Here is a 288,358-nt window from a genome sequence, read left to right on the forward strand (position 1 = left end):
AAAGATCAGGGCTTGATCCATCACCGTTATTTATCTCACTGCACCATCCCAGCTCAGAACCTGGCTATATGCAAATCAGTCTGTCCTTGGCCCAGTGCATCATGGGAACAGGGCAGACTAAACTACCAAGCCAATTCTTCACCAGAAAGGAGACAAGCTACCGGGGACCGGTTTCTGGCATTTCAGCCGTCTTCGGCCCGGCTTGCTTGAATCCTGATGGTGCAGTGAGAAAGGGACTCATGTCTGAGTATACCCTGCCATACCTATAGTGGCCAAAAACGATTCAGAAAAGGGGGGTGGTGATGAACAGAGTGTCTGAATTAAGCAGACCACTCTTACCCAGTCCAAAGATCAGGGCTTGATCCATCACCGTTATTTATCTCACTGCACCATCCCAGCTCAGAACCTGGCTATATGCAAATCAGTCTGTCCCTGGCCCAGTGCATCATGGGAACAGGGCAGACTAAACTACCAAGCCAATTCTTCACCCTTCAGAGACCCTGATCTCTTGACTGGGTGAGAGCTTTCTGCTTAATTCAGAGACTCTGTCCCTCACCACCCCTTGTTGTAAATATTTTTGTCCACCCTTAGCCAGGTTCTGAAACTGGGATGGTGCAGTGAGCTAAAAAACGGTGTTGGATCTAGCCCTGATCTCTTGACTGGGTGAGAGCTTTCTGCTTAATTCAGAGACTCTGTCCCTCACCACCCCTTGTTGTAAACATCATGGGAACAGGGCAGACTAAACTACCAAGCCAATTCTTCACCAGAAAGGAGACAAGCTACCGGGGACCGGTTTCTGGCATTTCAGCCGTCTTCGGCCCGGCTTGCTTGAATCCTGATGGTGCAGTGAGAAAGGGACTCATGTCTGAGTATACCCTGCCACACCTATAGTGGCCAAAAACGATTCAGAAAAGGGGGTGGTGATGAACAGAGTGTCTGAATTAAGCAGACCACTCTTACCCAGTCCAAAGATCAGGGCTTGATCCATCACCGTTATTTATCTCACTGCACCATCCCAGCTCAGAACCTGGCTATATGCAAATCAGTCTGTCCCTGGCCCAGTGCATCATGGGAACAGGGCAGACTAAACTACCAAGCCAATTCTTCACCAGAAAGGAGACAAGCTACCGGGGACCGGTTTCTGGCATTTCAGCCGTCTTCGGCCCGGCTTGCTTGAATCCTGATGGTGCAGTGAGAAAGGGACTCATGTCTGAGTATACCCTGCCACACCTATAGTGGCCAAAAACGATTCAGAAAAGGGGGTGGTGATGAACAGAGTGTCTGAATTAAGCAGACCACTCTTACCCAGTCCAAAGATCAGGGCTTGATCCATCACCGTTATTTATCTCACTGCACCATCCGAGCTCAGAACCTGGCTATATGCAAATCAGTCTGTTCCTGGCCCAGTGCATCATGGGAACAGGGCAGACTAAACTACCAAGCCAATTCTTCACCAGAAAGGAGACAAGCTACCGGGGACCGGTTTCTGGCATTTCAGCCGTTTTCAGCCCGGCTTGCTTGAATCCTGATGGTGCAGTGAGAAAGGGACTCATGTCTGAGTATACCCTGCCACACCTATAGTGGCCAAAAACGATTCAAAAAAGGGGGTGGTGATGAACAGAGTGTCTGCATTAAGCAGACCAATCTTACCCAGTCCAAAGATCAGGGCTTGATCCATCACCGTTATTTATCTCACTGCACCATCCCAGCTCAGAACCTGGCTATATGCAAATCAGTCTGTCCCTGGCCCAGTGCATCATGGAAACAGGGCAGACTAAACTACCAAGCCAATTCTTCACCAGAAAGGAGACAAGCTACCAGGGACCGGTTTCTGGCATTTCAGCCGTCTTCGGCCCGGCTTGCTTGAATCCTGATGGTGCAGTGAGAAAGGGACTCATGTCTGAGTATACCCTGCCACACCTATAGTGGCCAAAAACGATTCAGAAAAGGGGGGTGGTGATGAACAGAGTGTCTGAATTAAGCAGACCACTCTTACCCAGTCCAAAGATCAGGGCTTGATCCATCACCGTTATTTATCTCACTGCACCATCCCAGCTCAGAACTTGTCTATATGCAAATCAGTCTGTCCCTGGCCCATTGCATCATGGGAACAGGGCAGACTAAACTACCAAGCCAATTCTTCACCAGAAAGGAGACAAGCTACCGGGGACCGGTTTCTGGCATTTCAGCCGTCTTTGGCCCGGCTTGCTTGAATCCTGATGGTGCAGTGAGAAAGGGACTCATGTCTGAGTATACCCTGCCACACCTATAGTGGCCAAAAACGATTCAGAAAAGGGGGTGGTGATGAACAGAGTGTCTGAATTAAGCAGACCACTCTTACCCAGTCCAAAGATCAGGGCTTGATCCATCACCGTTATTTATCTCACTGCACCATCCCAGCTCAGAACCTGGCTATATGCAAATCAGTCTGTCCCTGGCCCAGTGCATCATGGGAACAGGGCAGACTAAACTACCAAGCCAATTCTTCACCAGAAAGGAGACAAGCTACCGGGGACCGGTTTCTGGCATTTCAGCCGTCTTCGGCCCGGCTTGCTTGAATCCTGATGGTGCAGTGAGAAAGGGACTCATGTCTGAGTATACCCTGCCACACCTATAGTGGCCAAAAACGATTCAGAAAAGGGGGTGGTGATGAACAGAGTGTCTGAATTAAGCAGACCACTCTTACCCAGTCCAAAGATCAGGGCTTGATCCATCACCGTTATTTATCTCACTGCACCATCCCAGCTCAGAACCTGGCTATATGCAAATCAGTCTGTTCCTGGCCCAGTGCATCATGGGAACAGGGCAGACTAAACTACCAAGCCAATTCTTCTCCAGAAAGGAGACAAGCTACCGGGGACCGGTTTCTGGCATTTCAGCAGTCTTCGGCCCAGCTTGCTTGAATCCTGATGGTGCAGTGAGAAAGGGACTCATGTCTGAGTATACCCTGCCACACCTATAGTGGCCAAAAACGATTCAGAAAAGGGGGTGGTGATGAACAGAGTGTCTGAATTAAGCAGACCACTCTTACCCAGTCCAAAGATCAGGGCTTGATCCATCACCGTTATTTATCTCACTGCACCATCCCAGCTCAGAACCTGGCTATATGCAAATCAGTCTGTCCCTAGCCCAGTGCATCATGGGAACAGGGCAGACTAAACTACCAAGCCAATTCTTCACCAGAAAGGAGACAAGCTACCGGGGACCGGTTTCTGGCATTTCAGCCGTCTTCGGCCCGGCTTGTAGAATCCTGATGGTGCAGTGAGAAAGGGACTCATGTCTGAGTATACCCTGCCACACCTATAGTGGCCAAAAACGATTCAGAAAAGGGGGTGGTGATGAACAGAGTGTCTGAATTAAGCAGACCACTCTTACCCAGTCCAAAGATCAGGGCTTGATCCATCACCGTTATTTATCTCACTGCACCATCCAAGCTCAGAACCTGGCTATATGCAAATCAGTCTGTCCCTGGCCCAGTGCATCATGGGAACAGGGCAGACTAAACTACCAAGCCAATTCTTCACCAGAAAGGAGACAAGCTACCGGGGACCGGTTTCTGGCATTTCAGCCGTCTTCGGCCCGGCTTGCTTGAATCCTGATGGTGATGTGAGAAAGGGACTCATGTCTGAGTATACCCTGCCACACCTATAGTGGCCAAAAACGATTCAGAAAAGGGGGTGGTGATGAACAGAGTGTCTGAATTAAGCAGACCACTCTAACCCAGTCCAAAGATCAGGGCTTGATCCATCACCGTTATTTATCTCACTGCACCATCCCAGCTCAGAACCTGGCTATATGCAAATCAGTCTGTCCCTGGCCCAGTGCATCATGGAAACAGGGCAGACTAAACTACCAAGCCAATTCTTCACCAGAAAGGAGACAAGCTACCGGGGACCGGTTTCTGGCATTTCAGCCGTCTTCGGCCCGGCTTGCTTGAATCCTGATGGTGCAGTGAGAAAGGGACTCATGTCTGAGTATACCCTGCCACACCTATAGTGGCCAAAAACGATTCAGAAAAGGGGGTGGTGATGAACAGAGTGTCTGAATTAAGCAGACCACTCTTACCCAGTCCAAAGATCAGGGCTTGATCCATCACCGTTATTTATCTTACTGCACCATCCCAGCTCAGAACCTGGCTATATGCAAATCAGTCTGTCCCTGGCCCAGTGCATCATGGGAACAGGGCAGACTAAACTACCAAGCCAATTCTTCACCAGAAAGGAGACAAGCTTCCGGGGACCGGTTTCTGGCATTTCAGCCGTCTTCGGCCCGGCTTGCTTGAATCCTGATGGTGCAGTGAGAAAGGGACTCATGTCTGAGTATACCCTGCCACACCTATAGTGGCCAAAAACGATTCAGAAAAGGGGGTGGTGATGAACAGAGTGTCTGAATTAAGCAGACCACTCTTACCCAGTCCAAAGATCAGGGCTTGATCCATCACCGTTATTTATCTCACTGCACCATCCCAGCTCAGAACCTGGCTATATGCAAATCAGTCTGTCCCTGGCCCAGTGCATCATGGGAACAGGGCAGACTAATCTACCAAGCCAATTCTTCACCAGAAAGGAGACAAGCTACCGGGGACCGGTTTCTGGCATTTCAGCCGTCTTCAGCCCGGCTTGCTTGAATCCTGATGGTGCAGTGAGAAAGGGACTCATGTCTGAGTATACCCTGCCACGCCTATAGTGGCCAAAAACGATTCAGAAAAGGGGGTGGTGATGAACAGAGTGTCTGAATTAAGCAGACCACTCTTACCCAGTCCAAAGATCAGGGCTTGATCCATCACCGTTATTTATCTCACTGCACCATCCGAGCTCAGAACCTGGCTATATGCAAATCAGTCTGTTCCTGGCCCAGTGCATCATGGGAACAGGGCAGACTAAACTACCAAGCCAATTCTTCACCAGAAAGGAGACAAGCTACCGGGGACCGGTTTCTGGCTTTTCAGCCGTTTTCAGCCCGGCTTGCTTGAATCCTGATGGTGCAGTGAGAAAGGGACTCATGTCTGAGTATACCCTGCCACACCTATAGTTTCCAAAAACGATTCAAAAAAGGGGGTGGTGATGAACAGAGTGTCTGCATTAAGCAGACCAATCTTACCCAGTCCAAAGATCAGGGCTTGATCCATCACCGTTATTTATCTCACTGCACCATCCCAGCTCAGAACCTGGCTATATGCAAATCAGTCTGTCCCTGGCCCAGTGCATCATGGGAACAGGGCAGACTAAACTACCAAGCCAATTCTTCACCAGAAAGGAGACAAGCTACCGGGGACCGGTTTCTGGCATTTCAGCCGTCTTCGGCCCGGCTTGCTTGAATCCTGATGGTGCAGTGAGAAAGGGACTCATGTCTGAGTATACCCTGCCACACCTATAGTGGCCAAAAACGATTCAGAAAAGGGGGGTGGTGATGAACAGAGTGTCTGAATTAAGCAGACCACTCTTACCCAGTCCAAAGATCAGGGCTTGATCCATCACCGTTATTTATCTCACTGCACCATCCCAGCTCAGAACCTGTCTATATGCAAATCAGTCTGTCCCTGGCCCATTGCATCATGGGAACAGGGCAGACTAAACTACCAAGCCAATTCTTCACCAGAAAGGAGACAAGCTACCGGGGACCGGTTTCTGGCATTTCAGCCGTCTTTGGCCCGGCTTGCTTGAATCCTGATGGTGCAGTGAGAAAGGGACTCATGTCTGAGTATACCCTGCCACACCTATAGTGGCCAAAAACGATTCAGAAAAGGGGGTGGTGATGAACAGAGTGTCTGAATTAAGCAGACCACTCTTACCCAGTCCAAAGATCAGGGCTTGATCCATCACCGTTATTTATCTCACTGCACCATCCCAGCTCAGAACCTGGCTATATGCAAATCAGTCTGTCCCTGGTCCAGTGCATCATGGGAACAGGGCAGACTAAACTACCAAGCCAATTCTTCACCAGAAAGGAGACAAGCTACCAGGGACCGGTTTCTGGCATTTCAGCCGTCTTCGGCCCGGCTTGCTTGAATCCTGATGGTGCAGTGAGAAAGGGACTCATGTCTGAGTATACCCTGCCACACCTATAGTGGCCAAAAACGATTCAGAAAAGGGGGTGGTGATGAACAGAGTGTCTGAATTAAGCAGACCACTCTTACCCAGTCCAAAGATCAGGGCTTGATCCATCACCGTTATTTATCTCACTGCACCATCCCAGCTCAGAACCTGGCTATATGCAAATCAGTCTGTTCCTGGCCCAGTGCATCATGGGAACAGGGCAGACTAAACTACCAAGCCAATTCTTCACCAGAAAGGAGACAAGCTACCGGGGACCGGTTTCTGGCATTTCAGCAGTCTTCGGCCCAGCTTGCTTGAATCCTGATGGTGCAGTGAAAGAAAGGGACTCATGTCTGAGTATACCCTGCCACACCTATAGTGGCCAAAAACGATTCAGAAAAGGGGGTGGTGATGAACAGAGTGTCTGAATTAAGCAGACCACTCTTACCCAGTCCAAAGATCAGGGCTTGATCCATCACCGTTATTTATCTCACTGCACCATCCCAGCTCAGAACCTGGCTATATGCAAATCAGTCTGTCCCTGGCCCAGTGCATCATGGGAACAGGGCAGACTAAACTACCAAGCCAATTCTTCACCAGAAAGGAGACAAGCTACCGGGGACCGGTTTCTGGCATTTCAGCCGTCTTCGGCCCGGCTTGTAGAATCCTGATGGTGCAGTGAGAAAGGGCCTCATGTCTGAGTATACCCAGCCACACCTATAGTGGCCAAAAACGATTCAGAAAAGGGGGTGGTGATGAACAGAGTGTCTGTATTAAGCAGACCACTCTTACCCAGTCCAAAGATCAGGGCTTGATCCATCACCATTATTTATCTCACTGCACCATCCCAGCTCAGAACCTGGCTATATGCAAATCAGTCTGTCCCTGGCCTAGTGCATCATGGGAACAGGGCAGACTAAACTACCAAGCCAATTCTTCACCAGAAAGGAGACAAGCTACCGGGGACCGGTTTCTGGCATTTCAGCCGTCTTCGGTCCGGCTTGCTTGAATCCTGATGGTGCAGTGAGAAAGGGACTCATGTCTGAGTATACCCTGCCACACCTATAGTGGCCAAAAACGATTCAGAAAAGGGGGTGGTGATGAACAGAGTGTCTGAATTAAGCAGACCACTCTTACCCAGTCCAAAGATCAGGGCTTGATCCATCACCGTTATTTATCTCACTGCACCATCCAAGCTCAGAACCTGGCTATATGCAAATCAGTCTGTCCCTGGCCCAGTGCATCATGGGAACAGGGCAGACTAAACTACCAAGCCAATTCTTCACCAGAAAGGAGACAAGCTACCGGGGACCGGTTTCTGGCATTTCAGCCGTCTTCGGCCCGGCTTGCTTGAATCCTGATGGTGATGTGAGAAAGGGACTCATGTCTGAGTATACCCTGCCACACCTATAGTGGCCAAAAACGATTCAGAAAAGGGGGTGGTGATGAACAGAATGTCTGAATTAAGCAGACTACTCTAACCCAGTCCAAAGATCAGGGCTTGATCCATCACCGTTATTTATCTCACTGCACCATCCCAGCTCAGAACCTGGCTATATGCAAATCAGTCTGTCCCTGGCCCAGTGCATCATGGAAACAGGGCAGACTAAACTACCAAGCCAATTCTTCACCAGAAAGGAGACAAGCTACCGGGGACCGGTTTCTGGCATTTCAGCCGTCTTCGGCCCGGCTTGCTTGAATCCTGATGGTGCAGTGAGAAAGGGACTCATGTCTGAGTATACCCTGCCACACCTATAGTGGCCAAAAACGATTCAGAAAAGGGGGTGGTGATGAACAGAGTGTCTGAATTAAGCAGACCACTCTTACCCAGTCCAAAGATCAGGGCTTGATCCATCACCGTTATTTATCTTACTGCACCATCCCAGCTCAGAACCTGGCTATATGCAAATCAGTCTGTCCTTGGCCCAGTGCATCATGGGAACAGGGCAGACTAAACTACCAAGCCAATTCTTCACCAGAAAGGAGACAAGCTACCGGGAACCGGTTTCTGGCATTTCAGCCGTCTTCGGCCCGGTTTGCTTGAATCCTGATGGTGCAGTGAGAAAGGGACTCATGTCTGAGTATACCCTGCCACACCTATAGTGGCCAAAAACGATTCAGAAAAGGGGGTGGTGATGAACCGAGTGTCTGAATTAAGCAGACCACTCTTACCCAGTCCAAAGATCAGGGCTTGATCCATTACTGTTATTTATCTCACTGCACCATCCCAGCTCAGAACCTGGCTATATGCAAATCAGTCTGTCCCTGGCCCAGTGCATCATGGGAACAGGGCAGACTAAACTACCAAGCCAATTCTTCACCAAAAAGGAGACAAGCTACCGGGGACCGGTTCCTGGCATTTCAGCCGTCTTCGGCCCGGCTTGCTTGAATACTGATGGTGCAGTGAGAAAGGGGCTCATGTCTGAGTATACCCTGCCACACCTATAGTGGCCAAAAACGATTCAGAAAAGGGGGTGGTGATGAACAGAGTGTCTGAATTAAGCAGACCACTCTTACCCAGTCCAAAGATCAGGGCTTGATCCATCACCGTTATTTATCTCACTGCACCATCCCAGCTCAGAACCTGGCTATATGCAAATCAGTCTGTCCCTGGCCCAGTGCATCATGGGAACAGGGCAGACTAAACTACCAAGCCAATTCTTCACCAGAAAGGAGACAAGCTACCGGGGACCGGTTTCTGGCATTTCAGCCGTCTTCGGCCCGGCTTGCTTGAATCCTGATGGTGCAGTGAGAAAGGGACTCATGTCTGAGTATACCCTGCCACACCTATAGTGGCCAAAAACGATTCAGAAAAGGGGGTGGTGATGAACAGAGTGTCTGAATTAAGCAGACCACTCTTACCCAGTCCAAAGATCAGGGCTTGATCCATCACCGTTATTTATCTCACTGCACCATCCCAGCTCAGAACCTGGCTATATGCAAATCAGTCTGTCCCTGGCCCAGTGCATCATGGGAACAGGGCAGACTAAACTACCAAGCCAATTCTTCACCAGAAAGGAGACGAGCTACCGGGGACCGGTTTCTGGCATTTCAGCCGTCTTCGGCCCGGCTTGCTTGAATCCTGATGTTGCAGTGAGAAAGGGACTCATGTCTGAGTATACCCTGCCACACCTATAGTGGCCAAAAACGATTCAGAAAAGGGGGTGGTGATGAACAAAGTGTCTGAATTAAGCAGACCACTCTTACCCAGTCCAAAGATCAGGGCTTGATCCATCACCGTTATTTATCTCACTGCACCATCCCAGCTCAGAACCTGGCTATATGCAAATCAGTCTGTCCCTGGCCCAGTGCATCATGGGAACAGGGCAGACTAAACTACCAAGCCAATTCTTCACCAGAAAGGAGACAAGCTACCGGGGACCGGTTCCTGGCATTTCAGCCCTCTTCGGCCCGGCTTGCTTGAATCCTGATGGTGCAGTGAGAAAGGGACTCATGTCTGAGTATACCCTGCCACACCTATAGTGGCCAAAAACGATTCAGAAAAGGGGGTGGTGATGAACAGAGTGTCTGAATTAAGCAGACCACTCTTACCCAGTCCAAAGATCAGGGCTTGATCCATCACCGTTATTTATCTCACTGCACCATCCCAGCTCAGAACCTGGCTATATGCAAATCAGTCTGTCCCTGGCCCAGTGCATCATGGGAACAAAGCAGACTAAACTACCAAGCCAATTCTTCACCAGAAAGGAGACAAGCTATCGGGGACCGGTTTCTGGCTTTTCAGCCGTCTTTTCTCGTCCACCATAAGTGTGGAAGGGTATACTCAGATGTGAGTCCCTAGCTCATTGCACCATCAGGATTCAAGCAAGCCGGGCCGAAGACGGCTGAAATGCCAGAAACCGGTGCCCGGTAGCTTGTTTCCTTCCCAGTATAAGAATTGGCTTGGTAGTTTGGTCTGCTCTGTTCCCATGATGCACTGGGCCAGGGTCAGACTAATTTGCATATAGCCAAGTTCTGAGCTGGGATGGTGCAGTGAGCTAAAAAATGGTGATGTATCTAGCCCTGATCTTTGGACTGGGTAAGAGTGGTCTGCTTAATTCAGACACTCTGTTCATCACCACCCCCTTTTCTGAATCATTTTTGTCCACCATAAGTGTGGAAGGGTATACTCAGATGTGAGTCCCTAGCTCATTGCACCATCAGGATTCAAGCAAGCCGGGCCGAAGACGGCTGAAATGCCAGAAACCGGTCCCCGGTAGCTTGTTTCCTTCCCAGTATAAGAATTGGCTTGGTAGTTTGGTCTGCTCTGTTCCCATGATGCACTGGGCCAGGGTCAGACTAATTTGCATATAGCCAAGTTCTGAGCTGGGATGGTGCAGTGAGCTAAAAAACGGTGATGGATCTAGCCCTGATCTTTGGACTGGGTAAGAGTGGTCTGCTTAATTCAGACACTCTGTTCATCACCACCCCCTTTTCTGAATCATTTTTGTCCACCATGAGTGTGGAAGGGTATACTCAGATGTGAGTCCCTAGCTCATTGCACCATCAGGATTCAAGCAAGCCGGGCCGAAGACGGCTGAAATGCCAGAAACCGGTCCCCGGTAGCTTGTTTCCTTCCCAGTATAAGAATTGGCTTGGTAGTTTGGTCTGCTCTGTTCTCATGATGCACTGGGCCAGGGTCAGACTAATTTGCATATAGCCAAGTTCTGAGCTGGGATGGTGCAGTGAGCTAAAAAACGGTAATGGATCTAGCCCTGATCTTTGGACTGGGTAAGAGTGGTCTGCTTAATTCAGACACTCTGTTCATCACCACCCCCTTTTCTGAATCATTTTTGTCCACCATAAGTGTGGAAGGGTATACTCAGATGTGAGTCCCTAGCTCATTGCACCATCAGGATTCAAGCAAGCCGGGCCGAAGACGGCTGAAATGCCAGAAACCGGTCCCCGGTAGCTTGTTTCCTTCCCAGTATAAGAATTGGCTTGGTAGTTTGGTCTGTCCTGTTCCCATGATGCACTGGGCCAGGGACAGACTGATTTGCATATAGCCAGGTTCTGAGCTGGGATGGTGCAGTGAGCTAAAAAACGGTGATGGATCTAGCCCTGATCTCTTGACTGGGTGAGAGTATTCTGTTTAATTCAGAGACTCTGTCCCTCACCACCCCTTGTTGTAAATATTTTTGTCCACCCTAAGCGTGGAAGGGTATACTCAGATGTGAGTCCCTTGCTCATTGCACCATCAGGATTCAAGCAAGCCGGACCGAAGACGGCTGAAATGCCAGAAACCGGTCCCCGGTAGCTTGTTTCCTTCCCAGTGTAAGAATTGGCTTTTGTAGTTTGGTTTGCCCTGTTCCCATCATGCACTGGGACAGGGACAGACTAATTTGCATACAGCCAGGTTCTGAAACTGGGATGGTGCAGTGAGCTAAAAAACGGTGTTGGATCTAGCCCTGATCTCTTGACTGGGTGAGAGTATTCTGTTTAATTCAGAGACTCTGTCCCTCACCACCCCTTGTTGTAAATATTTTTGTCCACCCTAAGCGTGGAAGGGTATACTCAGATGTGAGTCCCTTGCTCATTGCACCATCAGGATTCAAGCAAGCCGGGCCGAAGACGGCTGAAATGCCAGAAACCGGTCCCCGGTAGCTTGTTTCCTTCCCAGTGTAAGAATTGGCTTTTGTAGTTTGGTTTGCCCTGTTCCCATCATGCACTGGGACAGGGACAGACTAATTTGCATACAGCCAGGTTCTGAAACTGGGATGGTGCAGTGAGCTAAAAAACGGTGTTGGATCTAGCCCTGATCTCTTGACTGGGTCAGAGTATTCTGTTTAATTCAGAGACTCTGTCCCTCACCACCCCTTGTTGTAAATATATTTGATATAATAGAGCAGGACTTGCTAATGTTACAACATGGTCAGTCTCAATTGCGTTCTATTGTACAGCTTGGCTGGACGTTACAAAACCTACGTTCAGGCTACGTGCCATGGCGTCTAATCAACATAACGTCATTATTTTCTATCTTTAACCTTACTGATAAACAAATCCGTTTGGCACAAAAAGGAGCAGATTATACGATTCTGAGCATTGAAAAACTTGAGAGATTACCATTGACAATGTCAGAGAGACCTGTCATTGAATGGATAATACACGGAACAATTACAATTCTGATAACAACTTTCCAGTTTAAATATTGCTAAGAATATATACCAGCAGGCCAGTATGAAAGGTTGGGTAAAGGTTACATCAAATCAACCTGGGATTTACCTTACACACACAAATGTTATAGTGAAAGGAAAAAGGAGGTATTCCTTAGTGGCAATAATTGTAAAAATTCACTAAGCGGTACACTTCTGTGTCAAGGTATTAACTTGCATGGAGCTTGCGAAGGGTCTTCAAATAACCTTTCATGTCACCTGCAAGGCACTCCTGCAACACAGATAGAACCATTCTTCAGACAACTCTCCAACGGTAGCTACGTTATAATAACTGACCACAGCTGTTGTGGATTGGTGCCAGGAGAATGTTATCTCGTAACTGTTACTTCCAGGGTCATTTGCTGTATGCAAGTATTGTATCCAAACAGCAAACCAGACATGGAGGCGGCAATATGGCCTTAAGTGAATATCTCTTCTATTCGAATTGATACTTTAAGCAGAATGAAGTCTATTCTTTTACAGACAACTGTGCCTTTGACATCATCCAAAGAAACGTATGACCTGCAAGTTGCAAGGACAGCTGCAGAGATACATACCCTTTTATCGACAAATTGCCCCGTGCATTTCGCAGAAATGTTAAGCAAAATTTTAAACATGTCTGATACTAGTGGCATCGCACATGTATGTAAGACAATTTTTTCGGGACTGTTAACACCATTTGAAACAGTTCTGGGCATCTTCCCGAATTTTGTCCATTCTATCTTTGGCGGCCTACCTTTAATTTTGGGACTCGTAGCAGGAATTTTATTTTTGCTCCTTCTGCTCCGATATGGCAAGCCAATCCACAGACAAGACTCCAGCAACGATGGAAGAAACGATCCTAGCAATACGATACCGAGACCGTATCACTAAGGTTCTCGGATTGGCCCGGCTAAGAGATCTGAGTACAACTTGGTTTCTTTCATTCTGACCGATCTAGCAGGATTGCATCTTACCTGTGCTTCGATGTCTGCTATGCGGAGAAGAATGCGTGTTGGATGTCTGTCTTACACTACCATCAGCAGTACCAATGGATATCGACACTTTGCTTGGTCCGGTAACGACTCATGCAATGTGTTGTCCCCAGTGGCTACCTATTCTGATGACGGCATTCGTTGAGACTTCACCACTACGAGTAGGTGGCAGTGAAGTACGAGAGGAAAGCAGCACCAAACAGGTACAACCTTCTGTGAGCATTGCTGATCCAAACACCGATGATAACAATCATGCAGAGAACTGCACAGTTGCAGTATTTTCAAACATGGTCGAACTTTCACCTGATGTTGTAGACCAATTTTTTGCGAGTCTGTCTGATATGATGTTCTCCCCTGAACAACGGGAATAACTTTTTAAGCAACAAACACACAGCGTTCCCTGAACTCTGAATTTGGCCTTCAGTTCTGTTAAACAAAGCAACTGATCATATTGTCCCCTCGGACCGTCAGATTAAGCAGAAAAGATTTGGTGAGATTTACCCTAAAGTGAGCCACTGGTTTATGCCAAAAGGGGGCACCCCTGCTGTGTAACCCTTTCTAGTGAGAACGATTCAATGACTGTTCCATTAACCATAACCCTCAAGCGGGAATTAGCATAGTTAGCTTGAATCATCGACACAAAGTTATCCCCAGTCTGAAGCGACAAAGAGTAGTGAAAAGAAACGTCCAATCCACTCTGTCAAATGCCTTTTTGGCATCTAACGCCAGTAGCACTGCAGGGTATTTCTTCTTCTCCACTTTCTCCATTAAGTATACCTGTCATCATATATGATCATAGGTTTGTCTCCTCTTAATGAATGGCCTTCCCGCCTGGTAGTTACAATTTTAGTATAAGGCTTGGCATCTAGATTGAATAGGGCAATCTGCCTATATGAGGCACATACACTAGGGCCCTTCCTGGTATTACGGAGAACTGTGATAAGTGCTTCTTCCATAGATGGCATGACTGCATGTGTCTCTCCAAAGGAATTAAAGAGAGAAGCCAAGTGGGGGGTCAGATCTGTACTAAAGGTTGTGTAAAATTGGGGCTTGAGCCCATCTGGGCCTTGGGATTTGTGCTGTTTCAGTGAGTCAATCACCAGCTGCACCTCCTCCATCTCTATGGGCTCTTCTGGCATTGCCCTTTGAGCCTCTGAAATTCGTGGAAGCGGAGGCTCTTTCAAGTAGTCTAATGATAGGGTGGTGAGGAATGTATCTTTAGAGTAGAGGGATGTATAAAATCTCTCTAAAGTCTCTAGCTTGCCCCCCCCCTTGTAAGTCGGAGTCCCTTCAGGCTCCTGCATTACACCTATATATTCCCTCTCCTGTTTTGCATGTTGCTGCCTTGCTAGGTATGAGCCAACCTTATTCCCCTTTTCATAAACAGTTTGTTTAAGACTTATTAATGTTAATTCCGCTCTGTTGGAATATATAGCTGTGAGTTTGCCCTTGAGTGCAGTCATTTCACATTGCAGCTGGCGAGAGGGTGAATCTTTATGATCTCTTTCCGCCTGTAGTAACTCGGCTTCAAGAGCCAACCGTTCTGCATTCCCTTGCTTCGTAAGGAAGGTGATCAGGGCCATTCACTTCCCTTGTATTAATGTATCCCAATACGTAGCAAATGTAGTGTCTTGGGGGTGATGGTGGGAAAGTATTCCGTGATCGATAAACTAAGTTCATCCCTAAGAATACGGTCTTTGGTCAAGGGGTTTGGAAAAAAAAATCTGTGCTGGGTGGGCTCGGTCCTGGCCAATCTAGTGTGAGTTCCAACTTGGCATGGTCCGAGATAGAGATCAAATGGATTTTCGTGGCCACTACAGTTGGTTGTAGCAATTCTCTCACAAAATAATAATCTATTTGGGAGAAAGTTCTATTGGTATGGGAAAAAAGGTATAATCTAGTGGGATTGAATGAGCTCCATGCATACACCCGGTCCAGCTGACAAATATCAAGTTTCACCTACTCAGAAAAAAATCCTGCCATTGCCCTCTGAGAGAGGGTACTATCCAGTATTGGGTCCCATATGAGATTAAAGTTACCCAGGAGGACAATCTCACCTTCTGCAAAGCACCCTAGCGATTGAAGGAAGGAAAGAAGAAATGTTCTCTGATTCGAATTCGGGGCTTAGACAGTAGCTGTAGTACTTTTGCGTCCATAGAGAAATCCCGAATCATAAGAGTCTCCCCTCTTTGTTTGAATTAACTGCACTGGTTTCAAACTTAAGGGAAGAGTGAAACATTAGAGCCACTCCATTGTGTTTAGAGGGTGCTGAAGATTTATTAAAAAAAAGGGATACGTTTTATGTCTAAGCCTGTGCTCCTCTGAGCTTTTTAGGGTGGGTCTCTTGGAGGGCTATTATACACATCCAATGATCCCTAATGTATTTCCAGTATGAGTTGAGGCCCTTGAGATTCCACATACTGATAGTTGCCGCCATGAGGACAGCTGGGTGTTAAATCTCCCTCAGTCCTTCCGTAGCCCCCTCCTTGCTTATTTTAGCCCTGGGTATGCAGTCCAGAAAAGAACATAAGAAACATAGAACACAAAGGTAGGAGCCACGGGTCCTCAAAGTTCAAACCACTTATCTGCTGGTACATTAAACTGGGCAACGTGGTCCAAATCTGCTTCCACACTGCGAAACATCTGCAATATTTCAAGTGTTCTCGGGTTTGACACTGGTGGGAATAGAGACCAAGAGGATCTCCCTGGGCCCCCCCAATAAAAGCGCAAAACATTTCTTGCTTGAGCAGGTTGGTTAAGTAAATGAATAATAAGTGTCAGGAAACTGTTCCTTTCCAAGAGTATCTCCAAGCCAGTACCCTTTTAGGCAGTCTGTAACCAAGCAGTTCACTGGTACAACAAGAATAGCAAGTCCTCCTTCATCACCCTATTTCCCAGAGCGTCGGCCCTTGCGGTGCTGTTCCCACTGTCCTCCCAGGCCAGCGCAGACCAAATCTCCCACCAACTTTCCCCGTGTTGTAGCCTCGTCCAATAGCCAACTCAATTTTATTTAATTGACAAATAAGTTGAGATGATTTTACAAATATGAATAATACATCCTCACAGCAATAATCAACCCACCAGTTGAACCGAGTATCCTCATCACATATCCAAACAATTCAACGCAGAAGTCCATCATTACAGTTCATATCCGCACTCATTCACAAACTCAGTTTTCCGTATTAATACTTATACTTGTAGTTTATTCAGGACTGCATATTAACACAGCTTGTCACCCCGCAGGAGGAACCGGCACCAGGAAAGTTGGCAAATCACCAACTTCTTTCTCCTTTAATTGGGGCAAAATTGATTAAAAATTACAAAATCTATACAGGAGACTCCTTGAAGAGGAGGAGTTGTAACTCAAACCATTCTCTGAAACCAAATCTTTGTGGGAGCCGAACCCCAGTAATCATCTGAACTCCAATATTTTTAACACCCCAATTCTTACCCAATTAATTTGGCCCCAGAATCTCAAATAGATCTAGCGATTGGAGACTACACTCCTACCTTTCAGCAGAGTAATACAGAATAAATGAGACAGCACAAATAACTGAGTTCAAATAGATTAATTACAGACTTTTTAGTAACTGCGGTACAGAGAAAAGTGCATGAAAATGCCATGAAGGCTCAATTACAGAAATATAAAATCATAAAAAGTTAAGAGGAATTTTCTATCTACCATCTCAGCAACTGCACTCCAGAGATGATCAGTACAAAATGAAACATTTCTCAAACAATGGTTCATAGAATGAACACCCCTTCAGCAGAACATGAAGCGGAAGTCCTTGAATATGATACTTTGGGTACATGATGGAAGCTTTATTCACAGTACACATTTATTAACAGAATAGTTAATTTTTAAAAACTTGACGTCATTCACTTGGTGCTCTGCGGAAAGATGCCTCGGCAATAGTGCGCTTCATAAATAATTCAGTCAGTCAGTCAAAGAAGAGGAGAGATGGTTTGCAGCAGTACACTGATTGGGAGGGGGAACGAGCAGGAGCAAAATGAGCAGTACACCAAGAAACTGCATCCCTATTAAAACAAATGGTTTCTCATATGAAAATGGGACATAATTACTTTTCAATACACTAGTGACGATTACACTCCACCAACGTACAACAAACATGGGCGCCAAGGGGGGATCCAATTATGGCACCTCCAGCTCCGATGGGGCCTCCAGTGACTCTGATTCTTCCAATCAAGATAACTTCTACACGAAGCCAAGAGGCAGAGGGAACAACAGAAAGAACTGGAGAGGATATGGCCAACAATATACTCAACCACAAGGCGCACCGTGGTGGCAACCAACCCCGTGGGGCCCCCCACCCTATCCGCGCATGATGGGACCTTTTGGCCCGCAGCAATCTTTTCAGAATTTTCATCAGCAGCCTTTTTTAGGGTTTGGCCGGAGATCACGAGGCCGGCAAAGAACAGCACAGCAGGGTCAGGTTCGTTGGAACTTACCCCCCCAGACCATGGATCTGAGAAGCGGAAAACAGATCAACCTGGACCAAGAAGGGACATCGACAGGGCCAGCCTTGTAATAAACCTGAGCTCTCACTCTCTTACCAGCATAGAAGAAAATGTTCTTAACAAAGGCCTGGGCTTCGTGTCTACCCACAAAGGAGACCCTTTTGTCGCCCAGACTGAAATGGGAAAGTTTTTTCGCAAGATTCGATTACACTACCTATTTGCCAATAAAGAGCCGACCCTACAAGAAAGTCAAAATGGTGATTTGAACACTGGGCTCAAGAGACCTTCCACATTCAACCCCACGATGGTGGGTCTTCCAGCGAAAATGCTGACTTTCGAAGAAGCTGTTGGCCACGATTTAGAACAACTTTTTCATTTAGACACGAGACCGTATATCAACTCTTCCAAGAAAGAACAGGAAGCAGTAAGAGACCTGGCTAATAACCAATCCTTAGTCGTAAAACCTGCGGACAAGGGTGGAGCAATAGTGCTACTTGACTCTGACACCTACCGCAATGAATGTTTACGTCAACTGAACAATAGTCAAGTCTATCGCAAATTGACCACCGACCCTACAGAGAGATTGACTAGAGAGATTGGCCAGATAGTGGAGGAGGCACTCAGTGAAGGGTGGATTACAGCCAAAGAGGGTCAATACTTATGTGCGGTCAATCCCAGAATACCGTATTTTTACCAGCTACCGAAAGTACATAAGCCCACACGTCCACCTCCTGGCCGCCCGATTATCTCGGGAATAGGCTCCCTTTTGGAACCTTTATCGACGTTTGTCGATTTCTTTCTCAAACCCATGGTGAGGGAAATGCCTACCTACCTAAAGGACACCAAAGATGTTCTAAGACTTCTACCTGAGATAGATTATGACAATATTCAAGACATCTTGGTATCATTTGATGTTGAGAGTCTATACACCTCAATACCTCAACTAGAGACCTTAGAGGTAGTGGAGGATCTACTGACTGAGAAGGATCTCAACACCATCACTCCAGTCAAAGTGATCATGACTCTGGTGCATCTGGCTATGACTGAAATTTTTTTTCAGTTTGAAGAATCTCTCTACTTACAAATCAGTGGGACTAGCATGGGCAGTATTTTTGCCCCTAGTCTCGCGAACCTTTACGTACACCGATTTGAGCAAGATCACATCTTTGCAGAAACAAATCCTTTCACAGGCAGTTTACGCCTGTGGAAGCGTTACATCGATGATGTTTTGGTGATTTGGTGGGGTACGGAGGAAGAACTACAGAACTTCCACGTCTGGCTCAATGGGAGAAACCAGTACTTGAAATTTACCATAGAACACAGCAGATCACATCTGGCCTTTCTTGACCTCTTAATCACTTCGACATCCACTGGTTTAGAATCGGAGCTGTACCGCAAAACGCTGGCCAAGAACTCTCTTCTTAGTTACAACAGCTGTCATCCGAAAGCACTCCAGGACAATCTGCCCTATGGGCAATTCCTTCGGAGTCAACAAAACTGCTCTACCAAACAGGCTTTCGAACAGCATGCGAAGAGCCTTGAAGTAGACCTCTCACTTAAGAACTATCCCAGGCATCTGGTTCGGAAATCCAAGAAAAGAGCCTCAAATAATAACAGATATAGCCTACTAGAAGTTTTGCCGCCCAAACCGAAACAAGATCGCATTACATGTGTACAAACAATTTGCACGTAATCAAACCAGATTCAAAAAATAGTGAGGAAGCATTGGAAAATCCTCAATACGGGAGCTGATACCCTACCTTACCCTCTGTTTGCTTTCAAAAGAGGCCCAAACCTCAAGGACAGACTGGTACATACTCGCCCCAAAGGGGAACTTCCAAGAGCAATAGGCACCCTATGGGACATGCCGGCAGCCAAAGGCCACCATCCCTGTGGCAACTGTGCAGCATGTCCGCAGACAGTGAGGTCCCTAACTCTAGACATTGGCACAGACAGACCTTGGGAAGAGCGCAGATTTACAAATTGCAATAGCAGCAATTTGATATATCTGATCAGCTGCCTGTGCCGAAAACAATATGTGGGGATGACCACGCGAAAGGTGAAAGTACGCATCTCGGAGCACAAGAGCTCAATTAGATGCTCTAAACAAACCACGAGATTGACGAGTCACTTCCTAGAGGCGAAACACAGTCCTTTAGAACTTAGTTGGACTGTCTTAGAACAGCCATTAATACCTACACACGTCACAGATGTCAGTGGTTTCCTCTTTAGACGTGAGCAGAGATGGGTCTATAAGTTGAAGACTGACAAACAAGGGTTGAATGAGGAAATTCCTTGGATGTCGCTGTAGTGCACATAGACTCTATGCACTATATATCCAAACATTTCCAGGCTCAGATGTTCTCCTTAGAGAATACAGGGAACCCTCCAGGCAGACTATTCATGAGAACTTCTGTGAGCAAAGGACGAGAGACAACATATAAATGAAGGAAAAGAGCTAGGACTACACACTTATTTTTATCATCTGTCGCTAACCAGGGCGAGTCGGATGGCTCAGATTGTCAACAACTCTGGGTTCACTGTTTTCAACTTCGAAACATATTTTTCCTTCCGTCCCTCTAATACCTCTGAGTCCTCAATATGTAGCGCATTACAGCATGGGACTTGTAGTTTTTTAACTCACATAAGACTGCGAACATCCTAGACACGTGTTTTACTAACCACGTTTCCCAACTATCCCAGGAGTTTCGGTAATACGGCTTTGGGTTTGATAGCACTGGGCAAGATTGTCTTCACTGTATTCATTTCAAGAGTGCATTTTCCTTCAGCCCCTCCAATACTTCTGAGTCCCTAACACGAAGCGCATTACTGCGCAGGACTTGTAATTTCATAAAATACATAAGACTGTGAACACCACAGACACAGGGTCTATAAACTACATTTCCCTAACATCCCAGGGGTTTCTGTAGTGCTGCTGGTGGCTTGATAGCACTGTGAGAAACAGGAGGTGCTGTAATAAATAGAAAGCAATATTAGACATAAAACTGCTGTATTCTAAGGCTATACTGAATTATAAGAAATTCCACTGAGTGATTTGTGCTCCTACGCATAAGATACATGTGCGAGATGTAACTGCTGATATCACGCATATACACTACATTTCCCTGCAAACCTTGAGGGTCGCGCGGATATGATATCACAGCGCCAACCAATCGCGTTGTCTGCCTAATAGACCTCCTCCTGTCCGCCAGGTACCTCCCACAGACAGCCCAGAAGGACTTCTGGAGTACCGACGGACAGGTAGGTAGGCAGGCACGGCGGGATAATAATTGCACACATAGAGAGATTAGAGGATCATGAAAAGCGGAAATTGGGTCTCCAAAAGTACGCGAGTGCAGCTTAGCATCTGACAACGGTGTGGGGAACTGGGTCCTGTGCGCATACGGCATTGAATATCCCGCAGTAAACATTGCCCGGGACAGTCTCTGCCTCGCTCTAATTGAAGCGAGAAATGTTTATCTTTGAGGGAAAGCAACTCCTTGATTTAGCACTTGATCGAGTACGTCGTGATGAAAATTCTCGTACATCGATCTTTGTCTCGCTATATATCAGGCGCGAGGCGGAGAACTTTGTTTACACAGCGATCTCGCCGCTCACAGTCAACAGACACTGTTTCACAATAATTGTTCCTACTGTTGCGGGGATGGCAGCAACTGTCTGCTAATACCCTGGACACCAATCCACTAAGGAAGCAAAGGCTATGTAGAGTAAGAGAGAACTATATCTATCATACACTTGCCGGAGGACAATGTTCTAGAAATACTATTTTATACATATTTTTGAATGTAGTGACCATGTACATACACTCGGTGGTCCCTTTCAAGAAAAATGTCGAAGTTGACACAATGGGGCAATGACCATCATGTTGACTAACAGGAAAGGCAGGATTTATCCAGACATGTTTTTCTAGCGAAGACAAGTAGTTATGTGGCGCAGCTTCAAGGTGCTTCCTCTGATACCTTCTATTTGTGTTTGGCTTGGACAGAGCGGTGCTCCGTGTTACCTGAGCTGTGGCCAGGTGAGGGGGGGCAACATTCTCCTACAACTTAGGTGAGTGTTCAATTATATGTTATTTGCAAATATGATGATGAGACACACTGAAAGTCTAGCTCTCATAGTACACCATATCAAGGTGACATGATATCTTGCAGTAAGCTTTCCTGACTGGACATGATTATCCAGCAGTTGATTTCTCCGATAAGATGACATTGTCACTAATGAGATGTACATTTTTCTCTTCTGTGTATGTTTGTTTGTCTGTTCGACGCACTCCTACTACTTGAATACAGGAGAACGTTCAGGTGATATCTACTTTGTTTGTCACTTTATATTATAATTTGATTCACATTATTTCACACAGCAGTAGCATGTATAGGTCCTGAGGAAGCAGCGAAGTGACCCATGGGCACAGTAAAAGCCTGCAGAAACATGTCGACCAATTTAACATCTGTGTAGTTATTTGCTAAAACTACAGTTTGCACTGTTTTTAACATTGAGAAACGGGAGGTATCCATTAAACACATTTTCTTCCTCTTACTCAATTTTAGTCACAGCACCTTACACAGTTTTTGGTTTATCTTATTGAGCACTGCTTTTTCAACTACCACCTGATACCGACTATTGATTACTCTATTAACTACTGGGGATTGATACGAGGTACTTGGTAAAGTTTGGCCAAGTCTTGTACTGGGTACTCGAACTCCCAGGTGTGCTTTGAAGGTTCCCAAATGATATAGGGCGGTACAGGATGGCAGGCTGATGGGATCTCTTTGAACATTTGGAGAGACCTGGTGACAGATTTTGCTAGTTGATTTGATTACAACACTTATCATCACAATCTCAGACACACATACACTACCTTTTATTGACCCCTTACTACTCGTAGGTTGGTATATTAGTTTTGTCCAATGGCCTAAGCTTTGTACCCACCTACAAAAATGACCTTTTTCAAACAAAACTTGAACTGTACCGCTTTTTTCGCACAGTCCAATTAAAAAACTTCTTTGCAAATAATGTCTCTGATCCTAAAACAGGTTTTACTGGACTCAGAAATCCATCCACTAATGCGATGGTGAATAAAGATCACTTTTGAAAATGCAACACTTTTAGAGATAGAAAATCTCTTTAAGAATCCGTGTAAATTTAAGCCCAATTTACCAAAGGAACAACAAATAGCTTTACAAAATCTTCAGAAGCTACCCGATGTTGTGCTTAAACCAGCGGATAAGGGTGGAGGGATAGTGTTATGGCAAAAATCGAAATATAATGACGAAATGATGAGACAATTATTTGTCCCTACTCATAAAAAAAAATTGACCTGTAATCCAACTAACAGACTTATTGCAGAAATCACAACTCTGAGCAAAGCAGGACTTGAGGGCGGCTGGCTGAATGAGAAAGAGGCTTCTTTCTTAATTAATAAAACATCTACAGTACCTGTAATTTATATGCTCCCAAAGGTGCATAAAGATTTAAACAACCCACCAGGCCGGCCTATTGTTTCGGGCTGCAACTCAATTTTAAAACCTTTGGCTCAGTATGCAGACTTCTTTATTAGACCATTTGCTACTGAACATTCCACCTATATCAGAGATACCACAGCGGTAATAAACGAGGTTGAAAAATGTCAATTTGATCCAACAACCAATATACTTGCTTCTATGGATATAGAAAGCTTGTATACTAACATCCCTCAAATTGAAGTTCTTAATATACTCAGTACACTCTTGGATTCCAGACCAAGACCACATTCTGTCCCTACAGCTTTCATCTTAGAATTTGTAAGAATTCCTTTATGCGAAAACTTTTTCTTGTATCAAAACTCCTTCTACCAACAACAGAAAGGAGTAGCTATGGGTGCTGTTTTTGCCCCAGATATAGCAAATATTTATGTTGCATAATTTGAAGACAAACATATTTGGCATTCCTCAAATCCATTTGCCACAAATATTTTGAAGTGGCTACGTTATATAGATGACGTTTTTTTAGTCTGGGATGGTACTGTAAACCAGCTAAAAGATTTCCATCTATGGTTAAATTCCAGAAACGTCAACCTACAGTTCACTCTTGAATATAATACAACCGAAAGAATGCCATTCCTCGACATTAATATCAAAGTTGACATGAACAATCAACTTTATACCACCCTCTCAATTGATTGCTGATAAGGAATATTAACTTATCCTTTTTAAATCACTTTGAATTATCAAATAATTTCAAAATAAATTCCCTTGAAGGCATCTTTACCTTTCTATTTAACTATCCAAGCCCTCAAGGGTATTTTGGGTCGCTTACTTTTTGTTAATCGTAAATGGCGTAGAGCTCAGCTTTCCAAACTGTGTGGTGCAGCACGTTACTGTGTCGCGACCCAAACGTAGGTGTATCGTGCAATGCGACGCAATGACGTCTGCCAGCCGGCCGCTATTAGGGGAATGCGACTCCAGCGACGTGCAAGGCGGAAGGCGGAGCAGCTGCAGATCATTATGGTCAGGAGCTCGATCCTGTTATCCAGAGACTCAGTGGGTGTGGTGTTGCAGCGAGATCCGGATCCTACAGTGGGGGCATTGTCAGAGTATGAAACGAAAAACATTGTTGACCATAACAATGTGCCCAACCGCACTCCTTTGTGAGACAAAAAGACTTCAGTGAGTGTAACTCAAAGTAAACAGTGTGTTTTCCCAAATAAATCAATCTGTACACATCCAAACAATCTATTTGTATTTAATTCTCAATAAAGTTCGATCATTTCAACTGTTACATCACAGTAAGATTTCCAGTAGCATAATTTATATTGTTCTGGTTAATACGTTGTGATATCCGAATAATTGCTCTATTCAAATTCAATCTCCATGGTTACAATAAACATTATTTAAACATCAACATGTCCATGTGCTTGTCCCCAGTCCATCCTGCACACCCTCCATTGCTTATGCTTGCCCCAGCCTCTTCCGATTACCGTCTGTTGTCCATGTGCTTGCCTTCAGCTCTTCCCACTGACCCTCAGTTGATGGTCTGCTTGCCTACATCCATTGTCCATGTGCTTTTCCATCCCCTTTTACCTATCCTCTTACCCCACCCCCACTCGCGTCAACGTATGCTGTCCTCCTTCCCTCCGTGTTGCCACAGAGTATCAACAAAAACAAAACAGCTACAATGTGGAACACGGTACAGCATCATAGTGTTTAAAAAAAATAATTGAGCTGCATTGCTGTACAACATGGCTACAAAGTTTTGAGAAAGTCAAAAGCTTTTATAGGTGAGACCTGTTTTGCCAATGCTTATTTATGTTTCAAACTCTGCCTGGTACTGTTGTCAAGGAAAACGGCCATTTCCTACCCTTTTCTCTTTCAATCCAGGATAGGCCAATGCAGGATTGCCTTTGACCCATCACCAGTGCAATGATTTGGGGGATGGCTGCTGTGCTGCATTTGTTCTTGGTGGGTGTTCATTGTGTGTCACTAACAATGTGACTACCCAACAGACTCCGTGCCGCCTATTGTCCATCCCCACCCAGAGAACGTCAAAAGAAATATCTAGTACAAACTCCCACGATTAACCTGTTTCTTTTCCACTGGAATATGAAAGCCTTCTCCCATACCCCTCCGAACTCAAGAAGCTTGTATGCACAGTCCCCCAAAGATCCTCCCTAGGCCCAACCCCTTTTAACATGTACATGGCACCCCTGGCCCGCATCATAAGAGCCCGTGAAATCAACATTGTCTACTACACCAACAACACACAGCTCATCCTCTCTCCCTTACAGATGAGAACACTGCCACCAGGACTAACTACACCCCCTGAATGACCACTGTAGCCAAGTGGATGTGGGTGAACTGCCTAAAACTTAACACTGACAAAACGGAGATCATGATCTTTCGAAACGAGTTCCCCATGGGACTCCTGGGGGACAGCCGAACTGGGACCCAGGTCCACCCCCATTGACCACGTCAGAAACCTCTGTATCACGACAAACTCAAAATGACTAAACAGTTGAACGCAGTGACCTCATCCTGCTTCCTTATACTACAGAATTCTCCGCAAGATTTTCAAATGGGTCCCCATGTACATGAGACGCACTGACACCCAGGCCCCCATAACCAGCAGACTAGACTATGGTGAAGCTCTCTATGCCAGCATCTCGAACCAGCTCACTCAAAGACTCCAGACCATCCAAAACACTGCTGCCAATTCTCATCCTAGACATCCTCTGAAGGGCTCAAATCACTCCCTACCTCACAGAACGACACTGGCTGCCCATTCAGAAATTATCCAAATTCAAGCTGCTCGCCTACACTTACAGAGCCTTCCACAACACCGGATATGCGTAGATTAATGGCTGACTTCAACTCTACCATCCAAACAGACAGCTACGCTCGGCTTCACTCGTCCACACAGGTGTCCCCCATATCCACATAATCAAGTAAGGAGGATGCTCCTTCTCCTAAATAGCCCACAAGACCTGGAATGGACTTCTTCAACACATCAGGACAGCCTCTTCACTACTCGATTTCTGCAAGAAACTGATGACATGGCTGCTTATTTGGTAGCGAGCTCAATATACGCTCCCAATGAAAGGCAGGAGGGGTTCCTACACAATGCACTAAAGGGGGCGCTGATGACAGGGGAAGACCTGGTGCTGTTGGGAGATTACCTAACCCTGGTGTTTGATAATACATTGGATAGATCAGCTCAGAGACACGGACAGACAGGAGCCTTGTCAAGCGATGGCCATGCATGGCTCAAGGATCTAGGTTTGGTGGATTTATGAAGGAATAATCATCCGCAGGCTAAGGAATGCTCATTTTATTCCAATGCACATAAAACGTACGCCAGGCTGGATTACTTTCTGGGCACAAAAGGGATTCAGCCCCTCACAAAAGAAATAGCAATACACACAGCTGCCTTATCAAATCACGGGGAAGTTACGAACTTAATGTCTCTCCCTCACACAGCCCCTCCCTCCGGACACTGGCGCTTGCATGACACCCTGCTTCCCCGTCAGGAGGTGATAAAGAAGATTCAACAATCACTTACTGACTGTTTTACACACAATGATACTCTGGAAATCTCGCCCGCGATTCTATGGGAAACGGTTAAAGCCGTCATAAGTGTGGAATTCATAGCGATTGCATCTACGGACAATAAAGTCAGCAGAGAAAAGATAGAAGATCTCACTAAACAAATGAGAGTCAAAGCGCATTCACCACCGGACTGGCGCCCCAAGAGTGTGACTTAAACTTACCAATATCCACTCCCAACTGGCAGCAATAGACATGGAAAGAGCAGAATATTCCGCCCTCTGCCTGCGCCACTCTCATTATGTAAATGCCAGCATTTGTAAATGCCAGCATTTGTAAAGCGCACAGCTATCTCCAACGGAAGTGTCCCGGCGCTGCCCATATACCGCTTAGGAACCCTTCCTGGCTTTTTCCCTGTGAAATGTCCACTCCTGGGCACCCCCAAGGTGAAGCCAGGCATCCCAGCGCTGTTGGGGCCGTTGTGGAGATTAAGCAAGCAATGCCCAGAGTTGCAGAGTGGGACCCATGATTAGAATAGGCACTGAGGCGAGAATTATCAGGTGCGAGGAAATTGAGCCCATGACCCGCCGAGGCAGGTATTGAACGCTGGTCCCGGGCCAGACCTCTACATCAGAGTCTGCCGCTGTAACCATTGAGCCACTCTTCTCCATGTCGGGGAGACAAGTGTGGCCATCACCTAGCAAACAAACTACGAGCCAAGAGACAAGAACAGGGAGTTCCCTCGATCCACACGGATGGGAGTGATTTGGTCTTTGATGACAAGGACATAGCGAACACATTTAAACATTTCTACTCACACCTTTGCTCAAATCAATCCCTAGACACCAAGGTCGGTACCAGATAACTCACGTCTGCGCGCACCACACCTCTCACTTCTGATCAATTGGCGTCCTTAGACGGGGACATTTGTATAGAGGAGGTCATAGCTGCCATCTCCCGACTAAAACTTGCCGAATCACCAGGCTCGGACGGATAACCCGCAATTTTCTACGAGACTTTCTGCCCTGTCGACAATTTTGGCCCGACTATTCAACTCCCTTTCCGAACCCGGGGCAATCCCTACCTCAATGCTTGCAGCCTCCATTATAGTGTTACTCAAACCAGGCAAACATAAAACACAACATAGCTCATACAGACCCATTTCCCTGTTGAATACAGATTTGAAACTATTTACAAGCATCATCGCACATAGGTTCAATGCACACATTTCTTCATTAGTGGCCGGCTTTATCCCTCGGAGACGAACTAGCGATAACACCAAGCGCATTCTCCATATCATAGAAAAAGCCACCCAAGCTCAAGGGAATTATATGTTACTAGCAATCAACGCTGAAAAAGCCATTGACCGAGTCCACTGGCCCTATTTGGAACAAGTCCTTACACGGTTTGGGGAAAAATGCAGGACACCTATACTCAACTGGTTTCATATACCCACAGCCATATATCAAGTTTATGGCCACATATCCACGCCTTTCCCGATTCACAGGGGTATATGTCAGGGCTGTCCCTCTGCTCTTCGCTCTATATATGGAGCCATTGGCCCAGAGAATTTGCGACCACCCAGAAATCAATTGGGTGCCGTTCGCAGGCAACCAGCATTCCATTAGCTTGTACGCTGATGATTTGCTGGCGACCCTGGAGAGACCAGCCGATTCTCTGCCTGATTTCTTAGGGGAGCTAGAATCTTATGGGACAGCCTCAGGTTTTCAAATCAACGTAAGGAAATCACACGCACTGCTGCACCTTTCTATTTCCTCCCAGCTAGTGGAAGAACTGGTAAAACAGTATCCCATTCAATGGGCCACCGGGACGATACCTTACCTGGGGATCCACCTCACTTTCACCACCCAGGCAACAGCAGACAACAATTATATGGCGCTGTTTCGGCAAATTCAATCCGATTTTAGGAGATGGAAACGCCTTCAGATCTCCTCGTTGGGTAGGATAGCGGCCACTAAGATGTTGATCCTCCCAAAGATCCTCTTCCAGACCCTCCCTCTTTCACCACCACCCGGCATGCTTGCTTAATTCCAGTCCGCAATAACTCAATTTATCTGGCAAGTCAAGAAACCGCGTATGAAGAAGACCTTAAGCCACTTTCCTCCAGATGCTAGGGCCTGGGTACACTTGACCTCCACCTCTACTACCAAGAGGCGCAATTGCACTACTTGGTAGAATGGGGGCATCCTGAGTCTGAAAAGCATTGGTTCTTCCAGGACAGGGCAGTCACTGGCACATCGCTGTGGAAGGTTCCCTTCTACCAAAAGCTCATAGACCTCCCAATCTATATCTCTCGGCAGTTACATGGTCGACTTTGACAGTGTGGGACCAGACAAGTATCAGGCACGGACTAACCACATTTTCATCCCCGGTGACACCCTTATTGGATAATCCAGACTTCTCCCCAGGAATGGGTGGGGTGGGTTTTGCGGAATAGAGTCAAACAGCGTGTCGTTCCATGGGCCACTTCTTTGACACTGAGAGCATACTTTCTTTCTCCCAGATGTGCGAAGAATACGGACTCCCTGAATCCGAAAGACTCCATTACCTCCAACTCAGACATTGGATCACACACCCCCAAAGTAGACCTAATGCACAGCGTCACCTTAAGCAATACTAGAGATGGCTTCTTGCCAAAACATCAGATAAAATCCTCATATCTGAACTACATACCCTCTTACTTCAAACTAACAGGCACACATATAATGCAGGACTGGTGAGGTGGGAGGGAGAATTTGGACGGACCTTGAGTGATAAGGAATGGGAGGATATCCCATATAGGGCTTGCTACACAGCCAGCAGCAATGCCCTTGCCGAAACTCTCAGTAAATTTGCTACACATTGCTACTATACTCTGGTAAGGCTGCATAGGATCAAGCTCAAGTTTAGCGCACACTGTTGGCGGGGCTGCGGGGGTGGGTCTCTAACACACATATTGTGTGAATGCCCACTGCTTTTGAAAATAATGGACACGGAGGAGCCAAGACGGCGGCCAAAATGGCTGCATAGACGCCCGGCTCCGCCGCTCGCCCTCGCCTCCCGCACCATCCTGGCGCATATCCTGTATCCCGATCGTGGACCCGTATTGGTGAAGGCGTGTGGAGCTCCGCGGTGTGACTCCGGCGCGAAACCCACCTCTGATGGCCGTGATCCGTCGATCTGAACTTTCTGGCCCTTGGAGGGAGCGAACCGGGGCCTCCAGTGACGCAGCGGCCGGCACAGGAGTGATCAACATCGGCTCCGGTCGTCCATGTTTGTCCGGTGACCCAAACCGGGACTTGTGACTGTACGTGGCCATAGACGGTCGATCGGGGCTTGGCGCTGGAGCCCCCGAGCAGCCCACTTAAGGTGATACGTTGGTGCCTGTAATATGTACAACCTCAGCCGCAACTATCGATGCTCAGCCTGGATTTGCCCTGACTTGGGGACTGCTGGCGACCGAACGATCTCCCTGCAATGCTCTTTATTATGGCAGTCTCCGCCTGCGGCTGGTAAGCGATTGACAGTGCGGAGTGTGCCTGCTATTACCCGTGCGCGTGTTACGGGCAACGCTTGATCTCTCGGCTGCCTGTGGGGCTTGCTGCCTCTCCTGCTCTGAGGTTTCCTGGCGGAGGGGTGCGCCTCGCGAATCGTTGCAATGGCGATGGAGCCCACAGTGCAGGACATCCTGCTGGCCCTTACGGATCTGCACTCAGTTTTGAGACTTCGATGGACGATCGTAGACGACCTGCAGGCGGCGGCTAGTTCTACAATGATGGGAGGTCAGACTGTCGATCGTGAGCACGAACTGCCCCAGTTTGCCGAGGCTGATGATTCCCTGGAGTGCGTAACACTGGGAAATCGGAGTTGGCGGATCATGTCGCCGAGCTCCTGATGTTGCTGACTTTCCTACTTTCCAGCCCATTATTTCCTCTCCTGCTCTGCAGTGTTCAGTTCTCCTGGTGGCCAGTGGGACATGGCGATGGCTCATCGCATCAACGCTTTTGTTCTTACCCGTAGTCGGCTCGGCTCCAACAGGGATTGTTGACTCATTGTACTTGCCTCTCCATGATATACGTTGCTCTACTATTGCAGTTCGCACCGGCCAGGGCTGAATCTGGCTGTTTAGGTATTTGTTGGCTGTTCTTTTTTTTTTTTTTTTTTTTTTTTTTGAAAAACCTTTATTTGTAGAAAAAGTACACCGCTATTTAGCCGTACATCCCGGAGGCCAGGCAGCATTAAGATAGCACAGAAAGTCGTGTACACAACAACACGCAGAAGCAATCAGGTTTAATTTTTATAATAAGGAACAGCATAGGAACCTAAAGAGAGAGAAGGGCCTCAAGAGGCCACGAAAAGGAAGTGCCGGAGCACAGAAGAGTTAGAAAGAAGAAAAAGTAAGAAGAGAAGTGGCCGAGGACAGAGCAAGCATAGTGAAGGGGCACCGTGGGAGGGGGCCGGGGGCCGCACATCCAACTCAACTCAAGTATATATGTGCAGCACGAAATTACGATGGGGGGTTCTCACTTCAGGATGACCTGCCTGGAATCACGGGAAGGGTAGCATTCTATGGGGAGGGTTGGACGTCCACCTCCGGGTCAGGCGGGGGTTCACATAAATCGCCCCGATAAGAGTTCCAGGCTCCCCACACAGATCTCCACGCTCTGGGCTTGCCCCTGGCCACATACACCGTTTTCTCCCGCACCATGCACCAGTCCATATTATTCATCCAGAGGGTAAGGGACGGGGGTGCGGGCGCGCCCCATTTCTGGGCAATGTCCCTCTTGGCCACCATATTACCTAAGGTTACCCACCGAGTCTGGGCTACACTGTAGTCATTCGGACACCACACATTGAGGAGGCAACGGCGAGCCTCGGCTGGCAGGGCCACACCCGTCACCTCCTCCATCACATCATGCACACGCTTCCAGTATCGGGCCACACCAGGACACTCCCAGAGAACGTGGAGGAAGGTGGCCAGCAGACCGCAACCCCGCCGACACAGGCCATCCGTGGAAAGCCCCATATGAATGAGCCTGGGGCCGGTAACATACACCCTATGAAGGATTTTCAGCTGGACCAGACGTAGTCTCGCCGATATGGCCACCTCCCTGGGAGAAGACGCCGCCGACTGCCATTCCTCATCATCCAGTTCTATACCGTCATTCACCCAGTGCATTCGCAACCGTTCAAGCAAGTCCACCCTCACGTTGATCAGCTTCTTGTAGGTCAAGGAAATGGCACTGTCCGGCATATGGCCGTCCAGTACCCGATCCTCCAGGGGGGAAGATTCAGGGATGGCGTCACCGTCAGTGACGTGAGGGGAGAGGGCGTGACTAAGCTGGGCGTGTCGGAAAAATTCCGTCGGCGCCAGCTGGTATTCGTGTTGCATCGAGGCAAACGATTTAATGCCGCCCCGCACAATCATGTCACCCACTTTAGAAATGCCTATGGTATCCCACCGGTCAAAACCTTTGGTCTTCCACAATTTCCCCAGCACGTCGGAATCATACAGGGGAGTAGCCAAAGTGATCTTATCCTTCCAGCCAAGGGTGTCCGTCACCGTGCGCCATACACGTACCATCGTTCTGGTTGGGCCCGTCAATCGACGGTCCAACGACCTGGAGTAGAGAGCTCTGTAGTAGTTGCCATCCCCAACCAGCCAACGATCCATAGCATAGCCCGGACTAACCGCTGGGCCATAAAAGCCATGGTTGACCGCCGCAAGCTGGGATGCCCAGTAATATCTCCGCATGTCCGGTAGCGCTATCCCACCGTCATAGCAGGGAATAGTCAGCTTAGGCAACGATATTCTCGGCCGTCCATCCCACAGCAGTGTCCTCTGTAGGGACTCGATCTCGCCAAAATACTTGGCAGGAACCGGATCCTGTGAGTTCTGCAGGGCATAGAGAAAGCGGGGTAGCGCCATCATCTTAAACAGTGCCGCCCTACCCATCAAGGAGATAGGCAGCTTTTTCCAGATCTCGACATCCCTCTTCAGGCGCTCCAACGGTGGCAAAAGATTGTGCGTGTAGCGGGCACGCGGGTCTAGCGACACGTAGATGCCCAAGTACCGGAAGCCCTGTTGGGCTACCTGAATCGAGCACCCACGGGGGAGGCGCGGGGTATCCCCACGCACCGTGTATAGGGAGGATTTGGACCAATTGATCACCAACCCCGAGTACGACCCAAAGACTCCCAGTAGGTCAAAGACCACGATGAGCGAGCGACAGGGAGAGGTAAGGTAAAGAAGGATGTCGTCCGCGTAAAGCGACACTCGATCCTCGAAGCCAGGCGACCACTTAATGCCCGAAACATCGGGGTGTGTTCTAATCCTTGCTGCCAAGGGCTCCAGCGCTAGCGCAAACAGGAGCGGCGAAAGCGGGCAGCCCTGTCTGGTACCTCTGTGCAGCGTGAAAGAAGCCGAGAGTCTACCGTTAACGGCGACATTAGCCAGCGGAGCAGAATATAGCAGCCGGACCCATCCAATATAGGAAGGTCCGAAGCCCAGCTTAGCTAGAACAGCCCACAAGTAACTCCACTCGAGGGAGTCGAAAGCCATGGTAGCGTCAAGGGAAGCCAGAACCGCCGGGTCACGGAGCAAGTGAGCGCGTGCCAGAACAGCGTGGAGTCTCCTCAGGTTAAGCGCCGTGTTCCGGTGTGGGATGAACCCGGACTGGTCCGGATGAACCAGGTCCGAGATCACTCCCACCAGCCGGTTGGCTAGCAGTTTCGCTAGGATTTTGGGTTCCGCATTTAACAATGAGATAGGTCGGTAAGACCGGGGCAGGTTCCGCGGCTTCCCTTCTTTGTGGATCACCACTACGGTGGCTAGTCTCTGGTCTGGGGGGAGTTCACCCCGCTCACGGGCCTCGAGGAACATTTTGCGCAGCGGTGTGGCCAGCGCATCAGCCCTTAATTTATACAGCTCCACCGGGATACCATTCGGTCCCGGCGCCTTACCGGACCGTAACGAGCGAATCGCCAGGGCAACCTCATCGTCAGACAGGTCTCGGTCCAAGTCCTCCCGGTCAAGATCCGATAGACAGGGGAGGTCAATATCCTCCAGATAGGAGGCCGAAGCGGACTCCGGGAGAGAGGTAGCAGAGGTATAGACTCCCGCGAAGTATCCAGCGAAGGACTCGGCTATGGCCGCCGGGTCCGTCAAAGTCAGGCCGTCCTCACCCATCAACTCCGGGACCACCCGGGACGCCAATTCCCTCTTGTCCAACCAGGCCAGGAGCTTCCCAGCCTTATCACCGGAATCGTAGATCCTTCCCTGCTGTTCCCTACTCAAGGCCTTAGCTGCATCAGTAGCCGTGGCTCGGAGTTCGGATTGCTTAAGCGAGAGGGCATGGACCAAATCGGGCGACGGGCCCAGCTCCAGCTGAGCGTTTAAGTCTGCAAGTTCAGACTCCAGTCGTACCACATCTTCATCGCGGCGGCGGCGTGCCTCCGCAATCAGGGAGAAGGCTTGTTGGCTGTTCTTGGTGTCGGACTGTATCATGGCTTGTGACAGTGATTTGGGGTGATCGGGATGACTATATAATGTTGTTTGCCCTCCATCATGGCGGGCTTCCAGGGTTTTCGGGATGGGTGGGGGGGGGGGGGCGTATCTGGGGCCGGAGCTAGGGCCCTCCTTCCAATTTCCCTCTTGTGGGTTTTCTGGGGCGACAGGCATGCCTATGGGGGGGGGGGGGGCCGTGGCCTTCCGTTGCATGCAGGGTGGGGGGTGGGGGTGGGACGTATTTCTGTTTTTCTTTGTCTCTATGGCCCTACTTTCTTTCTTCCTTTCTTGTTCTTTCTTGATGTATTTTCCTTTCTTGCACATTTTCTTATAGTTGGAGGCGGGGGTTTGGGTTTCTTGGGAAGATTATCGCTTGTGTCCCTTTCGGCTATGGATTTTGGTTGTCATTGCTCGCTTTCGTGAATGGGACCCTGTGGTTCAGTTTGATCGTATTTGGCTTCATACCTTCCTATTGTTCTCCCAATGTTATATTCGACTAAAGGCTACTATCCTGTCCTGTGTATTGATTGCTATGTGACGTCGTAATAATGCTTGCTGTTCGATCCTTCAACTCTATTATAAATTGGATTCCTCCCATATCCTGTAATAATGTGAACAATTTTGCACGTCGATCCTGATTTAATATGGCTGGTCGGGCCAGGGTGCACCGTAATGTTTTCCCATTGTTGTATGACATTATGATATCTGGCACTATGTTGTTTGGTGGCCCCCTGGCCTATACTTGCTTTGCTGTAATGTTTGAGGTTTCCAAATAAAAAAGTTTACAAAAAAAAAAAAATAATGGACACAAGTCATAGATTACATAGATAGTCATCTGGATACCCAACTACTGTGCTTCCCCGACTATATACTGCTAGGTCTCCCAAACCCACTCACATACCCCTTGAGAACGAAGCGCGTCGCCAGATAGGTATGGCACGTGGGGCAGCAATCCAAAATATTCTTAGCTTTTGGGGTACTTCCAAAATTCCCATGCATACAACATGGCTACACCAGCTCTGGCACATTCTATGTATGGAAAAGATAACTATGTCCCAGGCTGGGAGGGGAACTGAATTTTGGGACTGGTGGAGCCCATAAGTGTCATTACTCTCACAGGAATATTGGGAATTAACATGCCCAAGGTATCTTCGCTTGGCTTATCAGAGGCGACTTCGCCACCAGCAACTTTAGATCAAGGAACACATCCAGGTTCGTGCAATCCAAATGTTCCTATTTACGGGTGAGGAAAGGGGTGGTGAGGACATTGTTGGGGAGGTGGGAGTGGGGTTCTGCCAGCTCGTAATTAGAACTTGTTGCATGGCTATACCTGGGAAAGTTCACTCTTGGGGTAAGTGAATCTGCTGCTGGCACTGTGTTTTTTCTTTCAAATTGTTAATAAAAAGATGTGAACCATAAAAGTCACTTGTTGCTTTGCCACCACCCCTCATTCCGCTGTCTCAACTTTATTTACCAACCCTCCAGTATTGAATTTTTCATCGATTCACATGCTTGTATCTTCCCTATCATCTTGGTGGGAGTCTTGCGGTAGTTAGAAAAGAAGTACCATAGAAGTACATAGAAACCACCAAAAGGAAAGAAAAGCTTTAACATTTGTCAGCATCTTTATGTAGGGCAAAATTTCGACCAATCAGGGACCAGCGCTAGACCTCAACTCCCCAGCAGAGCCATCAGACCTCAGATTTCTAACCGCACGTCGTGTGTAAGGGAGTCTCCCTGAGCTCTGCTCAGTTTGTCAGTGAGTGAACATTTGACCCTGCTAGAATTCCCCTCAAGGTATTGTTTTTCTACCTTCTTTGCTTCTAAGATGTCTAAGGCTGCTAAGAAGAGGCTTTTTAGGCCTTGTAGATCCTGTGGGAAGGCAAGGCCTTTTTCTGAAGATCCACACAAGGACTGTCTTTATTGCCTTTACCCTAAACATACAGCGAAGGACTTTAAATACTGTAGAACCTTTTCAGCAAAAACCGTAAAAGATAGAGAGGCCAGTTTGATGTTGTGGCTCCAGAAGAAGAAATCAAAATCAGACTCTGGATCAGATGTGGAAGAGAGCCCTGGGCCATCCTCAGCTAAGTGGAAGCGTAAAAGTGAGGGTTCTACCTCACTAAAGGCCGATTCAAAGAAATTAAAGGCAGAAAAATATTGCACTGCCATTAAAACAGCCCTTAAGCTTAAGGAATCAGGCTTGAAGAAATCCTCTACTGCTTCTCTGCCTGTCACACCTCTCAAACAGGCTTCGTCGACGTAGAAAGCACCATCGACGGACCAGACATCAAGGACTTCCACTTAGTCCCCGACTTCTATGGCGACGACTACATCGTCGATGGCTGTGGTGACGACATAGTCGACGATCACGGTGACGACGATTTCGTCGACGACGAACACTGTGTCAACGATTGCGTCTACAACTTCATCGACGAGGGCGTCGACGGCAGTGTTTAAATCACCCTCTCGACCAGTGTCGATGACGATCATTATCAGGCATCTTCCGTCATCTACGGTGTCGTTGATGGATAGAAAGCAGGCCATTAAAGGTCTCCATTTGGTTCCAAATTTACCAGGTTTGTCACCTTTACCCAAGATATCACCATTGCTTCCTTCTCACCTTCTTGATACGGAGGAATCAGGGGATGAAAGTCTGTTTGGCTCCGCTTACAACCCCTCACAACTTTGATTTAAATGCCAGGACACGTATGAGGAGGAGGAGGTACAAGGACAGGACACTTCAGAATGCATGGAAGGGGATTACTCATTCACGGGTCGTTCTCAGGCCCAATGATACAACTTTCCAGGAGCACTATCCTTGTGAGGCTTATGAAGAACGGCAGGAAGTTAGGGGATATTCCATGCTGGTGCAAATCTCCCTGGTCACAGACCTTAGGCATATGTTAAATGATTATTATAAAAGATTTCCGGGCTCTCACGCCCCGGTTCCATTGACGCCTGGCGGTCCGAATATTCAGGTTGCTCTGCCTCCACCAGTGGTTACTACGCCGCCTGTTGCACAGGTTGAGAAACAGGCTCCTCGATGCATTACAATCCAGGATGATTACATCAAGAGTGAGGCAGATGATCAACTCGAGGAGGGTGAGCTCACTCAGGATCCGGACCTACTTGGTCAATAATGGGATGATTATGTGGCACCATCTTCGCCATCGCCTTCCCTACCTCCAGCTACTTCCCCCCGGGGAGATATTGGCGGCTTTCATGAAGTTCTCGAGAGAGCCTCTAAAAGATTCAATTTGCCTTTTCCCTTTATGATTTTAAGGATGCAACAAAGAAATCAGTTCGATCCATTCCAATTGTGGATTACATTTGGAGTGAAGGTTTAAAAATTATGAAGCACCTGATTCTGCTCCGGCATGTTTGATTGGACATCATCATCCAGATTCAGTTATAATGCAGGCTGCGCAGAGGCGTTCTAGGAATCCGCAATCTCAGTGCTCGGTGCCTCCAGACAGGGAAGGTAAACGACTGGACAGCATTGGCAAATACTATGCTACTACGGCCGCTACTGCTGTCAAGGCCTCTTGAACGCCTTAGCGATTTTGTGGAGGTACGACTGTCAGTTATGGTCAGATCTGACTCCTCTTCTCGAACACCTGCCCGAGGATAAAAGAAAGAAGCGAAGGACCTCCTCCTGGAGGGTGCTAGAGTGTCTTCTGAGGTGATTGATTGGCAATGGACTTGACTTCGATTTCTTTGCTTTCAGGCTAATGGCAGGTGCAGTAGTTCTTCACAGACAGGGCTGGCCTAGGGCGACGTCCTTCCGCCCTGAAGTTCTATCGAAAGTTCTGGATATGTCCTTTGAAGAGGAAAATCTGTTCATAAAGCACGTAGGTGAAGAGCTACAGGGGATCAAAAAGGATACTGAGACAGCACATTTCTTAGGCACGTTGCAGCAAAGGCATTTTCAGCCCTTTCGTGGAGGTAGAGGAAGACGTCAGTTCCAGTCTTACAGATATCAACCATATTCTCAGCAGAGTTACCAACCACAATATGGTGAACAGCATCAGCAGCAATTTCGTGCTTCCAGTCTATCATACAACCAGCAATCAGCTGGACGCAAGCCTGCAGGACGAGGAAAATCACAGGATTCCTCAAGACGTCAGTGACGTTTGTCTTCGGCCAGCCCCCTCATCTCATTTTCAGCCTCTACAGTCCCATCAGCTCTCTCTATTTCTAAATCAATGGCAAGCCATCACGAAGGACATCATTCAACACGGCCACACCCTAGAATTTGTCCGCAAGCCTCCTCAAACTCCACCTCGAAGAAAAATTAATCATCATTATCTGTTCTTGTTAAATCAAGAAATTTCGACTCTACTAAAAAAAGGGGCGATAGAAAAAGTGCCTTTCAGACAACGAGGGAAGGGCTTTTATTCCAGTTTCTTCCTAATAAAGAAAAAATGTGGGAAACGGAGACAGGTCATGGACCAAAGACGGCTGAACAAATACATCAAGAAACGGTTGTTCAGGATGCTGTCTCTTCAAGAGATTCTCTTATTAATAAACAACGGAGATTTTGTAGCGTCTCTCGATCTCTTGGACGCATACTTTCACATCCTCATTCATGCAAGGTATCTTCAATTCCGAAGGTTTGTGTCAGGTATACTCCACGGGATCCAGTCGCTGCAAATATGTTTCCACCTCCAAATGTCACCAACACCCTGAAGTGTAAACACAGGCTGTTCGAGCCATTAGGCGAGGGAGAAAAATAACAAACTAAAATAAAAAAAATGTGGGATGGGTAAAGGTAGGGTCAGCAGGGAAAGGACGCCTGTAACAAAAGACAAGACAGGCATCAGTTAAGTGCTTTTTTAACATGCAATACTACTCTCATATAATCTCACTAGATAACCAAGGAAATAGGCCAGTACCTGAGCATAAAGAAAACACGACCTTGGATAGGAAATACTATAGCCCTTCTGCCACAATCTGTGAGGAAGGCCTAAGGAACACAAACATATTATTAACGAAAACAATCCTGTCGTACCAGACACACACACGCTGTACTGAGACACCAAATCCACTACTCACAACATACCACAAACATGTCAGAGGACTCAATGTACAAGGGGTGTCCCAAATCTTCAAAGCCAAGATGTTAGTTCCAACAAAAAGGAAGAGGGAAACGGTAGTGTGTAGGAAGCAAAAACTACAACACTCCGCTCTCCAAACAATGACCCAATAGAGAATACATGATAAATGTCAAACAGAAAAACGTAGTTGCGACCACCACTGGATTCTGCCAACAATACACCCCACGGAGGACCATGCAATGAGAACTGGGGTATCCTGTAGTTTCCTCACTACATGCCCAGTTCTTAAGTTCCTTGTAAATACACAGTTAACAACGGAGACGCGTAGTTGTCCTCACTACAGCGCCCCGCTATCTTAGTACAATAACAATCCCAGGGTGTACGGTAACACGTGGTTTCGACCGCCACTGTGTTCCGCCACACACAAATTAGCCAAGAAGATACCAGCAATGAGATGGTCTGTGAGCAACAGACACAGAACTTCCCTGAGCACTCTGATCAGGAAGCAAGCAGTTGACTGCATGGGCGGCCGAAGAAATAGGAACAGCAATACCTGTTGATGCTTGAAGTCTGTCAACCGCCGAGGGCCGAACACTGAAGCGCTCCCCACTGAGCCTCAGGGGGGGGGAAGGGATAGCCAACAGGAGACACGTAAGGCAGGCATGCAGAGCGTCCGCTCTCACGCCGGGTGCAGAACCAAAATCCAGAATAACGCGCAACCGGAAGCGCGTCTGGTCCCGAGATAAACTTCCTGCGGGACTCCGCCTACTCATGGGAAATGTAGTTTCCTAGTGCGGTAGGCGCGATGGAGCGGCGAACCCTGACAGTACATCCCCCCTCCCTAGCGCCTCCTAGGACCAGGGCGCAGGGGGCATCTACGATGGAAAGCACGGACAGCCGCCGGGGCGTGAATGTTCCCAACAGGCTCCCAGGAATCATCCTCCACCGGGTAGCCCTTCCAGGATACCAGATACCATAGGACGCCTCTACACAGTTTGGAGTCCTTGATACGCCGCACCTCGTATTCAGCCCCAGCATCCCGAAGCACCGGAGGGGTGGCCTTTCTTCTTGCCGAACGAGCAGGTTTCAGCAAGTGGCAATGGAACACCGGATGTATACGCAAAGAACCAGGCAGTTTCAATTTGAAAGCAACAGGGTTGATATGTTTCACAATGGTATAAGGCCCAATGTAACGTGGATGGAACACACTACGCAATTTGAACCGAATGTTGCGAGTCGACAACCAGACCCTATCACCGACCTGGAACGAGGGGACCTCCTTGCGATGTTTATCCTCCCATTTCTTGTACACTGCTTTAGCCTTCTCCAGATGCGCCCTGACCTTCTTGTGCAGAACACGGAGCTTCCGCACCTGTTCCAAAACCGTAGACTGTCGAGACACCTCCTCAGGGATGCGCACAGGAAGGATGCGTGCATCAAACCCATAGTTAGCATGGAAAGGTGAGATCCCCACAGAACAGTGCCAGGCGTTGTTATAAGCCATTTCGGCCATCCATAACAGGGAAACCCAAGACTCCTGGGCATCCTCAGCAAAACACCGCAGATATTTTTTCAATGTTTGATTTACCCGTTCAGTTTGCCCGTCCGTCTGTGGGTGGAAACTGGTCGAGAGGGAAGACTGTATGTGCAACGCCTGACACCACGCCTTCCAGAACCTCGCAATGAACTGGGGGCCTCTGTCAGACACTATAACCTCTGGGACTCCATGTAGTCGTATGACGTTGGTTAGCAACAATTGAGCTGTCTGCCCAGCGGTTGGTAAGTTGACACATGGTATAAAGTGGCCTAATTTAGTGAGGCTGTCAACGACCACCAACACAGCCGATTTGCCCTGATCAAGAGTCCGGTGACGAAATCCAGACTTATGGTCTGCCACGGCTTCCTTGGGGAAGGCAACGGCATCAACAACCCTTTTTTCTGTCCGGGTGTGGATTTAGCCCTGGCGCATGTCTCACACTGCCCAATCCATACAGGGACATCGATGTTAACGGACTCCCACCAGAAATGCCGTTTCATGAGACGCATGGTTTTTTGCACCCCCTGATGTCCTGCCAAAGGGGAATCATGACACCACATGAAGGCCTTTTTTCGCAATGCTGGAGAGGGGAGAAACAATCTGTTATCTTGAAAAGGCAACCCATTCACCAAAGAGCGATTTCCCCCATATGTGGCCCAACTGACCCAGGCGTCATGATCCTTTGCTTGTCGGACAAGATCCAAAAAAGTGTTGGCCTGTATTGCGCAAATCACCTTCTCGGGACTGACTATTGACGCCTTAGCTTCTCCATTGTCCTTCTCCTCCGACTGGTCTCGTCGGGATAGGGAATCGGCTTTCAGATTGTCGGTCCCTGGTCTAAAGGTAATGGTGAAGTCGTACTCCGCAAAAAAGAGCATCCACCTCATCTGTCTTTGTGTGAGGTGCTTTGCGGTCTTCATATACTGAAGGTTGCGATGGTCGGTATAGACGGTGACAGGGGATCTAGCCCCCCAAAGGTATTGTCTCCATTCCTGAAATGCTCGTTTGATAGCTAGCAGTTCCTTCTCGGAGATGGTATAGTTCTGTTCGGGAGGGCTTAGTTTTTTGGACAGATACGCCACGGGGTGGAGCTGTCCGGTGTCCTTATCTCTTTGGGACAGTTCTGCTCCTATAGCTTCGTCGGAAGCATCCGCTTCAACAACGTAAGGATATTCCGGTCTTGGATGTGCCAGAATTGGAGCCGTCGTGAAAGCCTCTTTTAAATACTGGAATGCCGCTGTGGCTTCGGGGGACCACACAAACCGCACACCTTTACGTAACAGTCTCGTCAAAGGAACCGCCACTTGGGAGAACCGCGCAATGAATCGGCGGTAATAGTTGGCGAAGCCTAAAAACCTTTGCACGTCCTTCACACAGGTAGGGGTAGACCACTCCTGTACCGCCTGTACCTTTCTGTCTGACATTTGCAGTCCCTCGTGGCTTAGCATGACTCCTAAGAACTCAACCTTGTCCACACTGAATTCACACTTGCTCAACTTGCAGAACAATCGGTTTTCCCTCAACCTTTGGAGCACCTCAGTTACATGTTGTGTGTGTTCCTTGACGTTTTCTGAGTAAATCAGGTTATCATCGATGTATACCACAGCACTGATATCCACCACATCCTTCAAAACGTCATTCAAAAAGTATTGAAATGCCGCTGGGGCGTTGCACAGCCCGAACGGCATCACAGTGTATTCGTACAAGCCGTATCTCGTTTTGAAGGCGGTTTTCCATTCGTCCCCCTCGCGGACTCGGACCAAGTGATATGCCCCCCTTAGGTCCAATCTGGTAAAAACTTTGGCATATCGTACTTGGTCCAGCAAAACAGAGAAAAGCGGCAGTGGATATCGATTTCTGATGGTGTTTTTATTCAGCATTCGATAATCTACACAGGCCCTTAAATCTCCGTTGGCTTTTTTGATGAAAAAGAGGGGCGAGGCTGCAGGGGACCTGGATGGGCGAATAAAGCCGATTTCCACATAATGGTCCAAGTACTCCTTCAAATGAGTAGTCTCAGGGTCGGACAATGCATAAACCCTACAGGATGGTATGGTGGCTCCCTCCACTAGATCGATCCTGCAATCATATGGCCTATGTGGAGGGAGAGTCTCAGCCTGACTTTCGCTGAAGACATCCCTGTAAGCCCTATACTCCAGTGGTAGACACACATCTTTCTCTGCTGCTGTTGCTACCACCAAAGGAAGAACAGACGGGGAGAACCCAACGCCCTCTTCCATATGTTTTTTGTATTCCTCAGACAAGAAACGAATCAACTTCTCCTTCCAGTCGATTGAGGGGTTATGATGACTGAGCCAGGGCATTCCGAGAATTATCTCGTATTGAGGGGCTTCAATGATGTTAAGCACCAATTCTTCCCTATGCCTGCCGTCGAGTACAGCAACGGAAAGTGTTACCCTCTCGGTTTGTTCCGTTATGAGTCCAGATATTAGGGGTTTTCCATCAACCGCCAAGACTTCCTCAGGGGTGTCTCTGAGTACCCTGTCTATAGACAAAGAGGTCACGAGCCTGTGGCCCCCGAGTCTATCATAACCGTGACATTGTATACCTGTAACTGACACTCCAGCCTCATGGGCAACAGTATGTGGGATTCAGATTCACGTAGCGTTAACACCGTCAACGAGGGCACCTTCCAGGGCTGTGGTTCCTTCTGGTCTCTCTCTCCCTGAGCACCAGCTCCCTCTAGAGCGTTGCCCGCGGCTATGGGTACTCTTTTATTTCGAGACCATGACCCGGTGTTTCTGGATTTGGAAGGGAAGTCCCTTACATAATGACCCTTTTTGCCGCAGTACAGGCAAAGGCCTGCAACACAACGGCTCTCTTTTTCTTCCCTGGTTAGGGGGGACCGAACTGCACCGATTTCCATCGGTTCAGGTTGTGCATCTGCAGAAGGCAAAGCCCTACGTGGACTCCATTCCGAACGGGGGGGCCCCGGTCCCATCTTCTCCTATCCCCTCCTCTGTCTGACATTCTACCATCCAGTCTCAGAGTCAAATTTACCATATCTACGCAAGTGGTTGGTTGAGGATCAATCTGAGCAATGACGTCTTTAAGACCATCCCTCAAACCCTGGTAGAATAAGGACATTCTTTTTTCCTCCGGCCACGAGGTTTCAGACACCAGTCGGTTGAACTTGGTAAGGTACGTTATCAAGTCCGACCGCCCCTGCCTTAGTTCCAGGAGTTCTCTATCTGCACTGAAGGTGGTTGCCCTTCGATCAAACACCTTTTCGAATTCAGTTCGGAAAGTTGCCCAATCTGAGAGCATTGGATCGTCGTTCCGTACCAAAGGTACAGCCCAATTGGCTGCATCCCCTGTTAGGAAAGAAATCGCAAAAGCTACCCTGGAATGGTTGTTAGGGAACGAGGCAGGTTTACATGAAAAGTGCAACATGACTTGCGTTATGAACGCCTGAGTTTTGGATGGATCCCCGGAATACCTCTCCGGACTAGCCAGAGGGATAGGGGGAGGAACCGTTACTTGTACCTGAGGTACCGAGGTAGAAAAGGGATTCCTTGATAGCTTATCTACTTTTTCTTTGAGAGATGCAGCCTCTGCTTTAGAGGAGGCAAGCTCCTGCTGCACTAAAAGCAGAGCCTGCAGAACATCATCCATGGTGGCCATATTGCAACAACTGGACCGGGCAGAGCAACGTTCGTGGGTGCGTTATTCTGTCAGGTATACTCCACGGGATCCAGTCGCTGCAAATATGTTTCCACCTCCAAATGTCACCAACACCCTGAAGTGTAAACACAGGATGTTCGAGCCATTAGGCGAGGGAGAAAAATAACAAACTAAAATAAAAAAATGTGGGATGGGTAAAGGTAGGGTCAGCAGGGAAAGGACGCCTGTAACAAAAGACAAGACAGGCATCAGTTAAGTGCTTTTTTAACATTCAATACTACTCTCATATAATCTCACTAGATAGCCAAGGAAATAGGCCAGTACCTGAGCATAAAGAAAACACGACCTTGGATAGGAAATACTATAGCCCTTCTGCCACAATCTGTGAGGAAGGCCTAAGGAACACAAACATATAATTAACGAAAACAATCCTGTCGTACCAGACACACACACGCTGTACTGAGACACCAAATCCACTACTCACAACATACCACAAACATGTCAGAGGACTCAATGTACAAGGGGTGTCCCAAATCTTCAAAGCCAAGATGTTAGTTCCAACAAAAAGGAAGAGGGAAACGGTAGTGTGTAGGAAGCAAAAACTACAACACTCCGCTCTCCAAACAATGACCCAATAGAGAATACATGATAAATGTCAAACAGAAAAACGTAGTTGCGACCACCACTGGATTCTGCCAACAATACACCCCACGGAGGACCATGCAATGAGAACTGGGGTATCCTGTAGTTTCCTCACTACATGCCCACTTCTTAAGTTCCTTGTAAATACAGTTAACAACGGAGACGCGTAGTTGTCCTCACTACAGCGCCCCGCTATCTTAGTACAATAACAATCCCAGGGTGTACGGTAACACGTGGTTTCGACCGCCACTGTGTTCCGCCACACACAAATTAGCCAAGAAGATACCAGCAATGAGATGATCTGTGAGCAACAGACACAGAACTTCCCTGAGCACTCTGATCAGGAAGCAAGCAGTTGACTGCATGGGCGGCGAAGAAATAGGAACGGCAATACCTGTTGATGCTTGAAGTCTGTCGACCGCCGAGGGCCGAACACTGAAGCGCTCCCCACTGAGCCTCAGGGGGGGGAAGGGATAGCCAACAGGAGACACGTAAGGCAGGCATGCAGAGCGTCCGCTCTCACGCCGGGTGCAGAACCAAAATCCAGAATACCGCGCAACCGGAAGCGCGTCTGGTCCCGAGATAAACTTCCTGCGGGACTCCGCCTACTCATGGGAAATGTAGTTTCCTAGTGCGATAGGCGCGATGGAGCGGCGAACCCTGACAGTTTGAGGTGGCTGGGGATCACTTCCAGTTCATGGCTTTGCCATTCGGCCTCCGCTCAGCTCCCAGAGTCTACAAAAAAATGGATGGCTCTGGTAGCAGCTTTTCTTAGGAGGCAGGGGCACCAGGTTTACCCCTACCTGGAGGACTGGCTAATGAAAGGAGCTACATTTCACTCTACCAGAAAATCTTCGCGAGCTTGTCAGCGTCTCTTCAAGTCTCTGGGGTTACAACTCAACATAGAGAAGTCGCAATTGATTCCAAGCCAGAAACTTGTTTTTCTAGGGGCGTTACTAAACACCAAGTCGATGAAGGCGTTTCCCACTTTAGAATTGAAGCTCAAGATAAGGCGCTTAGCAACCTTCTACGAGCAAGAGAGTCCACTTCTGTGAGATTTGCAAATAGAGCATGTTCCTGGTGTGGACAACAATTGGGAGGATTATCTAAGCAGAACCAGTTCCCAATGTCAGGAATGGGAGTTAGACGTGGAACAGCTGCAACGAGTCTTCAAACTGTGGGGCACTCCGAAACTGGATCTTTTCGCGACAAAGCAAAAGGAAGTGCGAAAGGTTCGCCAGCAGGTTCCCTCATAAGAACTCTTGGGGGAACCCTCTGCAGATGTGTTTCCGCTGTTTCACCTTATCCCAAGAGTATTGAGCAAGATGAAGAAGGAACCATGTCATCTCATTCTCTAGCTCCGGCATGGCGGAGGCAGTATTGGTTCACAGAGCTTCTCCTGTGCTCGATATCTCCGCACAATCTCTTTCCCCCCCTGCTAAACCTACTCTCAATGAACAACAGTCAGAATATTCATCCTCAAATTGAAACTCTACGTTTGTCAGCTTGGAACCTCACGAATATGAATTCACAGATTTAGACATCGCTCCGGATTGCAGGTCCATACTCAAACGGGCCAGATCTGCTTCAACTAATAGGTCAAATGCTGCAAAATGAAAGAGATTCTGCCCTTGGTGTGCAGAAAAATAGTTACATCCTTTGCTCTCAACCCCAGAACAGGTTTTGCCCTACCGGCTTCACTTAGCCAAGTCTAAATTGGTTCACTCATCAATCAAAGTACACTTGACGGCAATTTCCAGGTTTCGCAGGAAACTAGGAGAACTCTCCTTGTGGTCAACAAGAATTTTTAAAGAATTTATGAAAGGACTCTGCAGGGTTTTTCTACCCTTAAAGCACCCTGCAGTCCCATGGGAATTAAACACAGTACTAGCCCAATTGATGAAATCGCCTTTCGAGCCCACACACAAGGCTGATCTAAAATATGTTTACTGGAAGACGGCTCTTCTTGTAGCTCTTACATCGGCTAGAAGAATGAGTGAAATTCTGGCTTTCACGTTAACAGCACCTTTCCTTCAATTCAGACAGGACAAGTTATTATAGAGAACAAATCCTCAATTCATTCCTAAAGTTCCAACTTCTTTTCACTTGAATGAACCAGTTGTACTCACCAAGAGTTCAATTTTGGCACTGTTTGTGTTCTCAGTGCCCCAGCAAACCAGTTGACAAGATGCCGGCCTGTGCCCAGTTTGTACAAATATTGTACAACTAGGTGCGTGAGAGGCTCCTGTGCCCTGTTGCCCCATGTAAGTTGCAGCATACGTACCACTGCTGCATGCAGTAAAGATTTTCCATGCGGCAAACCTGAGTCCTCCACTAGCACCTCGAAAAGTAATAGTTGACCTTCAATGAATAAGTCCCCAACTGTCAGAACTCCAGCCTCCTCCCACTTCACCATCTCTACTGCCGTAGTAGCGCAATGCCTCCTGGGCGTGCCCACTATGGGAAGGGGCGGTGCATATGAAATCATGCTGCGCGGGAGTTGCAGGCTGCGGCTATAGCAATAATGGGCCACATCAAGCTTCAGCTCGGCTGGCGGTCTGCCCCTCCAGCTGGGTTAAAGTAGCTCAACCACCTGCGAATGAGTGAGAGCCGGTGCCTGAGTCACCAGGTCCTCCAGCCGACGTGCGCTCAACCATCGCGCCACCCATTGGAGATGAGCAGCAAGATAGTATTGCTCCATATGTGGCAAAGAAAGGCCTCCACAAGTTGTTGAGGGATCCATTTTAGTCATGGCCACTCTATTTCGTAATGCAACCCAGATAAAGTTCATCAGGACCGCTTCTAGATTTTTGAACAGCGCTAGCCTAAGACAGGTCGATTCAGAAAAGGGGGTGGTGATGGACAGAGTATCTGAATTAAACAGAACACTCATACCCAGTCAACAGATCAGGGCTTGATCCATCACCGTTTTTTAGCTCACTGCACCATCCCAGCTCAGAACCTGGCTACATGCAAATTAGTCTGTCCCTGGCCCAGTGCATCATGGGAACAGGGCAGACCAAACTACCAAGCCAATTCTTATACTGGGAAGGAAACAAGCTTCCGGGGGTCAGCAAGTTCACAAAATAAATCAAAAGGCGTGGAAGGACAACCATTTTTGTCAGTGCGATTCGGCCCATAACCGGTAATGGCAACGTGCTCCAAAAGGCCATCTGCGCACGTACCGCAGTGATAGCGCGCAATAGATTGCCGTCATGGAGGTCTGACTGGTCTCTGTAGATGTGTACACCCAAATACCGAAATGTCGACAGTTGCCAATGTGCTGGTATACCATTGATGATCAGGCATGGGTTTGGGATGATGGCCACAAAGGGGTACAGGCATGACATATCCCAGTTCACCCGAAGACCTGAAACGGCCGCAAACTCTAATAGTGTTCGCTCCACAACCACGCATGGCAGTCTAACGTTTTTTATATATATTAGTAGGTCGTCTGCATACAGCGACACCCCGTGCAGCCCATCAACTAATGCGATTCACCACTCCTCTTGCGTCTTGTGCGGCGAAGCGGCTAGGGGCTCGATGGCCAGCACAAATAGAAGCGATGACAGCGGGCAGCACTGCCTGGTGCACCACTCGATAGGAATCCGGCCGGACAGGTATGGCCCCTTCTTTACCCAGGCCACCAGTTGGGTGTAAAGTAATCGAACCAGACTCAGGAACTTGTCATCCAAATCATATTTGCGTATCACAGCGAATAATAAGCCCCACTCTAGGGTGTCAAACGTCTCCTCCAGATCTAGCACTAGGAATCCTGAGGACCCCCAAGCCTTTCCGTAATAGTGTGCCACCCTAATGAATCGGCGTACATTTAATGACGTGCTGCTCGTGAGTACAAAACCGTTTTGGTCTGGATGGACCAGCGACGGGACCAGTGGGGCCAGCCTGCAAGCTAGAATTTTTGCCAACACTTTGTAATCAGTGTTTAGAAGCGCCAGCGGTCGGTAGGAGCTAATTAACTCTGCATTTCTATTTGGGTTCGGTAGCGATACCAGGAGAGATTCCCATAGGGTGTCAGGCAGGGCGCCCGCCTCCCGCACCTCATAAAACACATTGAGAAGCTGCGGTGCCAAATCTTGTTGGTAAGCTTTGTAGAATTCAGTCGGGAAACCATCAGGTCCCGGTAATTTGCCTGGGGCCAAAGAGCGTATCGCTTCCTGGACTTCTAGCAGAGTTAACGGCTCATTCAGCTCATCATGCTGTTCGTCAGTAATTTGTGGCAAGGTCAGTGGAGCAAGAAAGGTGTCCATATCTGAGGGCCCAGCAATGTGAGTCAAACTGCAGTGTAGTGTGTCGTAAATTCCACATGTATATCATGTTTTTTAATGAGGATGCGCCCATTTGCTGATTGTAAACGCAGTAAGGGTGCTTGTGTCTGTTCCTGTTTGATCATACACGCTATGCAGCCCACCCTCTCTGTCTATGGCTGCGTGCATAAGCGCTGTATGCAACGCATAATTTAAACAACGCAGTCTCTCTAATACCTCTACATGTTTTTGCTTCTGTGTCTCTATTTCATGCTGCGTGTCTACGCCGCGCGCTAATTCAGCTTCCAATCTCTACAATTTATTTTCTTTGTGCATTTTTTCATTGTCTAGCTGTTTTCGGGCGCACCAACTCAGACACAGACATTGACCTCAGATCGTGGCTTTGCTCGCATCCCACAGCAGTCCAGAGTCAGCCACCGAGCTTGTATTCTCTGCAAAATATGTGTTGATCGCCGTGCCAACTGCTTCTCTGAATGGGGGGTCCTCCAGTGGCAGAGGCTGCAGCCTCCATACATGCGTAGTGAGCCCCACTTCCTCCCCCTGCAGGTACATTATATGAGGGTTATGATCTGAGTGAGTTTAACCCAGGTAATCCGCACCTACGCACTGGGTAAGTATCAGTCGATCTGCAACTAATCGGTCAATACCAACATGCAGGTCATGCGGGTGGGAGTACATGCGCGTCAGCGGGTGTAGCGATCTCCAGACATCCAGCAATCCCCAACTATGCATTTACTCTCACAGCCCCCGAGCATTAGATATTGCTGCCATTTGCAAAATTGGTGGGAACAATATATCTAGCGTGGTGTCAAGTACTGCATTAAAGTCTCCGCCCAACAACCAGGGAACATCACACCAGCGCGAGAGCTGACTTGTCAGTGTCTTCCAAAACTTTTTCTGATTAGTGTTTGGGGTATTGATGGAACCCAGCACCACCGGTTTCCCATTTAGGCGCCCTTTGGAGTGGACATATGTACCATGTGGGTCAATTTCGGTCGCCTCCGGTGTAAACGGCGTTCCCGGTCTGACTCAGATCAGAGCCCCCCTAGCAAAAGAAGAGTAGCCCGTTGCTAATATCTGCCCCTTCCAGCAATCTCCCTATCTCTGGCATGGCAATATGGGTCTCCTGTAGGAATAAGGCAATTACTCGGGAAACAAAATGGCTCCCATTCCGTGAGTACTGTTGCGTTGCACTTTTAGAGGGAATATGCCGATAGAAGTATTTAAATAATAAATAATGAACATGTCACAAGTTTAGGATGTAAAATGTTTTATAGATTTAAACAACAAGTCTAAAGTAATTGCTTATATTTGTAGTGAACCCCTGACGAAGGGCAAGGAAGATGCCCGAAAGGCATTGGGAATGACATACTACTGAGGATGAAATATGTATATGTCCTGCTTTATGGAAAAGGCATGGATGGGCATACCTTCAGCATCAGATGTTTATGCATAATATGGATTTCATGTGATAGAACGAATTGGAAAATTGAAAGATTTAAAAGATTGGAACAACAAGAATAAAATGTTTGAACGGAAATTAACTGTAGCATATATTTCTTGCAACAGTGCTCACGGAATGGGAGCAATTTCTTTTCCGACTAATTGCCTTGATCTTTTATGTGGCTGTAGGGCTGACCGCGTCTCCGTGATGCACGCAACTCAAAATGATTTAATCGAAAAACAGCATGGAACAGGTGTGCACATCAATCCGATATTTTTTTTCTCCTGTAGGAATGCCACATGGGCTTTATGCCGCTTGAGAGAAGTGTAGACTTTGTACCTACGGGACGGTGTGTGCAGCCCTCTGACATTCCAAGTGATTATATTAGTGTGTGACATACATAGCAGAGACAGAGTGTCTCTGCATGCGTTTATTGTGCGGTGCTGGACCACGGACGGTCACCTGTCATGTCCACTACAAGCGCATGATGTATCTTTAGTGCTCGGGTGTTTGTGTGCATTTTGTGTAGAGGAATTGTGAAAATGGGAAGCCATGTGTGGCTAAACTTAGATAGAGCAGAGGGACAACAGGTATCTGCCCAAACTAAGAACCATGCCATGTGGCAACGTACGCCGAGTTAAACATAGTAGGGGCGGGCTGATGGGCAGCAGAGTATGGCACACAGTGGGTGCTACAATATTATGTACTCATTATATAAAGGAGCGATCACACGCTACGGCTCGGTGCCCATAAGGGAATGGTCAACTGGCAAACAGCACTGGACATAGATGAGCGGGCACATGTCAGCACAGTGTACAGCTACATAGACCAGCGTGTCTCATGAATCGTGTGTATGTCACCCCCCTGCGCTTGCGGCCCCAATTACATACGCAGAGGATGTATAGAGTCCAGTCAGTCCATCACATCATGTTATCAGCAGTCTGCGGAGTCACCATGGGCAGCGGCTGTGAATCCTCGCCCACGGGCCACATCGCCAAAGAGCCGCCCTCGCTGGATGAATGTTCCGAAGAAGCATCAGTGTCTTTGCTGGGGTGCCGCTCACTCATGCGTGTCACTACTCTCAAAACGCCCTGCTGTTCCTGCAGTACCTGCTCTGGGCTGGGAGCAGTCGCCAGTTGGCTTGATGGTTCTCCTGAGTGTGTTCCTTGACGTCGTCTGCATCCTCTACGGACTCTTGGTCGCAGTTCCGCATTATTTGCCCTCTGACTCGGCGAAGTGTGGTGTCCCACAGACTCAAGCAAGTCCCACTCTTCACTGGCATTGTTGAAAAAATGAGTGGACCCATCTGCAACCATTTCAATCCGGGCACCGCAGAAGGACGACAGGTCCAAGGAGGAACCAGACCGGCATTTCCGGTCTTTTTCTCTGCCGAGTGACCCAAGGAGGCTTTTACAGATACTAGCCTGTTAAAAGCAAGAGGGAATCCCCCTCTACATATAGACGCACTTTAGGGAGTGCGACACATTTAAAAACAAACACAACCACTATAATTTAGTATTATTTAATTGCACTATATCACTCATTGGTCCTGAGGAAAGCCAGTTTTTAAAGGCCTGGCTGAAACATGTAGACCATACTGGACGTAGGGGGTCATAAACTCACCAACATGTCCGACTGCCTTTTTTATCCGCTAACAGGGGCCCAGTTAATAAAATTTAACTATCTTACCCTCGGGTACTGGGACCCACTGTATAGCTTTTAATCTTCACTTTCTCACTCACTACAATGCACACTCAGCAATCATACCAGCTCCGCAGTAACTCTGGCGTTGAGGCACACCCGGGACACGCTAGGTGTCACTGTGGTGGGCCCGATGATGAAGCATGCCACCAACTAGGTTGGTGGGTGAGGGCTTTTAAAAAAACCCAATGGTTTTCCAGTTAAAAGCGTACATAACAGAGTCTCGTACTTCTAGCTAGTCCTTATTGATATACCAAATATATTACGTTGCCTTTGCATCCCCGAGGCATAATCCGGAAAGAAAAAGATCTGAGAATTGTCCACCTTAACTGTTTTCATTTTCCTGGTTTTACTGAGAACTGCATCTGTATCCCTGTAGTTAAGGAGTCAGAGAAGGAAAGGACGTGGTCTAGCTCGGCCTGATGGTACTCTATGTGCTCACTCTACTGCAAAGTATGAAGAGAGAGAGTCCTCTGGCATCAAGGATTTCAGCCAGGCCTCTGTGTATGTGGGGGCATCCCTGCCCTCCACACCTTCCGGTAGTCTTACCACGCTGACATTGTTTCTGCTGGAGCGACCTTCGGCATCGCCCACCTTGCACTCCAGGGATTGTACTTGTGCCTTCAGTTAACCCATCTCCATGGAGAGCTCCCTGGCGATCGGAGCGATTATTGCTGTTTCCCCTGCCAACTCGGTCACTTTTCTGGACAATTTCTTATGATCTGCATGCAGGAGCGTGAAGTCAGACGTGACTTTGTCTATGCGGTTTTCTGATGTTGTTCTAGTCTGCACAAGTGTTTCACTTATGTTGGTTACGGCTTCAAGTATTGAATCAATGTTTGACTCTAGTGTAGAGGGTCCAACTGCCCCCAGGTGGCCGGGTTGGCACCATAGTATCCGGTGCAGATTGCGTGTGCGTGACAGTTGAAATCCCACTCGAGGCTTACCCATCACAGATAGGACACTATGCGCAGTCCACAAGTTGACCAGTCTAACAGTGGGACCCCCAGTTGTGTTTATTAGGCCTGGGCAATGGTTAGTCTCTGTAGTGCTCCAGTCACACCCCTGTATGCGGCCCCAGGACAGTGCGGCTATCGGGCAGCAAGGTTCAGGGCCTCAATGTTAGAGCTGTCCGTGTTCTGTGTCACTGCCCAATGTCTAGTAGCTTAGTAGTGTGCTGACTATAGTAAGATTCCGCAGGTGTTCAGATGCTCGACTTTGTGCCTGGCTTCAAACTTTCACCACTGACTAGCATATCACACATGTGGGGCGGGGAAGAAGCGACCCTTGCATCCCCACCAGGATCACTGGATGTAGTGCGCAATAGCTCCCGACTCCTGCACCATAGTATATGCACAATCCCCTGTGGGCGCTGCACTTGTGTCCCAGAGGTCCCCTCGCTCCATGTCGCCTGGTGGTGGCGAAGACGCAGGGCCCCCCAGAGGCACCCAGGCTACGCTCTGTAGTCAGTCTGCCTCCACACAGACCACAGACATAAGCTATATACAGTCCGGTGTGTTCCCAAAAAGTGGCAGCAGGCTCCAGCCACCTCACAGTTCATTAAAGGAGACACACCAAGCATCCTTATCACGGCCACATTCTCAGCCAGCGGCTGCTTCTGCCAAGACTTACTCCGCTGCCGCACTCCCTCAGGCACCTCAGCAGTCTGCCTCGCCCACCGCACGTATCAGCTCACTGCCCGGGGAGGCCGCAGATCACCGCCAGTCTCCTGTCAGGTCCCAGCGGAGTCGCTCAGTTCATCTGCCCCAGTGCTGCAGGACCGCTTCCCGCAGCAGTCTTCAGAGCCCTCTGGATGTGTTGGTGATGCCCACAGGGCCCGTGCACTATGTTCAGTGAAGAGCGCTTACTCGTCGGCCCCACCACAGCTCACCAGGGTCTGGGCAGAGTCCCTCCAGCTCACACCAGTATGCACAGCGGTGCCCAGTTAACGTCTGCGTCGCTCTTCGCCAGTAGTGGAGCGTCGATGCCGGTCACCATTGGTTTACCGGCACGCTCCACGACTAATGTGTCTCCGCCGCAGCTCCCAGTGTCGGGCCGAGACTCGGCCGCAGGCCACACCCTCCGTGCTGCAGTGCTGCCCCGGGACTGTCCACCGACCATTGAGCGCGCAGAAAGGTCAGGAAAACCTCGACCTGATCACGGTGTCTCAGGGCACCAGCCAGGGCATAGGAGATAGCACGATTGCTGCTAGCAGTGCAGGATAATTGGCAGATTCTTGAGTCTGTGGACGGAGCCTCTCAAAGTGCGCCTGCCATCGTGGACAGCTAGCCACGCCCCCACCATCTATGAAAGATAACAATACTGGAGAACCACAGTGTACAGGTTATGTTATTTCAGCTCTTTTATAGCACACGGCTACTCCATGGAGTGTCCCGGCGCTTTGGCAAAGACCCGAAGAAGAGAAAATCCAGGGCAGATGCAGGGCAGCAGAAAAATTATTGGGTAAAAAGCCATGTCTTCAGTTCCTTCCTGAAAACCAGTAGATTGCTGATTTTCCTAAGGGAGACAGGCAAGGAGTTCCAGCATCGTGGTGCCAAGTATCGAAAAGAGCGGCCTCCAATTCTAGCCCGTCTGATGGGAGGAACAGAAGCCATGGCCAGGGACGCTGATCTCAAAGTTCTAGAGGGCAGATAAAAGGCAAGGCGCCTCCTGATGTATCTAGCCCCTGCAAGATGAAGCGCCCTAAAGGCGAGAGTCAGCGCCTTAAAAGTAATCCGTCTTGCGACAGGGAGCCAGTGAAGCGTTTTAAGCAGCTCCGATGCACTCGCTCTTCGATGAAGGCCAAAAATGGCCCTTGCAGCGGAGTTCTGCACTAGCTGAAGGCGCGCAAGAAGAAATTTTGGCAATCCCAGATAGAGCACATTTGCGTAATCTAGGTGGGAGCCTATCAAAGCCTGTACTGTGGTCTTTCTATGCTCCAGGGACAAGATCGGAAGGAATTTCCTTAGCATTTTCAAAATGCCAAAGCATTTCCCTGTGAGCTCGCGAATCTGAGGCCCAAAGGAAAGGCCATCATCAATCTGGAAGCCAAGATTCTTTGCCTTGGAAGAGGCGTCTGCCGGAGAGTACATGTCAGGCGGCCACCAGGCCTTCCATCTCGGGTCAGGAGAGCAGCCAAAGAAAAGCAATTCCGATTTATCGGAATTACATTTCAGACTGTGCTGTTTAAACCAGTCAAAGACCGCCCCCAGACAGTCTCTGATCTGCATACCATCAAAGTCAGAGCCCTTAGTGCAGGTGAAAAGGAGCTGGGTGTCATCAGCGTAGGATACGATCTGGGCACCAAACGACTCCGCCACTGCCGCCAGAGGGGCCATGTTGATATTTAAAAGGGTGGGACTCAGGATGGAGCCCTGAGGCACCCCCACCTCCAATGGCGGCATGTCGGCGGAGAAAGGTGGCGCCCAGACCGTTTGCCGGCGGCCGGCCAAGAATGACTCGAACCACTTCAACACCACTCCACGCAATCCGATCTCCCAGAGTCTTAAAAGGAGACCGTCATGGGGAACGGTGTCGAAGGCCGCCGACAGATCCAATATGGCCTTTCCACCTAAATCCAGAACTTCCCGGATGGCATCAGTAACTTCAAGGAGGGCAGTCTCCGTAATCATGTTGGTGCGAAAACCCGACTGAGTATCGTGAAGAATGTCGTTACTCTCAATGTAGTCAGAGAGGGAGCTGTGAACATGCTTCTCCACCACCTTTACCAGAGCCGGGAGAAGGGAGATCGGCCTATAGTTAGCATGGATTAAATGGTCCAAATTCGGCTTCTTGACAAGCGGCAGGATCAGGGCATGCTTCCAGGCCTGGGGAACAACCCCTGTGCTTAAAGACATGTTAAGCACCGGGTTAAACAAGGAGTTTAAAGCCGGTGCTAATTTTCCAAGGCATTTAGCGGGACAGGGATCCTGCGGGGAGCCAGAATTGAGCTGGGTGAGAAGGTCAAGAAAGACAGGAAGGGACAGAGGAGGAAACTCAGAAAGAGAGTCCACTACCAAGGATGGGGACCGAGAGAGCCTGTACTCAGATACAGATACTGAACTCAAAGGGGAAAAAGTATCTTGGATAGCTTTAATTTTTGAGGTGAAAAAGATTGCAAGTTGATGGACCCATGCTTCCGTGTAGGAGTGGGATGGCAATATCGAGGTAGGGGAACAAAATCTTTTACAATGCGGAATATTGCTTTACTCTTATTCGCCGCGTCCTCTATTCTTTTGTCAAAATAAGCTTTTTTTCCCAGCCATAATATAGCAGTGATAGAGCTTCGTGAGTTCCCTGTATTTATTTTTATCACTGGGATCATACATGCGGCGCCAGGCCCTTTCAGCTTTTTTACACTCTCGGCGCACCTCGCCAAGAAAAGGAGTGAACCACGGTGCCGAGGCGCGGCTGCAAGATTTTCTAGAGATAGACATGGGAGCTAGCTCCTCAAATCTATCCACTAGCCACCTGTGTAGCAGATCTAAATCCTCTTCTAAACTACCAGACAGTTGACAAGGGTGTATAGAGAGTGCAGATACCAGCAATTCAGGGGACACCCGGTGAAAAGCCCTAGCAGTCCCTCTACGGCCTTCCAACGATCTGGAGGAGGTAGTGATGACAGGAGAGATAGTAAAATTTATTAAAAAGTGGTCAGACCATAGGACAGGGATCGGGGGGATGCGCAGATCGCCGCTGTAGAAAAAAATCTGATCTAAAGTGTGGCCTTTGTTGTGTGTGGGAACAGAGACATACGGTGACAGCCCTAAAGGAGCTGTAATGTCCCACAACTTAGCAACATCCAAATCACTACCTACATCCATGTGTAAATTAAAATCACCCAACAATATACAATGTTCGGATTTTAAACAGAGTACAGAAAGGACAGTCTGCAGTTCCTCAAAAAAAAAGGCCTATAGGACCCGGAGGTCTGTAAATTAAAAGCCCAACACAAGCTTTGCGAGGGGACAAAGAGAGGGTAAAACCAAGAGACTCACAACCCGAGATATTATCAGTGGGGAGAGTGGCGCAGGGGAAACGCTTGTCAACTACCAAAGCGATCCCACCGCCTCTTCCTAAGGCCCTGTCCTTCCTGATAATGACATAGTTAGTAGGAATGGCATTCGCTAGGTCAGGGCCAGAACTTTCTCCCAGCCAGGTCTGTTAAAAAAAAAAAAAGGCGGCTTGGACTCCGTCAACAGATTGTGGATGTCCAATGAATGCCTGCCGAGAGATCTGGTATTAAGAAGAGAGCAAGGATTGTAAGTCGGCCGGGTCGCAGGGGATACAACGGGAGGGCCGACCAAACGTCATCCACAACCAGGGCAGCCCTTTTTTAAAGCCCGTCTACCAGGAAAAATGCAGCAGCAAGTAGCCAGCTCGCCCGAAGGGAGAGGAGCTCAACAGGAGTATAAGAGAGCATAGTGGTAGAGAGAGAGGAGCGACCGCCAATAGGAAGACCCACGTCCGCATCCGGGACGCTGACGGGCGCAGATGGGCTTACCTTGGGCGCTCCTTTGGCGCGGGATGGGCGCGTCCGCAGAGCGTGTCCGCTGCACGGAGCGAAAGCCCCTGAACTTATAGTCACTCAGGGGGAGTGAAAGGAGAGCCGGACCGCTGGTCCGCCGACCGGCGTGTGAAATCTCCTCCCAAGATGGCCGCTGCTCGAATCCTACAGTACAAAGCGGCACCTCGTATGCCGGACTGGAGTGGGGAAGAAAGAAAAAGACAGGTCCATCCCCACCCCCCCCACCCCTCCCTCCCCCCCACCACAGTGCTGTTTCCACCCAACACAGGCGGGGAAAGACCGGAAACAAAGTGCGCAGGGACAGCGTGGAGAAAGCACCCGGCTTTCCGCCTCAGGTGCCGAAAAAGAAAAGGTACAAGTGGGAGTAAAGGGTCAGAAGGGCGGAAGACACAGCCTGTCCAAATGTAAAAGCACTCAGCAATAAGCAGTGCTGGCGCTTGCAATCAGCGCGATGGTTCCAGGAGCAGTCAGCGCAAGAAAATAATTCAAATAAACACAGCACGTTAGCAGTCAGCGCGCAATGCATATAATTAAAAGATCAAAGTTAGTTATTTTAAAAGTGCCACAGCACATCAAGCCCCAGAGACTCCGCCTCGAGTTCTTCGAAGGAGCGAGTCAGGCAACAGGTAAGTAACTTGTTTTTTCTGGTCACAGGTCTGCTCCCAGGGAAGTCTCGCTTAGGCTTGGAATTTGGAATGGTTCATGAGGACTCCAGTCTTGATGATTTGCTGGACTCCATTGCACAGGCACTGGTGAGTCGCGCCGGTACTAAGCCCAGGCGACCAAACTCCTGCCTTCTCCCTCCACCTGACAGCCCCGTCTTCATAATAAAGCCCCAAACCCCGCGCCTGTCCTTGTAATGGCGGACACCAAGAACCCTCCGGCCTGAGAACACCAGCTACGACCCACAGGACCTATGGGACTCCGTGGCAAAGGCACAGGTGAGTCGCGCCGGCGCTAAGCCCAAGCGACCTGACTCTTGCCTTCTCCTGCCACCCAGCATCCCCTTCCTATGAAGTAAACCATCATTCCCCCGCGCCTGACCTTAAAATGGCGACCGCAAGTACTGCCCGGCCCGAGGATTCCAGCTATAATGATCCACAGGACTCCGTGGTACAGACACAGGTGAGCCGCGCCAGCGTTTAGCCCTGATGACCTGACTCCTGCTCTCTCCCCCCACCTAGCAGCCCCCTCGGCGAAGTAAAGCCTCAAACCACCGCGCCTGTCCTCAAAATGGCAGACCACAAGGACTCTCCGGACTCTCCGGCCTGAGGACTCCTGATACAATGACCTACAGGACTCCGTGGCATAGGCTTAGATGAGCCGAGCCGGCATGAAGCCCAGACGTCCTGACTCCTGCCCTCTCTCGCCTCCTAAGCTAAACCCCAAATCCCTTGCTTGACCTGCAAGCGGTGACCGAGCAGGATCGACCCGAACATAGGTAGTCCCGAGCTTCATCTCTCCACTGGGGACATCCTGAAACAGCCAAGGTGAGCCGCCCATCTCTCTAAACCCAGGTGACTGCCCATTCCTCGCCACGCGCCCCGAGCCTCCCGCACCCGGACACAGAATCCTCCCCTGACTCCAAAATAGCGGACCCCCGAAGACAACTCGCCCAGTAGTGTCCGGTCACACTCTCTCCAATTGGGAATCTATGTACAAATTGATCAGCTTTTGCCAGCACCTCGTAAGCAAACCCGGCACTCATAGCTACACATAGCAACACATCCGATCAGCCTCTTACGGGCAATATTTACACACTCACCATCCCCTCATCCACCTCCTCCGACTCACCAGGTCGACCACCCCTTTACATGCACCCTTCCGCTCACATTACCATCACAATGGCTCGTGACTCGCCTTCCCCTCCCATTGTAGTCCTAACTACCCACCTAAAACCCCACAGCCGGAACTCTTTCACCATCATCTTCCCCCCTCACCTCTTTACAAAAATGAGACGCATTTTCAAACAGAAACTTATCCGCCAACACAAAGAAACCCTAATTACAGACATTTACCACTCGGCCTCCAATGGTCCGACTAAGATGGACCTTATATTCCACACTGAGAGACGGGAAGACTGGATCTCCATGATCAGAATGCAACTGTATATCGCCAAAACCACATCCACTTCCCACTGTTGCAAGCTAACCTCTATACTCCCTATTGGCTCGGTCGGAAGAGGGTACACATCCGTGACCATCTACACGAATGGCACGGTCCTCATCCAGGTTAATAATGAGAGCCTTGAAGATTTCGACTCCCTATTTCCCGCATTAAGATCAGTCCTCCCAACCCTACCGCACCCCGCCGCAATCCGCACCTCGCCCTCATCCACAACCAACAGAGAAGCCTATGATCCTCCCTTCCGCGATACCGCTACGGCCTGCTACGCTCCTCTTCTTCCCGCCACATCCCAACACATGCTTACAGCCAACCGGCCACAACAGAAAACCCTAACCACACCCTCAATTCCCCCTTCCAACCACCCCACTTCTCCCACCTCCCGTATCCCTCAGCTCCCTACAGATAACGCTACCCCGCCCCCATATGGGATCCCTCCCCAGCAAATTCATAGATGCGACACGCCGACAGAGACCCCCCTCCCCACGAGCCTCATCCCAGCTCCCAGACACTCAAAGCCTTTCCCTGTCCCTTCCCCTCCCCTTCCTCTGACCTCTCCCTCGATCCCGAAAAAGGATAACCCGACTTGCTCCACCATCAAGAGACCTCAATTCCTCAACCTGAACCACAACACCCTAGATGCCCACAACTCCTCCCTCGATTCCGTGTCACAGCGTCTCACGGCTCTTGAAAGCCTGATAGATGTAATCTCCCAGAGCTTAACAGAAATCCTTTCTAACCTAGGTATAGTCCGCAGACCCTTGAAACCCCCTTCCGGGACTCCCCACACCGTCAACACAAACTGCCCCCCCTGGGCCCACAGAAACTACTAGTACCCAGCTGCACGGTCCCCCCTACAGGGTCTTGGGATTGTGTGCACATAAGGCCTCAAAAACCGGACTCCCCTTCCCTAGGACCAAGATCCACACACTATCAGATACAAAACACCCGACATCAAGGCCCTCTAGAACAGAAGCACCTTTGTCAGACAGTGAAGCAGCTTTACTAGCCGCCGCATGCGACACTCCCGCCTTAGATTCTCCTAAATCCAAAATTAAAGTGATCACAGGACACCGGAAAGACCTTCCCTGCACCAAACCACTGAGACATCCTGTCCACACCGCCATACCTAGTGCGACTAAAGATAGAACTGCCAGCAATCAGGAGCTCTTCGCCAACTACTTACTAATCAACTGCAGATCGGCCTCACTACACGCAACGGAACTAGCTGAGGCTATCCTCACTCATGATATTGACATTGCGTTCCTCACGGAGACCTGGCTGACTAAGATATCTCCTCCCTGTCTAGACATGCTGGTACCACCTGGCTTCTCCCTCATCACCAAAGACAGGATAGATCAGCGAGGAGGAGGAGTTGCAATCATCCACAAGGATAGTTTGGGCATCTCAGAAACCACCTCTTTTGAGTACGATTCATTTGAATGTCTATCCGCCATCATCAAGACCAAAGACAATGATTCTTTACTATGTCACCTGCTCTATCACCTCCCAAGCTGAAACAACGCTTTTGGAGAACAACTATCCGACCTGATAGCACAAGGCGCACTTAGCGATTCCAATAACTTAATTCTCAGTGATCTGAATCTACGATGGAATGAGACACACAATCCTCTAATCCAATCGCTATCCAGCCTCCTCGATGATAACAACCTTAAACAACACTGCACTGAGGAAACTCATTACAAAGGAGCCACATTGGATGCCATCATTTCGCAAAAGAACTCTATCACGGTCAACCACATACTTTGCGTCGACTGGTCAGACCACAACATGATCCTATTCCATATCAATCACCCCATTATCTCCCACCAACCTCCACATGACCCCCCCAAATGGATTAGAAACATCTCCCAAGTACCCCTGGATGTCCTGGAAGCTCAGTTAAGGTCACTTCTCCCGGACAACAAGGCCCACCTCTCCACCAATGATCTCACTGATCTGTACAATTCCGACCTAGTGTCCATACTCGACAAACTAGCTCTACTAAAGCTCAAAAGAAGCAGAACCACTCCATCCAGAACATGGTTCAATGTTGACCTCAACGCAGAAAGGAGAAACTTAAGAGCCAAAGAAAGAAAATGGAGAAATAACCCGACTGCCACCCTTCGTGACCAACTAAAATCAGCCCGTAGGAAGTACAACAACCACATCAAAAATAAGAAATCCAACTTCTTCCGCAAGGCACTGGACAAGGCCAAAAACAGACCGAAGGAGCTCTACAGCATCATCAGACAACAAACCTCCAAGCCACTGTCCTCATCTGTACAGGCGTACAGGCGAACTTTGAGACAGCTCTGCACACTTCTTCAACGATAAGATCGCAAAAATCGAACTATAGTTAGGCATCAACGAATCACACCCCAAGAAGAGCAGCACGGCTGTACCCCATGCCCTCTCTCCTGGCTCTTCTCTCACCCCCTGGCTTAGCTTTCGCCCCGTTCTGGAAACAGAGATAATCTCGCTGATCTCGACCTCCAAACCATCAGCTCATATCTCAGACCCCATTCCTCCCCTACTAATCAAGAAAATGAAGCACGCTTTTGCACCTATATATATAAATAGCTCCTTAAAAAATGGAGTGGTCCCTGATTGCCTTAAAATAGGGAAAGTCGGGGCGTGTCTAAGATGGCGGCGTGATCGGACGCAGGTCTCCGGAGCTCCCTGCCCGATCCCGCCACTCCGCCTAAATAGCTGCAATTCTCCGCTCATCGGCACCCGGGGGTCAGCGGAATCAACCGCCGGTGCAGGACCGACCGAGAGACAGACGCCCATTGCGCCTGCGGTGAGGGAGCCGCCGAGGTCCCGGACTTGGCGCCATCTTGCAACGGCTGCGCCGCCGGACCGGGGGGGTCCCCTTGGCAGCCACCAGCGGCCCGCTGTCCCCCTGTGTAGTGGGGGCACTCCTGGACACCCGGCGAGGCTTCGCCGAGCCCCGCAGCCGCCCGCTCGGGCCCTGGAAGCTTATCGCTGCACCAGCACTTCTGCTCGGACCGCCCTGATCCGGCGGCGAATCACGCGAGGCCCCGGCTTCTGGCCTACTCGCGCACCGCGAGAGCATTGTGCATCGGGCCGGCGGCGTGTCCGGCAGGGTGCCGGCCCGCCCCTTCTGCAGCGGACCTCCTGGACTGCATTCCGGGCCACCACGCATGTCACCGGAGGCGGAGGCTGCCGCCCAAGCAACCCGGCGAGCGGCCCGGCGGCTGCGCAAATCGAGGCCCCGGCTTCGGGCCTAGCTCACTCCCCCACCCACCTCGGACTCCTGCCGAGAGCTGACCTGAGCCCCGACAGGCCCTGCACCCGGAGGGGCCCTGGACGCTGCCCTCTGGCCCTCCGGTTGGCCCCCAGCAACCCGTGGCGACACAGCTGACCTGGCCTGGCGAACGGAGTCCCTGAGCACACCGACCTACCACAGGTGAGGAGAGTGGAGGAGGGAGTGGGAGAACTCGGGGGACGCAATCGAGTCCCCGGCGTACGGACATCCCTGTGGGCCCCCACCGCAGAACCCTAACTGATGCCTTTGGATCACCTCTCCAGGGGGTAAGCCGCACTCCGCTCATTGCGGTCTCTCGCCGGTCGGGCCGGGGCCACCTCCTTGCCCCCCCCCCCCACTCCCCCCCCCCCTGGGGCTTGCGGTCGTCTGGAGACATCGGTCCCTGCCCGGGCACAGACATATACAGCCGCCTGGACACTGCCATACCCCCCACTCCCCGTCCGCCTCCTCACTGGTCCCTCTTAGGACACGCGCTCCGCCATCCTACTGCCTGTCTGGGCCCTATCCCCTCACACGCCATGACGGGACAAAGAGGCAAGAAGGGATCGCAAACTCTCCCTGAGCTGTTGGCTAAATCGCAGCCCAAGCTTGGCAAAGAACCGCCGTCCCCTGGGACTGGGAAGGCATCGCCGGCGACCGCGGATGACCAAGTGCCCATCACCAAAGCCTTTCTGGAGACGCTCTTCAACTCACTACGGGAAGATTTCAAATCCCTGCAACAAGAGGTGGCGGGGGAAGTGAAGGAACTCCGGCGGGATGTGGAGGACCTCGGCGAACGGGTGGTCGCAGTCGAGGAGGCTGATCAAGCCAGGAGCTCCGAGATCGAACTGCTCCAGCAGGAAGTCCTGCGACTCACGGACCAGCACCTTGACCTCCAGGCCCATGCGGAGGACCTGGAAAACCGTTCCAGACGGAACAACATACGGGTCCGGGGGGTCCCTCAGAAAGACGAGGGGACTGATGTCACCGCGTACCTGCAGACCCTCTTCAGGAGCATTCTGGGAGAGGCAGACAACTTCCACATCCGCATTGACAGGGCACATCGCGTAGGACTGCCTCGCAGGGCCCCAGCCCCACCGCCGGACATACTAGCCTTCCTTCCGGACTTCCCGCTCAAAGAACGGATCCTCCGGGAAGCCCGGAGAGCTCAGCCCATCCAGTTTCAAGGCCATCCCATTGCCCTATACCAAGATCTATCCGCCACGACTCTCCAGAAAAGGAAGGAATTCAAGCCAGTCACGGACTTCCTGCGGGGAAAAGACATCTCATATTCCTGGGGGCATCCTTTTCGAATCATATTCAAATGGAACGGACGGCTACAGCAGCTACGGTCTCTTAAAGACACTTGTGAACTCCTGGGTCTAGACCAAGTGGATACTGAACCGGTTTTCAGGAGCTCGCAGGGCTCCTCCAGAGGGGGTTGGCAGACTGTACAACGCAAACGATCCCCTCCTCAGCGCTTCAAGCCTGATGCCTCTGTCATTTCCCGGGAGCGTGAGACTGCAGTGGCAGAGGTGATCAAGGAGACCTCTTCCCCAGAGTGATACTAACTCTTGCTAGGGAGATTGTGTATCGCACCTGCTCAGCACTGATGGCTGGCGGGTCGGGCGGGGGGCCCGGAGGAGCCGCCATCGGAAATGACCCCTTTACTGTTCTTTACCACAATCATGTGTGCCTTGACAGGATTGGGACTACAGGTTTCCGTTTTGTTGGGTTTGGGTTGGGGGGAACTGGGTTTGGGGTTTTATTGTTACGCTGCGGCCTACTGCTGTCCTTATTTGCATGTATTACGTTGCATACTTTGGTGGCTGCGGGCTGTTTTCGGGGGGGATGTTGGGTTAGGGAGGGATCCAGGGTGGGGACCAGTGTGCCACGCTACTTCAGCTCTCGCGCGGAGAGACCTCTCACCAAGATGCATGTGCCAACTTGGAGGGTTCACCCACACAAATGGCTCATACCCAGACACGAATAGAGACCATGCCATACACTATTCGCCATGCATCGCCGCGTGCTCCCTTGGCGTGCCTAGGGCCCACTCTGCGCTGCATCACACACCCCTTGCGCGATGACAGGCGACGCCCTTAAGATTATAACACTTAATGTGAAGGGGCTCAACAACCCGATCAAGAGGAGAGCTGTTCTCTCTTACCTGGAAAACTCTGAGGCCGCTATTTGCCTGCTACAGGAGACGCATCTCCTCCAGAAGGACTGGCACAGAATGCGCTCGCGAGCCTTCCCACAACAATTTTTTCCCTCCCTTCCAACAAAGAATGCCGGGGTTGCGATCCTAATCTCTAGCTCCTTTAGGGGGAAGGTGGGTGGCAAGGTGGGGGAAATCAAAGGCCGCCTCCTGGCATACACTCTCACCGTGGGTGACACTACACTCACAATCGGCTCCCCGTACGCTCCAAACACGGGTCAGGAAGCCTTCTTAAAAGGCGCCATCTCTGAAGCCCTCCAGACCCCACACACACCCCTACTCCTGGGCGGGGACATTAACATTGTTATGGATACACATGCCGATCGGTCTGGCCACCGCTACGGAGATGCTGGGGCCTTGTCATCTGCCGGACATGATTGGCTATCCGAAAGGGGCTTGGTAGACCTCTGGAGGGCCCGTTATCCGACAGCCTCACAATACACGTTCTATTCTCATGTGCACCGCACCTACGCCAGGCTTGACCACTTCCTGGGTTCTTCAGACCTCCTTACAACCCTTGAGGACATTACCATCACACCCGCAGCCCTCTCCGACCATGACGCGGTGGAACTCTCCCTCGCTCTCCGCGCACCCAGCCGTCCCCGAGGCCCGTGGCGCCTCCGTGAACCCCTGCTACAGCGCCCTGATGTCACCAAACGTATTGGGGACTGCATAGACACTTACCTGTCTACCAACGATACACCGGGCATCTCAACGACGGCTCTTTGGGGGGCTCTGAAATCGGTCGTGCGGGGCGAACTCATAGCTATTTCGGCTGCGGAAGCTAAAGACCGCAAAAGCAAGAGAGAGGATCTTACGGCGCAGGTGGCGGAGCTGGAACGGGTGCACAGTCGCACGTGTGCCCCCCGAGTGTGGAAACAGCTAAAGGCTGCTCGGGCCCAACTCGCCAGTCTGGACACAGACAGGGCGGAATTTGCAGCCCTCCGCCTACGGCATACCTACTATGTCGGAGGGAACAAAACAGGGCGTCTACTGGCCAGTGCTCTAAGGGCCAAGACCCAACGGGCCCAAATCACCACCTTAGTTGGCACCGACGGTGAAGTGCTCACAGACGATGCACAAGTGGCCGAGGCTTTTCGCTCATACTACGCTTCCCTATACGGGGGGGAGGAGGTCCCATCCAGGGATATTGAGGCATACCTCAACACTGTGGCTATCACCGCGATCCCTGAATCTACCGCAGAAGCTCTTGATGCCCCCATAAGCCAGGAAGAAGTATTAGCTGCCATCTCTCGACTGCGCCCACTTAAATCCCCGGGACCAGACGGCTTCTCAGCGGGCTTCTATAAGCTCTTCAATCGGCGTTTGGCCCCGGTGCTTGCTCGCCTCTTCAACTCCTTCGAGGGGGCGGCAGCCATACCTCCGGACATGCTAGCCGCTGAAGTGGTGGTGCTTCCTAAACCCGGGAAAAAACCCACGCACTGCTCTGCGTTCGGCCCAATCTCGTTACTGAACCTAGACCTGAAGCTTTTTACAGGTATCCTTGCTGCCCGCCTTTCCCCGTGCCTTCCCGGTCTTTTGGAACCAGACCAATCTGGCTTTGTTCCAGGCCGCCAATGTGCAGACAATACTAAACGGGTGCTCCACCTTATTGACAAGACACATTCTCGTGCTTCGGACTCTGCGCTTCTTGCCATCGACGCGGAGAAAGCGTTCGATCGCGTGAACTGGGATTATTTACAACACGTACTCCGCCGGTTCGGTCTCAGTGACCGTTTTTGCTCGCGCATAGCGGGCTGCTATCATCACCCGCAGGCCACGGTTCGCCTGGGGAGCCTGCGCTCGCCCCCGTTTGAGATCCAACGAGGTACCAGGCAGGGGTGCCCCCTCTCCCCCCTCCTATTTGCGATGTATATCGAGCCGCTAGCACAGAGAGTCCGCGACAATCCGAGGATAGAGGGCATCGACTTCTGACGCGAACCCCATCCTATCAGTTTATACGCGGACGATGTCATAGCCACTCTACACAGCCCTGATACTTCTATACCTGCCTTCATGGAGGAACTTGACTCGTTTGGGGCTGTTTCGGGCTTCCGCATTAATATCGCAAAATCCCTCATCTTACCCCTAGGCAAAAATGCGCGCCCGCAGGCCCCGGCAATGGGTCATCACAGCGGCCTACAGGAGGCCGACCGGATACCATACCTAGGTATCACCCTGACTCCCTCAACCGACCTCACGGTCTCCACTAATTACACAGCTCTCATCACCCGGATACGCTCAGACCTGGCGAGATGGTCCAAACAACCTCTTTCTCGGTTGGGGAGGGTGGCGGCTATAAAAATGTCAGTCCTGCCGCGGATTCTGTATTTGTTCCAAACAATTCCCATTATGCCCCCAGCGGGCACATTGAAAACCTTACAAGACTTACTGTCTGGCTTTATTTGGAAGGGGAAGAGAGCCCGCCTTCACAAACTGCTTGCATACAGGAGCATGGACGAGGGCGGTCTCGGAATCCCGGATTTGGTGCGGTACTTCCAGGCATCCCAACTCCGGTACCTGGTGGAGTGGTACAGACCCGAATCGGAGAAGAGATGGCTCTTCCAAGATAGAGCTATGGCTCAGACGTCGCTGTGGCGGGTTCCATTCCTGGCCAAACACCACAGGCCCAAATATATGTCACGGTCCCCAATCACTCGCACGACCCTACAGGTGTGGAATCGAGTGGCGCTTAAACGCGGACTGACTACTTTCCCTTCTTCCCCCTTCACTCCCCTTCTGGACAACCCTGACTTCCCCCCAGGTGATGGCCCAGGTGCATTTTCTCAATGGCGGGGCTCGGCGTGCCGAGCTGTGGGTCATCTTTTTGACCTGAACGGATTTCTTTCCTTCTACGACATTAAACAAGGGTACGGGATAGAACACCCCCACTTCTTCCAATATCTCCAGCTCCGACACTGGCTCACTGACCCGAACGTCATTACCCTAGTGGGCCGCCCCATGACGGACTTCGAGAAGTGGCTGCTTACTAAGACCACAGACAAGCGCCTCATCTCCGAACTCTATAAAATGCTTGCCCCTCCACCCTCCCAGGCTAAATCACCCGGTCAACGGCGCTGGGAGGCTGAACTTGGGAGGACCTTGTCATCCAAAGAATGGGGATACATCTATCATAGAGCCTCACACACTACACGAAACACCAGAGCGAAAGAAGCTGCAGTCAAACTCGCCATATATTGGCACCTTACTCCAACCCGATTACACCAAGGAAACCCGAAGCGCAGCGACCTTTGCTGGAGAGGGTGTGGGGAACGTGGTACTTTGACTCACATCCTCTGGGAGTGCCCCGAGCTGGGGGACTTTTGGAAACAGGTCCTGGATGACATAGACTCCACTTTCGACACTGAAGTCCCGAGATTCCCTGCGTACACCGTGTTGGGCCTGCCCAATGCCTTAATGTTTCCCCTCAAATCACTACGAGGCCGACAGATGGGCATAGCTATGCAGGCAGCCACACAACACATCTTGTCACTATGGGGCACTACGACTAAACCCACACACACGGGATGGCTCCACAAACTGTGGTTCACCCTTGGGATGGAGCGTATCCATGCCACTCTCACCAGCAACACAGAAGCCTTTCGCAAGACATGGCTTCCTTTGCTAACCCTCTTATCCAAGGAGTTCAATGAAGTCACCTGCCCCAAATATCTTAGGGTTTTGCGTCTCACTAGCACCACCTGTGACTCCCGGTGACTCTACTACTCTTGGCCTCGTCACACTCCCGCGACACAATGCAGGTGTCACTAACCTTCCTGGGCACACTGGTCGGGGTGGAGGGAGGGGGGATTTTGTGGGGGTGGGGTGGGGGTTTTTGGTTCGTGTTGTTCTACCTATGTCAATCTTTTGCCCTTCCAAGCATAACGTCGCATCGCTCATTGGGCATACCTTCATTGCTTATTCTGCTGCACAAGGGAAGACATGCTTGTCTGTCCCGCCCGCACTGTATGCTCTGAGTTTCCTTTTCTCACAGAGATGTCTTGCTATATGCCTGTTAAGAATTTTAATAAAAACACTTTTGAAACTAAAATGGGGAAAGTCACCCACCTGCTGAAAAAACCCGGTCTAGACTCGACAGATCTGAACAATTTCAGACCTACATCTAACCTCAGAGTTAATCAAGTGAAAAAATGGACACTTGTAACAAGTCCAGACCATTGGTTGGAAAGACTATGGTACCCTCAAAAGACCCAATGTAAATAGGTTTAGCGGTATATATCGTTCCTCCGCCCCTACATTGTGGTTCGTTGGCAGTTATCATTGGGTACCATAGAGAGTGTGGGTGCCTGCCTCATCCAGAGGCTCCTCTGGTCTGGATTGCAGTATCCAGAGAAAAAAATTGTGCAAGGAAAATCAAAAAGGCTGTTAAAAATAAGAACAACACCTAGGGAGATTTTAATAAGATGGTGGAGATCTTATAATAAAACCAATGGGTACTTGTCCTAGATCGGATTATGGGATCCAGAAGTGCAAATTTATAAGGGTGTCGACATGTTTCAGCCCCCTTTGGCTCAAGGGAGTCTACGGGGCTTTCGTCAGGACAGAGAAAGGACAGACAAACATAAATATTCTACTCACACTTATTATGTGGAGTTCAGTGGTAGTGGTGAGGGTCAATTTCTGAGCCACTCAGGTATTAAAAGCCTGCAAAAGACAATACATACAGACATGTTGTGCAAAATTGTTAAACATTCTTATAATATTGCTTGAATGAAGGGGGGCACAGTAGTTAGCAATGGTCTCAACTACTACAACAAGGCTAATTTAGCCAAACAAAATGCATTTTATTTCTGAACTATAGGAGCATCCCCTGGTAGAGTAGAGGAAAGAGGGATGGGTAGATAGCGACTGAGAAAGCTGTAAGAATGTGTTATACAGCGTCAATGTATGCGTAAGGTATGCAGAAGGAACCCAGAAAGGGGGCCATCATACGTGCTAAGTGTGGGGGAATACACTCTGTCACAACCGTAAACACGAGAAAGGTTACTTTAAAGGAAGTGTTTTCACTGTTGGAAAGGAGCGCGGGGTCCCTGACCCTAAAGCGGTAAACAGGAAGGGCGCGACCACAAGGACGCTTTTGTTTAGCACTTACCCCCTAATGCGGAGATTGTAGCTTCCATCGGGGAGGCTCAGAGCTGTAGGGAACAGGTGTAAAAAGGTCAGAATCCTCTTACCTTCTCGGAGAAGGAATTACCGAGAGAGACACACATTCCGCCATTACCCGCGTGTCTGGGATCCTGCGCCGCTTGTGCTGACTCTGCCCCCGGACGTCAAACTAGCGTCCGGGGGAGTGTTTAAGACGGCGTTTTTTTGAAAAAACTTTATTAGGATACCACACGGAAACCTGAATGTTATGGTCTTTGGGTGTGTAAACAAAAGGGGATAGATTTAATAAGAGTTAAAAGCAACGCAATTGGTAATAGTTGCAAGGTCAATGAATTTAGACTACACAATCAAACAAGGGGTAAGGACAAATATAGCGACCCCATTGTGAAAGGTCATAAATTCCGCACTGGAAAAATTATTAAGTGGGTGTGATTTAAAGATTTTAAAGGGGTATGCGGACCATCAAATTGGATTGAGTTAGAGTAACCTCAAATCACAGGATATATTCAGTGAACCGCAAACTGGTGCCAGGGGACGCTGTCATTCATACCAGTGATATTAGTCTTCAAACGGTCCACCCACCGTTGTTCTTTTTCGTGCAGAATTCTTTCTGCATTCTGGGTTTTTTCGGTCAACATCTCTATGACAGTCCATCTAATGTCATCACAGGAGTGTCCTTTCTCCAAAAAATGGGCACACAGTTTTGTAGTGGTTTTCTTCAGGCGAATATTGCTACGATGTTCCCCTATTCTGATCTTGATTTTGCGACACGTCATACCTATGTACAATTTCTTACACGGACAGTTGACCATGTAGATCACACAGGAAGAATTACAGTTCGTGTGTTGCTTCTGGGTCCAATTTAGAGTCTCTGATAATTGTAGCTGTTTTGAATGGGTGGTGAATTGGCAGACTGTACAATTTCCGCAGGGATAGTGACCACTGACCGGAGACATGGAGATGTTTCTGATAGTTTCTTGACTGTATGTCTTTCGTGGCCGGGTGTGGACCAATGTGTCTCGTAAGTTTTTGGTTCTTCTATTTGCAAAACGTGGTTTTGGCCAGTTGAATTTCCCAGTATTGAGGATTTTCCAATTCTTGTTTACCAATTTTTGGACCTCATAGGTGGACGGGCAGAAGGTAGTTACACATGTCGTGAGATCCGGAATGGGGTCCTTTGGGTAAGTTTGTAAAAGACATTCCCTAGGTTGATGGTTAGCACGTTTCATGCATTTCTGTATGGTCCTCTGTGTATAGTCTCTCTGTTTCAATTTGATACACAGATCCTTTGCTTGGGCTTTATAGTCATCAGTCTTCGTACAGTTTCTTTTCAAACGTAAAAATTGACTATAAGGTAAATTGTCCCTCAATGGTTTAGGATGATGACTCTTATAGGATAATAGACTGTTTTTAGCAGTAGGTTTGGTGAATGTTTTGGTTTTAAGTTGGTGGTCTTCTGCAAAAATTGTGAGATCAAGGAAGTCAATGGACACGTTGTTGGCCATGTGTGTAAATTTGAGCCAAGGGTATTTTTCATTTAACCACCTCAGAAAAGGATCCAGTTCAAGTTTGATGTCCCAAATGAGGAAGATGTCGTCAATGTATCTCTTCCAGTATAGGATACTGGAAGAGTACGGGTTTGTCTCATTGAGCACAAATTGTTGTTCAAAGTGGCTGACGTACAGTCCCGCCACCGAGGGGGCAAAGGCACTGCCCATCGAGGTTCCGTGTTTTTGTAGATACAGCGTTCCGTTGTATTCGAAGAAATTCTCTTTGAGTGCAAGTTGACAACACTGTAGGATGAAATGTCTCGGAGTGTGATATTCCCAGTCCTCACTGTAGAGGACATCTTCCAGCATTTGTAGGGTGTCGTCTTGGGGCAGGCTGGTGTACAGTGACTCAACGTCAAGCCCTACCAGGAGCATCGTGTTCTGATCAAAAGGTATATCCTTGATTTGTACTAATAGGTCACGTGTATCTTTAAGATAGGTAGGTGTCTTCTGCACTATTGGTTTCAAGAACTCATCTGCGAATTTCGACAGGGGTTCGAGCAGTGATCCTATGCCAGCCACAATGGGGCGTCAGCCACTTTGAACAACAATTTGTGCTCAATGAGACAAACCCGTACTCTTCCAGTATCCTATACTGGAAGAGATACATTGACGACATCTTCCTCATTTGGGACATCAAACTTGAACTGGATCCTTTTCTGAGGTGGTTAAATGAAAAAGACCCTTGGCTCAAATTTACACACATGGCCAACAACGTGTCCATTGACTTCCTTGATCTCACAATTTTTGCAGAAGACCACCAACTTAAAACTAAAACATTCACCAAACCTACTGCTAAAAACAGTCTATTATCCTATAAGAGTCATCATCCTAAACCATTGAGGGACAATTTACCTTATAGTCAATTTTTACGTTTGAAAAGAAACTGTACGAAGACTGATGACTATAAAGCCCAAGCAAAGGATCTGTGTATCAAATTGAAACAGAGAGACTATACACAGAGGACCATCCAGAAATGCATGAAACGTGCTAACCATCAACCTAGGGAATGTCTTTTACAAACTTACCCAAAGGACCCCATTCCGGATCTCACGACATGTGTAACTACCTTCTGCCCGTCCACCTATGAGGTCCAAAAATTGGTAAACAAGAATTGGAAAATCCTCAATACTGGGAAATTCAACTGGCCAAAACCACGTTTTGCAAATAGAAGAACCAAAAACTTACGAGACACATTGGTCCACACCCGGCCACGAAAGACATACAGTCAAGAAACTATCAGAAACATCTCCATGTCTCCGGTCAGTGGTCACTATCCCTGCGGAAATTGTACAGTCTGCCAATTCACCACCCATTCAAAACAGCTACAATTATCAGAGACTCTAAATTGGACCCAGAAGCAACACACGAACTGTAATTCTTCCTGTGTGATCTACATGGTCAACTGTCCGTGTAAGAAATTGTACATAGGTATGACGTGTCGCAAAATCAAGATCAGAATAGGGGAACATCGTAGCAATATTCGCCTGAAGAAAACCACTACAAAACTGTGTGCCCATTTTTTGGAGAAAGGACACTCCTGTGATGACATTAGATGGACTGTCATAGAGATGTTGACCGAAAAAACCCAGAATGCAGAAAGAATTCTGCACGAAAAAGAACAACGGTGGGTGGACCGTTTGAAGACTAATATCACTGGTATGAATGACAGCGTCCCCTGGCACCAGTTTGCGGTTCACTGAATATATCCTGTGATTTGAGGTTACTCTAACTCAATCCAATTTGATGGTCCGCATACCCCTTTAAAATCTTTAAATCACACCCACTTAATAATTTTTCCAGTGCGGAATTTATGACCTTTCACAATGGGGTCGCTATATTTGTCCTTACCCCTTGTTTGATTGTGTAGTCTAAATTCATTGACCTTGCAACTATTACCAATTGCGTTGCTTTTAACTCTTATTAAATCTATCCCCTTTTGTTTACACACCCAAAGACCATAACATTCAGGTTTCCGTGTGGTATCCTAATAAAGTTTTTTCAAAAAAACGCCGTCTTAAACACTCCCCCGGACGCTAGTTTGACGTCCGGGGGCAGAGTCAGCACAAGCGGCGCAGGATCCCAGACACGCGGGTAATGGCGGAATGTGTGTCTCTCTCGGTAATTCCTTCTCCGAGAAGGTAAGAGGATTCTGACCTTTTTACACCTGTTCCCTACAGCTCTGAGCCTCCCCGATGGAAGCTACAATCTCCGCATTAGGGGGTAAGTGCTAAACAAAAGCGTCCTTGTGGTCGCGCCCTTCCTGTTTACCGCTTTAGGGTCAGGGACCCCGCGCTCCTTTCCAACAGTGAAAACACTTCCGTTAAAGTAACCTTTCTCGTGTTTACGGTTGTGACAGAGTGTATTCCCCCACACTTAGCACGTATGATGGCCCCCTTTCTGGGTTCCTTCTGCATACCTTACGCATACATTGACGCTGTATAACACATTCTTACAGCTTTCTCAGTCGCTATCTACCCATCCCTCTTTCCTCTACTCTACCAGGGGATGCTCCTATAGTTCAGAAATAAAATGCATTTTGTTTGGCTAAATTAGCCTTGTTGTAGTAGTTGAGACCATTGCTAACTACTGTGCCCTCCTTCATTCAAGCAATATTATAAGAATGTTTAACAATTTTGCACAACATGTCTGTATGTATTGTCTTTTGCAGGCTTTTAATACCTGAGTGGCTCAGAAATTGACCCTCACCACTACCACTGAACTCCACATAATAAGTGTGAGTAGAATATTTATGTTTGTCTGTCCTTTCTCTGTCCTGACGAAAGCCCCGTAGACTCCCTTGAGCCAAAGGGGGCTGAAACATGTCGACACCCTTATAAATTTGCACTTCTGGATCCCATAATCCGATCTAGGACAAGTACCCATTGGTTTTATTATAAGATCTCCACCATCTTATTAAAATCTCCCTAGGTGTTGATCTTATTTTTAACAGCCTTTTTGATTTTCCTTGCACAATTTTTTTCTCTGGATACTGCAATCCAGACCAGAGGAGCCTCTGGATGAGGCAGGCACCCACACTCTCTATGGTACCCAATGATAACTGCCAACGAACCACAATGTAGGGGCGGAGGAACGATATATACCGCTAAACCTATTTACATTGGGTCTTTTGAGGGTACCATAGTCTTTCCAACCAATGGTCTGGACTTGTTACAAGTGTCCATTTTTTCACTTGATTAACTCTGATATTACTTGGGGAAATAAATGGACACGTTTTCCTCGTCCCTCCTTTGATTATCTCTACATCTAACCTCCCCTTACTCTCAAAAACACTTGAGCGCTGCGTACTTCATCAACTGACACAGCACCTGGACAACATCAACCTCCTAGACCCCCACCGGTCTGGCTTTAGAAAAGGCTGCAGCACAGAAACCGCAATGCTGAACATCATAGATGACATCCATGGATCACTAGACTCAGACTAATGCTGCCTCCTCATTCACCTTGACCTCTCTGCAGCATTTGACAGGGTGGACCACAAACTCCTCATCAAGGCTCTCCAAGAAATAGCTGGCCTCGGAGTGCTAGTTCTTGAGTGGTTCTCCTCCTTTATACACAACCACACGCAATATATAAAAATCAAGAACTTCACCTCTGAAACCCAGCAAGTTATCCAGGGCGTCCCCCAAGGATCGGTGCTCTCTCCACAGCTTTTTAACATCTATATGGAACCGCTCTCTAAGCTACTCAGAAAAGACAACATCCGCTTCCACCTCTACGCGGATGATACACAGATTTATCTGGAAACTTCCTCTCTCACTGACATACAAAGACTAAATGATGTCCTGAAAGATGTTCAAGAATGGCTAACAAACAACCACCTGAAACTAAATCCAGACAAGACCGAGACACTCCTCATCTCGAACAAGGAGCACAACCCTCAAATCACCGAATGGCTAAAGGCAATCGATGCGCTCAAAGGGAATCTTACTCTAGCAGACTCTGTTAAATCTCTTGGCATCACCCTGGACTCTAAACTAAACATGATGAAACACATTAAGAACTCGGCCAAAAGTACATTCTTTAACCTCAGACTTCTGAACAAAATCAAACCCTACATTCCTAACAAGGATCTCAAACTGGCCACTCAATCCCTGGTACTGTCAAGACTGGACTATGGGAACGCAGTCCTAACAGGTATCCCTAAATCGCACTTGGCACAGATCAAAACAACATTACATGCGGCTGCCAGAATGATCACCGGCATCAAAAAATCTGATCACATCTCCCCGGAACTCAAAGATCTCAAATGGCTCCCAGTAGAAATGTGAAGTAACTTCAGAATTGCCTGCCTAACCCACAAAGCCCTCCATACCGGCAAACCCGAATACTTGGCAAAAAAACTCAAAAAAGCAGGCCAAGCCAGGAATCTGAGAAGCTCTTACTCCCTCCTGCTCATCCTACCTAAAACTAGAAAGAAAAGAACAGCGGACTGCTCTTTCACGGGAAAGGCCCATAAAATTTGATACTCCATCCCCCGCACATCCGAACCATACTGTCCTTTGTGGAATTCAAAAGCCAACTCAAATCCTTGTTCTTCATCCGTTCCCTTGGTTATGGATAACACGTAACAGACAGCAACCCCAGAGCTTTGTGCCCGCATTGAACCTTGAAACCAAAGAAGTTCTGCAGTACAATTATGCAGCTCTTACTCTGACACTCGTTGATTGCTAAAATCTTTCATATGTCATGCTTCTGTTGATTATATGCTATTCTCTTACTATAAAGCGCTCTGTTACCTCTGGGTCATGACAGCGCTATAGAAAATGTCTAAAATAAATAAATAAATATAAATGTGTTCTCCGGAGGATAACACAGTGACTGCAAAACTGCATGGCATATTTAACACCTGAAGTAAGTCTAGCTTTTAAGCCAAAAGTGCATAACTTCCTGGGATATGTGCAACAAGTCTAAAAAGAAAAATATTGACCAAGCCAATAGATCTTGCCTATGTGAAACCTATTGGTTTTGCCAAAGTGTGTTCATTATAGTTTAGGGTTAGGAGAAAAGCATTTAGTCTGTAAAAAGCTGCGGTTTTATTTCAGCTAAATGGCTTTCCAGTAAACACACAAACACAGATATAGTGAGTATTCATGGATTCATTAAGCCACACACAGCCAGATAAAAAAAAAAAAAGTAATGCAGCACATAGCACTGCCTTGCATTGGGGAGGCATTCCATGGGCGTTCCCGGGCATACACCTATGGATTTTGACAAAAATCCAGATTTAACAAAGTTAATAAACCTGGATTTGCACCAAAATAATATGCCTACCCAGAGCTGGTGTAACAATTAGATATATCTTCATTTCTCCTAGTTATTTCCTCTTTGCCTGTGTGCTGCATTTTGCAGCACACATACAAAGAGAAATAAGGTATCCCTTCCTGCACAAATGAATCAATCACTGCATTTGTAAAGCGCACTACATACCCGTGAGGGTCTCAAGGCGCTGGGGGGGAGGGGGGCGCCGCTACTGGTCGAAGAGCCACGTCTTGAGGAGTCTTCTGAAGGCCAGCAGGTCCTGTGTCTGTCGTAGGCTGGTGGGGAGAGCGTTCCAGGTCTTGGCGGCGAGGTAGGAGAAGGATCTGCCGCCGGCGGTGGTCTTCCGGATGCGAGGAACTATGGCGAGGGCGTGGTTGGCTGAGCGGAGGTTTCGGGTGGGGATGTGGAAGCTGAGACGGTTGTTGAGGTATGTGGGTCCGGCGTTGTGTAGGGCTTTGTGTGCGTGGATGAGGAGTTTGAAGGTGATCCTCTTGTTGACTGGGAGCCAGTGCAGGCCTCTCAGGTGGGGTGTGATGTGGCTGCGTTGGAGGATGTCGAGGATCAGTTGTGCCGATGCGTTCTGAATTTGTTGGAGTTGTCTCAGGAGCTTGGTTGTTGTTCCCGAGTAGAGACCGATCCCGTAGTCGAGTCTGCTGGTGATGAGGGCCTGGGTGGCGGTTTTACTTGTGTCGGAAGGGATCCATTTGAAGATCCTGCGGAGCATGCGGAGGGTGTTGAAGCAGGATGCGGAGACGGCGTTGACTCGCCTGGTCATGGAGAGGGTGGAGTCGAGGATGACCCCTAGGTTTCGTGCGTGGTTTGTGGGTTCCGGGGCTGTGTCTAGTGATGTGCGCCACCAGGAGTCGTCCCAGGCTGATGGGGAGGGTCTGAGAATGAGGACCTCCGTCTTGTCGGAGTTCAGCTTCAGTCTGCTGTCCTTCATCCAGTTGGCTACTGCCTTCATTCCTCTGTGGAGGTTGGCTTTGGCGGTGTGGGGGTCTTCGGTGAGGGATATGATCAGCTGGGTGTCGTCGGCGTAGGAGATTATGTTGAGGTTATGTTGTTGTGCGAAGTGGGCGAGCGGTGCCATGTAGATATTGAACAGCGTCGGGCTGAGGGAGGATCCCTGTGGGACGCCGCAGATGATCTTGGTGGGTTTCGAGCGGAAGGGTGGGAGGCGGACGCTCTGGGTTCAGCCGAGAGGAAGGATGTCGTCCAGGCCAGGGCCTTCTCTTGAATTCCGGCGTCATGGAGGCGTGCTGATAGGGTGCGGTGGCAGACTGTGTCAAAGGCTGCTGATAGGTCCAGGAGGATGAGAGCGGCTGTTTCTCCTTTGTCCATCAGGATCCTGATGTCATCAGTGGGGGCAATGAGGGCGGTCTCCGTGCTGTGGTTGCTGCGAAAACCGGATTGGGAGGGGTCCAGGATGTTGTTGTCTTCGAGATAGCGGGTTAACTGTTTGTTGACAATCTTCTCTGTCACTTTTGCCGGGAACGGGAGCAGGGAGTTGGGCCGGAAGTTCTTGAGGTCCTTGGGGTCCGCCTTGGGCTTCTTCAGGGGGGTGTTGATCTCGGTGTGCTTCCAGCTTTCCGAGAAGGTTACTGTCTCGAAGGAACTGTTGATTATTTTTCGGAGGTGGGGCGCGATGATTGTGCTGGCTTTGTTGAAGACGTGATGAGGGCAGGGGTCAGATGGGGATCCGGAGTGGATGGAGTTCATGATTTTGATGGTGTCTTCGTCGCTGACGTTGGACCAGGTGGTCAGGCGGCTGGTGCTCGCAGGGGTGATGGACTCGGTGGTGGGTGCAGGAGTGTGGGAGTTGAAGCGGTCGTGGATGTCGGTGATCTTGCGGTGAAAGGCGGCCAGGGAGTCGCACAGGCCTTGTGATGGTGGGATGTCGTTGGTGTTGGCGCGGGGATTGGAGAGCTCTTTCACAATGCTGAAGAGCTCTTTGGTGTTGTGAGCGTTGTTGTCTAAGCGGTCCTTGAAGGCGGTCCTGATGAGTTGGTGGTGTCTGCAGGTGGCGTTCTTGTGGGCTGTGTGGCTGTCTGGTGTTTGGTCGTGGAGCCATTTCTTCTCCAGCTTCCGACAGGTGCGCTTGGAGATCTGGAGGTCTTCGGTGAACCAGGCGGCTTTCTTGTTGGTGTTGTTGGTTGTGGAAGTCTTGAGAGGGGCGAGGGTGTCTGCGCAGTCGTTGATCCGCTGTTTGAGGTTCGTTGCGGCGGTGTCTGGGTCGGTGGGGTCGGCGGGTGGTTTCAGGGCAAGGGTGGTGGTCAGTTGGTCCTTGGTGATCTTGCCCCAGCAGCGGCGTGGCACCTGTCGGGTGCGGTGGTGAGTGGTGGGTTTCCTGAAGGTGAAGTGGACGCATCTGTGGTCGGTCCAGTAAGGTTCGGTGGTGTGGTTGAAGGAGACGTGGGGGCTGGTGGAGAAGATGGGGTCTAGCATGAGTCAGGCGGCGTGGGTGGGTTCCGTCACAAGCTGCTTGAGTCTGAGGTTGGCAAGGTTGTCGATCAGGGCAGTGGAGTTGGCGTCGTTGTTGTTCTCGAGGTTTAAGTTTAGTTTAAGTTTATTTTATTGCATGATTAATAGAAATCTTTGCAATGATTGTTTATAAAAAGAGCTGGAAGAGATACACAATCAAGAGTTTTACAAGGACAGTTAAAAAGCAGTAAAAGAAAGTTAAGAATATGTATAAAAGATCCAAGTAAACTGATGCAATACATTGAATTTGTATGAAAAGAGAGTAAAAAAGACATTCAACATTTACTGAGTCTATGTTAGTTTAAAAAATAGTTTTCTTAAAGTGCAAAGGTGGATCTTTTTGAGACAAGTTCAATCACTGGTCTCTGAGTTTTGGATCGTAGATCTTTGTTAGTTAAAAAAAGAGTTTTCTTAAAGTGCAGAAGAGGATCTTTTTGAGTCAAGTTATATCACAGGCCTCTGAGTTTTGGATCGTGTTAACTGATTTCATAAAACGCACTAGTCTACAGGCTAATTGGATATCTTCTCCCTTAACACCTTGCCTGCTCATGACGAGCTGAGCTCGTCATGAGGCACGGTGCTCCGGTGCTCAGGACGAGCTCAGCTCGTCATGGGCCGTGGAACGCTCAGGTGCGGGGAGAATTCCCCTGCTGCGCTGAGCGTTCCACGGCAGCCAATGTACCTGTGACGAGCTGAGCTCGTCATGAGCACAGGAGCACTGTAGCTCATGACGAGCTCAGCTCGTCATGAGCATGGGGGCGCTGTGTGCGCCCCCTCCCCCCCAGCACAGTGGGGGAATTACCCCTGCAGCGAAGGGGTTAAAGCTGATCAACAGGGCTTGTCTGCGGGTTCGCACACCGTTTTGATTCCAGAGCTGTGTTAGTTGGCACCTTCGGGCACTATCTAGAGCTTTACAGCTACATAACAAGTTTAAAACGCCCTCCTTTGGATTGTCGCAAAGCCTGCAGTTAGAATTAGATTCCAGGCGTTTCCATGGGGGAAGATGTACGTTTGACGGGATTACCTCCATCCTCAGCCGCAGGAATTCTTCCTTCACCTTCCTTGAAAAGCTGGTACTGAGGTATGGCTGAGGTAAGGCGCTAGTGTAGCCTTGGATTACGAACCACCCATGTGATCTCCTGGTTAATGCTGCTTTGTCTTCTTCCATGGAAAGAATTTTCACTGACTTGTTAACCAGGCGTTTGAAGCACTTAAGTGTACACCTCGAGTCCCAGAGGTCTTTTAATGCAAGGGATTTTATAGCTGCTTGAAGGTAGACCGTTGCAGGGGATCCCTTGTTTGTCTCCAGCTCTTTCCAAAGGTGGGCGTTCAGGGAGTCTGTTACATCGTTTTTTACTTTGTGCCAGCATTTTCCATACGCGCCCTTGCGCGCAAATTTTTGCTGCTTCTGTAAACCCAACTCCAACCTTAGCTGTGCTGTGGAGGTATACGGAGGGAGTGAGAAGAGTATTCGGCGTGTTTTGCTGACCACATTATCTAAAATATCTTTGTCTCTCCCTCTCATGCATTCGCTCCCATATGTTATTTATGGTAACAGTTTTGCGCGAAATATGTCCAGCAAGGGGATTAAGTTTGGGCCTGCTATTTTGTTCTTAATATTTTTAAAAGCGATTGCCAGTGAAATCCCTCTGTTTTTTATTGTTGTTGTATGTTGCTGGAAAGAGCCGTTCGAGTCAAAGATTATCCCTAGGTATTTGTATTCTTTAACTGTTTCAATTTTGTAATCATGCAGAGACCATTGAAATGTTTGCTTTTTTAGTTTTTGATTAAAAACCATCACCTTTTTTTTTATCTGTATTTATGGTCAGGCCGTTTATTTCGGAAAATGTGCTAGTTGTATTAATAATATGTTGCAGGCCTACTGGGGTGGCTGATTAGTATCAGGTCATCTGCATATAATAAATTCGACAATGTAAGACCCCCTAGCTTTGGGGCATTGTGGTTGCAATTGTCCAGATCTTTAGAGAGGTCAGACATAAAGAGGTTGAACAGGGTCGGTGCGAGGACGCACCCCTGTTTCAACCCTCTTGTGGTCGGAATTTCTTTGGATAAACAGTTGCCGGCCCCCAGTTTTATTTGGACCCAGGTGTCTGAATGCAGTAAAATCAATAAGTTGTTCTCGAGGTGGAAGTTCAAGTCCCCGAGGTGGATGTAGTCCGTGGAGGCGAGGGCGTGGGTGCTGACGAGGTCGGCGATGGTGTCGCTGAACTGTGGTTGAGGTCCGGGAGGTCTGTAGACGAGTGTTCCTCTGAGGGTGGTGTTGGGGTCGGTGTGGATCTGGAAGTGCATGTGCTCGGCGGAGGTGAGGGTGTCGTCGGTGTTGATCGAGATTTTGATGTTGTCTTTGTGGATGATGGCGATTCCCCCTCCTACCCCGTTCGTCTCTGCGGGAGATCTTGTAGCCCTGTGGGATGGCTATGGCGATGTCTGGTGCTGAGGTGGAGGTCAACCAGGTCTCCGTCAGGAAGGCGACGTCGGGGGCGGTGGAGTCTAGGAGGTCCCAGAGTTCGATGGTGTGTTTGTGAGCGGAGCGAGTGTTGAGGAGGATGCAGCGGAGATGGTTGGGCTCTCTGGTTGGTGGTTTGGTGGGTGGATGCTGGTGAATCTGCAGTTCCGGCAGGCGAAGGGCCCTTGGGTGCGCTTCGGGGTGGCCTGGTAGCAGGGGTGGTCTCGTTCGGTGTTGAGTGTGTGGAGGGTGCTGGAGTCGTAGTACAGTCTGGTGTTGCAGGGGGCGCGGGGTCAAGGGGTCCTGGCGCTGGGCGCGGACGGGCGCAGACGGGCTTGCCTTCCGCTGCGCGGCCTCCATAAGAGGCGAAGTGGGAGGGAGGGGCAGCTGGGAGGCGGGAGCAGGGCGGGCAATGGGCGAGGGCGGGGATACAGAAGGAAAAAGGGGGCGAGCCGTGAGGGAGCAGCGGCGGGAAGCGGGGGGCACAGAGGGCAGGGGTGCGAAGGGAGCCCCTGAAAAATACAGTAAAGCAGTAAACAAAAAGCTAAATACAATCACCAATAGCAGAGTACAGGAAAGAAACGCAGGCATAAGAAAGGTGGCCGTACCGGGGGCACACCAGCGGCGAACCCTCGGCAGCACTCGGGCCCTAGGGAGATGCGCGGCGTGGGGAGCGACCAATTCTGACCACAACACAGGCACTTCTGTGTTGTTGCGCAAGAGTGCTTATGTTGGCACTAGGCTGCCACAAGTGCACCAGCACAAGGTGACCGCAGAAGTGTACTATATTTTTGTAAATATGGTGCATTCCTGCTGTCTCCCTTTTACACAACAAAGCAAGTTCCATTTTTAGCTGATGCTGTAATCCCCCTGAATGCCCTTAAAAGTGTTGTTTAGGCCTAAGTACCAGGATCTTTGTTTTGCCTCATTAAGCAAAAGGTCCTCAACACACATGAACGCCTTTACAGCAGTTACAGACTAGACTGATAAGTTTCCCGCTCATACACAGGTTCCTGTCTTAAACACTGTATTTGGTGCTAAAAGACTGCTATGATATAGGTACTAAACTGGCTAGATGATAGTGGCTAGTCCCACAAACATAAAATAAAAAATGTAGCCTTAGAGGCAGAAACCCTTAATGTTCCTCTGTCTTTTCTTTCAAACAGGAAGAACATTAACTACTGAATAATTCGCTGCGAAGCCACAGACTGCATATGCTGAAGCATTATCACTTTTGAGTCAAAGACGGATGCAAGGTTGGGAGAAAGTGAATGGCGCCATTTTATACTGTGTTGAGTGTAGATTCCTTTCCATGTGCCTATTGCAACCCTATTAGGATAATCTCCGAAAGGCAATGCTCATCTGAATGAATTTGCAGCTGAAACAGGCTGAACTGGCAAAAAGCCTGTAGCTGTGGCCCAGTGAAGAAAAGAAAACTGTGAAATACTGTATGGAACTCAAAACTGATCAGAGAGATACAAACAATCCATTGGCGACTACTTGAGCAAAGTGGTTGCCATTCATTTGTTTTAAGATATCTGGGCCCTGCCCTCCCAAGTGAGAAATGTTTTAATTCTAATATCTACCAAGGCTTATTAGTGATGCACAGTATGAGCAATTTGCGCAAGCATACTTTCACCAGGAACTCGTAAAAGTTTAACTTTTGCAGAAACAGGCTAGTGTGTTCTGTGTGCACCAATCAACAGGCAAGATAACGGCAGTCTACTGGTGAGGTGTTCTTACCAACAGTCCAGTTTGGATTTTGAAGATATTATGTTGGTCGTCAAAGTTTCCACCAAATCTCTCAAGCTCTGAAAACGAGAGTTGAAAGTACACTGCTTGTTGCTGTGTCTTGTATGGTCCGTGTGCTTTTTCATGTAAGGCATGTATGCGTACTGAAACAAGTTCATCATGCCATCGCCCTGCACTAAGGACCGCACAAGCTGGCCAACACTAGAGTGCTTTCTTTAATCACTATATAACAGGTAACTCTAATATGTTCAGACTCACTGTGCTCATACATTTTGCTTAAAATAACCCCTGCTGTAGTTGTATTTTAGTGTCAAGTCTACAATAAGTGGTAGCCAATGACTTCTCCTACAGATAAATTGCTTTATTCCCATGATTTATAGTGTGTCTTTCTACCACCCTTTGGCAATACTGTAAACCTGCCCGATTATGATTATTTGATCATGTAAAAACAGTTGATGTAAATATTTGCTACATGTGTTCTTTCTAAATTGGAGTAAAAGTCTTACAACATGTATTCTGAAAAAAAATCACTTTAATGAACAAATACATAAATGTGTATTAGCCTTTCAAATATAATCAAAATACATTCATGAGACTAGTAAAACTGAATAATTCCAACAGAAGATACATTCCAAATAATCTGCACCGTACAAATATTGTGGCAATAGCACTAGTACAGTTTACTGATGCCTTAAACAAGAATACTGAAGGTGCAACCCCATAAAGCATACATACAGCGACTGTACCACAGAACATCAAAAGTATTTCACTGGACAGCCCTACGAGAGTCCCCGTACAAGACTGCAATCTTCCTTGGCGGTTTCTGTGTCCCCAAGGAAATCAAAGTATGGCAACATTGTTTTGATTGTCAAATTGTAACTGTAGCAGCTATGTGTAAATCTGAAACTTCTCCGTCACTGAATTAGAGACACCAAAACCAATTTATAACACAGCCCTCCCAATGAGAAAAACGACTTCATTGCAATGATACAGAGCATCCTATGTTCACAACCACCTCTACTAGTTTCAACATAAACAAAATAAAATATTTTTGCTTCCAATTTTACTGGGAAGGTTCAAACAATTAAAATATTAAAAGAAGGCAGACTGCTCCATTACGATGATATAAAGATACTGATTCTCGTGCTTGTTCATATGGATTCTGCTGAAGCACATCCACAAGCAACTATGTTCCTTGCAAGCAGGGTAAGTTACAAGACATATATATTTTCAATGTTCATAGCTCGCTGCACATTGCCGGACAAGAGGAAGAAGCTTTCCTTGCTGGTGAAGCTTGCGAGTGTCTGTCCCGCCACCAATACACGTTCCGTTCACAAACACCCTTGGAACCTAACATGGATAAATATATAAAAAAATAATATTGTGAGACTTGTTTACTTATAGATATTTGTTATTTAAAGCAATATACAACTTTACAAAATTATACTTTGATCATGTCTGCCTAATATTACAAAGATACTAACATAAAACATTAATGAAAAGCTTGTCTGTATTTAGTCCTTGCGACTCCAGCCTTGTTGCTTAGTAATCCAATTTATAATCAGTTGTCACAATTTACTAAATTAAAAGATCTGCAAGATCCTCACAGGTCTTTGATGCAGGTACCTTAATTTGCATCAAGTTCTCAAGTTAACACCTCTCATCCTCCTTCCTCGTCAGTCCTTACTAAATATGTGAACCCTACCCATAGAGACAGACAAGTTTATTTGCTTGCAGTTTTATAAAGCACGAACAAGACCCGGAGTTATCACAGTGCTTTACAGTAAACATTGGGAAATAGAATAACAGCAAGGAATGTACGAGTGAGTAATTAAACCACAAACCATCAAATAGAAGAAGAAAACTAATAAAAATGAACCTTAACAAAAGATAGAGAGAGAGATGTGCTTCTCAATTAGCAGGTGTTTTAAATGTTTCCTGCAGGTTTCGAACGCAGGATCACTGTATTTCAGGAGGGATTAAGTTCCAGATTTTGGGAGTAGTTCACGAGATGGCCTAGGAGATAGTTCTTTTCTCCCTGAACATTGGTGGTTTTAAGAGAAGCGATTCGCCGCTTTGGAGATAACAGAAACCGCATAAAAGGACGAGTTTCTGTGCTAGGTGTTTCAGGGTTCCATAATGCAGAGCTCTGAAGTTGAGACAAGCCCCATTGAAATTGCTTCTTGGTTCTGTCGGGAGCTGAGAGAAATCAACAAGGGCATAATATAGCTGAAACATCTTACTTCATTCTGAGAGCATTTTTCTGCTGAGTTAAGGGTGGTATTCATTGTAGTGAGGGGTGTTCGGGTATTCATGTGAATAGAGGAAGAGGATTGAGAGTGGGGCCAGTGAATAAGGAGCAATTCCATAAAGAGTGGGAACGACTTTAAGTGGCTGAAGGACAACTAGACAAGACTTTTAGTTGTAGCTGTATATCATCAGCGTAAAGATAGTTGGCGAGGTTTGATGGTTTTAGAAATTGTTGTCAGAGGTTCAGTGTACAAGTTGAAAAAAGACTAGGGATAATATAGGCCCTCGAAGGACCCCTAGCATTACGACTGCTAGATTAGATAGTGAACTGTTCAGTTTAATTTGTTGGGAGGAGTTGTCCAAATAAGAGCATAACTATCGTAGAACTGCTCCACTTATTACCATTCTTTTTTGAGTGTGTGGAGCAGGAAATAGTGATTGACTTTGTTGAACGCTGCAGATAGGTTGGGGATTAGGATTAGGTCCATTGTCAAGGAGGGCGAGAATGTTGTTCACGATCTGTTGCATGGCTGTTTTCTGCACTACAGCCAGGTCTGAAGTCAGATTGAAAATCGTCAAAAAGGTTAAGGGCTCTGATAAATTGTTTCAATTGGGTTGAAACACAGCTTTCAAGAACGGGAGATTGGTAGCTGAGTTTAATTTATTCAAGGCTTCAGGGTCAGTGAAAGGTTTTGTCAAATATGGGGTAAATTTACCTCTTTTCAGCCAGTTTGTAACTTTGCCATGGGTTAGCAAAGAGTTGATCAACAGAGTCCAGCAAGGGGCGATGTGAGCAATAACCTATATAGAATGGGCAGCTTTCGATCTGTGACATTTGGTGCTGACCTGTGTTAGCTATTGTAGTGTTGCTCTGCCGAACACGGATAGGCTATTCACAGATGTTTCTACATCAACAGTACATTCACAGTGCTTGGGGAGGTCCAGTCGTGTTGCGTACCAGTGACTCTAGGGCCAGTCGAAAAATCAATATTTATTTAATTGAATAAAAAGGCCAACAGACTACAGCTTGAAGGTGAGACATGTATTTAAATGGTCAAGGGGGATTTATAATGTATGCAAATTCATTTTTAAATACCTTCCGGAAAGTTCTGAAACCTTCCTTTACCCTTCCTTCTAGAATGTTCATGACCTTTATTAAGCTTCCAGAAAGTTCTAGGACCTTCTCTTAGTTTCCAATTTAACATGGAAGAACTTCCTGTTTCAGTTCTATATAAAGAACTTCAGAACAGCTTCCCCTTGCATCACAGTGCAGTAAAAGCCATTCACTTGACAATTTCCTTGCCTTGTATCAGAGCTCCGATGCTCTGCTAGGAATTGTTGTCCTTCAGTTTGCTGTTTTCATTCTTGCACCCTGAACTACTATCCTGTCCACCTCCACACCATTAACCACATTCCTTTTGTCCGGGTTCCAGCTCCCTAGTCCAGGGGGTTTCTTGCTTCTTTCTTTAGAGGAGCTAACGGCAATCTTTATGGATGCGTCACTAGTGTTTTTCAAATCTAGAGACACATGCTAGCGTCTAACTACTGATTCTAATTTGGTCTAAATGTTATTATTAGCTAACTGAAAGTGAGGATAGTTAAGAATTGAAGCAATAGGATCTATAGGGGACAATGAGGAAGGAGGTTGTTAATAAAGAAGATTTTTTTCCACGTTTCAAGACGAGAGACCCACATCTTTGGTTGCTTAATTATCTGATGTGCTTATTCAGAGTTGAATGAGTATGTACCTTAGGCAAGCAGTCCTTTACGTATTTATTGTTATCTCATTACAAAGGGTGCGTAGCTATCATGAAGATGGTCTTCTGTGTGGGAGACATTATTACATTGGCAGAACTATTGATCAGGGAGCAATAGGGTTTGCATCCGACATTAGGAAATGTGAAGCTTTAAGGCTGAGGGAGGCGTGTGGAAGGTGTTAAAACGGGATAGTTGCAACAACAAATGCTATTGTAGTTGCCAAGTGGGGTGGTGAGGGCATTGTGACAGGGAAGGAATTCCTCAGGAAGATTTTAAAGAACTGAAGGATGCATTTGTCAGTATGTAATAGGGTTCACAACCTGGTGTTTTCTGGCAGATCAATGGTGGCAGCAATTCAGGGATTAACTGCTCGATTAAAGACACAATTTCCCTGACTACAGGACATGTTATTAAAATAATTGTTTTTTTAGATTCCCTACGCTTGCAAATTGCTTCCTATAAATTGCCCAGCCTCCATTGCGAATCTCATTGGTTATACAGTTTACTGCATGAGCCGGCTGTTGTTGCCCCCTAAGCTAAACAGGCAACCAAGTTTTATAGTGTTGTTTAACTTATTATAAATGTATTTTTATTTTGGTTTCAAGCGGCTGGCATGGCACCATAGACCACAAGTCTATTCTACAGCAGGTAGGAGTCATGAAAGCTTCACTGTCCTGAACACAACAAAGCTGACCCTGCTTCAGTGTGACGAATTCAGCAGCTCCTCGGTGCTACCCAGATTGTGCAGAGGGGACCAAAAGTGATACAATAAGTGCATTAACACCACCTCATTCAACGCATGACATGCCTGATCTAAACATTTTTGCATGTCAAAGCTTCATGTCAGTAGCGTTGCTGTAGCAGGAGCATACAAAGCATGGTGCATCTCAATGTGGATCACACGCAAATCATGGAACCAACTCATACAGAAAACAATGTCCTTATTTCCATAGTCTCTGCGTTTAACAGAGCACTGGTGTCTGGCTATTGTTCTTCACAACAGGATTTCGCTTTGACTTTCATAAAAATATTATTTCAAAAAGCTAATCAAGGTTCCAAAACGCATTTATTTATTTGAATGGTTTTATTTCATCCACTAGATAGAAAACATTCCAATAAGGCATCATTTACTGCTCTTTTTCCACTTAGTACATTTGGATGAACACACATTTTAGGGCACAAGAAAAAACAGGAATTGGTGCCCCAAAGAAGAAACACTACATAATGCAAACTGACACAGCTACTTTAAGTACCATGGAAGGATTCATTATGCCAAGTGCCATGCAACAGTGTCAGATGGTTAATTTCTAAAGCATGGGGGAGGGGGGGGGGGACAAAGTTATATAGTATCCAGTTCTACATCTGTGGACCAAAAAGAAGGGTGGTGGGTGGTACTATTATGAATTCAGAGAGAAAATCTATGGTAAACAACTAGGATTACAAGTTAGTGATTTTCCTTCTTCGCCATGGGATTAACTCTATGAACATAAAGTCCACAGAGTTAACTTGTTGAGTAAAAAAGTACAAAGAGACACATTACCCATCCCCTCCCAAAAAAGTTGAATCCGCATTATAAATGTCTGGAAAGGCTAGATTTCCCACAAGAACAGCAGTAGCTGCTTTCCTCCTTGTAGAATGAGCCCAAGGTTTACAAGGCATGAACATATTCACTTTTTCATCACAAGTGACAACACAATAAACTATCCATCTTGCTATGTTCTTCTGAGAGGAAGGTACGCCAGCATAATAATTTACAAGAGCTGCTCGTGGGTTTGAGTGTAAGACATGCTTCTGTGATGAAGACTGCATCAAGTTTATGCTGTATAATGTCATCTATGCCAAGAGTATGGATGACAGCCAAATGAGCATTGATGACCATGATTTGAGAGTGTGTGCTATTGCCAGTACGTGTGTAGCAGTGAATGGTATGAGAATGAGGTTATTTGTGTGTTTTAAGCATTTTTATTTATATTTTAAACATATTCAAGGGTACATAGGAACATGAAAGTATTTTGATAATCAAGTGTGCCTACAATATGAAAATGTTCTTGTGTCTGCTGTCTGTATGTGGGCTGTGTGTGAGTGCGGGTATGTGAAATGCTGCAGAGGTGGCTGTCCTGTGTTAGTGGTGGGACATGGCAGGAGTTATGCCCCCGCAAAAGCCCCCCCACAATTGATGCCCTTGCAGGTGTTGCCTGCACAGCGCTTATGAAATCTACAGTATTTAATATATATCTTAAAAGGGGCTTACTTCTCTCCCTTGCTTTTCATTGGTTCGTGTACTAGCCACTTACTTTTACTCTGTTTCAATTGGGTGTAGCATACTATTTCCAGTTGTTCCTCTGTGTTTTTCTGTTATCAGTCTCCCATGGCCCAAGTACTGTTTTCATCCGCTTTTCTGGAACTTCTTTTAAGCATGTCAGCACCTCTGCATGCTTCGTAGAAAGCCAACGCTCCGATCGCAACAGGCACTCACTGGTTCTCTCGAGGACAAAGCAGGGACCCACTCTAGTGCTCCCTTTCATACCGAGCAGTGCACTCACCAGTCCCCATGGGGACAAAGCAGAGCCCCGCTCTAGTGCTCCCTTCGAGCAACTCGTGAAGCCCTTTGCAGCTAGCGGGAGTGCCGCATCAAAGGCGGCGCTTGTTTTAAACATCACAGTTTGAACAGCAGGACAGTAAAAAAATAGCCCGGCTCGATGTAACAAATTTAAAAAAAAAAGTTTTTTATTGTTATAACAAATAAAGCACACATCCCCTAGCCTACAACCCTGGGGCCGGCTGAAGCGAATTTCCACGTAGCATGCAATTCTCTTTGGGGTTAACACAGCCGTTTAGCCGATATCCCGGAGGACCGGCGGCGATTTGGTTTATGCACTCCGAGCATGTGATTTATACTTTATGCTATGTGATATCAACTCCTCTCTTGCACATAATTATATGACCCCAATTTCAGCGACCACCTGTCTACGCTGCCTCCCTGGGCGCCCAGCTTCACCCGGACCCTAACTCTTGTGCCGCAGTATACCCCCCGGGACAACCCTAGGGCACTATGTGTCCCTCTTAGCCCGGGTCCTCAGCCTCCACAAGTATCCAGTCCTATCCAGTCCTATGAATGTGTGTCCACAATGGTTCCCGTCCTCACGATATGCCAACCTCTGCTCGTCTTGGCCAGACTGTGTCGTGTTTCTGCTCTCCCAGAGTGAACTACGCTAATATGATAGCCTACCCGGTATCTGTGCTATAAATCCTCCTAACACGCCCCCCCCCCCACCACCCGCAACAGGTTCCCCGCCGGAGCTGGAGCAAGATCACCGCAGAGCAGCTCACCGCCTCCCTCAGCCAGAACACACCCACCAACACAGCGGACCCAAACGAAGCAGCCAGCAACCTCGCCAAGTGGCTGACCGCCTGCGCCGACGACCTCGCACCACTAAAGAACCCTCCCAGCAGAACCGGCAGCAAGAAAACTCCCTGGTTCACCGACAAACTCAAGGAAACCAAGAAGAACTGCCGCACCCTCGAGAAAGCCTGGCGGCTAGACCAGACCACAGACAACAGGACCGCCCTCAAGCACGCCACCCGCAAACACCACCAGCTGATCCGCGCCACCAAGAAGTCGGCACTCAAAGAACGACTGGACAACAACGCCCACGACAGCAAGGAACTCTTCAGCATAGTCAAAGAGTTCTCCAACCCCAGCGCCGGAAACAACGACATCACTCCCTCGCAAGACCTCTGCGACTCACTCGCCTCGTTCTTCCACAGCAAGATCGCAGACATACACAACAGCTTCAACGCACAGACCACGCACCCTACCGCTGAACCAACTCCCGCCACCACTACCCTCTGCAACTGGACCCCGATCAACACCGAAGAGACCACCCGCACGATGAACTCCATCCACTCCGGATCACCAACCGACCCCTGCCCACACCACGTCTTCAACAAAGCCGACGCCATCATCGCTCCCCATCTCCGGGACATCATCAACTCCTCCTTTCACACCGCCACCTTCCAGAAGAGCTGGAAGCATGCCGAGCTTACCGCCCTCCTGAAGAAACCAACGGCGGACCCCACCGACCTCAAGAACTACCGTCCCATCTCGCTCCTTCCCTTTCCAGCCAAAGTCATCGAGAAGACCGTCAACAGACAGCTGGCCGCCTTCCTCGAGATGAATGGATCTATCGACTACTCGCAGTCCGGGTTTCGGGCCAACCACAGCACCGAGACCCCCCTAATCGCAGCCACCAACGACATCAGAACCCTGTTCGACAACGGGGAAACAGCGGCCCTCATCCTCCTAGACCTCTCTGCGGCGTTCGACACAGTCTGCCACCGCACCCTAGTGAAGCGCCTCAGCAACATTGGAATCCGAGAGAAAGCACTGGAGCGGATCATCTCGTTCCTCGCCGGAAGAACCCAGAGAGTCCGCCTCCCCCCGTTCAGATCCGAGGCCACCGAAGTCATCTGCGGCGTTCCTCAAGGCTCCTCGCTCAGTCCAACCCTCTTCAACGTCTACATGAGCCCCCTCGCAGCCATCGCACGCCAACATGACCTCAACATCATCTCATACGTCGACGACACCCAGCTGATCCTCTCCCTCACCAACGACCCCACCACCGCCAGAGCCAACCTACACGAAGGGATGAAAGACGTCGCCGACTGGATGAGGAGCAGCCGCCTTAAACTGAACTCAGACAAGACAGAAGTCCTCATCCTGGGATCATCACCCTCCGCCTGGGACGACTCCTGGTGGCCCCCGGCCCTGGGCACCGCTCCCAAGCCAACGGACCACGCACGCAACCTGGGCTTCATCCTGGACTCCTCCCTGTCGATGACCAGACAAGTCAACGCCGTCTCATCTTCATGCTTCAACACTCTGCGCATGCTCCGCAAGATCTTCAGATGGATCCCCACCGAAACCAGGAAGACCGTCACCCAGGCACTCGTCACCAGCCGACTGGACTACGGGAAAACCCTCTACGCTGGAACCACAGCCAAACTTCAAAAAAGACTCCAGCGCATCCAGTGCCTCCGCACGACTCATCCTGGACATCCCCCGACACAGCTACATCATCGGACACCTGAGAGGCCTGCACTGGCTCCCCGTCAGTAAGAGAATCACGTTCAGACTCTTGACCCACGCACACAAGGCTCTCCACGACCTGGGCCCCAAGTACCTCAACGACCGCATGACCTTCTACACGCCCACCCGCCAGCTACGATCAACCAGCCACGCCCTCGCCACCGTACCACGCATCCGCAGAGCCACCGCCGGAGGAAGATCCTTTCCCTATCTGGCAGCCAAGACCTGGAACATCCTCCCCACCCACCTTCGGCGAACCCAGGACCATCTCTCCTTCAGGAAACAGCTCAAGACCTGGCTGTTCGAGCAGTAACATACCCCCCCACCCCCCCCCCCCCCCCAGCGCCTTGAGACCCTCCCGGGTGAGTAGCGCGCTTTATAAATGCCGTGATTGATTGATTGATTGAGTGTAAAAATTTAGGACAAAGGGCCAAAATTCAGGACAAAAATTCAGGACAAAACTTCGGGACAAGAGGTAAGTTTTACAGACACGTCAGAGGTGGTCGCGCAATAGTATATAAGTAAGTAAATAGACAACCATCTAAGTGCAAGTCAAAATAGGTTTATATTAGGTTGAGACAATCATGCACTTCATGGTTTTTCAGTATGGCCGCAGCTTGCTGCCTTAAAAAATTCAAAATTCGCATCTCGCTCCAGCAGGTACATTAGTCACCAGACAATGGTGAACCACACCTGAATATAAGTAAGGCTGCTTTTTATTGTTGATTGAAAACTACTGGACATACAAGGAACTTTGCTGTGCAAGCCCCCAGTAACCCCCCCCCCCCCCCGCCCCCCCCACCTTTCCAGCCTCCTAGGGAAACACCCGATGCCCTGTCCGGCCAGTCCTGCCTTGCTTCACCTTTCAATGGTGCCCCTCATCTTCACTTAGACCGTCTCTCATGTGTATTTAATTTCTCTAATAGTGTTACTCCTCCCAATTATGTAGGGCAGGTTGTCAAAGTGTATTACATCACACACATTATATAGAGCCAATGACTCATATTAATGTGAAAGTTAATGTATAGGAAATGCTACTTAACATAAAGGATGCAACAAGGTGTAATCATTCTTTTATCTATTATTCAGTCTTTCACCATTCATTCTGTCCTTCCATCTATGTGCCCATTTATATCCAAACATATTCAACCATTTGCAAACCTATCCACCATATATCCTTCCATCCATCATTTCACTCATCCATCCCTCCATCCACCCTTTCACTCATCCATCCATTATTCATCTACCCACCCTTTCACCCCATCCATCCATACAGTCATCCATCCACTCTTTTACCCATCCATCTATTCACTCAGCCATTTACCATTTCACCCATCCAGCCATTCATTCATTCACTCATCTATCCACCCAGTCACTTATCCTTCCACCCATTCTCCCTTTCAATCATTCATTCTCCCTTTCTCTCTCCATCCCTCTTTCAATCATCCATCCATCCATCCATCCACCCATCTACTCATCCATTCATTAATTCCATCCGTGGATCCTATTACTCATCCATCCTTTCACTCATCCATCCATCCTCCCATCCATCCACCCTTTCACTTCTTCACTCATCTATCCATCTTTTTGTCCATCTACCCCTTTCACTCAACCATCCATCCATTCACCCTTTCACTTATCAATTCAATCCATCCATCCATCCTTTCACTCATCTATCCACCCATTCACTCGCCCATCATCTAAGCTTTCACTCATCCATCCATCCTTTTATCTATCCATTCACCCTTTCATTCATCCTTTCAGTAATCCATCCAGCCATTCACACATTCCTTCACTTATTTACTCACCCACCTTTTCACATTATGAGCTGAGCCTTTGTCTGCAGAGTTACAGACAGAAGAGGCCCATCAAGAACTTCACCCTAGCTGTAGTTCCTAAAGCAAGGGGTGAGGTGAGGTGGGGGGAGGGTTCACTATGCCCCTGCACATAGGCAGTCTGAAAACGTAGAAGTCATGAGTCATGCATGATGCACAGTGCCAGGATGTGAGGGGACTGTGACATGGTGTTGTTTCCTGGGATTTAAGTGGTGTAAAAAACTGGGGGGTCTCTTCAAAGGGGATGTTCGATGTAATTAAGGGCGTAGTTTAAAATACCAAGGCTAAAAATCAGCGCTAGCAAAGTGGTCCACCCGACTGGTATTATGTTGTTTATGTCATTGCATCCAGATATATATATATAATACAGCAAGTATCATTACCCCAACAAAAACCAGGACTATTGGCTTTGTCAATGGTTATTAGTTGCTTAAAATAAAAAAGCAGCAGCCACGGCTTTGTTGAATATAATATTGAAAATACTTCAGTTAAAAAATGATGACAGTGAAAGACCGATAACCCGTTCTTTTTAACTTATTTTATAGGCTACTTTATATAAACTGTTTTCTAACGTTGCTAAAGTTGCAGCATTAGCGTTTTACCATTTATTTTACAGAATGCCCTGCTGTACACTGAGGCAGGAGGAGGCCGCCACATGCTTTACCAGCCCAGACTGCCCCATTGTCACTCTGTATGTGCCAATCAGCCCCATACAGAAAGACAATGGGCGGGGAGGGGCTGCTCCTTGTGCTCCAGGAGGAGCGCGAGGCGGCCCCATCAGGAAGGTGAGTCCTCTCATAGGGGAGCAATGCTGCTCCCTGTGATGGCCAAAATTACAGACAAAAGGCGTCCGTAAAAGGGATCCTCACGGACAATGGACGTGAGGTCCAAATTACGGACTGTCTGTGAAATTTACGGACGGTTGGTCACCCTAGGTATTGGAAGCGTGTCAGCATTGTGATGTCGTCGGCATGCGCTTCGACCTGTACCCAAGTTTTGGCTGTGCCGTTCAAGAATAGGTCTCCCGCCAGTTTAATGCCCATTTTGTGCATGGTTTGTATTACTCCAAGTTCTCGCAATGGCTTTAGCCAAATTGCCCATTCCAGTGGCATAATGGGTGAGTACAGTAGCGCGCCTCCGTGAGCCTGCAGCAAAGAGTGCCAGGCATGGTTCACAGAAGTAATAGAGTTCAATATACCCGTTCTGCGATCCACCGGCTGACAAATTGTGGCCGGGAGAGGTAGGGGGCCAGCAAAGAGTCGTTCCATATGGACATGGGGAATAAGTGGGTCAAAATGTATCCAAGTGTGGAGATGTGCAGCCAGCGCAGCTCTATAATAGAGTTCCAAGTCTGGTGCACCCAGCCCTCCCATACCATAGGGAAGCGTCAGGAGGGTCCATCGCACTCTCAGTTGTTTTCCTGCCCATGCAAGCCTGACCATTAATTGTGTCATGGTTTGGAAAAAGGCCTTTGACAATACCATCGGGATGGCACTGAACAGGAACAGGTATCTAGGCAGCACTACCATTTTTATGATGGCGATTCGCCCCATAAGGGTGAGCGGGAGTTTGCACCAGGGCTCCACGTCATCCTCCAGTCTACTGTAGGCCGCTCCATAGTTCTCTTTAAGTAGCATCTCAGAGTCCGTGTGGATCCTGACACCCAAGTACCTCACCGGGTCTAGTGACCACTGCAGAGGGTATTCCATGTCGAATCCTCCAGTAATCGGGGTGAGAGGGAACGCTACCGACTTCGACCAGTTAACGCGCAAACCAGAGACAGCCAAATCTAACCACTTCTCTAAGTATTGTTGGCTAGTTACGTTCTGGCTCTCGAATGTATAATAGTGTGTAGTCTGCGTATGTCGAGACAACAATTTTATATGTCGGGAAACAGACACCCTAATTTCCGTGATATTCGCGTAGTGCACAAGCAAGTGGCTTGGCCACCAGTGCGTATAACAGGGGGGACAGAGGGCAGCCTTGACGCGTTCCCCTACAAATCTGGAAGGGGTCCGTCACTTGATCACAGACGTGGAGCCTCGCCATAGGTTTATGGTATGATGCACCTATCATTTGAAGGAAAGGCTCGCCCAGGCCGAGTCTCCGCAGCACCTGCAACATGAATGGCCATTCTACGGAGTCAAATGCCTTCTCCATGTCCAGAAAGACTGCTACCGCTTTTGTGTCTTGTCTTATATGTTGTATAGTGCCCAAGACCGCTCGGATGTTATACGTAAAATTTCTACTAGGGATGAAGCCCGCCTGTTCAGGCGCTACTAGCACAGGGGACAGGAGGGCGAGGTGGGTCGCCAATATTTTCGCGTAGATTTAAGCATCCACATTTAAAAGGGACAACGGCCTGTATGAACTGCATTCGCTCTGTGATTTTCCGGCTTTAAGTATTTTAACTATGAGGGCCTCTCTCATGGATGCTGGCATTTTGCCCTCTACACCTATGTCGGCGAACATCTTGGCCAAGTGTGGAACCAGTTTTTCCTGGAAAGCTTTATAAGAGCCCACCGTTAAACCGTCAATGCCCGGGGCACTTCCAGAGCGCATGCTTGCAAGTGCTTCTATTATTTCATCTTTTTCTATGGGTGTTGCTAGGAATTCGTGATGCGTATTAGTGAGCATGGGCAGTTCAGTATGCTCCAAGTAGTCTCTAGTCTCATTGGTGAGGTCATCGCCTGTGGAGGAGTAGAGATCCGAATAATAGCTCCGGAATCCGTCTGCGATGCCCCTCTCGCCCGTAATTGTCTGGCCATCTGTGTCCCTCAATTCGGTTACTAGAGGCTTCCCCCTGCTGCCCTTGATAATTCTAGCTAAGAGCGAGCTCGGCCGCTCCCCCTCTCCTTACGTGCATGCTGAAGCGTATTTCCCCATATGCTGAACCTCCCTGTCTGCTCTTTCGTTGTATTCCGCAATTAGGGTCTTAATCTCCTGATCTACAGCCTCATTAGGAGTATTCTGCTGTCTCCTCTCGAGGGACGCAAGCTGTTTCTCCAACTCCGACAGCCTCTGTCTAATGGATTTAAGGACACTCGAGTGCTTCGACATCGCAATGCCTCGTATATATAGTTTGAAAGGCTCCCATACCGTGCTAAAATCTTCAACCGAGCCTATATTAATTTCAAAAAAGGTTTCAATTTCCTCCATCAGCTCACCCCTAAACACGGGATCCAATAGTGAGTAGAGTGGGAAACGCCATGTAAATGGGGGAATTGATCGCCTAGGTGACTCCAATATAAGCAGGATCGGGGAGTGATCAGATAATGTGCGTGCGAGGACTGTGCAAGCCTTAATGTGTGTCAACACAGGAGAGGACACCATCCAGTAATCAATCCTAGTATGAATGTCATGGTATGCCGAGTAATGTGTATAGCCTCCCCTCTCCGGGTGTCTGTATCTCCATACATCCTAGTCTAGACCCATTGCGGTGAGCTCGGCTTGGAGTGTCTGGGCCGCAGCAGAGGGCATGCGAGGAGGGCCCGCTGATCTATCTAGAGCAGGGTCCAATACCAAGTTCAGATCCCCCCCCACAACACCAGAGCAGCAGGAATTGTATGGATTATCTGCGCCAAATTTAGATAGAAGTTTGGGGAGTCCTAATTTGGACCGTACACATTATTAATCAACAAGTCTAGCCCCAGACAAACGCGTTGGGAGATCACATATCTGCCATTAGAGTCGTCCTTCGGGAGTGTAAGTGTCAGTTTCGATCTAGGGTTGACCCATGTCAGTACTCCCCTGGAGTGAGCCGTGAAACCTGCAGCCGTGATGTGTCCATCTAGTCCCTTACCAAGTAACATCCTGCTCGTGAGTGGGAGATGGGTCTCCTGTAAGAGGGCCAGGTCTACGTTCTGTCTTTGAAGGTAGTTTAACACCTTACGAAGTTTACGGTGGTCATTAAGACCACGCACGTTCCAGGTGAGGGCTCGAAGCATTGCAGGCGTATCTCCTCGCGCCAACTCAGGCTCATGTATAGGCAATATGTGTGCTGTGGTGTCTCTGCAGCTCAGGTCTGGCAGTGTGCATAAACTGAAAAACAACAACCCCCCCCATCCCCCTTTGTGAGCATAATAGTTACTGAACTGTCCCTCCCCCTCCCACAGCAGACCTCCCCCAACCTGGCCTTACCGACCCACTCCCTCGCCACCTCCCGTTATGCCCTATCCCCAACTTTTTAAACTAAACTACGAGAAGTCAAACGGGAGCAGTGTGCGCAGAGGCCGAGGTTGCCATGTCACCAATGATCAGTGCTAATAAGCACCAAAGTGTAACTGCCCCGTGCGTCTCCCGCTGTGGTTCGTTACTTTGCACTATCTATCCTAGAATATTACTTAGTAGTGCCACCGTGCCATTTTACTAATACTGACTTTGCCATGCGCTCAGACACTACACAAAATAAGTGACACTTCTTTACAACCTGATATGCTATCAGTACAGAGTTCGGATTCCAAAGTCTAGTGCGGCAGCTCCTAGTATCTCTATAAGTATGCTAACCTTGAAGGAGGTGTGACCATTCTGTCCCCAACTATATAGACCCGTCCCACTCCGAGTGGTATTCAGCCCAGTTATTGTTCCTATCGTTGTCTTTACGCAGCTTTGCTGCCCCCTCAGAGTCACGGCCTTTGCATATTACCATCTTACCACTGCAAACTGCAAACCATGAGGGGGTGGTCACTCCTGCTCGTCTAGGCGGCTGTTCCCATCCGCTGCTTCCGAAGGGTCAGCTGTGTCTCTGCGTTGTTTCTTAGACCAGCGTTTAAGGGCTTGCTGTAAAGTCCGAGGGTCTGCAAATAAGTGAGAGTGACCCAGCCGATTAACCCTCAGCTTTGCCGGATAGAGCATTGCGTAATCCAGTCCCAAGTCTCTGAGTTGTTTTTTGTAAGGAGCAAAGTGTTTGCGAGCCTCCTGGACCCTGGCGGTGAAGTCCGGGTATAATATTTCGGAGCCCTCATATTGAAGCGCTGTCCGTTCTCTAGCCAACCTTAGTGCTGCATCCCTGTCTCTATAGTTTAGCAGTTTAGCTATAATAGGGCGAGGTGGGGCGCCGGGGCGCAGGCGAGGCCCCAGTGAGCGATGAGCCCGCTCCACAACAAAGACCTGAGAAAAGGATTCCTCACCTAACAGTGTGGTCAGCAATTTTTCAATAAATTTCTCCATATTGCCAGTCTGCGTCGTCTCAGGAAGTCCAGTAATTCTCAGGTTGCAGCGACGAGACCTCGCTTCCAAGTCCTCAGTCTTATCCAGTAGGGCTTGCATTCGTTTTTCACTCCTCTTGCGATCTGTGTCTAGTTCCGTTTGCGCCTCTTCAACCTCCGTCAGTCTCCGCTCAGACATGTCCAATCGTTCTGCATGTTTGTCGATCCGCTCTGCCATCCTGTAGGACAGGGCGTCGATCTTCATGCCTATAGCGGTCATACTGGTTTGGAGGCCCTTTTCCATCGCCAACAGCATAGCTTTGATGTCTGTGTCGCCAGGGGGCTCGTCACTCGCCCGCGTGCCGTCTTTATCTTTATTGGCGGCATCGTGCAATTGTGCGCGCCGCTGTCCGAAGGAAATCTTCGTCTGCGTTTTGTTGCCCCGGCCCATCCTATTAGGGGGGGGGGGGGGGGGGGGGCAACTACACACCTCTCCTTGCTTCTTGGCACCCTGCGCTTCCACACCGGCTTTTCCTCAGGGTGTGCCTCTTCAGTGTTTGAGTGCTCGCTGTAAGCCCTCCAACATGGACTCCTGGGGTAGTCGCTCTCTCTCCCTCTTCCGGATAAATTGCAGCCGCTCCTAGGGCTGAGAGGCCGCACACGGAGTACTCCTAGTAGAAGCCCAGGGAGAGCGGGCTGCCGGCCGCTGTGTATTAGCACCCAGCGCGTGCCTCTGTCGCCTCCCTCTCGATCGGCGTGCGTCTCAGCCGCTCTATCAGGCTACAGGGGCTGTCTTCCCTCGTGCCAGTTCGCCCCTTATCAGGGCCTCACCCGTTATCGTTGGCAATGCTTTCTTGTGGGCTTTGTGCTCCTGGGTTCGAGCCCTGCGTGTGTCATTTTATTAAACGCTGCGTACCTTCTTTGGCGGCAACGGCTTTCTTCCGTTCTAAGCACCCCGCAGGGTTGAGGCTGAGGCAATGGTGGCCCTCTCGGCGAGTGCTGGGCCATCCGCCGCTCTGTGCCGGTTGGGACTTTCGCTGTCCCTCCGAGGCTCGGGCTACCCCCACACTCGTCGTTACTCGGAGGCGGGTGCAGCGGAGCCCCCGGGGTGCCCACCGATCTGCGCTTGGAGGACGCTTGGGCCGATCAGGGCAGACTCCAGGCGATGGCCGCTGGCGTGCCGCAGGTACTGCTACGCAGCTGGGGGAGGGCGCTAACTCTATCTCGCTGCTTACGGCCGGCCGCGCCGACTCCTCAGCGCCGTCTCGATGGACTAGTTCCCGACGTCGGAACTTAGTCGGGAGGGTTGTAATAAGATGAATAAATGATGAGTAGACAAGGTGTAGCATTAGAAGGATGCTTTATTCATCAGATGGTAAGCATTTAGGGGGGACCCCACCAGGAGCAGCTCACTTGCTGCTCAGCCCGACTAACTGAATCCTCACGCTCACACACAAGCATTCCAACACTCCACTCACACGCGCACTAACATTCCACTAACATTCATACTACTTATGGCTGAGCAGCAAGAACTAGACCACTACATCACCTTCCCCCTTTTGAACAGAAACAAAAGTACACTAATAATATGAATCAACATTGATGTAAACAAAAGTACAATAATAATATGAATCAACATTGGTGAAAAATTGCAAACACAGAATGAAGGAAAAGAAATATGCAATAATTCGTAAAAGAAAATACATTGCATTAATTAAGAAGACAAGGTAAGGTGTGGAATAATGAACCACAACCAAAAAAATAAAATCACACACTGTCACAAAATTACAGAAGCCGTAGAATCTATACAGAGTGGATAATTAAACCCAATAAAATAAAACAAAATAAGTAGAGACACAGCAGGTGATATATGCACGAAAAAGTGAATATCACAAAGTGACCTATCCACACAAAGTGGAAATCCCTGTACAAAGGAAAAAAGTGGCAACCCCTTAACTAAATGGAAAATCCACAAGCCAGGAAACCACGTAGCCGTTAAATTAAATAACGTACATTAATAAGTTATGTGGCATTTCCAGTATGACTAAAATGACACGGGCAGTGAATGCGTATTATGAAAATTCTATTACTGGCTGAATTAAGAAGCTGTAGGCAACAATCTATACTTGCATAAGGCACAAAACTGTATAGGGAGAAGTCAGTGTAAAAAGGTGCGCGCATCACCCACACTGAAGCATAAAAACAAGTGTATGGAGACCAGCTCCCATACATAACTACCCTAAAAACAGTCAGAGCTTAGAGCATTGATAATAAATAGATTGGCCAAACCCATAACATATAAATGCATTCCCTGAAAGCAAAACACTCGACTAATGTATGAGTTATGAATAGTATATCCTACAGCCTATAAATAAAACTGTAGCACCTATGTAAATACTTGCATAAACTATCACAAGCAAATCAAATGGTTAACATAAACAGAGGCATATAAAGCTTTAAAGCTTGGTGTTGCTGTAAGTGCGACACAGGCCAAACGATTTTTTCTTTACCTAAACAAGTTACCAAGCTTGGTGTTGCTGTAAGCACAATACAGGCAAATTAATACAACTTTTAAAATAAAGAAGCTAAAAGCTTGGTGTTGCTGAAAGCGAAACTGCGCAACACAGGAAAATTCACAACATTTCATTTTTTAAATAAATAAACCAAAAGCATGGTGCTGCTGAAAGTGTAACTGCGCAACACAGGTAAATTCATTACAATTCTTTTTTAAACAAATAAGCTAAAAGCTTGCTGCTGCTGAAAGCGTAACTGTGCAACACAGGCAAATTCATTACATTTTTTTTTTAACCGCATCGTTGCGGCGGTTATTTTTCCGCTGTGCGGCAATTTACAAAAAGCCGCGTTAGATGACGAGCTGAGCTCGTCATCCGCACACGCCCCCCGTGGCTGATGACGAGCTGAGCTCGTCATCAGCATCGAAGGGGTTAAATAAAGTAGCTAAAGGCTTGGTGTTGCTGAAAGCAAAACTGCGCAACACAGGCAAATTCATTACATTTTTTTTTAAATAAAGTAGCTAAAGGCTTGGTGTTGCTGAAAGCAAAACTGCGCAACACAGGCAAATTCATTACATTTTTCTTTAAATAAATAAGCCAAAAGCTTGGAGTTGCTGAAAGTAAAACTGCGCAACACAGGCAAATTCAACTTTTTGTTTCTTTAAAAAAAAAACGAAAATTACCACTGTTATATTTATTAAGCCAGTGCTTTGGTCTAATGAAGAGCACATGAAGAGCACACGCGCTATGTTCTCTGCACGCGCTACCTGCCGGTGTATTGTGACGTCAGGGTGTTCTACCTGACCACCGGCAGGTTGACAGTTATGATGGACAGTTGCTTGTGAGTGGCGATTGCAAGCAGACATACTTTGGTGTCAGGATACTTGAATAAAGACTTTACTACTTACCTGCGTCCTGGTCATCTTTACAAGTTGGCGACGAGACGGAGAGCCTGACACCACGAAGAACCCACCAGAAGCCACCTAATCTGCTGTTGGGTACGTCTTGGACTGCAATGTTTTGCCATCTCATCTGAGTTCCGCGAACAGAAGTTGATGACAAGCGGAATCTCAAGGAGAACAGCTGTCCCTCCACGCTGGTATTGGGTGAGTTAATCAAGTCACTGATCGACTAAGCGGCCTTACGGTGTTCGTGGGCATCTAAAGAACATCCCTGGAGGCAGCATCCTGGATGTCGAACTGAACACCGCTATTTAAAGGGTGAGTCGTATGTGCCCTGCTGCTTGTGTAAGCCCTGCGCGCTGACAGGGTTTTACAGTGTTTCACCACTCCTGCGCTGGTGAGGAAATTGAGGAGGAAGTTTAAATAAGCAGAGGGTGCTTTAGGTGATTACCAATGGGAGGCTTAAAAACTCTTTAACCACCGTCTGCGTATTTGGTTCCTGTTTGCCCCCCTCATCCTCTGGCCGGTTTGCTGTTTCTGCGGATGCGATTTAGCACACAAGTTGTGAGGAGATTTGCCTTCGCCTTCCGCGTGTTGACGGCAGCGTGTGTCAGTGCTGGTCGGTGTGGAGCAGATGCATGAGGTTGCTGTTTTTGTGGAGGAACAACTTCGCGTTTGGGAGTTGAAGCGTGTGCCGCCTTCCTGCGAATCCACACGACGGTTCCTGAGGAGAAATTCCTGTCAGGCTTAGTGGTGACGTCAGTGGAATGCAGCCATCTTTGAAAAGTCGGAAGAAATAATTTGTGCTTGTCATTTTTACGGTGATACGCACACCACATTACAATAACAAATCGTCTATTCCTAGCACCACTGAGTGATTTAAAGACGATAATACACAACATTTACTAGGAATTTGAAATTTGCGTGTTGTTCAGAGCGGTGACACGCACACCTTTAAAGGATATTATTAGAAAATAAAACTTATTAGTTCTAAAACACTTACCGTTTCTCATAAGATTTGGAAAATAGAACATTGGCTGTATAGCTAAAATTACTAGCATTCCTCAAAGGAAGAATCTTTAACAGTATTGAACATATAGGTCAGTGATATTATTTACAAGAAAAGAAATACCATTTTCTTTAGTATTGGTCCTAAATTGTTACATAAAAGTATTGGAAATGGCTTCAGGCAATGTTTGGAATTTATCACCACCCTTACCTTTCATACCCTCTACAGGGGATGATGCCCTTAAATGGGAAGAGTGGAGGGAGTACTTTGAGAACTATTTATCCACTTTTGAGGGGGAGGAAGAATTGACCCCAGAGAAGAAAAAGAAAATTCTTCTTCATTGTTTAGGCACAAAGGCTATGAAAATATATAATCGCATCAACAAAAAAGCTAGGCCAGGTGATGTATATACTATTGCATTAGAAGATTTGACTATGTATTTCAAACCTACCATTTATATTTCTGTCAACCGATTCAATTTTTTTCAACGCAAGCAAGCACCAGAAGAGTCTATAGAAGATTACGTTGCTGCGTTGAAAAACTTGGCACTGACTTGTAGAATTGGGGCATTACATGACGAGCTGGTTCGCGACCAGGTCGTTATGAGATCCTCAAATAAACATGTCCAGGAGAAATTGTGGGCTAAGGGTGAATTACCGTTGGAAGAAGTAGTAGAAATAGTTAAATGTACTGAATTAACTGGAAGGTGTGCCAAGGCTGTTTTACAAGAAGAAAAATCCTCTACTGAGGAAAAATCTATAGTGGCAAAAGTCATAGGTTCTAGGAAAAGTAAAAGTAAACCAAATTCCGGTTTTGTACAGAAAGGAGATTCGAGCCATAAAACTAAGCTTTCAGATGACAGGAAATGTTACAGATTTGGCAGTAGATACCATTTGGCCAACAACAGATCGTGTCCAGCAGTGAGACAAAAATGTTCTAATTGCAGTATGGTAGGACATTTCAGTGCCATGTGTCCTAAGAAACAAAAAGGGGGTAGAAATGTAAAAGCTGTAATTTCAGAAGAAGAAGAAAGATTTACATCTTCAGATGAAGATGATATGAACTTATTTGTGTTGAATGTGGAAGATTGTGTAAACAAAAAGAAGAAACCGATATGTGACATAAACATTGGCGGGGTGGACATGTCAATTGTGGCTGATTCAGGCTCGCCATATACAATAGTAAATGAAGAAGTATGGTTAGAGAAATGTGTACCAGTCATTGGCAAAAAATTAAAGAACCCAGATATTTTCCCAAAGTCATTTAATTATGAACCTATCGAAATGTTAGGTTACAGGAAACTTCAGTTCCAATTTAAATCCCGCCAAACAGTTGGCAAACTGTATGTCTCCAAGGTGGGTCCATCTGTGTTGGGGTGGATTGACCAGGGAGAATTAGGTATAATTCTGGATCCAAACAGTCCGGATCCCGTCCTCATCTTACAAACAGAGGAAGAAAGTAACAACTTTTTCAAAAAAAGGTATTTTCAGAGAACATTGGGAAACTTGAAGGTTTCGTCCATGAAATTAAACTTAAAAGGGATGCTGTGCCTTGCATACACAAGTCCAGAAACATACCGTTTTCCATCATTGGTGAGGTGGAAAATGAACTTAAAAAATTACAGAAGGAGGGCATCATTGAGCCGGTGGAATCAGCAGAGTGGGTTTCGCCTTTGGTTATCGCGAAGAAGCCTAATGGCAAGCTCCATCTATGCATTGATCTACGCGATCTTAATAAAAACATTCTGGTGGATCAATTCCCTTTGCCTAAAATTAGTGAGATGCTGTCCCTTACCAATGGTGCGAAATGGTTTTCAACCATTGATCTAAGCTCTGCCTACCACCAAGTGGCTTTACATCCCAAAAGCAGAAGCCTTACCACATTTGTAACTCCGCTGGGGTGTTTGAGGTTTAAGAGAGTACCTTTTGGACTGGCCTCTGCTCCATGTTTCAGAGGTTGATGAGTGAACTCTTCAAAGGCGAAAAAAATCTCTTAATTTTCCAAGATGACATCATGGTAACAGGCAAAAGTAGAGGTGAGCATGATGCAAAACTCAACAGAGTCCTAGGGTTGCTAGAACATCATGGGCTTACAGCTGATCTGCGCAAATGCAAATTTGCTGCAAATAAAGTCACCTATTTGGGGCATGAAATTGATGGGAATGGTATAAAACCAAAAAAAGAGCTGCTGTCGGCAATTAGGGAAGCCCCCTCACCAAAAACAAGGAAGAGGTCAGAGCATTCCTAGGCCTCTCAGAATTTTATGCAAAATTCGTAAAGAACTTCTCTTCTAAAACCTTACACTTAAGAGAACTCATAAAACAGAAGAATAAATTTGAGTGGAATGCTACTTGTGAAGAAGCATTTAACAGGATAAAAGAGGACATTTGTGATGCCCCACCCCTTCAAGGGTTTAACCCCTCTTTAAAAAGCATAGTGACCACTGATGCAAGCAACAAGGGGTTGGGAGCGGTACTCTCACAGATTAATGGGGAAGGAAAAGAGGTTACCATTGCTTTTGCCTCACGTTCAATCACGCCCACTGAAGTAAGGTATTCTGTGATTGAGAGGGAGGCACTAGCATGTGCATGGGCGTTGAACCATTTCAGACAATACATTTGGGGATACAAAATCACCCTTAGAAGCGATCAAAAACCTTTAGTAAAAGTGCTTTCCACAAAGGGTCTCCAAGTTGCTTTCCCCCGATTGTCACGGATTTCAATGAAATTGTTAGAATATAACTATGAAGTTGAATACCTTCCTGGTGTGAAAAACAAGGTGGCGGACTGTCAAAGCCGTTTACCTCTACCAAACAATGAAGATCAGGTTTCAGAAATAGACACGTTCTGCATAGCTAATGTCATAGAAGAAGTGCCATGTATTTCTGGTGCAGAGTGGTCCGGAAATATGGAAAAAGATGATGTTCTACATGTGGTAAAGAAATACATAAGAGCAGGCTGGCCTGATAAGAAAAAATTACCTGCTCTATTACGTCCTTTTTGGGAACTAAGAGACGAGTTTTCTATCGAAGGTGATTTAATTTTTGGAAATGGAAAGGTTGTTCCACCCAAAGGTTTACGCTCTAAACTCCTTGATATGTGCCATGAGGGGCACCTTGGAATTGGTAAAACCAAGAGTAGAGTAAGAAATTCATACTGGTGGCCTGGGTATGACCTAGATATTGAAAGGATTATATGATTAAACCACTACTTCCTTTACAACGAATTCCTAAACCACAAATTCTGAACCACAAACAATTCTAAACCACTACCTTCCTGAACAACGACCTCCTAAACAACGATAATTTTACAATTAGCTCATTTTCCGATACCACTCACTGCATTAAAAAATGCATTTTTGAAACATCATGAAAATCGAAGAATTCATTCGTTTTTCTTTTTTGCAAATCTTTTGAAGTACAAAACGACAGTACTAAACAGTTAGAAACAATAAAATACCTGTAAAGTTGGGATAAAATAATGCGGAATTGTTGCACCCTGTTAGAGACAGTGTGCATGATGACTACCGCGGGCCCGCAGCAAACCTGTAGGAATTGGCTAAGAGGTCACTTGTGACCCAACTACGGGTCACTCGTGAGAGAAATCGCAGCATTATGGTGGTGGAAACTAACACCAAAAGGCCTCCTACCAACATTATAAAAAACACTCTTTTGTTAGTTATGCAAATGCACGTTCGGTGCACAACTTGTTTTATATTTTTTTAATCTACTCTCTCATTAAAAACTCACGAGTGAAAAGGCTAATCCCTAGTATAGAAAATGGTTTGCCTATGGACACGATTTGTAAATGAAACAAAAGCGGGGGCTCGTTGTCTGTCACTTTACCTCCAAGTATGCACGCGCCGTGGGTAGATGGGCCTTTTTCCGGGTCCCCCTAGAACAGCTTGACTGCCAGGCCTGCACCGCACATGTCCGGGACAGAAAGCTTCAATATCCCAGGCTGATCTTCTTCTCTCGCCCCAGCGAACGAGCAAAATAAAATTAAATCAAAACCAGCCACAAGTTTCCCAAACTAGACGCGCCTGCAATCCATATTAAAATTAGCTAAAAAAAGGTCTGGGATCCTGGTGCACATTCCCTTCAAGAAACACGATACAAGACATCAGAACTTTGCAGCTGTTCGCTCATGCTATGAACCACTTTCACCTTGCTCCAAACCAGGAAATAGGGGTGGGAGAGGAGACTACATTAACCACTACCAAGATCGTACTTGGTAAGTTTTTTAAGTTTATTTTTATTTCGTTGTACATGTAGTCGTTGTTTTGTAAGCAGTAGTTTAATCGAGTCGTTGTTCAGGTAAGGTCGCTGCTAAAATTCGTTGCTTAGTACCGTCGTTGTTAAAGATTCGTAATTAAGGCTGTTTCCTATTGAAAGAAGTGTCGGGAATTGTACAGCCTGTGAAAACTCGGACAAGACACATTAAGACCACCTCTTCAACCCCTGTCTTGTCCTAACATGCCTTGGGTCAGATTGGGAATTGACATTTTTGGGCCCATTCGTGAACAAGGAGAACTGTTATATCTTATTGTACTGGTAGACCATTTCTCAAAATGGCCAGAGGTTGAAGTGGTACAAGATGCTGATACTAAAAGTGTTGTAGGTTTTTTGCGCAAACTTTTCCTAAGAGAGGGCCTTCCAAAATGCATTGTGTCGGACAATGGCCCACAGTTCACGTCAAAGATGTTCAAAGAATTTCTGATGAAACATGGGATAGAACACAAAACTACGTCTGTTTACCATCCTGCAGGAAATGGTGCAGTTGAAAGGTTTAATCGGGTGATTAAAGGAATAATCCAACTGGCAAATCAGAATGACATGTCAAGGAGAAAGCAAATAATCAAAAATCTATGGTCATTTCGGGTTACGCCCTGTGTATCTACAGGTACCAGTCCCTTTGTACTTTTGAGAGGGAGGACTCCCATTACAAAGGATAATGTAAGTTGGGCTACCCCTGAAAGAGTGATGTGGTCTCCAGAGGAGAAACAAGAAAATGTACGAAGGTCACAAACCATAGGTAAGAAATACTATGACAATAGGCATGCATGTAAAAGGGTTAACATCAAGGCAGGTGACAATGTGAGAGTGAAAAATGCCAGAAGCACCAGTAAGGGAAAAAATCACTACTCTCAACCAATGGAGGTAAAGAAAGTGTTTTGTAATTCTGCCCTTTTGAGTGATGGAAAAACTTGGCATTTTTCTGCTTTATCATTATGCAAGGAGGGGAAAGGAATGTGTGGTTCTCAATCCACTCCGGGAAATAATGAGGTTTCCTGTTCTCAGGACTACGATTGGATTCTGGACCGTGATGGAATTGTGGAGTCTCGGCCAGATGGTACTAACGTTGTATCTTTAGGTACAAACGAAGTATCTTCTGAGAGTGAGAACACTTCAGATGCTTCACGGTTGGAAGACAGTAGTAGTAGGCAGAGCAAGGGGACATCGGAAGAGTACAGGTATCAGACCAACAGCGATATGGATTCTGATTCTGATGATTCTGTTTATGAAGATGTTACGTCACAGGACGTCAGTTGTGAGGATGAACCTACTGTGAGCAGATATGGAAGAGTAGTCAAACCTCCAGCTAAGTTACAAGATTACATTTGTGATTAGCTGTGGTTTTCCTCTCCTCATCGTTAAACTTCAGCCGGGCACCCTCGGTTCCTCTTGTTGTTTTAGGAAGGGAGATGTGTTATGTTTATTAAGCCAGTGCTTTGGTCTAATGTAGAGCACGCGCGCTATGTTCTCTGCACGCGCTACCTGCCGGTGCATTGTGACGTCAGGGTGTTCTACCTGACCACCGGCAGGTTGACAGTTATGATGGACAGTTGCTTGTGAGTGGCGATTGCAAGCAGATGTACTTTGTTGTCAGGATTTAACTTGAATAAAGACTTTACTACTTACCTGCTTCCTGGTCATCTTTACAACCACCAACTCTCTTTCTAATTATTTTAAACTAAAAACACAGTAAAGCAAATAGGATAGCCGCCGGTGAGCGAACCCTCTCACCCGAGAACTTTGTCAAAGAAGAAAGTTCAGTGAACAAATCTTCTACCCTGGCATTTCTATCAGGTCATGCGATGTGTAGATAGTTGAGAATGGTCCGTTGTGTCAGTGAGGAAATACATTTTAAATAAGATGTGAGTTCCTTCTGAACCCTGATCAATTCTCACCAATAAAGTGGACTCGACAATAAGGGTTTCCTTTCACAATGTAATGAGGAGACACTCGATATTTCCAAAACGGGCAGAGCGTCATGTAAACACCAAAAGAAGTGGTAGGCAAACCCATGAAAATGGTTATGACACTGTAGCTGGCATCACGTCTTGTGACGCTTAGACTGGGTGGCTCTCGGCAGGTGCGTGTTCTTATGGACTCCAACCACGTCGATATGGACTGTGTAGAGACTCTTGTGACGACGCCTCATGAGACGGAGGCTCGAGGTAAGAGTGAGTCTCGTGGTTAATTCGAATGACACATGATACATGCCTGCAACTGCCAAATTCCCACGACGCTGCGGACGAGCCCATCAATAATATTAAAGCCATCCAAGTATGAATTAAAATACAGTCTGACCTGTATTAGACGGCACTGACTTCCGAACACCGATCTTGTTGTCACTGAACAGATAAAAGTGACGAATAAACCTCTATATTAAGCAGGGCGAAGTACTCGGAAAAATTCACTAGATGGCGCCTGATCCTCACACTGTCAGCCCCTGTCCAAACATGAAGATCGTTTTCAGCCACTATGACCGTTGAGCACTTCTTCTCCTCAAATAGCTCTGATGGATCTGAAGGCAGTCGTCGGCAAACTGTAAAAGGCAAGTTCGCATAAAAGCTTCGAGTGCTGACACACTACAGCGGGCGACAGATGGAGGTCACTGGTGGGGTCCCAGGTGTCAGGCTCTTAAATACGGCTTCAAGGCAGGTGCTTTACCTTAGTCCATCTTAGATTTCAGTTTCTTTAAGGCAGCACAGGCGGGTTCTTCTGGATCGTCGCCAAATGTAATAAGATGAATAAATGATGAGTAGACAAGGTGTAGCATTAGAAGGATGCTTTATTCATCGGATGGTAAGTATCTAGGGGGGACCCCACCAGGAGCAGCTCACTTGCTGCTCAGCCCGACTCTAACTGAATCCTCACACACAAGCATTCCAACACTCCACTCACACGTGCACTAACATTCCACTAACATTCATACTACTTATGGCTGAGCAGCAAGAACTAGACCACTACAAGGGTATTGTTGCATACCTGAGCGTTTCACACACTCGGGAGTTCGAGTCTCAAGCAGCGTTGTCCAAGCTAGTGCAGGATTATTTAGAATAGTAAGCAACCACTAGCGGAGCTCCAGGTTTATCCGACCATCTTGCTTGCCTGCAAGCTCCGCACCCCTCGATGTAACACATTTACCAGGAAGCTTTACTTCTGTAGTGCTCAGGAAAGGTATGGCGCCTCAAGCATGGTTTAGGCCGATAGAGGGCACGCCCTTAGGAATAAATCATAGTAAATAACTTTTACTTTCTAACAGCATCCTGAGGCATAATATTGGTATCACTGGGGCACTAACCCCGGACTGTACCCCAGGGGCACCACAAGGAGTTAAAATCCGCTTGCTGTAGCTTCTTGGGTTGTTGTCATATGACACATAATGATCTTATGACTTCTGCTGCCTGAGCAGCGTTTCCCTGTAACCCCTATTCTGCTCGAGCTCTGCTGGTGCTTCCAGTCCATTTCCACCGCTAACATGCTGATCCTAATCAATAAACTGTTGGACTGGTTCAAGTACCTATTCTAGAAGAAGGAGATGGAGCTTGCACTGATAGGGCTTCAGCACAGCAGCAAGACCACCATCGTCAACATGACTGCAGTAATTTAAGGCAGGATCGCTGCATCCATGATACAGCACAGTTATATACACCCTCCGAGTTCCCGTTTAGACACCCTTGCTTGTTTTTCATGTGTCTCGGTAATGCGTGGTGGCAAGAAAAGGAGCTTGGCCACCCTTCCTGTACTATATCTGATTTTATTTCACACAGCCCTATGCTCCACAGTCTGACCGGTTCCTGCCCATTCTACTTTGTCTGTTCCACATATCACCCAATTTGGGACAGCTTGCCTTTATTGTTTCACCCACTGCACCTTCCCCTTTCAACAGGTTCCCATTCTACCTTTCTTTAGGTCTGTGCCTGGGTAGCTCAGATAGTTGATGTCTCCATTACATTCTGGTATCTGGAGCACATTAATTTCCACGCTTCATTACAGGGAGAGGTGACAAATGAGATTAGACATTAGACACAGGGACGCCTCTATAAAATGCTTAAATGTTAACCAAAATTGATGTTACTGCACAATATATTGCCTTACTCAATAAACAAGTCATAAAACGTTTACAGAGTTTTTGTAACTTATATTGTACAACTGCTTACCAAAGCTAAAACTTACAACAATAAAAAACCTTATTATTAATCACATAGGCGAAACCTATTGCATTTACCAATACTTGTTACTCTTGCAGAGGTGGTGGGGCACCCTGAAGCGCTGTCAAAAATGGGAGAAGACATGAGTTTGTCACGACACCTGGAGCTGCAGTGGCTGCTGGATTGTCTTTAGGCGTTAAAAAGTGGCATTTTGGACCAGGGAATTAACTTATGTTGCAGAAAAAAACTCAGCATGCTGGGATTTGTAGTTATGTCACAATACCGGTGCCAACGTGAATTTGAGGTCCGAAGAGACATCCTTAGTGACAGTGACGGTGCATGGTAGGAAAGAAATGGCGTAGAAGGATAGGCGAGCTAGGGTTTTGCACATCCGGTTAAGTAACTTGCTGGGTTGATTCCTGGTCCTCTCAAGCTCATATCCTCTTGAGTTCCTTGTATTATAGGTATTTATGGCTTCATGAGTCTCAGAATGCAAGTTGTTTGCTTACTCCTTCGTAGTAGTGCCTTTTTGTATCTGCTACTCGGTGGAGGTGGTGGAATTTAGCTAGACAATTTGTGCAATCACCAGGGCACATTTTTTAAAGTAGGAAGTTCCGCCCATGAGTCGGAACTTAGAACAAGACCTTTTGCAAGCACTTAAGAAGACACTTCTGATATATGTAATCCATAACCACATTAACCAAAGAGATGCCAACAGTATAGTCTGTGTAGCAAAATTGGCAGTTTTGGGGCACACTAATTTAAGGCTCCATTGTTTACTGCATTAATAATTTAAGAGTCAATTACATGCTTGTTCTCCTAATGGTCAAGGGATTCCACCCAGTTTATTCAGTGTGTGGATTCGAGTGTTGAAATTCCTGTGTGGAGATGTAAATTTTCTACTGTATCAGGTAAAACCTTGAGCATTGGAGAGAAGGTTGTGTGCTATCTGAAGCATCAGGAAGTTTAGCTTATCATATTCAGCAAAGGATTTCAGACGGGGGATGGGGCAGAAAAAAAGTAGTCTTTATCAGGAGAAAGAAATGCAAAACGTGCATGTCCCTACATTTTTTTCAATCTAAAGCTCCACAATGAAAAGTGAAGTGAAGTGAAGGGGTTTTATAAAGCGCGACTGCTGCCCGAAGGCGTCCAAGCGCTAGTAGAGGAAAAAGGGGTTTAGAGGGGGGGGGGGGGGGGGGGGGGAGGAAGAGGGAGGATAAGAAGAAGATTTCATTTTTAAATAAGAATGTTTTCAGTTCTTTGCGGAAAAGCGGGAGGGTAGGGTTAGATCTTAATGAAAGTGGCAGAGAGTTCCAGAGCTTGGCAGCGCTGAGTGAGAAAGACCAGCCTCCTGCTCTAGCCCTTTTGATTCGTGGAACTGCAGCGAGAAATGCATTAGTGGAACGAAGGGTTTTGCTGGGACAGTAAGGGGAGAGAAGTGAGTGATTGATTTCGGGGCTCGCTCTGTGGAATGCTTGGTGCGCTAGGCAGAGTGTTTTGAATTTTATTCTCTGTCTGACAGGGAGCCAATGCAGAGATCTGATCCCTGCCTTGACTGACTGTCTGCGCGGGATCTGGAGAAGAATGCGGGCATCGCAGTTCTGTGTTCGTTGTAGTTTCTCCAGCACATACTCAGGGGCTCCTAGATATAGCGCGTTATTAAAGTCTAGCCTGGATTGTACGAGGCCCTGTATGACAACCTGCTTGGCTTCAAAGGGTAGTATCGGTAAGATTTTTTTCATCATTCGGATGATCCCAAAGCAGGTTGCTGCTGTTTTTGTTGCCTGAGTGTCAAAGGTGAGCTTCTTATCTAGCCATACTCCTAGGCTTTTGATGTCTTCCTTCGGAGTTGGCGGTGGCCCTAAACTTGCGGGCCATGGCAGGTCATAGGTGAAGGAGGGGGGGGGGGGGGGGGGCCGAGGGTCATTATCTCGGTCTTATCGCCATTGAGTTTTAAGGATGACATTGTCATCCAACTTCTGACATCCTCCATGCAGGCTGCCAGGTTGGATTGGGAGAGCTTGCTGTTTTTTTGTGCCAGGGAGACCACCAGCTGAGTGTCGTCCGCATACAATATGATTTTGATACCGTATTTTCGGACGACCTCAGCCAGCGGCCTCATGTACACATTAAACAGCGTGGGGCTCAGTGATGAGCCCTGGGGCACGCCGCAGTTCAGGGGCTGGCTTTCAGAATACGAGTCGCCGTCAAAGACCTGGAAGGTTCTTTTGCTGCGAAAAGAACTCAGCCAGTCGAGGGCGTTTCCTGAGATGCCAAGAAGATCGAGCAGTCGGGACAGCAGAGTTTTATGGCATACTGTGTCCAATGCTGCGCTTAGATCGAGGAGGACCACTGCCACTGATCCCCCTCGATCCAAGATCCTCCTGGCTTCTTCCGTAACGACTAACAGCGCCGTTTCTGTGCCGTGTTTGGGGCGAAACCCAGTTTGGGTTGCGTCCAATAGAAGGTTCTCCTCAAGATATTTGGTAAGATGGAGGTTAATATACTTCTCCAAAATTTTACTTGCCCATGGTAGCAGGGAGATTGGGCGATAGTTATTAGGGTCTGAGGGGTTGAGGCTGGGTTTTTTTTAACAATGCTCTCACCATTGCTTGTTTCCATACGGGGGGGGACCACTCCTGTTGATATAGAGCAGTTGAGAATGTCCAAAAGGGTGGGAAAGATGGTCTGGTCGGCCATGTTCATTATTTTGGGGGGTACTGGGTCAAGGGAGGGGGCTAGATTTTACCTGAGATGCGAGAGATTTGAGTACTTCCAGGTCTAATAATGGAAATTCATTCAAATGAACTTGCGCGTGGTATTCTATAGCTTTTGTGGGTTGTGGTGTAACCTCCTCTGGGTTGGGGGCTGCAAATGATGAGTATATTTTGTTTATTTTTTGGTAAAAGAAATTAGCCAATTCATTGCAGCGGGAAATGGGGTTGTGGGTTGTGGTTATTGGTGGGGGGATATTGGAAAGGGTTTTGACTACCTGGTATATTTCTTTAGGTTTGGAGCGAGCTGCCATGATTTTCTCCGAGTAGTAGTTAGCTTGGGCAGAGTTTATTTCTGTTTTATAGGCTCTGATGTTTTCTCTATATCTTTCTTTTTCGGTGGTGGCGTATCCCAGGCGCCATTTTCTTTCCGTTTTTCTGCACTGTCTTTTCAGTTCCCTGAGTTTCTCCGAGTACCAGGGGGCTGTTTCTCGGGCTCTTTTTAGCTTTGTTTTCCTTATGGGGAGGATGGTGTCGATGGAGTTCTCTAGGGGAATGTGCTTTTAGATTATTAGGCTGCCATATTTGAAACACATGTGAATATAGACTGCAGAATAGCCCAGTTGATGCACTTTCTGGGCTCTAAAAAGATAAGATTTGTTTTGAGAATTAATCAAAAGTAAATGAGAATTAGTTTGAACCATGTCTTACTGGGATGAATGAACACTGTTATCCTGAAATAAGCATAATTAAAAAAATATGCCATTTAGGCAGCGTGATTTTGTTAGAGGGAAAGCATTAAAGAAATGAGCCAAAATGTGGGCCAGAAGAATAGTTATGTTATCCATTCATGTTTCATTGTAGATACTCCAAGGTGAAAGCAAAGTTGAAGTTAAAAGGTAGCTTTAACCTCAGGGAACTGTGGAAGGTTGCTAAATGACTAGAGCTGGGGCAAATGACTGGATCTGGGGTAGGACAGTAAGCAGCACTTCAAGTGCAAACCTTGTCCCCTGCGGTGCGAGCCACATCTTGGTGAAGCCTGGGCCAAGGGGGGGCCTGCCCACATGTGTCGGAGACTGGGCTGGGCCACCCCCTATCATCTAATCCCTCAAGATGTATGGCTACGCTGGGGGACTTTACATAAGACTTCTTCCTAAACCGACTACTATTATTGACCCTTCTCGGGCTATTTGCGATAATTTACTGGTAGCTACTGGCAAAACTTGATTTGGTCTCCAGTCTAACTGCGTTTGTATCTTAGCTTGAGTTATGGGCAAACGAAAATACTCCCCTGCGCCATGTGCCCAGTGCAAAGGGTCCAATATACTAACTTATTTGACATCTGCGGTCGGGGCAATAACTAATTAAATCATTTCAGTCGAAGAGGAATAGGGAGCTTGGCTCAATACCGTAAGTTGGAGGCCTTCTGTACGGACTGTACCTGAGAAAAGTGTAGATTCAATAGCATTTTTGAGGGGTAACCCCCACTTAGCCTAAGCTATTATTCCTCAACCTCCAGTAGAAGGTTCTGTCTCAAATTCATACGCCCAGCTCCCTCTGAAAAAAAGAAAGCTGCCAGCACTGGGGCATTGGGGCATCAAAGTGTACTTTATTGTCTCTTGAACTTGTGGGTGACTCGTTCGCTAATTATTTCAACAAATTGGAGAGCCTGATTACGACATCTTTTTCAGCATGTAATGACAGGGTGGTTGAAATGGAAGCCGTACTTGCCAAGCAGGTTGAAGAACTACAGCCTACACAACCTGTCACTTTGAGGGTTTTGTTGCCTTATACCAATCTATCAGCACCCTTCCACGATCCAACATCAGTGATTACATCTGAACGACACACTTTTCCAACTCATTCTGTTGTTCCACACCACGCAGAGTCTGGACAACAGGATATGATCAATTCTATTGTTGCGCCCTACCCCATCGGAGGGGGTGCACATATTTAAAATATCCCTGTCTCCTACAGTGAACCCTCAAAATAGTTGTCCCAGAGAGGAGGTTGCCAGTAGGGGTGATTTGAATTCCACTAACCAGAATCTTGAGTTACCTCCAGCCACTGCACCTCACTTAATGGTTCTCGCCAGTGAGCCTCCCTACTCACACTTGAGACAGTTGAACACTTCTCCCAGATTACAAACAAAATAGTTCACTGGTTAGACTAGGGCCCATTAAGAAAAAAATGTAATTTGAATAATTCTGTCATCATGGCACAAAGACTTAACTGGCTACGCAAGCCATCTATGGTTAGGGAATGCAATGTTGTAAACTTTAATGACCCCAGTACTGTTGGCCGCCTGCTGATGGACCTCTCAAACCCATGCTTGCCACGTGTTACTGTTCAGCCACCTCCCTTGGGTTACTTTTACAGGCTTGTGATCAAACCATGTATTCCTCTTATGTCCCCTCAATTGCCCTTCACCGACCGGATTGGAGTAGCTGACAGAAACATATACAGAATTCCCACTTACAATAAATTTGGACCACTGAATACGCTTAATGACAATGAATGACTGCCCCATGGTACCCACTCTGTTGAAGGCTTTGTCCTTGACAGGGGACTTCAGAAATCATTGTCCAAAATTAACATAATTATCTTAAGTTGGAATGTGGTTGGGGTGGCCAAACATGCAGACGATGCTGAGTGTATCATTTTACTGAGAAAACATAATGTAATTTGTTTGCAAGAAATATGGGAGACATCTAATAGCCTGCTATTGTACGACTATAAGGTTTATTTTGTCCAAGCAACAGGTTTCAGCTCGGGCAAAGCCAAAGAGGAAAGTTCAGACTTTATTCCTTTGAGCTTAAATTGTAGTTCTAGACAAGGGGAAACTGGTTCCTTTAACCTACTCACTGTTTATCTATCTTTTCAAAAACTTTACTTTTATAAAGCTATACCATAATGTCTGTGCTTTTCAGTTGAGAGATTTGTTGTATAAACACACTCTTGTTCTGTCAAGGGCAGTCCATCCATAGTGTTAGCGGGTGATTTTAATACTCATCTGTGTGATTCTTGCCCTTCATACAATACCTACATCTGTTCTCCCTTACCCCCAGTCACTCAACATTTTCGGCATTCTACCCAGGTTGAGCCCTTAAATGCGATTTAAAGTGATTTTAATCTGGTCCTGGTAGAGGTTGCTAATTCAAATAAGAATTCTATCGTGAGCGTGCCTCCCTTTTTAGGTCTCGCCTAAGCCATTGCGTTAGCAATGCTTGTTGAGATATTAAGTAGGGGCTTTAAAAAATGGACCCAAAGTCTTTTCTAGGCGGATTGCCTGCAGTGCATGTGTGCGGGCGGGTGCACATTGCACACCATTTGTCAGCCTGTGAGCCTCTCTCTGCACTCATGCCGGTTTACACTTCAAAGGAATCTGCTCCCCCGCCCCCCTCCGTGCAATGCCAGAGCTTGCTGTTTACAAGCAACACCCCAGCTGCTTTTGATCCGGAATCCGCTCCCACACTGCGCAATGCCAGAGCTTGAGCAAAAAATTCAGACCATCTATGCCTCCTTTACCCCCAATATTGCCAAGCTAGAAATAGCTAGAACTGTCAGTTCCGATTCCTTGGCCAGCTGCAGGCTGGAACAATTTACTCCCATAGATCCTGCCTCCTTGGAGAAAATAATTTCCAAGGTCACCTCGGGCTCCCCGAGAGACCCAGCGCCTCCGCAATCCTTAATCAAGGTCATCGATACAATCCGTACAGGAATCCTTGATGTCCTTAATGCCTCAATTGGCTCAGGCATAGTTCCTGTATCATGGAAAGGTGCAATGGTTAGAGCCCTATTAAAAAACCTAATCTGGACCAAAGTAACTTGTCCAATTATCGACCCATCTCTCTCTTGCCCTGGATGAGCAAAGTGGTGGAGAAGCATATCAACAACCTATTGGTCCAGTACTTGGAATCTAACCAACTGCTTTCTACATCCTAAACAGGGTTTCGTCCCCAGCACAGGACTGAAACAGCCTTATTAGCAGTAATAGAGGAGACAAGGAGTCTGCTGGACCAGGGAGGTAAGGCGGCCATTATTTTACTAGATCTCAGTGCCGCGTTCGACGCGGGTAACCATGCCACCTTATTACATCGTCTGAGTGGCATGGGGGTGTCGGGCGTGGCGCTGACATGGCTGACCTCCTTCCTGGAAGAGCGCTTCTTCCAGGTCTTTGAGGGAGACATTGTTTCCACTAAACCGCCACTCATGTGTGGGGTGCCTCAGGGCTCTCCCCTGAGTCCCACCCTTTTTAATATTTACACGAGGTCACTGGCGGAGGTGGTCCCTCCCTTTGGCGTCAAAATTGTCACCTATGCAGACGACACCCAGCTTGTGTTTTCACTAAACCAAATTGGGGGGTCGTCTAGCACCTTGGGCCCCTGTTTGGAGGCGGTCGCCAAATGGATGGAGCTCTCCTGTCTCCGACTTAACGGGGAAAAAACGGAAATCATGTTATTAGGGAACCCCGCACCCAACATCTTGCTCCCTATGTGGCAGGATTGTATGGGACCCCTCCCCTCCCCTAAGACACAGATAAAGAGCCTGGGAGTTTGGTTGGACCACCAAGACCTCATCTACCTGTTACGGTTTGATGAGGATGCTTCGGAAAATACTTCCCCTTCTTCCGTTCCAGGCGAGGAGATTCATGGTTCAGGCCTTAATACTCTCCCGCCTGGATTACGGTAATGCTCTCTACCTGGAGCTCCAAAGACCACAACTAACAAACTTCAGGTCACACAGAACTGTGCCGCCAGACTGCTCTATCAAATCCTACGGAGGCAATCCGTGAAGCCTGTCCTTAAGAAGCTACACTGGCTGCCCATAACAGCTAGGATCCAGTTCAAAACTATGTGCATTACGCATAAAGCAATTTGGAAGACGGGTCCAACCATAATGCATCCTTTGATCACCCCATACCTCCCCAACAGTCCCTTGCGCTCTAGCCTACTCAATCTGGCTACCTCATACAAGATACACAAAGCTCGTTGGGGAGGTCGCTCATTCACATTTAATGCTCTAAAGCTATGGAACGCCCTTCCCCTCCCGCTTAGAAAGACCGATAATCTGTTGGCATTCAGGAAACTTTTAAAAACCCACCTATTTGGTACAATCTGCTAGCACGAAATTCCTGCTTTCCTTCTGTTTCAGACAAAGCGCTGCGAGAGCTCAGGGTAGTTTATGCGCTATATAAATGCAATTTTCATTTCATTCAAGCAACACCTCAGCTGCTTTTGATCCACCACGTCCTTTTCCATGCTTTCTTTTACTCAGCCCCCTGCTTCAGCTATATCCTGCGCCTGCGTTCAACGCTGAGAGTTGAACCCAGTTTCAGGGTCAGCAGCTCTACCTTAGGCATGCATTTGTTGTGTTATTAGCGGTGCCAGCTGTTTTTCATCAAACACTTAAATGACGAAAGTGTGAAAATACAAAAGGCTTTCAACTTCATTATAATTGACACGTAAGAGCGATGGTGCGTTTTGCTGTGAAGTTCAATCGGTGTGGGCAAAGGTGTTTTAAATCTAAGATGAACACAGCCAAAGAAAGACTATGAAATATTGAAACTGTTGCATATCAAAGAACTAACAGGTACTTAAGTAGCCAGCTGACACCCTTTTTAATTCAAAATTCAATGCTCTTTTTCGAACGCTGAGTTGTCTAAGCAAAACAATATTGTAATCGTTCAACAAAAATATTTTTTTTTAAATTAATCTAATGGTAGCAAATTTGAGATGTGACTATATTTTTTTACGAATGGAGTACTTTTTAGCACAATGTAGAATTGCGTAACGCAGAACAATTGTGTGAAATTGTATATTATACGCCGGAAATTTAGACTCAATAAAACATGCAAAAGGTTAGTCTGATGAATAAATCATTTCACAGAGTAATGGATTGTAGTAATTCGATAACAGAAGGAACAGCAGCGGAGAGTAGGATAAACAAACTCTCTCTACACCCCTCTCTCTCTAGTCCCCACTCTCTCTCTACACCCCTCTCTCTCTACAGCCCTATCTCTCTCTACACCCATCTCGCTCTCTCTCGCTCTCTCTCTCTCTCTCTCTCTCTCTCTCTCTCTCTCTCTACACACCCCTCTCTCTCTCTACACCCCTCTCTCTCTCTACACACCCATCTCTCTCTATACACCCCTCTCTCTCTCTACACCTATCTCTCTCTACCCCTCTCTCTCTACCCTTCTCTCTCCACACCCCCCTCTCTCTACAGCCCCCTCGCTCTTTACCCCACTCTCTCTAGCCCCCTCTCTCTACACCCCTCTCTACACCCCCTCTCTACACCCCTCTCTCTCTACACCCCTCTCTCTCTACACCCCTCTCTCTACACCCCCCTCTCTCTCTACACCCCCTCTCTCTCTATACCCCCCTCTCTCTCTACACCCCCTCTCTTTCTCTACACCCCCTCTCTTTCTCTACACCCACTCTCTTTCTACACCCCTCTCTCTCTACACCCCTCTCTCTCTACACCCCCTCTCTCTCTACACCTCTGTCTCTTCACCTCTGTCTCTACACCCCTCTCTCTACACTCCTCTCGCTACACCCCTCCCTCTCTACACACCCCTCTCTCTACACACCCTCTCTCTCTACACCCCTCTCTCTCTACACCCCTCTCTCTCTCTACACCTCTCTCTCTCTCTCTCTCTCTCTACACCTCTCTCTCTACACACCCCTCTCTCTACACCCCTCTCTCTACCTCTCTCTCTACACCTCTATCTATTGCCCTCACTCTATCTATCCATCTATCACCCTCACTCTGTCTATATATCGCCCTCACTCTATTTATCACACTCACTCTATCGCCATCACTCTATCTATCTATCACCCTCACTCTATCGCCCTTCCTCTATCTATCTATTGCCCTCCCTCAATCTATCGCCCTCCCTCTATCTATCTATTGCCCTCACTCTATCTATCGTACTCACTCTATCTATCTATCGCACCACCACAGCATCACTCAGGGGCACCACAACATCACTCAGCGCTACCACAGCATCACTGAACACCACAGCATCACTGAACGCCACAGCATCACTCGTCGCCACCACAACATCCATCCATCAATCTGTGCAACCATTCAACAACAACTGGTTCAAATATGTTCTCTCAATGTTTCAAGCTTTATAACAAATGTCACAAAAAGATGTTAATATTTCACTTCTGTTCTTGGATTTTCACCACAATAAAATACATTGAACATAATCTTCACAAAAGTTATTTACAAAAGTTTAAGCTATTGCCATTATAAATAACAATAACTTTTATTTAAGTATTAATTATTAATAAAAAATAAAAGCCATTGTTATTTGTAATATCAATACATCTAAGTCAAGGGGCGTGGCTTGGAGGCCAATGCAAGCGGCAGCGTGAGCGCAGAGCTCCGCTACGAGGGTCCCGTAATTATCCTGCACAGGGGTCGCCTTGACCCCCCTACGGTCCTCTGCGATCAGAGACGTGGGGGAACTACATTGGAGAAACTTGGACCCCCAAACGGCATGTTTTGAGTCGTTTTGGCGACTCCCGGGGCCCGCTCGTAACTAGCTGTGAAAACAAAATGGCGGCGAGACAGTGATCGGCGGCTCCCGGACCACGCTGACGGAGGGGCGGTATACTGCCGCGAGAGGCTGTGGAGCGAGGAGGGGAGAGAGCGGCCCCTCTCAACAGCAACCAGGGAGACCCCTGAGACTTTGCCTGGAACTGCGGAGGGGGTGATCTGAGTGCCCTTCCCCCCCCCCCCTCCCCCCGTCCTCGGAGAGACCGTGGCAGGTGAACGCAGACAGGGCAACTCCGCGAACTGGGCGCTGCTGGAGGGCCTGGGCTGCTCGACCCTGTTCTGGTGAGTGGGGCTGGGTGGGACCTGGGGCTACCGGCTGCGGAGGCGGGTGTGTGGCCCTGGGACTGCCGGGCGCTGCGAGCCGACATGCGGGCAGGAGCGCGAGCCGACATGCGGGCGGGAGCCCTGAGGATCGAGCTGGCGGCTGAGAGGTGACGGCCGGGGAGCTAGCAGCCAGCGCATAATCTGAGGAACCCAAAAGCTGGGGTTTTACCTCGAAATATTCGAGAGCACCGGCGCGCTGAGAGGCATGAGGGCGGCGAGAGGAGGGCCACCTCCGGAGCTGTGTTGTATGACGGAACAGTATGGATCGGAAAGGCTGGTACATTTCTGGGAGATGAGGCAGACTGCTGGGGGCCGACGCGGCGAAACTCACTGACACTGCATGCCCTGGAGCAGGGATCACTGCCACGGCCAAGAAGTGTCAGGGAGCTGCAAGTGTGGGCGTTTGTAACGGGGGGAGGCACGAGGCCTAGGACTGGGCTCAGATGGACTTGCGTGGCACTGGTGATCTTGCCCGGCCCTGATCAGCACTGCTGGTGGAGCTAGACTGCGGTGCCCTCTAGCGGAATAGCACTAGGACATATCGACGGTGCTTTGCTGACCTAGCGGTGCATTGGCAAGTGCTGGCCCCTTCGGAGCGCACTGCAGTTTCACCTAGGTGGCGGACAGTGGGATCCTGCACCTTGGACCCTGTGGGTGCAACCTGGAGGTCTTGGATATGGGCAAAGCCAAAGGGAAGAAAGATGGGTCGCAACAACTGTCTGACACTGAACCCCCGCCTCAGCCAGACCAAGAGGCACATGAACTCCCATAAGACCCTGGACTGCAGCGGCAGCTAGATAGGATTCTCGAGCTGCCTTGCAACAAGACATTGCGCAGGTGGCGAAAGGCCTTGGCCTGTTGCGGGCAGACCACTCGAAGTTGGTGGACAGGGTGAAACACGTGGAGAAGGTGATCCAGGAGGTGGAACCTGCACAGACTGCCTTGAGTGAGACCGTGACAAATGCTTTGGATCGCATTGCGGCGCTGGAGAGACGCGCCAAGGACGCAGAAGGGAGGAATAGACGGAACAACATCCGCGTGGTGGGTCTGCCTGAAAAAGCAGAGAGGCCTGATATGATACGCTACCTGGAGGACTGGCTGGGAACAGTGGTTGCTCCTGAAGGATCCAGATCCAGAAAATTTACCATTTCCATGCTAACTTCGCCCGTGAAATTGAGATTGAGGTTATTGTTATTAGTACCTCAATGTTTGCCTTGGCTGACTCTTCTGTGCCTTTATAGACGATAAATAGATTGTCTATATACCTGTTCCAGGTTACAACCCTATGGGTCCATTCCGCATTCCCCTCTGCCCAGGCCACCTGCTCCTCTCACAAGCCCACAAAGTGGTTCGCGTAGCTGGGGGCGAAGCAGGTGCCCATCGCAGTGCCATGTATCTGTGTAAATAGTTGTTCCTGGAACAGAAAGATGTTATTTCCTAGGCAGAATTTAACAAATTCCAGTATCATTTCTTGTGCTCAGCTAATGTCATGGCCTTAGTCTCTAAGAACCATCTTACTGCTTCTACTACCTGTAGATGATCAATTCTAGTGCAGAGGCTTGAGATATCAACCAGCATGCTGTGCTCTACGGTTACACCCACTTGGGGAGGTTCACTATGGGATAAAAATGTGTAGCACATGAGGCATGATTTTCAAAGCACCATCTGCCACTGAGGAAAGAAGTACCTGAAACGCGTCTGGCAGGAGCTGTTGGTATTGAATAAAGCACGAATCCCTGCACTACTCTGCTGGCTCTTCATCATTTAAAAGTGCAAGATTGGCGTGCTGGGAGGTTCCTTCCAAAAGGGTAACCTTTTTCGATTATTATGTGCGCGGCTGGCCCAGTCGCGGAGGGAACCACTCTGTTGAAGCAGACCCGCAGTGGTCTACAGAAGTTGATCATACAAGCGGGAAGCACGAGCCTGATGGAAAGCGTAAGAACGGCAGAGCTGCTGCAGGAATAAGTAGTTTTACCCACTGGGGAAGAAAGAGATAATGGAAAAACTTTCATGCAAATGCTCACTTGATAAACATTGAACATGTGCGGACTCCGTGAACCAGCATGCCGTGCTCTACGGTTACGCCCACTTGGGGAGGTTCACTATGGGATAAAAATGTGTAGCACATGAGGCATGATTTTCAAAGCACCATCTGCCACTGAGGAAAGAAGTACCTGAAACGCGTCTGGCAGGAGCTGTTGGTATTGAATAAAGCACGAATCCCTGCACTACTCTGCTGGCTCTTCATCATTTAAAAGTGCAAGATCGGCGTGCTGGGAGGTTCCTTCCAAAAGGGTAACCTTTTTCGATTATTATGTGCGCGGCTGGCCCAGTCGCGGAGGGAACCACTCTGTTGAAGCAGACCCGCAGTGGTCTACAGAAGTTGATCATACAAGCGGGAAGCACGAGCCTGATGGAAAGCGTAAGAACGGCAGAGCTGCTGCAGGAATAAGTAGTTTTACCCACTGGGGAAGAAAGAGATAATGGAAAAACTTTCATGCAAATGCTCACTTGATAAACATTGAACATGTGCGGACTCCGTGAACCAGCATGCCGTGCTCTACGGTTACGCCCACTTGGAGAGGTTCACTATGGGATAAAAATGTGTAGCACATGAGGCATGATTTTCAAAGCACCATCTGCCACTGAGGAAAGAAGTACCTGAAACGCGTCTGGCAGGAGCTGTTGGTATTGAATAAAGCACGAATCCCTGCACTACTCTGCTGGCTCTTCATCATTTAAAAGTGCAAGATTGGCGTGCTGGGAGGTTCCTTCCAAAAGGGTAACCTTTTTCGATTATATATATATATATTATATATATATATATATATATATATATATATCCTACTGGCGGTCGCCAGTAGGTAGTTATAGTTAGGATTATTTTCAATGCAAAATCTCAACATTCTATTGTGAATAACTTTGTCGCAGGTTGAGGAATGTGCCTGAAAATTTCCTCAAATTTGCCTCGCGGCGCCCCGGTCCTTCCCTGAAAGTTTGGGGGGATTTGTCAAGCGGGGGCAGAGATAAAAGGGGGGTCCCAAAACGTGTTTTCCCCATGTTAATTTCCATAGGGCGGTCGACCTCACTTTTAACCCGAACGGCTGAATGGATTTCCACCAAACTTGGCAAAATTGTAGGGACTGGTAGCCCGATGTGCCTTTGCTATGTCTCAAGATATGTGCTCCAGTGAATTTTGAGTAATTTAGTTTCAAAAAAATATATATATCTATGGCCGCGCCCCTGTACGCGCACCAGGGCGCTAACCAGCTACGCGAGTTCGCGCGCGGAAACCTGATTGGCTCTCGGGTGTCTGTAAACATTCCAGACAGTCCGGAGCGGCCGCCATCTTGTGTCTCGGTAGGATCGAGACACAAGAGGTGGCAAAAACAAAGGGGGAAATGACCATAAGGGGGCAGAGTAGACCCCTCCTGATCCCCTAGGTTTAATGTGGGGGCTATAAAAGGGCCCCGCGGGGCAAAAAAAACATGATTTTTTTTTTATTTGCACGGGGGGAGCACCCGGTACGCGCACCGCGGAGCGTACCGGAAAGCGTTCCATGGAAAAAAAGAATAATAGAGTTTTTAAAAAATGTAGCCTTTTTTTATAATTTAGAGGTAGTTCTAACAAGAACTGTTTTTTTTCTTCTTTTTGTTGTTTTATACTTTTTTAATGTTTTTTTTAACATTTTGTACTTTTTTTTCGCTTTTATGAACTATTTTATATTTTTTTGTAATTTTTATGGGGAGAAACAAAAAATAGGGAATTGAAAATGGCTCAACTGGAGCAAAAATTAGGGTTTTTTGGGGCAATTGTGGTTGTCACCAGCAAGAGGGATGAGCTTTATGCTCTGTTCACCATAGGAGATGGTCTTACCACAAAAAATACAAGTAATTCGGAATTCCCCAAACCGTGGTTGTATGCAAGGGATCGTCTCCCTTGTCTCTGGTCCCGATGGAGTGGGTTGCTTTCTTTTGGAGGTGGTGGTTGTAGATTGGGGAGGGTTACTGGCCAGTTCTCTCACCTCTGCAGCAGAATAGTTGTTTGGATGCTTGCGCTGCATGTGCCTAATCATGGTATTATTACCAAAAGAATATTTTTTGTTAGGGTTCCCCCTTGAAAGTTCCATGCCACAGATTAGGCAAGTCACCTTGGGTGCATTGACTTTTTTCTTGCCCTCTGGGATTGAAAAAAACTCCCATACGATGTGCTGCCTTGGCTTGTATGGGGTATTGTCTTCTGGCAGCCACCTTCTCCCTTCTTCCTCCTCCTCCTCCTCTTCTTGACCACCAATGTAATGTTGTGGTGGTCCTCTTGATGGTGGTGGTGTGGTCCTCTTGATGGTGGTGGTGGTGGTGTGGTCTTCTTGATGGTGGTGGTGGTGGTGGTGGTGGTGGTGCAGATGCTCCAGCTGCTGCTCCTACTGTAGCCATTTTAAAGTACAAAATGTTTCTCAAAGATGTTCAAACAGGTCTTCCTCAGTCAAAGGACAAAGTCAGAATAAGGAAAAAAGGTGGGGTCTTTCATCATTTGGAAAAGAAAACGGTCCTGAACCAATGAAAAGTGTTATTTTCAGGTCACATGACCCGGGCTTTCATCATTTAGAAACCAAAACTGTTCTGCACCAATGAAAAGTGTTATTTTTAGGTCACATGACCCGACGCGCTTACGCGACGCGCCCCCGGGCGCGCCACGGGGCGCGCCGCGTAAGCGCGTCAGATGATTACGTCGCGCGATCGTATTCGCTCGAGTATTTCCAGGTGCGCTTACGCCGTGCGTATCACGCGGACGCGGCTACGCGATACGTCATGATGTTTTCGTTCGCGGCAATAGCGCTAACGGGACGCTCACCGGTGCGCGACCCGGGGCGCTCCGAAAAAATGCGCTTTCCAGTGCGCACACCGGGGCGAGCCCGGGGAGCGCACCAGGGCAAAATATATATATATATATATATATATATTATATAAATATACAATATAGGATTCATTATAAAAAATATTACATTTCATAGGTTTGAGGCCCTATATATAGTTAGGAATTAGCATTTAAAAAACCTATGAAATTCACTGAAAAAACCATAGGTTTCACACCAGTTATAGTTAGGAATTAGCATTTAAAAAACCTATTAAATTCACTGAAAAAAACATAGGTTTCACTCCAGTTATAGTTAGCAGGAAGTTTTACTCGCATAAAACCATTGAAATTCTCAAGTTATAGTTAGTTGGAATCACTATAACTTGCGTGTGCAATGCACTGCTGATGACGTCACATATTACATCACTCATGACATGGTCAGTGACATCACTCATGACATCACTGATGACACCATCCTTGTGACAGAGTGACAGACCTCCTTTCACTGTAATGTAACCCATGAAACACATATTGAAAAATATAAATTACATTTTTTTTTAAAATGGAGATACCCATACCAGTTACAACAACCAATTCAATAATTCCACCATCTATATACACATCCACTCATTCACCAACAGTTCTATATAGTTACTCATACATATACTCACTCATCATATGTTGTGATTCACCTATACATCCTGTTACACACCGACAGTCATCCAAAAGTTACTCTCACACATACAAGTAAACTATTGAACATCTATTTATTTGCATATACAGCTATACACACACTACCACCTTACTTCTAAGGAAACCTACACATACTTATTCTCTTAAACAATCACTTATAGAAACTCATAATTATTTAAACAGGAACTCTTTCAATATCTCACTCTCACATATACTCACTTATGTACATCAAAACTCACATATACTAGATTAAAACATATGTAGTTACTGATAAAGACACTAGTGAGACAGTCATTCACTCACTAACACACAAATATACACAATCATCCACCCATACAGTCCTGCACATATGCTGTCTTCAAAACACATACAAAGAGAGAGTTAGTCCTTCATGCATCTATGTGATAAGTAATACCCCCACGAAACCATACAAACACTCATACTGATACTAAAAAAACATCTAATAACCCATATATCTACACATGTACCTACTCACCAACCCATGCAGCCACTTAGACACTAAGTGAAACACTAATACATATATATAAATATTTAAACATTACTCACTAATATATGTATTCACTAAGAAACACTTAATAAGCCAGTTAACTAATCAATTTTTATTAAAAAAAACATCCATTTAGACACTTATTTAAACATTTATTCTTCCATCAACTTTTACATATACATATATAAAACAAATTTATTTTCAAAAAGACACACATTTAATGGATGGTGTCATGAGTGATGTCATGAGTGATGTCACTGACCATGTCATGAGTGATGTAATATGTGATGTCATCAGCAGTGCATTGCACGCGCAAGTTATAGTGAGTCCAACTAACTATAACGTGGGAATTTCATTGGTTTTATGCGAGTAAAACTTCCTGCTAACTTTTTTTTTTTTCTTCAAATATGTTCAAGAGTTGAAACTGCAAAAAATATTTGCTCTTAACCCTACAAATGCAATGACAACCAACTCAGAGTCAAATGACGATAATGAACAACTGGGATTAAGAGACAACGATCTCAGCATGCTCATGACAGCACAAGATCTGGCTGGAATGGAAGACATCCCGAACTCAATTGAAGCAATGAGGGAGGGGATCCGACAGGAAAGAGATCCAAGTAACCATTAAGAAAAAAATCAAAGGTTCTCCCGCAAACCCCTCACTATGCAGTGGATGTTTTCAACAACGCAGTTTTATTAGATCTTCAAAAACTGGCAACAAAAACAACTGAAATGGACATGAAAAACTCTAACACCACCAGAAAAGAATGGGAAGCCATTAAATATCTGAGGACCAACCCGAGTATTGAGATTAAACCTTCGGACAAGGGTGGAAACATAGTGGTTTTCAGTAAAGACAAATACAAACAAGAGGCAATGAAACAACTATCGAATAAGGACTGCTATGAAACGATCACCAGAACGGATTATGTGAAATGTACTTTAAAATACCAGACCCTGTTGGAAGGGTGGAAGGATGATGGGATGATAAATAAAAATGAATTTGATTATCTGAGATGTGAGAGCCCAGTGATCCCTACATTTTATCACCTTCCAAAGGTGCACAAAGATACTAAGAGCCCTCCAGGAAAGCCGATAGTCTCTTCGATAGGCAGCCTCCTGGAGAATACATCTAGGTTCATAGACACATATTTGGCACCGTTTGTTAAAGATCTATCCTCATACGTGAGGGATACTCAAGATTTCCTCAGACAAATTGACAACATCACATGGGATTCGGATATGCTTATGATTACCCTGGATGTCGCCAATTTATACACCTGTATAGGTCATAAGGATGGCATTTCTGCTGTGAGCTGTTTTTTGGGCAGCAAACCCCTCAAGTAACACCAACATAACCGCATGCTCCTGACAATGACGGAATTCTGTCTTGAAAATAACATCTTCCTATTTGCAGGAACTCTGTACAGGCAAACACGTGGGAGGCCATGGGCACGTGCTTCGCCCCCAGCTATGCGAACTTGTTTGTTGGCTGGTGGGAGAACCACGTGACCTGGGGCGGAGTAAATAAAAATGGCTGGACCAAATTATGATCTGGGCCAGATACATTGACGATCTCTTTGTTGTTTGGCGTGGCGATAGGACTTCTGCAGAGGAGTATGTCGCCGATTAAACAGCAATGAGCTCAATCTAAAGTTCACCAGTACCATTAGCAACACTTTGGTGAACTATCTGGACCTAGAGGTCTATGTGGTAGGAAATACACTACACACCAAACTCTACAGAAAGCCCACGGCAGGCAATGCTGTGTTACATGCAGCAAGCCACCATCCCAAAACCTTAATCCGAAATATTCCTTTTGGAGAATTACTTCACCTGAAGCATAACTGCTCTGGCAGTGAAGAATTTAAAAAAGCTAGGGATGAGGCCACAATGAGATTCAGAGAAAGGGGCTATTCCAAAACTATACTGGGGAATGCAGCAAGTAGAGTGGAATCGATTGACAGGAAAGATCTATTGCTGAATAAGACCAAGACAGAACCAGAAGGAATAACATGGATGATTACCAATTTCAGCATGCGATCAGGATAATTGGTACAGGTATTTAATAAAAACTGGCACATCTTACAAACAGATGCCACTTTAAAAAGAATCATACCTCCACATCCGTCCATAACCTACAGACGCTGTCAATCACTAAATGACATTCTGGTACACAGCCACTTCGAGGGCCCACCTAAAGTAAGAACGTTAAAACCTGTAAAGGTTTTTTTTCCGTGCCTACGTTATAAGGCCTGTAAATACAGTAAAAAGAGAACAAAAAGTGGGGAGGAGCCAAGATGGCGACCGGAGCGGACGTGTAAGCTCCCGGCTCCGCCAGTCCTTGCGCCCCGTTGAACTATCCTGCCTGTTATCCTGTCTGACTCATCGGCTGCTCCGACGGGGGCGACGTGCTGATCTCGCCCATGTTTTTCCGGACTCTCGGCTCGTCCGGAAGGCTGAGATACCCTGGTGCCGGTCCCGACGCCATTGCCCCAGCGCTCCTCGCCGCCTAATGCCGGACCTCGGCGGAGTGGAGACGAGCAACCTGCCTGTGGAGCGCTCGCATTCTGGAAGGGGCTGCTCTCCCTGGAACGTGGATATCAGCATCCCGGGTGCCGTGGAGTGCTGAACATCGTGCTTGCCACGCGACTGCCGTGACGATTGCACGGCACTCCGGCTCCATTGTCTCAAGTTGAGAGGGGGCGACTCGGCTCCATTGCGGGACTCGCCCGCACATTGCTGCCTGCCCGTTCGCCCAAACCGCCTGGCTTTGCTGTCGTGGGCTCCTCACTGGCGACGCTACATAGCAGCTCGCAGCGGTGGGGGACGGAGCGACTGCTGGCCCATATCGCACCCCCCCTGTTTCTGTGCCTGGCTGGTGGGCGCTATGGAAGTCCCCGCTGACCCGCGGGACGGAGAAGACCGTCCGCCATTGCCCCTTGCCTGTGATGCCATGGCCGCGCCGGGGATCGAATTGCCTGCACCTTCCGATAATGGGGGCGGGGGGGGCACACTGCCTACCCTGTCCTACGGAGATGTCCTGCTTGCCCTACGTGAACTACGGGCGACGCTGCGGCGAGACTCCCAGGAGCTATGTGACAAGCTCGACGACATCGCCCTGGACCTGGCGCAGATCCGGAGGGACTGCTCTCAGCAACAACAGATCGCTCCTCTGACGGCTCCTGCTAAGGATACTGAGTTGCCGAGTGTTTCCAGTGAGACTGTGTTCCGCCCTGCCATGCTAGGCGTTTACAGACGATCGCATACCGACTCTGCCGGGGATACATTGTTCCCGCACTCGGCTACTGTTTCAACACGATCGCTGCTCATACCGGAGGTGGGACTGCTGGCTATTCTACTCCTGGCCCCCTTGCAAACTCGTTCATTGGAACCTTCGCCTTTTCCCCTGCTGTATTTGGTTTTTCAGAGTAATTTTGGGGCTCTCTGTATTGTAACCAAAGCATTATTGGGTAGGTGGTGTCGTCCATTTTGTGCTTGTGAGTCTCCCCCTTCCTCTCTGCTTCCATCTTGTTCCTTTGTTGATGAGGGGGTCGACACTCATAGAGGGTTGTGTACTGAAGGGCGTCCGAAATCGGGTCAGGGCTAGACTGTTTGTCTGCTGCATTGCTCTCTTACCTGATGGGGGTCGGGTTCAAAATGCTGTGTGGGGGGGAATGTGTGGACCGCACGCAGAGTGCAAATTGAATTTTCCAGCTGGTTGGGAGTTATTGGATATCGTTTGGCACTCGCTCCCAGCGCCTCCTTTGTGTTACTGCATTCTTGTTCACGGCACAGTCGGAGCCACATTTGACTATCCTGGTACCTAGTGAGCCATCGGCTCTGTTAATTTTTTTGGGGTGTCTGACTTGCCAACAACGACTATTGGGACGGGGGGTTGCCTGTATAGGGTTGCGTCCATTTTAACTCTTTGTCTCTGCACTGCCCGGGGCGGTCATCTTAGTTTCTGTTCTGGCTGGGGCGGGGTTTTGGGTGGGTACCGTGGTGTATTGGTCGCTTGCGACTTAGATAGCACTAAGGGGGTCCGGGTATCAACTTGTATTGGCCTACTTGATGTGATTTGGAATCGCGGCGCCTTCTTGGCGCGCATCACCGCTACAGCTCCTCACATTTATCCGCTTCTTGTCCATCCTGACACCTTCGACTGCGAATTGGAGCTGCTCATATCCTGTGCTGTTGGCCTTAGTCCCCTTAGATTTTAATGGCGTGGGATTCGCTAATGGATGGGTGTCCGGGAGTTTTGTTATTGTATTGGCTCCTCCCCACCTCCTTCAGTGGGAGATCTGGGACTATTCTTCCTTGCTCCCCTTATCACTAGTGAATGTTTTTCTTTGTCTTTTCTTCCTCTCTCTTTCTTCCCTTCCTTTTCTTCCTAAATTTCGGGTTTTTTGGGGTGACAAACACTCTGCTGGGGGGGGGGGGGGGGGCAGGCCGTAGCCTCTGCATGTGTGTAGGGTGGGGGGTTATATTTTATTTTTCCTTGGTTTCTATGGTGCCTATGTATTTCCTTTTTATAATTTTCTCCTTTCTGTTCTGGGTCTGAGTGACCGGGGTTCAGTAGGGGGCGGGTGGCGCTGGGGGTGGTACGTGGACGCGAACTGTTTCCACTGTTGACTTGTGCAATACTACCATCCTGACTGGAGGATTCTCACTAACTGTTGGTTCTCTTGATGCTGCCTGCCCATGCTGTGAAGCGAATGTACGGACTCAGTTCTCCTTGACTCTATTCTTCACTGCGTTATTTTCAGATAAAATTTTTTAAAATTTAACCTTCAATGCTCCTTCTCCCTGGCGACATGTCTCCGTTCAGTGTAACTGCTGTTAATTTTAGCTGTATTGCCTGATGGCGCTGGGGACACGTAATGCTTGCACATGTGCTTCAAAGTATCGTGGCCGGCCTGCCGGTTGTAGGCCCGTATTTGTATCATGTTTTAAGCACAATAAAGGTTTTCAAAAAAAAAAAAAAAAGAAAACAAAATATGAAGGTAGACCCAATAACCCACGCCCGATAAGAGAAATTACAAAATTTCTCAACTGCAACTTTGACTTCACGGTATACTGCTTGGAATGTCCTTGTTCCAAGAGGTATATCGGAAGCACAATCCACCCCGCAAAAAAACGTGTACTAGAGAACATGCGTGCCATAACAAATCGAGACAAAGCGTACCCTGTGGCACGCCACTTTGAGGCACATCATAACAGCGATAGGGACCTGCTCACCTTCTTCTGTCTGGATCAAGTGGACAAAAAGGAAAGAGGGGGTGACCGTGTCAAGGCTCTAAGGGTGTTGGAGTCCAAATATATCATAGACTTGCAGAGCAAATGGCCAACAGGGCTGAATAATGATGAAGAGCTATGGGTCCACCTATAAATAGATCAAGACAGGAGTATCAAATTGTCTGAAAGCATTAGATGAAAGGACAGGGAGGGATTATCCTCTGAAATGTGGGATCACACATGAAGCAATAAGACAGACATAACAACTATCTCTCCCTGAGCCCCATAAGAACATAAGATAGAAATTGCCAACCCATCTCTCCCTACTCTGAGAACAAACAAAAAACATGCAGGACAGCCTATATAGGGCCAGAGAACGGTTGAGTCAGCCCATATAGGGCATTATAAATAACGAATTGGGGAACAACAGATTTCACTAGACACTGTTGGGTGTGGCAGCTGTTTAATTTTGGTATGAATTATCGCCATATTGTATTAACTATGTAAGATATTAAAATCTACCGTGTATTTTGACAGATAATATACTAAACAATGAACGGAAACACCTGCCTGTAAAAAAACGAAATAACATTAAGATATTTCTCCTCTGTTTTTCCCCCCCTTTACGTTACATGAATGGCACATATAATGAAATGTAAAAAGGTATTGTTTTTAACCATGCACTTGCACTTTTTTTAAACCATTACTTATGTTAAAAAGGGTTTTGTCCCACTTTAAACATGTTTATAGATGGCCACCGTATTGGGACATGTAGGTTAAGTCCGTTTTCACTATCCATGGGAGATGTGTGGGAAGGACGGCCGATATAATGGTTTCCTTTTTGTACACACCACACGCCAACACTGATGAAGCCGCAAGGCGAAACGCGTCTGTTGGAGGGGCAGGGGGTCTGTGAATAAAAACTTTCTAAGACGGATGACCAGAGTGCCTTCCATTTTTCAGTCCAAAAGAGAATCTGATTTGTTGTATTATAACATCACGGTTAAATGGACTGCCAAATCTGCCGTTGAAGGTATTTGAACCAAAGCCCCGAGCCCCTGATGAAGTGTCCTCAGATATGAAACGCGTTGGGCAGGAACTGATTGGACTAAGCACCGAGCCGGTTCATGTTGTTTCCCTTGAATAAAATTGAAGGCAAAAGCGACTCACCTGTTTGGGCTCCTTCTCTGCAGGCAAACCTTGCGGCCTGGCCTGGGTCGCGAGGGAGCCCTGCTGCACCTCGGTGCAGTCCTGCCACTGCGGCACTCGGCGTGGTGACAATTGGAACAGAGTGAAGCCATTCGAAGGGAGCAAGACAGCAACCTGGGCGGTAACAGGGTTAGCAACCCACTTGTGATTCATATGGTGATGTGATACCACACGGCGCCTCACAGGAGGAAGAAACGGCACTACAATTACCATTGGGCCACTTGCGTGGCCACGCCCATCAGGGTGGGAACATCACGGTTAAATGGACTGCCAAATCTGCCGTTGAAGGTATTTGAACCAAAGCCCCGAGCCCCTGATGAAGTGTCCTCAGACATGAAACGCGTTGGGCAGGAACTGATTGGACTAAGCACCGAGCCGGTTCATGTTGTTTCCCTTGAATAAAATTGAAGGCAAAAGCGACTCACCTGTTTGGGCTCCTTCTCTGCAGGCAAACCTTGTGATTGATGTATGCGGCCTGGCCTGGGTCGTGAGGGAGCCCTGCTGCACCTCGGTGCAGTCCTGCCACTGCGGCACTCGGCGTGGTGACAATTGGAACAGAGTGAAGCCATTCGAAGGGAGCAAGACAGCAACCTGGCCGGTAACAGTGTTAGCAACCCACTTGGGATTCATATGGTGATGTGATACCACACGGCGCCTCAAAGGAGGAAGAAACAGCACTACAATTACTATCGGGCCACTTGCGTGGCCACGCCCATCAGGGCGGGAACATCACGGTTAAATGGACTGCCAAATCTGCAGTTGAAGGTATTTGAACCAAAGCCCCGAGCCCCCGATGAAGTGTCCTCAGACATGAAACGCGTTGGGCAGGAACTGATATATATATATATATATATATATATCTGTCTGTTGGCTGGATATCTTGTCCTCCACACAATCAAGGACCCAATTCAGTGCTTAAGGTATTTTTATTTACCCGTCGCCTTTATGAGTTTCGGCTCCGTGGAGCCTTGATCCCATGTGTACTGAGGTAAGTGTTGTATTTAAAGTGAACTGTGCTTACATTCCAGGATACCACGTGATTATAGACATAGACAACATCTCCTTTTATGTTGTCTAATCACTTTAAATTGCATAACACAGTCATTGCCATTTAAAAACAGACTAATATTTATAAATAGCAGCAAAATGAAAGCTTTCAATACATCTGTAAAATACCACTACTGTTTCTAATACCAAGTTAAATCCTGTATCACAGTATAATTTATGCAAATTCATTATTTCTCCTGTATCCTGAACATTCATTATAAAAAGTGACTCTGTGTAAAATGCAATGTGTAAAAATTTAAACAAATAAACTATTGAATGATCATTAATCTGTTTACGACTTGACTCTTGATGTCTTTGTATACAATTGCTTTTCACTGACTATTTCATACCTGGCGTATTACTCATTTTAAGGTATACAGATATCTAACGATGTTGAGGGATCTACTAAATACAGTATTTGGCACAAATGATATCAGCATAATTCTACAGGATTAAACAGGTTGATATTCTCACATATGTGGGCATAAAGATGTATACATGTAAATCTGCATCTGATCATGTATAAGTGCCTATACATGTCATTCTGCACTTGTGCATAAGTATAAATATTGAATACACATAAATATATATATAAATACAAAATCGATGCTTGCCTCCAATAAATAAATATATAAATATATCACACAGCTCTTTCTGCCTCACCCTCTGAGAACCCCTATTTTTACTTTTCTTTCACTATTTCACCTCTTTTTTCCACACTTTATCTCTTTCCACCGTCTCTCTCAACCTGGCTGACCTCTTTCTATACCGCTTCTCATTTTACCCTCTCTCCATCTCACCGCTATCTTGACTCTCTTGAAATTTCTCACTGGATCACTTCTCAACCTATCTACCTCTCTGTGTCTTTCTCTAACTTACCTCTCTTTCTGCCTTATCACTCAATGTACCCAACCAATGTATCTCTCCTTCTGTCATGTTGTTCTCACTATATGTATTCCTCTCTACAGCGCTGAAAAACCTTACCCATGTCTCTGACCACTCACCCTACCAAACTCTTTCTTCCTCTTTATATTTTTTGATTACCTTTATCTCTTTAAATCTTTTTACCTCACCTATCATGCAACATCATCTTTCATCTCTACTTTCCTTCTCCCTCTAGTTTGCTTCTCTCTATATATATCAATGTCCCTTCTCCTTCTACTTTGCTTCTCTCTATATATCAATGTCTTTACCGGTTTGTCCTCCTGCATCCCACCCCTTTCTATTCCTCTTACTCCGTGGAATTGGAACTTACTGTCTAGTCAGTTAAACATGCACATAGAGAGACAATAGGAAGGACAAGACAGGAGATGAAAATTAAGGTGAAAATAGTAAGATTTGCAACACGCAATTACAGTTGTGAGTGGGTATTTCCAATTATGAATAACCAGCAATTAAACCACAATTTCAAGTGCTCTGTGCATGTGTCTTATTTTACTATTATGGACTATGGAAGAGAGATATGGATTGGCATATGCTAATGGAAAGGACCTTATACGAATCAAGGGGCTGTCCCAGAAAGTGGTCACAAGTATGGAACACTGGAACAAATACAGAGGAAATGTGTGCAAGAGCCCACGCGCCGATGCAGTGTCACAGGGAGCTACTTGACAAGTAAGATGTTTTGGGGACTGTGTCACTAAATGCACAAGTAATTTAGGATTTGTTAACATATGGCCGTTGAAGACGTACTCCGTGATTTCATATTGCAATATCTGTAAAGTGTTAAAGCGGTCATGAAGAAAAAGATTTAAAAAAATACAAATACTATGGACTAGTTCACTAAGCATCCTCTACAGTGAGAGGAATAGTTTAGTTAAATGCTGAATTCCACATAAAATATAGTTGCAAGACAACAAAAATCTATTAGGCTAGAGCAGTGTTTCCCAAATTGTAGGTTGCGAGACGACTGTTAATGGGTCGTGAAAGTCCAAACAATAAATAAAAATGCCTTTAATTTCTGTAGTATCTCGTCAAATTTACTGCGCTCCAAAGACAGAGGTCAAATGTCAGGCTATGTCTTCTGACGAATTGGTGCCTATTTTTTTTTTTACCATGGGGATTGCTGTTTGCAAATTCCTCTTACTTTGCAGTCAGAGAAAGAAAGTAAAGTGATTATGTGACATTCTTGCCTCGGCAAGGCTGTAGGATGTCATTTTTTGTAATACACAACAAAATGTAAATATCTGTATTTGAACTGTACACGTTCAGCAGTTAGGAAGGCAAACATGAAGTAATTTGTTTTTGTAATTATGAAGTGTGTTGGAAGCAAAGAGTTTAATAGGATCAAAATAAACCATGAAACTTTACTTGGTGATGCACAAGTGATAAATATTCACTGAAACAGATTTCCACATATTGTCATTGGTGTGCAATATAGTTTTATCAGTAAAACTGTATGTCTTTGCAAATTTAGTGGGCACTTCAATGGAAAATGTGCTGTATGTAAATGACTGTGTACTACCACAAGATGCTTTAGTTACATAAATAAATTGCCCACCTCATGTTCATTAAAGGTAGGTGGGTTGCAACAGTTTGCAGTTCAATAAAGTGGGTTGTGGTTATAAAACGCTTGAGAAGTACTGACCTAGAGAATTCTGGGCAGCTGAAACATTTGCCTATTTTTGTGTATCAGAGTTTCTGAAAGTTTAACATATAACTCAATATTGTTTGGAATCATGAGGGCATCAATTAACAGACAATGGGAAAAAGAAATTCAAAGGTTTGCTGAACCTGGGACCCCAAAATAGGTCTTGCCCAATGTCGCAAAAATCCTTAAGATGGCATTGCAGGCACACAATGTTGGATACCCCAAACCATCTTACCATTCACCTGGCATAAAACAAACACATTGGTGGCAGACCATTTCATTCTCACAGATCTTCCTTTGAAATGTACTTACTTTATCTGTCCACTCAGAAGACAACTTTCTCAATTTCAGAAAATCACTGATGATACAACTCTACAGGCAGACCTGCCCCACTTAGACCATTTCTTCTATAGACGATTTTACTTTGTCAAAATTGTTTACCTTTTAATTTTTTTTTATTTAAAATTTTTATTTAGGAAAAATGACATGTACAGAAAATCATACAAAAAAACGGGAAAAACAACTCAACATACAACTATGTCATAAATCCTTTTCCTTTTTTTACCCCCAATTTTGAATCTCCCAACCCACCCACCCACCCCCGGTGGATCGCTACAGGGCAAATAAAGAAGCATTAGAAAAGAAAGAAGAGAAGGGAGAAAGGAAAAAAATACATACAGATAATTCATGTTTCACAAGCATCAAGATAGCAGAAACCTTAATGATCGATATTCAACCACCTAGTTAATGGACCCCAAATTTGTTCGCCGAGCCTCCGTGTCCTGTATCGTCTTCTCTTAAACACAGAAAATTCCCATTTGCAGACATTTACAAATTTTCTAAACCATTCATGTGAAGTCTGGGGAGCAGGGTCCAGCCAAACAGTAGCTAAACATGATCTCAGTACAGCCATAGCAGTGAAAAGTAATTTCCTATCCGATTCAACCATATTTTTGCAATACGCAGCATGATAACCTGAGGAACTACTGATATCCGATACTCAAACACTTGTTCTAAATATTGTTCAATTTTACACAGCAAGGGAACCAAAGAAGGGCAAGTGGCAAACATATGAATGCTGTTGACCGCAAGCTCCCCACAACAGGGACAATTTACCCTCATCACCCACCCCATTGGTGTATACGGAAGGGAGTTACATACAGATTGAGCCAGGTCTTAAAACATTGGACCTGAAGATTAACAGAAATAGTGGCGGTTTGACTATAAACTAGGGAATCCATGTTCCGCATGGAGTCCAGCCAGCCACCGACTGAAGTGTTTAGCTAAGTCATCCTTCCTCATTTCATTCACCAGTTTATAAATAGAGGATATGGTCGATTTATTCCCATTGATTAATTCTATCAACGGTATACGAACCCAGCTAACTGTCTTTTTAGAAAATAAATCTTGAATCTGTAGAAATTTAAAAATTGCCTATTCCGTATGCCAAATTTCTGCTTGATAGATTCAAAGGTCAGGAACCCAGACTCAGAAAAAATATCCCCTATTGTACAAACCCCCTGTGCAGACCATTCCTTAAAATATCCATCCCGGAAAATTTCTGGAAACAGAAAATTCCCTGCAAAGGGAGAATATAAATGAATTCTACCAATGTTGAACAATTTCCGAACCGTTGTCCAGACTTTAAACGCACCAAGCAGAACTTTAAACCTCACCCGTTTGAAGTAGGCGAAATCGATATGTCTAAACAATAATCCCCGAGCCTCCTCCCCCTAGATTAAATGATAAATTGAAGTGTCGGGACGATCTGTATATCCTGCATCTAGTAAATCGGTAATTTGTCTCAACGTTATCGCCCAATAGTAGACCTGGATATTGGGTAACGTCCAACCTCCCCTTTCCCTAGGAAGAGTCAAATACTTCATAGCCCGTCTTGGGAGTTTACCAGCCCCAAAAAAACAAGAAATAATCCGATCTAACTTTTTAAACCAGATTTGGTCAATTAAAAAGGGAATAGCTCTAAGGAAATATAAAATCTTTGGCAAGAAAATAATTTTTATCACATTGCCTCTGCCCATCAATGTTAGCTGTAAGTTATTCATTCGACGAGCATCAGCCTCTAGTTTAGATAGCAACGGATTCAGATTGATCTCAACCATCTCCTCAGGTTTAAAGCTGATTTCTATCCCAAGATACTTAGATTTACTAACTACCCTCGGTCGTCAAGGATGATCTCTGAGTTTTTGTATCATTTAAATGATACCCATATATCGCACCAAACTGCGATGTAATTAATTGAATTTCTTTCAAAGCTACCCACGGGGAGTCGGTCAAAATAGCAAGATCATCAGCGTAACCAAGAATTTTCGTGTCCCCATCCTTCGCCTGCACTGGATGAATTAATACATTTGAAAAAATATTTTTAATCAGAGGGTCAATGTAAATTGCAAATAATAAAATAGAACAGAGACAACCCTGTCTCGTGCCTCTCTGTATATTTATAGACTTAGACTGAATACCCATAACCGAAATTTGTGCGGTTGGGTGAACATACATACTCTGAATCGCGCGGATAAACCTCACCCCAAGACCGTAGTGCCTCAAAACAGCCCATACAAAAGGCCAGGAGACCCTGTCAAAAGCTTCGCCCGCGTCGAGCAGTATCAATGCCATAGGGTCTCCTGTAACCTTAGTGTTATTGAACAGCGCGATTGTGTGACGTATATGTTCGATTGTTTCATGCCCGGGCACAAATCCATGTTGTTGGGGCGACACGGGCTTCTTGATCACCCCTGCTAATCGATCTGCAAACATTTTTTAATAGATTTTAATATCACTGTTAATTAACGTTATTGGTCGGTAAGACCAAGAATCCGAAGGTATCTTACCTTTCTATAAAAATGTTACAATCCTGGCTCTCCGCCATGATTCAGGAGGCTTATCTCCATTTTGGACCCCACGGAACATCTCAATCATAACTGGAGTCAGCACAGAACGAAAAGATTTATACAATTCACCCGGTATAAAATCGGGGCCAACAGCCTTGCCACTAGGAAGGGAATCTAGAGCTAGCCATAGCTCATCTATTTTAATTTCTGCATTCAGCATATCCAGATCTTCCAAGGATAGATCCCCTACCTCGATCTTCTGAAGGTATCCGTGAATTTCAGCCTGAACCACCTCATCGTCACGAATATCCTCATTATAAAGTTTTTGGTAGAATTTCTGATATGCTAAAGCTATAGCACCTTCTTCAGTTACTAGTCTCACTTCGGGGTCCATGATACTCTCAATTTGCGTCCCGGATTCCTTTTACTCGCATTCTTAGTGCTAACATATGTCCAGATCTTTCATTATTCTCGAACATTCTTGAGCGCCAAGCCAGAAATTTACTAGCAGCTTTGGCCTGCGAAATTTCTATAATAGTTGATTTAGCAATTATAATCCGGGTTTCAGCGGCATCACTTTCCCCACCCGCCAATAAGACCCTGGCCAAATTAGGCTCAGCTTCTTCAAGAAATCGGTATAGCTCTGATAATTTAGTCCTTTCATCTTTCGGGCTCTCCCATCCAAATCTGGTAGTCTTCCTCCTAAAACCAGCTTTGAGTGTGTCCCATACATTTTGTATACTAGTGCTACCTATATTTTCATTTAGGAATCTAGTTATCCAATGTGCCATACAATCAATATACTTGCTGTCTCTAAGCAAACAGCGATTGAAAGTTAATACATCTGATTTCCTAGCTGTAGGTTGTATATGAACCTCAAATACAAGCAGGTTATAGTCTGACATAACTCTTGGATAACGGGTAATACTAGACCCTTGAGCCAGAGTTGGTGAAATAAAAAAATAATCCAGCCTAGAATGATGTTTTGAGTGGTACAGAAAAAAACGTAAACCCTGAATCACCCCTTCAACTAGATGCCCATATATCAATCAAACCATGCATTTCCTTCAGCTGCAACAGGGCCCTGCAGACTTTTGGTTTCCGACCCACATATGCTAAACCTGGTTGATTAGCAAGTTCACAATTGATATTTATATTAAAGTCACCACATAGTATAAACGGGGCTAGCCACCCAACCAACTCTAGGTTCAACCAATTGTATAAATCTGGGTCATCAAGTACTGGGCCATACACCGATCAAAGTGTAAAAGTTTTTTTCTGGAATTTACCATGAATGATGATCCATCTCCCATACACATCCGCAGAGGTGCGAATTATATTCACCATCCCCCGCCGCGCCAAAATGGCAACCCCCTTGGTCTTAGCCTCTAATTTAGTCCATGAAATCAGCTGAAAACCCTCGAGCTCTAATAGCTTATGTCGACTGGCTTCAATGTGGGTTTCCTGGAGGCAGATAATATCTGCCCGCAGGAAGCGTAAATCTTCTCTGACCCGACGCCGTTTAGCAGGATCATTTAGTACGCAAATATTTATAGATGCTATCCTAATTTTAGCCACGGTATTATGAAAACATTCCTAACAGATATTCAATTGAGAAAATGTACCCACCCTACATGAGCTACCCCATTCCCACAAACAACTCCCAACACACATCTTCCCTTGCCTGGCAGTTCCACCCCCACCCAGATCCCCCCCACTGATCCCCCCACCCCCTCCGTACCCCACAAAACTGTCAAAAAAGGTCCTCAGACCCTTGTGATGCCTCCCACTTGCCGAGAGTCACCCGAACACTCGCTGTCCATATGAAAAGAAAATTGTAAGTAGAGAGAAAGAAAAAAGACCAAACTTAAGGGAATGAACAAAAGCCAAAAAACAACCAACACAATTTAGTCCCACAGAATTCAGCACCTTAACCCTCAACAAGTTCTTTCCGATAATTTTCAGGTTGTACTTCAGAGGAAAATACCCGTATCTTGCCACAGAGAATAACTTTCAACCATGCAGGATACATCAACAAAACTTCACACCCTTTTTTCTGGAAAGGAGTGGTCAGCTGACGGAGCCGCCACCAGCGTTCCACTGTTGCGTGACAAAAATCGGGTCTCACAAAAAAAGTGTGACCCTCTGCAGATCTTCTAGCATCCGGACGTGCTTTCCCAAAGATGGCCTCTCTCAGCAGAATATTGCCAAAAAAAATCAATAACGCTCGAGGTTTGGCTTCAGGTCCAGTCTTCTTTTTCAGCATGAGAGGAAACTGGTGCACTCTCTGAATCTCAGTTTCCCAGCACCAGTGTGAGAGCCCCGGGAACGCAGTTTTAAATAGTTTCAAGACGAACCCCCTAATATCCTCACCCTCCGCTTTTTCCTCAATCCCTAGGAGTCGTAAATTGTTACGACGGAGCCGATTCTCGGAATCCTCTAACTTCCACATTATATCCGAAAGTCTTTCGTCATTAGCCGTGGTTTTTGTTTCCGTATTCTGCAATCCAGCCTCGAGCCCCACTATTCTTTCCTCCAGAGCAACTGTCCTGGAAATGACCTCTGAGCAAGCCTTGGTATTCTTCCGGATTGCCCCTTGTATTTTCATCGTGGCTAACTGGGCTCTTTTATGTTCTTGGCGAGCTTCATTTTGGATAGATTTCAGCATGGTAAAAATCTGGGTATTCTAAGGGGGCAGATTAGTTTCACCCCCATGCCCCCCCCGATCTCCTTCTTGGGTTCTTAGCCCTCCTGAGCCTGCAAGGGTAGTTGTAGCTCCTGAATAGTCCCATTGCAAATTACTGCGTGCCTCGGAGCCATCGCTCTCTTCACACTTTCTCAGAGTAGGCGAAGGTATCTTCTTGATTTTACTGTGGCGAGATGTAATGTTTTTTAGAGTGTCAGCTGTATTTGGAGGACTCACACTCTCCTCACCCGAAATGAGTTCTTAGTTTTTCGGAATCTGAGGTAGGATCTATATCCGATTCCTCTGCCAAAGAAAAAAAGCTGTCTCCATCCTGGGCATCTGGAAGGCTAGTAACCCCGGATATCGTATCCAACACACCTCCAACAGGGGTTTGAATGGTAGAGATACTAATCAAATCGGCCTCCGAACCTTGCCGGGATTTTACATAGCCCCTTTCCACCTCTTCAGCCTCTTCAGCCCCTCCTATGCCAGTACATAGCGCCAATGAGACCCCAGAGGCTAACGTTAGGGTCTTCGGTACCCCCGCCATCTATCCCAGGCTTCTCAATTGTAATGTCCTTTACTCCTCCATCACTAACCTTTAGAGGAGCCTGGGTGTTATTAGGGGAGCCTGCCAGATCTGCACCACAGAAAGAAAATTAAGTCAGCGTTTTTGACTGTAACTTTGAGGGCTTCCCCGCAAACATCCCTGGGACGGTGACGATCTTCCCCCCGCCAGAGCCCTCTATCGTCTGAGAGGAAGACCCTGACACCACCACGCTCTTGCTTGTGCTCTCTTCACTCGAAATAGACCTAGATTGAGCCTTTTCTGCTACTTACCCTTTTAAAAGACTTGTTTTCTTTAGACTCACCACCGTTGTTTTAGCCCCGGGCTTTTCTGCCACTCTGTCTGTTTTTGCCGATTTTTCGGGTTTTTCCGGTGTGGCAGGGGTCTTCCTCACCCCCGAGGCCGCCGAAACTCCCACACCTTTGCTGTTTGACGCAGTTACCAATCCGTTTTTATGAGGCGGCATTTTGTTTTGCGAGCCACCGCTCCCTTTCGGCTCACCAGCAGCCACGCCCGCCAAGTCCATAGGTGTGCGCGGCTGCGGAGGATCGTTGCAGCGAGCCGCGCGGACTGCAGCCAGAGCTTCTGCCCTTCCCGGTACGTGAACATAAACGCCTTCTGCCACAATATTTATGAGCTGCTCCGATTGCCGTTTTTATTCCCTCATCCAAAGCGTTAATTCACTCTCCTAACTACCACCGCTATTGCAGCGCTGGTCAGGGAGTGACACCCACTCGATTCAAGCGGCTGCCATCTTAACCCCTGTTTACCTTTTCAATCCTCCTTCTGCAACATCTCTTTTTGAAAGCACAGCAGCACCGCGATTACGACATTGCTGTTAAGATACTGCACTGGATCTCTGTTTCTTACAGATGTTCTTGGCTGACCATTATGGGAAACATAGTTGATCTCACAGCATATAGGGATTTGGTATAATTGCTAATACCTACAATTTTTAAGACATGGACTAGCCACTTGTTCCTTAGTAGGTCATACTGGAAAACAAAACACGTATAAGGAGCCAGAGATAACCTAATTCGAGCAACAAAAGCAATGTTCTACTAAAGCAAAGTTGGCTTGCAGTAAGACCAATTAAGTTTTGTTCCCAAAACTGTTGCAGCCAAATGTTTATTGCTTACTAACTTGCTTTTGTTATAAACCTTCTCTCCTCACCCCTCTTATGCTCATTCCCACCACTCCCCCGCCTTCTCCCTCTGTACTGTACTTGTTGCTGGGGCCGAGCAGGGACAACCAAGCAGGATTCCCGCTTTAGTCTGACTCTCCCAACTGCCTCAGACTTTCTGCATGAAGAAGAAAACAAAATAGCAGTAAGGAACATGAATGTGGAGATGCAAGCTAAGCACCCTGCTTGTCTTACTTGGATGAAAGCGAACAAGAGTGTCAGCTTGAACTCTGGGAAGGAAACACAGCCATGCATCTACATTGAACCAGAGTAGCATTAATAGGTGGGACCACAACAATGCCTGTAGCAGGCAGGCTAGGGGGTTGTGTAGGGCTATATGAGACATAGGTAGGGCTGATATAAAGCTAATACAAAAGGAAAGATAGACAATTCTAATGTATACATACATTTGGGAAGTTAAAATGGAGGGCACATTTTAATGGGCCCAGCATCTGGCCGTAAGGAGAGGAGTTACCAAAGAATTTGATAAAAGTGGTGAAGTGTAAAACAACTTGCCTATAAGTAGCAGAATTGGAAATAACTCATTATTAAAAGTAATCAATTAATTAACTGCATGTTTCTTCCTTGTGCAAATACAACATCGAAGGCTCTGGTGAACATGGAAGCTGTTTAGACTAAGAACTGAATGACTTAATAAACAGAAAAGCAGGATATTAAACAGTCAGCCGTATTGAGATCAGGTATATTTACCCAGCTTGAAGAACCAAAGGGCTATACTGTAGGAGAATCATGGTAACATAAAACAGCAAGAGGAAGTAAAGGGATTTTCTAGGAGATGGCAACATACAGAAAAAAGTGAGAACCCCTTCATTAAATCAAAAGGGAATCTGATTCTCAGAGCGTTAAGGTGTGAGTTCTCCAACATGGAATGCTATATGTCACCTACAGTAGGAAATACTCTTTTGTACGTATGAAAAGTGTAAATCCTTTGAAATTCTATAATATAAGTAAGTGTGAGCAAAGTAGATGCTAGAGAATTGTGGTATCCTTTCTATTACTCATACGCTAGGAGTGTAAAGGGTTTGCTAAGAGTTGATGATTATCTGCTCACAACAAAAACATTTGTGATCATGCAACTGAGCTTTGGCAAAGCCAATCATCTTCGCAACTCCTAATACTAAGCAAATTGAATGAAAACGTAAACTTGTTTTAATACTACGTATGAGCCCGATTTATTGTTTGATGAAAGTTTTTCAACATCATGAATAACAGTCTTCATTTTGTTTTTTTGAGATGAGATATATCCATCAGCCAATTTATGAAGACCTTATACCTAGTGTTACATTCTAGGCCTAACTCATTTTAAGAATTACTGCATCTTATAAAATGTACAGACACTTAGGAAAGAAGATATATGCTGGCCTTGAACAACAGAGGACATGAATAGAATTAAGAACTTCATTTCAGGTACACTCAACTGGATTTCTATTTATTATACGGGAAAAATCATACTCACTGTCCTGTCTCCAGTCATTTGGTGGAGAACGGCTTGAAGCTGGTTTCCATTTTCCTGCATATCCAGTTCAATCACTGTATAAGCCACATTGAGATCACTGAATACATTTTTAGCCATGGTGCAGAAAGGGCAGGATGTCTTTGAGAAGATTACAACACAGTTGTGAGAAATTGCTTCCTACAACAGAGAAAGAGTCTTTATTCAGCATGCAGTATTAATACTAAGAACATGCTTTCAATACTTTTTTTAACTTCTTTATAGAAATTGCATTCGTCAGTCAAATACATTTTTTTTGCCTCACAGTAACTTTGACACCAAATTAGATCGAGGAGTTCTCTTGTGTGTCCGGATACTCCCTGAACAAAGACAAAACTGAGGTGAAAATGCTAAACAATATGAGTGATAGAAATATTCTAGGAGATTCTGGGCTTACCTGGCAACCAAATAGCTTTAAATACCTGGGCTTGGAGTTTGAGAGAGACCTCATTACCACACTAAAAATTAATGAAGATATACTCTACAAGAAAGTACAAAAACTACTTGAAGGGTGGTCCCCGAAATTCTTGTCATGGTGGGGTAGAGCGGAGACATTAAAGATGATGGTCACCCCCTTATTTAATTATATGGCGAGCATGCTCCCTATGACCTTCACTGAGGACTTCCTGCAAAAAATAGACAAATTATTTACTAACTTCCTATGGAAAGGGAAGAAACCCAGAATCTCTATGAAAAAACTACAACTTCCAAAACTTAAAGGTGGTCTAGGCTTACCCAATTTTGGAAACTATCGAACCGCTTTCCTGTGTAAACAAGGAGCTTCCTGGTTCGCCGAAGATCCTGGCTACACACCGTTGTGGATCAATATAGAAAAGTCTTTTATAGTCAAGGCCCCACCAACCGCGATACTCACAATGGACCTATCACACCTCACACACTCTAAGTATATCATGCTAAACACCAAAAGAGCTCTTCTAAGACTGGATCACACACATAAATCTGGCCTGCAGATAAAGAAGTCGGCTTCCGCATCCCTATGGCGTAACCCACTTATTAAGATCAATGGCTCGCTTCTTTCCTGGGAACACTGGTCAGATAAAGGAATCAACGTGATTTTGTATCTTTACGATGGGCACATGCCACTGCCCTTCGCAACGATCCAAGCTAAACATTCCCTTCACCCAATTGACTTCTACACATTCCTAAAACTAAAGTCAGTTTTGTCCACACGTTCGTTCACACTGTCAGCACCTTGGTTAAAGTCGACGCTTCGACACCTACAATCGTCAGGACATTTTGTCTCAAAAGTATACAAATTGCTCGTGCCGACACCAAGTAAATCAATGAGACGAAACAAACTTAAATGGGAAGCGGAACCGAACAATACCGGAATAGTTGTTAACTGGGACAGGATCCACGCTTCGGCGCTTACGCACAAAGTTTCCCCTATCTTCTCGCAAACTAAATACATGATACTCAACAGGGCGTTCTGGACCCCACAAAGATTGTTTAAACTCAACCTAAGAGATGCCCCCACGTGTTGGAACTGCTCCCTAGCGGACGGTGATCTGCCAACATGCTATTCAACTGCCCCATGCTACACAAGTACTGGTCCAATGTTTTTGACTACATTGAGCACATATTCGGCATCAAACCTATGAGGGAATTCCTCTACATTATTCTGGGGGCCATTGACCCAATGTTAACAAGAGACCACGATCGCCAACTCCTTGACCTACTACTAACCCTGGCGTGCAAGGTGGTCCTCTGTCACTGGAAGACGGCTGCAGAGGTCTCTTTCGCTGCCTGGAAGGAATGGCTATCTTGTATCAGAGGAGTAGACAATCCCGCTTTACACTCTTCTCCATGGCAAGTTACCAATAAGAAACTCTGGTCCTCTTTGGATGCAGCCTCCTTCTCCTTTGACCCCCCGTAGACTGCCTACATACTCACTAGATCCCTGAGAATACCGGAGAGTAGCCACCCGGGGACAGGCCACACTTAGATCACAATCAGTATACTACTACTCTATAGTTGTCCTACATACTACCATACTGTATCAGTAAGATCTTCCATTTGTTGCTGAGCTGCACTGTGGTTTCATAGGCTATATCCCTGACATAATATACATGAACAAGGCGGTTGCTTGTACACTGTATACCTTGGAAAACTAACTGTTTTATCAAACCCACACTTACACCATTATGTTGCTGTATCCTCACATCGTACTACGGAACGGTAATCTGTTTTTCATAACCAATTTGTATGCATCTACTGTGTGTACCGCTATGGAGGTGTGGTTTTGAATCAACAATGTGTTACTTTAATTTATTTATTGATTATTTATTTATTCATTTACTATTATTTGTTATTTCCTTCATTCTTATTGTTTCCTATTGCCAATTCGTACTTCTTATTCTTTGACCTCGGCAATGTAATGACATGATTGTATGTATTATTGATGCACTCCTGCCTTCTTTTCATTTCGTAGTTATTGTCTAATAAAAACGATTTGAACATAAAAAAGAATTTAAACTTAAAACAGAATAGAAGACACCTGAAAGCTTGAGTTATTACCACTTCCAATGCATTTGATGATTAGCTATTTAAATATAGATTAGGAACTTTATTAACAATGATTCTTAAATTTAAACTAGAACCACGATCGCAGGGAAATGCTTTCCATGTTTTTTAGAAAACGAAACACAAGAACTTTAATATCTTGTTGCATCGATTTGGGGTTAGAATTTGACATGTGAGTGAACTGTACAAGTTTATCCGATGTGGCCTGAGACAATAAGTCTTACCTTTGGTTGGAAAGGAAGATGTGAAGTTAGATGGACAGTGGGGTCTGGATGTGTGATGCATCATTAGAATGAAACTATCTTTTACATTGCAACACTGGCAGCAATAACTGAATGCATTAACAGGCCCTACCAGTGTCTGTGGTCAACATCTCCTCAGACAGTTTGCTAAAGGCAGAAATTGTTGCATCTGTCTCATTTCTACATCTCTTGCCTTGCCAAGCAGTGAGCATCAGCATAGAAAATAATTGTTCTTAAGACGAAGACACGCTGCAAGTTTGGTCAAGGGAGGATTGTATATAGCATCAATTCTCCTTCGTGGGATTTTATCGTATCTTATCTATTTCTTCTAAGGTGGGTAACATATTGCCTGAGGTATAAACTATCCTCAGCCTGTGTTTTTTCAATCACCATGCCGTTTCTGTTTGATAAACGTCTACATTTCCCCTTTGGGGCCTGATGCTGTTGAGTTCAAACATCAAGATTCCTTAATCCCTGTAGCTCCATCCAGTCACCTTTTGGGTGCTAAGAGCAAACAGTATGTCATGTGCCTCTTGACCACCAGTGATCAAAATTACCAGAATATTCTCCCTTCAGCCGCAGCTCACACTGCATACTGCCGCTGACTTTATAAATAAATAAAATAAGGCTGGTATCCAAAAAAGGAAAGTACAGTGGCTCCCTCTGAGGAAACACAAAGCCTGGGTTTCCCTGGGTAACACACATCATACACAGATACATATGATCTTGACAGATTTTACTGTCCTGTATTAAACTAACCATTCAAGAACATTTTTTGAAAACTAAAATGCTCCTGTGAATGGCGCTGTAGTAACAAAATAATTAACACTGCTCTAGATAACGTGAAGAAACAAAAAACAGATATTATGTTAAAAAAACTGTGTCACAATTTTCAAGGCTGTCTCCAATGTAGAGTACAGGTCAGGCGTTCAACAACCAATGTCAATCTACATAAGATGACGACATTTCGACCCCTAGAAATGACTTGGGGGACATTAAGGAAATACCAATAGAAAGGGGAAACTCATATGTGAATATTTTAGAACATCTGAAGAGGTGATCCGAAAAACAGTTTTCAATCCTTTCCCTGTAGGAGTGCCTCCAGTCAATGAGTAGGACACAGACACCTTCGATAGATTGGTATTGGAATTTGCTGGATCAACATGGGCTGTGGATTGAATCCAAAAGAGCCATTACAGAATTACGAGAAACGCGAATCCGTCATTACGCGCTATATCTCAGAGTGAAATGCATCCTCTGGTCAATTATTGGCATGAGGATGCATTTAAACAACGGCACTCTGTTATTTAGTTGTTTCAATTTTCTCTAATTGTGCCATCCTCTGTACATTTTTACAGAAAATGGCACAGTTTTATAATTTCAGGACTTTCGCGTAGCAAAAAACTATGGACTACATGTATCAAAGTTGTAAATTGCAAATACCCGATTGCGCATTTCTGAGAAATTTACAATGTATGTTATGTTATGTTATTAGTGCTTCTAAAGCGCAACATTCATCTTTGCAGGATATCACGGCGCTAAGATTGAACAGTAAATTGTGAGCAAATGACAGAGGCTAATGTTTATTCTATTTTAGGGAACAGTGCTGTCTTTAGTTTTTTCCTAAAAGTAGGATAACATTCCGTGAGCCTTAGATCTATTGGCAGATCATTCCAAATGTTGGCGGCTAAGTGCGAAAAAGCGCGCCCGCCCATTCTGGCTCTTTTTACTCGTGTAGTGACTGCTTTGACTGTAGAGTGTGTACGCAAGTTCAGAGCCGGTGCATAAAACTTGATTCTATTCTGCAGGATATTAGGACCAGTTTTATGCAGAGTTTTATGAGCAATACATAACATTTCAAAAGATGCTCTTTGCCTCATGAGTAGCCAGTGTAAAGCTCTCAAGCAGTTCTTAGCAGAATCATATTTTTTCTTGTTACAGACCGCTTTTGCTGCCGCATTCTGGACAAGTTGTAATTTCGTAAATAGATAATCTGCCATACCAACAAACAGCGAATTGCCATAGTCCAGCCTACTTATCAGTAATGACTGGACTAAGATCTGTCTGCATTCGATAGGAATCCATGGGAAAACGCGTTTTAGCATTTTTAATACAGCAAAGCCTTTGCCACATATTGTGGTGACATGATGTTTCATTGACAAAGTAGTGTCAATATGAACTCCCAGATTTCTAGCAGTCAGGGTTGGATTAGGTGGAGTGCCCAGAGTATTAGGCCACCAGGTGTTATCCCAAAGCTGTTGGGATCCGCCGAACAGAAGGATTTCTGATTTGTCGGCGTTTAATTTCAAATAGTGGCTATGCATCCAATTAGATAGCTCTGACAGACAGTTATGCAGCCTATTTTTGGCGTCCTCTTCCCCATTGAGGATTATCATCAGTTGCGTATCATCTGCGTATGAGCAAATATTGATACCCCATTTTTTGACAATAGACGCAAGAGAGGATACGTAAACATTAAATAATGTCGGGCTTAATGCTGCTCCCTGTGGCACCCCATATTTGATCTTCCGAGGCGTGGAGGTAAAATTACCTAAACAGACAGATTGAGATCTGTCTGATAGAAAATATTCCAACCAATTCAAGGCTTTGTCTTGTATTCCTTTAGCGGCCAGCATTTTTATTAAAAGATTGTGTGATACGGTATCAAACGCCGCTGATAAGTCTAGTAATATCAGGGCAACCGTTTTTCCTTTATCAATCTGAGTTCGAATATCGTCCATCACGGCTAGAAGCGTTGTATGAAACTCAAAGAGGGATATTCTCAAGAACGTGTTATAATTTCCGCAAAATTAGCTTAACCTCCGTAACAATGATTCTTTTGTCCTCCAGACTCAAACGCGTCTTCCTCATACACCTCTCCTTGCGTGCAATGATATGAACTCTGCCATTGAGAAATCAAGACTCAGTTCCAAATGTGTCATCTACTGGACTGCAGTGTCGGCCGAAGGGAGTAGTCAGCTAGGGACCACAGACATGTGTGGTTGGAATGCTATACACAAACATGGTGGCACCACATCGAAGGGAGTATACAGTGCTATCAATCGTTCCATGAACATATGAACTCGTCTATCAGGATATCAAGACTCAGTTCAAAATGTGTGACCTACTTGATCATGGTGTAGGCCGGAGGCAGTGGTGGAGTACGTCAACGAGACAGGAGTACTGCGGGCCGGTGTCGGAGGCTGTAATGGTCGAAGGAGGCTGCCAAGCTCGGGGACCTCGGGCTTGGAGAATGCACCGGCACGTGGTGGGCCTTCTTGGAGACACGCAGGGGCAGGCAGGAAGGGTTCGGGGACCGGCGGCCTGGGATGCAGCAAGCACACAGGATCGCAGGCACCGCCGCTCATGGCGTCGGCTTCGTGGTGGGGTGAGAGGCGCCGCTCTGGCAGACACGTTGCTAGGAAAAACAGGGGTTATGCCCAAATTACCCTCCTATACATGAGCAAAATACATCAGGAGATGTGTATAAACAAGAATACAGTGGGATTGATTCAATATTTATTTCATACAGGGATAAACTAATAACCCTGATGTTGGGCATTCCGGAAGAGAACCATGCCCAGAGCTACGTGCCTTCGCTAGCCTGGATTACGCTGGGCCAGCCCACTCCGCTCACGCTTCCAGGGGGGGATGTAAATGTCAAGGTATTTGTAGAGCGCACTGCGACCAAGCAGTTTCCTGGCACTATTACTCATACCGCTGTGGAACCCTTCCTGGCTTTCCCTGTGAAGTGTTCACTCCTGGGCACCCCCAGGGTGAAGCCAGGCATCATAGCGCAGTTGGGGGCGGTGTGGAGGTTAACCAAGCAATTGCCCAGAGTTGCAGCGTGGGGCCCATGATTAGAATAGGCACCGAGGCGAGAATTGTCAGGTCCGAGGAAATTGAGCCCAAGACCCGCCGAGGCGTGAATTGAAGCCTGGTCCCGGGCCAGAACTCTGCATCAGGGTCTGCCGCTCTAACCATTGACCCACACTCCTCCACATGTAACAAGCTACATTTTCGCTATCCTCCCCACTGGCTGGAGTGCCATGGTTGGGTCCACTGTCCACTACACTCCATACAGCAGCAGTGTTATACACTGGATATGGATATGTCTGTGGTCTGCATACTGCAGTCTGTCCAGCACATCCACACCACACTTGGCATTGTGTACTTTCTCATTCATGGGTCACTTGCCTCCTTTGCACATGCCTAGTTCCCTCTTCGCCCCACATTCTGCTATTGTGTGGCTGGGGTGCCATGCCGTTGTTGGCTCATGTACATGGCTAGCCTAGGTTACCAGAGTAAGTTGTGCTGTCGTGTCTGGTGGGTGGGCATGTTGTTTGGCATGGTATGTGTGAGTTTGTAACATGTGCATTCCCAGAGTTGTGAGTGCATGACTGTGGAGTTGGGGTGTGTGGTGTGCTCATTTGGTACTAACCAACGAGCGGAGCATTTATGTAGGTGCCATCCGGGAAGCGCCGGTTGATGTTGGACTGTCGGAAGATGTAGGTATCATGCACACTCCCTGGGCAGTTGGCGATGACATTGGTGAAGAGTCCCCGGTGGTCCACTATTGCCTGAACATTGATGGAATGCGTGTGATTTCTGTTGCGGTAATTGTGTACAGCCTAGGCAGGGTGCACAAGTAGGACATGTGTGCAGTCAATTGCCCCAACATGTGCAGGAAGCCAGCTATGGTGTAGATGCCTTGCTTGGTCTCCAGCTGTTCCTGCGCAGTTTGGGGGCAGAGAAGGTGCTGGGGTATCAAGCTGATGATGGCATCCAAGACAGTTGTGATGAACTTTGATAGGGCTGGCTGTGAGATTCCTCCGACTCTGGTAGTTGTTGGTTGGAAAGTACCTGAGGCCAACAGATGCAGCACAGACAGCGGCTTTTCTGCGGAGGGATGTTGATTGTCCACTGTGTGGGTACCGTCAGCCTGTGGGCAATGATGTTCAGGATGCGGAGGATGATTGTCCTTTTGAGCCTGTAGTGGGAATGACATCCTCTTGTGTTGGGTCTGTGAGGCTGGTGCGTTTTCTAAAGGTCTGCTGTCTTGGTCTGTGCTGCCACTGTGGTAATAGTGGAGGGGGGAAGGGGTAGCGGGCCTGGGTGTGGTGGTGGTGGGTGTTGTGGCCCTCTTGGGGCTCCGGGTTGCATGATCAGTGGCTCCATGGCATCTGTTGTTCTTCTGGTGTGGCTCTGGGCTGGGCTCCCTTTTCTGGTGCTGGTTGTCGTCCGGCTTTGCACTAGATCAGAGCAGGTGTTAATTTCATGCTGCTAACGCACCTTATCGCCTGTTTTGGGATCTTATTGCCGATCTAGCTGGTCGTTGAGAATTTTGCATTGTGGTGTTGTCGCAGCTTTTTGCACGGGTACGCCTACTCTGCATCTCATTAGCGATAATTGCCGGGGTCATCTGTGGCGATGTTTTTTGCGGCTGCTATCGTGGGAAAACTGGTGATATCGGCTGTTAGCACCAGCTTGTGAATAGGGCGATATATTTATCACCACATTGGCTGCGATAAAGTGTTGATAATAACTTGGTGATAAATCCTTGAGAATGTGCCCCAAAGAGTTACATATAGTGATTCCTAGGGGGTCACAAATCCCTCTACCTCATTAATGAGGTTGATCGCAATCTGCGACCCCCAAGGAATCGCTAAACTCACAGGGATGGTGGCCTGCTGGGGTGAGCAGACCATCATGGCCATGACTGCCTTTAAATAAAGCAATGTTTTTTTTTTAAAGTAGCCCGTTTTCCTTAAAGGAAAACGGGATACGTTTCAAAAACAAAAATGAAAAGTTTTCTTTTCATTTTTTAAGAGTAGGTAGTGGTCCGTGGGACCACTGACTGCTCTTAAATAATGCTGCAACAAACATTCACAAAGGGGAAGGGGTCCCTTGGGGACCCCTTTCCATTTGCGAATGGGTTACCACCTACTTGAAGTAGGTGGTAAAATGCTAATGTTTTGCGACCGCATTTCGGTCCCAAAACATTCCTACATATTGATGCGATTCGGTATTAGGAAGGGAGGGACTAAACACTCCCCTTCCTAATAGCAAATCGCAAACCCATTTTGCGATTCGGTAACAGATTACAGAATCACAAAATGGGATTTGATACATGTAAAAAGCCTTTTTAGCGTTCGCAAGTGGGCCGATTCGCGAACGCTCAATAGCTTGATACATGTAGCCCTATGCCAGTGTAATTTAAATTTCACCAGGTCTAGCAAGACCTCCACCTCCAAGATGGAGGTGTGGTCTGACAAGCAAGTCTGATTTAAGATAGGTGCTCTAAAGGACTGCGATTTGGGGTGGGATGCTCCAGAGAAGTGGCCAAAATGGGTAGTGTATACCTCTTGCAAATTACCCATTGATCTCTGGTAATGATCCTCCAATAATCCAGAAAGGCAGAGATGGTTTTCCATTGGATCACAAAGGCTGTGATGATCGCATCAACTGGAAGCCGATGATTATGGAGGGCAAAACAAAGTGGCTTTGCAGCTACAGAAATTGCTGCAGATGGTGACGATTTCCTTCTTCTGCTGAAGTTTGCCTTCGTGCCACGTCTTGCAGGAAAGGATCTGAAAAAGTGTTGCTTTTTTTGCCATCGGCCGAGATAGCAGTCTCCTCCCAGAGAGCAGTTTCCCACAAGATGTAAAAATGGTGATACTGTTGACAAGATTTACTTTGAAGCGCTTCAATGAAGAGTCTGACTTCTCTTGTAAAGCTTTTCAACATCAAAGGGCATGAACATGAGAAAAGCTTATACGCTTCTGGAAAACCCTTAGAGTGTATCAAGACATGCTGGAACATAAGCACAACTGTGGACATAGAGCATGGTTTAGTTACCATTGAGCCTGGATATATCTACTGAAAAGGCACCAGTTCATGTGGTGAGGTTCCCCAACACAAACACCTTCCCACCAGTGGTATCCCAGTGATTCAGAGTACGATGAAAAAGCACTGAGGTTCGGTTTTGCTGAGGATGCCTGAACTACCAGGCTATCTGGAGAAGGATAGATCAATAGACACTTTGGTTCAGTGGGCAGAGGCCTGTGATTGTAGGCAATATATCAAAAAGGCCTTCCTTCCGGAGACAGATTTCTCCCAGGCACAGAGTACTGGTCTCAGCAGGGCTTTGTTTAAAGGAAGAAAAGGGACAGGTGCCACAGTGGCTGGCTATAAATTTCTCTTTAGAGGGTTTGACTTCAATTCAGCAATTGTAAGGGGCACCTCAAGCATCCACTTAGCTTTACTTATCATAACTGTGAAAGAACAGACTTCCTTAGAAGGTAGGCCTGAGAAATAAAGAATAGTCCATCCAAGTGATGGATTGTGGAGGCGATGTTCTGGAGTTAACAAATACAGCCCAACCTCTGTATCATGTGGCAATAGGAGGTTATCATTACCCAAATCATCTTCATCAGTGCAATTAAAATTTATGTTCGAAATATCCACTGTGTCAGAATCAGAGCCCAAATGCTCCTCAAGGTAGGAAAACCTTTGAGCCCTGGGAAGATCTCAAAGCATTGAGGGACTCCCAACCACTACACGAGCGTGGGTGAAACAGCACCTGAACGTTACCGTTACCAGCGCCATCGAACTAGCCTGTGTGCATCAGAGGGTGCCAGAAAGTACGGGCTTTCACACCACGCATACCAACCCCAATAGTCCATAGATGGAGGCTTTCTGCGCCAGGTCCCTCAAACCCTCCTCACTGACCGCTTATTGGTCACTGGCTCCTGCCACGTCCTGATGGTAAGGAAAGTAGCCAGGGTCCTCAGTGCTTTCACTGTGCCGACTGGGGCCACATTGCACGCAACTGCCCACAGAAGGCCAAACGGGTCGAACCTACAGAGGTGGGTATACGAGAGGCCGGATTCTCGAGGCCAGAGAAGGGAAGGAGGCGTACCACCTGTTCCTCCACGTGAACGGTGTCAAGACCAAGATCCTCATTGACTCCGGTTGTCGCCATTCAGTCATCACCCAAGAATGCATACTGAAGTACCAATAGCAGGAAGGGGAGAGGGTGACCATAACTTTTGTACATGGGGGATCAGAAAACCTACCCTGTGGCTGTAGTCACTCTGGGAGGCAAAAACAATGAGAGACCAATCCGAGTGGGAGGGAAGCCCCAATTAGTAGAGGAAATGATTATCAGTACTAATTTTGTTGATTTTCCTGACCTTCTATCCAGGGCCATCAAGAAGAAGGCTGAGAGAAGCCCCCTTGTCCACTACAAAAATAGAAGGGGATAGGTATAAGTCTAAAAAGACCCGCAAGGAAAAAAGAGAGCAGAGCAGACTGATGGTACTGAATGGACTGGTTAACACCTCTTCAGGCACAGATGGAGAGCAGAGACCAGCGCGTAGTTTCAGGGTGGCCTAGAAGGAGGACCCCACCTTGGGAAATGCCTGGGGCCAGACAGTGGCCGAGGAAGACAAACAGGTAGGCCCTTGTTTTGATATTTCCCGGGGTGTAACAAAAACCACCAAAACAATAAGGCAGCTCCTTGTCCCTCTTTCCCATCGCAACCAGGTCCTTTGCCTAGCCCACAATGAGGCGGGCGGGGTCACTACAGGGTGAGAAAAGACAGAGGAGTACCTCTAGCGGCGGTACTATTGGCCGGGTGTCTTCACTGACATCAGGAGGTATTGCGCGACCTGTCTACAGTGTCAGCATTCCAACCCATGGCATGTTCCTAGGGCACCCCTAGGTCCCCTCCCGATAATCGAGGTCCCTTTTTCCAGGGTGCGGATGAACCTCATAGGTTCCCTGGTTACCTCAACAAGAGGGTACCGATACATCTTGTTTTTAGTTGACTAAGCAACACGATATCCCAAGGCCACCCCTCTTACCAGCATGACCAGTAGCAGCGTGGCACAAGCCATGATAGGGTTCTTCACTCGGATCGGGTTCCCGTGGGAGCTACTGACTGACCAGGGAACACCCTTCATGTCCAGGTTGATGGCCAAAATATGTAAACTTCTAGGTGTACACCAAATACGCGCCTCTGTCTACCACCCCTAGACGGACGGTCTAGTAGAGAGGTACAATCACACCTTCAAAAACATTCTCAGAAAAATGGTCTCAGACACCGGGAGGGACTGGGACCGAGAGTTACCATTAACCCTCTTTGCGATCCGAACGTATGCTTAGTCTTCCACCGGTTACAGCCCCTTTGAGCTGCTGTTTTGGAGGAAGCCTAGGACCCTATTAGACATGGCAGCAGAAAGATGGGAGGAGGAGGAAGATGAAGGGAGGGTACTCCCTGACTACGCAGCCCATCTCAAGGACCGACTGTCCACCCTGTGGGAGGAGGTCCGACAAAATCTAGATACAGCCCAACAAAAGCAAAAGAGGGGATATGACCACCATACTACCCTCAGACTGTTCCTGGCCGGGACAAGGTTCTCCTCCTTCTTCCCTCCTCTGATAAATTCCTATCCCAATGGCAAGGCCCCTATGTAGTGCTGGCCCTGGTAATACCTGTCACCTATAGAATAGCGGTCCCACACACAGGGAGGGTGGGGCAGATATACCACGTCAACCTCCTAAAACAATGGGTAGGCACTCCGGTGGGGACTGCAGTTACCCCCACTAACCTACTGATATGCGACAGCCAGCCGTTAGCCATTCCGTCTCCGCAAGTTGATGCGGTCTTTCACTACAGCAAGATTCCCAGGGGTTCCCAGCTACTGCCGGAACAAGAGAGGACCCTTCTGTCAGTCTTGAATGACTCCCGGGATGTCTTCTCACCCAAGCCAGGGAGAACCTCCCTTGTACAACATTACATCAAGACAGATGGGGCAAGTCCAGTAAGGCAAAGACCATATAGGATACCAGAAGCCAGAAGGAGGATGGTGGAAAAAGAAGTATAGGACATGTTGAGCAGCGATATTATAAAACCCTCTCACAGTCCCTGGTGCTCCCCGATAATATTGGGGCCGCAACCCAACGGCATGGTGAGATTCTGTGTAGACTATAGGCGCCTGTACGCCATCTCCCGCTTCGATTCCTATCCAATGCCATGAGTGGGTGAGATAATAGAAAGGCTAGGTACAGCCTATTACCTGACGACCCTGGATCTAACAAAAGGATATTGGCAAATAGCCTTGACTTCCACAGCATTCGCCACCCCTTCGGGCTTGTACCATTTCAAAGTCTTACCTTTTGGTCTCCACGGGGCCCCAGCCACTTTCCAGCACCTCATGGATGTGGTGTTACGGTGCCTATGCCGCTGCATACCTAGATGACATTGTGGTATTCAGTCGTACACTGAACGAACACATCACCCACCTCATAGCCGTATTGAACAGCCTTCAAGAAGGAGGACTAACAGCAAACCCTGAGAAATGCATGTTGGCCACAAATCCATTCGATACCTAGGGTACCATATACAGGAAGGCCGGATACCGCCCCAGGTGGATAAGGTAGATGACATCAAGTCGTTAACAGCCCCCTTTACGAAAAAGGGCACCAGGCCTTCCTCGGGTTAATTGGTTAATACGGAAGGTTTATTACCTGTTTCTTGGAAGAAGCTGCCCCCTCACGGACAAGTTGAAAAAGATATGTCGGAACACCATGAAAGAATGGACCCCTGCTCAGATCTCAGAGCTTCAACCTCCTTAAGGAACTATTATGTCGCAACCCAGTCCTTATCTGTCTGGATTTCGACAAAGACTTCACCCTACAAACAGACGGATCGGACAGGGGCCTTAGCGCTGTCTTGTCCTAGGATCTTTGCCTGGGGCGCTACACCCTGTGGTCTACCAAAGTCGCAAGTTGCTTCCCCAGGAGGTCCGATATTCCACAATCGAGAATGAGTGCTTGGCAAACAAGTGGGCTGTCCAGGCCCTCCAGTACTATTTATTGGCTCGTCCTTTCCTTCTCCTAACTGACCATGCCCCTCTGGTTTGGCTGGCATGGCATAAGGATTCTAACGCCCGTGTTCTTCGCTGGTTTCTGGCATTGCAACCGTTCTCTTTTCAGTTTTTCCACTGCCTGGGTTCCCAGCAGGCCAACATGGATTACCTTTCCTGGTCCGCTGCTCTTCCATGGCCCGATCGGCAATGCCTGGTGGGGAGGCTCTGTGGAGGGGCGCCCCCAGAGGATGGCCACGTTTGCCCCAGGGACACCGGAGAGGAACAGCCACGGCCGTCTCCGCTGACGTCAAGAGGGCGGAGCATGGAAACAGAGAATTACCCAGAAGCGGACTCAGGAGATGCCGGAGAACGCGAGAGATAAAGGGGGAGCGGAATACCACAATGGAAGGAGGAAGGGACGAAGGCTGAAGGCGAGGAGGCGGAAGAAAGCGAGGACGAGACGGAGGAAGCGGGAAGCCCAGAGGACGAGAGACCGAACAGTCATCCATGAGAGGAGGCGTCCCCAGTGGAAGGCTCCCAGGATGAGGTAGCCAGGCCCCTGACAGCGGGTCACCGCTTCGGGCAAGTGCTGTGGGGAACAGGGCGCATGCTGGGAGGGTAGATGTGCACACAAGCGCTGTTCACAGGTCTGTGAGGGGAGAGCTGGGTACAGACAGAATGGGAAGGGCTTCCTCTTTCATTATTTTGCTGAGATATTCTGCTTTGCTTATAATTTAGTTTTGGGTTAGGGGAATCACAGGGTTACCAGGTGGGCTGACTCTGACAAAGCAATAAATGGGCACAAAAGCTAGGGGACACCTGAAGCAAAGGCTCCCGGGGCTAAGTGTTCGACCCTCCCAAAGTGTTGTGAGGAACCTCAGGGACACATCCGGAAGGGAAAAGGACGGGATAGGGCGGGAGAGCGCAGATACTTAAGAGGCCATAGAGGATAAAAGGGACCACATACTGACAGCCTCTCCTTCTTGTCTTCTTTACCGAGGGGACGGCTGGTGTCTACTAAGTCAGGAGGAGAAACCGAAGATGGAAAGAGGAGAAAACGGGAACCAGACACTGCAAAGAGAGTGGAGTCGAGCCAGAACAGCGACTAGCCCTCTTGAGGCATTGTACCCAACCCAGTTGACCCCAATATAGTCCTCTATCAAAAGCAGTACAGTCGTCTGTGGTCTTTGAGTTGGTGACAAGAATGTGATCGTTTTCCTGGAAGAATAAGAGGTAGGGTTGCCCTACCTCTGTTTATTTTTGTGTTTTGTGGGGTAATATCCTTTAGAGCAGAGGTCTTTAAACTTTTTTGCTCTGAGCCCCCTACCCAAAATATTTTGAAGTTGAACCCCACTCCAAAATCTTATGGAAAGTCTTGGGTAATTGGTAAGATTAGAGCTGAGCACGGTGTTGGGCTTATGAGATAATACTGGGGCATTTTTTCAGTCGCTCATATTTCACACTAAAGGTGTGACGTTTAAAAGAGCAAACACTTAAAAAATTAGAATGGGCAAAAGACACTACTCCAATCAATTGAGGTCCTCATGCTCTTGGGCCCCAATGCAATTGCACCTTCTGCACTAATGATAGCTTCAGCCCTGAATAGGGCTATGCCCTCTGCCTCTTTCACCCCTTTCGTAACACATCCATTCTTGAAACAGATTGTCTGCCCCTTTCAGTAAAAATGAGCACCCACATGTGGCCCACCTCATCCCTAATGCTCTCCGCATATCTTATAGTAAACTATAAGACAGTCTTAATTGTGATGCAGTAGACCCTTCACATTCCTTGGCCCCAGTGCCACTTTGCCAGCTTCACTAATGAGACCTACTGCCTTGCAAAGCGGTACTTGTTCTCACCCCCTTGATAAAGTCCTCCTCCCATCCTCATTTCAGTCACCTCCCTGAAGCCTAATGCTAAGGTGTCTCCTCTTCTCCAATTTTTCCCGCTCTTGGGCCATTGGTCCGATGCCGAAAACAACACTAGCACAGCAAGGGTGCACTGAGCCCTAATGAAAGAAAGGAATGAGTAAGGCATCCATAATAGGGGCTTATTTGGGCCCTCACACCCCTGGGTCCTGGTGCCAACTGCACCTGCCCATTCCACTTGCCATTATTGGTAGACCTGAGATCCAAAGCAGACTGTCTGCCTCTTTATTTAAAAAAAAAGGGGGGGGGAAGATCCACATTGCCCCCACCTCTGGTTACTTGTTCTCTGGGCCCCAATGTTAACAAGGAAAATAGCTTCTTACCCCTTTGTGCTAGATATTAGGAAGCAGTGGCCCCTCACACCATTGTCCCAGTGCCAATGCACTGGCTGCACTAATAGTAGTGATGGCCTTTTTAAACAAAATGAGCCCACATTTCACAACACCTCTTCAGGGCATCTTTCTGAGGAAAGGGGGGGAAGCGGTCTCATTTATACGTGAAAAAAATTAAACACAACATGGTTCCACCTCCTCCGGGCCATTTCTTTGATGCTATCCATGGATTTCGCTCCTTTACTCTTTCTTCTGGGCCATTACCCAGAAACCCCAAGGGTCGGAATGATCAGGCCTCTGAATAAGACCCTTTGGCCTTTGAAAGAAACCCTCTCAACTGACCTGAAAGGACATCTGCATGAAAACAGAGGCCTTTCTGGGCCATTACCCTGAAACCCCAAGGGTCTAAATGATCAGGCCTCTGAATAAGACCCTTTGGCCTTTGAAAGAAACCCTCTCAACTGACCTGAAAGGACATCTGCATGAAAACAGAGGCCAACGTTGGCAGGGTGTATAAGGACAAAGGTGCCCATGTCTTTAATTTTACAAAAACTGTTCCCATACTTTTTGTTCAAAACAATCATTCCAGATTTGTTAATAGGACCCTGGTGATACCTCTGCATGAGAGGTAAAGGAAGAGGTCTAAAGAGACTTAATTTATGGAGTCACTTGAAGCATCATGATAACAAAAAATAATTATTTTTTAGAGGAAATGTAAGGATACTGAGTTTTGGAAAGTGTCCTTTTAATGGACTTTAAAAAAAGGACTGCACTAGGTACCATCTGGATAGCTATTACTAATACGTATTCTTTGAAAGCACTTGTTTGATCTTATACAGGGCCACTGGAATTATGCAATTCTGCTGCTCCAGCATTTTTTGCATAGTTATGGATTTGCCACATAATCCACCACCTGCAGTGTAATATGCAGATAACAAAAAACAATTTTGTTTCTAGCTCAAACAGATCTAAAGTTACTAAAACATGGTGATGTGGTTGCACACAGTGGAACCCCTTCACAAAGGATAACTTGTCATCTTTCAGTACCTTACTTCTAGATTTGGCGGTTAAATTGGTACTAATAAGGTGAAATCTTTGCCCAAACAGTACTGCCAAGTGAAAACATTTCTAAATAATTAAGTAATACTAGCTAACAATGTGCCGCAGTATACAGCACTTCATTATTTGCCTTTTCTTGCCGCATAATTCAGTAAACCCTACCGCATAATTTGGTGCTCCCCTGCCGCATAACTCTAAACACCCTGATCACATACACGAAATCATTGTGTGGCAGCCTATCCTTCAAAGTGATTAATACAATTTTAGAATAATGCCTTACATATTCATATTGCTTTCTGTTACATGCTGGGACCTTACAAAACTATAAATTCACTATTATGCTCTGCACCAACCAGGATTCAAGCTCTGTGACTCTCTGATCCCACATAGTGACATCTGCAGTTATCACATTAACCAAGTTTCATAATGTGAAGGAGTGTTTTTCGCATCAATTAGTTTAACTTGGATTTATTTTACACCTTATTTTACACTTTTGGGGTGTGTGCATAATTTTAAATGCAGTTGCTATAAACGTGTACATACAACAAAATACTTACAGAATTTTTTGTTGTTTTTAGCCAATCCTTTAGCCTAGCAACACCAGGGCTCAGAATTATAGCTGCCTTACTCTTTCGACACTTCAACTGTCATGCAAATGAAGATGGCCTAAAACGCGAAAAATAAAGTTTAGCTTCCAGGCGATCTTCATTCACAAGTACTTAATGAGTCATTTGCGCCCCCCTTGGAACGCCGCCACAGTCCCCCAGGGGAGCGCACCCCCCCAATTTGAAGAAATCTGCTTTAGAGGATCACTCCACATTTACCTGAAGGATGAGAGAGAGACAAATTGGGAGCTTACTTAATGGCCAGAGTCAGGAACAGTGGACCTCCCACTCCCATACCGCTTTGAGGTGTTTCGATTCACACAAGTTAAAGGCCATAGGGTCACTGTCTGTCTTCAACTCCACATAATGATGTTGTGACGATCAGAAAGGGACATATATTTGTAATATTTCCTGGAAGGTTTTTTCGCCAACACCATGAAAGGCAGCACATGACCTAGCCAGACGACCACGGTGAAAAAGGTAGACAAATGGAGTAACAACTGAAGAAGAGTTCTTGACTTGTGTGAGTCAAGTGCTGAAAAAAAGGGCACCTGATTCCTAGGTGGCAGTCTATTTTGTCCATTAGAGCTGAGAAACTGACTTTACTTCTGATGGACACAGCAGTAAAAGATAAGTATGTTATCTTTGACGCAATTAAAAAAAAACACTCACTTCTACCTGTCAATAAAAGACCTATTAAGAGTCTTTGATTTGAAGAAAGATAAAACAGAAATAAGCTGAAGCATACATTTGTGTTCAAACAATGTTAACTATTGCTAAAAGCAGAGATTATTTGAGGATTCCTTTCAAAACTTTAAAATCCACGTTTTTGTTTCAAATCATGAACATCCTCTCCCCAAGATACTCAGGATAGGCACCCTAAATTAACAAATGTGCAAAGTGTCAGTATCATAGCACCCCCTTATTAGCTAGAAAGGTTGCTTTCCCCGAGCAACCGGGAAACAGCCTTTACAACTCTGTATTTACAGCGCAATGAATTTACCACGCATCCTTTATCACGTAAACCCATTAACACGCATTGCCTTTACCACACAGGTTTTTACATGCATATGCCTTTAGCACACATGTCTTTACAGCTAAATAGTAAGTGTATATATTAGGTAGGTGTATATATCAGGGTATGGGCATTTGTAGGGTTTATCGGTGGGTAAGGGCATTGGGTGGTAAGGGCATTTATAGGGTTATGAGGTGGGTAATAATATTGGGTTGTAAGGGTATTTTTTAGGGATTGGGGTGGTAAGGGTATTGGGTGGTTAGGGTGATTTTAGGATTTTGGCGTGGGTAAGGGAATTGGGTTGTAAGAGTATTTTTAGGGTTTAGGAATGGGTAAGGGTATTGGGTGGTTAAGGTGATATTAAGGTTGGGTAGGGATATTGGGTGTTAAGGGTGGTTTTAAGGTTTGGGGTGGATAAGGGTATTGGATGGTAAAGGTGTTTTAAGGTTTATGGGGTTGGTAGGAGATTGGGTGGTAAGGGCATTTTTAGGGTTATGGGAAGGGATATTGGGTGGTAAGGGTATTTTTAGGGTTAAATGGTCGGTGAGGGTATTGGGTGGTAAGGATATTTTCGGGTTAAGTGGTGGGTGAGGGTATTGGGTGGTAAGGGTGTTTTTATAGTTTTGGATTGGTGTAGGAAAGTGCCTCTTTTGACATTGTTGGCTTCCACTTTTTACCTTATGTCTGATGGGATTGTGAACTGTAAGAGCACTGGGTCCCTGCTAAACAGGTCCCCATGTGCCAGATCTCTTTCCCAAAAACTGTACCATGATTGGCACAACTTCAGTTACCCCTGTAAGTCCCTAGTAAATGACATCATGACATCGCTAGTACCTAGGGCAAGAGTACTAGAGAGGGTCCTCTGGGGCTGCAGCACTAGTTGTGCCACTCCAGAGACCCCTCACTAAGGTTATGCGTATTGCGATTACAGGCTTCCAGTCATGGTGCCAAGAAATCTGAAGAGTCAACATGGTACACAGCCCTGTGTGCCATGCCACCACTACACTGCATAAGATATATGTAAGTCACCCCTACAGCAGGCCTTCAGCCCTAAGGCAGGGTGCATTATATCCTATGTATGGTCATATGGCGGTTAGAGTAGGTTGGTGGCAGCTCCTACTCGGTCCTGCAGAGGCATTTTTCTTCAAAGTATGCTCTTTTGTGTTAGTTCTTTTTAAACTGCTGCTGAAACAGATCTCTTGGACGGAAGCGCTCTCACTGAATTTTATCGTTTTAAAATTTGTTCTGTGCATTGCTTACATGTCCGGTTTACTCCAGGGTGCGAGGTGAGCCTTCCCTGCCCCGATCCACCGCGGATTGCTGTGCAGAATGTGTGGAGGGCGGGCGGCCATCTTTGGTGTAGTCCCGGACCCCGGCTGGGCTAGTGGCATCGCTCTAGCTGGGGGAGGGAGGTACACATATAAATTACTTGCCAAACTGGGTCGCTTGCGGTTAGAGTAGGTTGGTGGCAGCTCCTACTCGGTCCCGCTCAGACCTGCAGAGGCATTTTTCTTCAAAGTATGCTCTTTTGTGTTAGTTTTTTTTAAACTGCTTCTGAAACTGATCTCTTGGGCGGAAGCACTCTCGCTGAATTTTATCATTTTAAAATTTGTTCTGTGTATTGCATACCTGTCAGCTTTACTCCAGGGTGCGAGGTGAGCCTTCCCTGCCCCGTTCCACCACGGCTTGCTGTGCCGATTGTGTGGAGGGCAGGCGGCCATCTTTGGTGTAGTCCTGGACCCCGGCTAGGCTAGTGGCAGCGCTCTAGCTGGGGGAGGGAGGTACACATATAAACTACGCATGGCTTTTCGGACGCGCGCCGCTGGCGCGCCGAAGGTAAGCCAAAGGTTAGCCCGTAAGCGCCCGTCTGCGCCTAGCGCTGGCCATTTTCCTCCCCTTCAGTGGTTGGTTTAAAGAGGTACTCCCAGAAGGAGCTTATGGCTCTTAACAATACCATCTGCAAAGGCATTTAACCGTGGATGGTCTCTGATTGCTCCCATAAAATCTGTTCCCTTTGTAACTTCACCCTCCCTCCAATGTCAATCCAGTCCCTAGAAATAATACCAAAGATATTATATCGGCTTCACTAATAAACGCTCGCTCTATGGTGAAGCACGCTGCGGATATATTTGAGTTGCTGTCTGAGGGCAATCTTGACATCTTGTTCAACACAGAGACGTGGTTTAATAGCTCCTGCGCCCCTGTGGTTGAACTTGCCATCCCGAGAGTCTTCAAAATTATTAGGGCTGACCACGTAGCTGGGAGAGGCGGGGGTGGCGGTTGTCTTTAGAGACTCCTGATCTTTCCACAGTGAGTCCTCCAGCGAACTGGGAGATGGGGAGTTTCTTCACTTCTCCCTTGTTCTTTCCCCTCATTTCACACTTGGTGGCACACTGATTGACCGCCCCCAGGTCCCTCTGGACTCTTCCTTAAGGCACTGGAGGATGTGATCGTACCTCGGGCCCTGAGGTTCACAAAGTTTCTACTTCTGGGGGATTTCATCATTCATGTTGATATGAAGGAGTCACCTGATTTGCTTAGTCTGCTCGAATCCCTTAATTTAGCCCAGCTGTCCCAGTGGGTAAAATTGCCAACGCACTCGGGTGGCCATCTTCTGGACTTAATCTGTTCTAATTTTGCCCTGACAATATCCGACCCCCAAATTCTCTCTTGGTCGGACCATAGGCTCATTAGGTTTTCTTGGCCTCTAATTAAATCTCCCTGCTCGACCCTGCCTATCACCTACCATCAGAAGATCAACTTGCTAGCCCTGACCGACGGTCTTCAGCAGAGTCGTCCAGTGCTTGGCCCCGAGCTTACTGTTGCCATGGAGCAGTTTGACACCTGGATCAGCTTTGGGTTGCAGGCCTCTGTCAAACAGCGCACCCGCTCAAGCAAGCGCGCCACTCCCTCCAAGCCCTGGTTTTCACATGCCCTGAAAGAACTGAAGCTTAACTGCAAAAAGCTGGAGAGGTGCTGGAGACGCGCCTACTGCCCCACTGCTAAGGGGGCTCTACGTGCGGCTCAGAGGGTATACTATGATGCCATAAAATCAGCTAAGAGAGTTCTATGCAGGCAGGATTTCTAGGGCAAATAATAATAGCAAGGAAATCTTGTAGATTGTAAAAAGCTTTCTCTCTCCATGTGCTGCACAACCTTCGGTTCCCTCTTCCGCCCAATGGTGTGAGGTTTTGTCCTCTTTTTTTATAGACAAAATCCTTGGGATCCAGGACAGCCTGCGCGTCATTGGTCAGGTTCAGAGTAACCAGGATTTGCTTCCCTCCGGTCCCTCTCCCCCTAACTCTCTTGTTTTTAATGCATTCTCCTCTCCCACGGAGGCAGCTACTTTAGCTGTCCTCAAATCTATGAAATCTGGTTCCCCCACTGAACCTTGTCCGGCCCGCGTTTTAGGGAGTGTGGCGGAGGTGGTCTGCTCCGAGGTCGTAGAGATTATTAGCCTTTCGTTCAAGACTGCTACAGTCCCCGACGGTTGGAAACAGGCCAAACTCCTGCCGCTTCTCAAAAAATCAGGACTAAACTCAGATGTCCCAGCCAACTACAGCCCCATCTCTTTGCTACCAGCGCCGGCCAAAGCAACTGAGAAAATAGCATTCCGCCAGTTGGATGCCTCCGTGGAAGATTCACATGCTCTTCATCCTACTCAGTCTGGGTTTCCTGCTACCTATAGGAATGAGTCAGCATTGGTGGAAATTTCTGAGGCTAGAAGAGTGTGCCTGGACGGGGGCGGCAGAGCGGCTCTGATTATGTTAGTCCTCTCTGCCGCTTTCGATAGAGTACCCCATCAGCAGCTGATCTCGCGGTTGGCATCCATTGGCATTGCTGGTTCTGCATTAGAATGGCTGACTTCATTCTTGACCAATCGAACTCAGCAGGAGTGGATGCCCCCATAAGCTTCTTTGGCCAAGTTGCTATAACTTGGGTACCACAGGGGTCTACATTAAGCCCACTGTTGTTCACCATCTATTTGACCCCCCTGATCTTCTTGGCCGAAGAATTAGGAGCAAAAATAATTGTCTACGCTGACAACACGCAGCTGCTATTCACGTAGCCTGGCAGGGATCTGGACACCTCTGCGGTCCAGACCTGCCTCTCCTCAGTTTTCTCTTGGCTCGCTCTGGCCCAATTAAAATGTTATGAAAATAAATCAGAAATACTCCTATATGGGCAGTTTCACCCCAATTTTAGAGAATCTTTATGGCCACCTGACGTCCCTTTCCCCAGTGCTACAGGCAAATTAGCAAAAAACCTAGGTGTTTGGTTTGGGGAACACCTAAAATTTGAAGAGCATATTAAAAAGCTCACTTGTGGGTGCTTTGGGACTCTGAAAGCCCTCCTTAGGTTTTTCCCCTGTTGCCAAGGACGGCCAAAGAGACAGTGGCAAGGGCTCTTAATCTTTCCCGCCTCGATTATTCAAATGCCCTGTTCTCTGGCATTCCTGCCTACCTCACCAAACGTCTTCAAATTATACAAAACGCGGCGGCTAGACTCCTGTTCAATATCTCAAGGCAGTCTAGTGTCCGTCAATATCTGTGTAGTTTACATTGGCTCCCTGTCAAACAAAGGGTTGTGTTTAAATCTCTCACTCTCGCGCATAGAGCCATTCACGACCAAGGGCCGGCGTACTGGAGGAGACGTTTTGCCTGGTATTCACCTAGCCGTCCATTACGGTCTACTTCCCAACATCTGCTGGTTGTTCCCCGTTTTAAACGTTCCCGCCTTGGTGGCCAGTCCATCACCGTTAAGGCAGCCACTGCCTGGAACATTCTCCCTCCGCCCCTTCGCGTTATCCAGGATTTCAATCTTTTCAAAAAAGCATTAAAAACCCACCTTTTTAAACTTTCATTGTAACTACTCCAGATATTTCTGCTTTTTCTGCATTTGTACGCGCCAGGATACTCGTGAGTAATTAAGCGTGCAACAAAACCACCAATAACATAACATAACATATCAGCATAAGTTGATATGCCCCTACAATGTCCAGTCTATTAGGAGATGTTGGAAGTGCACAGGAAAGCCATAAGGATTAAATGGGCTGGATACCTGTTAACACGAGTTTCCTAGCTCTAAAATGGCTTCCCTGATTTAGAAGATGGTTGGTACCAAACATCTTGTCTTATTAAATTCTCACTGATGCCAGTGATAGCTTTATTAGTAAATTCACACAGGAGAACCTTCTAGAGGGTCTCCTGAAAACCTACCAGGCACTGGTGTGGTCTCTGTGTTGTTTTTTACCAGTCTGCCACCACCAAACATGTTTCTGACCTCTTGGAGTGAGAGTCAGTGCTCTCAGAGGACAGAGACAAAGTCTGCTCTGGGCGGAGGTGCTTCACACCACCTCCCAGGATAGGATGGCCTTCCAGGGCGTGAAGCTTCAAAGGCGATGGCGCCTTTAAACTTCAAACCCATAATCTCCAGCTAGTGGGGAGGCCAAACCCCCTTTCCTGCTCCACTTTTGCCAGGAGGAAAGGCAGGAAAATGAGTTGGATTAGGTAGAAGATCCCCACTTTGCTGACACCACCCCTGGGACGAGGCAGAAATTCGGAGCACCTCCAGCCTTCAAGAAATCGCCAAGAAGCATCCTTGGAGTGAAGGTATCACTTCTCTGCATCCGGCCCCAGTACTGACCAACCAGCTTTACTCTCGAGGTCCCCAGGCCCTTGCAACCTCCTCCCTTTAAGGCGATCCATCAGATTTACCAGTAAGCCCTCTTGTGCAGTGTACTTTTAAGTGGCCCCCTTCATCTTTGTGTACCAGCTTCGAAGACCTCAGCACCCTCCTCCTAGCCGATCCGGGACGCTGCAGAACTTCTCCCACTGGAACTTTGGGCCTGGTCCAGACCTCAACCTAAAAAGACGAGGTGACATTATTAAAAGCATTACCTTAATTTCTATGCATTTGTCCTGCTTTTTCCCATTCTTTCCTATTGTGCGCAATTGCACGTAGAAGTGATATATTTATCGAACTTTGCTAAATCGTATCTCTGAAAGTACTTACCTTAGAATTGTGTTCTTGTTCCTAAAAATTTGATAAAATTCGATACTATTTTTACAAATTGGTCTCAGATTTATTATTGAGTGTGTATTTAATTTATTGCCTATGTGAGTACAACAAATGCTTAGCACTACTCTCTGATAAGACTAACTGCTCGGCCACACTACCACAAAAACAGAGTTAGTATTATCAACTTTTATCTCTGTATACCAATTGGGGATTCCCCAGACTCTCTACATAGTGTACTTCATTTTAGTACCCTGTACAGAGAGCCAGTTCCCTACAGGTGGATAAGGGCAGTGGGTGATAAGGGGGTTTTAGGGTTAAGAAGTGGGTAAGTGTATTGGGTAATAAGGGTGTTTTTAGGATTTAGGGGAGGGTAAGGATATTGACTGATACATGTGTTTTTATGGTTATAGGGTGGTTAGGGATAATGGTTGGTAAGGGTATTTTAGGGTTTAGAAGCTGCTAAGAGCATTGGGTGGTGAGGGTTTTTTATAGTGTTTTTGGGGTAGGTAAGGGTATTGGGTGGTACAGGTGTTTTTAGGGTTTAGGGATGGGTAAGGGTATTGGGTGGTAACAGTATTTTTAGGGGATGATAAGGGAAGATATATATATATATTTACACACACCCACACACACATAAGTAAATATATACAAAATAGGGGTTTTACTTACCTGATATATACCTACCATTCAGTAGTAAAGGCGTGTGTGTTAAAGACTTGCGTGGTAAAGGCATTGCTTCTAAAGGATTTAAGGTAAAGGCAGGCGTGGTAAATTCTTTCGATATAATGTCATACAATCAAGAAACCTGTTATTTTTTGGTTCTTTAGTAGTACGCTAAACTTTGATTTCACTAGATATCAACTTCACAAATAGCTATACATTATTCTCCATATATTCCTTTGTGCAGTCAAGTATACAAGCTTATGTCATAGTGTACATACATCAATTATTTCATGCATCAGAATGAAAGGTAACAATTCAGTTGCCTGGGTAATCAAAGTTACAGGTATTTACAGTTCCCTCCCTCCCTCAAAGACCTATCAAGACCCATCCATACCCTTCTAAAATAAACTTGAATGGAGGTCAGTCACTATGGGTTCACTATGGTTTATCCGAGTATGGGCATAATGTAAAGGCTCATAAAAAAGTAAAATGAGCACCTCCTTCCAAAACCTCATATGAATGGAGGTACTGAAAGTAGAACCTTTTAACCAGCAAATTGGAAACATATACACTTCAGATGCTATCCAGCACGACTTCACTTACCTCCACAAGCTTCACTGCCCCTGCGTCTAAGAGCTCGCGATTACTGGACGTGCTGTTCCCCATGCTGAAGAAACAAAACAGCAAGGTATAAGAGATGAGTAGAATGCCTCGGCGCCCCAAACAGCACGTCTCCTTAGTAATGAATTTCACAATATCGACAGTAGCACCTCAACAATAAGATTTCAGCTCATACTAAGGATACCAGCTACATTACAAGGTGCCTAGGAACAGAAAATTCCCCATAACATCCTAAAATATTGTTCCAGTAGTAATAAGAGCAGGCCAAGTCCCCTCATGTAAAAACAGTTTCCACCGCGGAGTCAGTGAACAAGCTGATCAATGCGTGGCTCTAAACATCTTTACTTAGAGTTGTTTGCCTTTCGATTGAAGTGTACTAGAGTGGATGGATAGTTTGAAGAGGTACAGCACGAAGGTAATGACTGTAGACTAAAGACTTTGTTTAATACGAACCATATCAGAAAAAAACAAGCCCCCAAGCAGTCTCCTTGCCCTGTCTATATCCTTTCACTTTTCCTAAATGAATTGTACAGCACTACATTGCTTGGTAGCTAGCTTTGCACCACATTTGTCCGCAAATATATACAGCTTCATCTTCTACCCTCTCCTTAACCCCTCCATTTGTACAACTCTCTGCTGCTACGTAGCTAGGTTTGCGCTATAAAAACTGCCATATTTACATATTTATATTCAATGGCTATAGGACTGCAGATTCCTCTGTGTGAGAAATGTATTTGCTGAAAAAGGTATCCAGTAAAGGAGGGCACATAATCCACATGTGGTATGCTGCAGTGAGGAACACTTCCTCAGCAAATTGCAAAGACCACTCCCACTTAAGTCAGCTTCCAATAGGGATGTTCAAGACAAGGAGTTATGGTACAGAAAAGCTGACCTATTACAAGAGGCGGGATTAAGAGGCAAGATACCACTTTACAGGGTTAGGTAGTCAAGATGACGGCCTTCCCCTAAAGGTGGGTGAGGGTATAGAGTATGCAGAAGACAGTTGCCACCCTATTGTGGAATCCCAAGATGACTGTCTTCATCTTAAAGTAAGTGAGGGTGCAGAGCGGAAAAAGGACGTCGCTAGAGAGTATGCAGAAGATAAGTTGCCACCTTACTGTGTACCTTGGAACCCTGTACTCTACCACCTCCCCCCCCCACCACCAGAGGTGAGACCCAACCTATCCACTGATGGTGTTTTAGACCCCCCTCCCCTCCTTCCAAAAAATGATGGATGTGCTTCAACAACATCCTTCCCCTCCACTCTAATTTTACTTAGGGCTTCAAGCCTTTAACTATTGGAGAATAGGATTACAGCATCTAATGCTCACCCCTGATAAATAGGTTTATGACTGCGCAAGGATGCACTTGAGGCAATCGAGTTTTTGTGGTTGACTTTCCATTTCAGCTGCATTTTGTTGTGCAGAGAACCACCAATGGAGGTATTGTGACACAAGTTGAAGACGCTACACTGCAGCACACAGGACATATAGGCCCACTGCTGGAGAGGAAAAACCATAAGGGTCGGAACCACATTACAGAATTGTACACTAAGGTGCAAGTACGAATACCATTTACAGTGGGCACCAATACTCAGGAGTCAACCTGAACTAGGTCACGTCTTAGACCCAAATATTCAAGCGTAACTAAGCCACACCTTGGTTGTACCCAAGTGGTGTGCAACCCTTCACCTCCAAGCACTTTTGAAACATTTAACAATTTTTTCTGAACACAGGTACATCAAAGGTTGCTATTATGTGTAGGCAAGTGGCGTAATTTAGTGGAAAGATATTCACTTTTAAAATGTATGAAAGCATTATAGCATCAATGCTCTATAAACATCAATACATCTTTTAAGTAGCAAGGTTCATGAATCATCAAACGATCTAAAAGAAAAATCTCATCCAAATAATTAAAAATCTCAAAATAATCAGTGACCCCTTAAATTCTAATAATTTCTTGAATCCCATGGCGAACTTAATCTTTCCTTCAAGGGATCTCCACTAATAATCATAAGCACTGGATAGTCCGTTACTTGTCCAAGATCTCAGAGCATTTTTCCCAAAGTTTCATTTGTGGTACAGCATTGCCTCACTTCTGGAAATGCCAGGAAGTAAATGTGACACAGATATTCAATTTAACAGCCTAAAACGGGCATATGGCCAATTCCATCAACTTCCTGCAAAACCTGGGGAAAAATAAATCAAGTCAAGAAATGTAACTAGAAAGAAAAGTTACATTTTAAAATATCTTTCATAAATACTTTTTTGTTTCTTCGGTGAATTAAAGGGGAGGTTAGGGCTACAGTGAAAACAGGAGCTCAGAGCTTGGCCTTTTTATTTAACATTTTGATTCAAAGAAACATGACAAACAGTGCAGTCACCAAGTACATCATTGAAGGATATTATCGGGAGAAAAATCGGCATAAAGCCATACCCCAGGACTGTATAACGTTACAACGCATACATTTACAACGCATGCACTTACAATGCAGTTTTTACATCGCAACATCCACTACAACACATTTCATTACATCACATGACACTACACTGCATATTAAAAAACTACCTTTATAGCGCATTCCAAAACATCGCATACTAAATTTATAACGTAATACCATTACAACGCAGACCATTACATTGCATTTAAGGTGAGTATTGGATAATATAGGGGTAAAAATGTATTATTCTAACTCCAGGGGGTGCAACAGTAGGGTAAGTGTTGGATAGTGTAGGGGTTAAAATTACTATTCTAACTCCAGGGGGTGCAACAGTAGGGTACGTGTTGGATAGTGTAGGGGTACTATGCGTTGTAATGGTATGTGCTGTAATGCCTGTGTTGTAGTGACATGCGATGTAGTGTCATGCGTTGTATTGGTATGCGTTGTAAAGGATGTTGTGATGAAATGACAGCCTTGTAAGAGTACTGTGATGTAATGATTGCGTTGTAAAGGTTGTTTCCCATACCCGAGAGTCACATAACATGGTTTATTTAGCAAGGTTCAACATTGTCCTCCAATTCTGAACGTGTGATAAGATCGCTCCTCAGCCAGATAAAAAAATTAAGTTTCATGCAAAATATACAGCAATAGGTAGTACAAATGTAGCCAGGAGGGGTCCAACTGACACTACACCTGGCAATTGTGAGAATTAGGCCGGGTCATTCTCTTTGTAGGAATGAGACATCACCCACAAATCTGAGACCCGTAGTGTTTTGGACTTCATCAGGTGTAAGCACCTGTTCTATGTTGTCTCCATATGTAAGTGGTAAATGGACGCCATGTTGTATTGAATTTGGCCACTGAGTCCAGCACAATAGCTGTGCATTTCTCAATGACATAGAGGTTCCACACCTTCCCCCACACATGTTGAGCAAGGGTGTCTGGGGTTGCTTCCACATCTGCGCGATACACAGTCGGGCTGCCAGAAATAAGTGAGAGAGAAGACGTCCTGATGGAGTTGATGTGAGAAGAGCCTAGAGCCAGTTGTGGATCTCAGGGCTGTGAAATACTAGTGATGGAGTGTATCATAAGACTTCATCCCAAAATGTTTGTAGGGTCGGGCATATCCACCATACATGCAGGAGGGCGCCTTGTTCCCTGCAGCTGAGCTTGCCCTTTTTAAGGTTTTTCTCTTCACAAAGTTTAATTCTGGCCCCAAAAATTATTTTTTCCACAAAAATTACACCTTTTTGTAAAATGCCCAGAATGTGGCAGGACAAATGGCCAAAATAGACCCTCGAGTCTGTAGACTGTGTCAACCACATTCACACAGTCCCAGAAGGTGTCATCACTGCAGCTCCTTCTCCAAGCATGCAAAGATTTTCCTGCATGTCTAGGCAGAAAGGTGAAAGCAGCAGGAATCACTTTCTGGAGAAAGCTCTAATGAGAGGAGTGGCTGCTTCCTCTGCCAGTGCTCCTATCTCACTCTCTTAGTATTCTTGCAGGAAGACATACCAAAGGAGAAGACATCGTTAAGAAACAACTTCCCTGTTCAACTTCAAGGACACCATCGTCGAGAAGAGGTACAGCTCCAACATGCTCACTATCACGGGTTAGATCAACATCGAGGACAATCTTTCAAAAAGACTGCGGAGCGGCTGAGTAAGGTGAATTCTTAAAGATTTTATTCTGAATCACACTTTGACTACTCTAGAGCTATATAGACCGGCTTTTCCAGTACTTATACTGGACTCACCTTCTCTGCCACCTCCTCCTTTGACTCTACATCCTCAGCGGCTTTTGATGCCTCCTCCACCACCACCTTCATTCCTGAAGAGCTTTCTAAGGCTTACAATAGATAAGCAATTCGTGTCTGTTCCTGTGAGACTGCCACCAAGGTGTTCCAGGCCTCCATTCTAACATTCCCTTTCTCACTGTAGATCTAGGACAAGGTCAAGACCCACCACCTAACATATCATTCAAGATCAAAACCCCCGATGCAGATGGGATTCTACATCCTGATCCCTTTTGCCAAGGACTTCCTACTTGACATGACCTACAGTGAGATACTCTTTCACACTGACAGACTCCAGTGAGGGTATATCCTGTTGAAGATATGAATACTTTTCAATAAGATTTTATAAGACAGTCAAACAAACAGAAAATCTCTCTTTCACTGCAACATTCACATCTGTTATTTTCGAGGCGTCACATCAACATTGCGCCTCAAAGCCTTTTTTACCATTCGTTCCAGGTCTCGATGAACTATCAACAGAACTTTTCCTAACTTTAGCTTCTGCAAAGGCAGCCCCACCTCGACTTTAAAAGAAGAATGATGGTATCCATTCAGGGGTGGGGAATTCCTATCTCCCGACGAGACATCTAGATTTCGTAGGAGGGCTAGAGGTTTTAATTTGCATTTTGTCCAAAGGACAAGTAGACAGTTTAATAGTAATAAGATACACAGCTGTTCAACCCTGTAGGTCACAGCCAGTAGATAAGTTGCTCTGAGCAGTTTATTGGCAGTGAAAAGGTCAATGCAAAACTGGGGCCTGCATTTTAATTTCCCCAGAGCAGAACAATAAAATGAGAAAGCAGAGCTCAAAGTTTGAGCCAGCTGGATAAGCTCGTGTGGCTTCCAGGTTCTCCCCTGGTCCGTTTATTATCTTTAAGCATGAGACACACATCGAGCTTCTGCAGCCCCAGTACACTCGCAGCAATGACAAGTAAGAGGCTGCTTTTTGTGCCTCTTGGCCTCTTGCTCTAACTTGAACTGTATGACCCCTGCCTTGTATTCTCTGCTCCACTCCTGGGCCTCATAGGGCTCCAATATCCCTGCTCATCTTCAACTCAATTTGATTTCCCTTCTTATACACCCCATCCTTGGCACTTTGTGTTTTCTGTACACCTTATGTTACACCCGGTGCCTGAACCACTCCACCCTCCGCTGCACTCTGACATCCCTCACCCGCTCCCCTTGGCCTCTCAGATCTTACTTCATCGAGGGCTTACATTAAAGCTGATCAGTTTCCCCAGGGGCTTTCATGCAGGCCGAAGGCCACCCCCAATTCTGTTCTTGCACTAGGCCTCTCATCTCACTTTGTGCCTGCACCAGGGACATTGTGAATACAACGCTGTGGCAACTACAGCAGCTGTAGAGTTTTTGATGGGCCTCTTCAGTCTGCAGGTCCGCAGACAAAGGCCCATAATAGACTTGAAAGGGTGGGTGGGAGAGTGAGTGAATGGGTGGATGAATAGATGCATGGATGAATAGTGAAAGGGTGGATGGATAGATGCATATATGAATAAGTGAACGGGTGGATGTATAGATGCATGGATGAATACATGGAAGAGTGGATTTTAGATGCATACATTAATGAGTGAAAGGGTGAATGGATAGATGCATGTATGAATCAGTAAACGGGTGGATATATAAATGCATGGATGAATACGTGCAAGAGTGGATGATAGATGCATACATTAATGAGTGAAAGGGTGAATGGATAGATGCATGGATGAATAAGTGAGGCTGGATGGATAGTTGGATGAATGAATGGAGTGAAAGGGTGGATGTTTAGATGCATGAATAAATGAGTGAAAGGGTGGATGTATAGGTGCATGTATGAAAGAGTGGATGGATAGATGCATGTATGAATAAGTGAAAGGGTGGATGGATAGGTGCATGTATAAATAAGTGAAAGGGTGGATGTATAGATGCATGGATGAATATGTGCAAGAGTGGATGATAGATGCATACATTGAGTGTAAGGGTGAATGGATAAATATATGGATGAATGAGTGAAAGGCTGGATGGATATATGGATGAATGAAAGTGTAGTGAAAGGGAAGATACATGGATGAATGAGTGAATGGATGTAAGGATGGATGTTTGAAAGAATGGTAGGATAAGTGCAAGGGTGAATGAAGGGATGGGTGAGTGGATGGATAGGTCGAAAGTGGATTGATGAGTGAAAGGATGGACGGTTTATTGAAAGGGTGGATTAAGTGGTGAGAGAGTAGATGAATAGATGGCTGAGTGGGCGGGGATAGATGGCTGAGTGGGAATGGTGGATAGATGGCTGAGTGGAAATGGTGGATAGATGGCTGAGTGGGCGGGGATGGATGGATGGGTGGGTGGCTGGGTCGAAGGGTTGATGGATGGGTGGACAGTTGAGTCTAAAGGTGGATGGAGGAATTAGTGATGGGTGAATGGATATATGAGCGAAACGGAAGATATACGGGTGAAAGGGTGGATGGACGAGTAAAAGCATAAATGGAGGAAGTGAAAGGATAGGTGGATAGATGAGTGAAAAGGAGGATAGATGGGTGGGTGGATGAGTGGAAGGATGGATGAATAGGAGTGAAGAGGAGGATGTGTAGAGTGAAAGGATGGATGGATGAGTGAAAGGAAGGCTGGATTGATCAGTTGGGTCAATAGGTTTGGAGATGGCAGGATAGCTTTGAACAGAGGCTTCATGAACACCACACTTTTCAGCTACAGTAGAGGCGGAGCTCTTGATGGGCCTCTTCTGTCTGCAGCTCGGCAGACAAAGATTCGTAATTGTGAAACGATGAATGGATGTGGGTGAAAGGATGAGTGAGTGAAAGTGTGGCTGGCTAGATGGATGGATGGATGGATGGATGGATGGATGGATGGGTTACAGGGTTTAAGGATTAGAGAGCGAAAGGATGGATGAGTGTAAAGGATAAATGGATGGATGAGTGGAAGGATGGATTGATGGATGGGTTGAAGAGTGGGTGGAAGGATGAGTGAAAGGGAGGGTGGATAGATGAGTGAAAGGGAGGGTGTATGGATGAGCAGATGGATGGATGGTTGAAATGGATAGGTTTGGAGATGGATGGGTAGGTTTGGAAATGGATGAGCGGATGGACTGACGGACGAACAGTTTGGTGAAAGGCTAATGGATAAAAGACTGAATGGGGGCCAATGTAAAGGTGAAATGCTAGATATCAGTGTGTTAAAGGATGAATGGATAGATGCTCAGATGGAAGAGACAAGAGAGTTATTCTGGCGAGGATTCCAATTAATTTTTTGCTTGCTTGGTGTCATAAGAACTTTGGATCAACGTGGTGGGTATTTTAATTTTCTGGTTACTCACTTGGCCTACACTATGCTCGTTTCTCTACCTTGGGATTATCAGATAGGCGTGCTGCTGTATGCCAGCGTGTTCTTACTAGACCGTTGGTATTTGGTCTCATAAAGGCCATATTGCCATAGAAATTCCTGGCACTGAACAAAACTACTTTATAAAAGAGCACACATGAAGCCAGCTCACAGATAGGAAGAGATAGCATTTTAATAAAAGCACAAAGTATTGGTTAACTCAGATTTAATTAGGGGCTCAGTTGTTAAAGTCACAAAGGGCACCCATGATATATGACTTTGTATTCATGCAGATCTACGTTTTTCATGAATTCACATGAATTTCCTTAAGTAGGCCAGGAAACCGTAGTCCTAGAAAATCTTTGTGAATTGCATCTTAGCATGAGCAAATATGAATATGCCCCAGCGGAAATCTGTTGATTGTTTACAAGTTCACTTTTTCTCCAACCACATTTTTCCCAGCCATGGAAGAAACTTTACTTCTGCCATTGTCAGGGGTAAATTGCCGACCTTTCTCAGTATGGGAAAAGATTACAGAAGAGCTGGTGAAAAACTCCAAAATTCAAATCTTTCTATAGTAATAGCCTGACATAACCAGAAAGGCTATTATCAGAGCTCTTCTATAAAGAGATTGCAGCCATTATTTGACGGCGCACTACATGGCACCAAAGGGACAAGTGGATTTTGTTACAGGACATGTAGATTTATGAAGCTACTTGTCCCATGGACAAGTACATATTTCATAAAATTCCACACCCCTGATCCATTCAAGTCCTTATTGCTGCAGCAGATAGATAATTTCGCGCAGCAGAAGGATACCGTCATGGTTTGGCCGTGTGACTTTCTCCTGGCTAATACCCATAAGGCTCAAACCCTGTGGCACATTACATGATCTTGAACCTTCTGTTTCCAGGGTACACATTATGTGGGTCTCATGCAGATGATTAAATATCTCAGATGAAAACTGAACTAGACACCCTACGAGCCAGTAGTTTGGAGAAGAAAAGAACTACAGTAAGGAGGCCATCAGTAATCTGCCCCCTCCACTGTTAGTAAACAATCACTCCCCACTTCTCCATCTTCTGTTACCCATTCTGGTGGAGGGAAGCATATTGTTTTACTTGGAAAAGCGGAGGTCTATAACCAGCGAAAAATGGGTTCAGAATATTGTGCAAAAATTATACCGTTTCAGGTTCAAATAACCTCCACCAGCAATTTTACAAAAGATGTCACCCCTTACATAAGAAACAACTTCAGCACAAAATTTCCATTGTCTATTTAACCCCTCCCCTGCTGATGACGGAACCGCTCCGTCATCAGCTGCGGTGGCGCTGTGCTGATGACGGAGCGGTTCCGTCATGGCCCGCCCGACGCTCCTGCGCGGCGCGAATTCCGCGCCTGCGCTGAGCGTTCTATTGAGCGGGCGGGGCGCGGCAAAGGCAGACACACTGCGTGAGACATCCACACATGGAAGCAATGTGCCAGTTTCCCCCACTGGAGGCCCTATCAGACCTAACCACTAAAACCGCTGATATGGAATGGCGCTCCGAAGTTGTGGAGGTACACTTTCGAAGATGCAATCTCTGGTTTGTCGGACTCCCGGAAGGAGTGGAAGGGAAAACACAGGAACTCTTTCTAGCAGCATGGATCAAAAAACACTTGCTGGGGCGAACCTCTTGCTGTTTTTCGTGATAAAACGTGCGCATAGGGCGCTGGCTTTATTACCCCCTGCAGACACAGCTCCATGAACTATCATTGTGAAAATTCTAAACTACAGAGGCTGTGACAATATCTTAAAAGCAGCTTGGCAGGATGGGGATCCAGTCTTCCAGAACCACGTGACACGCATCTTCCCTGATTACACGCGCCTAGTGCAACAACAGAGCGCGTCCTTTGGAGGAGTGAAACAGAAACTTAGGGCGATGAATCCTCAATAAATGCTCCTCTACCCAGCCAAGATGAAAGTTCGGCATGGTGACACTGCCCATATTTTGCATTCCCGGAAGAAGCATGGGACTGGCTCTAGATACACAGTGAAGGGAGGCCCCTGCACCGGGGGGGGGGGGGGGGTGAGGGGGGAGGGTGAGGGGGGGAAATGGCAGCTAAAAAACCCCGCACAGGCAAACAGTAGGCGGAGTCTGGACCCACAGTATGTCCGACTCAGAGAATAGTGGTGCAGTGAGACGAATCCTTGGACATGGAAAACTCAAAATCCGAAGCAGAGGACAGAGCGTCACCTAGAGTGGACCGACAGCTACAACTAGCCAAGCGTGAAGCGCAAGGGCACTAGTGGAGGAAGTCACAGCCACAAGTTCGGATACCAGCATGGGGGACTTGGTGGAAGACACCCCCCAGTCGGAGAACTCCTGATATGTCTATAGACTGGGTGTTTGCTGTTGTGGAGATTGATGAGTGTGCACTGCCAGATAAGAGACATGACTGACCGAACGAGGGTAGGGGGCACAACAAGTGCATATGGGGCCTGAAATAGAAATTTGCTGATGTGGGCCGAGCAATGTAGAGACTGGGTAGGGACCAATCGCAAGGCAGGCAGGCACATGCTCCTTCCTCCTTACACTCTCTTCTTGTTCGGCTTTCTGCACGACTGATGGACGAGTGACTAGGTGACTGAAGGCGAGCTTGAGAGTGAGTGAAGACGTGCATTGCAGAGGGTGTACTAGCGGTCACACCAGGGTCCCGACAATGCACCACGGCCACCTGGCACAAAGTGAACCTTAAATGACTGAGTGTATTGCATCTGAAGTTCAGACAGCAGTCACGGACCGCCAGTCCTGAATGATTGAATGATAACTAGAGAGACTTTTACCCATTTAAAGTTATGGATCATTGTTTTTAGGCTATTGATGTTCTCCTCTTACTTAGTTTTTACTTCGTAAGGGGAAAAGGGGATGGGGAGGATGTAGTGGGAGTTGGACACACATGGGGACGCACAAATTGTTTCTGAAGTGTTTACTCGGGGCTGGGGTGCTTCAAATGTTGATTTTGCATGTATCACGGGTATCAATGGTTGCAAAGAAACAGGCACCTGAAGAAGGAAAACCACTGGTGAAAAAAATATGGGACGGTTTAAATTTATAAAATGGAACATGTGGGGTCTGAACTCATTTGTAAAGCGCTACAGAGTGCAGACTAATCTGCGATACTAGGGAGCCCAAATAGCTCTCCTGCAGGAGACACACCTGTCAGATACTGAGTCACAGAGGCTACTTAAGAAATGGAGGGGACAGCTATTCTCCTCCACTTACTCCATATGTGCAAGAGGGGTAGCGATTTGGGTAGCCCCACAAGTCCCATTCTATATCCATGGTTACAAAACAGACATAGTGTGAAGATACATTGTGGTGCATGGTGTGTTCGATGGCGTAGAGGTGTGCTTGGTGAATGTATATGCCCGAACATAGATGACAGTAAATGTTTTATGGAACTAGAAAGACTTTAATCCGCTATACAAGAGGCCATTAATATGGGCAGGAGACTAATTGTGTGTTGGATGATACGCTAGATAGACACCCCCCAAGACTAAACACCAAACCAAACATGTCTGTAGCCCTGTGCGGTGTAATGGCACGTCTACACTGTGTGAACATTAGGCACAAACAGCACCCAGCTGCACATGGGTACACCTGCTATACCCCATCCAAGACAGTCTCTAGTAGACTCAATAGATTTCTGATTTCTGAGGAAGCCTCCTCGGCGCCGGCCCAGACCAGTATACTGGGACACTACCTTTCGGACCATGCCCCAGTGTCGCTGGAATAGGGGGTGGAGCGCAGCAGCACGAAGGTACCACTGTGGCGCCTACGAACTGAGGCCCTCCGGGACGTTGTATTTAGAGATGAAATTAAGAGAGGTCATAACAGGTTTTTTCGCTAGTAACTGGTTATTTGCAGCCAACAGGGGATTAGAATGGGACACACTAAAAGTGGTCACCCATGAAGAATGCCTGTCCAAAATAGGGTGCACCAGGAGACTGTTAGAGTTGGAGCTCACTGAAGCGGAAGGCGAGTTAACCAAACTACAACACCGGGGACAAGAACAGGAGCCGCACAGTGAGGCTTTCCTACACACACAGCACAGAGTGGGACAGGTGTGGGATAGGCTGGATTTAGTGCACTAAGACCAATGTAGCTTTATGCCGGGAAGAGGCACACACAGGAATCTTCGCCGCCTTTTGCATGTGATGCACTCAGTGGCAGGCAGCGATATCAGGGCAGCTGTAGTTGCCCTAGATATCGAAAAGGCATTTGACATCTTGCGAATGGAATATCTGTGGGAGGTCTTAAAGAAAATGGGATTCGGTAGAGAATACATAAATTGGGTTGAGCTTCTCTACTACCAGCCCAGTGCACTGGTCCGCAGCGGAGCCTAGCATTGGGAACCATACCCATTGAAAGGGGAACAAGACAGGAATGCCCATTATCCCCGATCCTCTTTGCCATGGCAATAGAGCCACTGCGATCCAGCTCTGGCGCGACATGAATAGGTGGGGTATCCCTGTTGATGGACGCTTACACGTCATCTCCCTAGATGCAGACAACGTACTCCTATACCTACAGCAACTGCCACCGGAACGAGAGCGGGTGCAAGCGCACTGTCCAGATCTGTAACCGGACTATTTTCCCCAGAGTTACGGCGGGAAGCAGCGGCTCGGCTGGCAGGCCGCAAATCCCTGGACTCCAGTGCACGCGGAGGCTGTGCGACGTCACTTGGCGTGCGGTGAGAACTACTGCCCAGAGGTGCGCGCTGCGGAGGTTAGGAGCGCTGTGCCCCTGAAGGTGCGGGTTCCCGCTGCAGCAAGATGGGGGACACCTGAAACTCTGCGCTGCATGCCCTGTTGTGACCGGGCTCGAGGAGCAGATCGGCGGAGTGGACCATAGGAGTGGCGGGATGAGGGGTGCGGGCCCCGTTTCGCGATGCACTCAAGGCCTGCTTGGGTCTGACAGGACCTGTTCTGGGGCACTTTACCCCCTGGGGCGAGAGTAAGACGGCGTGAGGAGGGGGCACGGTGGCAGCCTCCAGGGGTTGGGAGTGGCAACAGGGAGAGAGAACTTAGTGCGCAGAGGCGCCCAAAGCCCGAGGGAACACTACACTGGCGCCTTGGAAGTATAACTGGGACCCTCGAGGCAGTAATTGCTGATAAGGTGAGTGGGCTGACAGTGCGCTAATATCGAAGTTGACTGCTGAGAGGAGGTACGGAGGGGGACGGCTGCGACCAGCGAAGGCAATAAACGACGGACAGAGATCCCCCTCACCCCCCCCCCCCCCCGAGTGCCGACGTTCTGCATGGGGAGTGGCCCATCTACACCTCTCCTCTCCCCCCCCCTCCCTGAACGAGCTGGAGTGCCCTGGAAGGAACGATGGTGATGTGTGCAGGGTGTCCACATAGCCACATAGCTGATAGGGGAGTTGAGCAGTCTGAAACTACTACTGGTGTGAGCTACTGCGACGAGGGTGAGAAGCGCTTTGCACCTGCATACCGCGGGGGCAGCACGGGAGGGGGCTGCTTGGGAGCTGAATATAGGATGGAGCAAGTGCGGTACTGGCAGTACGGAACCACCGGTGGGGCAAAGACACTAGAGGGGCATTTCACTGCCACCAGAAAATACAACAGCGGAAGCTGAGCATGGCGCTAACTAGACCTGGAGTGTGCATACATAGCGCAAGAACTGCGGCGTACAAGGCATTGTAGGCCTCCTCCTCCACGCTGCTGAGCACACTTCCTAACGAGCAACATGGGCACGGGGGATAAGACCCAATCAGAACTCTCCTTCGATCAGAAAAGGTCAAAATCACAAGTTGCCACCTCAAGTGAGGACCCAAGGTTGCCGCTCCCGGTGTGCGATGACTCGGACTCGGATAAATGAAGCATTCTAAAATCGATGGAAAAATACCTAGAGAGTGGCATCACCTCCATGGGCACGAAAATGGATGCCCTTACATACAGAATGGACAGAATGGCCGACCGCCTCGACAAACATGCAGAGAGACTGGACATGTCGGAAAGGAGATTAACGGAGGTTGAGGAGGCGCACACCACCTTAGATGCGGACCACAAACAGCTTGGAAAGGTACTTCGCGTCCTACAGGACAAAGCAGAGGACTTGGAGGTGCTTGCCAGAGTCTACTCCTATGGGGAATATGGAAGTTTGTGGAGCAACTGTTGTTGTCACTATTGTGAGACAGCGTTTTTTCCGCGATGTTTGTGGGGCAGAGGGAGCACAGGTCCCTGGTCCCTAGACCTCCAGTTGGCACACCTCCACAGCCGATCATTGTGAAGCTGCTTAACTACCACGACCGGGACGCAGCGCTCCGTGTGGCCAGGGAGAAGAAAGTTCTGGAGTACGAGGGATCGGAGTTATCCCTATATCCGGACTTTGCAGCGAGAGTTCAAGAGGCCCACAGACATTTTGTCCCACTAAAAAAGCAACTCCGTGACTTGGGTGTTGACTACGCCATGCTGTATCCAGCGAAGCTTAGAGTGAATAGACAAGGGCGGTCACACATCTTTACAGACCCCAGGGCACTACAGCAGGCAATCAAGAGTTGGACAAAGGACCAGCGGTAGAGCCCGGAGAAAAGACTACTGAACGAAGCGGCGAGAGCCTCACTAGAGGAACAGGACTGAAGCGGAGAAGTGACAGTCACAGGGAAAGTAAGATGATCGGGGGAGTGGGGGGGAACGATGGAGTTTTGGGTCTGATACGAACGTCTCAAATGGGAACTCTGAGTCTTTGTGTTCAAGAGACGATATGGCGTTAGCACTGCAGGAGCTGCTGACCTGTGTTATTTGGACTACGCAGAGTGTTTGATTGACATGGTATTACAAATACAGCTAGCCAGTGGAGGGAATAGTCTGTCTCACACTTACATTCGGAAACGGGCTGGGCACAGAGGATGCCGAGTCTGGGGGGGGACTACCCGCAGGAAGAACATTCTTAAGAGTAATTGCTGCACAACGAGGCTGTTGGCGCACGTGAGGCGGTCTAGTATAAACTGATGTCTCAGAGCAAAGGTGTATGGAACGAGGAGCTACCTCCGCCCACGAGAGCCTGGCACAGCAGTTATGACCTGGGAGGGATTGAGGGAAGGGGAGGTGGGGAGCTGTTGGGGGGTATTCTAGGCTTGCATGCAACCTCGTTGGGGGAGGTCTGCTGTGAGTGGTGGGTGGGTAGGGGAGAGGGAGCGCTTTTACTGGGTTTTTTTTTGGGCGGGATGTTTGGTTTATGCCGATGGTACACAGCACACGAACGCACAGCAAGCACGAATACACGATGGGCGTTGTCCACAGTATTGATGACACATGAGCAGGTAGACACCTGTGTCCTGACAGGCGGTATGCAAGCGGTTTCCTGGAACGTTAGGGGGCTTAATGAGCATCGTAAATTACGGAAAGTACTTAGTTATTTAAACAGACAGAACGTAGACATTGAACTCTTACAAGAAACGCACCTACCACTTGCGAGCACTATGCTGCGCTGTAGGGGACTGCTAGGTAATGTCAATGCAGCAGGGTTCACCACACATGCTAGGGGCGTAGTGACTTGGATCAACTCTAGGACTCCTTACAAACTTATGCAGTTGCATGCAGACACAGAGGGTCGTTACGTCATATCTAATTATAAAGGCCGGGGCTTGGACTTGATTATAGTCAATATTTATGGCCCCAACTATGACAGCCCGGAGTTTTTTGAGACCCTGGCTCGCATATCCAAACCCTATTGGCATACACAGATACTGTGGAAAGGTGACTTCAACTTGGTTCGTAACCCAGATTTAAACAGATCTGCAGGCCCTCCTAGAAAACCAGTAGCAGCTGCGAGGAGGCTGGACGGCGTAATGATCTGTATGGATCTCTGTGATGTGTGGAGAGTGCGCAATAGTGACAAGGGCGGCTACACTCACTACTCACCATACCACAATATACATACACGTATTTATTATTGGCTGGCCTCATTTTCATTACTTGGCCATGTTCGACAGTGCCTTGCTTTGCTTTGCATGCTCTCAGATCATTCCCCGTTGTTGCTGGTCCTTGATACGCCTAAGAAGACACTGTGACCGTTTACATGGCGGTTCCCCCCTTATTCTCTGCTAGACCCGTTGTTTCGGGAGGAGATGGCAGAGACCATTGAGACGTTTTTTACTACAAATATAGGCTGAGTAGACAGTTTTCAGACGATCTGGGAAACATTCAAAGTATTTATTAGGAGACATAGCGATGTCTAAACACTCAGGCATGCTGAAGGCCATCCGGAAGAGGTTATCGGACCTAGAACAAACAAAAATTGAAAGACCTGGAGCAGCGACAGGTCGCCGGGGGGAACGCAGCGCTAGAAGCGGACATCAGGAATCTGATTGCGGAGTATCATGAGGCAGCGGATAGTGAGGTGAGGCACATGGGCAAAATATGCGAAGGCTAGATCTTATGGGGAAGGGGACAGACCGGGGTCGGTAATGGCTTGGATGATGAAGGCAAGACATAGTAAGACACAGATTTTGGAGATTAGATCTGCGATGGGGTACTGTTGACAGATGAGGTAGACGTTGCAGAGCGCTTTAAACAATTCTACTCGGACTTGTACAGGTCGCGCTCCGAGGGGGTTGAAGAAACAAATAATAGACTATCTGGAGCACATTAGATTACCATTCCTCACGAATACACACAGGGAACTTCTAATGCACCCAATAGAGAAGGACGAGATCACTGACGCCCTGGCGGGGATGGAGGCCAACAGTGCCCCGGGACGGATGGCTTAACAGTCTCTTTTTATAAAGCCTTTGTGGACCTTCTACTCCCACATTTAGCCACCCTGTTTGATGACATGTGTGTCACAGGCACAATGCCGCAAACGATGAGGGAGGCCCTCTTGGTCGCCATCCCCAAACCAGGGAAACCCCTAGAAGAGTGCGGCTCATATCGCCCACCCTCCCTGCTCCAGATACTAAGATATTTGCAAAATGTTAGCGACCAGACTAGCACTTATGCCTAATGTCCTTGTGGCGCCAGAGCATGCGGGATTCATTCCGAGCAGAAACCTTACATACAATATACGCACAGTGTTTGGTACCATGCAGCATATGAGACAGGAAAACAAGGCTATCACAGTTTTCCTAGATATGGAAAAAGCCTTTGACTCTGTGGAGTGGGCGTTTATGAGACAGGTGCTAACGAGAATGGGGCTGGAGGCGGTCTTTCTACAGTTGATTGGAATTTTATATTACAAACCTACGGCGTGGATCTACTTGGGTGACTTGGTCACAGACTCATTTCCCATATCCAGGGGGACCAGGCAGGGCTGCCCCCTGTCGCCGCTTCTCTATGCATTGGTTGCAGAACCATTAGCATGTGTGTTGCAGGAGTACCACGGCAATGAGAGAATTGGATTCCCGAAGTACAGGATCGTGGTGTCGACATATGCGGACGATACGTTGCTGTACATGCGGGATCCTGGGAACAACCTGTCCTCGGTCATCAGAGAGCATGGCAACGGGACCTGCAGGTACAGATAGAGGACTTTACATGGACCTACTGCTGTATGAACATTAGGAAGATCTCGCTCCACGGCAGGCATAGGCTTATACATTTCAAATTCATTAACAGGTCCCGGAGAGACTGTGCAGGTTCGGCCTTCGGGAACTGGCGACTTGTGAGAGATGCCAAGTGCCGACTTCTGATTTCCTGCACTTAGCTTGGCAGTGCCCTGGAATACAATCTTTTTGGGCGGACGTATTTAGGGAGCTGGGGAGGGTGACAGAGGCAAAACTAGCGCCTGACCCAATGATGGGGCTACTGGGGTACACCAAGAAATTACCCAAGGCTATCTGCAGAATGGTGGATATGGGGCTTCTAATTGCCAAGCGTAGGATTGCGTTGTGCTGGATGGAGGGACCAGTCCCGACACTATGGCAATGGTCACGCGATATGATGTATTGTTGTACGCAGTCTGAGAATTACAGCGAACTGCTTCCGCCCAGGAGTCGGCCGAAGAATTTCTGGGGGCTCTATAATTCATATAAACTTAATAATGCTAAGGAGAGGAAGAGGTAGTCGCCAGGGAGGTGGACATAGGGTCTGGGGGATTCCTAAGCCACTGATGTACAGAAAGTAGGTGTCACGCATGCATGCTAGGCCACGAGAGACACCTAGCTGAGTGTACGATGGTGAGAACACTGGATTTGAATGGTTACCGACGCCTGCCCGACATGGGTTGTAAGCATATTGGCTGTGTAAGTTTCTCAAAGAAGTGTTTTGCAGGCCAGTGGACCGCTTGCGTGTTGATGTGCCATGGCATGCTGTTTATTGATGCAATAAAATGTTAATAACTTTTTTTTTAAATTAAATACAGGGACTCCAGCAGGCCACGGACGTGCACATTGAAGAGTTGGTCAAACAGTGCCTTTTGGGGGTACTCCTGACATCAAAAAAGGGGCGCGCATACAACACAAGTTTAGCCTAGTCCTGACCAAGCCCCGCATCACAATACATTGGGCATGCGTACTACCCCTCGCCCCCCGCTCATCGGATGGAGGGCAAATGTAAGAGAATGGGGAGTGGCTGAAGAATGTCGCCTCAGAGTTGTACGCATGGATGAGAATGCAGAGCAGGACCTGGAAGAGTAGGGATGCATGCGAGAATGCACATGCCGGAGAATCAAGGCAACAATGAGGAGAACAAATCACTGACACACAGCAGTGCAAGTACCACACAAACTCAGGAGACTGATGCGAACCCCTGACACCCCAACTGTAGGCGTGGAGCACACCGGGGACTGGCGTAGCAGACTCTTACCATTTCCCTGCACGATTCCCATTACAGATCGACAGATTACTTAACATTACCCCCAGTAAGAAGAGTTACAGCCACCATTGGTTCAATAGTTTGTTTTTTCAATTTAATCAAAGAAAATTATTGCTGCACAGGACTGTCAAGGGGGAAGGGGGGCAAGGCCATGTGCCACATGTAAACAGTATAAATCAGTCTGTTTTATCAGTCATAAATCATACGCTAGGCAGTACTGAATTAACTGCGCATTTTATCAATAAAAACAGGTTGTAAAGAAAACTATGGCCCATTACGGACTACGTTTGCCACATCTAAACAGTAACTGTCTAAATGTGCAACTTCTTTCATTATCCTGTGCTATCAAAAAGTTAACAAAGCTTTATCCAGAAGAACAAATGTCTATTCAACCAGGAGTAAATCTGCTATTGCTATTTTATTGAGAAATATTCTAGTTCTGAGATGTGCGAAGTAGCAGCCTAGATGTCTGTTCGCACCTTTATGAGGCACTAATGTCAAACTATAGAACAGAATACCACGTTGGACAGGCCTCCTTGAGAAAATTGCTTTCCTTAGGGCTATGGCTGTTTTTATTGTCTTTTCTATCCCGAATTTTCGGATGAGCTAGCTATTTTATTTGGTGCTTATGACTATCAATGCAGAGACTCCTGAAGATGAAGGAATGTTTTCTTACCTGTAATCCTAGTTCTTTGTTAGGGGAATCTACATTAAATTCGTAAGCAACCCTCCCACCGCCACGATAGAAGAGATAAAGTTGATCTATGCTCAAAACTTACAGCATCAAAAAGTAGTGCTGTAACTGCCACCTACATGGCATATTGATACACTGGAGACTAGCAACCCTTACAGGCTCATTATTCATTTTCACTTTAGCACAGTGCTTCCCAATTTTTTTATAATCACGACCCAATTTTTAGAATGACAAACTTTAGCGACCCACTTAGCTTTAACAGACATAACTTGGGCACATTTTTAATGAATTGTAGACGTGCTTCCAAAATGCTGTGAATTACCAAAATAACATACAATTTACAATTGTTTCTGTTCCTCTCGATCAGCAATTGTTTACAAATGTCACGACCTTGCCACCATCCTTCAATATGTCTTTATCAGACTGGGCCAGTGACGCCCACTGAGGCGGGAACTGAATGAAAGTCAGGTGCTTAAAAACGATTCTGCCATCTTGCAGTTCTGAATGCCAGAGGACCCTGATGAAATGCTACCACTGCATGAAGCGCGTTGGACATTGGACAATTCCAGTGGCAGCAGTTCGCTTTCATGTTTTCTGCAACTTTCAAATAAACGTATTAGAGCTTTACCTACCTGTTGTGGGCTCTTCTATTGCGGGCGTCTTGTTTGATGAATATATATATAATATATAATCAGGCTGGCACCTTTGCTGGGCTGGTGCGAGCCTGATGTTCATTTTGAAGACTACAAAGGGTGGCAGGGAGATCGACAGTCCGGTACACAAACCCACTGGGGCCAAAAATCAGGTTTATCCAGCACAAGTGTGAGAGAGCACCCACTTGGGAAAACTAAGGTGCACTACATTTAACAGAAGGCCGTGAGGGCACGCCCACTGAGGCAGGTAATTTGGAACTATAAAGTGCACCTGCAATTGTGGTTTTCACTCGTCAGAAATCGCCACTGAAAAAGGGAAAGAGGGACTCCTGAAACGCGGTTGGCGTTTGAATTTTACTGTTGCCTGTTAATCACCTGCTGGCAAGTCTTCATTAAACCTTTGTGAACAAGGATCTTCCTGTGGCTGTTATCCTTTTGGGGCTAACCTGCATGTTTGGATATATATTACACACACATACAGTGCGAGGTAATGGTATGCATTGTAAAAGCATATGCGTTGTATACAAATGCGGGATTAAAAATGAGGTTAAGGCTTTCAATATATTTTCCTGTGTTGTTCCATCGTACAACCAGCAGTTTGGAATGCCCTTTTGAGTCGGTGCAAACGTACTAATCTGAATGCTTTAGGGTTATCCACCAGCTCTTCTCTAATATTCTCCATACTAATATATATTGGAAATTTACTCCTGGCAATGTCAAAAGTAAAAAGTCTTCCAGGGTTGAGAAAAAAGGGGTTGGAGGAAAAGTGAACTTGCAAACACTCAGCAGATTTTCGAATGAGCAAATCTACACATGCGTATTTGCTCGTGCTAAAATGTAGTTCACCAATATTTTTCCAGGAGTACTATTTCCTAGCTTACTTCTGTAAATTATTTTAAATTCATGAAAGCCATAAGTCCGCACTAATGCTAGGACACTTACTATTGGGTGTACTTTTGTGATTATCTTTAAGAATTGGGCCTCGAATTAGGACTGTTGTTAACAAAGACTTTTTTGTTTTTATTATTAAAATTCTATCTTTCTATCTATATAACAGCTGTCTTCACCAAGAGTGATAGCATTCTGTTCTTTCACAAGGAGCATATCGGCACACAAAGTAGTTTTGTTCAGTGCAAGGTACTACTGTGGCAATGTGTGCTTTTTGAGACCAAAATATATTTTTGCCCATGTTTGTTATAATGGTGAAGGACCAGTAGCTTCCAAAACAAAGTTTTACAAAAACCATGTCAGAACAAGAAAAGCATTAACAAAAATAAAATGCTGACCAACAATGGCAGAACTACTGGCTTTGTCAATGCTTGTTTATTTTCATGTTTCCCATAATGTTGTTCAAACTGAAACACCGAATTTGCAGTATGAATATTTTTGGAAACACTAGCATGCATTAACACACTTTACTAAATAATACTTCAAAGAAATGGTACCTAACAGAGTAGTTTACCAAAACGTTTTGTTTCCTAGTTGCATGTTTCTGTGAACATTTTATTTTGAAAGCAAAGAATCATAAATCTTGCTTTCAAGCTTGTGCAAAATTGCACCTAATCGGAGAGCATTATATGTAGCCTCATATTGTTAAACTTTGCAAACGTGTGTACACATTTTTATACTGTAACTGCGATCAGTATTGTAGTCCAAGCTTACAACACTTCCTTAGAACGGTCATCCTGATAATAAAGGCTTAGCAATTCATGAACCATAAAAACTAGTTCAAACAGCATTAACATATGGACACAAATATTACCTTAACTTCACACAATGCCCTTCACTGATTCATAATGCGGTACTGTGAACTGGCAAGCCAAGTTCATGAAACATGAAAACAGGTTGTCCTTGACGCCAAACAATTTGTCCTGGGCACCGGGATATAGGTATTCCGCACCCCTGAGTGAGTTTAATAACTTATAAAAATCTAACAAGAGAAATAGTGGAGCAGACACTCAGATGGAGTGAGTTCGAAGCATAGGAAGTGAAAGTAGAAATGGCCTTGCCGCCTATGTGTGTCTTTCTAAATTTGGAATCCTGTAGGAAATTAGCATGGCTCATAAGAAGGGTTCTTGTTGCAGCATGTCAAAATTAGTGAACCCTTATAACTGTCAGAGAAATAAAGCTGTTTGACACAAACATAGAAGCTGGAAGAGATATTGGTGCTGCATGGGAAGCCGAGTAAGTAATGTGAAAAGGAGTGAGATTTTAGAATATCTACTTAGACCTAAAATGAGCGGAGTTGCAACTTTTTGAATGCGCTGGAGTCTGCCAATGCTAGACAAGCAGCCCAACACACAGAGATGCAATAGTTTAGCCTGAAAAATATTAATGCTTGATCAACAGCTTTCTCAAGTATTCTAGCAGTAGAGTTGTTTTTATGTTCTTCATAAAGTAGCAGCAGGTGGAAGAGAGTTTGACGATCGAGAAATTGAATGTGAGTTTGTCAAAGATGACTTCGGTTCCATGCACAAGTGACAGGGAAAGACCAGGCAGTTGACCAGCATGAAGATTTGCCAAATACTATTATCTCAGCTTTATCTGTCTCAAGAAGGACCATCTTGCACAGCATCCATTTGGCGATAGCCCTCCCAAGAAATTTTTAACTGACACTAAAGGGTGGCTAAGTTGTGCACTAGCCATAGAATCAGTTGTGTATCACCTCCAAAGGAATAAAATGTCAACCCGAACAAGAGAATTAGGCCTACAAAGGGGAAAATAGAGAACAGTTTTCATAAAGTGAGGCTGAGGGTAGAAGTATGCCACCGTAGAGCTAATCGAAGGAAGAACAAGAGGGGTAATTTCACAGCCATGGGCATTTTTTTAAGAAAGATGTGAATTATGCCAATGTTATGTCAACAACTCCAATACTGGCTAATCAGTCAAGTAGGACGTTATATGAGACAGTATCAAAAACCAACAAGAGATCTAAAAGAATAAGGACTACCTCACCTCCGGGATTAAGTATTAGGTGGATGTCATTGCCAGCTGATAACAAATAGGCTTTTGGCGCAAACATAGGTCAAAAACTAGATTGGTGGGGGTGAAAGACACCTTGTCTTTTATGAATTAGAATAGTATTTTAGTGGGAGATGAATAAGCTAGCTAGGCCATTATTAGCTGGTTAAAACTCTAGGTTCAGCGGAGGATCCTTTTTTTTTTTTAAGGCAAACTATTAATGTTTTTCCAGGCATCTAGTAACAGCTTGGTGTTAGTGAGATTGCAGAGGGTACTTAGAGCAGGCACAATGGATCTCACAAGAACTTTATTAATTTTAACTAAGCAAAGATCAGAGGCAAAGCAGAAGAGAGTGCCTGATTTAGTGACCATATTGTCTTGGGAGAAAGTACTAACAAGCATTGGCACAGCCAATAGGTCTCGTCTTTGGGACCTTATAAGTGTTTAGCCAGGCAACAGTTGATGTTGTTGTACCAAGGATATTGTGCTGGATAATTAAACACTTATAAGGTCCCAAAGGCGAGACCTATTGGCTATGCCAATGCTTGTTTATCACTTCAACCAGAACTGTCAATTGGCCACATATCATGAGGGTAACTTTCAGTCAATTGTGTTTTTTCAATAAACTGCACTAGCCATTCTAAGCATGGACTACCCGAAAAGTTAAAAAGTAAAACTGTAAATCCCAACACGCCTAGTGCAGTTTGTTGAAAACACAGGATATCAGAATTAATCACTGATAGAACTTCAGAAAAAGTCTTAAAATCGAGTCAAATAACTAGGAAAGCTAAAGCCCAAAGCACCGCACTACCAGGAAATTACCTTTTGTATATTGAATCATTGCCCTCCTCTCTGGGTTAGCTATCCAACAGCCCAGCATTGGAAATTGTACACTATGACAGAGGGCAACAGTAATTAGTATATGTCCAATTTTTAGTAACGCTTTGGTTCAAAAAGGCCAATGTTTCAAGACTATCCCAGATGAAGTCTTTTGAAAAGGTTATTTAGTCAATATTTGTTCACATTTAAAACAGCCAACGTGTTTCGCTCATACAAGAGCTTCATCAGAGCTGTAATATGCAAAATTACAAAATATTTAAAACCTCTAATCATAAAATTAAAAACAACATCTATATATACATTCCTACAATACCAAATACAATGTATGAGCACATGGACTTTTGACAGTATAGAATGATATTTTATCTCATGCAATGCGCACACAGAGGGTACAATACCCAAAAGACATGTTTTGCTTTCATTTGTTTAAAAAAAAACATCAGATACACCAGGATAAAGAGAGAATGCAAGTCAGTGGTAGAAATTGAATCGTTTTAGATCAGAAAGTGTGAAGGGTTAAAGAAAGTGGGTCATGAACATGTGGACATTATGTTGTATAGGTGAGAGCTAATCTTACAAAATTTCCCACAGCCTAAATGGTATAGCTACAAAATAACCGAATAGGCACCACATATTTTCGCATCAGTATGACAAGTCTGACGTCATTTGTACTTCCAGTTTCTTGGATTGTTTTTCCTAGAAACTGGAAGTACAAATGACTGCAAACATGTCATAATGCAACCTTCACACAACAGAAAGTAAACATTAGTTTGATTATGGGTGTGGAATGAAGACATTTGCCGCTTGATTTTGAATGAGTAACTGATGCGAGAAAATGTAGTGCCTTTTCCACTGCTTAATGTGCAGTTCACGCACTTGATCTGTCCCTCTCCTTCCCACTATCACAATGTTAAGTGCTACGTCCCAAGAGAGGTTAAAAGCGCCACTCTGGTCATTCATACATCACCCCAAATTGCTTCCCACTTGGAACTCATTGTAATGGCAGCTACCTTCCAACGAAGCACCCCCCTCGTGGTGTAGAGCGCTACCTATTCAGTACCGCACCGCAGCTCCTTTTCAGAGGCCCCGAAGCGTTACACAAATCCAACTCCAAAAAAAACAAGATTGTCAGGAGAAATGTGTGTTTGAAAAATATATTTTTAATCCGCCAAATACCTCAAAGGGACTGTCTGGCAAACAGTTCCCAATTAGGTAGTTGCTTTTCAATGCCTTATGCAGCATGGCCAACTGGGTGGATTCCAGAATTAGAAAGACACCTTCCTGTGATGGCGTCAGATAGGTAAAGGGGCAAATGTGAAGCACTAGACAAGATCAGCCCTTTAAAGCGCGGGTGGATTCTAGGATGTTCTGGGGTAAACGTGAACTTGTTGAGTTCACATTAGTCATAATTATAAAGCACAAACCTAGCTGGCAAGCACCAAAGAAACCAACATTAATGGGGGCGGGGCTCTTGAGAGTAAATTAAACTAGTTTGGGTTCAAGAAACGAGCCTTTCAATTACTAATTTGTAATTTAAGCACATGGAAATGGCCACAATCAGGCAATTTTCATCGAAGTGCCGATGCAAGGATTCAAACCCAAGCTCCAACACGCCTTCCATCATACCCATGTGACCACTTCTCCTTCTAACGATGTCGCCGGAGTTTTAGATGGGCGGGTCCATTATCTTTCTTCATCTGACTTTTAGCCAGATCCTGCCCATCACACACTCCAAACAAATTCTTGTACTGCATTCTTCACAAACCCTCCAATAAATCTGAATTTCTGGTGCTCGCTGCAGATGATGTCGCACTGATTATAATTAAAATGTTACCTGCAGGGTTAAGGTTGAACTGAGAAAACGCACAAACGTGCACACACAGCTGTTTAAAAACAACAAGCAAAAAAAAAAAAAGGAGACTGAAAGGGCGGAGCGAGTGAGTGGCCAGTACATGTGGGCGAGGAGAGAGAGGGAGATAAGGTAGGGAGCAGAGGTGAGCGCACGCGCGCTCAGGAGAGCAGTCTGCTCTTTTTGGAAGCACATACTCGTGCTTGTGGGCGCTCCTGCAAGGTGGATGCTGCCACAAGCACGAGTATGTGCTTCCAAAAAGAGCAGAGCGACGGCTATGCGCTGCGTAGGCGAGACCTAAAAAAGAGCAAGACACACACTGAGAGAGCAGTGAGAAGTTATTAAAAATTTGGAGTGAAAAAAACTTTGCTGCCATAGGATGTACAAGGTTCTTGAATCAAGAGGCTTGAGCTGGTCTTAGCAGTTGCTTATATTTCCACAGTTATGTTATAGAGGATTTATATTGTGCACCAATACTCAAGAGTGTCCTGGCGCTGGTGGGCTGTGGCAGAAAGGCGAGTCAATTAGATGGTCAGAACAAACAGATGTGTTTTCAGGCATTTTTTAAAAAGACGAAACTCTTGGGTAAGCTGAAGATCCATAGGGAGCAAATTCCAGGCTGCTGCAGCTTTAACAGAAAGTGACTGGCCTCCCATACGAAATCTGCGGAAGCGCGGGAACATCATCCGGCGGAAGGAGGCAGACCGCAGAGGTCGGTTCGGCACATAGAAGGCAAAATGCTTTCTAAGATAGATAGGACCATGTCCATGTAGGGCCCGGTGGGCCAGGGTGATGGCTTTAAACTGCACTCGCTACGCCACCGGCAGCCAGTGCAGATCCCGTAAATATTGCCTGGCACTGGATCTACTCGCGGCATTATACAAGAGTCTAGCCGTGGCATTCTGTATTGTTTGAAGTTTTTGCATCAGGTAGCCAGGTATACCTATGAACAGAGCGTTGGCATAGTCAAGCCGCGAGAGAATCAGAGCACAAGCAACTGCCTCTTTGGCCACTCTCGGTAGCATAGGGGGGAAGATCCTTCTGAGTGTTTTGAGGGTGCCAAAACAGACCCCAGTCAGTTTTTTAACGTGGTCGATGAACCGAAGGTCCTCGCTAAACCACACCCCCAAATTTTTTACAGGTCCATCCTCAGTTGTTCCTTGTAGAGAGTAGCTGGTCCTCCAAATTCTCTGAATATTTGCAGCACCTCTTTGCTGTTACTCAATCTTCTGTAATCCTGGGAAGAGGACTTCTATGGTGGAAAGTAAATGGCTTCAGAGGAATGGTGACATTAAGCACTCATGTCAGATTTAAGACTGGAAATAAAAGAATTAAGAATAGTGGCCAAATGTTGGGCATTTCAGACTTGAAAAATGTACTTGCCCACTCGCTATTGCAAGTCAGATTTTATCAGGTCGAGCTATTTTTAGGACCTACTGGTCCGTTCTGGCGAGTGAACTTGAGTTGGAAAGGAATAGACATTCTGTTCATTCAAAAAGTGAATAAGCAATAAAGATACCTTTAACTGGTCCTTTCTGGCGAGTGAACTTGAGTTGGAAAGGAACAGACATTCTGTTCATTCAAAAAGTGAATGAGCAATAAAGATACCTTTAACTCCTGTTTTTATCTAGACACATGCCAGTTCAAGCTCTTGACCCACGCCTACAAAGCCCTCCACATCACTGGACCACACTACATGAACCCCCACTTGACCTTCATATCAGTCCCCCAGAAACTTGTGCTCCGCAGGCCATGCCCTCGCACAGATGCCATGTTATGTTATGTTAGATAGATTTCTATAGCGCACAACTCACCAGGAGGCATCTCGGCACTGATGCCATGCATCTGCTGCAGTCGCACCAGAGGACGATCCTTTTCTCACCTTGCCGTTAAAGCCTGGAATACCCTTCCTCTCCACCAATGCACCTCACCCTCACTCAACCTCGTCAGGAAGGGACTCAAGACCTAGCTCTTCAACTGAGACCAGCAGTACAGCACCTGAATTCCCCATGTGATGATAAGCAGTGCTCTAGAAATACTGATTGATTGGCATTTGCTGTCTGTTCAAGTACAGTGGTCCAATTGCAGTCTGTCTTTTTAAGTTTCGGCCTCGGCAGCACTTGTGCAGTATTCAGGATAAGGGCATAAAGCTCCGCCCACTTTCCGCCCTTCTTTTTAATTGGCTCCGGTCTGTCCTTTGTAAATGGTGGCTTTTCATTGGTCAATAGGCTTAGTAGTCCCTCCTTAGTACCGCCTTGTCTCCTATTGTAACCTTAACAACAAAGAAGGAGTACCCCCTATATGAGAGGAAGATAGCAATTAGCCATATCCTACAGAAGATCTAGGTTATCCCTAAAAGGCCCCAACCCGTTTACCGGACAAAGCTTGTCCTTTGAGAAGACCCCTCACTCACCAACCTGGTTGGTGACATGCTTCATTATTGGGGTCCCACCCCATAGGCCGAGTGCCCATAGGGTGTGCTACGACACCTGACTACAGTGGAGCGGGATATTGTATGTTTATATGTGCTTAAAACTACAGTGGAAGGGTATATTAAAAGGGGCCAGCACTACTCACTTCAAGACATTATTCTTGAGCGTCTGAACCCCAATAAAAACAAATGTGGCACCTGTGCCTATTTAAGAAGGCTTTGGTGCTTTAAGAAGTGTAATGTATTAAAAATAGCGAAGTGTGCTATGTGAAAAAATTATAAAATAAAATAGGTCTACATGTTTCAACCATTTAAAAAGATTCTATGGCTTTCGTCAGGACCGTGAGTATTACACGGGGTGGTACGCACACGCTAAGGTGCGCCCAGCCCACGTGCAATTTAAAGATCACGAAAAATGTGGTCTAATATAAAAGGGTGTGTTTTGTCCTTGTTTCAGGAAAAAACCTGTAAGAAAGGAAAGGAAAAACGGGTGTTGGGATAGCGTACAAGGGAAAAACATATACAAGGGTGTACATATAACATAAAAGTGTGCCAAATGTGAACACCCTCGTAGGGTGGTTACCTATATTATTATTCATATAGGTTATGCTGATTCTGAATAGATTTCAGTAGCAATTATTGAGTAGCGCTTCAGTGGGTACCTTCGTGAGAAGTGAGTTCTGTGAGGTACTAGACTAGGTTAAGTTCTTGGTCGGAGTGATAAGTGATCATTATTACGTAATTACGGGCAGTATCTAAGTGAGTTTAACAAAAGTGACTGGAAACGGTTGGGATGTGATTATTACCCGTCAGCTTTACATTACGACAACATAACTATATTGTGCGTACTAGTTTTATATCAGTGTATTGGCAGAAACAGAGACTATTCATGCGATGCTCACACTTGAAGCGATGGTTGTCGCTTCACGGGCTTCGGATCTACCAAGACGGCTAGTGTCCGTCACCTGCAGAGTTGAAAGTAAAAGATACGCACAAGAGGATAAAACACATTGGTCGTATTTGTCCTCTAACTCGTAAAGACGATGCAGGTGTACCGTAAAAAATGGGGGGGGGGGGCACCCTTACAATTGCGGCAAACATGTACTTACTTTTAGGTATGCGATCATCAGGCGGTTAACCTACTTGGTAACTGCACTCAAAGCCCCGCTGAATGATCGTTGTCTCGACTATGCCGGTAAAGTAACCTGCTCGCCACTTCCTGGTTTGGGCGTGGCGTGATGTGTCACAACCTCAGTAGCCAACCGGAACGTGGTATTAGGGCGTTCCAATCACGAGGCTACAGTGGTGTGACGTGTAGCTGGTTGGTTACCATGGTAACCACGCTTTCGTTTCTCATGCTAAAAGGTACGTGCCCTCTCATCGCTGGAATGCTGATCCGGTCGATGCCGATCACGTGATTTATGATTCAGTGGCGTGTGGGGTCTAGTAATCATGTGGAACATGCAATTAGCGCTTAACATTGGAATCGCGTACACATGCTCGTTTGGTGGATGAATGGTTAAAAATGACAGGGCAGGAACATGTCAGGACTTTCCCCAGTAGGGACAAAACAAAAATTGAAGCAGCTTGTAAGCAACAGAGGAAAAAGAGAGAAACCCATATTTCTTAAATGTACAGTGACATTCGAAGTCATTTGATCTCACATCACCGTGTGCCAGGGAATGTTATCGTTTAAATCAGTTTTATGCGTAGATAGCCTGTACACCCATCTCTGTTCTTTTTCGAATAGGCGTTGATTCAGATTGGTTCCTGGTTTGATTTGTTCTATAATAGTCCATCGAATGTCATCCGGTGAGTGCCCTCTTGACAGATAATGTTCAGTCAGTTTGGTGTTGGCTTTCTTGCAGCGGATGTTGCTCCTATGCTCACCGATGCGTATCTTGACCTTTCTGCTTGTCATTCCTATGTAGTGTAGGTCACAGGGACAGGTTATTCTGTACACTACGTTTTCACTATTACAGTTGGTTTGCCCCCTGATTATCCAAGTTTTGTTGGGTTCTAGTTGTTAAGTTTTGGTGTTGTGAGTGAAAGGGCACACGCTGCAGTTCCCACATTTGTAGTGGCCTGTCACTTTTGGCAAACCCCATGTATTGATCACTGTTGCTTGCTCTCGTATTTCTTGTTAAGGTCGGGTATTGACTACCGCATCCTTGATACTGCGCGCTCGTTTATATGAAAACAGAGGTTTTTCCCATCTTAGGTTTCCTGTGTTCAGTGTACTCCAATGTTTCCCTATTATTTTGGTAACTGTGTTGGAGATTGTGTTATATGTCGTAACACAGGTCAGAGGTGGCTCCTCCGTTTCTCTGATTTGATCCTCCAGGAGGACAGTTCTCGGCTGATTGCGTGCGCGTTTTTGGCTTTTATTCAGTATTTTCTCAGGATAACCACGATCTCTAAGTTTGATGGTGAGGTCTTGTGCCTGTTTTTTATACTCAGCCAGTTCGCTGCAATTCCTGCGAAGGCGCAGGTATTGACCGTAGGGCAGGTTCTCACGCAATGGTCTAGGGTGAAAGCTTTCGAACCGTAGCAGGTTATTGTTAGCAGTGGGTTTGTGGTGAGTGACAGTAGTTAGCTTGCCGTTTTCTTTTGTGATTGTTAGGTCTAAAAAGACCAGGGTTTTGGAATCTTTTACATACGTGAACTTCAGATGGTTGTCGCATGTGTTAATCCAGTTGAAAAAAGACACTAAAGCTTCTTCAGTGCCGTTCCAGATACCGCCTCCATAGCAGGATGTTAGAGCTATAGGGGTTCGTGTCGCTGAGGATGTACTTCTCTTCAAAATCTTGGACATATAGGCCCGCCACACTCGGTGCAAACGTACTGCCCATCAATGTTCCCCCGATCTGTAGGTATATCTGGTCCTCATATTTAAAATAGTTCCTCTTGAGCGCCAGCCTTGCACATTCCAAATGAACTCCCTGGGGGTTCTTGACGTCCAATTTTCTTTTTCCAGAGCTTTTTTAAGGACCTCCAGTGTGGCATCCTGAGGAATGCTTGTATACAAGCTCTCAATATCGAAACTGACTAGGATGGTATCTTCATCTATCGTCAGTGTGTCCAGCAGTTGTAGGACGCTTTTGGTATCCTGTAGGTATGTTCTGGTTTTTTGCACTAAAGCTTTGAAGAATACGTCACAAAACCGTGATAGTGGTTCCAATAGGGAACCAATACCAGAGACAATTGGCCTGCCTGGAGGGGGTATCTTGTTTTTATGCATTTTTGGGATTGTGTAAAAGTAAGGTACCTTAGCCTCACTTTTACACAGAAAATCCGCCTCCTGTTTGGATATATAGCCTTCAGACTCTCCGTACTCCACCAGTGAAGTGATCTCCCTTCTTAGGTCTTCTGTAGGGTCAACCGGTAATCTTCGGTAGTTGTTGTGGTCTGCCAATAGTCTTAGACATTCTGTTTGGTATGATGATTTGTCTAACACGACTATCCCTCTGCCTTTATCCGCGGGTTTGATAACAATTGAGTCATCGTTTTGTAGTTTATTCATGGCAATCATTTCCTGGTGTGTGAGGTTCATAAATGCTTTCTTTGGAGTGGTGTTTTCCACGTCATTAAAGACCGCTTGTTCGAATGTAGATACTTCTACTGGGATCATGTGTGGTGGAGGCATGAAGTTGGATTTGTTCCGTAGGCCAGTCTCATTTGTCTCTTGACTTATTTCAGTGTCGGCTCTTTTCTCAAAAAAGGCTTTTAGTCTTAATTTCCTGAACAAGGAAGCTAGTTCGCACTGCAATTTGAACTTATCTAAGTTCGTCGTTGGTACAACACCTAGACCTTTATTCAAGACCGACATCTCATGGGTGCTGAGGGGTCTAGATGATAAGTTGGTGACTAGGTTTTCTGATTGCTCGGTCCCGCTTGTTGGGGTTTGTTCCGGGTTTGGTTCATGCTCTCGTCCTCTTGTGCCCAGTGTACTTGGTTGCCCTGGTTGCTGTTTCTCCTTTTTTCCCCTTCCTCTCCCGCCCCGGTGTAAAAAAGGCGGTCTGTAGGGGTTTGGTGGATAAAACGGTTGCTGGAAAGGCGGTTGCCACCCATACATTGGGAAGTTTTGAGGGTGGTTATATGGGTCTGGGAAGGCCTGCATGGGCATAGGATTGAAAGAGGGCCAATTGCCCCTTCCTCTGCCGCGTCCCCTGCCTCTCTGTTTGTTATTTCCACCATTTGAATTACCACTTGAATTGAAGGTATTGCTTGATGCGTTGCTTGAGGCATCAGAGTTATCATCACTTTTGGATGGTGGTTTGAATTCAGGATCCGAATACGGATATGCTTTCACCATTGAGAACCTCTTCAGATCTTTTTGGAATTTCGACACTTTTTGTTGTGTCAGGTTGTCCTTGTAGTCCGACATCTCTTTGTTCAACTCGTCTAGTTTCTTTTTGAATCCGGTGATGGTCGTTTTCATTTGGCCTTCGGCCATTTGTATGTCCACCTGGATTTTTTCGGAAAGTCTTAGGGCAGTCTTTAGGATTAGGACTATCCAGTCGTGCGTGCAATGCCACGCTATGGCTGCCCAGTCTTTTCTGAAGGCTTCGTCTTCCAGAAAAATTCGGGGGGCATTGGTGACAAGGAGCCCCCTAGGGGCCATGTTGTTGCCTAAGTATTGTTTCAGAATTGTCCCATGTAGAATCGTCCTGATTCTGTTCCTTTTTAGCTCCGTCAAGTTCTCCCAATCTTTTGTTGCAGAGATGCTTTGAGCGATATTTGCATCCGCAAATACAGAGAGATCACTCATGACATCCTCAATTTCTTGCGCTGTGTATGATAGGCCCTGATTCTCGGCCATAGTTGACGATAATGAGGTTCTGGTGTACCTCGTGTATGTAACTCTCGCAGCTGAACGCTGCCTAGTATGTTTTGAACAAGAGGGAGAGTCAGGGATGTTTACATAAACTATGTGAGGTGGGAACTCCTGGTCCCCGAAATTAACAATAACAACAAAGAAGGAGTACCCCCTATATTAGAGGAAGATAGCAATTAGCCATATCCTACAGAAGATCTAGGTTAGCCCTAAAAGGCCCCAACCCGTTTACCGGACAAAGCTTGTCCTTTGAGAAGACCCCTCACTCACCGACCTGGTTGGTGACATGCTTCATCTTTGGGGTCCCACCCCATAGACCGAGTGCCCATAGGGTGTGCTACGACACCGGACTACAGTGGAGCGGGATATTGTATGTTTATATGTGCTTAAAACTACAGTGGAAGGGTATATTAAAAGGGGCCAGTACTACTCACTTCAAGACTTTATTCTTGAGCGTCTGAACCCCAATAAAAACAAATGTGGCACCGGTGCCTATTTAAGAATGCTTTGGTGCTTTAAGAAGTGTAATGTATTAAAAATAGCGAAGTGTGCTATGTGAAAAAATTATAAAATCAAATAGGTCTACATGTTTCAACCATTTAAAAAGATTCTATGGTTTTCGTCAGGACCGTGAGTATTACACGGGGTGGTACGCACACGCTAAGGTGCGCCCAGCCCACGTGCAATTTAAAGATCACGAAAATTGTGGTCTATTATAAAAGGGTGTGTTTTGTCCTTGTTTCAGGAAAAAACCTGTAAGAAAGGAAAGGAAAAACGGGTGTTGGGATAGCGTACAAGGGAAAAACATATTGTAACCTCCCTTGCAAACCGCCCCAGTTACATGTGTTGTTATTCACTAGGTTTTAATTAGAGCGTCAGAGGACTATTTTCTTAAAGGACTTCAGGTAGGACACATGCTTGCTCCTAAGCAAGGCTGGCAGTGGTTACTTTACTTGCTAGCACATCTCACATTTATGAGACCTTCTATAAATTTCCCTGCATCAGATCCATGCAGTACAACCTAATCCGGAATTAATATAATAATTATTTTGTCACATTGCAAAGCTACTAATTGTATATATGGACATAACTATTTGAATGCACTCGTGGTACTGTCTTGCATGAAATGCATTATGGGTACGGTGGATTTACCATGTCTTCTGCAGGGTGCAGGACTAAATGTAGCCAAAATAGGTCACATGGGACCTCTTTTGGCCACATATGGTACTGCACCTTGCAATATGGCTAGGTAAAAAACACTAGCATATATAATGTCAATAACCCCAACAAATGCGAGATCGATTGTATTTCCAATGGAATAGATCTTGCATTTGTTAAAGTTAGAGCTGGTGGCGTAGAAAATTTGTTTATTTTTGTTTTTAATACCATTGGCAATAGTTCTACGCAAATATAATAACCCCACTGCAAATTTTTAAAAAACAAAAGTAAAACACATTGTTATTTTCAATGCTAGCAGCTCTAACAAATACAAGACCTATTGCACTGCAAATGCTTGTTACTAATTGCTGCATATCGTATCATGGAAAAGTGTGTTTACTTTTTTCTTCCTACAGTTAGAGGTCAATGTCAAGTGAGCTGCCTGACAATCATTATGAAACAAAAGGCTGTAAGTTGTCAGTTCTTTTCCTAACACAAAACATTTAAATAGCCTGTAAATGAGTAGTACAAATATCTTTCAAAATGTATCAGAAATTACGAAAGCACATTTTTTATTCAGAAGTGTGATGCTAACAGATTTAAATAGGAGCAAAACAAATCAGTACACTTTACTTTTTGATAAGCAAATGACGGATTTGCAGAAACTAGATTTCCAAACATTGTTTGTACACTATATAGCTTTATAAGTAAAACCGCTTGTCAGTTGGAAATTGTGGCCACTTCAAAGAAAAATCTGCTATTGCAAATGACAGTGTGCTACCATTTCATGCTTTATATATTTATTAAAAATGATAGTTTTTAAACAAAAATTGAAAAACATTCCTGCCCCCGCCTTTATGATAATGCTGTTAATGAACAAAGAGGCCAGTAAGCGGTCTTGTGTATCCTACATGTGGCTAGATTTGTATTATATATGGAGCAAAACTTTTCTCTAATACAGCAAACAAAAGAGTTTTTTTGTACAGCAAACATGCCGAACTTGCGTATTTGAAGGTGCTCATGTGGGATAATGAAGAAAATGGTGGCTCACGCAATTAAAATATTTGCCTAGGATCATATAATCTGAAACCAGTTAGTTGATCAAGAGCATTAAAATTAGGTTGAGTAGATTATTTAAGTCACTAGGCTTGCAGGTCTATTAACATTTTTATGGGTTTTTTTAGGCTTGAAAGGGTGACTAGGGCCGACAATCTTAGTAAGGATGCTTAAAATAAAAAAACACAACCTTGTGAACTGACCAGATCACTTCTGATACACATTAACTGTACCATGGAAAATTATCAAATATAAGGTTGATGATGTGCAGTACAATGTGGGACCTTCTATAAATTAACCTCAAGAGCAACACGTAAGCAGATGAAGTCTAGTACCGCATTAACTAAGAGCATAATTTGGATATTAAATGTAAGAAGGACCATTTTGTCCATGTTTAATTTGAGGGAAGATATGGAGGTTATAAATGAGGGAAGAAACTAACTACAGGGTCCAGTAGGCCACAGGGGTGTGAAATTTAGTAAAATATCTACTTGTCCATAGAGCAGGTTGCTTCATAAATCTACTTGTTATGTAACAAAATCCACTTGTCCAATTGGTGCCATGAAGTGGGGGGACAAATTATGGCAGCAATCTCGATATATAAGAGCTCTGATATAGACTCTCTGATTATGCCAAGGCTCATACCATGGTAGTGTTTGGATACTTGCATTCCCCTTATGTTGCCACAGATCTACAAACTGGGGCTGAAGGTAGTGGTAAGCAATAGTTCCAGGGTTAGAATGCCCTTTTGAGTCTGTGCAAACCTACTAACTTGCATGTTTTAAGCGTTTTCAACAACTCTTCTGTAATCTTTTCCCGTACTGAGAAATGTTGGACTCGAACGACTTACTTGCTGTGCGGACCCTTGCTGCTGTTTGGTGCCACTGATTGCCGCTGCCCTTCTGTTTCTGCTCTCCCCCCGCCGCCGCACTTCTGACATCGCGAGTGCAGCCGCAGAGCGGGGCAGAGCGCGGGGGGACTAGGAAGACTACACTGCCCATCAGCCCCTGCGACCGGAAGTCGCATACCGCCGCACAGCGCCAGGAGGCATTTAAGCAGAGCCTCATTTGCGGCAGAGCGGGGACTCGAACGACTTACTTGCTGTGCGGACCCTTGCTGCTGTTTGGTGCCACTGATTGCCGCTGCCCTTCTGTTTCTGCTCTCCCCCCGCCGCCGCACTTCTGACATCGCGAGTGCAGCCGCAGAGCGGGGGAGAGCGCGGGGGGACTAGGAAGACTACACTGCCCATCAGCCCCTGCGACCGGAAGTCGCATACCGCCGCACAGCGCCAGGAGGCATTTAAGCAGAGCCTCATTTCCCACCTCGCGGCAGCGCGCGGGCGGCGCCGGGCTAAGCCAGGGCAAAGGGCGGGCCCTCTGTGGCCCTCAGAGGTCTACAGTGGTCGGGCGGGCCACCCCTCCAACATCTCTCTACAAGGTCAGTCCCCTAACAGGTATACATAATGGCTGATTGCACCGTTACAAGTAATAACGTTGATATCCTTACCCAGGATGCAGAGTCCCCTGTATCATTGCTAACGTCATTTGAGGCACTGATAGATACCGCATTCAATGAGATTGTTGAGACTGAAAGGAGATTCTCTATGGGTCCCATGAGCATCAACCAACCACATGCCACAAGCAATCTCAATGACAACACCCACATAAACCCTGAGGTAATTGTGGTAAAACCCTCACATCCTGTTGTCGATGTACCAATTGTCTTAGACGATGATGACACCGTTATGTACATAGCACCAGATGTAGCCCTTGGCCATGCCCCGGTAACAACACCCACAGAGGCTACCAATAAGGTATCTGATAAAGTCGTAGCCAAGAGAAAGAGGGGCCCTGCTAAATTAACCCACAACAAACGCAAGCAGCCACCAAGGACTGTAAACCAACCAACCCCACAAAGCATGTGGAATAAGGGGGAGAGACAGAAGCTGGTTCAACTTACAGTACCCACACAGGAACAACCGCATCTGGGTGACGTCGTCGTTATAAATAACGACGGGTCAAATTATATATCTATTTCCACCCAGACTGAATCTCCCAATGGAACTGATAAATCCAGTCATTATTCCAAGTCTGAGGGGAACCTTATTGAGACTATCGCAGATACCATTTTTAAAAACCTGGAAGGTCAAATGATTAAACAATTTAATAATATTTTTAAAAGACTTGACAAATTGGAGAACCTAATTAAAAACGAGGATGCCAAGAGGAAAGGTACAGCGAACCTGGACAAAATGAGAGTAGAACGTCTGCCAAAAGACCTTGAATCCACCACCCGTGTCCTTACTAGCAGTGACCATGGCATTACCAGGGTTGTGGAAAAACAAGCTATTACTAATTCAACGCCGTCTGTTACACCCACGGTGATTAAAAATAAGGGCACAACAGGCAGTAACCCGCCTGACCCTTTAACTGACACCCCCTTACTTCCACGCAATTCTACATGTGGACCTGTCACCTCGTCCAAACCCTCTGTTTCTGCTAATGCTGCAAGCGGACCATTACTAACACTAACACTAACAAAAAGAGTAATACAGCAATGCAGACCACCTTAGTACAGAAGGGCCCTGCCAATTCCAGCCAGCGCGATAAAAAGACCCCGCATGAGGACACCAGGCCTATAAAACATCAAGGCCCTGCCTTACACCTTCCACCTGAGGCCTGTCCATATGTTTTAGTTCTGGCTGGTATCCCACCGCTTAGGGAAGGTCAAGGTGAATCATGGGTTCAATTGCACAACAAGTGTATAGACTGGTTAACAAAACACAAGGGGGTGGGTTATGATATTTCTAAAGAGATCATAACCACACGGTGAGTAACCTGGGTTGGTCCTCTTTTCAAAAATATTAACGGGGACTGTATTGTAATTAACTTCAGAAACCCGGGTACTGCAAAATTCTTGCTGAACAACAACTCTGGTCGACACGGCCCATCTACTGTGGTGACCCCTCTACCGCTAAAATATTTCTATCGTCCTCCCCACAAGATGATGCAACCCCCACCAGTTTTTCCGTTATATAATAGGTTTGGAATATTTCAGGACCTAGACACATTGGACTGACTGCCCTCAGTAAGCATCGAACTGCCTTCCGTGTGCTTTGAGGAAGTTCAGCTAGTGGAAACACCTTTAGAGGCAGCCCCGTTAACACTGGAGATCTCTCCATCTAGTACATTATGCGAACAACAGGGGCATGTCACAACTAAATCCGCCTCAAGAATTGATCAGGGTCCTTGTCTGAGGAATGATAATAATTTAAAAATTCTCAGTTGGAACATCGCGGGTCTGAAGACCAAGATGGGAATTCCTTCCTGGAGGGACTGTGTCAATTCTTATGACATATTAATGTTTCAAGAAACTTGGTGTGTTGAGGACTTGTTGCTCGAGGGGTACAGTTGCCATAACAGGACTGTTTCAGCCCCCCTGTTTGGCCGTCCTAGTGGTGGATTGTCCATTTGGATAAAAATTTCTGCAGAAGTAAAAATTGACAAACTACTAACCAATTGTCCTAGTTTCATGGCACTCTCATATACTCAGAGGATAAAACTATGTCTAATCAACTTCTATAACAATGATTTTTTGTCCCAACCTAACCCAAATTTTATTCTTTTATTTGATTTTATCAATGAAATTATGCCAAGGCATTAATAAGGGCCGAAGTAGTATGTAAAATTTACAGCGATCATTATCCAATTGCCATCCATTTACCATTGCCGAGGGGCAAGTGCCCAAGACATGAAATAGGTGCAAGGGATTTGGAAGTCTCGACAGATAAATTGAGGGTAATCTGGAAGGGAGCAGATAATAAGGGAATCCTAGCAGGAATTTGTAAAAAATACCCAACCTTGATCGAAGATTGTCTTACTACCGAGGACCATGGGGCCAACGTGATTAAATCATTCTCTGAACTTTGTTCTGTGATTAAAGGTGAGATTTCCAGACCAGCCTCTAGTAAGGCTGAGGAAACGCCTAGATGGTTTGATGCCCCATGTTCCAAAGCAAACAGGATGCTTAGAGCTGCCCTAAAAGCTGAACCGAGGGATATACCACGAGTAAGGCTGCTCAGAGCAGAGTACAAGCGTGCTCTACGCACCAGATCAAATGAATTACTTAAAACCCACTGGGATTCCCTGGCACGATCTGCTGACCTGAAAGATACCACTGGGTTCTGGAAGGAGGTTAAGGTGATAAGATCTATTGGTTCCAACTTGACCGAAATTAACTGTAATATCACTGGTCCTACCTGGGTTGCACATTTTGGAAAAATCTATGCAACACCAGATAATCCTCCTCTGTCGCAACCCTCCCTTCACCCATTGTATATATCTGTATCCGAGATAGCTGATGCCATATTAGAAAGTGCCGGGAATAAAGCGCCCGGTTCTGATGGGCTTTCTATTGACCAGTTAAAATGTGAGCCCGATTTTTGGGCCGCATTGCTTTGCAATGTTTTTAACAATTTAACAGACGGGCAAATTCCAGAAACATGGTCACGTAGCATTATTGTTCCCATTTTTAAGAAGGGCGATAGGCTGGATCCGGGGTGCTACCGCCCAATTTCTTTAATTGATAACACCTTGAAAGTTTTGGGACGGATCATATTTAAAAGGATTAGAACTTGGACTGATGAGAATAGCATCCTACACCCTAGCCAGCTTGGGTTCCGTAGCAGTGTCGGAACGGTGGAACAATGCTTGAACTTGAACTTGATCATGGCAAAATATAACATTGCTAAGAAATCCCCTTTATATTTTGGTTTCATGGACTTGAGCTCGGCTTTTGATTTCGTTAATCGCTCCCGTCTTTGGTCTACCCTGCTTGAATATGGCTTAGACGACCATCTGGTACACTTTTTAGCCTTTTTACACCGTGATCTTAAAGCATGTGTGCGTGTGAATCAAATGGGTGAAGTCTCTGATGATATTAGCATTGGCAGGGGGGTCAGACAAGGGTATGTGCTGGCCCCCCTCCTTTTTATTTTGTATATCAACAAGCTAAGTGGCTTTCTGAGCACTCTAACTAGTGATGTGCCTTACATAAATGGAGTCCCTATACCCACCCTTCTTTATGCAGACGATGCGGTCCTGATGGGCCGCACTCCAAAGGCACTCCGTATTTTAATTTCAGGTTTTGTCCTTTTTATGGCCGACTTAGGCCTAACAACTAATTTTAAAAAATCGCTGATCATGAGTTGCGGTCCTAAAAATCACAAAATCCCCCAGATCAATTCAGGGTCAAATGTTTTAAAAAGTACCAGCACTTTCCCCTACCTAGGGCTGCTATTTTCAAACAGTGGTACGTGGCATGCACATGTCTCTTACGCCAGGAATAAGTTGGGTAAGGCCATTAACTGTGTAACCTCCTTGAGACAACCCAACCAAGCTGATGTAATAACTCCCCTGGTTAAGATCTATCAAACCCAATGTATGCCAACCGGCACTTATGGTGCCGAAGTCTGGGGTTATACCAACTGCTCTCATATTCAAAGAGAAGAAAATAGATTTTGCCGTAAGGTACTGGGGGGGGTTATTTGTTCTCCCAACTATGTATGTCACAACGAATTAAATATTCCATACATAGAGGATTTTGTGAGATCCAGACCAGCACTATTCTGGATAAAGATATGGAACAACACGGCTGCTACCCTGACCCGTGAAATTATTTTGGATTGCCTAAAATGTGATAGGGGACACCATATACCATGGTTGAAAGCAGTAAAAGAGTGCCTTGTAAGTGTGGGGATGGGCTCTCTGTTCACATCACCAAACCTAATAAATCGCTCCCACAAGACCATCACCTTAAGGGCATTGTATGATCTGTACAGTGAAGAGCGTGATAGAAAGAACTTGACTAAATGCACTGTTGTAAAATATTTGGCCTATTCGGAACCACATACCAAAAAACCTGGCCCACCATACAGATATTTACGCCTGCATCTTGGCAGATGGGTTAGGGGTTTACTGTTTCGTTTCCGCGACGGGAGTATAGTTAATTTACTGAACTTCCCGCTGGGATATAATAAACACCTCGAAACTTTAAATTGCCCCTGTAACCCTGACATGAAGCAAAATCTTATGCATTTCTTGTTCTTTTGTGGTTTCTACAAAAAGCTCACTGGACATTATCTTATGCCTTATTGCAGAAAAAATGGTTTGCTTAATTTTAAATCCGCATTTCACTCTTTCCTATTATTGGGATCAGATGAAGTTACTTTTAGGGTGAGCTGTTTTCTCAAAGCTGCTGTTAGATTGAGAATCACTCTTAATACTGAGATATAACCATTGCACACTGCACTTTCTATTATGCATTTTAGAGAATTTTTATTTGCCTGATTTTTATCTCTTTGTAACAAAATTTTTTCATGTGTATGAAGTTATAATTATGACAATGTCCTAGCCATCCTTTTTAACTATGGTCGTTAAAACTGTGTTTTTTAAACAGTATTTTTAAACAGCGTTTTTTAAACAGCACTGTAAAATATTTTCTCTCAAAAAATCCATTTTTATGAAGGGACAAAGTTTGTTTAGATGTGAAATTGCAAATGGAATTTGATTATGCTTGTTTGTTATTGGATTTATTCTCCAAATGTCATTACTGAACTGAATGTTTTTAAATGTATTTTGTCTGTACTTTTATGGATGTTTTTATTCCGAATAAAGATCTTTTGACTTGACTTGACTTGTTGGAAATTTACTCCAAACAATGGCAGATGTAAACTTCTTCCAGAGTTGGGAAAAAAGTGGTCGGAGGGAAAGTGAACTTACAAACACTCAAGTGGCCACATGCATCATCCCGGCCGTTTGGGAATTCCAAATTGCGAAAAATAGGGAATCGCAATTTGGAATTCGCAAAATGGGATGCATGTATATTTTCGCATAATATTTGCGATTCGGGAAAAATCGCAATTTTTACCGAATCGCAAATATTATGGGAATTCTAATTTGCGATTTCGCATTTCCCATTGATTCCTATGGGCCAAAAGGCCCATAGGAATCAATGGGAATTGCGAATTCGCAAATTAGAATTCGCAAAATGTTAATGCATTCCATGGGTGCAGGGGGGGTCCAAAGGACCCCCCTGCACCCCTGAAATGTATTTTAAAGTGGATGTTTCACACACACATGTCCTATGGACATGTGTGTCTGTAACATGAGTGTTTAAAATGCTAATTGGAGCATTTTAATTCTTTTTCGCAAATTACCACGAGGTTCACCTTCGTGGTAATTTGCATCCCCTAATTGCGAATTCGCAATTTTAAAAACAATCATGCATTGCTTTTAAGGAATCGCAAATTTGCAATTCCTTAGAAGCAATCGCATTTTTGGAAATCGCTAAAAATAGCGATTTTGCCAAAAATGATTGATGCATACTAAAAAGGTATTTAGGAATCGCAAACGGACGATTTTACTGAATTGCACCGTTTGCGACTCCTTAATACCTTGATGCATGTGGCCGAAGATTTTCGCATTATCAAATCTACACAAGCATGCTAAAATGCAGTTCACAAATATTTTCTATTTCTTGTCCTAATCCTAATTCCGTAAATTCTTGGGAATCCACGACAGCCGTAAGGCTGCACTTAATGCAAGGACATGCAAGGACATATACCATGGGTGCTTTTTTGAGACTTTAATAATTGGGCCCCTAATTTTGTCTGGCTTTGACCGTGACCTTCATTGTTTATTAAAATTCTGTTTCGCTCTCTCTCTCTCTGTGTATCGGCTGGCTTCACTGTGAATGGCAGCCTTCTGCTCTTTCACAAGAAGCATATTGGCACATAAAGTAGTTTTGTTCGGTACCAGTAACTACTTTGGCAGTGTGTGCTATTTGAGACCAAAAACAATTTTTACTTTTGCCAGTGTTTCTTACAATGGTGAGGGCCTGGCAGCTCCCACACCAATAAGGTTTTACAAAAACCATGTCACAACAAGTTGCACATTGACAAATATAACAAGCACTGGCGTTGCCAATAGGTCTCGCAGTAGGAAAGTTGGAGCTATTGGTTTTGTAAATGACACATTTTATATTTATGTGTTGGTTTTGAAAATCGCGAAATTAATAGTTTTGTTATTTACAATGCCAATACTTTTAACTTTTGCAAATGTGACACTCATAGTATTTCTAATGCAAATGTTTTGTATTTACGTGACTTAGATGTATTGATATTACAAATAACAATGGTTATGAAATGTTTTAAATAATTAATACTTAAATAAAAGTTATTGTAATTTATAATGGCAATAGCTTAAACTGTTGTAAATACCTTTTGTGAAGATTATGTTCAGTGTATTTTATTGTGAGGAAAATAAAAGAACAGAAGTGAAATATTAACGTCTTTTTGTGACATTTGTGTAATGTGAGAGAGTGTGAGTGTGAGTGACTTTGAAAAGGGTGATTGATTGTGATATGATATGATGTGTGATGCTGATAGGGTGTGTGAGTGTGTTAGTGTGTGTGATTTTTGAGACTGTTATTGAGAGTGTGTAAGGGTCTTTGAGTGTAATTGTGTGTGAGGGTGAGTGTGTGTGAGGTGGTGTGAGGGGGAGGGTGTGTGTATTCCGATGGTGTGAGGTGTTGTGAGGATGAAGGTGTGTGCGTGTGCCTTTGTATGATGTAGAGGGTGTTATGGTGATGGTGTGTGTGTGTGAGGTGTTATGAGGCTGAGGGTGTGTGAGGGTGAGTGTGTGTGAGTGTGAGTGTAGGTGCGGCTGTGTGATCTGTGTGATTTTCTAGAGAATATGACCTGACCAGCCAAAGTTCTGCTATTAATCAGTTGATTGAAGCTGGACCCTTTTGGAACAACTGGATAGGTCATTTGGTGCTCTGATGTAGGTTATTTTGGAGTATCCAAATTTGGACAACGTTTGCACCAACTGGGGTCCATTCTTGCTTCGCCTGTAAAAGCCATGGGACGGCTCTCCTGTTAAAAACCAGCTGATGTTCTGACTTCACACAACCTCAAACATTGGGTGAATAGCACTCTTTTCAATGCATGCGTTTACAGCGCAAATCTTTATAATGATGCGTTGTTACATCGCATGGTATTACAAAACAAGTTGTTACAGTGAGTTGCGGTGTGGGGCGCTTGAGTTTGGAATAGTATAATTTACTGTTCCAACTCTAGTGTGTGCAACAGTAGGGGAGGTGTTGGATTGAAAGTCCAACACCTTCCGCAAGTCGTTGTAACGACTTGCGTTGTAATGGCTTGCGATGTAACAACGCATCGTATCAATTTGCGTTGTAAACACATGTGTTGTAAATGATGCGTTGTAAAGGTTGTTTTCCGCTGTGCCCAGCTACTGTGTCTCAGTCTCAGGCACACTGTGGCAACAACAAAAAAATCTTCCTCATCCTGATCCAATAATATGTCATGGTAGCTGCATTTGTATAGTGCTTTAATGCAATTTGTATGGTCCTGTTACACTTTGTGAATCTGGGCATTAGTTTAAGGAAAGAAGACACTTATCTCATAAATAAACAATATATATCCGATTAGCTAATAAGACGGTTTGCATCGAACAATAATTGAAAAACGAGTTAGCTTTAAATCACATGTATTTAGATGTAATTTTGATAAGGAGAATGGCGGAAGAGGACACTAGTAAGTGGCAGGCTGGGTTAAGTGTTTTGTCACAGAGTAGGTGGCATTATATTGGTCTATGAGCAGACTTTGGCATCCGCAGGCAAAGGCTTTTGTTTCGTCTTTAAGGGCATTTGACTGAGCGAAGAACGATGTCTCCCCGTGTGGTAATATTAGGGAACGCGAAACAGCACTTTTGATTGCTGCCTAAAGGGGGCAGCAGTGTACACCTTCTAGCACAGTTCTGAGTGTATCCAGTTGTTATTAAGAGCAGAACTCCGAAAAAAATCTTGGCTTTACCAAGAACGAGCATCTGATTGACTGATGCGGAGGCAACGACGAGAAAGGAGGCAGGGTTTAGACACATTTTGACGGGCATGTCATAGCTTAATGAAATTGTTGTATGCTGTCACCGTCCTCAAACACAGTGGGAAAACCGACCCTTTGTCATCACCACAGAACTAAAACTTGAACTTATCAAATATTTACTGGAGGCTTTACCAGGCATGTTTGATGTCCTGCATCACTTTTCAGGATTTAATGCGTTAATGTGTTGGTTTTATTCCTCCAGTTGCACTAGATGACTGTGGTCTCGAGCAGTTGTCTTTTGACACCCAAACTTTGGATGGTACAAAACGACAATAAAAACAAGAAACAGTACCCTGCAATACAAATTCCAATTATTTGCAAATGTGTTTTTAGACATAATTTAAGCATAGCGCTTTTTTGAAAATATGCGATGCTGTGGAATATTCTAACAAGGCAGAGCCAGGGAAGTAGAGAGCCAGAGCGAGCCGGGGCCGTGAACAGTGATGTAATTAGGGGGGAGGAGGGACGGAACTGAAGTGCTGGCGGGCAGAAAGGACGGCCGTGGGAGGAGATTGGGGAGCAAATGGGTCTGATGCAATCTCATAAATAAACAATATATATCTGATTAGCTAATAAGACGGTTTGCATCGAACAATAATTGAAAAACGAATTAGCTTTAAATCACATGTATTTAGATGTAATTTTGATAAGGAGAATGGCGGAAGAGGACACTAGTAAGTGGCAGGCTGGGTTAAGTGTTTTGTCACAGAGTAGGTGGCATTATATTGGTCTATGAGCAGACTTTGGCATCCGCAGGCAAAGGCTTTTGTTTTGTCTTTAAGGGCCCTTGACTGAGCGAAGAAAGATGTCTCCCCGTGTGGTAATATTAGGGAGCGCGAAAAAGCACTTTTGATTGCTGCCTAAAGGGGGCAGCAGTGTACACCTTCTAGCACAGTTCTGAATGTCTCCAGTTGTTATTAAGAGCAGAACTCTGAGAAAATCTTGGCTTTACCACGAACGAGCATCTGATTGACTGATGCGGAGGCAACGACGAGAAAGGAGGCATGGTTTAGACTCATTTTGACGGGCATGTCCTAGCTTAATGAAATTGTTGTATGCTGTCACCGTCCTCAAACACAGTGGGAAAAGGCAGAGCCAGGGAAGTAGAGAGCCAGGGCTAGCCGGGGCCGTGAACAGTGATGTAATTAGGGGGGAGGAGGGACGGAACTGAAGTGCTGGCGGGCAGAAAGGATGATGCGGAGGCAAAGACGAGGGCCGTGAACAGTGATGTAATTAGGGGGGAGGAGGGACGGAACTGAAGTGCTGGCGGGCAGAAAGGACGGCCGTGGGAGGTGTGAGGAGATTGAGGAGCAAATGGGTCTGATGTAATTAAGCTGGTCTGCCTTGTGAGGAGGGACGGAACTGAAGTGCTGGCTGGCAGAAAGGACGGCCGTGGGAGGAGATTGGGAAGCAAATGGGTCTGATGCGCGTGCATGTTTGCTCACGTGATACACGTGAACTGCAAGAAAACCGCAGGGCTGAAAGCCCTTTGGTTTGACTTGTGTTTTGCCGACATGAATTCTCGCTCCGCTCGATGCGCTTGCGCGCATCGATAGGTCGCGAGACCTAAAAAGCTGACCACCAATTTCAGACCTACTGACTTTGCCAATGCTTGTTAATTTTTGTTTCCCATAATCTTATTGAAACTGGTTACACTGATTTTCTATAATGAATATTTTTGGGAAATACTAGCATGCATCAACACATTACTAAATAATGCTGCAAAGAAATAGCACCTGAAATTTTCCAGTAGTTTAGCAAAATGTTTTTTTCCTGCTTGCATTTTTTTAAGAACCTTTTATTTTGAAAGCAAAGAATCATCAAGCTAGCCTTCAAACTTCTGCAAATATTTGCATCAAATCAGAGAGCATTCTGGGAGCATTGTACATAGGCTCATATTGCTAAACTTTGAAATCGTATGTACACATGCTTATACTGGAACCACTGTTAGTAGTGAAGTCAGAGCTTACAACACTTACTTAGAGCGATCACCCTAATAATAAAGGCTTTCAATAAATGAACCATGAATATAAGTTTGAATAGCATTAAAATATGGACCAAAATCATACCTTAACTGCAGACAGTGCCCTTCCCTGATCCATAATGTGGTACTGTAAACTGGCAGCCAAAGGGTTTGTGCTGCAGGTGGTTGGGCCTACTTGTCCCAAGGGCAAAATACACTAGAAAATGTGTTGCTCTTGACCCCAAACAATATGTCCTGGGCGTCGGTCAATAGGCATTCCACATCCCTGAGGCCAGTAATTAATAAGACTTTATATTTTATTTATAACTAATAGGAATATTAATGGAAAGAGTCTCGGGTCCGCAGGGTTTCCAATAGGAGAGCCAAGGATGTTTGGAGAGGTTTTGCTGATAACAACACAGCACCTCCTGTTCGAGGCAGGCATTCAAGACAAGAAATATGGCTAATGCAATGCTTTTCGATAGAGGTAGAGATTTTAGTCAGCGAACTGACGTTTTGTGGCTCACTGATTAGAGCGGCAGACCCTGATGCAGAGGTCTGGCCCGGGACCAGGGTTCAATTCCCGACACGGCAGGGTCCTGAGCCCAAAATGTCCACGGACTCGATAATTCTCGCCTCTGTGCCGATTCTAATCATGGGGTCCCACGCTGCAACTCTGGGCAATAGCTTGCTTAATCTCCACTACGGCGGCCCACCCGCTGCGGGATGCCTGGCTTTCACCTTGGGGATGCCCAGTAGGGGTTATCTCACAGGGAAAAGCCAGGACGGGTTCCCAAGGCAAGCGCCTTGATGCCTTCAGGTGATACGTGCGCTATATAAATCGCAATACATTTACATTTACATGGACCGTAAGGATGTAGTAGATTGTGATGTCTGTTCATGCCCATACCATTAGGAGTAAGAAGGACTGGAGATGGAACATTGGGGATACTGACTGGAGCAAGTAACCCTGGCAACAGCATGCAGTCGGTGTGGCAGTAGTTTGACTAGCAAGAATGCTGTGCTCAAGAAAAGGAGCAGTGTCCTCTTTGGCAGCAACGAGCTACAGGAAACTCATAATTAATATAAAGTACAAACCTATAAAGTAAAGCAATTACAGTAACCCAGCAAACCTATTTAATTACAAACACATTAAAACAGTAAAACGCGCAGGCTGAGCCACGTAGCAACCCAAACAAATAAGATAATGAAAGTAGCTTAAGTTAAATAAAAAGTTCAGCCAGTTTAGCAAGAGTAACTAAAGCATTTTTCATAACAATGTATCGCGATGAAAGGTTACATATCCCTGTTAAAGACCTACATGTCTTTACTGAAGATGTGAGCACAATTCTGGTAGTGCATAATGCCTTGAAGAGCATCTGCTGAGCAGGAGATGCACTATTGAGCAGCATGACATACTTGCCTCGCCTCTGCTGAAGTGACCTTATCTAAAGAGGGTACAGGTTTTTTAGTAGTTAATTCTAAAAAGCTAAAACGTATTGTTAACTGATTAAGATAATGAGATAGCAACATTTTACAAATATTTGTTGGGAACCAGCAGTTCAGACAAAAAGGGGAATTAAAATAAAGAGGGTCATTCACGCAGGAACAACAACCAAGCTCCTGAGACGGCTGCAGCGCATCCAGAAAGCCTTGGCACGACTAATCCTCGACGTCCCCCGATGCAGCCACATCACACCCCACCTGAGAGGCCTGCACTGGCTCCCCGTCAACAAGAGGATAACCTTGAAGCTCCTCATCCACGCACACAAAGCCCTACACAACGCCGGACCAGCATACCTCAACGACCGACTCAGCTTCTACACCCCCACCCGCAGCCTCCGCTCTGCCTGCCTCGCCCTCGCCACAGTTCCACGCACCCGGAAAACCACTGCCGGTGGCAGATCCTCCTCCTACCTCGCCGCCAAGACCTCCCTACCGGCCTACAGCAGACCCAAGACCTAATGGCCTTCAGAAGACTTCTCAAGACCTGGCTCTTCAATCAGTAGCAGCCCCCCCGCGCTCACGGGTATGTAGCGCGCTTTACAAATATATTGATTGATAAATTGATTCACCAGCTTAATGCTAATCTGAAGAAAACATCTGGAGTAAACAGTGTATATAAAAAGGAAGTACATTAAAAGTAGTCTGCATTGGTAAACAGTGCCTAATGTTACTTAAAAAGCACTCACCCAGAGACACCCATAGTCACACGTATTTGGTCACATTTTTGCATCCCTTTCAACTTATCAGGGGCAGAAAGCAACAACCACCCTCCCCAAAATATTTCCGGACTCCAATGCTGTCATTTTATTGTTCAGAAAATGGTGTTTAAATTATCATGCCATACACAACAACTAGTAAGGTGGTAATTGATATATTACCCCAATTGCATAGCACAGGAATCTAAATCTACGCAACAGTGGTCACTTGTCAAATTAGCACCCTATTTAGCCTGACAAAAAAACAGCAACACCTTGACCTTGTTCTCCTTTAGGATAATCTCCATTGATAATCACATATAAGCAATGAATAGACCTGCTTACATATGGAGCACTTTTTCACATTATATACATACAGCTAGAGAATAAGAAAAATAAGGACCATATAGGTAGTGTATAGAAAAAAAAATTGCCTAACTTCACTAAAAAGCCATCCCTTCCAGTGAAGGGACATTGAAAAGGCAAACACAAATACCCCATATCTCTGTATCCTTTGCCATTCAGACCTCCCAACTTCCTGACCAGTGCAGAATTAAAACCCCCATACTTTTCTATATGCACTTTGTCCGCTGGTCTAAGCTTTAAAATAAACGAGGTTTTTGCAACAAATTCAGAAGTGAGAGAGATATTACATGTGCCTCCTCTTGAATGTGCAGGTTAGACCCATCCTTCGTATACAGGTGAAACCCGTCATCGGTACGGAAACCCAGTTCCCACCTACTAAATTAGTGAGGGTCGTATTAAGGCGGACATAGTAGCGGAATGGAACAAGAATAGCAGTTATAAGAGATGACGCTCCTACTGGAATGCCACCCCATATCTTGCCCCCAGAACGAAGCAGAGACATCCATGGTCGGAACTGGGCGCGGAGGAACATTGGCCGCGGCCAGGTCGCTGGACAAAATGCAGGTGGAACTGGACACGTAGGAGAAGGGCTGCCCAGTACGGACTGGGGGCAACTGGAGTCTGCCTGGGCGCCCAAAACAGCGTGATGCGATAGAACACAGAGGATTGCCGAGAGCCGGCAGCGGAAGATGAGCTATGACGCAAGTCCGGCCGTGTGGCTCTCGGCTCCGGCTTGCAACACAGAAGGTGTTATGGTTCTCAGTCCGGTTTGCTTGAGGTGGATTGACCCTCAAGTCCTCAGGCGAACACTGTCACTCACCTTCCCGGTGTTTCCTTCCGGTCTCAGGCGGGTGGGCAGGCTACCTAGCCTCAGGCCGCAGGCTATTCACAGAACAGCCTGACACTTAAGGAACCAGCCGCTCGCTGTCTTGATGATGGAACCCGGCGCCCACGCACAGAAATGCAGGAGAGGAGGGGTGAATGACACGTGCAGCTCAGTGCCCGCCCATTCACAGGGATGTCGGGCCTAAGGGGGCTGCTTTTCTGCCGTTGTTACATAGGTAACAGGATCGTGTGCCGTTTCGGGATAAAGAGCCAGGGTACAAAGACCTCGGCAAGCCTAGCACGCATGCCACTAACACACCTGCCCCCGCAATGAAGCCAACTCGAAAAATAAAGATGGTCGAGCCTCAAATTTACACGGAACATGTTACTATATATGTTAACGTCTCTTCAAAATAAAAACTTTTCCATACATGCCAACGTTTTAGAACAGGAGAATGGGTGATTTAGCACAAAACGGAGGAATGTGTTTGCCACCTTACCTTTATTGAACCAGAGACAATTTCAGGAGGGAGACAGCTTAAATAAAACAATTGTTTGCTTCAAAATTAGTGGTTATTCCGTCTGAATATGGTCTATTGGCACGCATGTATTTGTTTAACGCGTGAAAGCGTTTAAACCAAGGTATATCAGATTATATCTTAATCTGAAAAACATCCTGCCCCCACCGTGATGACAATGCTACTAGTGAAATAAGAGACAAGTCAGTTGTTATGTGTACTTTGTATGTGGCCTAGATTTCTATTTTACTCACAACAGTATTGTAGTGTGCTGTTGCAGGCCCCTGGTTGCCCCAAAGATCACACACACAAAAAAGGTCGGTGGCGGTAACTAACCTGAACCACACCTGGTTCCCCGGGCTATTTTGTACAATATTCTGTCCATACACCAGACGTCACCAACACACTTATGTGCACAGGGGTTTACAGGCGCTCGACTCTCATTATGCTGTTGCCTAAAACCAGGCAACACCACATTCCTCCTTTACCAGGAGATACAAAGCATTACAAAAGTGCCCCCACCCTGGTCTAGACCTGATATATGTATCACATCACTCTCTTACTTGGTATTGTGGAAAAGATACAGCTTCTCACGCAGGCGGCATCGCCACTAGTCCCAGGTTAGCCGTATACAAAGTCATTATACTTCTGAGACAGCTTGGGGTGGGGTCGCAACAGATACTGTCCCTGATCGCCCCTGGCCAAGGAGTCCGGTGAAGCTCTTCCCGGGCTTGAAACTGATAGAGCGCGCAGGTCACCCGACTCAGATTACCTTACTCACCTGGGCCCATAAACATCATATGATGAGATTTACTCAGGTAACCTGTGCACTTACTCTAATCAGTGTTTTATAAATTACATTAGGACCTATACAATTGACTTACCAATCCTCGTCATCGGTACCTAAAGTCCTAAGGGATCAAAGGAGTTAGAATAATATGTAGAATAATAACATTTGCACTCATAAAATAACCACAGACTCTGGAAGTTTTAAAACCTTTATCTAAATTTTCTTAAATTGTCATAATCCAAAGATTAAACACCAACAGACTTTCAATTACAAAGATTAAAATTTATGTATAACTATGCGAAAGATATATTATGCTAAACATTTAGAAATAAGGGAAGGGAAAAGAAAAAAGGAACATGCTATGTAATCAAACGATTTGAGCATTTAACAAAGGGAAAGGTAAGGAAAAAGAAATACTTAATCAAGACTGTCTCAAGATTTAGGGAGGGTAAGAAAAATGGAACATATGTAATCAAAACTTTTAACAGTAAAAAGGTATGAGAAAGACATAATGCAATAGACAAACCCACACAGATTTATAATTACCTAGAGTGGTGTGAAGACCAACCCTGGCCACGGGCTGGACAAAGGACAGAACCCCAAAAGTTGCAGTCGCCAATAGGCTTGCAGGTGCAGATTCAGAATCAGGACAGGTAAAGCCAAATTGGATCAGGACAGGACCACCAAAGGTTAAGACCGACACCGCAGTTCAGTTGCAACGCCTGCGCAATTCCCTCTCTGCAGCTAACAGCCAGAACCCCGATTGGGTTATTGATTTCCCCGACAAAGTGCTTCGCCAGCACTTCAGCTTCCCGAACCCCGATTGAGTCAGCAAATCTTCTGACAAGGTGCTCCGCAGCCCTCTGTTTTTGGTCACCTATTGAGTGCGTTGGGTCAGTGACAGGTTAGCTATTCGGACAAGTCGGACAAAAATAACTAACTGAGCCTATCCTAGTTATACTATTTTCTAGGTCAGTGTACCTCCCTCCAATGTTGCGAGTGTAAGGATCCCCAATTTTGATTGGACAAGGAATGAGGAGAGGTCATCACACCATACCAAAATGAAACTTTCTGCATATCATATTTAAATTAACGTTTCCGCCCATCAATTTATTTTTCTCATGACATCTTTATTCCACCCAACAATGAATGTTCTATTAGTAAATACATTGTATTAACATTGTATATTTGAGCTTCCTCTGACAGAGGTAAAAGGTCAGCTTCCCAGGTGCTTCTTGGATGAGACTGTTCCTGCCAACCATTCAATGCCATTTCTGAAGCGTCATTTGGTGTCTTTTGCGCATGTTCATAATGGATGCAGTGGGATCTCGTCAGGCCCCAAGGAGTTACATGAAAAATAGAAAACAAACAGTTTTTAGAACAAAGGATAAAAGAGTATTCTGTATACCACGTATCTCTACTCTATACCCATTATCTTATATTTAACTATAGCATTAGGATTAGGCAGAACGAACAGCTTAGCAAAAGCAGCAGTGCAAGCTTCATGCATGCTGTAACACAGAGCAGCCATCTTAGTACTAGTGCACAGAAGCAAAAGTTTCCCTCCAAGCGAAAGACACGTGAGTGTGACAGACGCATGCGCAGTAAGAAACCCAGCGTAGCAGCGGCCATATTAATGCAAGCGGATTATCGTTAGTAAAAGCACATATGCAAGCTTCCCTCAGATGTCGTGTAGTGCGATATTAATAAAACAAACATGTTGATTAATATATTAATGTTATGCCGAGAGGACTGATTACAAGCAAGTCGCGTTACGTGCAAATCCTTGCTCCATCAATCCCCTCTTTGATGATATTTTATATATTCACCAACTAATGAAACAGATGCCAACTTTTCACAATTCACCCATCTCAATCTCTTCAAAGTTTCTATTTTGTTTCTTCTCGTTGTTTGTGTGAAAGTTTTTCACCTTTTTGTATATATTTCCATTCAACTCTTCTAATTCAAGTTCACCAGCATTTCTCTTTTTCCCTCTCTTATTTACTGTATGTATCTTTTTGTACTTTCGACATTTGCAACAAATTATTATCCCTAAAATTAGTAGGCCTATTCCCACCATTGGCATCAGTATTCTACCTACAAAACTTTTTCCTACATTAGAAAGCCAACTACCTATAGAGGAGAGACCATCAGTAAGTCTCTTCCATGCATTATCATTCCCCAGTGGTTTGAGCTCTTTTTCCAGATGTGTAATATTTCTTACATACCCTTTGATATCAACACTTTTGTCATGTAAGTGCAACAATGTTGCGCTTTCAACATTCTACAGAGCCACTCCCACTGTAGGTATCAATGCACTAAATATATCACCCACTATTTCACCCAAACTAGCTCTTTTATTACGTATTAATCCATTAGTCTCTTCATTATTTCCAGTGCTTTTATTTACATGATATTTCTTTGGGAAAACTATTCCAAAATAACAGCCCCCATACCAATGATCTGGTAATTTGTAATAAGCCTTGTTTCCGCATATGAAATAGATTCCTGGAAACACAGGTTCAGTTCCATCATTGAAACTCCAACCCCCAATTACCTTATAATTTTGTTCACATTCACTGGAACCAATTAATATATTGTTATAATAACTTGTTATTTCTCTATGGAGACAGAGTTTCCCTTTCTTTTTAAAATCCAACAACATAGCAGCATGACTCTTGCCATTTGGGGTGGACCCTATATTTTCAGCCCATTTAGGAATTTTATGATTCTTATCATTTGCTTTTCTTTGGAAATTCTCTCTCCTTTTCTCAACCATATTAAAAAATATTTTCTCTTTTTCTTGTAATAAGCATGTTAAATTATTCTTGTGTGCTTCAGCTATATCTATTGTACCTATTGTTAGAAAATATTCACCCATATAACGTGTTACATCACTTTTAGTATGTACCGGATTCAGGTTACTACATATAGGAAGTTCAGAAAAAATCACATCTGAATTAGAATAATAATACTGCAAAGGTCCTTTTTTATAGAATAAACTAGCTAAAATACTACAGGAAATACCATATGTTAGTGGTAAATGGTGGTAAGTCACACCTTCAGCTACCGAAGTAGGTAACTTCATACAAACATAGCAATCTTCTATTTCCATAGCTTCTACATAGGGTACTAATAGGTTTGCAAATACATTTAAATGAGTTCTATTTTTTATTCTAGTATAATGTAGTTCTTCCTCATCTGATGCTTCTAAATCTACCTTCTGTTGTTTAATGCTAAGTGCTTTTTCTTGTATATCTATTCTTCTAGGTTTATCTGTTGTTTGTAGCTCATTAGTATCATTCTTCATGTCTCTAGTCATTATGTAAGGAATAGCTATTGTCAGACCTAACCATACTATGAGTACTATTGCTATACTACATGTGCATATCCTACAGCACAGCTTTCCAAACTGGTTGTCGCGAGAACTGTGTCGCGTCCCAAGTGTGGGTGGGTCGCGCGATGATGACGTCTGCGTGGCCGATTAGGGGAATGCTCTCTTGGACGTTGCCTTTACGTTCAGTTCGGAGTACGCGGTGGAAGGAGCAGCATTAGAAGAGCCGCGAGCGAGACCTGAGAACGCACCCGTGTTCCCTTTCAGAAGCAGTGACCACACAGAGCCCCATCCCAAGCACTCGGTAAGGTTGTCCTGTAACTTTTTTTTCCAGTTGGGCGCATTGTAATTGCCACAGTTTGTTGTTTTCTGCCCTGGGGTGTGCGCAACAAATAGGATGCTAAGAGGCACTAGCAGGGGGAAATGAGGGGGAGGAAATACTGTTGATTTATGTATATGCTCCACCGGGCCTGTACTAGGAAAAAAAGGGGTTATGCCCAAATGAAACTCCTGTACATGAGCAAAATACATCAGAAGATGTGGAAAATTAAGAGAAAGTACAGAGGGATCGATTCAATATATATTTTCAATCGGGGTCAACCAATAACCCTGATGTTTCAAAAATGATTTTTAGAACAAGTTATATTCACAGGTCACAAAAACATATATACGTATCAAAAGACAAGGTGGGGCACAAAGGATATATCAAAACAAAAATATACAACAATGAAACAACCTAGTTAGCATTCATCTCTATATACAATACAAATTACACAATATATACATCACATGTACAATATCTACAAAACATATCCAAAAACATATATACCCTAAACAAGTGTAAGACAATATCAACGTGTACACTCTTACATCAAAGTGATACACTTCTAGGAAGTCCTAGACAGCGCCAGAGGTATATCACCCCCTAACTGATTATTTATACAGGCGCTTATATTGGAGTGTAAACCAACTTAAACTTTAAGGCAGACTCCTTCTTAGAGTGTCGACGCAGTCGCGGTCGCGTTTCAGACACTCGTTCCTATGGGCTTCATCAGGACAAGGGCATAAATGCACTTAAACACTGGTGCCGGAGCACTCACTGATCCCTTGTAGTGCAGGGACAGGACAGTCTAGGTAATCAATCCAGGATTACCTCAGTGGAAAAGCACCCCTTATGTGCCCACTTCGTTGTACAGCTAGTAGCTTCTGGCTTGGGATGTCTTTCGTGTCAGTCTTCTCTTTCTATAACTTTCCCGGGGAATCCAGCTTCTCTTCGTGAGTCTTCTCATTACTTGGTTTCCCAAAATGCCGCCATAGCGTGCAGTGAAGGAGAGAGGCCGTCTCACAGCTAGTATTATGTCACCGGGCCTGTAGTCTGAAATACTCCATCGGATGGGGACCTTCTTGATGCTTCCATCAAGAAAGCCCCCATCTGACTGAGTATTTCAGACTACAGGCCCGGTGGAGCATATACATAAAACAACAGTATTTCTACTGCTGATTTATGTATATGCTCCACCGGGCCTGTAGTCTGAAATACTCCGTCGGATGGGGGCCTTCTTGATGGAAGCATCCTCGGCACTCACAATCGGAGGGGAGGGTGGAGGGATTAACCTTGCACTGGACACACCGATAGAATGAGCAGCGGAACAAAGGGAGCGACAACCTGAGGGACATTGAAGGGTTTTACACAGGCAATGGGGGTTTCTGATATTTGCAGAGCTCTTCACAGGAGCAAGAGAGATTATTCCTACTACTGGAGTGCACATGCTATGCACTTGAGACTTGATTTTATTTCCCCCAGTTGCTCTTTAACTAGGATCGTAGAGGTGGAGTACTTGGCCTGTAGAATTAGGGATCCCTCGCCTCTGCGTGTAACTATGACCTGGCGTCTCTTTAACAGGCAGGAGGTCAAGCGACTAGACAAGGCCAGCAAGCTGTAACTCAAGGAATACAGGGGGACAGTGCAGAGTCCGATCACTCTGTGGGCAGCTTATAAAGCTACAATCCAGGGAGTGACTATTACAGAAGAGATGGGCAGTAGAAAGGAAAGACCCAGTAGGATGGCTGCCCTGGAAGGGGAGCTAACATAGCTAGAAAGTGAACATGTCACCACCACTGTGTCCCACTTGAAAACTGAAATGGACCCGAAGAGGGCCGAATAGCTGGACTGTTGCTCATAATTTCAGTGTAAATTTGCGTGCCATTTCAATGACTATGCGTGACACTTTCTAGTGAGCAAAAATCAAGCAACGAAGATGAGGGTAACGCAAATGTAAGAAATTGCACCACTTTGAGCAAGGACTAACTCTAAGAACTGCTGCAAAGCTTAAGAATAATTTGTTATACAGATTTCATTTATCTGACTAGCCAACATTGCAGCAAATAGATAAAACGGTATGGAATACGTGTATAATTATAGTCAGCTGAGTGCCTTGCAGATTCCCTCGATTGCCTCTGGCTGCATGAGCAGTAAGAATGGCTGCATTGGAAAACTGCAAGTGGGAGGCACTCATTTAGGTCACAGGCAGGCTTAAAGTATATTTTCTTTTTTAGACAGATGAGATTACGAATTTCAAAGGTCTGTGCCACCTCAAACTGTGCGGTGGGTGTGGCTTGTCTGCCCCTGAACAGGATTCATTGTGGCTTGACTGGTGTGATCTGATGTGCTGGGTGTGGACTTGTGTCACCTTGTTGCTCCTTCCATTTAATGATAGTTTATGTGTTGTCGACAGTGGTGGCTGCTGATATTTTAAAGTGGTAGAGCGTAAACGTTTTAAAGCTAGAAGGTATGTCGAGACCAAGCCTAATTGAAATGAAAGAGGTTTGTGGAAGAGAGTTCTTCCCCAGAGAATTAAAAAAAAAAAGTTTTGGGCCAATGGTGCATTTTAATTGTTTCAGAGCCACTACAGCCTCAAGGAAGACCAGATCGATAGACCTGATATGCAGTTAGTTAACAAAAGTATTCTCATCTCCGAAACGGAATCTGCACACAAAGGAAGAAGGCAGGGCCCTAATAAGGACAGGTATAATGGAAGTCTTGATGCCCAGCCGATAGGCTACCATTGGCATGGGTTGCAGTGTTACATATATTTTTGCCATTTAAAATACACAGATCATTTCAGTATTCTGTTTTCGTATGTATGTATAGAAAAATAAATTCATTATTGGCAAGCAAAAGAAACACCTCTGCAAAACGCACTTCAAAGCTATTCGGTCTGTATTCAAATTAAACAGTGTGCACAGGCTGCACCCTCGAGGTGTGTTGCTGTGTTTGGTTGGTTAGGGCACTGTAGGCTGACTGTCACCCACTTCAAGGTCAAGCAAGAAGAGATGACTGCAAAAAATATGGACTAGACCTGCTTCTTTGAAAAAGCTGTCATTAAGCAAAGAGGCAGGCATGATGTAACACCCTCCCACCGGGAGATAGAAATGGTACAGCTCCCTGTTGCACCGGTGCACTCTAGTGCAAGCGTTCGCGCACAGAACCTCTGCTACGCCACACACCTCTGTGGATTCTACAAGTGGAAGACCACTTGGGGCAAGCAGTCATGGGTTCGGGGGTGAGGAATCTATATATAATGAAAAAAAGTAAAACTTACCGTTCTCCGTGACCGCGCCGCCGCCTCAGCTCCTGCCGCTCTGGAGTCCTGGCAGGGGGCCGGCAGCCTCCCTCCTTCTCCCCTAAGCCAATCACATTGCTGCAATGGCTGCGGTGTGATTGGTGAGGCGCAGGGGATAGCGCCCCAGCCGGTCCATTTTCTCTATGTAGGCTGCATGCAGCAGCCTATATAGAGAAAAGGGGGGGAGTGCGCATATCCCACTTTGTTCGGCCCTGTGGCTGACCAAACAGTTAGTACCCACACCAGTGGGTAAGCCACTCCCCCCTGCCCTCGGGTGGGACTGCCCACCCCCCTACCACAACCAGGCACTTCTACTTTCTCGCAATGCGAGAAGCAGACACATAAGTCACATTAGTTACCATTGCAGCTGTGAGTCATGAACCTTACGCAGTGCTTTAAATGGAAAAAGAGACTTGCCACTACTCACTACATTGCTTGGGGTGGGTCTGGAATGGGCGTATCTTCGAGGCTGGCATGTGCAATATCAGCACTTGAGCTACTCTCACTAATGACATGCTTCAGTTCGATTCTTGCAAAAAACACAGTTGATGGACAGAATGTAGAACAATGTCATACATTCACCCCAGTACAAGGATCTGGGCCTAAATCCATCGTTTTTTTGCACTCCACACCACCCTGGGTTAGACACTGGCTATATGCAAATCAGCTCTGACCCTGTGCCCCATGGGAACAGTCCAGTCCGAACTACCAAGCTATGTCTTTCCCAGACCGGAATCAAGCATCCAAGGACCGGTTTCTGGCTATCAGCCTTCATTCAGCCTGGATAGCTTGACTCCAGTGGTGTGGAGAGCCTGGGACTCACGTCTGAGTATACCCAGCACACTCGGGGTGAAAATTGCAAAAAACACAGTTGATGGACAGAATGTAGAACAATGTCATACATTCACCCCAGTACAAGGATCTGGGCCTAAATCCATCGTTTTTTTGCACTCCACACCACCCTGGGTTAGACACTGGCTATATGCAAATCAGCTATGACCCTCTGCCCCATGGGAACAGTCCAGTCCGAACTACCAAGCCATGTCTTTCCCAGACCGGAATCAAGCATCCAAGGACCGGTTTCTGGCTATCAGCCTTCATTCAGCCTGGATAGCTTGACTCCAGTGGTGTGGAGAGCCTGGGACTCACGTCTGAGTATACCCAGCACACTCAGGGTGAAGTTCGATTCTTGTCATCACTGGATAATGATATTCTGCTTCGCCTGGCCATGGTGTGGTGCGGGGTCTTACTATTCTACTTGCGTTCAGTCTGCTGTCATTCATCATGATTTATTTCCTTTCTGAGGACCCGTGTCTTCTCAGTTATATTGTCATTTTATTAGTCAAAATACTTACAGCACAGAGGGGTTAAGTTGGTTGTATATGTCACACTTTTGAAAGCTTTGTTTACCAACCATGGTCCCTGCACTGTTCCACTGGGGCTCTGCTGCTCGCCGAACCTTACACCTTTTAAGAAGAGCATGCTTCTTTTCTGTTAAATATACATTAGGTGAGGAAGTCGCAACTTTAGCTCTGTTTTCTAGACCATGTGCCTTAAACACACAGCCACCTTTTTTCTTTGGCCAGAGAAGACATGAGAGTAATTTGAAGTTACAGGACCAATGTTTGGTTCTTCATTTCAAGTTGCCTGTGCAGCCAGACAATCTTTGCTATTTGTCAAATGCAGGAATTGTTTGTGGTCTGGGAGTGTAGTCACAGAAGCAAGTTTCCACAGTTCGGCTTCTCTAATTCTAATCTAGACATTCATTTTTAAAGCTGCACACTTGAAACACCATGTTCAAATAACCTGATTTACATGCTTACCATCCTATGACTGCTCAGTTACTTTTGCACAAAAGTGAGCCTCACTGTATGATAGATTGAGATGTCTGTGAATATAAATGTAAAACTAGAGTTGTTCAGTTAGCCATGAAGATAGTGTTGCACTCTTGTTGTTTGTACATTCTGAAAGTCACGTTTCAAACAACCATTTATTTTTTTTGGCTGTTAAGTAAATGCTTTGTTTATATTTCTGACTTTCAAATTTGGTTGAGATTCCAGCGCTTTGTTTACTGCTTACACTTCCAGTGTAAATTCATTGCCATATAGCTGGGTCTTCACTGTGGTGGCGAAGTGAGCTAAAGAATGATGATGGATTCAACCCAGATCTGTGACTGGGGGTGAGTGTCTGTAAAGTTTCTGTGCTCCGCCCACCATCTCCTTGTGTTTGATTTATTGTTTTATAGACTATCTTAAGTCCTGGGATAGGATTGACTGGATTAGAACTAGATTCTTGAAAGATGTTAGCCATTATTTTCAGCACAATTTCCCATGAGAAATGTTGGCATGGTGCTTCCACCTTCAATGGCATGTTTTCCGCGTGCCGCACTGCTACCTCATTTAGGTTGCCTGTCTCTGATCCAGTCATGAAGGCTTCAGTGTCATAGCAGATCAATATGTAGTTGTTTATGTGATTATCTCTTGAATGGTTCCACTTCAAATAAGTAGATTAAAAATGAGACATTGATTTGTGCTGTAGGAAAGTAAGCAATCTAGTTTGGCGGGGAAGACCATGGCATGGAAATGTGAGGGCCTTCTGATAAAGGATGGAATATAATTGTGGGTTGTGGACAGCTCATTTGGTATCCTGAGTCTGCCAGAGCCAGCGTCAATGCAGTTATTACTCCAGTCCCACCTTATGCTCAGAGCTCTGATAACATATGATTATCTACTACTCAAATACTGAAATGTTACTGCAGAGAATGAAGACTGTAAGCAAGGCGTAAGGGGCCAGATGTAGGTAGCCCTTTACCGATCGGAATCGGCCGAAAATACAGATTTTCGGCCGTTTCCGATCGGTAAAGGGCTAGGGAGATGTAGGTGCACATATTCGGTAATTTTACCGAATCGTTATTATTACCGAATCGGTAATAAGTACCGATTCGGTAAAAATTACCGAATCGGTAATATTTACCGATTCGGTAATATTTACTGATTCGGTAAAATTACCAAATATGCTATGTGGGTAGCCAATTTTCTATTGGCACATGGCTTACAGAATCGGTATTTTACCATGGAATACAAATCCATGGTAAAATACCGATTCCTGTGTACATGCACATCTGTGCATGTACACATGTGCCATGTGACAGACAGATGTGCCCTTAGGGCATGTCTGTGTGCCACATTGCACACATGCCCGTTTTGGGGGTGCTAGAGGGTGTCAAAGTGACACCCCCTGCACCCTTGTGAATTCTTTAATTACCGATTTGGTAAATACCGAATCGGTAATGCCTAATCATTCCTATGGGCTTCAAAGCCCATAGGAATGAATGGGCATTACCGATTCGGTATTTACCGAATCGGTAATTAAAGAATTGTTAAGGATTCGGTAACGAATCAAGATGTTGGGACCTACATCCCATTTACCGATTTTGAAATACCGAATCGGTAAAATTCGGTTTTTCAAAATCGGTAAATGGGATTTACCTTCATCGGGCCCAAGATTGTTAAACTTCGTATCTCATATTCTTCCTATCTCTAGATTTCCACACTTCTTCATTTTCCTCGGAAGGCAAACAGAAACTCAAAATTAATAAGTTTAGAATTCAGAAGCGAAAGGCTGGTGACGATGATGTTTGCGAAGACCAAAATGTAGCAGCTATTGAGCAAAGTACCCAAGATTCAACTGAACGGGCTGTCTCAGTACGTAAGAAGAGTAAAGGGAAATTCGCCAATCCCCGTTTATATAATAAAGCTTATATGAAACTGGGGTTCACATTTTCTGGTAATGAAAACCATCCTTGTCCCCAGTGTTTAGTTTGTGGGGAAATACTTGCAAATGAAAGTATGGTGCCAAATAAATTAACACGCCATTTTACCACAAAACCAGCCATTTGTCAGGAAAACCTGTAGAATACTTTATTGGGCTTGCAAAATCTATAAGGAAGCAGTCTGCATCATTCTCAAAGAGAATGAAGACATCAGAGAAAGCTCAAAAGGCAAGTTACTTGGTTGCTCAAATAATTGCAAAAAACAAGGAACCACATACTGTTGCTGAAACCACCATAAGGCAATCTTGCTGTGCTATTGTTCGAACAATGTTTGGCCAGAATTTGAGATTGAAGTGAATAAAACCCCTTTGGCAGATAACACAATTGGAAGACGGATTCAAGATATGTCTGCTAACGTCAAGCTGCAAATGAAGGATATTTTTCAAGACAACAATATGATCTTTACATTGCAACTAGATGAATCAACAGATGTCAGTGGGTTAGCTCAATTACTGGTTTTTATGCACTTCAATCATACTGACAAAATTATTGAGCAATGCCTGTGTTGTCTAGAACTTCCATTGAGAACTAGAGGTGAGGATATATTTCAAGCTTTAGATTGCTTCATGAAGGAAAATAAGTTGCGCTGGTTAAATTGTGATGGGATATGCACAGATGGTGCACCCTAAATGGTTGGCTCAACAAAAGGTTTCATAGCTTTAACAAAGAAAGAAAATGAAAATATCATATTCACTCATTGCTTTTTACATCGCGAGGCACTAGTGGTGCAAGCCATTGGGAATGAATTAAGGGAAGTTATGGATAAAGTGATTCAAATGGTCAATTACATTAAAAGCCAACCTCTTCAATCAAGAATATTTACTCATATTTGTGAACAAATGGGGGCAAGGTTTAAAAAGCTCCTACTGCACACAGACGTTCGTTGGCTCTCAAGAGGTCGTGTGCTTTGTTGTGTATACGAATTGCGGGAAATGATGCTTAAACTTTTTGAGGACAATAAGCAGCATGAATTCTGCGGTCTAATTCAAAACAAACTTAGGTGCACAGAATTGGCATATCTTGCTGAAATATTTGAACATTTGAATAAAATTAACAGCAGTATGCAAGGAAAAGGGGAAAATATCTTAACAGCAGTAGATAAAATTTGTGCTTTGAGAGACAAAATAAAAATTTGGGAAAGGAAAGTGAAAGAAGGCAGTTTTGAAATGTTTTCCAAAACAGATGAGTGCCAGATGAAATGTGATATCAGCCCGCTGATTGTTGACGATTTAACATTGCTCTCATTACTTCCCAAATGTTGCAATCCAAGACTATGATTGGATCAGAAATCCATTTCTTTCAAATGCAACTGGGAACTTTTCTCTTACTGAAGAAGAAGAATTAGCTGAAATAAAAAGTGATCGAAGTATGTTCATGATGCATGCAGAGGGTGATTTAGACAGCTTTTGGGTTTGTGTTACAAAAATGCATCCAAACATAGGTACAAAAGCATTAAAAGTTCTCTTGCAGTTTTCTACAACATACATTTGTGAAGTATCCTTTTCAACAATGACAAACTTAAAGACACTGAAACCTGAATGCTTGAAAATGCTTGATGATGAAATGCAAGTGTCTTTATCAAATATTCAACCAAATATTGACCAGCTGTGTTCATCCTATCAGCCTCATATATCTCATTAAGATAGTAAGGCAAGTGTTGTTGTTTTTATTCAAAGTTTTTCATTCTTGCACATGTTACTCATAAAGGACATCATGTTTTGGAAATGTATGTGTGTTATATTACAAATCATATATTTCAAATAAAATTAATACACTTTTCGTGAGAGATGATGTGTCCCCATACATTTTGATATTTACAATTTCTATGACATATATGTATTTGTCCCTACCTCTTCTATGCAGTTAATGCTACCTCAAAGTGCTGAATGAAAAAACATTTGACTCGTCTTATTTTCTGTTGCCTTTTGGCATGCTGCGCCGAAGAAAGCGGTCCCACCTGAGTTCAATGCGCAGAGACCGGCTGATAAGTTGCATGATTGTTTATCACTCACATTCCCCCCTTCTTGAACAGATTTTTGTATAACGCATATTCAGCAAGGCAGCAGGTGGACTTTGTGCATGGTTGGAAGGGTTGGCAGGGCCTACACCCGCCCTTTTTGTGCTGTAAATCACTAGGGCATGTTTCAACGCGTGCATGATTATATTCTTCTTTCATGCACAAACCTAAACTTGCTTACTCTGTTTTGCCAGTCACTGTCTTTGTTAGAACAGATTCACAATTGCTTCATTAACCTTCCTGCTTTCTCAAATTTACTTGGAAATGCACCATTTGCCCACTACTTTTTCAAAAATTTCTCGGGAGGAGAACCCCCCCAAACTCCCCTAAGGTGGTTCGGGCTTGCTCGCTCCGATCGCTCGCGTTACCGTGTCCCCCAAACAATATTGACAAAAAGGTGTGTCACCAACATGAAAAGTTTGGAAAGCTGTGTCCTACAGCATGTTTTAAACAATTTCTTTTCAGTCTTCCATTAACAGTACGATCAGCCAGTTCTGACCCAGGAGACTTAACCCCTCTTTGTAGCTTTTACACAATCTTTTACCCTGTGAAATTCTCAAGTGGGTCTCACTTCTCCGTCAGTCTGATCAGCAATCAATTTGTCATCACTTTCGTCACGTTTTAGGTTTTCTACATCTTCAAGGATGATATAAGTCCATTCAGGATTCAGAATTTATTATTCAGCCTTTTCAGTCGTGGACTTCTCCTTTTTGGTTGTGTTACAGACCGTTCAGTTTGACTACTTATTTCATTAACTTGCTCTGGTTCCTCATTTATAGTTTTTAGACGAAGTTTCAATCTTTTAACAAACCTAGGTCACTTGTCTCCTTTTCTGAGTCTTTTAGCTAGCACTGTTCTCTGGCCTTCTTCCAAGCTCTTTTATTTTCATTCAGTTGTGGCACACCTATTTTAAGGCTGTCTTCTGTATCCCTCTCTATCTGACTAGGTCCAGGTCTTATTTCTATTTCTTCTGCCTGGTTACTAATCTGGCCTTGTTCAGGTATCTGCTGAATTTGACTTTGATTTGATTCACCGTCTTCTTCCTGAACACATTTTTCTACTCCTATCTGATCCTGCTCAAGCTCTTCGAACCCTTGATTTTCTTCTGCTCGAGCTTCTGCCCTTTTACCTATCTGTCCCTCCTCAGATTCTGTGGCAGGTATTTGGAATGTCTGAGTATATCGATTTTCCTTGTCTGATCCTCCTCAAGATTACCATTGGCTTGGATTTCTGTAATCTGAGTACGTTCTTCTAGACCTATCTCATCCTCACTATCACTCTGACTGTCTAGATACGTTTGACTTCTGGTTTTTACGTATTCTGCAGGTATCTCAACTACTGGAATCCAATCATCTTGACTGGTGCTCGGTTGTTCTTCTTCAGCTACTTCAGGATCGATATCTTGAGACCCCTCAGCTGCACAACCTTCTGCTTCAGTTTCATCAGGTTCAGTCACTCTTTTTGTATGACTGGCGTGGATCCAGTGTGGAACTCCTTCGCACTTTACAGCTGTGGTGGTAACCAAAATCACTTGACGTGGTTTTCCCCACCTCGGTGCAAGGCAATATTTTCGAGTATGTTTCTTTAGCACTACCCAGTCACCTGGGTTCAGGTCATGTGCTGGAGTTGCTTGTCTGGCGACAGCGTCTTCCCCAACCTGGTGAGAGATAGAACGCACTTGGTCAGCCAGTTCTTTGCAGTACTCCAGTACTAAATCATCAGATATATTTATCAGTTTGTGTCCTGGCACCCATGCCTGCCTCATTGCTCTTCCCATCAGTATCTCATCAGGACTCAAGCCTGTGTTCCGGTCTGGAATACTTCTGAGTCCCATCAGAACAAGAGGTAAAGCATCTGGCCACTCTAGTCGGGTAGACTCATACATCCTTCCCAATCTTGACTTCATTGTGCCATTCAGTTGTTCTACCACTCCAGAAGCCTCTGGGCGGCATGCACAGTGCAGCTTTTGTTTAACATTGAATGCTTCACAGATTAGGCTGATTATTTCACTATTAAAGTGTTTTCCTCGGTCTGATTCAATTGTTACTGGAAAACCGAACCTCGGGATGAGTTCTCTGAGTAGGAGTTTAGCTACAGTGATGCTATCATTCCTACATGTGGGGTAAGCTTCCACCCATTTTGAAAATAGGCAGACAATGACAAGAATTTATTTTAGTCCTCGACAAGGGGGTAACTGAATGAAATCAATCTGTAATCGTGGGGAACATCCTTTACAACGCAACTTTTACCACGCAGTGCCTTTACGACGCAACTATTACAACGCAAACCATTACAACACATTGCGCTGGGGGGCGCTCTAGGATAGGAAATAGATTTAATTTACTATCCAACACCTTCCCTAGTGACCACGGGGACTGGAGTTGGAATAGTAAATTAAACTATTCACTATCCAGCACCCCAAAGCGCTATGCGTTGTAAAGGTTTTCGTTGTAATACTTGCGTTGTAAAAGCATGCGTTGTAATGTCATACATCCGTAATCGTATGAAGGGACCCTCTACCTTTCCAATCCTTCCTGGTAACACTACAGTTTTCTTTCCTGGATTCATTTGTTGACAAATTAAACATCTTTGTCAAAGTGCTTCTGCTATGTTTCTGAATCTCGCAATGAACCAACTCTGTCTGAATAACCTAATCATGGCATCTCTTCCCAAGTGGGTATCTCAGTGGAACATCCTTGCCATAGGAGCAAGCAAACAGTCTGGTAACACAGGCCTACCATCAAGGTAAACAATGACACTGTCTTCAACCCTTCTCTGACAACTTATCTTTCTCCATTCTTCCTTTTCTTTTGGTTCTGCTTCTTTTTGTAAATCTCTCACTTCCTCCCAATTTCTCACACCTTCAAGCAACATAAGTTGGCAGCTGTTTTTACCTACTTCAACTTTCTTGTTTACAGCCATTCTGAATTTGGCACAATGTTGGGCTAACTAGTCAGCATATCGATTACCAGCTGTCACTTTGTCATTTCCAGAATTGTGAGCAGCACACTTGACCACAGCCACTTCTTTTGGTAATTGAATTGCTTCAAGTAAATCCTTTACATAATGACAATTTTTAATAGGAGTACCTGAAGAAGTTAGAAACTCCCTTTGCATCCATAATTGGCCATAGTCGTTAACAATCCCGTAACCATACTGGCTATCAGTGTATATGGTTACTTTCCCATTTTCCCCAAATTTACAGGCTTTTGTCAGGGCAACCAATTTAGCTATTTGTGCAGACTTGACTCCAGGTAAATAGGATGCTTCAATTGGAATCCCAACGTACACACCGCGTAGGCAGCACTTAAACCTCCTTCCTCATGTCTCATACATGAGCCATCTACAAATAGCTCATATTCGGAATCAATTAATGGCTCTTCTCTTATGTCTGGACGTGGTTATGTACTGTATTCAGTCAAGTCAATACAAGCATGTTTAACTTCTCCCTTTACTTCTGCAAAGTGTGAATCAGGTAGCATTGTTGCTGGGTTCAAAATATTACACCTAGCAATGGTTACATTCCCTGCACCTACAAGAATTTGCTCATACTTAGTCAGCCGACTAGGAGTGTGATACTTGGTCTTGGTCCTTGTTAACAGAATTACAACTGCATGTGGAACATACACCGTTACAGGATGCCCCATAATAATGAACTCACTTTGCTCAAGGCTCATGCAGGTTGCAGCTATTGCTTTCAGACATCCAGGCAATGCAGATGCCACTGGATCTAGTGTGGAAGAAAAATATGCCACAGGACGTCTCATCAGACCACGAGTCTGAGTCAGAACTGAAAGTGCACAATTATCTCGTGTGTCACAGAATAGTGCAAAATCTTTTGAATAGTCAGGCATTCCTAATGCTGGAGCTGTACACAGACATTCTCATAGTTTCAAGGAAGCAGTCATGCTTTCGTCATCCCATTCTACTGGGGCTTTTGCTCTTTTCTTTGTCATCTATATTAATGGTTTTGCTAGAACAGCAAATCCCATAATCCATTGCCTGCAGTAACCTACTACTCCAAGAAACATTCTGATCTCTTTCTGAGTTTGTGGTAAATTCATATGTTTGAATTTTCTGATTCTTTCTGAGGTAACCCTTCTGACACCTCTTTCTATCTGGTGCTCCAGATATTTCACTGACGTGGTGCAAAATTGTAATTTCTCAGGGACACTTTATGCCCTCCTTTTCTCAAATGATTCAGTAAACAGTGGTATTAACAACACAGTCATTTCGAGTTTTAGATGCCACTAATAGGTCATCTATATACTGGACCAGGACTGACTGTCCGGGCAGCACCAAAGACTCAAGGCACTTTTTCAAAATCTGATTAAAAATCGATGGACTCTCTGTATACCCCTGAGGAACGCGGTTCCAGACGTACACATGACTGTCGAATTCAAAAGAAAAAATAAATTTGCTATCCGTGTGCAATGGAATCGAGAAAAATGCATGACTCCAGTCTATTACGGTAAACCATCCAGCCTCCCTCGGTATCTGATACAGAATTACTGTAGGATTTGGCACAACTGGACAGCATAGGACAACAATCTTATTAATCTTGCGAAGGTCTTGTACGACCCTATACTTGCCACTCGGTTTCTTTATTCCAATTATAGGTGAATTAAATGGACTGCTCATTATTTCTTTTAAAATGCCTGCTTCAACCAAACACTTTATTTCTGCTGCAACACCTGCTTTTATTTCTGGGCTCATTTTGTACTGTCGAGTATTTGGGTAAACTGCACCTTCCTTCACTGTTCCTTTTATAGGGTCGACATTTGCCATTAATCCTACATCTTTTCCGGTAAAATCCCATACATTAGGATTTACAGTCTGTCGTAAGTCTTCTGGTAAGTCTTCTATAGTTTACTTTATATTTTCAGTTTCCTGTTTTGCTAGCAATAATTTATAAACTCCGTCTTCATCTGGGGTTTGAATTTCAACACCACTTGGGGTACAAAAAATAGTGCAATTCATTTTGCACAACAAGTCTCTGCCTAACAGGTTTACTGGACTTAAATCACAGACAACAAATCTGTGCATTTCTTTGAAATTGCCTATTCTAACTTCCATTGGTTCTGTAACTAGGGTACTAATTTGTTTATTAGGAAACGCCCACTACTTGGATCGCTTCTCCCGAGAGGGGTAGGTTTGGAACGTCTGCTGTTCTCACAGTAGAACGGGTAGCACCAGTGTCCAATAGAAAGGTGACATCATTTCCTTCAACCTTTCTTTCAATGTATGGACCTGACTCATCTACCGGCAAGGAGGCGCCAAGTAAGCACTCCTCGTCCTCCCCTCTGAGGCACCGTCAGTAGGTGTCTTCACTGAAGATTGTATCACTCAAAAGATATTGTGATGTCGCTGTGTCTCTTCTTTCCCTTCCCTCCCAATTTGTGTATCCACAATCTGGTGTGCTTTGCTCCCATAATTTGGCATAGGTGCAAGGGGCAACTGGTTTTGTATTACCTGCTGCTGTGGCTTCTGTGGCACCTCATTCTGCATCTGTGGATTCAAATCATTAGTTTTCACATTACCATTTTGCGTAGCCTTACACTCGTTCTTCCAGTGCCCTAACTTGCCACACCCGTGACATGGGAACTTCTTTTTTGCTTACTCTCTATTGCATTTTCCCCTTGGCTTAACCCCATTACCATCATTTTGATTCTGATTATTGTTTATTTGACTCAATTGAAGCTCTTGTTGCTCTGCTAATTTCACTTGTGCCCACATTACTTTCTCCTTTAAATCTTTTCTTTTATTGTCAAGCTCATCTTCACAGTATTTTTGCATATTTAAGGATTTCATCAATCGGCTTGGCCTGCCAGCAAATCTTATGGTCCTTAATCCACTGCGAAATTTCTGGCCTTAATCCTGACACAAACCTATAGATGAAATGCGTCATTCCCCTCATATCAATGTTATCCAGACCACTGTACTGTTTGAACACCTGTAACAGTCGTTCATAATATGCATGCACAAACTCATCTTTATTCTGGGTAGCTCTATCTATTCTAGTCAAATCTGTCTCTTTTGCAGGCACCTTCCCTTTAAGGTAGAGTATTACCTAGTTGTACTTCTTCATAACCTCATCAGAAGGTGCCCCCGTCTTTGGGTCTCTAGGGTACTCATCACTAGGCCAATCAATAGCAATTTTACATTCTGTCCACAGATCTACAGGAACAACAATGTCAAACAATCCATCTAAATCTTTCAAAAGACATTTTGAAACCTTCACAAATCTTTCGACTTCTCTGTACCATTCTACTGGGTTTTCTCGAAGTTTAGGAAAATCATTTGTAAATAACAAAATATCCTGTCGGTACCATGGGACATGTACATAACCTCTACCTGGTACCTCTCTCATGGGGCATAACTTTTCCACTTTTTCTGTCTCTTTTAATACATATTCAGAAGCAGATTGTTTTGATCGAACCTCTTTCTTTTTCTTTGCCCATCTAATTTTCCATTTTTGTAGGTCACCCCATTTTTGTAATAATGACATCAACTCTTTGATTTGGACTTTTTTTCCTGATGCATTCATGTTTTCCAAATCTTTGTCAGAAAACTCAACTCAATATGATTTTTGTAATACTTTAGATTTGCCAATGTCAATTCCCATATTAGCTGCTGTATCCATTAATTTTTCATGAAACACTCTTGTATTTTTAGTAATGCTTTTACATATGAACAGTAACTCATCTTCGCTGAATGTATTTAATCTATCCAATCCCACATTTCCAGCCATCATTTCCTCTAATTCAACTCTTAATTTAAATATATCCAACACTTTTGGCTGTGAGTTTGGTTTCTCTATTTCTCGTGTCCATCTCTCTATTTCTTCTGGGGTTACTACAGTGGCACGTCTTGTACCTGAGGATGTCTCCATCTGTACTTCTCTAGAAGTCATAGGAGTGGTTTTTCTGACCGAGTCACCCACTGATTCTCGTATGGGCAAATCCATCAGCGAAATCACTGACTCACATTCACTCGCCTGATCATCAACTATTAAGGGTTCTTTTCTTGGCTGAACTATAGGTGTAGTCAGAACGGGAGTTTTAGGACTCGCTTGCTTATCTTCGTACAAAGGTACAACTGGGCTAATAGTTACTGGAATTGTTAGGGCTTCAGGATTTGTATTTAATTGAGAAATTTTCTGAATCACTTCATTTCTTTGTTTATTTAATGCTTCTCTTTCACTGTCTTGCAGTACTTTTTCTAACAAAGTCTCATATACCACTTGTGGAATCAGAGGTGGTTTAAAAAATGGAGCATTTGGATTAACTGTACTTGGTTTTTCATTATAAGGTTGTGGATTTTTCATTAACAAATCCTCTAAATAATCATCATCGAACTCACCACTAGTCATTAAATGTTTTGTTTTCTCAGTCCTTTTACTTCCTGTGGGTTCTTCTAAAGTTAATACAGGATATAATCCTTCCACTAACATGGACTGTCTCCATTTTTTCATTTGTTTATCTCTTGTATCTTTTGGAAATCAAAGATAAAATCTATTCCAATTGCCATTACTTCTGGGTCTATCTCGCTCAAAGGCCTCAGTTTCCCATTCCTCCAATGCCTCATACTGCGTTAATCTAGGTCTGGGATCCAATTCATTCATTCATGCAAGTTCTTAGATTGTGCAGAACTCTGCCATTAAATGTACCATTTTCTAGAAATGCTAAAACACCATCATCTTTTGTGTACTCTATCCAAATTTCTAACCACACACAAGTGTGATAGCCCCTTTCTACCATCATGTATGATGCAGGCGTATTTGGTGGTGGAATAATAATTCCTTCTCATGTTTTAATTACTTTATCTTTCTTGAAAAAATTCTTAATTCTTTTAAAGAATTACATTTTTCACTTTTCTCCGTACATGTTAAAGGGTCTTCCTCTTATATACTGTTCTAGGGCAAACCCTAAATATCTCCTATCAGGTCTATTGCCTACAAGCGAACCTATATGCCACATATATTTCAAACGCAAATCTTCTGGATATTCTCAATTTGTTTACAAAATTATTTCCAATACCAGCGCGTCATTTATTTTCCAGTGACCAATCAGATTTTAGAATTCAAATAAATCCAACCAATGGTTGCGCAGCTCTCTCGTGAGACTAGTTCTCACTCCTCCTTTATAATTATTACCTCAGCTACACACCCGCTGTCTCAACCAATACCAGCGCGGCTCCGAGAGACGTCAGCGCAGCTCAGCGACTGACTCCCTCCTTTGCAAGGTAATACGAAAACTTAATTTCTTTCACTTTCAATGCAGATTTTATTATTCAACAATGTAAAAACATTCACCACTATACCTGAGTGACTAATTCAAAGGAAAGATACATTTCACACACTACGAGTAAATCCCTTCCGTTTACTCTTCATATACTACAAGTAGAACCCTTCCGTCTACCCTTCACGCTAGCATTAGAGAACCTGTTACTCCTTCAGACTTATCCACTCTGGGATATACTAAGGTCAAAGTTTCACCAGCGAACCCCTTTGCTATCAATCGTGTGACCCTTTCTAGGTGATATCACACTAAAAGTTTTGCTAGCAAACTCTTTGCTATAATTTATTCATAGATTCATACAGAAAAATCCCTAAATAGTGCTTCCGGTTTTACCTAACCATGCACTTATTTCCTACAGGTAAGTGACCTCACTGCAGTGTGGCTTCCATTTACCACCCGCTATTCTGCCCCCGGGGATTCTAGACAAAACATATAACAGGTACGAACAATTTTTGTTAATACATAAATCAATACAATCAATAGTACGATTTCAAATATGCAAAAATATTTTCATTAACCAACTAACCTCAACTAACTACCTATCTTAACTAAACCCTAACCTTACCTCTGCTACTAAAAAAATATACTGATAGAGTGCGCAGGTCACCCGACTCAGATTACCTTACTCACCTGGGCCCATAAACATCAAATGATGAGAATTAATCAGGTAACCTGTGCACTTACTCTAATTGGTGTTTTATAAATTACATTTGGACCTATACCATTGACTTATCAATCCTCGTCATCGGTACCTAAAGTCCTAAGGGATCAAAGGAGTTAGAATAATAGGTAGAATAATAACATTTGCACTCATAAAATAACCACAGACTCTGGAAGTTTTAAAACCTTTATCTAAATTTTCTTAAATGGTCATAATCCAAAGATAAAACACCAACAGACTTTCAATTACAAAGATTAAAATTAATGTATAACTATGCGAAAGATATATAATGCTAAACATTTAGCAATAAGGGAAGGGAAAAGAAAAAAGGAACATGCTATGTAATCAAACGATTTGAGCATTTAAGAAAGGGAAAGGTAACGAAAAAGAAATACGTAATCAAGACTGTCTCAAGATTTTAACAATAGGGATCATATGTAATCAAAACTTTTAACAGTAGAAAGGTATGAGAAAGAAATAATGCAATAGATGAACCCACACAGATTTATAATTACCTAGACTGGTGTGAAGACCAACCCTGGCCACGGGCTGGACAAAGGACAGAACCCCAAAAGTTGCAGTCGCCAGTAGGCTTGCAGGTGCAGATTCAGAATCAGGACAGGTAAAGCCAAATTGGATCAGGACAGGACCACCAAAGGTTAAGACCGACACCCGCAGTTCAGTTGCAACGCCTGCGGTATTCCCTCTCTGCAGCTAACAACCAGAACCCCGATTGGGTTATCGTTTTCCCCGACAAAGTGCTTCACCAGCACTTCAGCCTCTCGAACCCGGATTGGGTGAGCGAATCTTCTGAAAGAGTGCTCCGCAGCCCTCTGTTTTTGGTCACCTATTGAGTGCTTTGGGTCAGTGACAGGTCAGCTATTCGGACAAGTCAGACAAAATAACTAACTAAGCCTATCCTAGTTATACTATTTTCTAGGTCAGTCTACCACCCTCCAATGTTGTGAGTGTAAGTATCCCCAATTTTGATTGGACAAGGAATGAGAGGTCATCACACCATACCAAAATGAAACTTTCTGCATATCATATTTAAATTAACGTTCCCGCCCATCAATTTATTTTTCTCATGACATCTTTATTCCACCCAACAATGAATGTTCTATTAGTAAATACATTGTATTAACATTGTATATTTGAGCTTCCTCTGACAGAGGTAAAAGGTCAGCTTCCCAGGCGCATCTTGGATGAGACTGTTCCTGGTAACCATTCAATGCCATTTCTAAAGCGTCCCTTGGTGTCTTTTGCGCATGTGCAAAATGGATGCAGTGGGATCTCGTCAGGCCCAAAGGAGTTACATGAAAAATAGAAAAAAACTGTTTTTAGAACAAAAGATAAAAGAGTATTCTGTATACCACGTATCTCTACTCTATACCCGTTATCTTATATTTAACTATAGCATTAGGATTAGGCAGAACGAACAGCTTAACAAAAGCAGCAGTGCAAGCTTCATGCATGCTGTAACACAGAGCAGCCATCTTAGTACTAGTGCGCAGAAGTGAAAGTTTCCCTCCAAGCGAAAGATACGTCATGTCACGTGAGTGTGACGGACGCATGCGCAGTAAGAAATCCCGCGTAGCAGCGGCCATATTAATGCAAGCGGATTATCGTTAGTAAAAGCACATATGCAAGCTTCCCTCAGATGTTGTGTAGTGCGATATTAATTGAACAAACATGTTGATTAATATATTAATGTTATGCCAAGAGGACTGATTACAAGCAAGTCGCGTTACGTGCGAATCCTGCTCCATCAATACTGACCCTGATCGGCCCTGGCTAAGGAGTCCGGTGAAGCTCTTCCTGGTCGTACAGTGCTGGTGGCTCTTGGACTCCGGCTGAGCGCTGCCGGAGGCGTGCCTTCTCTATCTTGAGGGGGGGCCGGGCGACGGCATTGAGAAAAATTCATCAGAAAGTGCACCCAGCTCCTAGTCTTCATTGTTATTGTCTTCACTGTCTGGGGGACTACACACCGTGGCATATAGCCACGAGGCAGCTGACATGGGCATAGTGGTGGGCCTCCACAAAGTTTTCTTGAACTGGGAGATGTTCCGTGTATCGCACTCGTGGCTTCTCTTGGCTGTCACTTTTGTGCCTTTGATGTTAAAGACAACCCTTGGATCGAGTTTTGGGAGGCGTCCTCATTGATGCGGGTTCCTCGGAAGTCCGATTGATTTGGGGGTTAGGTATTTCCTCCCATGCAGCGTGATGGTGTATGGTATCTGTGGTGTTCCATTCTAAGAACACCCATGGTATCAGAATGTCATTTGCATTCCATTCCATGGAGATTCCATACAAGCGGTTAAGTTAAGTGAACGTTACTGCCAGCTGTGGATGTCTAAGCTGTCTTCTCCAAATAAACCTACTTTTCTTTGATGAACCTGTGTTGAAACTTACTTCACAATTTGGCGACGATCAGGAACTAAGGAAAGACAGCGCTCACATGTTAAGGAGTAAACCTTTTCAACAGGTATTGCGTTTTCTGTTAATTCTGTGTTATGATTACACCAGCGGCCGTTTTGTAATTGATTGTGCTCTGATAGCACCAGCGGCTGTTTCTGGAACTGTATGGAATCTCGTTTGGAAAATTGAGCCGTACCATATCCTATAAGTGTATTGACTGCACCTGCGGCGGTTTTGTAATTATTTTCATGGTACTGGCTCTGCTTTGTCAGGATTTCAATGTGATACACGTGTTTTGTGTGTCAAAGTTTTTCGGCGGTGGAAGCTGATTCACGGTGCCGTTTGCTGTTGGTCGGACATTGTGGTTTAGAGGAATCTTATTTACGATCTGACCAGAGTGTTCTTGTTATTTTTGATTTTATACCCCTTCGAATTCTTTCTCAAGACTGTAACAGTGGAAATTGTTTAAGTTTGAAACTATTCACCGGTTAGTGCACGAGCTGTTCTCTTCGCGTGAATCTTGAAAAAATCTCAGCTTCCATCAGACGTCACAGCGTGTTGCAATCTGGGAATCCAATCACGTTGTGACGTGCTACGCGCCTGTGTCAACATTTCTTAGCATCCGTTACCATAGCAGCGTGTCACCTTTTCTTGTTAAGCAGAATCTTTTTCACTATGTTTTCGACAATTCTTGCACAAATGGATGCGCATTCAACTGATTCTTTGTGTCATGCCATTGACTTTGCCTATTGAGCACTACAGTTGAAGCTTTACAGATTTTGCTGCAATTCGTAACTACACAGACTTCGGTGACTACTTTTATTATTTTAGTTTAGTTATTTTAATAATCCAATTTCATTTTCAGATTACTACAAATTGACTATTTGAAATTATTATATTGCATAAGTTTGGACCTTTTTATTACACGTAATGCTTACAAATACAGTTTAGTGTTTATTGATTTTCCATTTTCTTCTACTGTGCTGTAGTCATGTCTAATATCGTAGCACCCCCACATTTTCTGCCAGTGGCTGGTAAACCCAAAATGGAATGGGAGTTGTGGTATCCAATGTTTTTGGCTTATGTTGACGTTCTAGAAGAGGATGGTTGTTCTCCTAAGAGAAAACTTGCACTTTTAAGGCACTGTTTAGGAGGGGCAGGTTTGAAAGATGTGCGGAAGATCCCGAGGGAGAACCCCTACATAAAGCCCGACCCGATGTACAACCCTCATGGACCCCTTACCGGCTAGAGGACGAAGACTCTGGGCCGGCAATAAATCAAAGCTTCTCCCTCCTACAGGACGCGTCCCGTAACCTGGAAGAGGAAGTCCTGAGAGGAGGCGGACCAAAACCCTCCCTCAACCAATCCGCGTTGGAGTCCAGAGGTCAGGAGGAGCAGAAAAGCGGGACAAGGAACGTCATCGGTGTGTTAGGCAGGAAGGAGCAACCAGAAGCTGAAGACTTCAGGACGGACGCTGAGATGCAACCTGACACCACGGGAACCAGCAACGGAGGAATCGCCGACAAGGAAGACTGCGAAGACCCCGAAACCTGGACGGAGGACTGGTGGATCCCGGAGGACGAAAAGGCTGCCACAACTCTGGAGAGTTGTGGCTTTTAGCGGTACGTGACGGGGCAAGGGGGAGGGAAGGGGGTTGGCCTTACGGGGAGAACCAAGGCATGGAAAACGTATTATTTTGGTGAAGGACACCCATGTGCAATTCCGCCCTACTCGTCGCCACACTATAAAGTCTCTTGAGCACACGACTTGCTGCCTCTCCTTACTAAATATCCCTACTTTCTAACGCACTGTTGTCACATTCCGACCAGAAAAGAGGTCTGCTTGACTGGTTAACTGGTCCCATAAGCTTGCTTTTATTTATTATTACTTTTTTGCACAAGTGGTGTGGTGACGGTAAAATACTTCCGAAAACACCCTGCTGACCGGTTCTTTTGTTATTTTTTTATTTTTTCACTTTTGAGCATTCAAAGAAGGGAGAAGAACATCCACGAACTTTGTCCTGGACTGGTAATTACCTACTTCACTTGCCCAAGTTATACTTCCTGAACTCTTTCTTGAATAAAACACATTAATCATCCTATACGGCCTCCTCGCTTCTGTTTCCGACCGTCCCTTCGACAAAAGAATTTGCGAATTTGCCACCCATTGAAGGATCTGGAGGTACCAATGTTTTTGATGTTGCTAATAAACAAATGAGTATTAGATTTGGTAGGAAAATTAACACTGGCATGGAAAGGTTTAAATTGTATTCTTGTGTACAAAAGGAGGATGAGTCCATTGAGGACTATGTGGCTGCTTTACACACTTTAGCGGGATCTTGTTCTTTTGAAACTATTAACTTCTAGCGAGTTTTAGAGAACAAATTATGATGAAAACTAAAAGCAAGAAAATACAAAAAAGACTGTGGATGGGTACTGAATTGTCCCCAAGTGCTATAGTTAATATTGCTAAAGGTATTGAACAATCTGAGAAATTTGTTAGTGAAATTAGGGCACAAGTTGTTAAAGTCAATGAGGCTGTTCCCGAAGTTTCTGTAGTAAAGGATCTAGTAACTTCCCAAAAAATTTCCTCTTTCCTCCCTAAGCAAGACACTGCAGGAAAGGATAACAAATTTGTTGGGAAAAAACTTCAGATAGTTTGTTACAGGTGCGGTAGTCTAGACCACGTTGGAAGCTACAAAGGGTGTCCTGCGTGGAACAAGATTTGTATTAAATGTAAGAAAACTGGTAATTTTAGTAAAGTTTGCAAATCAACTCAGAAAATCTATTTCATGACACACGAAGAGAGTGAACCTCCTCCAGAGATCAATAATTTACTGTGTGTTGGTAATACGAATTGCAAGGGTTTTCCAATGGGTAAAGTGTCAATTGATGGTATAGAAGTTTCTATGTTAGTGGATTCATGTGCTTGGTACAGTATTATTGGCAGAAATGTTTTTGATGAATTTTGGAAGACGAAAAAGCTAAAAATTATTCTCAAGGAGGGCGCAATTCCTGTTAGACACAGAGTAAGAAACGTACAATTGGCATATTGTGATAAACATAAGAAAATATTAACTGATTTGGTTTCTAAGAACATCATTGAACCCATAGAATCTTCCCCTTGGGTTTCTCCGGTCGTTTTAACCCTTAAAAGTAATGGCGATCTTCGCTTGTGTGGTGACCTTCGTAGTCTTAATAAAGAAATTTTGATTGATAGACATCCTTTACTTCACATACATGAGCTGATTTCCACGCTTTCAGGCGTCTGTGTTTTCTCCACAGTAGACTTACCCAGCGCCTATCATCAGGTAATTCTACATAAGGAATCTACATTTTTGACAGTTTTTGTAACGCCTGAGGGTATGTTTAAATTTTCACGTATGCCGTTTGACTTAGCCAGCGCAGCTTCCATTTTTCAAAGACAAGGAGGTCTTGGAAGGATGTTCTGGTGCAATTGCTTTCCAGGACGACATTTTAATTTTTGGAAAGGATTACGAGGAACATGATAAGAATTTGGAAAACGTGTTAAGATGTGTACAAAATAAAGGTTTGACTTTGATATTTTCTAAGTGCAAATTTTGGCAAAGTAAAGGTGAATATTTGGGACATGAGATCTCTAGTGATGGAGTAAAACCTACATTTAATCATGTTCAAAGTATTTCTAATGCTCCTGCTCCTACTACGAAAGAACAATTGTCTACCTTTTTAGGCTTGACAGAATATTATAGCAAATTTGTACAAGATTCTTCAAAAGTACATACCTTAAGAATATTGTTAAAAAAGAATGCCAAGTTTACTTGGGACAAGGATCAACAATTAGCTTTTGAGCTTCAAAAAAAATAAATTGTTGATGCACCATTTTTAAGGCCTTTTGAAATTGGGAAAGAATGTATCATAGCCGTAGACGCCAGCAATGTAAGTTTGGGTTCTGTGTTAATGCAAAGGAACAAGTGTGATGAATATGTTGTCTCTTATGCATCTAGAATGTTACATGGCGCAGAATATAATTATTTCACAATTGAAAAAGAACTGTTAGCATGTACATGGGCTGTGCAACATTTTTGTCAATTCTTGTGGGGTACCAAATTTCGCTTAAGAACAGACCATAAGCCTTTGATCAATATGTTAGCTGGTGGTGGTGGTAGAACATTAACAGCTCGCTTAGCACGATTGGCTGCCAAATTACAAGAATATCAGTGTGTTGTTGAATTTGTTTCAGGGCGTTTAAATGTGCATGCCGATTGCATGTTACGATTACCTTTGTTAGACGCACCTGACTCTATCAACAATGGTGTTGACTTTGATGTGGCATACACTATTGATGATGTTAATAGCGGGAGTAATAATGTATTGTCATCAGAAGCTATTTCTGAAACTGATTGGAAGAATGCAATGTGTGAGGACAGTATCTTATCTAAAGTGAAATTTTTACAACTGGGTTGGCCAGAAGAAAGGAAATTAAGTGGCGAATTGTTTTATTTTGCAAAATCAAGGATAAGCTAAGGTTTTCTCAAGGTATTGTAACAAGAGGGGATAAAATTGTTCCTTCTTGTAAACTTAGAGAAAGAATTTTGACCATGGCTCATGAAGGCCTCATGAGTATGTCCAGTACCAAAAGACGGATTAGAGAAGTCTACTGGTGGCCTAGTGTCGATAGTATGGTTGACAAATGGGTCAGAAAGTGTCTTCCTTGTTCAAAAAGTGATAAATCATTGAAACCACTGTCTGTGGATTTCACTCCTATTGAGTATGTTCAAGGTCCTTGGACGAAGCTAGGTATTGATATTATTGGTCCTCTTGGTTTGCCTCTTAACAAGGATGTTTATGCTGTAGTTTTAATAGATTTTTTTTTCAAAATAGCCGGGGTTAAAGATTGTAGAGAAGGTTACTTCAACTCAAATAATTGAATTTTTAGATTACGTTTTTTGCCGAGAGGGGTTGCCTGCAGGGCTAATTTCTGACAATGGTCCGCAATTTATTAGCAAGGAGTAATATGCGGTATTTTGCACAAAACAGTGTCCAATTATAACCCACAAGCCAATGGCCAGGTAGAACACTTTAATAGGGTGGTTAAATAATCTATCCAGCTTGCTATAAAAAGTAGTTTTGAATGGAAAAAGGTGCTACTCTATTGTCATATCACACTTCTCCAAATTCTGTTACTGGTCTATCTCCGTTTGAGATGTTACGAGGAAGAAAACCTGGTTCCAGGCTCTAGCCTTGGTGGTTGAAGGTGAAAAATTCTTATTATTCCACTTTGGATTTATCTCAAGTCAGGGAGCGTGTCCAGAAATATCAAGAGAAAATGAAGGACACTTTTTCTCTGCATCAATTTTCTGGTTCGAAGATTAAAGTGGGAAATTTTGTCTGTGTCAAGTTGTATGGTCTTTCTGGCAAGAAGTGGGCCAGGTGGTCTGATCCTGTTAAAGTACTGGAAGTTTTCAGCAAGATGGGGAAATATTTGGAAATTTAGACGCATATCCTTATGTAGATTTGTAAGCTCACAATTGGTCACTCAATCTATTGTCTCTAAATGTACTGAAGAGAATGATAATGGTTCTATTTTTTTAGACACATATGATAGTTGTATGCTCAGTTCAAATTTTTGGGAGTCACGTTCTAACAGTACTGACCATTTTCAGAGTACAGTTCCTACTATATCTCATGACAATACAACTGAACTTTGTGATAATATTCCTGAATCTGAGAGTCATGGGATTGAATTAAGGAAAAGCTCTCGCATTAAGCATACTCCTGTCAAAATGAAAGATTTTGTTAAATTTTAATTGTTTATTACCTGTTTTCCTTTCTGTATTGTATTTTTTTTTTGTTAATGGGGGGAAGGTGTGTGGTGTTCCATTCTAAGAATACCCATGGTATCGGAATGTAATTTGCATTCCATTCCATGGAGATTCCATACAAGCGGTTAAGTTAAGTGGACGTTACTTCCAGCTGTGGATGTCTAAGCTGTCTTCTCCAAATAAACCTACTTTTCTTTGATGAACCTGCGTTGGAACTTACTTCAGTATCCATTACAGATCTGCAAAAAAGGCTGCTTGCTTGGAGAGATGCCTGTTGTGCAGTGGGGCGTAAGTCTATACTCCTGGAGGTACTGGTACAAGGCATGTTCAGTTCCGGAACTCTCAGCTACCGCAATTTGGATCACTTGGGTGAGGGTTCTTATCAGATGCTCAACCTCCCCATTGGCCTGGGGCCACCGAGGGGTTATGCGGCAGTGCTTGATGTTGTAAGAGCTCAAGTTATCAGCTAGCTCGGAGCTGCTGAAGGAAGGCCCATTGTCTCTGGGGATGTCCCTGAACAGGCCGTGAGTGGCCATGAGCTTCTCCATCTTCGGTATGACTTCTGCGGCAGAAGTTGCTGCATGTATCTACCTCGTGATAGCGTGAATAGTCATCCACTATGACCAGCATGTGTTGTCCACCAGGTAGGCTTCTAAAATCTGCGCTTACTCGCTGCCACAGCTAACAAAAGAAAGTTAGGCCCCTCAACAGTAAGGCTGGGCCCATTAATCATAAACCCCACCAAAAATGCCAATTCTGTTCACTATTCATTCCATTACTTAAAGAAAGGGGCACATCCCTGACTCAATGTTACACCAACATTTCACTTAATATCTTTTATTTATCTAATTTTTTGAAACTTCATTATACTTTTTGCATATCAAAATTTATCAAACGATCTACACATATCATATATACAAACCACACCCACCATTTACATTTTTACAATTAACACAAAAAATTTTCTTGGACATTACCTAGGTACAACATAAAAGACATAAACTTCTAAAAAAAGAATACAAGCAACCAAAATTAAATACATACAATAGAAAACACTTGTTTTGGATTCACTAAATAATAATTATACATCAAACAGTGCCTATTGTCAATGAACCCACTGCCCGTGAAACATAATGATGTTTTCACTTGATATGTTTTTTAGGTGTCGCCTAGCAGCGCGCATGCGCTGCCTAGGAAAAAGACCTTAAGCAATGGATTGCCTTTTTCAGGCAAAAACGTGCACCCGTTGCATTGCTTTTAATGGCAACGCGTGCATGTTTGGCTATCCCCTTGCGAGAACGAGCTTTAAAACCATCTGTTAGTAATTGACAGATGGTTTCAACGCTGGTTCCCACATGGGAAACAGCTTCTGGCCCCCTCCTCTTTCCCCTCCCGCTGCTGCCTTCTCCTCTCCTCATCAGCGCGAGGCGCGCATTTGTTCTTGTGTTTTCTTGCCGTTGTGGTTTGCTGATTCCCATCTGTCACATGCAGTTTTTATCCTTAATAATGTTCGAGATCTCTGTCCGATTTTTTGGATTTCTCATATATTTGCCTCCCCTTGGTCCTCTTTTCTCTGTCACATGCAGTGATCGTGCCTAAATTATGTTGTTTCACTTCTTTGTCCAGTTGCCTTGATCCCGTGCTGTTTCTCTTGGGATGTGCACAGATCTCTCTGTCCTGTATGTCTGACTCATTTCAGTCATCCTGTCCTATCACTCGACAATGATTTAAAGTCTCTCCTTTGTTGACGCGCTTTTATCCCGTGCCGACTTTGCTTTGTTTGTTGTAACCTGCCTCATTCACTCCATCTCCTGTATCTGTCTTTTACTCTGGTTGTTGTTTTCTATTCGATTTTGGATCTTAGCCCCTATGTTTCCCCTCTACCTTAAGTTATCTGATCTTTTCTCTGCACACGTGCTGTTTATTCTCCTCGTGCTGTCTCTCTGCTGCTTCTTTTTTCTGCCCTGTACTGTCTCCACACTGCCTGCTCTGTCACGTTGGTGGTGTTTGTCCGCATGCTGTCTGGTCTGTCTTGTTTCTTCATGCGGCTTTGCTGCACAGGGGCAGGACACCTGGGGAGCCCCTGATTTGTGGAATGCCATTGAATGTGCTCTGTTTTTATTGAACAGCGTCCCTGGGTTCTCTCCTAGCGGTCCCCTACGTACCAGCACACTCTGCTTTTTGGCATTTTGCAACTTGTGTCTTTTCATACATTCATTTACTATATTTTTGTACTAACTTCTGCGTGAACCATTTATAGTTAAATATTGCTTCGAAACCAAAGGGAAGTACTTTTAAACAATGGTTTACTAACTCCTGCGTCGTTTAATATCTCTGTATCAGGCCATAGCCTTCCAGCCACACTTGGGCTGAATGTTCATATGTAATGCAGCGTGTAGCGCTGGTTAGATGTTTGATTGCATCTAGGTATTCCTATTACAGTGCTACATATATGGCTGTTAGATACGCCTGGCACTCAATGCAAACATGGAAGGGGGAGGGGATGTGGGAGGGGGTGCTCTCTTGAAGTTGCACAGCGAAGTTGCACTGAATTCTTTCATACGGCGGCCACATTGCACATTGTGCAAACTGAAAACCAGGCAATGAAATCTGCAATTAATGAATGAAGAAAAATGTGTAGTGCCCAGCTGCTGCTTCATTCGAAGCGGCTTGGCGTGTTGCGTGCTTATCTAGGATCCTGATCGATACTGTGACCTTATGCCCCTATTCGGCTATAAATCCATTTATTCCCTATATTGGCATAACCGTTCAAGTGCGATATTCAGAAACTCATCTCTGGCCTCACACGAACAGAGCCACATTCCAGAATAGTTTTCTCTGCCACTTCCTTTGCAACCAATTAGTGCAATGACAGAGCAGAAGTCACTATCTGAGATTCCTAGATTAACACTCCAAGTTCTTCAACAAGATAAAAACTCAGCAAACCTGGAAATCCCGCTTGCTGTGTTTTGATTAGTAATAGAACTCTGATGAGCAACTGATAGCGATCACTTCCTAGTGACATCTTAATTGACGTCTTATGTCCAGCAAACTTACGTCAAAGAAGGCACCTTTCAGGTATAAATATTACCAACGTTGCCTTAAGCAATTGCCTGTTGTTAGTTGCTGTTGGTGAAGCTGATACTGCCAGCTATCTCGCTGCTGCTGAAGAAGCTGTCATGCTGATGACACCATAGCTGGAATCGCTACTGCTATCGCTGCCAACTAGCGAACGATGGTGTGGTGAAACTAGGAGCTGAACAGCCGTCCCTCTGCGAAGAGCCCAGCAGATGCAAGCTGCCCGCGGACGCTGTCCCCCCTCCTTCTCCTCCTCGACGCACTGAAGAGAGACGCTGCCTTTCTCCTGCCGAGAAATCCAGCTCCAGCGTTTCTGGTCTACATTTGCGGGTGACTGGGATACCGAGTTCCCCTGAAGGAGATACCAGACCTCCATCATTCTATTCAGAGGTATGGTGTTGACTAAACCCGTAGTGAGAATTCTTGAAGCAAACCTTGGCAAAACCAACTTAACTTAAAGCTACTTACTTACTCCCCTCCCAAGTATTAGGCTTAGGTCAGGTACACTGGGGTAGGCGTAGCTAGAAGCACCAGTTGAGTATTTTAGCCTAATGTATATATGAATGTATATATGTTTTATTACTTTTAAACCATTGTATGGCTAAGAAACCATATCAATGCTTTTACAGTATTATTTCGCAATACTTATCTTACTGTACGTACTTTTTATCATAACAAGTCTTGCAATTGTGGCAATACATTTCTCTTGTACGAGAAGAAAGACTGTTCAATAAATGTTAACCCTTTATTGACAAACGCCCGTCTCTCTGTTCTCTACATATTGTGAAAGTAATCTGCACTAACCTGACTGAGTAAAATAACTGTCTATTGTTTCACACGACCCTAGAGATTGACTCTTAATCTGAGGAGCAAAGTTGTCATGTTGCACGGTTGTTGGAAAACTGAATCCCTTCTTGTCTGTGCCAGGGAAGCTGATCACTTCCTATTTCAGTCAAGAAAGTTTCCAGTGACCTCTGAGCTAGTTGGTAACAAACCCAATTAAGTTTAGCATAGTCAGTAGAGGCCTGGAAGATCCGCACTTCTACGTCGATACTACTGTTTATGTTATTCCAATGCGCAGGGCCTAGTGGGAAACTAGGAACTACACTACATGGCGCCCAAACGTTTGGTAAGGCGATAAACTAACGCAAGACGTTAGAGTAACTCAGTCGTGCATATTTCACACAGACCCTTTTCTCCCGTAAATACTCCAATAGACGTCCGACCAGAAAAGAGGTCTGCTTGACTGGTTAACTGGTCCCATAAGCTTGCTTTTATTTATTATTACTTTTTTGCACAAGTGGTGTGGTGACGGTAAAATACTTCCGAAAACACCCTGCTGACCGGTTCTTTTGTTATTTTTTTATTTTTTCACTTTTGAGCATTCAAAGAAGGGAGAAGAACATCCACGAACTTTGTCCTGGACTGGTAATTACCTACTTCACTTGCCCAAGTTATACTTCCTGAACTCTTTCTTGAATAAAACACATTAATCACCCTATACGGCCTCCTCGCTTCTGTTTCCGACCGTCCCTCCGACAAAAGAATTTGCGAATTTGCCACCCATTGAAGGATCTGGAGGTACCAATGTTTTTGATGTTGCTAATAAACAAATGAGTATTAGATTTGGTAGGAAAATTAACACTGGCATGGAAAGGTTTAAATTGTATTCTTGTGTACAAAAGGAGGATGAGTCCATTGAGGACTATGTGGCTGCTTTACACACTTTAGCGGGATCTTGTTCTTTTGAAACTATTAACTTCTAGCGAGTTTTAGAGAACAAATTATGATGAAAACTAAAAGCAAGAAAATACAAAAAAGACTGTGGATGGGTACTGAATTGTCCCTAAGTGCTATAGTTAATATTGCTAAAGGTATTGAACAATCTGAGAAATTTGTTAGTGAAATTAGGGCACAAGTTGTTAAAGTCAATGAGGCTGTTCCCGAAGTTTCTGTAGTAAAGGATCTAGTAACTTCCCAAAAAATTTCCTCTTTCCTCCCTAAGCAAGACACTGCAGGAAAGGATAACAAATTTGTTGGGAAAAAACTTCAGATAGTTTGTTACAGGTGCGGTAGTCTAGACCACGTTGGAAGCTACAAAGGGTGTCCTGCGTGGAACAAGATTTGTATTAAATGTAAGAAAACTGGTAATTTTAGTAAAGTTTGCAAATCAACTCAGAAAATCTATTTCATGACACACGAAGAGAGTGAACCTCCTCCAGAGATCAATAATTTACTGTGTGTTGGTAATACGAATTGCAAGGGTTTTCCAATGGGTAAAGTGTCAATTGATGGTATAGAAGTTTCTATGTTAGTGGATTCATGTGCTTGGTACAGTATTATTGGCAGAAATGTTTTTGATGAATTTTGGAAGACGAAAAAGCTAAAAATTATTCTCAAGGAGGGCGCAATTCCTGTTAGACACAGAGTAAGAAACGTACAATTGGCATATTGTGATAAACATAAGAAAATATTAACTGATTTGGTTTCTAAGAACATCATTGAACCCATAGAATCTTCCCCTTGGGTTTCTCCGGTCGTTTTAACCCTTAAAAGTAATGGCGATCTTCGCTTGTGTGGTGACCTTCGTAGTCTTAATAAAGAAATTTTGATTGATAGACATCCTTTACTTCACATACATGAGCTGATTTCCACGCTTTCAGGCGTCTGTGTTTTCTCCACAGTAGACTTACCCAGCGCCTATCATCAGGTAATTCTACATAAGGAATCTACATTTTTGACAGTTTTTGTAACGCCTGAGGGTATGTTTAAATTTTCACGTATGCCGTTTGACTTAGCCAGCGCAGCTTCCATTTTTCAAAGACAAGGAGGTCTTGGAAGGATGTTCTGGTGCAATTGCTTTCCAGGACGACATTTTAATTTTTGGAAAGGATTACGAGGAACATGATAAGAATTTGGAAAACGTGTTAAGATGTGTACAAAATAAAGGTTTGACTTTGATATTTTCTAAGTGCAAATTTTGGCAAAGTAAAGGTGAATATTTGGGACATGAGATCTCTAGTGATGGAGTAAAACCTACATTTAATCATGTTCAAAGTATTTCTAATGCTCCTGCTCCTACTACGAAAGAACAATTGTCTACCTTTTTAGGCTTGACAGAATATTATAGCAAATTTGTACAAGATTCTTCAAAAGTACATACCTTAAGAATATTGTTAAAAAAGAATGCCAAGTTTACTTGGGACAAGGATCAACAATTAGCTTTTGAGCTTCAAAAAAAATAAATTGTTGATGCACCATTTTTAAGGCCTTTTGAAATTGGGAAAGAATGTATCATAGCCGTAGACGCCAGCAATGTAAGTTTGGGTTCTGTGTTAATGCAAAGGAACAAGTGTGATGAATATGTTGTCTCTTATGCATCTAGAATGTTACATGGCGCAGAATATAATTATTTCACAATTGAAAAAGAACTGTTAGCATGTACATGGGCTGTGCAACATTTTTGTCAATTCTTGTGGGGTACCAAATTTCGCTTAAGAACAGACCATAAGCCTTTGATCAATATGTTAGCTGGTGGTGGTGGTAGAACATTAACAGCTCGCTTAGCACGATTGGCTGCCAAATTACAAGAATATCAGTGTGTTGTTGAATTTGTTCCAGGGCGTTTAAATGTGCATGCCGATTGCATGTTACGATTACCTTTGTTAGACGCACCTGACTCTATCAACAATGGTGTTGACTTTGATGTGGCATACACTATTGATGATGTTAATAGCGGGAGTAATAATGTATTGTCATCAGAAGCTATTTCTGAAACTGATTGGAAGAATGCAATGTGTGAGGACAGTATCTTATCTAAAGTGAAATTTTTACAACTGGGTTGGCCAGAAGAAAGGAAATTAAGTGGCGAATTGTTTTATTTTGCAAAATCAAGGATAAGCTAAGGTTTTCTCAAGGTATTGTAACAAGAGGGGATAAAATTGTTCCTTCTTGTAAACTTAGAGAAAGAATTTTGACCATGGCTCATGAAGGCCTCATGAGTATGTCCAGTACCAAAAGACGGATTAGAGAAGTCTACTGGTGGCCTAGTGTCGATAGTATGGTTGACAAATGGGTCAGAAAGTGTCTTCCTTGTTCAAAAAGTGATAAATCATTGAAACCACTGTCTGTGGATTTCACTCCTATTGAGTATGTTCAAGTCCTTGGACGAAGCTAGGTATTGATATTATTGGTCCTCTTGGTTTGCCTCTTAACAAGGATGTTTATCCTGTAGTTTTAATAGATTTTTTTTTCAAAATAGCCGGGGTTAAAGATTGTAGAGAAGGTTACTTCAACTCAAATAATTGAATTTTTAGATTACGTTTTTTGCCGAGAGGGGTTGCCTGCAGGGCTAATTTCTGACAATGGTCCGCAATTTATTAGCAAGGAGTAATATGCGGTATTTTGCACAAAACAGTGTCCAATTATAACCCACAAGCCAATGGCCAGGTAGAACACTTTAATAGGGTGGTTAAATAATCTATCCAGCTTGCTATAAAAAGTAGTTTTGAATGGAAAAAGGTGCTACTCTATTGTCATATCACACTTCTCCAAATTCTGTTACTGGTCTATCTCCGTTTGAGATGTTACGAGGAAGAAAACCTGGTTCCAGGCTCTAGCCTTGGTGGTTGAAGGTGAAAAATTCTTATTATTCCACTTTGGATTTATCTCAAGTCAGGGAGCGTGTCCAGAAATATCAAGAGAAAATGAAGGACACTTTTTCTCTGCATCAATTTTCTGGTTCGAAGATTAAAGTGGGAAATTTTGTCTGTGTCAAGTTGTATGGTCTTTCTGGCAAGAAGTGGGCCAGGTGGTCTGATCCTGTTAAAGTACTGGAAGTTTTCAGCAAGATGGGGAAATATTTGGAAATTTAGACGCATATCCTTATGTAGATTTGTAAGCTCACAATTGGTCACTCAATCTATTGTCTCTAAATGTACTGAAGAGAATGATAATGGTTCTATTTTTTTAGACACATATGATAGTTGTATGCTCAGTTCAAATTTTTGGGAGTCACGTTCTAACAGTACTGACCATTTTCAGAGTACAGTTCCTACTATATCTCATGACAATACAACTGAACTTTGTGATAATATTCCTGAATCTGAGAGTCATGGGATTGAATTAAGGAAAAGCTCTCGCATTAAGCATACTCCTGTCAAAATGAAAGATTTTGTTAAATTTTAATTGTTTATTACCTGTTTTCCTTTCTGTATTGTATTTTTTTTTTTGTTAATGGGGGGAAGGTGTGTGGTGTTCCATTCTAAGAATACCCATGGTATCGGAATGTAATTTGCATTCCATTCCATGGAGATTCCATACAAGCGGTTAAGTTAAGTGGACGTTACTTCCAGCTGTGGATGTCTAAGCTGTCTTCTCCAAATAAACCTACTTTTCTTTGATGAACCTGCGTTGGAACTTACTTCAGTATCCATTACAGATCTGCAAAAAAGGCTGCTTGCTTGGAGAGATGCCTGTTGTGCAGTGGGGCGTAAGTCTATACTCCTGGAGGTACTGGTACAAGGCATGTTCAGTTCCGGAACTCTCAGCTACCGCAATTTGGATCACTTGGGTGAGGGTTCTTATCAGATGCTCAACCTCCCCATTGGCCTGGGGCCACCGAGGGGTTATGCGGCAGTGCTTGATGTTGTAAGAGCTCAAGTTATCAGCTAGCTCGGAGCTGCTGAAGGAAGGCCCATTGTCTCTGGGGATGTCCCTGAACAGGCCGTGAGTGGCCATGAGCTTCTCCATCTTCGGTATGACTTCTGCGGCAGAAGTTGCTGCATGTATCTACCTCGTGATAGCGTGAATAGTCATCCACTATGACCAGCATGTGTTGTCCACCAGGTAGGCTTCTAAAATCTGCGCTTACTCGCTGCCACAGCTAACAAAAGAAAGTTAGGCCCCTCAACAGTAAGGCTGGGCCCATTAATCATAAACCCCACCAAAAATGCCAATTCTGTTCACTATTCATTCCATTACTTAAAGAAAGGGGCACATCCCTGACTCAATGTTACACCAACATTTCACTTAATATCTTTTATTTATCTAATTTTTTGAAACTTCATTATACTTTTTGCATATCAAAATTTATCAAACGATCTACACATATCATATATACAAACCACACCCACCATTTACATTTTTACAATTAACACAAAAAATTTTCTTGGACATTACCTAGGTACAACATAAAAGACATAAACTTCTAAAAAAAGAATACAAGCAACCAAAATTAAATACATACAATAGAAAACACTTGTTTTGGATTCACTAAATAATAATTATACATCAAACAGTGCCTATTGTCAATGAACCCACTGCCCGTGAAACATAATGATGTTTTCACTTGATATGTTTTTTAGGTGTCGCCTAGCAGCGCGCATGCGCTGCCTAGGAAAAAGACCTTAAGCAATGGATTGCCTTTTTCAGGCAAAAACGTGCACCAGTTGCATTGCTTTTAATGGCAACGCGTGCATGTTTGGCTATCCCCTTGCGAGAACGAGCTTTAAAACCATCTGTTAGTAATTGACAGATGGTTTCAACGCTGGTTCCCACATGGGAAACAGCTTCTGGCCCCCTCCTCTTTCCCCTCCCGCTGCTGCCTTCTCCTCTCCTCATCAGCGCGAGGCGCGCATTTGTTCTTGTGTTTTCTTGCCGTTGTGGTTTGCTGATTCCCATCTGTCACATGCAGTTTTTATCCTTAATAATGTTCGAGATCTCTGTCCGATTTTTTGGATTTCTCATATATTTGCCTCCCCTTGGTCCTCTTTTCTCTGTCACATGCAGTGATCGTGCCTAAATTATGTTGTTTCACTTCTTTGTCCAGTTGCCTTGATCCCGTGCTGTTTCTCTTGGGATGTGCACAGATCTCTCTGTCCTGTATGTCTGACTCATTTCAGTCATCCTGTCCTATCACTCGACAATGATTTAAAGTCTCTCCTTTGTTGACGCGCTTTTATCCCGTGCCGACTTTGCTTTGTTTGTTGTAACCTGCCTCATTCACTCCATCTCCTGTATCTGTCTTTTACTCTGGTTGTTGTTTTCTATTCGATTTTGGATCTTAGCCCCTATGTTTCCCCTCTACCTTAAGTTATCTGATCTTTTCTCTGCACACGTGCTGTGCTGTTTATTCTCCTCGTGCTGTCTCTCTGCTGCTTCTTTTTTCTGCCCTGTACTGTCTCCACACTGCCTGCTCTGTCACGTTGGTGGTGTTTGTCCGCATGCTGTCTGGTCTGTCTTGTTTCTTCATGCGGCTTTGCTGCACAGGGGCAGGACACCTGGGGAGCCCCTGATTTGTGGAATGCCATTGAATGTGCTCTGTTTTTATTGAACAGCGTCCCTGGGTTCTCTCCTAGCGGTCCCCTACGTACCAGCACACTCTGCTTTTTGGCATTTTGCAACTTGTGTCTTTTCATACATTCATTTACTATATTTTTGTACTAACTTCTGCGTGAACCATTTATAGTTAAATATTGCTTCGAAACCAAAGGGAAGTACTTTTAAACAATGGTTTACTAACTCCTGCGTCGTTTAATATCTCTGTATCAGGCCATAGCCTTCCAGCCACACTTGGGCTGAATGTTCATATGTAATGCAGCGTGTAGCGCTGGTTAGATGTTTGATTGCATCTAGGTATTCCTATTACAGTGCTACATATATGGCTGTTAGATACGCCTGGCACTCAATGCAAACATGGAAGGGGGAGGGGATGTGGGAGGGGGTGCTCTCTTGAAGTTGCACAGCGAAGTTGCACTGAATTCTTTCATACGGCGGCCACATTGCACATTGTGCAAACTGAAAACCAGGCAATGAAATCTGCAATTAATGAATGAAGAAAAATGTGTAGTGCCCAGCTGCTGCTTCATTCGAAGCGGCTTGGCGTGTTGCGTGCTTATCTAGGATCCTGATCGATACTGTGACCTTATGCCCCTATTCGGCTATAAATCCATTTATTCCCTATATTGGCATAACCGTTCAAGTGCGATATTCAGAAACTCATCTCTGGCCTCACACGAACAGAGCCACATTCCAGAATAGTTTTCTCTGCCACTTCCTTTGCAACCAATTAGTGCAATGACAGAGCAGAAGTCACTATCTGAGATTCCTAGATTAACACTCCAAGTTCTTCAACAAGATAAAAACTCAGCAAACCTGGAAATCCCGCTTGCTGTGTTTTGATTAGTAATAGAACTCTGATGAGCAACTGATAGCGATCACTTCCTAGTGACATCTTAATTGACGTCTTATGTCCAGCAAACTTACGTCAAAGAAGGCACCTTTCAGGTATAAATATTACCAACGTTGCCTTAAGCAATTGCCTGTTGTTAGTTGCTGTTGGTGAAGCTGATACTGCCAGCTATCTCGCTGCTGCTGAAGAAGCTGTCATGCTGATGACACCATAGCTGCAATCGCTACTGCTATCGCTGCCAACTAGCGAACGATGGTGTGGTGAAACTAGGAGCTGAACAGCCGTCCCTCTGCGAAGAGCCCAGCAGATGCAAGCTGCCCGCGGACGCTGTCCCCCCTCCTTCTCCTCCTCGACGCACTGAAGAGAGACGCTGCCTTTCTCCTGCCGAGAAATCCAGCTCCAGCGTTTCTGGTCTACATTTGCGGGTGACTGGGATACCGAGTTCCCCTGAAGGAGATACCAGACCTCCATCATTCTATTCAGAGGTATGGTGTTGACTAAACCCGTAGTGAGAATTCTTGAAGCAAACCTTGGCAAAACCAACTTAACTTAAAGCTACTTACTTACTCCCCTCCCAAGTATTAGGCTTAGGTCAGGTACACTGGGGTAGGCGTAGCTAGAAGCACCAGTTGAGTATTTTAGCCTAATGTATATATGAATGTATATATGTTTTATTACTTTTAAACCATTGTATGGCTAAGAAACCATATCAATGCTTTTACAGTATTATTTCGCAATACTTATCTTACTGTACGTACTTTTTATCATAACAAGTCTTGCAATTGTGGCAATACATTTCTCTTGTACGAGAAGAAAGACTGTTCAATAAATGTTAACCCTTTATTGACAAACGCCCGTCTCTCTGTTCTCTACATATTGTGAAAGTAATCTGCACTAACCTGACTGAGTAAAATAACTGTCTATTGTTTCACACGACCCTAGAGATTGACTCTTAATCTGAGGAGCAAAGTTGTCATGTTGCACGGTTGTTGGAAAACTGAATCCCTTCTTGTCTGTGCCAGGGAAGCTGATCACTTCCTATTTCAGTCAAGAAAGTTTCCAGTGACCTCTGAGCTAGTTGGTAACAAACCCAATTAAGTTTAGCATAGTCAGTAGAGGCCTGGAAGATCCGCACTTCTACGTCGATACTACTGTTTATGTTATTCCAATGCGCAGGGCCTAGTGGGAAACTAGGAACTACACTACATGGCGCCCAAACGTTTGGTAAGGCGATAAACTAACGCAAGACGTTAGAGTAACTCAGTCGTGCATATTTCACACAGACCCCTTTCTCCCGTAAATACTCCAATAGACGTCTGGAGTGGGTGAAAGGTTAAAATCCGCCCGAACTCAGTAGGAAGAGATTCCTATGTAAAGCTCTGGTTTATTCAACGTTGAAGTATACAGTGTTCCAAAATATTGTGCACCTAATCTTTGTCTCCTTGGAGACCTACTCTGCAAAACCTGCATTTATACAATGCCAGGAGAAAACGGAACCACTGGGGCCGCAGCAGATGCGACTCAGCAGGGTCCCGAACACACAGACCCGGATGCAATTATCATCCCGGTCCACTTAAGGAAATCTATAACGTTAAAACTTATAGAGAACGGACTGACACCACAAGGTGGTACAGTAATTTTCGTGATAGAGGCTCACGAATATCGGCAGACAGAGGTATTCTATTCATGGATAAACTTTCCAGCGGCAAACGCTACAACAAAAGAGTTTCACTATTACAAAATAGAGGAACCTCCGGAAGAGTACGCTCCTTTCGAGGAGACTGAAATCCCACTAAAATTCCAAGAGCACCTGCTCTGGTTTAATCGCGCCCTAAAACACAATGATCATATTACCAGGCTCGGTCCACTAGGTAGACCAGGAGCAACGTGGCCGGTTCTAGCCAGCTACACACCACATCCGGACATTGCAAAAATGTCTAGAGAAGAGCTGTTTGTACAGCTAAAGACACTTATAAAAATACATAGGCAATTAGTCCAATATGTAATGCGGACTGCAACAGTCCAACCAGCTGTTAATGTACCACAGCTGACCCCTCATCAGGGAAACACTAATAAAATTACACCACAGAACATACAGTCATGTCTTGGTAAAACACCCGTAAAACGGGAACAAATTCCTTTCTGGTTAGCACAGAAAATAACTCAAATAGAGGCAGTATTTCCTGATACTACCCCTATTGAGAAACACAGAATCTTGACCATCTGCCTTCCTATGGGAATCGCACCACACGTGAAGGACTGTGACACTTGGGGTACAGTCTTTGCTTCCATTTACACAAAAACACACGGTGTTCCGTCTATGGCGGTAATACCAGAAGTGCTAAAACAGATTCAAAATGAATACGGTCCAGAGCCCGCTTTAACTCTTGGTATGAAATTACTGAAAGACTTCAAGCAGGTCTCGGCTATATTATTAGCCAACATAAAGGGAGAAGCAGCATCTGTGGCGATTCGCCAGAAGTTGAAGGAAACAGATATAAAAGATCAGCCAGTTGAGCTTGCCAAAATCATAGAAAAATGCTATGAAGAGTTAGGTAGAGACAGTTTGGGTGGAAAACCAGTAAAGCCCCAACTGCTCGAAAATCCTGAAAAATTATTTATTAAAAATAATTTAAATACTCCTAAAAAGAGCTGGGATGGAAATAAACAATCCACTCCCAAGGAAAAAGTTTTCCAGTCCAGAGGAAGGTCTCCTCGACGGAGGGAAAGAACTCCGACTCGAGAACACCAGTCTCCCCAGAGGGAGCCCTCTGAGAAAAGATATAACCTTAGAAATAGGGATAATCTGAAAAAACCTGATAGATATCAAAGTATTGATACACGTCCCTCTCGATCTTTTTCGCAGAAATCGGAAAGAAGAGGACGGTCAGACCCAGGAGAGCACACCAAGTCCAAAGACAAGGAACCTGCTCAGAATAAAAAATCTCAATTTTCAAAAAAGAAGGTAGCCAGTATTAGAGTAATCAACCATGCCGAGAATACTGAGGACACAGTTGAAAAACGGGGAGTGGGCATTGACAATGTTGGACAGTGCAGCAGAAATCAGTATAGCGGGCAAGATCTTGATGAGTCATCTGGAGACAGTGGACACGAATGAATACATTCAGGTTGAAACTGCCGACACCAGACTTAGCGAGCCCCATAAAATATACGAAATAACATTGCGTATAGAGGGTGATAAGACTAGGAAAATAAGAGGTCTATTTTGGGATACGCTCTCAAAAGGCTAGGATATTCTGTTAGCTGAAAAAGATTGGCCCCCAGACTTTGTCAGGGAGTGCCCTCGTGGCGAAGAAATGATTATGCCTGCCTTCTCGAATCACATTCCGATTCAGAAAAAATATACTTATGCAAGGAAATGGGCAGTAGCCCAGGCACCGGCGTTATATAAAAATCATGTAGGATGGGATGAGGACACACCTCCCCACAAAATACAGTTAAAAAGTGAACCAACTGCCCAACGGCAGTATCCCATTAAGCAAGAAGCTAAGAAACAAGTCAGGGAGATTTTAGATCAACTTGAATACCAGGGGGTGATTGAAACATGCACCTCTCAAATGAACAATCCTTTGTTTCCTGTCTCCAAGCCAGACAATTCATATCGTCTAGTTTTGGACTACAGACACCTTAATGCATGTTGCAAAACATTTGCAGTACAAAACTCGCATAGTGCAGCCCTAATGAATAACATAGTTAGGAAAAAGTATAAAACGACATTAGACATATCTAATGGTTTCTTTTGTCAAAACATTGCACCGGAAAGCAGATATTTGACCGCTTTCTCTGCATTTGGGTCGCAGAAAAAATTCTGTCGACTCCCACAGGGGTTCAAGAACAGCCGAGGACTATTCTCAGCTAGAGTAACAGAGTTACTACAAATATATGATGATGAGGCATTATCTTACGTAGATGATATTTATCTCACAGACGACGACTTGGATACTCACTTGAAAAGAGTGAACACCATTATACTTGGGTTCGCAGCAGAGGGTTACAAATTCAACTTTGAAAAGTCTCGAATTGCCCATCTGACAGTACTATTTTTAGGGTACGAATTACCAAGTGAAGGAAAAAGCCTAGCGGACAACTTCTTAGAGAAGTGCGCTGTACTCCAAGCTCCAAAAACGCTGAAGAATTTACAATCCATACTAGGTTTTCTGAATTTCGGAAGAACATACATTCTAAATTACGCAGAGAGGGTTAAACCTCTCTATGAACTAATTAAACCTGATTTTAAACAAATCAATTGGACTCAAAAACACACAGAAATTTTTAGATCACTGCAAACAGACATGTTAGCTAAAACAAAATTAGATACACGTGACAACATGTAATCCGAGTCATCCCAGGAAGATGCGGATTCACGTACCTAACATCTAATGAGGGAGAAAAAGTACCTATTTCAATTAAATCTCACTTGTACACACAAGCAGAAAAAGCATTCAGTCTCACAGAAAGAACTGTGAAAGCAGTGCAAATCGCATTAGCAAATGAACGAGAACTAGCATATGGCAAAAGGATTAATATCCTCACAGCGGAATCCGCCTTTGAGGCGCTATTCAGCCCAATAAACCTGCCTACAGTGTCACTGGATCCGAAATGGATACAGTGTGTAGATTCTCTAGGAGCGGAAGATGTGAGATACTATTTCGCTCCGCAGTTCGAAGAACTGAATGATTTAGAATATGAAGAAGAATATCCTCTGCCAATCGAACTTCTGCCTCTCCCACAATACGCCTGTATAATCTATACAGATAGATTTGTACAGCATTTCAACGTAGAGAGAAAATCCTACGATGCAGCCTGTGCGATTGTTAAAGGTCGTTGGCTGTGCGGCAAATTCAGACCGAAAATAACAAAAACTGAATCATTGAGAAACTGTTCGGCTCAGAGAGCTGCAATCAGATGTTTAAAGATGGCGCTCGAAAATGCAGAACGTGAATTCCCGACACTTATCGTGTGCGATTCTCATTTTTGCGTCAACTCTTACAACAATAAACTGCAGAGGTGGATTGAAAAAGATTACAAAGATGACACAGGTGCCACAATAAAGCATAAATTGCTCTGGAAACAGGTAGCTCTTTTACACAAAGAACTACAAAAGACTCACGTGATACACGCACAGAGTCTTCAACGTGATGGCGTTCACGTTGCAGGGAATTCATTGGCTAATACAGCCACAGCGGAAGCAACTAAACCGGCTTCCGTAGCCACAAAAAAGCGTACAGAAAAATACATAGACGGGGAAACCATGCTGGCAGTAAAAACGACCGTAAAAGGCGACTGTGCAGCACTGCCCGTGAACTATCCACTCAATTATGCATACATAATCGATGCAAACTCCGTTCCTTTTGCTCGAATCCCTGGAGTGGGGGATAGGGTAATTCCAAACACGAACAGGAGAATATTTTTAATAGCAGACGCACACATGGGGTTGGGTCTGAGACACCAAACAATTAAAGACTCTCTGAAAGAATTACAATCAGAGTACTGGTGGCCTGGAATGAGCATAGATATTCAATGTTTTGCTCAAAATTGTGAAGACTGCAACAGAGATCGCAGTAATGAACAGGCCAGTGTAGTTTCAGGAACCCTGATAGACAGCATAAGGCGGTCTATCTGCGCAATCAAAGAAGAGAAGCGCGTCCCATTGTACATCCTTAAGGCTAAACACACTTAAAAAATGTGGCCTCCAGCGCTCGGCTGACGCTAGAACTGTTATAAGAGAGATCTGCGAGTCTTTATCGGCACATACGCAATTACCACGTTCCATTCTGACCAGGGTCCTGCTTTTAGCTCTCGAGCTTATAAGGAGGCCATGGCCAGCATGGGAATTGGGTTGCGGTATTCTTGTCCGTCGCACCCCGAAGGGAATAGTGTGGTTGAAAGAAAAAACCGGGACATAAAGCGATCTATAACAGCGAAGGTATTAGGTTCAGGCGCTGGGTGGGTCAAACATCTAATAAGTGTCCAGACCAGTCTTAATAACTTGCCAAGAAATTCTCTAAAAGGTTTCAGCCCATACGAACTATTGTTCGGAATTAGAATGAACATTCAGGACCTCGATAGTCAGATATCAGTGGTACAAGAAAAAACAACAGACTTTGACATCAAAGATCGGTTGGCTGTTTTACAGGAACTGAATGAAACAAGAAAATCCTTAAGCAACATAAAGTTAAAACAATAGCCATCTACCACTGACGAGGCACCACAAGCAACAGCCCCAGCAAGGCCTGTCTGGATTCCAAAGATTGGGGATCTAGTCAGAGAAAAAATCGCGGTGAAGAAAGAATTTGGGCCTTCTTACAGAAAAGCAATACCTGTCTTGGCAGTCACCGGAACAAGATCAGTTGTACTACCGCCCCTTGCTGGTAAAAAGGAGAACAGAGTTGTGTCTATCGACCTGGTAAAACCACAAGCATGTGGCCTATAATCAACAGTAGGCCCAGTGGACTCCCAAGAAACAACAGAATACCCAAACTTGCAACAATCCAAGAGGTTCAAACTGAAAGACTAATCACATTCGATCAGCCTGCAGTGCACAGAGAAGGACTATGCAATAATGCCATGGAACTCGTGCCTCTTGAGACACAGATTGAAACAGTTCGTCAAGAAACACCAGTCTACAATAATGTGGCATCAGAAAGTGCTACCGAAAGACAGATTGAAACAACAATCCCAACAATTGACAGAACTGTCTCTGGTTATTTCATCAACTTCGACAACTTCTCTGAAGATCAAAACGACCCCGAAGTGATGCCAGAAACAAAAAAGACTTTTAAAGAAAAAGCAACGGAACTCTTTCATCAACTGAAGGAAATCTACCTTATTTCACCTTGGTTAGAGTTCTGGTTCGGTCTAGGTGTATTTTTCCTCCTGCTTTGGCTCATCATGGTACTTTGTTTGGGAAAATTCATTGAGGGAAAATATACTACAATGGACACAGCAAGTCAGAACATCAACCTAGTCCTCAAACCACACAGATCATCCCACGTGAAGAAAAGAGAACTGTCAACAGTAAATGTCACAGCAATTCCAATACCTGGTGGGGTAGTATGGGAAAAAACTGACTATGAGATCTATGGTCCGGTCGAAATCCTGAAGTATCCTCATCAACTGAAGGTTTCCTTAAGTGACTTTGTAAAACCTAGTACATTCTCTGATGATTGGGACTTTAACAGTATTATTGACATGATGTCTGATTTAGTAATGTCAGCTAGATTCACAGAACATGATTATTTACAAGGTTCATCTAGTTATGAGCAATTATTATGCTACACACATTATGGTGATCATTACTTGCATAAATCTGCACAGCCTAGAAATGTTTTTATGTATAATTAATGGGAACATTGTGCTACACCACCTAAAAGCAGTTCTAAAGCATTTTGTGAGAAATTCAAGTACTTCTCAGGGTTTAACACCAGTGATGCAGAAACGTTTTATTTCAAACTGTTAGATAAAACAGGAATGAAAACAATGCTGACAAATTCTGAAATTGATATATTCAGAAGCATTTTATGAAAAAATGATGACATTTGGTTTTGATTATTGGAAAAATAACATTGAAACAAAAACAATTTGGGGTACAAAAGATTGGCAGGTACAAGGCCTTGAAGCACTATTCAGAACCTGCATGATACCAGAACAAATGATGTTTTTAAATGACGCAATACACCAAACATCCTGTCTTGGCCTAGCTAAGATCAAAGACCTTAACAAACCGTCTATTCCGAAACCAATACCTGATAATGTAACAACAGATATTGAGATAGACGTAACTAAAATTTTACATTTCAACAGAACACATCCTGATTGGAAAAAGTGGTTAATCTGGCCTACAGACACAAACAACTGTCAAGATAGATTCCTGAACAAAACACAGGGGTTAAAAATGACCAGACAAGACCCTAGATACTCCCAGAGACAACATCCAGGGATAGTAACAACATACAGTGTAGGGAAACTCTGCCTCGAATGGCTAACATCATCCACACTGGCTGAAATTAAGCAACACTTGTCTTTACTAAAAGATGGTGCTGATTTGCGCGATTTCATTCTTGGACCACGCAAACAGCGTCAAAAGCGTTTCATAGCGACCAGTATCTATGCTGCGTACAACGAGGCTTGGAAAGTCACACAAATTGAAACAGCTGAAAAAATACGAGAAATTGATCGTATTAATTTGGAAAAATCACTTTCTGTAGTGGACAATGGGTTAATGACTCTGTCCTCCAGAATATATTCGTTGGACAATATTGTATCTTCTGCCTTTGACATAATAGACAGAGACTTGCTAATATTACAACATGGCCAATCTCAATTACGTTCTATTGTACAATTGGGCTGGACGCTGCAAAATCTTCGTTCAGGCTATGTGCCTTGGCGTTTAATAAACACAACGTCATTATTTTCCATTTTTAACCTTACTGATAAACAAATCAGTTTGGCACAGAAAGGAGCAGACTATACAATCCTGAGCATCGAAAAACTTGAGAGATTACCATTGACAATGTCAGAGAGTCCTGTCATTGAATGGATAATACACGGAATTATCACAATTCCGATAACAACTTTCCGATTTAAAAAATGCTTTGAATACATACCTAGTGGCCAGTATGAACGATTGGGTAAAGGATATGTAAAATCAGAATGGAAATTACCATACACACATTCTTGCTATAGTGACAGCGACAAAAATGTATTTCTTAGTGGTGAAAATTGTAAACATTCACTAAGTGGTATACTTTTGTGCCAGGGTATTAATTTACACTAAGCTTGTGATGGAAATTCTAACAACCTTTCATGCCACCAGCTTGTCACACCTGCAACTCAGATAGAGCCCTTCTTTATGCAACTTGCAAACGGGAGTTAAATTCTTAGAACGGATCACAGATGTTGTGGCCTTGTTCCAGGGAAAAGTTATCTTGTAAGAGTAACATCCATGGTCAAATGCTGTATGCAGGCATTGTTTCCGAGTGGGCCTGTAGACACAGAGACTCCCATCTGGCCTCGTCTGAATCTCTATTCTATACAAATTGATACTTTAAGCAAAATGAAGTCTGTGCTTTTGCAGACAACAGTGCCCATAATGTCATCAAAAGAGACGTATGATCTCCTAGTTGCAAGGACAGCTACGGAAGTTCATGAACTTTTATCAACAAATTGCCCCGTGCATTTCGTAGAAATGCTTAGCCAACTCCTTAACATGTCTAGTGCCACAGGCATCCCAGGCATATTTAAGACGATTTTTACGGGACTGCTAACACCTTTTCAAGCAATTTGGGGAATTGTTCCTAATTTTGTACACTCTGTTTTTGGCGGCATACCCTTATTTTTGGGACTTGTAGCAGGGATTTTATTTTTGACCGTCCTGCTTCGTTATGGCAAACCAAAGCTCAGACATAGCTCCCATGGGAATGGAAGAGACAATCCTAGCAATGCGCTACCGGGACAGGATAACTAACGTCCTTGGATTGGCCAGGCTGAGAGATCTAAACATGACCTGGTTCCTTTCATTCAGACCTATATGGCAGAACTGTATCTTACCGGTACTTCGATGTATGCTATGCGGAGATGAGTGCGTGTTGGACATCTGTCTTTCACTTCCATCAGCAGTACCAATGGACGTCGATACTTTGCTCAGTCCGATAACGGCTCACGCATTGTGTTGTCCCCAGCGGCTACCAATCCTGATGACGGCATTCGTTGAGACTCCTGTGCTACGACTAGGTGGTAACAGTGGAGCGAGTGACAAAAGCAACATCACCCAGGTACGACCTTCTGTGAGCATTGCTGATCCCGACTATGATGACAGCAATCATTCTCACACCTGCCAAGTTACAGCACTATCGAATTTGGTTGAACTGTCACCTGATTTTGTAGACCAATTCTTTGAGAGCCTGTCTGATATGATGTTCTCACCCGAACAGAAATAATAACTTTGGAGAAGCTTTCCGACACACAGCGTTCCCATGAACTCTGAATTCGGCCTTCAGTTTTGAACAACAAAAAACTGCTAAAAGCGTTGGAACTGTATTTCCCCGTTCAAGCATTAATTCTTTTGAATTGAACACTTTTTAATATTGATCCTTTTTTGGCACGAACAATTCTTTGCTTAAAGTAAAAACTATTCTTAGAGAACAGAAGCTTCAACTTCTATTTCTAAACACATCTAGAGACATAACAACCTTACACCAGCCTCTAGCACATTTATTGCAATGCATTTATATGTGATGATTTATCTCGCCCTTCTTCTGTTTCAGAGATATTTCATGTGTAATTCTTTTTGCATAATCGTTCATTGATTTCATATGAAATAATTTTTGAATGATTTCTATGCTTCGAAAACGTACAGTACCTAAATTTCACGTATTACAATATACGCCTATTTCAAATGCATTTATGTATTTTGGGGTGGGCAATGTTACACATGCATCTTATTGCTCTAGTTTTAGTAATTTGATGGACATGAACCCGTGGAGTGGGTGTTGCGTGCTTATCTAGGATCCTGATCGATACTGTGACCTTATGCCCCTATTCGGCTATAAATCCATTTATTACCTACATTGGCATTACCGTTCAAGTGCGATATTTAGAAACTCATCTCTGGCCTCACACGAACAGAGCCACATTCCAGAATAGTTTTCTCTGCCACTTCCTTTGCAACCAATTAGTGCAATGACAGAGCAGAAGTCACTATCTGAGATTCCTAGATTAACACTCCGAGTTCTTCAACAAGATAAAAACTCAGCAAACCTGGAAATCCCCGCTTGCTGTGTTTTGATTAGTAATAGCACTCTAATGAGCAACTGATAGCGATCACTTCCTAGTGACATCTTAATTGACGTCTTATGTCCAGCAAACTTACGTCAAAGATGGCACCTTTCAGGTATAAATATTACCAACGTTGCCTTAAGCAATTGCCTGTTGTTAGTTGCTGTTGGTGAAGCTGATACTGCCAGCTATCTCGCTGCTGCTGAAGAAGCTGTCATGCTGATGACACCATAGCTGCTATCGCTACTGCTATCGCTGCCAACTAGCGAACGATGGTGTGGTGAAACTAGGAGCTGAACAGCCGTCCCTCTGCGAAGAGCCCAGCAGATGCAAGCTGCCCGCGGACGCTGTCCCCCCTCCTTCTCCTCCTCGACGCGCTGAAGAGAGACGCTGCCTTTCTCCTGCCGAGAAATCCAGCTCCAGCGTTTCTGGTCTACCCTTGCGGGTGACTGGGATACCGAGTTCCCCTGAAGGAGATACCAGACCTCCATCATTCTATTCAGAGGTATGGTGTTGACTAAACCCGTAGTGAGAATTCTTGAAGCAAACCTTGGCAAAACCAACTTAACTTAAAGCTACTTACTTACTCCCCTCCCAAGTATTAGGCTTAGGTCAGGTACACTGGGGTAGGCGTAGTTAGAAGCACCAGTTGAGTATTTTAGCCTAATGTATATATGAATGTATATATGTTTTATTACTTTTAAACCATTGTATGGCTAAGAAACCATATCAATGCTTTTACAGTATTATTATCAAGCTTGGCTCCAAACTTCCTCGGGGCTGTGATGAGAGTCCAATCCCGGCCCTACCAAACGACCTCAGAGCTCTGTAATAAAACATAGAGCTGCTAAGAGAGTGCAGCAGGCCGCGGGAAGGGAAGGGAACAGCGGGGAGGGAGATCTGCAACGACAAAGAACAAGATATTAAAGCCCCCTATCTCCCTATACTGCAACAAGACAATCTATTCTCTCCACCCTACTCCTCCCCCCCACTAAGCACTAGTTAATACCTGTAAAGCAAAATACGCAAAGACCAAATCCAATGGAGACAGGAGCTTGTTGAGGTGTGAGGAACGAGGTCAAACTGCGAATACAAAAGAAACACGATTCACTCCCTCTACTCCAAGCACAGACTGTTGGTTGTTGCTCAAAAGTTAAGTCACTACACATACCCCAATATAATGCATATGTTTCAATGAATGGGCAGCCACACAGTTCCTTTGGTTAACCTTGCCAATACCCTCCTGTCTCCTGTCCAGAATGATATAAGAAAACAATAATGAATGCTGTGCTCCTCAGAAACACCTCCTTGTCACACAGTAAAAGAAACACTTCACATTGGCGTTACAGAGTTAATCCTCACTCTGTAACAGTTATTAACAGTTGCGCCCATAAGAAGTTCTGCTATGACACAGGCATTGAGGGCAGAAGGAAAGCGAGGCTCAAAGAAACAAGCTCCACGTGAGTCCTATCGCCTCCTTGCAAGAGTGCCCGTATATACTATATTTACAGCAAAAATGCACCTTTACGGTTCAATTCTGATTTGGCTCGCTCATCAGGTCCGTTTCCCTGAGAACCAACATGCAGCCACCAAAAGTTTGTGACCACCCTCTCAAAACACTGAGACTTTTGAGTTTCCAAGTAGTGAGGCACCGAGTGCCGCCTTTGAACCGAAAAACCCGGTGTGGATGTGTAGTTGGGATCGAAGCTACCAACGCCACACACCCAAACACCACCAGATTACTCACGGTGAAGATGCCCTCTGGAACTCCAGACACCTCTTACCGCCTCCAGCCAGGGACTCCAGGAACGCCACCGCATACGGAATTATCGGCGTTTCACCGCCGTTTGCTCACAGTATTTATTTCCTGGTATGCGCGCGCAGCTCGCGTCGTAACGCGACGTTAGCGCGGCATGCCGGGAAATGTAGTTTTGCTCTTTTTTCGGCCGCCACGGGCGCGCGGCGTCCAGAACATGACAATTATTTCGCAATACTTATCTTACTGTACGTACTTTTTATCATAACAAGTCTTGCAATTGTGGTAATACATTTCTCTTGTACGAGAAGAAAGACTGTTCAATAAATGTTAACCCTTTATTGACAAACGCCCGTCTCTCTGTTCTCTACATATTGTGAAAGTAATCTGCACTAACCTGACTGAGTAAAATAACTGTCTATTGTTTCACACGACACTAGAGATTGACTCTTAATCTGAGGAGCAAAGTTGTCATGTTGCACGGTTGTTGGAAAACTGAATCCCTTCTTGTCTGTGCCAGGGAAGCTGATCACTTCCTATTTCAGTCAAGAAAGTTTCCAGTGACCTCTGAGCTAGTTGGTAACAAGCCCAATGAAGTTTAGCATAGTCAGTAGAGGCCTGGCAGATCCGCACTTCTACGTCGATACTACTGTTTATGTTATTCCAATGCTCAGGGCCTAGTGGGAAACTAGGAACTACACTACAGGCGCTTTAGGTGGAGTGGGTCTCTCAGTGTCTCAGACCTGGCAGTAATTAACAAGCATTTGCAATGCAATAGGTCTCGCATTTATGCGAGTTTGAGCTTTTGACATTGCAAATAACAATGCCTTTTATTTTTGTTTTTGTTAATAAAACATAAATAAAAGGCTTTGTCATTTACAATGCCAATAGCTTAAACTCGCATAAATGCGATACCTATTCCATTGCAAATGCTTGTTTAAAAAAGCTACAACGAGACTGGGGTTAATTTTCTTTTTGCTGCACTTGTTGGAGTAATGGAATGAATAGTGAAAAGTATTGGCATTTTTGGTGGTGTTTACTCTCTGCCACAGGGCACTAGGACCAGCTTCGATGATGACAGGTGAGGGCGGTCAGGTGGGTTCATAGCACGGCAGACTGGACAACTTTGCACAACTGCTTCTACCCTCTGGTCCAGACCCAGGAATCAGACTTTGCTCAGGAGCCGGTTCTTAGACTTCAGAATGCCTTGAAATGTTTGAAGACGACATGGAGGCAACTCAGATGTTCCTCCAGTGTGGGCGCGTAAACGAGGATATTGTCACTCACATTGAACACTCTGGGCAGGCCTTAAAGGATGTTTTTCACAATGTTCTGGAAAACTTTGATTGCACTGCAGATGCTGAAGTTGAGCCTGTTGTACCTCCAGATGCCCAGGAGTTGAGAAGGTGGTAATGGGAGGAGAGTCCGGTGTAGTGGCAGATGGTGGTAGCCCAACCTGAGGTCCATTCTCGAGAACCATTTGGAGCCTGACACCTCCCCAATGAATTGTAAGATGATGTTCCCACTTGATCGCTAGGTTCATGACCCTCATATCTACACAAATGCGGACTGCGCCTGGCTGCTTGGGCTTCTTTGCTTCAACGATGAGGAATACCCACGGTGTGGGGCCTCTTACTCGCTCAATGATACCGGCTATCCCCAGGAGTTTCAGTTCATCCTCCACCTTAGGCCGAAACTGCAATGCAATCCGTCGATGCCTGAGGGCTACAGGGGCTACTGACTCATCAATGTGCAGCTGAATACCGTACCCACCAGGCAGCCGAAACTGTCAAATAGAGGTGTGACATCTTGTAGCAGACGGTCTAGATTGTATGCATGCACACCAAAGGCAAATGGTATAAGGTTGAGGTCTTGCCCATGCGGCAACTAAGGAGGAATCTTGACCCTTCTTTCGACATGTAAACTTTCACCTTCAGGCAGGTGGAATAGTAGGACAAGTCTGCTTGAAATATGCCACAGAGCTGCAGCGGTGAGCTCTTGCCAAAAGTATATACTTGCCCGTTAGTGTTCCAGAACGCCGGTGGATCAGGCAGGCCGTGGTAGCTGTAGGAAAGTAGGATCTGCTTCTTATGGTTACCCCCACTTTTTGCTTATGTATCACTGTTTTGGACTAGTCTGACTGGGAGCCTGCTATCCAGGACCCCAGTCTATCTGCTTTCTTCCTTAAATTGCTATATGTGTACTTTAGGTACCCTACAGATTGGATACTGAGGTACCCTTATCAGTCCCTAATATACGGTACACCATGTACCCAGGACATAGGTACCCCAGAGGCCTCCCATGGGCTGCTGCATGTATTAAGCCACCCATGAGAGGCTATTCAAAATGACACGATAGGCTTGCTACAGCAGACTGTGTAAGATGGTGCTTGCACCATTACTGAGATATAGGTTCACTATATCTATCTAAATTACTACACTTAAGTCCCCCCTATGGCATGCCTTATCAATCCTGAAGGCAGGGTGCTAGGTTTTACATGAAAGGGTGCCCCTGTATGAGCAGAGCCCTTCTGCAGCCTTCGGAGACCATTCTCTGGGGTTGTCTGTGATGCAGCCAGACATATATGTTTAAGTGCATTCTAACCTCGCGGTAAATGTTAACTTTAAAACAGCTGCTTAGAAACATGTTGTGTTTGGTGTCATACACCTTGGAATCATACCTCCACACCAGTAACTGGTGTGGGAGGTATGATTCCACCCTTCTAGAACCATACCGTGGGTGACCGGTCTACTGTGTACCAGCTTTCTCGACCTGGGCAGCACAAAATGGATGCTGCCAGCCATAGACACGATTCTGCTCTCCTGCTCCTGAGCCAAGCTCGAGCAGAGGAAGGCATGACAATAGGCATCCTGTCACGGGGAGGTGTGACCACCTCCCAGACAGGGTTAGTGTATTGGGGCTGGGTGGGTGCACTCTCAGAGTGCCAGAAAGTCTGCACTGGGGGCACATTTGGTGTCCCTGTGCATAGTCCAGCTCAAACCAGTTCTGGGAGCCATTGGCTCCTGCTCTGGTACGAAACTGGACAAAGGACATGGGTGTAGCCACCCCTCTGTCCTGCCCCTCCCCTAGGAGGGTCCACAGAATCCGTCCAACCCCTTCCCATGGGTATAAAGTGGATTGCCTGGCTACAGGACTTTAGTTTTTAAATGGACAAGATTCTACTAAGAAGAAACCAAGTACTTCGACTGCCTGCACTACGATAGCACGACTGAAGAATCTCCCTTGGAGTAAAGGAGTTACTCCCCTGCAGCAGCAGGCACCTAAACACATCTGACCGGCTTGCTTCTCCCGAGCTCCTGCGCACTCTGAAGATTTCAGCAACACAGGAGGTGGGTTCTTGAAGGTCCCTGAGGTAGATCCGACTCTCAGTGATTCTGAGACCAGTATCCCTCGTGAGGGCCTTGCAACCCGAACCCCTGTGCATCGCGTACATTTGCAAGTGAATATGCTTTTTTGCGATCCCTGAGCCTGTGCACTGGACTCCCTGTAGTACTGACCCTGAGCAGTATTTGCACCAAAGATATCCGGCCTCCACTCACCGAGTGCTCTGTGGGCTGGTATTTTGCAAACTCGCTTGAGGTCTCCTCCCGATCCCTGGTCCGTTTGCCTGTAGGTCTTGGCGTGGGTTACCTTGTTTGTATTTGGGCTTTCCTAGTTGCTCCAGACGTGCCCTGACTCCGACATTGCTTGGAGAGTCCCCTTGACCTTGCTGGTCCATACCATAACCTGTTTCCTCTGACTGCTTGGGTTGCATTTGCCAAAGCTTGTTGGTGCTCCAGCCAGACATCAACCCTTCAGCACTCGACATCCTTTGTTGAACAGCTCACCTCTGGATCCTGGTTGTCCTCGATGTCTCCTGGTCCCAGTAGCTGCAGAGTCAAGCATCCCTTCTTCTCACCTGAAGCACCCAACATTGGTGGGAATTCGCCTGCCGAGCCCCAGGTCACTTGTCGTGACCAGACTCTTTCCCCTATGCTTATAGGTTCCTCTCACCTCGAATCCAGGCTTGGATTCCACTGGACACTCTTCGCCTTCCTGGCAGCAGTACTTCTTCGTAGCTCTCCATTGAAAACGACAAAGGTTTCTGACACCACTTGACTCCTTTGCACCCGGCTCCTCTGGGATAGGTAACACAGGTACTCCGGTACTCACTGGAGGGTTGGCTCTGGAACCTCTTATGTTCCAAAGGGTTTGCCCAAAGTCCTTGTACAAGTGCCCTTAAATTCTAACTTTCCAACTGCGACTTTCCCATAGAGTTGTACAGAGCACGCAGTTGTGTTTCCTCACTGCACCCGTCCTCCGTAGGCTCATTGTGTCACTCCTCTGGGTGGTTCCTTGGGGTCCCAACGATTCTACGTGCTCTAGGCACTGTGTCTATTGAAGTCGTGATTGTTATACTATTTTTTAGTATATGGTTTGGTCTCCCCTCTGGAGCCCGCTGTGCATTGTCCTACTTACGAATGTTCTATCGTTACAGTATTGTGTGCTTTATGTTATTATCTCGTGTAGAGATTAGTAGAGATAGTTATATTAATAAATACATATTTGTATATAACTACTGTGCGGTTCTCCTTTCATTTAGTAATTCAGGAGGTGATATTCTGGTAAAACAAGCTTCTTTACATTCATCAAGATTAAGCCTGAATGCTCCTCTCCACAGCTACCACTAGGATAGCTTTCTAAAGGTTATCTTTGACCTCATACATCATAAGGAATAATTGTCAACATCCTCTTCTCTAACAATGAGGAGCTTATCTCTACCTTTCTCAGAAAAGGAGAGCCACAAAATAGCTGCCCACTGCTCCTGAGGGACACTCTGTACTTTACAGGCCCTCTCTAGTGCAGTTATCCATTTGTGGATGTCATCCCCACTCTGGTAGGCTGGGACTATCTTGTTTGGGTTCCTATGATCAAGAGTATACTCCTTAAATCCAGTGACACGGTTGCTGCCACCATGGGATTCCCAATTTCTTACTAGCTCTCTGGAGCTCTAAGGCTTCCTTATCCAATGCCAATTGCTCTCTTTTGAGCCTAAGCTTGACTCTCTCAAGCTCAAGGAATTGGCACTGGTAGCCTCTGTAGCAGATTGCTGTCTAAGGGGTTCAAGAGAGGGGCAGCTCAGCTGCTCATGGCTCAGTTCTGCCCTGAAAGGGCCCCCTGTCACCCAAGAACTCAACCTGATCAGGTTCAAGTTCCTCTGAGACCGTACCTTGACAAGGACTGAGCCTCACTCTGAGGCAGGGGGAAGACACTGCCTTACCCCTACTGCTCCTTCTCTTGGAAGGCACCTGGTGTACACATGAGGTGGACACAGGTGACAGTCTGCCTATTAAAAATAGGATTTACAGGCAACCGGATCATGTCAGAGACTGTATCAAGACTGAAGTCCAGAAGATGTTGGAACAGGGAGTGATTGAGCCCTCAGGTAGCCCTTGGCCTACTCCAGTAATCTTGGTACCAAAACCTCACACCCAGGGTGGTAAGAGAGAGATGAGGTTCTGTGTTGACTACAGGGGACTCAATGCAGTCACTAGGACTGATGATCATCCAATTACAAGGGCAGATGAACTTATTGACACTTTGGCCTCTGCCAAATTCTTAAGTACATTTGATCTGACAGCTGGTTACTGGCAGACCATGTTCCCTCTAATTTTTTACTCTGTGTGCGGCAGTGTAATGTCTCTGTGCGCTGCAGCCAAAGCTATGTGTGTGAGGAACCTGTCTGTGCTTGTGGGTGCAGAGACAAATATCAAGTGCAGAATGTGTGAGTATTCATGTTAATCGCAGCGCCATTCATGTGCTGCAAACACCATGAATACTTTCTCTGAGGTGCACAATATGCCCCGCACAAGGACGGCCTTAGCGCTGGTGGCGGCCAGTGCAACAACGTTTATCAGCGCCCCCCATGACCACCTCTGCCAGTGATTCCCTCACTATTACCCTTCACCAGTGGCCCTCAAGTCTCCATTAAGACATTGTATGAGATGCATCTAATTAGATTTATAGCGCTGCTCATACCAGTGTAGGGTGTCAGAGCACTTTACATCACACACACATTGCACAGAGACAATCATATGTGTGTAAATCAGTGAACCGTAGATGTTACTTCAGACAAGGGAATACACGGTGTAGGAGTCACATGTCATTCATACTGGTGGACAATATAGTTTAAGAGGGCTTGGTCTGGAAAAGCACAAATTCAGAATTTTAAACATAACACTATAGTTGGGGGTTACATTCAATATTAAGAAGTGTTTTTTAACCCATTTGGCAAGGTTAAAATAATGAAAGGCTGGGAGGAAAAGCATAACCCTATAATAATAATATACCTTGCAGTTTGCATGCAACTCTATGATGAGAGTTATTAACTCACTGTTCTATATTAAGATTTTAACCTATACACTGCAAGAAACAAAAGGATCTCTCTGACAAAATCACTGACCTCTACGTTATATGCACTTAGAGATCTGCACGATACACGTACTTTACATCAGGCATACCAACCCCCTGTGCTACTTTTGGTTGCGACAAAACTTCAACTAAACAAAACTCTGATCTCACTCCAGGACCCAAATACCTGAACCACCACCTCTCCTTTTACACACTGACTAGACATCTTCGCTTCACCCATCTGGCCCTGGCCACTGTCCCACAAATCTGCAGATGCTTTTTTTTTTACGGTGCTAGCATCTCGTTTGCACACCCCTGCAGGCTGGTGTTTCTTGGAGCTGCAGCATGCAGTGATTCTGAAAGCACACATGTGCTTGTAGACTTGCTGCATTTCTTTTTGTAACAGAGCGGGCCAGATTGTGCGCAGGTGCGCACCTCACAGGGAACAGTGATGTTGACCCTCACTTGTTGGGGCTGCTCTAGTACCAAAAGAAATGTAGAAAGTCAACAAGCACATGTGTGCTTTCAGAATCCCCTGAAAGCACACGTGGTGCTTTTAAACTTGCTGCCTGTCTGTCATTTGGTAAAAGGCACGGCTGCAGGGAAGATTGAATGCCTTTTTTAAAGTAATCGTGTTAATTGCAGCTCATGATGGGCACTGCGATTAACATGAACACTTTGACAAAGGCACACAATCTGCCTCGTATCCGCGCCCTTTTAACAAAAGAAATGCAGCAAGTGCAGGAGGCACTTGCTGCTGAACTCACCTGTGCGCGCTTCAAACACCACACTGCACGCTCGAGGTGAGATAGGTGTGTGCCTGTACTTGCACGCGCCTTACAGGGAACAGTGCTGGCAGATCAGATTAGCTGAGGATGCTAAACCAAAAACAGCATTCTGAACCCCTAGTGGGCACTACCAATTTGTGGTGATACCTTTTGGATTGAAGAATGCACCTGCCACATTTCAAAGCCTGGTGAATAAAGTTCTCACAGGTCTGGAAGCCTATAGTGCAGCTTATCTAGATGATATTGCTGTCTTTAGCTCCACCTGGGAGGATCCCCTGGTCCACCTGAGAAATGGTTTGGAGGCCCTGCAAAAGGCAGGCCTCTATATCAAGGCCACCACATGCCAGATAGGGCAGATAAATGTTGTGTACCTGGGCCACCTTGTGGGTGGAAGCCAGGTTCAACCATTGCAGAGCAACATTCAAACCATAATGGATTGGGTTGCTCCAACTACACAGACTCAGGTCAGAGCTTTCTTGGGCCCGACTGGGTACTACAGGAGGTTTGTCAAAGGATATGGCTCCTCCTTTGAATGACTTAACTTCCAAAAGAATGCCTAAGAAATGTAAGTGGACAGTTAGCTGTCAAAAGGCATTTGATGACCTTAAGCAGCTCATGTGCACTGCTCCCATTCTGCAAAGTCCTGACTATTACAAACAATTCATTGTTCAAACTGATGCATCTGAGTTGGGGTAGGGGCTATCTTATCACATCTGAATGAAGAGGGTCAGGATCAGCCAGTAGCTTTTATAAGCAGAGGGCTGACCCCCCAGAGAGAAACGCTGGTCAGCTATTGAGAGGGAAGCCTTTGCTGTGGTTTGGACTCTGAAGAAGCTGAGGCCATATGTGTTTGGCATTCACTTCATTGTTCAGACAGACCATAAGCCCCTCTTATGGCTAAAACAGATGAAGGGTGAAAACCCCAAACCTTTGAGGTGGTCCATTTCCCATTTCTCAAAGAGAAGGGGAGAGGGTCAATAGATCTCATCTACCCCAACCCCCTGATATAACATAATTACACCAAGAGGGGTAGAGAGAAGAGAAGAAAAAAGTGTGATTGGCATGCAGTGGCACAAATTGTGTTTTTAAAAAACTGCCCTCACTCACACACAAATGTGTGTGACATGCTTCATCATCGGGTCTGCTTACAAAACATCCTA

At 45.5% G+C, this 288,358-nt stretch overlaps 1 protein-coding gene across 2 annotated transcripts; it reads right to left on the reverse strand.

Moving 5' to 3' along the window:
• Nucleotides 1-84,820: 84,820 nt before the first annotated feature.
• GLRX2 (glutaredoxin 2) lies at nucleotides 84,821-225,115 on the reverse strand. 2 transcript variants are annotated; one of them, XM_086964542.1, is made up of 4 exons: nucleotides 224,877-225,115; nucleotides 174,682-174,745; nucleotides 148,760-148,936; nucleotides 84,821-85,656 (listed from the first exon to the last, which is right to left on the reverse strand). In XM_086964542.1, exons 2-4 carry the CDS (start codon nucleotides 174,742-174,744, stop codon nucleotides 85,537-85,539), a joined length of 360 nt encoding a protein of 119 aa, XP_086820668.1. In that variant the 5' UTR covers nucleotide 174,745; nucleotides 224,877-225,115; the 3' UTR covers nucleotides 84,821-85,536. The 2 variants fall into 2 exon arrangements, with proteins under 2 accessions (XP_086820668.1, XP_086820665.1); XM_086964539.1 differs by lacking the exon at nucleotides 224,877-225,115 and adding an exon at nucleotides 224,344-224,823.
• Between the last annotated feature and the right edge of the window lie 63,243 nt (nucleotides 225,116-288,358).

Source organism: Lissotriton vulgaris, chromosome 1_1 (genome assembly GCF_964263255.1).
Source record: "Lissotriton vulgaris chromosome 1_1, aLisVul1.2, whole genome shotgun sequence".
Lineage (NCBI taxonomy): Eukaryota > Metazoa > Chordata > Amphibia > Caudata > Salamandridae > Lissotriton > Lissotriton vulgaris.

Excerpts from the sequence above, each read along its gene's own strand:
- GLRX2 (XM_086964539.1), bottom strand. The coding sequence starts at position 224,588 with ATGTTCCTCCGCGCCCAGTTCCGACCATGGATGTCTCTGCTTCGTTCT. Across the intron at positions 174,746-224,343 it reads ACATTCAAGAGGAGGCACAT|CATGGGGAACAGCACGTCCA; the intron begins GTAATATCTCTC and ends TTGTTTCTTCAG. Across the intron at positions 148,937-174,681 it reads GGGCAGTGAAGCTTGTGGAG|GAAGCAATTTCTCACAACTG; the intron begins GTAAGTGAAGTC and ends TCTCTGTTGTAG.